Raw genomic sequence first — 264,357 nt, forward strand, 5'->3', positions numbered from 1 at the left:
TCGAGGGGCCGAATGGCCTACTCCTGCTCCTATCTTCTATGTTTCTATGTCAGCATGAATTTGTTAAGAGAAGGTCGTGTCTGACTAATTTGATTGCATTTTTTGAGGAGGTAACAAGGAGGGTTGATGAGGGTAGCGAGTTTGATGTAGTCTACATAGATTTTAGCATGGCTTTTGACAAGGTTCCACGTGGCAGACTGGTAAGAAAAGTAAAAGCCTATGGGATCCAAGGGAAAGTGGCAAGTTTGATCAAAAATTGACACAGTGGCAGGAAGCAAAGAGTAATGGTTGATGGGTATTTTTGTGACTGAAAGGCTGTTTCCAGTGGGGTTCCGCAAGGTTCAGTGCTGGGTCCCTTGCTTTTTGTGGTATATATCAATAATTTAGACTTAAATGTAGGGGGCATGATTAAGAAGTTTGCAGCTGATACAAAAACTGGCCGTGTGGTTGATAGTGGGGAAAGAAGTTGTGGACTGTAGGAAGATATCAATGGGCTGGTCAGGTGGGCAGAAAAGTGGCAAATGGGATTCAATCCGGAGAAGTGTGAGGTAATGCATTTGGGGAGGGCTAACAAGGCAAGGGAATACACAATAAATGGTAGGATGCTGAGAAGCGTAGAGGAACAGAGAGACCTTAGAGTGCATGTCCACAGATCCCTGAAGGTAGCAGGACAGGTAGATAAGGTGGTTAAGAAGGCATACGGGATACTTTCCTTTATTAGCCAAGGCATTGAATAGAAGAGCAGGGAGGTTATGCTTGAACTGTATAAAACACTAGTTAAAGTATTGCGTACAGTTCTGGTCACCATATTACAGGAAAGATGTGATTGCACTAGAGAGGGTACAGAGGAGATTTACGAGGATGCTGCCAGGACTGGAGAATTTTAGTTAAGAGGAAAGCTTGGATAGCCTGGAGTTGTTTTCTTTGGAACAGAGGAGGTTGAAGGGGAGACTTAATTGAGGTGTATAAAATTATGAGGGGCCTAGATAGGAAGGACCTATTTCCCTTAGCAGAGAGGTCAATAACCAGGGTCATAGATTTAAAGTAATTGGCAGAAGGATTAGAGGGGAGTTGAGGAGAATTCTTTTCACCCAGCGGGTGGAGGGGGTCTGGAACTCACTGCCTGAAAGGGTGGTAGAGGCAGAAACCCTCATCACATTTATAAAGTACTTAGATAGGCACTTGAAGTGTCATAACTTACAAGGCTACGGACCAAGAGCTGGAAAGTGAGATTAGGTTGGATAGCTCTTTTCGGCCAGCACACACACGATAGGCTGAATGACCTCCTTCTGTGCCGTAAATTTCTATGATTCTATGAAAGCGCTGGTGGACTGAAAAAAATCAGGGTTGTGCAAGAGGCCAGAATTGGAGGATAGCAGAGATCTCAGTGGGTTGTAGGGCTGGAGGAGGTTACAGAAATAGGGAGGGGCGAGTCCACGGAGGGATTTAAAAACAAGAATGAGAATTTTTAAATCGAGGCAAAGCCAGACCGGGATCCAATTTAGGTCAGTGAGCACAGGGGTGATGGGTGAATGGGACTTGGTGCGAGTTAGGATACAGGCAGCAGAGTTTTGGATGAGCTCAAGTTTATGGAGGATGCAAGGTGGGGGGCTGGCCAGGAGAGCAGATGCGATGGGCTGAATTGCATCATTCTACGCTGCACAGTTCTTTGGTTCTACCCATGTTCAAATGTAGAAATAAAAATAAACTGAAAAAGTAGTTCGTAAAATAAATTAATGGAATAAACTTACGGCATTAGGGCAGCACTCAAAGAGTCGTTCGTTGTCCACTGGAAATCAGATTCAATTGCCCGATCATTGAGTCCAGTCCAATAAACTCCAGAGACATTAGTACTAAGCCAATTCTGTTACAAAACAAATACTTTCACCAATAAAAGTTAGATTACCTACCTTCTAGAGTCTTAAACCTATGCATACCACAGGAACAGCCAACCTTGATTGGCCTTGGGAAACCATATGCTGAGTATGTCTATACACTTTGCTAGGTCGTGACACACAATCTTCTGCCTCTGTCTTGTACAGAGAATCAACTTACTTTTAACCTGAAGCTATACTATGGGAGCACTGTAGATGGTACAGGTGCCCAACTCATTTAAGCAATGACCTTGTCCCTGGTATTTTGGATTGGGCCAATGGCAGGGCAGATTGGCAGCTGGAAGTCCTGCCCTACCACATGTCCAACAGTGGAGTGAGCCTCCAGGGATCTCAGGCCCCGAATAGCACACCTACAGCAACATTCACTCCATGTGATATCAAACAGCAACTGAGTGCATTGGATACAGCAAAGGCTATGGGGCCCGACAACATCCCGACTGTCATGCTGAAGATTTGTGCTCCAGAACTAGCCGTGCCTCTAGCCAAGCTGTTCCAGTACAGCTACAACACTGGCATCTACACGACAATGTGGAAAACTGCCCAGGTATGTCCTGTCCACAAAAAGCAGGACAAATCCAATCCGGCCAATTACTGCCCCATCAGTCTACTCCCAATCAGCAGCAAAGTGATGGAAGGTGTCATCAACAGTGCTATTAAGTGGCACTTCCTCACCAATAACCTGCTCACTGATGCTCAGTTTGAGTTCTGCCAGGACCACACGGGTTCAGACCTCATAACAGCCTTGGTCCAAACAGGGACAAAAGAGCTGAATTCCAGAGGTGAGGTGAGAGTGACTGCCTTTGATATCAAGGCAGCATTTGACAGAGTGTGGCATCAAGGAGCCCCAGTAAAATTGAAGTCAATGAGAATCAGGGGGGAAACTCTCCATCATTGGCAGCCGTGCTTTCAGCTGCCTTGGTCCTAAGCTCTGGAATTCCCCCGCTAAACCTCTCTACTTCTCTCTCCTCCTTTAAGCTGGTCCTTAAAACCTATGGGGGCAATTTTCCCAGCCCCGAGGAGGCGGGTTTGGAGGCGGGACAGTTGGCAAAATGGCAAAAACTGAGGGCGGGTTCAGAACCCGCCTCTGCGCAGTTTTGCCGGAGGCGGTTTTGATGGGTGCGATTTGGTCCCGCCTCCAGCAGTCCAGAGAAGTAGTTAAGACCTTTAAATAGTAGTTAAGGCCCTCTATAATCCTAGTTTGACAGGCCCTCATTATTTTACCACATTTTCAGCATGTTCTACGACCCTCCTAAACCACTCAACTAAACCTTGCAGGTTGACAAGTGGGTGGCCTCCTCACAGCTGCAGCTCCACCATTAAAACGGAGCTTTCAACAGGGATGAGCTGCAGGTGGTAGAATTTTTGTTCCACTTTCAGCACGCCCATCGAAGTCAGAGGTGCTGCAGCTTCTATCTCTCAATTGTGGGACCTTCTTGGAAGACCCTCTCCCCGCTTGGATTGAGCGCTTCCCCAACGGAGGTATCTGCCAGCAGCATGGGAACCATTTATTTCCTTTCACCATGAAGCTCAGATTCAGATGAGGAGCAGCCATGGCAGCAGCAGGACCAGGCAGCTCAGCAGCAACAGCAGCAAGAGCCCCAACCTCATGCTCACCCAACTGATGCGGCACAGGGCAGAAGGCGCCAGCGCATCATAAAAACATAGAAGATAGGAGCAGGAGTAGGCCATTCGGCCCCTCGAGCCTGCTCCGCCATTCAATGCAATCATGGCTGATCATCCAAATTCAGTACCCTGTCCCTGCCTTCTCCCCATATCCCTTGATCCCCTTAGCCTTAAGAAATATATCTAACTCCTTCTTGAATATATTAATGAATTGGCCTCAACTGTCTTCTGTGGTAGAGAGTTCCACAGGTTCACCACTCTCTGGGTGAAGAAATTCCTCCTCATCCCAGTCCTAAATGGCTTACCACTTATCCTTAGACTGTGACCCCTGGTTCTGGACTCCCCCGCCATCGCGAACATCCTTCCTGCATCTAGTCTGTCTAGTTCTGTTCGAATTTTATAAGTGTGGCGACACGCCACCACTGGACATAATCCGCTCACGGCGGCACAGACAGTCTAAGCAGAAGCCCCCAGCCGGGGGCCCTTTCCTCCAGCAACTTGTTTCCCGCAGGGACAGGCTGCCGGGAGCACTTCCTGTCTGGGAAGTATTTAAGTGGATGCGCGGGCTTTTCTAGTTCCTGTTTGTCATGTGGTTGGAATAAAGCAGTTGTGTTTTCAATAGCTCTGGTCTCGACTCCCACGTTTGCCGCGGTATCTCAACACTGGTGACCCCGACGCTCAGGATGAATCCTAAGCTAGCATGGCGGATACAAACGCAGTCACGGTTAAATTACCAGACATAGAAACATAGAGATAGGAACAGGAGTAGGCCATTCGGCCCTTCGAGCCTGCTCCGCCATTCAATGAGATCATGGCTGATCTTCGTCTGAGATCATAGCTGATCTTACCAGTTCAGTACCCCGTCCCCGCCTTTTCTCCGTAACCCTTAATCCCCTTAGCCTTCAGAAATATATCCAATTCTCTCTTGAAAATATTTATTGAATTAGCCTTCACAGCCCTCTGTGGCAGGGAATTCCACAGGCTCACCACTCTTTGAGTGAAGAAATTCTTCCTCATCTCTGTTTTAAATGATTTGCCCGCTATTTTTAGACTGTGGCCCCTGGTTCTGTGCTCCCCGGCCATTGGAAACATTCTCTCTGAATTCAGCCTGTCCAGGCCTGCCATAATTTTATATGTTTCGATGAGATCCCCTCTCAATCTTCTAAACTCCAGTGAGTACAAGCCCAAACTATTTAATCTCTCTTCGTAGGTCATTCCCGCCATTCCAGGTATCAGCCTGGTGAATCGCCGTTGCACTCTTTCCATGGCAAGAACATCCTTCCGCAGATGGGGCGACCAAAACTGTACACAATACTCCAGATGCGGTCTCACCAGCACCTTGTACAGCTGTAGTAAGGTATCCCTATTCCTATACTCGAACCCCCTTGATATGAAGGCCAACATACCATTTGCCTTCTTAATCGCCTGTTGCACCTGCATGCTCTCCTTCAGTGACTGGTGCACAAGAACACCCAGGTCCCTCTGCACTTCCCCATCTCCCAATCTATTGCCATTTAGATAATAATCTACCCTCCTGTTTTTACCCCCAAAGTGGATAACCTCGCATTTATCCACATTATAGTGCATCTGCCACGTATCCGCCCATTCCCCCAACCTGTCCAAATCGCACTGTAGCCTCCTGACATCCTCATCAGAGCCCACCCCTCCTCCTAGTTTAGTGTCGTCAGCGAATTTGGAAATATTGCATCCAATTCCCTGATCCAGATCATTTATATATATTGTGAACAGCTGGGGTCCCAGGACAGATCCTTGCGGCACCCCGCTGGTCACTGCCTGCCACTCCGAAAACGAGCCGTTTATTCCAACTCTCTGTTTTCTATCCGCCAGCCAGTTCTCTATCCACGTTAATACTTTGCCCCCAATCCCATGAGCCTTAATTTTGCATGATAATCTTTTGTGTGGAACCTTATCGAAGGCTTTCTGGAAGTCAAGGTATACCACATCCACTGGCTCTCCCCCATCTATTTTACCAGTTACTTCCTCAAAAAATTCCAGCAGATTAGTCAAACACGATTTACCCTTTGTAAATCCATGTTGACTCTGTCCGATCCTTTCCCCATTTGTCAAGTGCTCCGCTATTTTATCCTTAATAATGGACTCTAGCATTTTGCCCACAACCGATGTAAGGCTTACTGGTCTATAATTCCCTGCTTTCTCTCTACCCCCCTTTTTAAATATTGGGGTAACATTAGCTACCCTCCAATCCACGGGTACTGTTCCCGAGTCAATGGAGTTCCGGAAGATGATCCTTAGAGCATCTGCTATCTCCAGGGCCACCTCCTTAAGTACCCTAGGATGTAGTTTATCAGGCCCCGGGGATTTGTCGGCCTTCAGTCCCCTCAACTTACCCAACACCATATCCCTAGAGATACTAATTTCTGTCAGCTCCTCCCTCTCATTAGTCCCTATGTTTGCCGATATTCCTGGGAGGTTATTTGTGTCCTCCTTTGTGAATACAGAACCAAAGTATGAGTTTAATTGGTCTGCCATTTCCTTATTCTCCATTATATATTCTCCCGAATCGGACTGCAAGGGACCGACTTGGGATTTTACCAGTCTTTTCCTCCTGATATACCGATAAAAGCTTTTGCAGTCTGTCTTTATGTTTGCTGCAAGTTTACTTTCGTATTCTATTTTCCCCTTCCTGATTAATCCCTTTGTCCTCTTTTGCTGTATCCTGTACTGCCCCCAATCTTCCGGTCTGGTGCTTTTTTTTGCCAGTTGATATGCCCTTTTTTTTGATTTTATGCTGTCCCTAATTTCCCTCGTTATCCACGGTTGAGTCACCTTTTTAGGTTTATTTTTATGCCAAACCGGTATAAACATGTTCTGGAATTCTTCCATTCTATCTTTGAATGCTTGCCATTGTCTATCCACTGTCAATCCCCCCAGAAACACCACCCAATCAATCTTACCCAATTCCCGTCTCATACCCTCGTAATTCCCTTTATTTAAGTTCTGGACCTTAGTCTCTGATTCAATTTCCTCACTCTCCATCTCGACTGAGAGCTCGATCATATTATGATCGCTCTGACCCAAGGGGCCTCGTACAAGAAGATTGCTGATAAGTCCCTTCTCATTACACAATACCCAGTCTAAAATGGCCTGATCTCGAGTCGGCTCCTCGACATATTGGTCCAGATAACCGTCCCGAAAACATTCCAGGAATTCCTCCTCCTCAGAATTTTTACTAATTTGGGTAGTCCAATCAATATGTAAATTAAAGTCACCCATGATGACAGCTGTGCTCTTATCGCACGCTTCTCTAATTTCCCTTTTTATGCCTTCCCTCACCTCCATATTACTATTTGGAGGCCTATATATCACACCCACTAACGTTTTCCTCCCCTTGCTATTTCTCATTTCTACCCATACAGATTCCGTTTCATCCGAGTTAATATCCTTCCTTTCCATTGCATTAATCCCCTCCTTTACTTTTGGGAGAACCTCGCCGAAGCCTGGTTCGTTCAAGCTGAGTCCAGATTCCGGCTGAAAGGCATTACAGTCGACGCCACGAAGTACGACTACCTCGTCGCCTCGCTCACCTACGCTACAGTCCCCAAGGTTTGGGCAGCGCTGCAGAATCCACCAACGGATGGCAAGTACGAACATCTGAAGGCTGCGCTACTTAAAAAATTTCAAACGTCCTCTTACCAGCGCCACTGCCAACTCCTGGACCTCCCCGGCCTTGGTGATGCTCCAACATCAGACCTGCTTTCCCACATGCTGTCCCTCTCAGACGACAAAAATCCCAGCGCCCTTTTTCGCACGCTTTTCATTCGGCAGCTCCCCGCCAGCATCCGCCCGCTCATTGTGGAGTCTGGCTCCACGGACCTGAATGATATAGCCGAAAAGGCCGACCGGCTGCTCTCTGCACAGGCCGCTCGCGACGTCGCGCCCGACCTCACGGCAACGACCACGCGGTCTTCCCGGGCCGCTAGGCCCGACCGCCCTACCACTCCGGGTCACTGCTACTACCACACCCGTTTTGGCGCTAGGGCTCAATGCTGCACGCCACCGTGTACCTTCAAACCCCCCCCCGCACCGGCCCCCGCGATGGCCGCGGGGCAGAAGGAGCCCCTACTGTACGTCACTGACGACAGAACCAGCCGCCGATTTCTGTGCGACACAGGGGCCCAGCACAGCATCACCACCGCCTCCGCCCTCGAGATCCAACGCGGCACACGGGGTATCACACTGGCTGCAGCCAACGGCTCTGACATCCGCACATATGGCACCCGCATGGTCACGCTCGACCTCGCGGGCCGCCGCTACCGCTGGGAGTTCCTCACAGCCAAGGTCCTCTGCCCACTCATCGGCGCTGACTTCCTACGCGCCCACGGCCTCCTTGTCGACATTCCGAGGCACCGCCTCGTCGACATCAACACTATGGCCCCCATCCCCGGCGCCTTTACCCCGGCCCGTTCGGCCGGCCTGACGACCTACTGCCTCGCCAGAGCCACGGACGACTACTCGGCACTCCTAGCTGAGTTTCCCGCCCTCACTAACCCGACCTTTATGGCCAAAGCTGCCAAGCACGGTGTGGAACACTATATCCCCACCACCGGCCCCCCAGTTTCTGCCCACGCCCGCAGACTCAACCCGGCCAAGCTGGAAATCGCGCGGGCCGAGTTCACCACCATGGAACAACTCGGCATCATCCGCCGCTCCAGCAGCCCTTGGGCCTCGCCCCTCCACATCGCCCCCAAGCCCGGCGGAGGCTGGCACCCTTGCGGGGACTACCGCCGCCTCAACGACGCCACCACCCCCGATCGATACCCGGTGCCACACATCCAGGACTTCTCGGCCCGACTGGCCGGACGAACCGTCTTTTCCAAAGTCGACCTGGTGCGCGGTTACCACCAAGTCCCCGTACACCCCGCGGACATCCCCAAAACGGCCGTCATCACCCCATTCGGCCTGTTCGAGTTCCTGAGGATGCCCTTCGGCCTCAAGAATGCAGCACAGGCTTTCCAGCGCCTTATGGACTCAGTCCTCCGGGACCTGAACTTCCTATTCGTCTATCTAGACGACATTCTCGTGGCCAGCTCCTCCAAACAGGAACACCTCGAACACCTTCGCAGCCTGTTCGGGCGTCTAGCCCAACACGGGCTCATCCTCAGCCCGGCGAAGTGCCAATTCGGCCTAACCGAGATCGATTTTCTCGGTCACCACATCACCCCTGCTGGGGCCGTCCCCCTGCCCAACAAGGTGCAGGCCGTCCAGCAATTCCCCCGCCCCACAACCATCAAGGGCCTCCAGGAGTTCCTCGGGATGGTGAACTTCTACAACAGGTTCATCCTCAGAGCCGCAGCCCTCATGAAGCCCCTATACGACTCCCTCCGAGGAAAATCCGGCAAGATGGACGTAGCCTGGACCACTGACATGGCAGCCGCCTTCGACGCCACCAAAAACGCGCTCGCCGACGCCACTCTGCTCGCGCACCCGAGGGCCGATGCCCGGGTCGCGCTCACCACCGACGCCTCCGACCACGCGGTCGGGGCCGTGTTCGAGCAGTGGGTCAATGGCGCGTGGCAGCCACTTGCCTTCTACAGCCGCCAACTGCGCCCCCCGGAGGTCAAATACTCCACTTTCGACCGCGAGCTTCTCGCACTCCACCTGTCGGTCCGCCATTTCAGGTTCCTCCTGGAAGGCCGCCCCTTCACCGCGTATGTGGACCACAAGCCACTCACATACGCGATGGCCAAGCACACCGAACCCTGGTCCGCTAGGCAGCAACGCCAGCTCGCGGCCGTCTCCGAGTTTACTACGGACATTCAGCACGTCTCCGGTAGAGACAACGTGGTCGCCGACTGCCTTTCCCGTCCCGCCGTCTGTGCGAATCACCTCGCGGTCGACTACGCACAACTAGCAGCGGCCCAGCTCACGGACCCAGACCTCCTCTCGGCGGCTACCAGCCTGCCAGGGCTACGCCTAGCCAAGGTCGCGCACGGGCCCGAAGCCACGGCAGTCACGTGCGACGTCTCACTCGGCCAACCCAGGCCGGTCGTCCCTGAGACCTGGCGCCGCCGCGTCTTCGACGCGCTCCACGGGCCCTCTCACCCGGGTTCCCGCGCATCCGTCAAACTCCTCTCCAAGCGCTTCGTCTGGCGCGGCCTCAGCAGAGATGTTCGGACTTGGGCCACCTCCTGCCTCGCCTGCCAACGGGCTAAGGTACAGCTGCACACCAAAGCACCCCTGGGAGACTTCGAGGTACCCAGCCGCCGCTTCGACCACGTACACGTCGACATCGTCGGTCCCCTGCCGCCATCGCAAGGCCAAACTTATCTCCTCACGATGGTCGACCGCTACACACGCTGGCCTGAGGCAGTGCCGCTGACCTCCACCACCACAGCCGACATCGCCAGGGCGTTCGTTAACACCTGGGTTGCGAGGTTCGGCGTACCGGCCGACATAACCTCCGACAGAGGCGCCCAGTTCACCTCCGAACTCTGGACGGCCACAGCACGCAACCTCGGGGTGACGCTCCACCGCACCACGGCGTACCACCCACAGGCCAACGGACTTTGTGAATGCTTCCACAGGTCACTCAAGGCCTCACTCCGCGCCGGCCTACAGGACAGTACCTGGACTGACCGCCTACCGTGGGTGCTACTCGGCCTACGCACCGCGGTCAAGGAAGACCTCCAGTCCTCGGCAGCGGAGTTAGTCTACGGACAACTGCTGCACGTCCCAGGCGAATTCCTTCCGGAGCCTACCAAGCCTTGGTCGGCCGAACAGCAGCGGCTTGACTCTTTCTCTTCCGCTCAGCAGTTCGCCCCACTTCCGGTCGACCGACACGGCGAACTCGCACCTCACATCCCGCCAAATTTACAGCAGGCGCGCTTTGTCTTCGTGCGACACGACGCGCACCGCGGGCCCCTGCGACCCCCGTACGACGGTCCGTACAAGGTACTACAAACCGGGGACAAGGTTTTCAAGCTGCGACTCGGCGACAGGGTCGAGACAGTCTCCATCGACCGGCTCAAACCAGCACACACAGAACCAGGGGAACAGGTCCCCGTGGCCCAGCCTCCAACTAGAGGCCGTCCCCCCGGCAAGCCAGCACAGCCGGCAGCGAACCGCCCGACCCAACCAACCAGACCGGCGACCACTCAGAGCCGCTGCGGCAGAACCATTAGACCACCGTCACGACTGGTCCACTCCTCCTAAGTGGATTCTGGGGGGAGCTCTGTGGCGACACGCCACCACTGGACATAATCCGCTCACGGCGGCACAGACAGTCTAAGCAGAAGCCTCCAGCCGGGGGCCCTTTCCTCCAGCAACTTGTTTCCCGCAGGGACAGGCTGCCGGGAGCACTTCCTGTCTGGGAAGTATTTAAGTGGATGCGCGGGCTTTTCTAGTTCCTGTTTGTCATGTGGTTGGAATAAAGCAGTTGTGTTTTCAATAGCTCTGGTCTCGACTCCCACGTTTGCCGCGGTATCTCAACATAAGTTTCAATGAGATCCCCTCTCATTCTTCTAAACTCTAGCGAATATAAGCCTAATCGACCCAATCTCTCTTCATACGTCATTCCTGCCATCCCAGCTATCAGTCTGGTAAATCTTCGCTGCACTCCCGCCATGGCAAGAACATCGTTCCTCAGATGAGGCGACCAAAACTGCACACAATACTCAAGGTGTGGTCTCATTAAGGCCCTGTACAACTGCAGCAAGACATCCTTGTTCTTGTACTCGAATCCTCTCGCTATGAAAGCCGACATACCATTTGCCTTCTTAACCGCCTGCTGTACCTGCATGCTTACCTTCAGCGACTGGTGCACAAGGACACCCAGGTCTCGTTGCACTTCCCCTTTTCCCAATCTATTGCCATTCAGATAATAATCTGTCTTCCTGTTTTTGCCACCAAAGTGGATAACCTCGCATTTATCCACATTATACTGCTTCTGCCATGCATCTGCCCAATCGCCCAACCTGTCCAAATCATACTGGAGTTTCTCTGCATCCTCCTCACAGCACACACGCCCACCCAGCTTTGTGTCGTCTGCAAACTTGGAGATATTACATCTAGCTCCCTCGTCTAGATCATTAATATATATTGTGAATAGCTGGGGTCCTAGCACCGATCCCTGCGGTACCCCACTATTCACTGCCTGCCACTCGGAAAAAGACCCATTTATTCCAACTCTTTGCTTCCTGTCTGCCAACCAGTTCTCTATCCAAGTCAGTCCCTTACCCCCAATCCCATGTGCTTTAACTTTGCACGCCAATCTCTTATGTGGGACCTTATCGAAAGCCTTCTGAAAGTCCAAATACACCACATCCACTGGTTCTCCCTTATCTATTCTACCAGTTACATCCTCAAAAAATTCCAGTAGATTAGTCAAGCATGATTTACCTTTTGTAAATCCATGTTGACTTTGTCCGATCCTGTCACTGTTTCCCAAGTGCTCTGCTATTACATCTTTTATAATGGACTCTAGCATTTTCCCCACCTCCGATGTCAGGCTTATAATTCCCCGTTTTCTCTCTGCCACCTTTTTTAAATAGTGGGGTTACATTAGCTACCCTCCAATCCATGGGAACTATTCCAGAGTCTAAAGAATTTTGGAAGATGACCAGCAATGCATCTACTATTTCTAGGGCCACTTCCTTAAGTACCCTAGGATGTAGATTATCAGGCCCTGGGGGTTTATAGGCCTTCAATACTGTCAATTTCCCTAACACCATTTCCCTACAAATACTGATTTTATTCAATTCCTCCCTCTCATTAGAGCCTATGTTCCCCAACATCTCTGGAAGGTTATTTGTGTCCTCCTTTGTGAAGACAGAACCAAAGTATGTATTTAATTGCTCTGCCATTTCTTTGTTCCCCATTATAAATTCCCCTGATTCTGACTGCAAGGGACCTACGCTTGACTTCACCAATCTTTTTCTTTTCACATATCTATAGAAGCTTTTACAGTCAGTTTTTTTGTTCCCTGAAAGCTTACTCTCATATTCTATTTTCCCCCTCTTAATTAATCCCTTTGTCCTCCTTTGCTGAATCCTAAACTGCTCCCAATCCTCAGGTTTGCTGCTTTTTCTGGCCAATTTATATGTCCTCTCCTTGGATCTTATGCTATCCCTAATTTCCCTTGTTAGCCACGGTTGAGTCACCTTTTTTGTTTTATTTTTATGCCAAACAGGGATGAACAAATTCTGTAGTTCATCCATGGGATATTTAAATGTTTGCCATTGCCTATCCATCGTCAACCGTTTAAGTAACGTTCCCCAATCCATCCTAGCTAACTCGCGCCTCATACCATCGTAGTTTCCTTTATTTAAATTCAGGACCCTAGTCTCTGAGTCAATTACTTCACTCTCCATCTTAATGAAGAATTCTTTCATATTATGATCGCTCCTCCCCAAGGGGCCTCGCACAACAACACTGCTAATTAATCTTTTCTCATTATATAATACCCAGTCTAAGATGGCCTGATCTCTAGTTGGTTCCTCGACATATTGATCCAGGAAACCATCCCGTATACACTCTAGGAATTCCTCCTCCACAGTATTGTTATTAATTTGGTTAGCCCAATCTATATGTAGATTAAAGTCACCCATGATAACTGCTGTGCCCTTACTGCATGCGTCTCTAATTTCCCGTTTAATGCCAATCCCAACCTCAGCATTACTGTTTGGGGGTCTGCATACAACTCCCACTAATGTTATATGCCCCTTGGTATTTCTCAGCTCTACCGATTCGGATTCCACATCATCAGAGCTAATATCCTTCCTTACTATTGTGTTAATATCCTCTTTAACTAGCAATGTTACCCCACCTCCTTTTCCTTTTTGCCTGTCATTCCTGAATTTTGAATACCCCTGGATGTTGAATTCCCAGCCTCGGTCACCCTGAAGCCATGTCTCCGTAATTCCAATTACATCATATCCGCTTACATCTATTTGCGCAGCTAATTCATCCACCTTATTACGAATGCTCCTCGCTAGACACAAAGGGGGAAAAATTCGGTATCGCCCCATTTGGGGCGTTAGTATTGGCAGTGCGCAAAGTTTAGCGCCAGGCGCAAATTATCGCCACCTCGAGCGATATTGGGTTGCAGCGCCCCTGAAAGTGATCGCGGCGCTAAATCAGGCGCTGCACGGTAGTCTTAAGGCGCAAACCCGGCGGCGCAACGCAATTTCTCTGTGGGCGGGTGTAGCGCAGGTGCTGTCAATAATCGATTTGACCTAGACACGCTGGCGCCGGTCAGCTCTTAAAGGGGCGGATCGATTCTCATCTGCAGCCACACTCTGCACCTTGTAGGCCTCAAAATCGACGGTAACCTACCCGTGGTGGCCAAAACTTCAAGGACATGGAGAGGGTCAGGGAGAGAGCGCAGCGCTTCAGCGAGGGGGCATTGGATGCTCTGGTTGGCGCGGTGGAGCGCTAGCGATCTGTGCTGTACCCAGAGAATGGCAGTAGGCCTAATCAGACCGAATACCGCAGAGCTTGGAGGGAGGTTTCCCAAAGAGTCACCTCCAGCAGCATGGTGCCCAGGACTCCTGTGCAATGCAGGAAGAAGTTCAACGACCTCACTCGGGTCATTAGAGTGAGTGCCTTTTTCAGATTTATCTTCATCCCTCCATTTGCAGCTCACTTTATGGCCAGAGGGTGCGCAAAGCCCCAATGGCCAGCTGTCATCCAGCACCCATGGCCCTTTCTGGAAACACACACACACATTCAGCTCAGTGCATAATGTAAGGGCTATTCTACCATGGGAGGCATGTGATGTCAGCTCAGGGCAGCATAATGTAAGGGCTATTCTACCATGGGAGGCATGTGATGTCAGCTCAGGGCAGCATGTTTCATCACACCCCGTCCTTTCTCTTGCAGGCCAAGCTGGCGAGGAACCGCAGGCAGCAGCTTCGTACCGGAGGAGGCCCGCCTCACCTGCAGACCCTTACAGACCTGGAGGAGCGAGTCCACCAGATCGTTGCAAGCTGAATGAGTGGTCCTGTCACCTCTGGAGCTGCCGACCCCATTGTGCACAGCGATGGTAAGGTCATCACCTTTTTGAACTCTCTCCTTCCACTTGTTCCCCCCACCAGCATGCTTTTTCACTCTAAACCCAAGTCAGAGCATTGCAGCACTCATGCATCCCTTGCTGCCACCCTGTCCTTTCGCTAAAGCCACTCTTCAACCTCCCTGCTTTCAGATGCTGCATCACCAGCTCGGGAGCCGGGCCCTCAAGCTGCCACTGTGACTGACTCAGGAGGCAACGAGCAGGAGGAAGCCGGACCATCCGTACCACCCTCAGGCGAGCCAGCCCATCTGCAGACTGGGGAGACTACTTCTCTGGAGGGGAGCGGGGGGGGAATGCTCTGAGGAGGATCCAACTCCAGGAACCAGTGGCCTGCAGCAACGCGAGGGGGGTAGGGTAGCTCGGGGGCCATCTCCCCGGAGGGCGAGTCGGGCTGCGAGTGCTGCTGCACAGAGCGCAGAAGAGGTGCGTGCCCTCGCAGAAATGAGCGCCCAGGCTGGGCTGAGGCACACTGAGCTCATGGCTGCAGTGGCAAGGATGCCTGAATCCATCGAGACACTGGCAAGGAGTGTCCAAGACTTTGGCGCAGCACAGGCAAGGAGTGCGCAGGACTTCGGGACAGCACTGGCAAGGAGTGTGCAGGACTTCGGGACAGCACTGGAAAGGATTGTCTGGGGCTTCACCGAAGCACTGGCACCTGCCACGCAAGTGCTGAGTGCTGCCACGCAGTCACTCGCTGGTCTCATGCAGACACAGATTGAGGCCACGCGAGCACTGACTGCTGCCACCCTCGCTGGATCGGGCAGGATTACCCGGGGCCCTTGCAGCACCACAGCAGGCCAGCAATCTGTGGACCAGCCGATTGCTGCGCATGGTGCGTTGCTGCCGTCAGAGTGCCAGTGTGTCGGCCGACCAGGGAGCTGCTGTCCGCTCTCAGGATGACAGAATTCCTGATGCCACCACTGGCACGTCTGCACTGCAGCTGCCACCACCTGTAGGACAGACTGCTTCCACCCATGCAGAGTTGGAGCAGTCAGCAGCCAGGCCCTCCAGGCCCAGAGCTCGTCCAGGCCGTCCCTCAGGGGCATCTGCGCTTTCGGACAGTCAGCAGGCCTCCCCCAGCCTTGCTGCAGCCACTGGGGTCCCATTACGGAGGAGCTGCAGGGAAGGAAGGGGCTAATCGCGCAAGCGAAGCAGATCACCATCGAGGGGGAAAAAGTAAAAGGTGCTGCTGATACCTGTTATTTGTAGAATTCAAGGCCGAGGATGCTGGTCTGAATGTTAGTTATGTTTTGGACAGTCTCCTGGGTGTGCGAGTCACTTATGTGGCAGTCTGTTTGTTTTGCTTTTTGTTGCCATTGCTTTGTCATGCGGGAAGGAAGCACATTTTGTAAAATAAACAACTTTCTTTATTTACAATGGCCATGTCTGCTCTTTACATACATTTTGCCCTTCACAGGCTTTGGGGTATCAGAACGGTTCCATTCCTGTTCTTGGAATGGCAGCAAACATTCCCTGAGAGGGGCCTAGAAGCGACTTCTGATAAGCCTCTGATGGACGGCCCTTCCAGTTTGTGCCTCCCTCCCATCTTGGTGCTGCTCCTCCTCCTCCTCCTCCTCTGCTGGTGCTTCAATGTCTGGTGGCATTGGCTGGGTCCTCAGGATTGTGAGGTTATGCAGCATGCAACACACAACCACGAAGTGGGAGACTCGCTCAGGTGAGTACTGAAGGGCTCCTCCGGAATGGTCCAGACAGCGGAACTGTTGCTTCAGCACGCCGATTGTGTGCTCAATAATGTTCCTGGTCGCTTGATGGCTCGCATTGTAGCGTTCTTTAGCAGGGGTGCTGGGCGAACGGAGCGGGGTCATCAGCCACGGGCACAGAGGATAGCCCTTGTCCCCGAGAAGCCAGTCTCCTGGGTGAGCCGGGGCCTCGAAAAGGTCTGCCACAGAAGTCTGGCGCAGGATGAAGGCGTCGTGGCTGCTGCCTGGAAACTGGGCATTCACAGCGAGGATCAGCTGTCGGTGGTCACAGACCAGCTGTGCATTCAAGGAATGGAACCCCTTGCTGTTGCGGAACTCCTCCACATTTTCTACAGGTGCCCGCAAAGCCACATGTGTGCAGTCAATGGCACCCTACACCATGGGGAAGTCCGCTATTCTTGCGAAGCCCTCCGCGCGCTCCCGCTGCTTGTCCGGGGTCATTGGGAAGGAGATGTACTGCCGCCTCCGTCTAAAGAGGGCATCAGTCACTTGACGGATGCAGCAATGCATCGCGAACTGCGAGATGTTGGCTATGTCCCCAGTTGCGGCCTGAAAGGAGCCGCTTGCATAGAAGTTAAGGGCAATAGTGATCTTCACAGCCACCGACAGAGATGTCCTGCACCTTAGCTGAGACTGTCCCACCTAGCTTTGTATTGTCAGCATACTTGGATACATTACACTCAGTCCCTTCATCTAGGTCTTTAATATAGATTGTAAATAGCTGAGGCCCCAGCACTGATCCTTGAGGCACCCCACTAGTTACAGCCTGCCAACTTGAAAAAAACCCGCTTTTCCCATTTATCCCTACTCTCTGTTTTCTGTCCATTAACCAATCCTCTATCCATGCTACTATATTGCCCCCAACCCCATGAGCCCTTATCTTGTGTAATAGCCTTTTATGTGGCTCCTTTTCCAACGAATAATTGGTCAATGTTTCGCAGACACCCTGGAAAGTCTCCGCGGACCCCACCCCAGTTTGAGAACCACTGTTCTAGAATATTGCATCACTCAATGTAATAGGATACAACAGGGCAGATTTTCCTGGGTAGATGTTGTGGGGAGGACAATTTGTACAGAGAGCACTGGAAGTACACTCCACCAGGCAGACCAAAATAGTGCATGGTTTTCCTGTGGTCTCACATTATAATGCAGTGGGTAGATATTGGCCACATGTGGAGGCGCACAATGGCGGAAGGCTCACACGTGACAGGATGTCCGGGTGCTATTTGGGCCTTAAACGCTCATTAAAGAGGCTGATGTAAATAAAGTTCCATACAAGAAGCTGCTGTGGACCTTTTGATTTTTGTGGCACTGAGGTTTATGTCAGCAGGTTAGTGAAGCTACAAAGTGTTTACAGAATGTTTAAATTTTTTGCTGCCGAAAACATTTGTCGCAGGATGTTAAAATGTACTGTTGCCTGAGCGTGTCTTGAATATACTTGCTCTTCTCCGTGAGAAGGAGGGAAAACAGGGAACGGGGAAAACAAGACTGGGTGTGTACAGTGATTGTGTGGGAATAGGCAGAGTGCTGGTGTGACTGTGAAGTTCCTCTTTTTATTCAATGCGGGATGGAGCAGTTATATCACTGACTGATCTGAAACTGAAAGCACAGACATGTAATTTCTCTGAGCTCAAAGCATCCAAGATTCGTGACCAGATTGTGTTTGGTATTCATGATAAAAAAGTCAGGGAACGTCTGTTGAGAGAAACCGAACTAAATTTGGAAAATGCAGTGAAAATATGCAAAGCCAGCGAGCTAGCTCGAAATCATGCGAAGACTCTCAGTGAAATCAATAATGATGCGAATGTAATGAGTGATAATGCTGCTGTTGGTGCTATGTCCTACAAGGGGAAGAAACGTGGGCAGGACAGAAATGAAAAGCAATCGGAGGATGAAATTTTTAATTGTAAACGCTGTGGTTACAAACACCAGTTAAGACAATGCCCAGCGTTTGGAAAAATGTGCACAAAGTGTAATGGAAAGAATCACTTTGCCAAACAATGCTTTTCAAAAGTAAAAACGACGAAAGGGCAACGAGTTAATGTGATTGAGGACACTGATGTAAGTGAGACATTTTTTGTAGGAATGGTGTCATGTGACGATATCAAAAAAGATACAGAAAATGTGCAGCCCTCAGAAATAGACAATGCTGAACATAAAGTTAATGCAGTAAAAGAGGACAAATGGATGATCCCACTGCAGATAAATGGAGCATTAGTTACATTGAAACTGGACACTGGGGCAAAAGCAAACTTAATCAGTATGAGTGACATTAACAATATGAAAAAGCCCAAAATACAGAAAAAGTCAGTACTACTGAAGGACTATAATGGACAGAAAATAGATAGCTTAGGTGTATGCAGACTTAAAGTGACAGTCAAAGACAAAGTGCATCATCTCATGTTTTCTGTTGTGGCTGAAAGGCTTGATTCACTACTGGGTGACAAAGCTTGTGAGGACTTAGAACTGGTCAAAAGAGTCTACCGTATAAACTGTGCCATAAGCAGACCAGATGACTCGGTGGATTCTGTAGTGAGTAATTTCCAGGATGTGTTCAAAGGATTTGGAGTTCTACCATTCACTTACAAGATCCAGTTAAAGCAGGATGCTCAGCCAGTGGTACATGCTCCACGAAGAGTTCCAGCACCCCTGCGTGACCGGCTCAAGAATGAACTGGACAGAATGACCACACGAGGAGTCATCAGGAAAGTCGAAGAGCCAACAGACTGGGTTAACTCCATGGTATGTATAAAGAAAAAGAACAATGATCTAAGAATATGCATGGATCCAAAGGACTTAAATGCAAACATAAAACGGGAACACTACCAGATTCCCAAGCGAGAAGAAATCACCAGTGAAATGTCAGGTGCCAGATACTTTACAAAGCTCGATGCCTCACAAGGATTTTGGCAACTAAAACTGGATGAAGAGAGCACCAAGTACTGTACCTTCAACACACCATTTGGCAGGTATTGTTTCCTCAGAATGCCTTTCGGGATAATATCTGCATCTGAAATCTTTCATAGAGTGATGGAACACATAATTGAAGGTCTGGAAGGAGTTCGGGTCTATGTTGATGACATCATCATCTGGGGCTCCACACTGAAAGAACACAATGAGAGACTGACTAAAGTGCTACAGAGCATACGCCGGAATGGACTGAAGCTCAACAAAGCCAAGTGTCAGTTTGGCGTCCAGGAAGTCACTTTCCTAGGAGATAATCTATCTGGTAAAGGAATAGAGCCAGATATGGAAAAAGTAAACGCCATACTCAAAATGCCCCGACCCACTGACAAAAAAGGAGTGCTACGCATCATGGGGATGATAAACTTCATTGGAAAGTTCATTCCTAACTTGTCAGCCAAGACAGCCTGTCTGCGAGACCTGCTACATAAAACAAATGAGTTTGCATGGACAGAAAGACATGAACAAGAGTGGATAAACCTCAAAACAGTGCTGACAACCACACCTGTACTCACCTTCTTTGACCCAACCAAAAGAATCAAAGTGTCAACGGATGCATCAAAAGATGGCCGAGGTGCGGTCTTGCTACAAGCAGATGGTGAAGATTGGAAGCCTGTTGCCTATGCCTCCAGGTCTATGACTGATACTGAGTGTCGATACGCCCAGATTGAAAAGGAATGTCTAGGCTTGGTAGTTGGACTAGAAAAGTTTCATGGCTACATATATGGACTTCACACCTTCACAGTTGAGACAGACCACAGCCGTCTGGTTGCCATCATAAAAAAAAACCTGAATGAGATGTCTCCAAGGATTCAACGACTCATGATGAAGCTGCAAAGATATGACTTTGAACTGATCTACACACCAGGCAAATACATAGTGTTAGCAGATGCACTATCCCGAGCACCCACAATGAGTCATGTGAGCTCTACTGAAGAAGACGTGGATGTTCATGTGAGTATGGTCACTGCTGCGCTGCCCGTGTCAGACACAAAATCAAAGCAAATAGCAGAAGAAACAGTAAAAGATACGGGCCTAGAAATTGAGTTTTGGCGCAGCCAGGGCTTTAGCGCCGGAAGTTAGTGCCGGAGCTAAGTCGCGCTGGTTGGGCCCAAAATTCAATAGTTCTGCGCCCAAACGGCTGCCGGCGCTGCTGAGAGCTGTTTGCGCCTGAAAACTGGCGCTACGCGCTGAATATCGGCGCTATTCCGGCGCTGCGGCGCCCGCTGCGGTGCGGCAGGTTCGGGAAGTGCAGGCCTCCTCCTTCCCTTAAGGAGGAGCTGCCTGCACCCGGCCGCGGCCCGCGAAAATCTTTTTAAAAATGAGCCCGGCACCTCGGACAAGTGCCGGGCTTGCTTCTGTTCCGGGGGGGGGGGGGGGGGAAGTCCGGGGAGTGAGCTGCGGCCAGGCGGCCGGCGGGAAAGCGGCCGGCCGCCGCGGTGCCTTTAATGCGCCGGCGCAAAGTCATGTAAGACTCTGTTGCCAGAGTCTTAGTTGCGGCTGCCACGGGCGAGGCGGCCGCAACTGAATTTCGGCGCTGGGGCCCGTCGGCATGGCAACCGGGACGCTGCGCACACCGATGACGTCATCGGTGCCGGCGCAGCGCTACCGGTCTACCGCGGCGGAAGGGCCCCAGGCAATTTCGGCGCCGGCGCCAATTGCAGCGCTAGGCCCTCTATCACCGCAAAATCGGCGCTAAGGGCACTGAATTTCTAGGCCACAGTATTACAAACAGTAATAGAGAACATTCATCATGGTTGGCCAAAAGGTTCCTGTCCAAAATATTTTCACATAAGGTCAGAATTGAGTGTCGCAAGTGGACTATTACTAAAACAGAACAGAATAGTCATTCCACAGGCTCTACGTCAAGACATGCTCAAAAGGATTCATGAGGGACACCTCGGAATTGAAAAATGCAAAAGGAGAGCAAGAGGCACTGTTTATTGGCCTGGCATAAATAAGGACATTGAGAACATGATAGGCAAATGTGAGACATGTCAGAAACACCAAAGCAAACAAGCAAAGGAACCAATGATAGTAGCTGACATACCAACAGCAGCATGGCAAAAGGTTGGTATGGACCTTTTTCATTTAAATGGTAAAGACTATCTAATAGTGATTGACTACTCTTCTAACTATCCTGAGATGGCTGATATATCTCTGACTACAAGGGCAAAAACACCAGTCCCCCGGTTAGCGATGCCTCCCTTCCGGAGGAGCTTAACAACTTCTACGCTCGCTTCGACAGGGACAACATGGACCCGGCTACCAAAGCCTTGCCACCCCCGGAAGACCAGGTGCTCACTCTGTCAACCTCCGACATAAGGGGTGTTCTACGCGGAGTGAACACACGAAAGGCTGCTGGACCGGATAGCATCCCTGGACGGGTACTCAAGGAATGTGCTGATCAGCTGGCTGATGTCTTCACCGCCATCTTCAATCTGTCATTGTCCCAGGCAGTAGTCCCTACATGCTTCAAGACCGTTACCATTATTCCTGTGCCAAAACAAACGGCTGTGACGTGCCTGAACGACTATCGACCTGTCGCACTCACACCCATCATAATGAAGTGTTTCGAGAGACTGGTCTTGGCCCACATCAAAGCCAGTGTTCCTGCCTCACTTGACCAACACCAGTTTGCCAATCGTGCAAACAGATCAATGGAGGATGCAATCACAACTGCTCTACACTCGGCACTGAATCACCTAGATGGTAAGGTGACCTACATCAGAATGCTGTTTATAGACTACAGCTCAGCATTCAACACTATCGTCCCCAACAAGCTGGCCACCAAACTCCAAACTCTTGGTCTGAACACTTCCCTCTGCAACTGGACCCTGGACTTCCTAACAAACAGACCCCAGTCTGTCAAATTAGGTAACCACACCTCCCCCCCCTGACCCTGAACACGGGGGCCCCACAAGGATGTGTGCTGAGCCCCCTCCTCTACTCCCTCTTCACCCACGACTGTGTGGCTGTTAATGGTTCCAACACCATCATCAAGTTTGCGGATGACACCACGGTAGTAGGCTAGATCACCAACAACGATGAGTCAGCCTACATGGAGGAGGTCCAGCATCTCGTGAAGTGGTGCGCTGATAACAACCTGGCCCTTAACACCAAGAAAACAAAAGAAATCATTGTGGACTTCAGGAAGTCCAAAGGCGGAAGTCACACCCCCATCCACATCAATGGGGCCGTGGTGGAAAGGGTGGACAGCTTTAAGTTCCTCAGAGTTCACATCACGGAAGACCTCTCCTGGTCCCTCAACACCTCCTCTCTGGTGAAGAAGGCCCAGCAGCGCCTATATTTCTTAAGGAGGCTGAAGGGATGTAATCTGTCACCCCTGATCCTCTCTAACTTTTACCGCTGCACTATAGAGAGCATCCTGACAAACTGTATCACAGTATGGTATGGCAGCTGTAGCTACTATGACCGGAAAGCCCTGCAGCGGGTAGTCAAAACTGCCCAACACATTACCGGCACCCGGCTACCAACCATAGAGCACATATACGAGAAACACTGTCTACGGAGGTCACGGTCCATCATCAAAGACCCTACCCACCCCAGCCACAGTCTGTTCGCCCTCCTACCATCTGGGAGATGCTACAGATGCATTCGCACCTGTATGACCAGATTTAGGAACAGCTTCTTTCCCAGGGCTGTCATCCTACTGAACTCCACAAATAAACTCTAAAGCCTGCACATCTGCCAATGCACTTTATTATGGTCATATTTATGTTAATATACTACAAGCTAAATGTATGTTGAATGTTTAAATGTCTTAATCCAAATGTACAATCTCGGGAGCCGCAAGCCTACATTTCGTTGTACTGCACTTATGCACTAACAATGACAATAAAAGTTGATTTGATTTGATTTTTGATTTGATATGGTTAGGGACAAGAAGAATTCCTTTCCTTCATTAGCTATCTCCAAATATGCCATCTCAAAATGGGGAGGGGCGTGGAGGATTCCAGAGTCATGAACACAGTCTCCATCAGTAAGCAAAAAACAGTAACAGCATTCTGAAACGGAGCAGGAGTGAGCCATATGGCCCTTCGAGCCTGCTCCGCCATTCAATAAGATCATCTATCTCAACTCCACCTTCCCGCACTATCCCCATATCCATTGGTTTCTCCTCATCTCAGTCCTAAATGGCTGATCCCTTATTCTGAGACTGTGACCCCTAGTTCTAGACTCCCTGTAGTGTATGTACCTTGAAGAAGGAACTATATTCTGCAGCCCCTGTATACTGCAGTACCAGTAGTGACCACCCCCGTATATAAGCCTGTGTAGTAACTTTGTATAGTAGTTCCAGTTTTGTCTCCATTCAGTAAACACCTGTTATAACCAACTTCTGCAGTCCGTGTCTCAATTACACACGGACATTACATTGGCGACGAACAGATCCGAACTTACCTACAGTTCTGCACCACCTCATGGGGATCCATCCCTGAAGCGAAGTTATTGGAGGTCGAAGCCAGAAGGAAGAAATCCAAAAAGAAAAAAAACAGAGAGGAAACGGGCGTCGACCGTGGGCAACTGCCCTCTGATTCATCGAATTCAAAGATTTGCAGGAGAGGCTGTCGAGAGCTGGGCTTGGTTATCCAGTCTATGGTGTTCCAGCTAATCGGGCTGGTGGCAGGTAGTACACTGATCCTTCCTGGGCTGCGGCGGGCTAGAGCTCGATCGGGTGGCTTTTCAACGGGGCCGAGCAGCGTTGTCGGGAAAGAGGAGAGAGAGAGAGAGGGTGGAGCACACAGGGCGCGGCCGGTGCTATGAAGCCGGGCAGCGTACAGACCCAAGAAGAGGGAGGAAAGTGTCCCATAGGGTCTGCTCTGACGACGGGAACAGTAATTAAAATAAAGGAAAAAGAAGTTAGAAGCGCAGAAAGCCCGCCATCTTAATCCAGCGGGGAAGAAGGCAAAGTGCGGAAGGCGCCATTTTGTTCAATCGGGGAAGAAGGCAAAGGCAAAGGCGCCATCTTAGATCTCCAAGATGCCGAAGACTGGCAATATCACTGCCTTCGATAATGAAGTAGAAGACTGGACCACATATGTGGAAAGAGTCGAAGTATATTGCAAGGCAAATGAAGTAGCCGATGAGAAAAAGGCATCAGTACCACTAAACTTAATGGGCGCAAGAACGTACGGGCCTATTGCGGAACCTGATCACTCCAGTCAAACCGATGGGGAAGAGTTTTAACGAAATTGTTGATATTCTACAGGAACACCTAAATCCTACACCGCTGCTGATAGCAGAAAGATTTTTAAATTCCACAAGAGAAATCAGCATAAAGATGAGAGCAATGCTGATTACCTTACGGAACTACGCAAGCTATCAAAGCACTGCCAGTTCGGAGCAGGACTGGCAGATACCCTACGGGACAAATTTGTCTGTGGACTCCTGAGTGAAGGAATCCAGAAGAGGTTACTCCCGGAGAAAGAGCTGACGCTAGATAAGGCTTTCAGCGTGGCAGTATCGTACGAAGCAGCAGCAAGGGGAGCTGCGGAAATACAGCAAAAGCCACAGGAATACGGCACCCATGAAATGACACGGGGATTTGAAAAATATTATCGCTGCGGCAGAACAACCCATGACCAGAAGGACTGCTGGTTCAAGGACAAAACATGCAGGCAATGCGGAAAGATGGGACACATTGCACGAGTTTGCAGGTCCGGGAAGAAGACTAACGATAACAAAAAGACTACTAAGGAAAAGTACAGGGAAGTACAAAAGATGACGGACAGTAGTTCCGAAGACCAGACGAGCGATAGTGAATCCGGGAACAAGAGACTAAGCTGTCTCAAACTACACAACGTAATCGCAAAAGAGGATCACCGAACCTTTTGGGTCACCCTCACGATAGCAGGGTCCCAAGTCAAAATGGAATTGGATACAGGATCAGCCCTGACCGTCATGAATCGACGAGACTACGAGCGGCTATTCTCACACATACCCTTGAAAGACACATCCATTGTCTTGAATACATATACGGGGCAGAAAGTATACCCCAGAGGGAAAATAAGGGTGCCTGTCGAATAAAACGGCAAGGAAATACAGAAATTGTATCTGTACATACTGCAAGATGGTGGACCACCGTTATTGGGACGTGAATGGATCAGAAAGGTAAGTTTAGACTGGCACTCCATTCAGGCACTGACTGTGGCTGGTAAAAAGGATGATGACGTCACACCTGGACGGTTGTCAAAAATCTTAGCTAACGCTAAAGAGGTATTTCAACAAGGACTGGGCACTCTTAAAGGCGTAACCGCCTCGATAAAAATAGAAGAGAATGCAATTCCCAAGTTTTTCAAAGCAAGACCGGTACCGTATGCAATTCGCCCAGCCGTCGAGGCAGAGCTGGAGAATCTGGAGAATGCAGGCGTGTTATCTAAGGTAGACTGGAGCGAGTGGGCGACACCCATCGTTCCTGTCATGAAGAAAACGTTAAACAATAAGTCTGAGGAGCCAAGGAAGGTTCGCATCTGTGGGGACTTCAAGGTGACTGTGAACCCAGTCCTTCACACAGTACAGTATCCTCTTCCGAGGATAGAAGATATTTTCGCCTCACTATCTGGAGGGAAATGTTTTACAAAAATTGACCTAGCGCAAGCATATTTGCAGATGGAGGTTGAAGAATCCTCTAGGAAATATCTCACGATAAACACTCACAAAGGTCTTTACCAGTATAATCGACTGGTATTCGGAGTAGCATCAGCTCCGGCTATATGGCAAAGAGCGATGGAACAAGTCCTGCAAGGGATTCCGGGGACTCAGTGTTACTTGGGCGACATCCTACTGACAGGTGAAAATGACAGTGAACACCTTGCCAACCTAGAGCAGGTGCTCACTAGACTAAGAGAACATGGGCTACGAGCCAATCGCCCCAAGTGCGAGTTTTTTCAGAAACAAATATCGTATTGTGGCCACGTGATTGATGAAGAGGGGTTACATAAGTCCCCTAACAAAATTGAAGCGGTAGTTAAGGCTCCAGCACCTGAAAATGTGTCACAACTGAGGTCATTCCTCGGATTGGTGAATTACTACCATAAGTTTTTGCCAAGTTTGTCCACAATTCTGCACCCACTGAACGCCCTGCTACAAACTGGAGTAGCATGGAAATGGAACGATGAATGTAAGCGGGCCTTTCAGAATTGTAAAGGCCTTTTCACTTCAAAAGAAGTATTGGCTCACTACAACCCATCACTACCGATAAGACTGGCGTGTGATGCGTCTCCCTACGGCGTTGGAACGATACTGTCACATAAATCCCTTGATGGTTCAGAGAGGCCGATAGCTTTTGCGTCACGCTCGTTAACTGCAGCCGAGCGTAACTACGCCCAGATTGACAGAGAGGCCCTCAGCCTGGTGTGGGGGGTGAAGAAGTTCAATCACTACCTGCACGGACAGAAATTTACTCTACTAACTGATCATCAACCTCTTGTCTCCATTTTCAACCCTAAGAAGGGCGTCCCGATAATGACAGCACAACGGCTACAGAGGTTGTCCCTTTTCCTAGGGGCACACCAATATGACATCAAGTACAAAGGAACTAAACAGCATGGTAATGCTGATGGATTGTCGCGCCTACCGTTGCCAACGGTGGAAGAAGCACCTGCAGTGGATCCTGTGGAGATATTCCACTCGACCATAGTCGAATGTCTACCTGTGATGAATGGAAACATAGAAAAGGAAACACGAAATGACCCGACACTCTCCAGGGTCTATGATTTAACGGTGAAGGGATGGCCAGCACATGGCGAACCACTGTTGCCAGCATTCTCGCCGAGAAGAGAACAGCTGTCAGTGTGCCGAGGAACCTTGATGTGTGGATCCAGAGTAGTAATTCCACCCAAATTGAAGGATAGAGTGCTCAATGAGCTTCATGAGGGTCATCTGGGAGGGGTAAAAATGAAGAACTTAGCCAGAGCATTTGTGTGGTGGCCGGGAATCGATAGAGAAATCGAAGAGATGACCAAGAGCTGTACAGGATGCCAGAAGGTCCAAAACGCCCCACCACAAGCCCCTCTACATCCATGGGAGTGGCCCTCATCTCCATGGCAAAGGGTACACATTGATTTTGCTGGTCCATTTATGGACTCGATGTTTTTAATTGCGGTGGATGCACATTCAAAGTGGCCAGAGGTAATAAAAATGTCCTCAACCACCACAGAAAAAACTATCACAGTCTTACGAACCATATTCGCCAGAAATGGGCTGCCTGAACAGATTTGCTCCGACAATGGACCACAGTTTGTGTCTGAAGAGTTCCGGAGGTTCTTAATCATCCAGCCACCAATGGATTGGCTGAGAGGTTCGTTCAAACATTCAAGAAGGCTATCAAGGCAATGTGTAATGAAGACATACCCCTACAACACAAGGTGGATAACTTCTTGTTTGCCTACCGGAATGCGACACATGTGGTTACCAACCAAACTCCAGCCATGATGTTCTTCAATCGAAGACTAAGATGCCGCTTGGATTTGGTTAAGCCAAACATCAGAAGAGATGTGGAGAACAGGCAGTTTCAGAATATGAATGAAAGGCCAACCAGGAGTTTCAAGATAGGTCAACCAGTTTTGGCCCGGGACTACCGCACAGAGAAATGGCAGCCAGGAACGATCTGCACACGGCAAGGACCTCTAATGTATGCCGTGGACGTTGGAGAGAGCATTGTAAGACGCCATGCTGACCAGATTCTAGAGTCACTGGAAAACGTCAAATCTACACCACGATCCTATACACCTGGTGATGAAACCGAAGTACCAATTGCATCTACCTCAGAATCGGTGATATTGGAAGCAGATGAACCAAACAACGACGTTGATCCTGAATCAACTTTGCCAGAAGAACCTGATACCCCAAAGAGGCGTTATCTGGACAGAATCAGGAAGCCTCCTCAAAGACTGAATTTATAATTGATTAACTTCAGCTAATGTATATAGCAACTGTAATTGTAAATATGTTATTTAATTATTAATCGAATGTTATGTACTGTTTAGCTAAAAGGGGAGGAATTGTAGTGTATGTACCTTGAAGAAGGAACTATATTCTGCAGCCCCTGTATACTGCAGTACCAGTCGTGACCACCCCTGTATATAAGCCTGTGTAGTAACTTTGTATAGTAGTTCCAGTTTTGTCTCCATTCAGTAAACACCTGTTATAACCAACTTCTGCAGTCCGTGTCTCAATTACACACGGACATTACACTCCCCAGCCAGGGAAACATCCTCCCAGCATCTACCCTGCCAAGCCCCTTAAGAATTTTATGTTTCAATTAGATCACCTCTCATTCTTCTAAGCTCTAGAGAATATAGACTTAGTCTACTCAATTTCTCCTCATAGGAAAATCCCCTCATCCCTGGAATCAGTCTAGTAAACCTACGTTACACTCCCTCTAAGGCAAGTATATCCTTCCTTAGGTAAGGAGACCAAAACTGTACATGGTACTCAAGGTGGGGTCTCACCAAAGCCTTATATAATTGCAGCAAACTTCTTTACTCTTATACTCTAATCTCTTTGTAATAAAGGCCAACATACCATTTGCTTTCCTAATTGCTTGCTGTACCTGCATGTCAACTTTCTGTGATTCGTATCCAAGGACACCCAACATTACCAACATTTCCCAGACTTTCACCATTTAAAAAATACTCTGCTTTTCTATTTTACCTACCAAAGTGGATAACTTCACATTTCTCCACATTATATTCCATTTGCCACGTTCTTGCCCAATCACTTAACCTGTCTAAATCCATTTGCAGCCTCCTTGCGTCCTCCTCACAATTTACTTTCCCACCTAACTTTGTATCGTCAGCAAACTGGGCTACATTACTCAGTCCCCTCATCTAAGTCATTGATATAGATTATAATTAGCTGAGGCGCAAGCACTGATCCTTGCGGTACCCCACTAGTTACAGCCTGCCAACCGGGAAATGACCCGTTTATTCCTATTCTCTGTTTTCTGTCCGTAACCAATCCTCAATCCATGCTGATACATTACCCCAATCCCATGAGCCCTAATTTTGTGTAATAACCTCTTGTGTGGCACGTTATCGAATGCTTTTAGAAAATCCAAATACACCACATCCACTAGTTCCCCCATATCAACTCTACTAGTTACAACTTCAAAAAACTCTAACAGATTTGTCAAACATGATTTCCCTTTCATAAATCCATGGTGACTCTGCCCAATTATATTATGATTTTCTAAGTTCCCTGTTATCACGTCCCTCATAATAGATTCTTCCCTACTACTGATGTCAGGCTAGCTGGCCTATAGTTCCCTGTTTTCTCTCTCCCTTCTTTCTTAAATACATTTGTTACATTTGCTACCTTCCAATTCACAGGGGCCGTTCTAAAATCTAGGGAATTCTGGATGATCAAAACCAATGTATCCACCATCTCTGTAGTCACCTCTTTTAAAACCCTAGGATGTAAGGCCATCAGGAGATTTGTCGGCTTTCAGTCCCATTAATTTCTCCAGCCCTATTTCTTTACTAATACTAGTTTCTTTAAGTTCCTCATTCTCACTAGGCCCTTGGTTCCCCACTATTTCCGGATTTTTTTATTTGTCTTTTACCGTGAAGACAGATACAAAGTTTAATGTTTCTGCCATTTACTTATTTCCCATTATAATTTCTCCTGTCTCAGCCTCTAAGGGACTCACATTTACTTTTGCTAATCTCTTCCTTTTTACATACTTATAGGAGCTTTTACAACCTGTTTTTATGTCTCTTGCTAGTTTACTCTCATATTCTATTTTCTCTTTCATTATTAATTTCTTGGTCCTCTTTTGCTGAATTATAAAATTCTCCCAATCCTCAGGCTTACTACCTTTTTTGGCAACATTATAAGCCTCTTCCTTTAATCTAATACAATCTTTAACTTCTCTTATTAGCCATGGTTGGACCACTTTTCCTGTGGAGTTTGTATTCTGTAAGGGAATGTATAATTGTTGTGAATTATGAATTAATTCTTTAAATGTTTGCCATTGCTTATCTTTTAATCTAGTTTTCCAATCTACCAACTCTCCCCTTATACCTATGTAATTTGCTTTGTTCAGATTTAAGACCCTAGTTTTGGGCTTAACTAAATCACTCTCAAACGCAATATAAAATTCTATTATATTATGATCACTCTTCCCCAGAAACTCCTTTACTACAAGGTTATTAATTAAGCCTGTCTCATTGAACAATACTAGATCTAAAATAGAAAGATCTTTCTCAATGATAGCAGTCTGTCCTTTTGCATCTCTGCTGGCAGTAATGCCACATTTTTATGGGGCAGTCTGCCCCTGAACTGTACCTGAACACAAACGAAATTTGTGTGTAGAGGCATCTGGCATTCATTTACACATAATTTACATTGCTATACCCTCTTCCAGCACAGTCAGGTGCAAATACCTGAAAAGCCATGCAGGAAATTAGGGCGCAGTGCTAGTCAGGTGAAGGGAGGGGCGGTGGGATGTGGACACACACAAAGGATTAGTGCCCAATTTTCTGTGATTAGCAATTGTTTTTTTGGGCACTAAGCCAAGGAAAATCCACCCTAATAGTACCTTATACAATGGCTGTTTGGAAGAATCCTGTTCCAAGGAAAGTGACATCTGATGTGACTTTCACAGCTACAGGCAGAGCAGATGGATTTTCATATGATACACTTTTCCTGAAATCATGAATACATCGGTGAAAGTGCCTCCCTGGAAGCCAAAACCTCCTTATACAGCTCCACTATTAGGTATAGGCAGTGAATTATACCCTTGGGAATTATCTAATTTTGTTGGTTCTCCCCAATGTTCCCACACTCTTTTTCATCCATTTGGCTGCTGTGATTATCAAAAACATCCTGCTTTGGAGTATTTTTCCCAAGTCAGCTGTAAATTAATGATTAGTCTGAATGTGACATAAATTCAGTTAATTCTATCATGTAACAATACTGCAATTGCTGAATAAACTTAATTGAATTCATCCCTCAATAATTGGCAACATTGCTGTTTTAATAAAATTTACTAATGTTACAACCTTGCTGCTCTGTTTAACCAGTGGTATGAAATATAAAGTCATATTACTACCATAGAACTGCACTTTTATGGCACAATGGATTTTATTGTACAGCATTAAGTTGATGATAAAATTACTACAATGCGGATTATCACCCCCTATATTGCAATTCTACCACTGATCTTTCCAGTTACCTTTTCAGCTACAGTGTCCAAGTAGAGCAGTTCAGTGCCTCTGTAAGCCCTGCAGAAATTTAGTGCTTTTTCCCAAGTAAAGGTTAAAGATGTGATGAGGTAACAGTGATTGTTCCAGATGCGCCAGTCAGGATCCCCAGGGCAATTAATATCATCTACACAAACAAGCAAAAGGTAAACATGACTGAGACTGAGATGAATAGATCTTTGTTAGGTTAAGGGCAATGCTAAGCTCGCGCAGTAATGGAAAAGGTCCCGTGCAGGCCACTCACTGGCTTTTCCATTGAAAGTACCGTGCATGCGCAGAAATTTAAAAGAGACCACGCAGAAAAAAGAAACAGGCCGTGCAGAACAAAGCGCAGCTTACAGGGATATTGGTTAAGGGTATCAAGGGAAATGGATCAAGGGCGGGTAAATGGAGTTGAGGTACAGATCAGCCATAATCTAATTGAATGGCAGAACAGGCTCGAGGGACTGAATGGCCCACTCTTGTTTCTATGGCATAATCAAATTCAAATATTAGTGACAAATCACATATTTCCCTGCAGCAAAAATATTAGTGCCATTATCATTTATATATTTTTGTGAGGATATATATGCCTCTTAAACATTATTTTCTAGGTTTAACTGTGTACCTTGCAACAACTGTGGCTGGTAACTGGATCGTAGACCTCCACCTCTGCCACTTTCAATTAGATGCTAAATGGTGTGTCAACACAGCCTAGGGTGACTTTCCATCCAATTTTCCAATCCTTCGCTGCTTACAATTTTACAATAGTGCATTGGTTCAGATTGGGAACTTGGTGGTATGGAGACATCACAAGTGTGAACCTATGTGCTAGCAGTCCATTATACCACATATTTATGCTCCAATCATAATTTTTTTTTCCGTTTTTAGGAACAGTAAATAGCCCAACAGTAAACAGACCCTTTTCAGAGTTCAACTCCAGATACACACCTTCTCATCATGTCTCTCAATCACTTTTCTCTCCGGAAATGCAAACATTATATTGGCTGCTTCAAAGGACTTCCCTGGCAACTTATTCCATAAGTCCATTAACCTTTGGGTGAAATATGCCTGCAATTTGCTATGTTATTCCTAACTTTTTAATTTTTAACTAGTATTTTACCTAGTGTTTGAAATCTTCACCAGATTCGACAGTTTGCCAGGATCAATCTTTCCAATGCCATTCATAATCGTAAAAACTTCTGTAAAAAACCTCAAAGTCTCCTCTTTTCCAAAGAAAACAGGCCCAACTTTTTAAGTCTTTCCTTATAATATATACTTATAGGGAACTAAATTGGATACCCCCGAAAATGGGCGCAGGGATTGCGATGTGAATTACCCCTTGCCTATTCCATGTAATGAACGCAGCACAGCATCTTCATGCTGCCTGCTCATTAGCATGATTTATACATGCAGTCAGTGCTAACCATGCTGTCAATTGGCTGCACGCATCAGCAGGGGGCCCAAAATCGATACTAGCTAGCATTACTTAAAGCTAGCCTGCACTGCTTAAAACTAGCCTGCACCTCTTAAAGGGGAGGTGCATTGTGGCTGGAGCAGGTGCTGGGGGTTCTTTGTGAGCTGTATCTGATCTGGGAAAGACTGAAGAATGGCTGAACATGGGAGAGAGCGGGCATCCCGTTTTTCTTATGCTGCACTGAAGGTCTTGGTGGAGGAGATGGAAAGGATACATCCTGTATCTGCAGGGGGCCAGGAGCCCCTTCAGGCACATGGTGAAAATGCAGTGGGAGCAGATAGCTGCAGAGGTCAATGCCAGGAGTTTAGCCCCAAGGACATGGATGCAGTTCCACAAGAAGTTTAATGACCTCACACGAGTGGTCAAGGTCAGTGAATGCATCTTCAAATATCCATATCCTACCAACTCCACCACTAGCCTCAGCCATTGCTCAATGCACCAGCAACAGCCAGAAGAAATCAACCAGCAATTGACCTGTAAGTAGTTGATGATCTCTTTAAATAGCACTGGTGGGGTGGTCCTTCCTGCTGTTTAATGTGTGTTCAGTTGTATGAGTTTAAGAAAGTGCATCGGCTGGAGCGTTGAGCTCCAAAATGGCAGCGCTGGCATCAAATCAGCGTTGCACGCTGACTGACGTCATGATCTGCTTGCTCTGCATACTTACAGTGGACTGCACGCATGCCAACGTATTTACCAAGATGGCGTCCGGCGCACTTCGCATCATAAGTGTGTGCGTGCACGGCAGATTTTGGAACCTTAAGGGGACTCAAAGCGCCTAAAAAAGGGCGCTACCAAGTCCAATTTCTCATCTCTGAAAGTTTAAATTTTCTATGTTGTTATAATCTGGAATTCACAGCCTGAAAAGGTGGTGGAAGCCGATTTAATAATAAGTTTCAAAAGAGAATTGGATAAATGCGTGAAAAGGAAAGATTTGCAGGGCTTTGGGAAACAGCAGGGGAGTGGGACTAATTGGACAGCTCTTTCAAAGAGCTGGAACAAACACGATGGGCCGAATGGACTCCTTCTGTGCTGTATGATTCTATGATTCTATGTTGATCGCTTTTGTACCTTCTCAATGATAGTACTATTATAAATCAAGAAATATTGGCCCAGAATTTCCTGGAGATGTGTGTCTTTGTAATGGTGCATGAACTTGATGACCTTGCAACAGCATCATTTATTATTCCAAGATCAGTTTTCTTTAAACATATTTCCAATGCCGAATAAATTATTTATAATCAGCTTTAGCGACAGCATTTGGGCTGGTAGTGTTGCATCTGCGGCTAGCAAACAGTTGCATGTGCTGAGAGGAGCAATTAAGAGCATTAATGTTTGCTTTATCTAATGTTATGAGTGAGCGAGACAAAAGACATGCAAAAAAATGTACATGGAAATAGAGAGCCGAAATCAAGTTGATCCTAATAAACAGTCTCACCTAATCTTTCAGAGAACTGCAGCTCAAACAATTATCGATAGCTCAATAACACTGATTTACATCTCGTCCTGGGATAAAAAGGTCAATATAGACAACACTTCTTGTGTAGTTTTAGATAGGAAGCATTATTCCATGTAGCAGCCAACGACTGCCACGTCTACTATCAAATTATTGTAAAATGTCTGCACCTTGCAAGTGGCATTGGAATGCTTTTCTAAAATTACTTTCTTCTTGACACTGAAGAATTGTTAATTTGGAAAATCGAAGTTCCTCTGAAATAGATCATTCCAAATTCTACCAAGCTGACAAAAAATGCAGAGTGGCAAATATTAGCCAACATTTTGATCAGATATGTTAAATAGGAGGATGAAGGATGTGAAGAGCTGCTCCAAAAAAAACCAAAATATCAGTTAACACACATCGGTCATTCTACATTTGCAAGTACTAAAAGCTGACAGCAGCAAGCATTGGCCATTGGTTGCGCCATTTCTGGTTCACGGTTATGCTCACAGCAGCATATTCAAATTAGAATTCCAGGAAATGTTGGAGTAAGTTTGCAATGGCGCAATCGCAGTGCAAAATGGTGATATTTATGGCGTATGTTGCCGATCTTGCCATTGTTGCAGAATATTTCCAGTGGTTCAAGGTTGGTGGCAGTTTCACGCAAAAAATGGTTGTAGGACCCCAACACAATTTTCAGGTGCCAATGGACGAAGCATGCATAGCACACGCTCTGCCCATTGACAGTAGATGTAGACCAACGTATTTAACAGTCCTTAAAGGGACCGCTGAAGGCCACTATCAAACGCCCCCAAAAAAAGCCATGATCTCATTGAATGGCGGAGCAGGCTCGAGGGGCCGAATGGCCTACTTCTGCTCCTATCTTCTATGTAAAGCTGATGCACTGATTTTTGTTGGACAAGGAGGAGCATAAATGGTGCTTCTGGGCCCCATACTGCACCCACTGCCCCCCATCTTTAAGTATGTATATCTGACTTGGCTTCACTGTAATTCCCGAACCTCCCCAACCCCAATCAGGAAGCTTGTTGAGTGGTGGCAATTTACCGATATTATGCCGATGAGGCCCAACCATGTTTCGGACCTCCTGTCAGTGCCGTTAGGTGGGGCTAACAGACACCCCGTCCACCACTCGCCCAACAGTTGCCTCTTTTCTCTCTTTCAATGCAGTCCTGTACCTTATTTGCTTTTTTTCATTCCAGCTAAGTACAGTCCTTATGGATTCAAAGACTGAGGACTAGAAATTTGGCTCCATAGCTCCCGATTCTTCGGCACTATGGGTGCCATTTTGTGATGAATATAGTATCCGCGCTGCACGCACACACTTTTGGCATGTGCCGCACCGGCCGCCCTCTTGGTGAGGGTGGTGCTGATTTGACGCCAGTGCTGCCATTTTCATCCTCAATGCTGGAGCTAATGCTCGGTCTTAACTTCGCACAGCTGAACATACGTTCAGCAGCAGGAAGGACCCCACCAGTGATATTTAAATGCACCAGCAACCACTCTCATGTTATTTGCTGATTCATTTCTACTGGTTCAGTTTAAGTTTGTGGAAGTGTTTGGAGCTTTCCAGAATTGTTTAAAGTTGGTGAGATGACAGGGAATGGTGCTGCAAGTGGAGAAGGTCTTGGTTCTGACTTCAAGGGTTCTGGTCAGACCACTTGCTTCCAGTCATGTGTGCTCCAGTTGTAATCCCCCGTGACAGCGGGATAGAACAGAGGCAGCAAAGAGGACAAGCTGCTCGCAGAGGGAGGAGGAGGAGGGGGAGAAGGGCTCTCAGCAGGAGGCCTTACCAACCTAGAGTTTTCCGAGAGAAATTCTCTTACCTCAGCCTGAGCCAGGAGCAGTGTCTGAGGCATCTGTGCTTTACAAAGGAGGCGCTCACAGAACTCTGCCCCCTCTTGCAACCAGACTTGCAGCCTCACACCTGGGCAAGGGCAGCACTGCAGTGGCTGTGAAGGTGACGTGGCCCTGAATTTCTTTGCGTTGGGATTCTTCCAGGCTGGAGCAGGCGACATCTGTAACATCTCCCAGTTTGCCGTCCACTGCTGCATAAGAGAGGTGACAGACGCTCTTTAGGCCAGGAGAGGGGAGTTCATTGTCTACTCTCTGACACCAGAGAGCAGCAGGCGGAGTGTGCACGTGGCTTTGCCAGGACAGCGGGCTTCCCCATGGTGCAGGGCGCCATCAACTGCACAAACGTGGCTTTGCAGTCGCCCCATCTAAATGCTGAGATCTACCACAACCGCAAAGGTTACCACTCGCTGAATGTGCAGTTGGTGTGCGACCATGCTCAGTACATCATGATGGTGAATGCCCGGTATCCTGGCAGTAGTCATCATGCTTTTATTCTGCATCGTACCCTGTTCTCGCAGTCTTTGAGCCACCACGACAAACCAGAGGGTGGCTACAGGGCAACAAAGGCTATCCACTGACCACCTGGCTCATGACTCCACTGCCCAACCAACGCACATATAGACAGTATGCATATAATGAAAGTCATGCTGCCACACAGAATCTGATAAAACAGACCATTGGCATTCTTAAACAATGTTTCCGCTGCCTTGACTGCTCTGAAGGAGTCCTGTAGTACACACTAGAGCACATTTCAAGATTTGACATGGTCTGCTGCATGCTTCATAACCTCGCCATCATGAGGGCACAGCCCTTGCCACCAGGAATATGCGACCAGCTGAGGAGGAGGAGCAGGAGGAAGAGGAGGAGGAAGAGAAGGAGGAGGAGGAAACGGAATAGGAAGAGGAGGAAAAGGAGGATGAGGAAGCAGGAGAAGAGGAGGAGGAGGAAGGGAGGAGGCAACCCAGACTGCCTCTTTCTGTCCGGGCTGTCCGTAATCGACTCACCCAACAGCAGTACCAGTGAACACAACCCCAATTCCCCGTTCAACAATAGTCCCACACCTTACCTTCCCTCTGTTACTGACCACAACATCGTCCTCTTGGTAACATTGCTGAAATAATAACCACCACTATACATCAATCCATCCAATATTACATAACAAAGTCAACTAATCATTTTTGTGCATTACCTTAGTGCCCGTCTTCAGTGTGTCTTTCCCTGTCCTAGTACTCCTACGAAGTGCTACCTTAGTGGCTGTAGCATGGCTGGTGGAAGGCTGCTGACTTTCAGTGGGGGAAACTGCAGATGGCCTTGCAGGATGACCTCCAGCAGCTCTGGGCCAAGAAGGCCCGGCTGCGGACTGCACCACCTCAGCATGGACAGCTGCAATCTGGGCTGGCTGGATGATCTACAACAGTGATTTCTACAACTTTGGAGGTGATTTCTACAGCTTTGGAGGTGACTTTCACTACATTGGAGGTCATTCTCACTACTTTGGAAGTTTGTGCGTCTGATCTCCACTTTAAAGCTGTCATATATCAGATCAGATGAGGACCAAGCTAAGCACCAGCATTAGCAGCAGAAGCAGCAGCGCACATTGCTGCCTGGGATGGACACCTCATGGCAACATATAGTTAGGTTGCACCACTGTACCCATCTGGCAGCCACGTGTTGAACACACTTGCCCCCTCCTCTTCCCCCATCACAAAGCAGTCCTGCAGTCAACAAATCATTCATTTCAAAGACAACCATTGATCAGATTTAAGACTTGTCTTGCCATTCACTGTAATGATCAATAACATGTCATTCTGGAGTGGTACACTAGATGGAGCCGTAGAGCTGTATAGAGCTGTATATTTAGTTGTATGTGTTTAAGACTACACTACCCACGATGCACTAGGCTACTCAGAAGGTAGTAGTCAAGTTAGAAGCCTGCACACAGAAGCACAGATGGCTGCCTCTATAGGATGCTGTACAAGTCCACATGGCATGAATAAATGTCTAGCTCTAAGCTAGCTGCTCATAATGCAAACGACTAGTTATTAATGAACATAACATGGTACCAGGATTGGTGAAGATCTGCTGAAAATTGTGAAAAACGACATGGAGAATTTGAGGCCACCGGAGTTTTTGAATCTCACGGGAAATGTCGACTACAATTGGCGGACTTTCAAACAACAATTCGAACTCTACATTGCTGCCATTGGATTCGGTACGAAGCCAGACGCAAGAAAAATAGCGTTGCTGCTCACGGTTGCAGGCCCACAGGCGATAGAGGTATTTAATACATTTGTATTTAATCCAGAGAACAGAGAAAATTTAGACGATGTGCTAAAGAAATTTGATACACATTGTTCTCCCAAAAAGAATGAAACCTATGAAAGATACGTGTTCCGTTCGAGGACACAGCGGCAAAATGAGACTTTTGATAGCTTTGTGACCGATCTGAAACTGAAAGCACAGACATGTAATTTCTCTGAGCTGAAAGCATCCATGATTCGTGACCAGATTGTGTTTGGTATTCATGATAAAAAAGTCAGGGAACGTCTGTTGAGAGGAAACCGAACTAACATTGGAAAATGCTGTGAATATATGCCAAGCCAGTGAGCTAGCTCGACAGCACGCGAAGACTTTCAGTGAAATCAATAATGATGCGATTGTAGTAAGTGCTGCTGTCGGTTCTGTGTTCTACAAGGGGAAGCAACATGGGCAGAACAGAAATGAAAAGCAATTGGACAAAGGAATTTTTAATTGTAAACGCTGTGGTTACAAACACCAGTTAAAACAATGCCCAGCGTTTGGAAAAATGTGCACAAAATGTCATGGAAAGAATCACTTTGCCAAACAATGCTTTTCAAAAGTAAAAAAGGGCAACAAGTCCGAGTTAATGTGATTGAGGACACTGATTTAAGTGAGACATTCTTTGTAGGAATGGTGTCATGTGACAATATAGAAAAGGATACAGAAAATGTGCAGCCCTCAGGAATAAACAATGCTGAACATAACGTCAATGCAGTAAAAGAGGACAAATGGATGATCCCACTGCAGGTAAATGGAGCATTAGTTACATTGAAACTGGACACTGGGGCAAAAGGAAACTTAATCAGTATGAGTGACATTAAAAACATGAAAGAAAAGCCCAAAATACAGAAAAAGTCAGTACTACTGAAGAGCTATAATGGACAGAAAATAGATAGCTTAGGTGTATGCAGACTTAAAGTGACAGTCAAAGACAAAGTGCATCATCTCATGTTTTCTGTTGTGGCTGAAGGACTTGATTCACGACTGAGTGACAAAGCTTGTGAGGACTTAGAACTGGTCAAGAGAGTCTACCGTATAAACTGTGCCATAAGCAGACCAGATGACTCAGTGGATTCTGTAGTGAGTAATTTCCAGGATGTGTTCAAAGGATTTGGAGTTCTACCATTCACTTACAAGATCCAGCTAAAGGAGGATGCTCAGCCAGTGGTACATGCTCCACGAAGAGTTCCAACACCCCTGCGTGACCGGCTCTAGAATGAACTGGACAGAATGACCACACTAGGAGTCATCAGGAAAGTCGAAGAGCCAACAGACCGGGTTAACTCCATGGTATGTGTAAAGAAAAAGAACAATGATCTAAGAATATGCATGGATCCAAAGGACTTAAATGCAAACATAAAACGGGAACACTACCAGATTCCCAAGCGAGAAGAAATCACCAGTGAAATGTCAGGTGCCAGATACTTTACAAAGCTCGATGCCTCACAAGGATTTTGGCAACTAAAACTGGATGAAGAGAGCACCAAATACTGTACCTTCAACACACCATTTGGCAGGTATTGTTTCCTCAGAATGCCTTTCGGGATAATATCTGCATCTGAAATCTTTCATAGAGCGATGGAACACATAATTGAAGGTCTGGAAGGAGTTCGGGTCTATGTTGATGATATCATCATCTGGGGCTCCACACTGAAAGAACACAATGAGCGACTGACTACAGTGCTACGGAGCATACGCCGGAATGGACTGAAGCTCAACAAAGCCAAGTGTCAGTTTGGCGTCCAGGAAGTCACTTTCCTAGGAGATATTCTATCTGGTAAAGGAATAGAGCCAGATATGGAAAAAGTAAACGCCATACTCAAAATGCCCTGACCCACTGATAAAAAAGGAGTGCTACGCATCATGGGGATGATAAACTTCATTGGAAAGTTCATTCCTAACTTGTCAGCCAAGACAACCTGTCTGCGAGACCTGCTACATAAAACAAATGAGTTCGCATGGACAGAAAGACATGAACAAGAGTGGATGAATCTCAAAACAGTGCTGACAACCACACCTGTACTCACCTTCTTTGACCCAACAAAGAGAATCAAAGTGTCAACGGATGCATCAAAGGATGGCCTAGGCGCGGTCTTGCTACAAGCAGAGGGTGAAGATTGGAAGCCTGTTGCCTATGCCTCCAGGTCTATGACTGATACTGAGTGTCGATACGCCCAGATTGAAAAGGAATGTCTAGGCTTGGTAGTTGGATTAGAAAAGTTCCATGGCTACATATATGGGCTTCCCACCTTCACAGTTGAGACAGACCACAGCCCACTGGTTGCCATCATAAAAAAAAATCTGAATGAGATGTCTCCAAGGATTCAACGACTCATGATGAAGCTGCAAAGATATGACTTTGAACTGATCTACACACCAGGCAAATACATAGTGTTAGCAGATGCACTATCCCGAGCACCCACAATGAGTCAAGTGAGCTCTACTGAAGAAGACGTGGATGTTCATGTGAGTATGGTCACTGCTGTGCTGCCCGTGTCAGACACAAAATCAAAGCATATAGCAGAAGAAACAGTAAAAGATACAGTGTTACAAACAGTAATAGAGAACATTCATCATGGTTGGCCAAAAGGTTCCTGTCCAAAATACTTTCACATAAGGTCAGAATTGAGTGTCGCAAGTGGACTATTACTAAAACAGGACAGAATAGTCATTCCACAGGCTCTACGTCAAGACATGCTCAAAAGGATTCATGAGGGACACCTCGGAATTGAAAAATGCAAAAGGAGAGCAAGAGACACTGTTTATTGGCCTGGCATAAATAAGGACATTGAGAACATGATAGGCAAATGTGAGACATGTCAGAAACACCAAAACAAACAAAGGAACCAATGATAGTAGCTGACTTACCAATAGCGCCATGGCAAAAGGTTGGTATGGACCTCTTTCATTAAATGGTAAAGAATATCTAATATAGATTGACTACTATTCTAACTATCCTGAGATGGCGCTGCTCTCAAGCACATCAGTAAGCAGTGTCATAATGCATGTGAAATCCATCTTCGCCAGACATGGAATTCCCAGGATTGCCGTTAGCGACAATGGTCCGTGCTTCAACTGTAAGGAGTGGCAACAGTTTGTAGCACAGTATGACTTTCAGCACATCACATCCAGTCCTTTGTATGCTCAGTCAAATGGTAAGGCAGAGAAAGGTGTTCAAGTTCTCAAGCAGCTACTGAAGAAAGCGACAGAAAGCAAGTCTGATCCTTATCTCGCCCTGCTGAGCTACCGAGCCTCACCTTTAGACTGTGGTTCTTCACCTGCTGAACTACTAATGGGTCGCAAGTTGCGCACCACGCTACCCTGCTGTGCAAAAGAACAGCAAAGTGAGGAACTGAGACAGAGACTTCAACTGTTAAAGCTGAAACAGAAATCATACTATGACAAGTCATCCAAAACTCTAAAACCATTGACAAGGGATGATGTTGTCAGGATTGAGGATCCAGATGCATGGAACAGGAAAGCTACAGTTCTTGAGGAAGTACGACCAAGGTCATACACTGTTAGAACTGAGGAAGGACAGATTCTCAGGAGGAACCGCCGTTCCCTCCTGAAAACACAAGAAACTATCCAAGAGCAGATTGATGACAATGCCGCAACTGAATCGTCATTCACCACCAGAACAATCTCATGAAAACACATCAGACTTACTCGTGCTGAGGAGACCCACACGTGTAGTAAAAAAGCCTGATAGACTTAATCTTTGAGTACAAAGAAAAACTATATTGAAAGTGTATTGACTGTTGTGAAAATGTTTGTTTATAGAGCACCAACAAAAGTGTTACTGATATCATCTTTATCGTTTTTCTTGAAAGTTGATTGATATTGATTTTGTTAACCTCAAAGGGGGATGTAATGATCAATGTCATTCTGGAGTGGTACACTAGATGGAGTCGTAGGGCTGTATAGAGCTGTATATTTAGTTGTATGTGTTTAAGACTACACTACCCACGATGCACTAGGCTACCCAGAACGCAGTAGTCAAGATGGAAGCCTGCACACAGAAGCACAGATGGCTGCCTCTACAGGATGCTGTACAAGTCCACATGGCATGAATAAATGTCTAGCTCTAAGCTAGCTGTTCATAATGCAAACAACTAGTTATTAATGAACATAACATTCACCAGAACTGAGAAGGCCAGTTGGCAGGCTGCAGGCAAAAATGGGCAAGACTGGAAAGTGGTGCAAAGAAATAATTCTTTATAAACCACACATGTGCATACCCTTGTGTAACTCATAATCTTTCATCTTTCCTATAACTCCTGTGATGTGCAACCCCTGTGGCTTCAGCAGAGGTAGAGGCAGGCTGCTCACTTCTCCCTCTGACTGCTCAGATGCTCTTGGCCGACGTCCTCTGGGTTTCCCCACCAATGACTGCTTCAGGTGGCAGGGCAGGCTGAGAAAGCGGTTAGAAAAGCATACAGGATCCTGGGCTTCATAAATAGAGACGTGGAGGACAAAAGCAAGGAAGTTATGATGAACCTTTATAAGACACTAGTTTGGCCTCAACTGGAGTATTGTGTCCAATTCTGGGCACCACACTTTAGGAAGAATATGAAGGCCTTAGAGAGGGTGCAGAAAAGATTTACAAGAATGGTTCCAGGGATGAGGGACTTCAGTTACGTGGATAGACTGGAGAAACTGGGATTGTTCTCCTTTGAGCAGAGGAGGTTGAGAGCAGATTTAACAGAGGTGTTCAAAATCATGAGGGGTCTAGATAGAGTAGAAACTGTTCCCATTGATGGAAGGGTTGAGAACCAGAAGACACAGATTTAAGGTGATTGGCAAAAGAACCAAAGACGACATGAGGAAAAACCTTTTCACGCAACGAGTGGTTTGGATCTGCAATGCACTGCCTGAAAGGGTGGTGGAGGCAGACTCAATTGTGGCTTCCAAAAGGGAATTGGCTAAGTACCTGAAGGAAAAAATTTGCAGGGCTACGGGGAAAGGGCGGTGAAGCGGGACTAGCTGACGTGCTCTTGGAACGGGTTGAATGGCTTCTGTGCTGTAAACATTCTATGATTCTATAAGGTCAGAAGTGGGGATGTTCACTGATGATTGTAGTGTTCAGTTCCATTCGCAACTTCTTAGATAATGAAGCAGTCTGTGTCCGCATGCAGCAAGACCTGTAGGACATTTAGGCTTGGGCTGATGAGTGGCAGGTAACATTCACGCCATACAAGTGCCAGGCAATGACTGTCTCCAACAAGAGAGAATCTAATCTCCACCCCTTGACATTCAATGGCATTACCATCGCCGAATCCCCCTCCATCAATATCCTGGGAGTCAACATTGACCAGAAACTTAACTGGGCCAGCCACGTAAATACCATGGCTACAAGAGCAGGTCAGAAGCTGGGTATTCTGCAGTGAGTGTCTCACCTCCTGACTTCCAAAGCCTTTCAACCATCTGCAAGGCACAATTCAGGAGTATGATGGAATACTCTTCACTTGCCTGAATAAGTGCAGCTCCAACAACACTCAAGAAACTCAACACCATCCAGAAAAAAGCAGCCCACTTGATCAGCACCCCATCCACCATATTCACTCCCTCCACCACCCTCTTTGACCAAGTCAGGATGGTGTGTGACTTGGAGGGGAACTTGTAGGTGATGGTGTTCCCATGCACCTGCTGCCCTTGTCCTTCTGGGTGGTAGAGGTCGTGGGTTTGTTAGGTGCTGCTGAAGAAGCCTTGGCGAGTTGCTGCAGTGCATCTTGTATTTGATGCACACTGTAGCCATGGTGCACCGGTGGTGGAGGGAGTGAATGTTTAAGGTGGTGATGGGGTGCCAATCAAGCGGGCTGCTTTATCCTGGATGATGTCGAGCTTCTTGAGTGTTGATGGAGCTGCACTCATCCAGGCAAGTGGAGAGTATTCCATCACACTCCTTACTTGTGCCTTGTAGATGGTGGAAAGGCTTTGGGGAGTCAGGAGGTGAGACATTCGTCACAGAATACCCAGCCTCTGACCTGCTCTTATAGCCACAGTATTTATGTGGCTGGCCCAGTTAAGTTTCTGGTCAATGGTGACCCCCCCCAGGATGTTTTATAGTGGGGGATTCGGCAATTGTAATGCCATTGAATATCAACAGGCGGTGGTTAGATTCTCGCTTGCTGGAGATAGTCATTGCCTGGCACTTGTCTGGCACGAATGTTACTTGCCACTTGACAGCCCAAGCCTGAATGTCATCCAGGTCTTGCTGCATTTGGGCATGGACTGCTTCATTATCTGAGGAGTTGCGAATGGAACTGAACACTGTGTAATCATCAGCGAACATCCTCACTTCTGACCTTATGATGGAGGGAAGGTCATTGATGATGCAGCTGAAGGTGGTTGGGCCTAGGACACTGTACTGAGGAACTTATGCTGCGATGTCCTGGGGCTGAGATGATTGACCTCCAACAACCACAACCACAACCATCTTCCTTTGTGCTGAGTATGACTCCAGCCAGTGAATTTTTGCCCCCGATTCCTATTGACGGCGATTTTACTAGGGCTCCTTGCTGCCACACTCGGTCAAGTGCTGCCTTGATGTCAAGGGCAGTCACTCTCACCTCACCTCTGGAATTCAGCTCTTTGGTCCATGTTTGGACGAAGGCTGTAATGAGGCCTGGTGCCGAATGGTTGTGGCGGAACCCAAACTGAGCATCAGTGAGCAGGTTATTGGTGAGTAAGTGCGGCTTAATAGCACTGTCGACAGCACCTTCCAACACTTTGCTGATGATTAAGAGTAGACTGATGGGGTGGTAATTGGCCGGATTCGATTTGTCCTGCTTTTGCAGGACAGGATATACCTGGGCAGTTTTCCACATTGTTGAATAGGTATCAGTGTTGTAGCTATACTGGAACAGCTTGGCTAGAGGTACAGCTAGTTCTGGAGCATAAGTCTTCAGCATGACAGCCAGGATGTTGTCGGAGCCCATAGCTTTTGCTGTATCCAGTGCGCTCAGCAGTTTCTTGATATCACGTGGAGTGAATCAAATTGGCTGAAGACTAGCTTCTGTGATGGTGGGGACCTCAGGAGGAGGCCGATATGGATCATCCACTTGGCACTTCTGGATGAAGATGGTTGCAAACGCTTCAGCCTTGTCTTTTGCACTCACTTGCTGGGCTCCACCATCATTGAGGATGGGGATATTCATGGAGCCTCCTTCTCCCGTTAGTTGTTTAATTGTCCACCACCATTCACGACTGGATGTGGCAGGACTGCAGAACTTTGATCTGATCCGTTGATTGTGGGAATGCTTAGCTCTGTCTATAGTATGTTGCTTCCGCTGTTTAGCATGCATGTAGTCCTGTGTTGCAGCTTCCCCACGTCGGCACTTCATGTTTAGGTACGCCTGGTGCTGCTCCTAGCATGCTCTTCTACACTCCTTATTGAACCAGCGTTGGTCCTCTGGCTTGATGGTAATGGTAAAGTGATGGATATGCCAGGCCATGAGTTTACAGATTGTGGTGGAATACAATTCTGCTGCTGCTGACGGCCCACAGCACCTCATGGATGCCCAGTTTTGAGCTGCTAGATCTGTTCTGAATCTATCCCATTTAGCACAGTAGTAGTACCACACATGATGGAGGGTGTCCTCAGTGTGAAGACAGGATTTTGTCTCCACAAGGACTGTGCGATGGTCACTGCTCCCAATGCTGTCATGGACAGATACATTTGCGACAGGTAGATTGGTGAGGACGAGGTCAAGTAGGTTTTTCTCTCATGTTGGTTCTCACCACCTGCTGCAGTCTCAGTCTGGCAGCACTGTCCTTCAGGACTCGGCCAGTAGTGGTGCTACCGAGCAACTCTTGGTGATGGACATTGAAGTCCACCACCCAGTGTGCATTCTGTGCCCTTGCTACCCTCAGTGCTTCTTCCAAGTGGTGTTCAACATGGAGCAGCACTGATTTATCAGCTGTGGGAGGGCAGTAGGTGGTAATCAGCAGGAGGTTTGCTTGCCCATGCTTGACCTGAAGCCATGAGACTTCATGGGGTCTGGTCAATGTTGATGACTCTTAGGGCCACTCCCTCCCGACTGTATACCACTGTGCCGCCACGTCTGGTGGGACTGTCCTGCTGATGGGACAGGACATACCCAGGGATGGTGATGGAGGAGTTTGGGACGTTGGCTGAAAGGTATGATTTTGTGAGTGTGACTGTGTCAGGCTGTTGCTTGACTAGCCTGTGGGACAGCTCTCCCAATTTTGTCACAAGCCCCCTGATGTTAGTGAGGAAGACTTTGCATGGTCAACTGGGCTGGGTGTGCCATTGTCGTGTCCGAAGCCGGTGCCGAGGTCGATGCTGGGTGGTTCGTCCGGTTTTATTCTTATTATTGTTTCTCGTAGTGGTTTTGTACAACTGAGTGGCTTGCTAGGCCATTTCAGAGGGAAGTTAAGAGTCAACGACATTGCTGTGGGTCTGGAGTCACATATAGGCCAGACCAGTTAAGGATGGCAGATTTCCTTCCCTAAAGGACATTAGTGAACCAGATGGGTTTTTATGACAATCTGATAGTTTCATGGTCACTATTACTGATACTAGCTTTTTAGTCCAGATTTATTTAATTAATTGAATTTAAATTCCCCATAGTGGTTATGTTACTGGACCAGTAATCCAGAGGCCTGGACTAATGATCCAGAGACGTGAGCTCAAATCCCACCTTGGCAGCTGGGGAATTTAAATTCATTAATTAAATAAATCTGGAATACAGAGCTAGTAACGGTGACCATGAAACTATCGAATTGTCATAAAAACCCATGTGGATCACTAATGCTCTTTAGGGAAGGAAATCTGCTGTGCTTACCTGGTATGGCCTATATGTGACTCCAGACCCACAGCAATGTGGTTGACTATGAACTGCCCTCTGAAATGGCCGAGCGAGCCACTCAGGTGTATAAGGCGGCTCACCACCACCTTCTCAAGGGCAACTAAGGATGGGCAATGGCCTTGCCACCGACACCCACTTCCCGTAAATGAATAAAAAAAACACTTTGGTTTGTTTCAGATTCCCTTACCTTAGTTTGAAGGATCCATATTTACAGGAGTTTGGTGCTTAACATCAGACTAGAAATTAAGGGGATAGACCTTTATTTTGTGTGTCAGTGTAAAACGGGCGACAGCCAGTCAGCACTTCCTTTCACATCCCTCAATTTTTATTTCCATCGATTTCAATAAAAATAAAAATTGGGAGAGATGGTGACTCGTTATCACCGGTTTTACAAAGTCAAGGGCCCAGTAATTCCGTTCCAAACGCGTGAGTACGGTCGGGGTACTCACGCGTCTGGCCGGAGGAAATGCCGGTTTTCAGCATGCACAGCGCATGCGGGGAAAACCGGCATTTCCTGTCCTCTGAACGAAGGGGTTCAGAGGCACAGCGCGTGCGACTGCACAGGCAGCGCGTGCGCAGTGAACTTCGTCGATTTCATTCATGGATTCAGTGAGGTTAAGTCCTTACAACTTACACATGAAAAAAGCATGTGTAAAGTTGCTCCAGAGGCTGCGGAGGAAGATATATTTTATCGTGGAGCTTCTGAAAGGCAATATTTTTGTTTGGGAAAGGGAGGAAAGTTATTTTAAGAAATGATGAGGTAAGTTTTAAAGTTTAATTTTTTTTTTTAAACGGGTTTTCAGTACTGTAGGTAGAAGGAGCAATTGTGGCTGTGTGAATTGAATTTGCTGTGTTTATTAAATGTGAAAATGACTGTTCTAAAATGAGTAATGTAACATTTCCAACATTTTTAAGAAAGAAACTGTTCATCAGTAATATATTCTTTTAAGTAATTATGTATGTATGTCCGTATATATTCCTTTACGTATATGTATATATTCCTTTACTTATGTGTATGAATGTATGTATTTAATTATGATTTTCCAATAAGTTACTTTCTCTGAAAGTCATAATTAAATACATACATTCATACACATAAGTAAAGGAATATATACATACATATACGCAAAGGAATATATACAGACATACATACATAATTACTTAAAATATATTACTGATGAAAAGTTTCTTTCTTAAAAATGTTGGAGTCATTTTCACATTTAATAAACACAGCAAATTCAATTCACATAGCCACAATTGCTCCTTCTACCTACAGTACTGAAAACCCGTTTTAAAAAACAAAACTAAACTTTAAAACTTACCTCAGCATTTCTTAAAATAACTTTCCTCCCTTTCCCAAACAAAAATATTGCCTTTCAGAAGCTCCACGATAAAATATATCTTCCTCCGCAGCCTCTGGGGCAACTGTACTCATGCTTTTTTCATGTGTAAGTTGTAAGGACTTAACCTCACTGAAAGCATGAATGAAACCGGTGAATTTTACTGTGCACGCGCTGCCTGTGCAGTCGCACGCATTCTGCCTCTGAACCCCTTCGTTCAGAGGACAGGAAATGCCAGTTTTCCCCGCATGCGCTGTGCATGCTGAAAACCGGCATTTCCTCCGGCCAGACCCGTGAGTACCCCGACCGTACTCACGCGTTTGAAACGGAATTACTGGGCCAACATTTTACATGTCAATAAAATGAAAAATTTAACAATTGCACGATTTGCCCCCTCGCATCTGCGACTGAGGGTCCAAGGAGGTGCATTGCGCAAGAGGTCATCGTTGTACATATCCTCACACTGGAAGGATTTCTGGCCACGTTAACGCTCCTTCTGTGACCATAACCATCTTCATACCAGCCATTAGGGTGGTTAGTCCTATGGCGTGAGGGTTTTACGGGCTCCCACAACCCATCTGAGGGGGGGGGGGGCCACCCACACCCGCGGACGCAAGTATCCCGCTGGATGTCCACCCAGAATTTATAGTTGGAGCTCCGACTCCACTTGCCGGGACTGTCTGGAGCGGGGCTCGAAACCCTACTCCTTCTGGCCCAGCGGCGGGGATGCTTACCGCTACGCAAAAGGCCCACTCCGCGCAAAAGGTGACACCCATACGTTTCCTGCGCCTTTTCCCTCCCCGTGACTGGAGCCCTATGCTGCCACTTGAAAGACCAAGCTATCATCTGTCCTTTTTGCGGCGCCTTGGACTTCTCATAACCAATGATGAGCAGGCGCTGCGCCTCCACCTCGGTGAGGAGATTGCTGAGGTCATCATCAGTTCAATTGTGAGTTTTAATGCCGTGAATTGTGCTCATTCCAGCCATTTCACGTTGCTAATCTGAGTGGGCCTTTGGCGTAGCGGTAGCATCCCCGCCGCTGGGCCACACGGCGTAGGGTTTCTAACCCCGCTCCAGACAGTCCCGGCAAGTGGAGTCGGAGCTCCGGCTCTAAATTCTGGGTAGGCATCCAGTGGGATATTTGCGTCCGTGGGTGTGGGTGGCCCCCCCCCCCTCGTATAGGTTGTGGGAGCCCGTAAAACCCTCCCGCCATAGGACTAACCACCCTAATGGCTGGTACAAAGATGGTTACGGTCACGGAAGGAGCATTAATCACAGCCAGAAATCCTTCCACCACTTCATAGTTCCCCAAAGGGAACAGTGTGAAGACACGTACGACGACGACATTGCTAATTAAATAAATGGAATGAAAAAAATGCTTTCAGGGCTTTTAAAAGTCTTTAAATCGCTTTAATTTTGTTTAAAACTACTTCAGATTCTTCAAAATAATGTAAACGTTTTTAAAAGTTTATAAAAGTTACCAAAAGCTTCTTAAAAATACCAAAAACCTATTTAAAATGCTGCTCTACATGTAAAAATGCTTTGCAGCTTGTGAGAAACATTGGGGGCGTGTCCTTTTAAAATGAGACCTCAAGGGGCGTGTCTCACTTGCACTGTGCGCTCCAGGGGACTATGGGGCAAGTAGTTTTGGGTAGATTTTTGAATGTGAGCAGATTTCGTGGTAAAGATCCGGTTTGCTCTCACTGGGCGTTAGTGTAAAACGGGTGATATGGAATTAGGAGCCCATTAAGCACCAGGAAAATCGGGTGGTGCATAACGGGCGGCTAATTCGATAGCACCCATTTTACTCCATCATCCAAAGTTAATAAGGCTTCCAATGCCATTGAATACCTCAACAACGACTATGGCAGCTGGGGTGCCATCGCGAATACCTTACCTGCGTAGCCCAGCGTTGTTGCCATCAACGCCACGATAAAGCCCTCGGCCAATCGCGCCATTTCCAACGGCCCACGCCGCGTGCCTTTGTCCCGGGCTCCGCGCCCTGTGCCGCGCGCCGCTCCCAGCGCCCTGATTGGCCCCTTGCCCTGTGCCGCGCGCCGCTCCCAGCGCCCTGATTGGCCCCTTAGCGCTGCGCGCCGCTCCCTGCGCCCTGATTGGCCCCTTGGCTCCGCGCCCTGTGCCGCGCGCCGCTCCCAGCGCCCTGATTGGTCCCTTGGCTCCGTGCCCTGTGCCGCTCCCAGCGCCCTGATTGGCCTCCTCGCTCCCAGCGCCCTGATTGGCCTCCTGGCACCGCGCCCTGTGCCGCGCGCCGCTCCCAGCGCCCTGATTGGCCCCTTGGCTCCGTGCCCTGTGCCGCTCCCAGCGCCCTGATTGGCCTCTGGCTCCGCGCCCGGCCAATGACCAGGTGCTCGACTGAGATCACGCGGGGCAGGGGCTTCAGCTGTTGGCGCCATTTTACTGAAGGCGCATTGACGCTGAGGCATTGTGGAGAGTACATCTGGTGGGAAAGAGAAAGATGCAACGAGTGTTTCCGTTCAATTTTGAAACATATATTTAAAATTGTCGAAATGAATATAATTAGCTAACTGATCGACCTATGAGCAAAATTCTTTTGTTTTACAAGTAATACGTCATTTAAGTTCCGAGTTCCACAGGTAGGTGCTTTTTCTCCCTAGTTAGCAGCACACCAACATTCTGTTGCATACATGTATTTTCAGGGAATATTTTCATTAGTAGGAAAGCCAGCAAGATGTGTGGGGAACCTGAACAAAGAAATTGCTATTCATTTTTTGGAGTTGAAATTATACCCCTCTTTCACGTAAAGTAGGATTTGCAGGTGATTGTGCATCATGAACGTTATCTGGCTAGCAGGTATACATGATACAGGAAAAGTAGTCATGGCCAACACTTGCCATGCACTCAGAAGATTACTTTTTTATGGTTTTTTAAATTCCATTTTTTTTTTACTGCATTAATCACTAGCATTAATATACAGGGCAATTGTTTACATGTTGGTCTCACCTATAGCAGTGCTCAACTGCCAAAGATTGAGGGGATCTCTGTATATAGTCAACATTTTTGTTGCACAGGAGGGTTATTAGAATTTGGAATACTTTACCATAAATTGTGATTGAGGCAAGGACTATAACATTGTGTAAAAGGGAAGTGGATAGTATTTGAAAAGGAAAAATACAAAAAGTTATGGGTTAATATGCCACCTGGCATTACATTAATTTATTTCACTAACCGAATATCAGACTACTAGGTATGTATACAAAACCCAATGAGTATTCAACAACAACAACAACTTGTATTTATATAGCACCTTTAACATAGTGAAATGTCTGAAGGTGCTTCACAGGTGTATTCTAAGACAAAAATATTGACACTGAGCCACCTAAGGAGAAATTAAGGCAGGTGACCAAAAGCTTGGTCAAAGAGATAGGTTTTAAGGAGGAAAGCAAAGTAAAAAGGCAGAGAGGTTTAGGCAAGGAATTCTAGGGCTTAGGCAACAGAAGGCATGGCCCCGATGGTTGAACGCTTATAATCAGGGATGCTCGAGGGCAGAATTAGAGGAGTGCCGATATCTCGGGGTGGGGGGGAGGGATGGGGGTTTGTGGGGCTGGAGGAGACTACAGAGATAGGAAGGCTATGGAGGGATTTGAAAATGAGGATGAGAATTTTGAAATCGAGACGTTGCTTAACTGGAAGCCAATGTAGGTCAGCGAGCACAGGGGTGATGGGTGATTCAACAATAAGGGACTAGGATGGGAATCTACAACACAAGAGGGCAGATCAGAACCCCTATTCAGGGTGAGGTCTAAACATGATTCCTCTTCTGGAAACAGTTTGTGAGAGGATGGAAACAGTTTGTGAGCGGATAGCAAAGGAAAGGTGTTGTTGAGGGGGATGTATTGCCCAGGACCAGTAACCAGATGAAGGTAGAAGATTGTCCTGGAAGTGGAAAGCACAGAGCCCCACGTACATTTACCCCTTCCCCCACAGAGGATCCTTGGAGGAAGGCATCCTAGGAAATTCGGTGGTGAAGAAGTCCAGTAGTGGAGAGTAAATCAAAAAGGGAAACCAAGCCCACCGATATTTCCTTTGAGCTGCCTGCCGAAAATGTAAAATTCTCTCTAATTGAGCTGTTTTCTACAGCATATAAAACCAGGTACAGCAAGGAGAAAGGACTGTTTCCTGTTATCTACCCCCTGCCCTCAGTTTAAGACTGCTACTTGGCTTGTCTAATCTCCCTTTTTAAGAACATAAGAAATAGGAGCAGGAGTAGGCCATTCGGCCCTTCGAGCCTGCTCCGCCATTCAACGAGATCAGATCATCTGCCTCCACTCCATTCACCGGCCCTATCGCCATATCCCTTGATGCCTTTACTAGTCAGAAATCTATCGACTTCTGCTTTGAATATACCCAATGACTGAGCCTCCACAGCCCTCTGGGGTAGAGAATTCCAAAGATTCACCACCCTCTGTGTGAAGACATTTCTTCTCATCTCAGTCCTGAATGGCTTACCCTTTATCTTGAGGCTGTGGCCCCTGGTTCTAGACTCCCCAGTCAAGGGAAACATTCTCCCACCATCCACCCTATCAAGCCCTGTAATGCTTCAATGAGATCCCCTCTCATTCTTCTGAATTCAAGAGAATACAGGCCTAGTTTACTCAATCTCTTCTCATTACTCAATCTCTTCTCTTTTCTGTTCCTGTGTGCATTTTAGCTGCTGCTCCAAACCTGAGCCCAGTACTTCTGTCTTCCTTTTTTGGGCTTTCTCGGGCATTGCTGTCCCCTCTCCCTTTCACTTGGTCATGCCACCTTTCACCATTCCTTTTTCAGGCACTCTTCTATCTTTGTTCTCTCCTGCTGTCATCTCTGGTTTGAATCCCCTTTGAAAAATCCCACAGCTGCTTTCTCCCTGCCTTGATATTCTCTGATGGGACTATTGGGGATCCCATTGTTGAACTTAAGAACAGCAACCCCAACTGTCCTATCCTCCACATTTGCCAGCCTTTCTTCCCAGAGCACTCTGGGGGCTAACCTCATTAACGTTCCTGTCATGCTCACCTGGTAGATCAACAATCATTGCCCATCTCTATTTCCAACCAGAATATCTGCTCATTCATGAACATGATCCTTGCCAACTATGACCTTAATGTGGATGATCATTTTGAGATTCTGGATTTGACTGAAACTTCTCAAAACCTCCCCACTTTTATTTTCCACCACATGCCCCCTCTTTTCCACCCCCCCCCCCCCCCCCCCACCGGCCCACAAAACCACTGTGGTGGCAGTGTGGTTCTTGTCACCAAGTCACACTGACCTTTCCCTCTACCTCATCCTTTTTCTGTGTCTCTCACCTTATCTTTAAAATCCTCATCGTCTACTGTGCCACTCAAGTCCCATCCTGAATTTCTCCACGATATTTCTTCCCTGCTGTATTCCTTCAGCCTCTGTGCTGAGTGACTACTCATCTTTGATGATTTCAATCTTAACCTCAGCTCTCCTTGTCCCCATTTCTGCAAATTCCTCTCTAAACTTCCATTAAACTTTTCTACCCAGAATCATGGGCATCCCTTCAACCTCACCATCTCCCATGCCCTCTCTACTCCCATGCTCTCTATCACTGACAAGGCTATCTCTGACCACTTCCTTGTATCCTACACCACCTACATCCCTTTACCCTCCCATTTCCTTTAACACCTACCCTTTGAAAAAACTGTCCTCCAAGTCCCTTGCAACTCCCAGCTCTTCTAGTGTTTTCTGTGTCTCTCGTTTCTCCTTTCTTAACATTCATCTTAAGACTACATACAGAGCACTGCACGCAGTTTTACATCTAGAAACTTGCGTGTAAAGAACTTCCTGGAATCGTGAGCGATGTCTATCTAAAGCCATTCACAGTACCTTGGCTTGAAGGTAGCCAAAGTTCCTACTCAAGTTAGTTTTGTATCTCCCTGGCTCTGTACTTGCTTAAAAGCTGTTAACTTCTAACATCTCCCAGTTCTGATGAAAGGTCATCGACCTGAAACGTTAACTCTGTTTCTTTCTCCACAGTTGTTGCCTGACCTGCTGAGTGTTTCCAGTATTTGCTGTTTTTATTTTCGATTTCCTGCATCCGCAGTATTTTGTTTCTGTAATACTGTAAATGATTTGTTCTCCTCGCCAATGTAAATGGTTCCCTATCCTCAGGCACTGTGCCTCTCCCTTTCAAAACCACTATCATAACCCCACTCTTCAAAAAAAAACACTCTTGACTTCTTAATCCTTACTAACTACCGCTCCAACTTCCCTTTCCACTCCAAATGCGCCTTTGCATCCCAGTTTTGTGCCCGTCTCTCCTGCAACTCCCTGTTTGATTCCTCCTATCAGGCTCCCAGTCCTCCCACATCACCAAAACACCTCCAACCAAAATCAGAAATGACATTTTCTGTGACACTGAACATGATGTATTATCCCTCCTCGTCTTCTTTGACTTCTCTGCCCTATTAAACATGGATCACCATGCCATTCTCCTCTCCACGCCTCTCCTCTGTTATCCAAGTTGGTGGGATTGCCCACGCTTGGTTCCACCCCTATCTATTTAATCACAGCTAAAGCATCTCTACCGATGTCCTCTCTTCCCACTGGGCGCTAACGGGAGGCGCAAATCAACCAAATTTTTCCCCCTTAATCTTATATTTGTTCCCCCTTCTTCTTAGGCAGTCCCTCAGAACTGGGGATGACTTGCTTCCACATTAAAAATGAGTTCTCAGGTGACTGATGAGTCCAATGCGGGGCCTACAGTCTCTGTCACAGGTGGTGCAGATGGTGGTTGAAGGGGCGGGTGGGTGGGGTGCTTGGGTTGCCGTGCGCTTGCTCCCGGCGAAGAGACTCGAGGTGTTCGGCGCCTTCCCACATGCTTCTCCTCCACTTTGTGCGGTCTTGGGCCAGGGATTCCTAAGTGTCGGTGGGGATGTTGCACTTTTTCAAGGAGGCTTTGAGGGTGTTCTTGAAGCGTCTTCTCTGCCCAACTGGGGCTCACTTGCCGTGCCGGAGCTCCGAGTAGAGCGCTTGTGTTGAGTGTCTTGTATCGGGCATGCGAACGATGTGACCCGTCCATCGGAGCTGATCAACCGTGGTCAAAGCTTCAATGCTGGGGATGTTGGCCTGAGCGAGAACACTGACGTTGGTGTGCCTATCCTGCCAATGGATTTGCAGGATCTTGCGGAGGCAGCGTTGGTACCTCTCCAGTGCTTTGAGGTACCTGCTATACATGGTCCATGTCTCTGAGGCATACAGGAGGGTGGGTATCACTACTGCTCTGTAGACCATGATTTGGTGCCGGGTTTGAGGTCCTGGTCTTCAAACACACACTTCCTCAGGCGACCAAAGGCTGCACTGGTACACTGAAGGCGGTGTTGGACTTCATTATCGACGTCTGCCCTTGTTGACAGTAGGCTTCCGAGGTATGGAAAGTGGTCCACGTTGTCCAAGGTCTTGTTGTGGATTTTGATAATTGGGGGGCAGTACTGTGTGGTGGGGGCAGGTTGGTAGAGGACCTTTTGTCTCATGGATGTTTAGTGTAAGGCCCATGCTCTCGTACGCTTCGGTGAAGGTGTTGACGATGGTTTGGAGTTCGACCTCAGTGTGCGCAGACGCAAGCGTCGTCTGCATACTGTAATTCGACGACAGAGGATGGGACGACCTCGGATCTGGACTGAAGGCGACGGAGGTTGCACAGTTCCCCATTTAGAAACATAGAAGATAGGAGCAGGAGTAGGCCATTCGGCCCTTCGAGCCTGCTCCGCCATTCAACGAGATCATGGCTGATCATCCAAACCCTAGCACCCGGTCCCTACACCGACAGCCATCCCACCCAAGCCCTATCCCCGTAACCCCACGTATTTATTCCCCCCTAACACTAAGGGTCAATTTTTTTATCATGGCCAATCAACCTAACCCGCATATCTTTGGACTGTGGGAGGAAACCGGAGCACCCGGAGAAAACCCACGCAAACACGGGGAGAATGTGCAAACTCCACACAGACAGTCACCCGAGGCCGGATTTGAACCCAGGTCCCTGGCGCTGTGAGGCAACAGTGCTAACCACTATGCCACCGTGCTGCACCAGCGCGATCAGAGATCGCGAGTGCCGGCAAAAGAGCCTGGCACTGTACAATCGTCTTTGTATCATAAAATGTCTTTGGGTGAGCACAAATCCGTTCCCTCCCCAACTGACCTTCCCCGTAATTTACCTTGCTAAGGAGTGCACCTCGCCCGCACTTTCCTCATTCCGAACAACGAAGTTTGAGAAAACATTTCCTATTGGAGACAAACCTTTAAACAATATACAGACTCACCTAGAGTCGTAACATAATCTTATTTCAATAATACAAAACCATCCAATGTACAAAACAATCCAATGGAATACCTTATACATCATTCTAAAATAACAATAACTAAACCTTATTCTCCAAAACTATATATATCTATGTACATCTGCCGCCCGTCTCCGGACGGCCAGCTTATAATCTGCGGGGACTGTCGCAGGCCTCCCCCTGCGGCGTTCCCACATCAGTCTCAGCTGCTAGTCCCAGGCAGCCCGTGGCTGCTGGCTCTGGACTGTTTAAACTTCCCGCAGCTTTCTTACGGGGGTTTCCTTTTGTGAAAACCGGCAACCAGACCTTCTTCGGTTGCGGTTTTCTATCTGACCGTCTGACGGTCACCACATATGAGGTTTCCTCATGGGTCGGACCCTTGGCTGGAGTTTTGGCCCTGGCTGCAGTTCGTGGCTTCCCCACGACTGCCGGCTGTGGGCTTCCTCCCGCAGGCTCCGCCTCCCTAGGCTCTGGGTCAGCGGCAGGCACCTCTTTGCTACCTGGGACTCCAGGTTGAGAGTCCCCGCCCCCTCTGTGAAGGTCTGGGAACAGGAGCAGGTGGGGGATGAAGAACCCCAGGTAGACCAGGCTAGCCCAAGAGAGAGTCAGGGACCGGGACCGGTGTACCCCGTTATACAGCGGAGGTACGGACCACCCGGTAACGACGGGGAAACTGGGGACATCCAGAACCAATTCCAGATTCCACACGGTACGCAACAATTGCATTCCATGGTGAGCTACATCCCCAAGCTCACCATGAGGGGGGACCCTTCCCTGCACTTTAGGGAGATAGAGCAGGCGGCCTGTGTGAATGACTGCGACGAGGCAGAAAGGGCCAAAATGATGCTGTTCTCCCTGGGTAGCGATCTCCTCCAGACGCTACCCGATGAGTGTAAGAGGGGTCAGGAGAATTATGGCAAGCTCAAGGAAGAGATCCTGGAGTCTGTTCTCCCGGGTAGAGAGAACAGTCCAGCTCCCCGGGGAATTCCCGCAGGCGTTCGCAGACAGGCTGTGGCCAGTCTACCAGGATGCGTGCCCGGGAATGCCGGCGCGAGCGCACCTGGACGGGGAACCGTTAGTTCACTGGCTAAGGTGCCTTATGAATAACTCCCTGCCCCGCGTTCGAATGCAGTCAATGGCTTGGTTCGACCCCCGAAACCCTCTGACCACGGAGGCGACGGTAATCCGTCAACTCACAGTCACTTTTAGAAATGGTAGAGATAGTGAAACCCCCCCCGAAAAATGGGAAGGTTTGTGAGGTCAGGCCTGGTGACCAGCCCCGTAAGGAGTGGCGCCAGGAAGGGAGCTGTCCCAACCAAAGCAGGCAAACTTGCTACTGTTGCGGAAAGGAATGGCATTGGCGCAGGGACTGCAAAAATCCTTGGAAGGATAATAGGGAGAAGGTCCCAACTGCCCCAGCCCAAGCCCCGGCTGCAACCCCGACCTCTGCCCCAGAAAAAGAAACGGAGCCAAATGCTCCTCAAGAGCTGCTGGACATGCTGCTAGCTTCAGTGAGATCATTGGTCCTCACAAAGGGTAAGATAGCAGCCACCACCGGTCCAGTGGTTCCCCCAACCCCTTCCCAAGGTGGCCCGCAATGACTGGAACCCGCGCAGCCCGTCTATCTATGTGCGCTCCGGTATGACGGATGGAAGAGACCGCTCGTGCAGATGGAGGTAGAGAAGGGTACGGGGACTTATCTGTTGGATACGGGGGCTTCCTGCACCGTGATTCATACAGAGAATCCCACCGCCTCACCTCTGTCTAGCGGGGTTCCATACGTCTTATCGGGGTTCACAGGGGCAGAGCAGACGGGTGCATTCTCCAGGCCGCTCTTGATCCGCTTGGGCACACTACACACAAAGTGGACATGTGTCCTGGCGAGATGGGACGCGGAGGGAGGTAAAGGGATCCTCGGGGCCGACTTCATCGTGGGCCATGGGATCCTCGTAGACCTCAGGAACCATTGTCTTTGGGGGGCCAATACCGGGAAGGAAAGTGGAGTAGTAGTAATCCCGGGAAAGGATGGGAAGGGAACCCTGTGTACCATGAAGCCGAAAGGGAGTTACGACCTTGGTGAAATGATGGAGGGTATCCCGGTAGTATTTAGGGCCGAAGTGCAGGCTCAGTTAGGTGCGTTCGCCACGCACAAACATGACTGTGGGAGAGTCGTCAGCTTTGAGGTCAGGGTAGATGGGGATCCCATGGCCCGGCCCCAAAAGCAGTACAACTTCCCAAAGGAGGCAGAGGCTGATAGGGAGGTGGCCATATCAGCGCTGGTACAGCAGGGGGTGCTAAGGCCTATAGCCACCCATGTGAACTCTCCGCTTTGGCCGGTTAAGAAACCGGACAAATCCTGGAGAGCCACGGTGGACTATCGGGTGTTGAACAGCAACATCCCCGCATGTGCCCCTACAGTGGCAGCAGTGGCCGACCTCATTGGGAGTATTCCCGCGTCCGCGACCACGTTCACGGTGCTGGATATTTCTAATGGGTTCTGGTCAATCCCTGTGTGGAGGGAGGACCAGTATAAATTTGCCTTTACTTTTAAGGGGCAACAATATACTTGGAACTGCTTGCCACAAGGCTTCCACAATAGTCCCAGCATTTTCCACCAATGCATGGCGGACAGCCTGAAGGAGTTCAGTCAGCCCCTTCAGTTAGTGCAGTATGTGGACGACCTGCTCCTGTTTACCGACACGGTCGGAGAGCACGGCCCACTGCTGGCTGAATTGTTGGAGCTGCTGACCCGAAAGGGGTTTAAGGTTAACCCAAAGAAGGCGCAGATCGGTCAGAAGGAAGTCAAGTTCCTGGGGCTGACCATCCGCGCCGGAGAAAGGGCCATCGATAGGGCTAGGAGGGAGGCGGTACAGGAGTTACCGGTCCCCGTCACTATAAAGGGTGCGAGGTCGTTTTTAGGGCTAATCGGGTACTGCCGAGACTTCATGGAGGACTATGCGGCCATGGCAGCCCCGCTACTCCGACTCCTGCACAAGGGAATGGAGTGGTCGTGGGATGAAGGATGCCAGGCTGCGTTTGAGCTCCTAAAAAGGAAGCTGCAGACCGCACCGGCCCTGGGAGCGATAGATGGGGGAAGGGAGTTCTTCCTGGAGGTGGCGGCCAGCGGGGACAGTCTGAGTGCTGTGTTGCTCCAGGAGCGACATGGCAAGCTGAGACCCGTGGTTTACTCCTCCAGGGTGCTCACCGACGTGGAGAGGAGCTACTCGGTCTGTGAGCGGCACCTTTTGGCCACACACTGGGCTGTGAAAAGATCCGCCATCTTCACAGGCACCTCCCCCATCACCCTCCTCACACACCACACGCCCACCAAGATGCTTTTGGATGGGAGGATTAAGGATGGGACAGTAAGCAGTGCCCGCATTGCGCACTGGACCCTACTCCTCTCACAAATGGATCTGCGGGTAAAAGGCCTGTGTGAGCCCAGATTAGCCGCCAACCTGGCTTACCCTGGGACAGCCCATCAGTGTTCTGTAGAAGGGGTATGGGAGGTCGACGTGGGTCTCCGGGCTGGGATACATCCCACCGGCCGTGAGATCTACGTGGATGGTTCCACCATGGTATCTGCTAGAAAACGGCTCACGGGGTGCGGAGTTTATGACCCGACGGCAAACATTGCATTGGCAATTAAACTCCCCAGCACCATGAGCGCCCAGCAGGCAGAACTGTCCGCTGTGGCGTATGTGGTCACCCACCCTGAAGTCTTCCCTACCCCGTACACGATTTGCTCGGACAGCATGTTCACATGCAATTCGTGTACTGAGTACCTGGCCATCTGGTCCCGTCATGGATTCACTTCTGCGGATGGGAGACCCTTGGTGGTCAAGCCCCTGCTGGAAAAGATCCTGGCAGCCGTGGGGGAGAAGGGTGAGGTCTTCATCCACAAAGTGAAGGCTCACTCCTCCACAGAACCTCGCGGTCAGGGAAACCAGCGAGCTGACGCACTGGCGAGAGAGGGTGCCATGTCCGGCATTCTCTGGGACCCCTACGGGCCTGGACCAGTGGCAGCTGTAAAAGGCAGGGATGGGATTCAGAAGAGTGTAGGGGTAACACTAGCCCCGGACCTCAAATCGGTCCAATCTCAGGACCCTGCCCTGAGACGGGTATTTAACGCGGTTAGCGAGGGGAAGAAAATAGAAGGCCCATATGGCACAGCATCTCTTTCCATAAGAGAGGGGATGCTGTTTAGAGAAGAGCAGTGGGTGGTGCCTCAGCAGCACCGGAGGGAATTCCTTCAACTGGCCCATGAGGGGCCGGGAGCAGGGCACCCCGGGCCTGAGGTTACTTGGCAGCGGGTAGAGCAGGCAGGATGGTGGCCAGGACTCCGGGAGTTTTGCGCGAACTGTCTTGTGTGCGCGGCAAATAACCCCGACCCTCACAGGAGGAAGGTGCCAATGGGACACGTTAGGAGGGTAGAGGGACCATGGCAGTCAATCCAAATTGACTATATCGGACCCTTACCCGCCACCCAGGGAGGCTATAAGTATTGCCTCGTTCTGGTGGATGTGTTCTCTAAATGGGTTGAAGCCTTCCCCTGCCGAACAGCCACAGCGTTAGGAACTGCAAGAATCTTGGTGCGGGAGGTGTTCTCGAGATGGGGACTGCCCCAGTTCGTGGAAAGCGATCAGGGAAGCCAGTTCACCGGCCAAGTCATGCAGAATACCCTGATGCTGCTGGGCATTCAAGGGAAATGGCACGTCGCCTACAATCACCAGTCATCTGGGATTGTGGAGCGGATGAACCGCACCTTAAAAGAGAAAATAAGGAAGGAGATAATGGGTTCGCCGCAAAGGTGGGCAGAAGTCCTGCCTCTTATCCTCATGGGGGTCCGCACCAGCCAATCAAAGAGTACGGGGTACTCTCCGCATGAGCTCATGACCGGCAGGGTCATGAGAACCCCCACTCATGTCCTGGCCCCAGTCCTAACGGAGGGGCAGCTAAGGGAGGTGAATCGGGACAAATTTGCCCGCACGCTCCTTGAACGCCTCCAAAGGATTTATGAGGGAGCCGCAGGTAACATGGGGAGGCAGCATCAGGGAAATAAAATGATGCTCGAGCCCAGTAAAACCCATCGCTGGGAGGTAGGGGACCTAGTAATGGTAAGAAACTTCGCCCGTGTGGGGAGTTTCGAGCCACTTTACATGGGTCCCTACAGTATTGTAGATCAGGCCAGCCCCATGGTGTATGCTGTGAAACTGCCCTGGCGCACTAAATGGTTTCACATTAACCAATGTAAACTGTTTAAACCGGAGGCAGGGAAACAGGCAGCGGGGGCTGAAAAGGCCAGTAAAGAATCAAAACGCTGTAGGGGAGCTGCAGCCTGTGTGAGGGGAGGAGTGGTCTCATCTAAACGGGAGACTCCCCCATTGTTCTGGGACCCAGAAGGGGAGGAGCCGGAGGTCCCAGGTCCTGTCCCCGATCACCCAGAAGGGGAGGAGCCGGAGGTCCCAGGTCCTGTCCCTGGTCATAATGAAGCCGAGTCGGAGGACGAAGGTCCCGTCCCTGACTGCGGCGAAGGGGAGGAGTCGGAGGTTTTAGGTCTTGCCCCTCAGTGTAGCATTAGAGCGGTGGCGTCTGGGGGCGGGGACTCTCAACCTGGAGTCCCAGGTAGCAAAGAGGTGCCTGCCGCTGACCCAGAGCCTAGGGAGGCGGAGCCTGCGGGAGGAAGCCCACAGCCGGCAGTCGTGGGGAAGCCACGAACTGCAGCCAGGGCCAAAACTCCAGCCAAGGGTCCGACCCATGAGGAAACCTCATATGTGGTGACCGTCAGACGGTCAGATAGAAAACCGCAACCGAAGAAGGTCTGGTTGCCGGTTTTCACAAAAGGAAACCCCCGTAAGAAAGCTGCGGGAAGTTTAAACAGTCCAGAGCCAGCAGCCACGGGCTGCCTGGGACTAGCAGCTGAGACTGATGTGGGAACGCCGCAGGGGGAGGCCTGCGACAGTCCCCGCAGATTATAAGCTGGCCGTCCGGAGACGGGCGGCAGATGTACATAGATATATATAGTTTTGGAGAATAAGGTTTAGTTATTGTTATTTTAGAATGATGTATAAGGTATTCCATTGGATTGTTTTGTACATTGGATGGTTTTGTATTATTGAAATAAGATTATGTTACGACTCTAGGTGAGTCTGTATATTGTTTAAAGGTTTGTCTCCAATAGGAAATGTTTTCTCAAACTTCGTTGTTCGGAATGAGGAAAGTGCGGGCGAGGTGCACTCCTTAGCAAGGTAAATTACGGGGAAGGTCAGTTGGGGAGGGAACGGATTTGTGCTCACCCAAAGACATTTTATGATACAAAGACGATTGAAGATGCTCATTGTATCACGGGGGGACTGTAGGATTCGCAAAAATCCATGAAATACAGTATACGGGTAGGGCCCCTGAAGTGGCCACATTGTGAGAACACAGAATGGAGTTGGCAGTTCTCATGGCCCAGTTCAAAAGGACACACACACAGTACCTAACAGCAGTCTGAGTCATCATCGATTAGAAGAATCCAGAACCTTACTGTTTTTGATATTGTAACGTGGTTACAGCAGTAAACAAAACTATTAGCACCTGGAGGTGTGCTAATCGCTGGCAGAGCGGTAACCGATCTCAGAAACCGCTGAGCACACACAAACGGAGGGCCACTAAACGGATTCCCATTATGGCAAAGCGGTAACCGATCTCAGAAACTGCTGAGCACACACAAACCAAGGGACACTAATCGGATTCCCATTAGTTCGATTTGCGAGTAGTTAAAATTAATGTGCTTGCTTTTGTTAAAGCAACCTTAACAAAGGAAAACGGTTGATTTGGCGCCAAGATTAGGGCCAGAAAAGAGTATAACCGTTCAGGTAAATCGTCAGCAAGCCAGTCTAAGATTCGACCAGAGTAAGGAAGACTCCTCCAGAGACGGTTCACACCATGAAGTCCAAGTCCAGTTACCATCAGGAGTTCGAGGACCGTGCGGAACAGAAAACGGCTCGAGGATTTCGGAGGACTTCCAAAGTTTGTACTGGAGAGCGAGTCCAGGAGCCGGTTCCATAAGGAAGGTCGGAGGTCCCGGACAACACCAAGTAACAGGGTCCAGGAGCCGGTCCCATAAGGAAGATCGGAAATTCCAGACGTAACAAGAAGTACCAAGGTCCAGAAGGGTTTTGAAATTCTGGTGAGCATAAAGGCCCAACTCTACCTAACTGACATAATTGAGGTATATTCAGTAACGGGAGGGTTTGTAATGTTAAGGGTATTTGTAAGTCAGGAGTGTGATTTATCCCTCGATGTGTCCGTGCGCTTCCCTCACCCCCGCTTTTAGCTTATCGCTATTTTAGAACTGTTTATATGCTTTAAAGTTATTTTTCTCAGTGTATAATTTAGTCCTCTGTGAGAAACGTTATTTTTCGTCTGCATTTATTCTTGCCATTTTTCTCTGTGTACATTCTCGTTCAAAAATAAAGATCGTTTTGATTTAAAACTCAATCTGTCTCATCTGACCATTTGTCTTCCGAGTCACGAGTTGGGCCAACACACAAAGGTTGTCTGGCAATAAGCCCAGTGTCTAGAACCGTGAGGGGGGAGCGCTTCGAAACCGCTCACGAGTAGTGCGAAAATCAAAACCGATTTAGCACACCATAAGCTCGTTAAAACGACCCCTTACAATGGTCACAATTACGGCATCTGTGAGATCCCCTGGCATGCTTGCTTCCTTCCAGATAAGAGAAATGAGTTAATGAATTTGCACCAGTAGTACTTCTCCGCCATGCTTTAGTGCCTTGGCAGGGATTCCATCTGCTCCTGAGGCCTTGTTCGTCAGATGTTGGATGACCTTTTCAACCTCATGCGGGGCTGTGGTTGTGCTGAGGTGGTGGTGGGTAGCATGCTGCGGGATGGAGTTGAGGACACTCGCGTCAAAGACAGAGTCTCATTTAAGGATATCTTCGAAGTGCTCCTTCCAGCGGGCTCCCTGTCCTTAATGTGTACCTCTCGGTTCTTGGCCCGCAGTGGGGTAGGCCCTCGGGTGCTTGGGCCGTAGGTGCTTATTAGGTCCTCTTAGGGCACTAACGGAAGGCGCAAATCAACCGAATTTTTCCCCCTTAATCTTATACTTGTTCCCTCATTCTACAACCCTCAACTACTAGAAATAGTCTGTTTTTCTCTATCCTGTTCCATCTCTTCATAATTTTAGACATGAAATCAAACTTCCACAATTTGGGAAGACCAAAGGCATTGTCTTCAACCCATGCCACAAACTCCATTTCTTCACCACAGGCTCTATCTTCCTCCCCAGCTACTGTCGCAGGCTGAACCAGACTGTTTGCAACCTAGGCATTTTGTTTGATCCTGAGCTGACTTTCTGACCCCCACATCTTGATTACTCCAATGCTGTGCTCAACAGCCTTCCATCCTCCATAAACATCAGCTCATTCAAAATTCTTCTGCCAGCATTCTCTACAGCACCAAAACTTGTTTACCCACCACACTGGTTTCTCATTGACTTGCATTAGCTCTCAGTCACCCAATGCCTCAAATTTAAAATTCCTGTCCTTGCCTTTAAGTCCTTCAATAACCTCACCTCTCCCTCTCTGTAGTCATCTCCAACCCTAAAATCCCTACTCCCAACATTTCATTGCTCTGACTCTGAGCTTCTGTGCAACTCCCCTCCCTTCACCCTACATTGGTGGCCGTATCTTCAGCTGCTTATGTCCTACTCACTGGAATTTGATCCATACACCCCTCTATCTTTCCAAATCCCCCTCCTTAAACCTCTTTGACCCCAGCACTGACCCCATGATAGACCACTTACAACCCTTCTCCAATCTGAGCAGCATCTGTTTACTTGAACTCTTTGTTTCCTGCCCATGAACCAACTTTCTAGCCACAATACTACATTTTATTTTGTACCATTTTTCTAACATGCTGCATGTTGCTGATAAACTACTATAAATATTAAAGTTTGTTACACCACAAGTTACCAGGGTATGGTAAGACCTTCCACCAAAACATTACTGATGAGAGATTGGTGTAGAATATGCAAACTTTGTGTATGTTCAGATCTGGATGTGTTCAAAGATATAATTCAGCAGTGGGGTCTGGTGGTGATAATAGGTTATGAGATTGTGAAGCTCTGAAAGTTTATATGTAGTAGCTTTAGCTTATAACTAAAATGCTTGAGCATTGCTCTTAATAAATTCTATTGTATATGTGTAGAGGCAAGTCTACTATAACTATTTTCTATGTAGGAGATGGTGCGTATGTAAATCTGTAACAAAGTCTTGTGTACAGCTCGTGAGTAGGATGTGAGAAAGTATACTTGAAATTCTGATTAACATAGAAACATAGAAGATAGGAGCAGGAGTAGGCCATTTGGCCCTTCGAGCCTGCTCCGCCATTCAATGAGATCATGGCTGATCATCCAAATTCAGTACCCGGTCCCTGCCTTCTCCCCATATCCCTTGATCCCTTTAGCCTTAAGAAATATATCCAACTCCTTCTTGAATATATTTAATGAATTGGCCGCAACTGCCTTCTATGGTAGAGAATTCCACAGGTTCACCAGTCTCTGGATGAAGAAATTCCTCCTCATCTCAGTCCTAAATGGCTTACCCCTTATCCTTAGACTGTGACCCCCTGGTTCGGTTCTGGACTCAGATATTATCTATCTGTCTACTGCATAATGCGTGGTTTGTCCATCATGTCACATTTCAGCATCACACATTTGTATGTGCAAATTATTTGTAGCTGACTCAAATTTTGTAAAAATAAAACTGCTACGCATCACAATTGAGCATACCAGCAAGGAGGAATGAAAACTACCAATCATGAAATTCATAAAACTAATAATTGGGCAACAATAACCGTTACAAATGAAGGCAAACCAATCAAATCAATCCAAATATATTTTGAATTTCCAATCAGAGCAGTTGCTACTGGAAGTAATATTTATAAAGCATCACAAATTACAAAACGACTAAACTTACCTATAGATTAGCATTTCTGTTTGAAATCTCTGACTTTTTTCATCAGAGGCTGTACCTTTGTAAGAAGCTTGAGCCTTGAGTGCATCCAGCCCAGAAGAAGGAAGCAATCTCAACCAATAACGAGCAGCTCCAATACAGCCGTCATGGCAAAGGGGAAGCATGTACATAAATAAATCTCTGCATGTAAGCTGTTTATTATATTGACTTGCACAGCAAGACATGTCGGACTCGTCCCTGTTCTGCATCCAGAACACGGTTGAATGCAGCTTCCCCTTTGCCATGACTAAGTTGGCTAAGTAACAGGAGACAGAGTGTAGAGGTGAATGATTGTTTTTCGGACTGGGGGAAGGTACACAGTGGTGTTCCCCAGGGGTCGGTTCAAGGACCACTGCTTTTCTTGATATATATTAATGGTTTCGATGTGGGTGTACAGGGCACAATTTCAAAATCTGCAGATGACACAAAACTTGGAAATATGGTGAACAGTGAGGAGAGTAGTGATAGACTTCAAGAGGACATGGACAGGCTGGTGGAATGGGTGGATACGTAGCAGATGAAATTTAATGCAGAAAAGTATGAAGTGATACATTTTGATAGAAAGAATGAGGAGAGGGAATATAAACTAAAGGGTTTAAAGTGAGACCTGGGGATATATGTGCAGAAATGGTTGAAGGTGGCAGGGCAGGTTGAGAAAACACTTAAAAAAGCTTATGGAATGCTGGGCTTCATAAATAGAGGCATAGGGCTCGATTTTAACTCGGGTGCGGGGAATTGTCGGGTTCCCCGAATTTGGTGTTTCCCACACGAATCTAAATGGGTGTGTGAGATTGATGCAATTTTAACTCAAGTGGCCAATTGATTTCCAACGTGTGGGAACCCTTGGCAAATGAGTATTTCCAGTCAGAAAGTCGCATAATATGACGTCATTATTGCTGCTGCTTTTAGGGTCTGCAACAAGCCTTGCTTCTTCTGCAGGCTGTGAACCTTTTGGCATTTGCTGATGCACTGAGCTGGAAGCAGAATGGCAAGAGAAAGACTGAGGTCTGCACCCTATTTTGACGACATTGCCCTGCAGGCTTTAGTGGAGGGAGCAAGAGCTCACAAGGAGGTGCTCTTCCCTTCATCAGGGAGGAAGATGCCTCCCCAGCAGACACAGGCTGCGGGCTGCAAGTGGCAGAGGAGGTCAACTGCTTATCGGCTACCCGCAGAACCTGGATACAGTGCAGGAAGAGATTTCATGAACTTCAGCACGCTGGAAAAGTGAGTGTGAAGTTCCCATCACTCTCAACCTAATCTCCATTGCCTCTCCTCACCAGCACTCAGCTTCAGCAATCTCTTCCTCCACATCCCACTTGACACTGACACCCATGCACCCATACCCAGTCCCTCTCCCTCTATGCTCACATTTACCTAACTATTTGACTACGCAGCCCTCACACTCCCTATCACTCTGATGCTATGAAAACAACTGACAACACAGAGGGAGGGCCCTTGGTCTTGCCACCTCACTCCATCTTTGTCTCCTAAGTATCTATGCTATGGATTCTCTACACTCACTCCTTCATTCTCGCTCAAACTCCACTTCTCTTTTCCTGCAATGAGGGAGACAACGAGCGAGGACAGGAGGAGGGCCACCATCAGTAGCACACCTCACCAACTGGGAGGAGGTGGTCCTGGAGATCGTAGGACTGGAGGATGAGGCGCAAGTGGGGGATGGACAGAGGGGTGCATCACAGCAAGCTGGTGACAGAATAGTTTTCCATCTCATTGACATTGCATGAGTCACTGATAATGATTCTGAAGCTATACCAGATGGACCTATGAACATCTGCAATATGCAATGTGCATGTAACCTTGACCTCACATCTCTAACTCTTTCCTTCACTCCCCCACAGGACCATCGAGTGCCCCCGTCCCCACTGTCGAGGAGGAAGAGCCTGAGCTTCCAGACTCCTCAGAGGAACCTGCAACCTCTGAGGGCGCAGCGTCAGCAGAATTCAGCGCCTCCAGCACCAGCGCAGACACTCACACCTCGGTGGGACCTTCGGGACATAGTAGTGTTGTCACCTGGTGTATCACAGCTCACAAGTGAGCATCAGCAGATTGTGGAGACGGACAGCAGTGGAGAGTCCTAGTCGGAGGGCGCAGGACTCTGCCAGCTCGGCTCAGCTGCATGTCGACCCTCTGCCTCTGGGTCCATCCATAAGATCAGCGGTGCTGGAACTCCAGGAACAGATGCAGGAGTTTCTGGCAGGTTTTGTCTCCAGGGTCGATGTGAGTGTGGAGCGAATGGAGGAGTCCATAGTGAACATGAGCAGAGCCTTTGTGGAGTCATTGGCGCATGAACGCATCACCATGGAAAGGATGGCAACCTCCATGGAGGAGATAAGTCGCCAGGGTATGGAAAACATGGTGAGTGTTCATAATAGAATGACCTCTCTTGAGAAGCGATGGGCAGCTATTGAACAGAGAAACCAGACCTTCATGGAAGTCCTTCTGACTAGGACTGCCAGTGCAGATACGGGTCCCCATGGCCCCCTGATGTGCAGCAAGGTGCTCTCAAGCCACTTCCAAGCGCTGGCCCCTTCTGGCCTCTGCAGGTTCTGGTGGGTGAGCAGCAGCCTGGCGCTCCTGTTGCTGGTGCTGCTGCTGTTCCTAGTTCTGCTGGTGCCGTGGCTGGTGTTCGAGCTCATCTAATGCCCAGAAGGGAAGGAAATAAATGGTTCCCATGCTCCTGGTATATGCCTCTGTTGAGGAAGCGCTGAGTGAAGGTGGCGAGCGGGGTTTCCCAGGAGTTCACACTGGAGATGTGTGTGAGACTCCAACCTTCCACAGGTGTGGTTAAGCCTGGTAAAAGTTGCCCCAGGCCTGAAACAACAAAGTCCTGCCACCTGCAAATGATGATGATCAAATCTCTTTACTGGTTGACCTGCAGCTGATAGTCAGCAAGCCAATAGTGCTCACGCCAGGTTTCACAGGAGTGATCCCCACTAGGCATCTTTTACGTGGGAAAAGGGTTAAAAATGCAAGGGCCTGTTAAAATAGGATTATAAAGGCCAATTATTGCTGATTAAGGGCCTTAAAGACAGGCGGGACTGATTCGGGACCATCAGACACGCCTGGGTTAAAATGGCTCGGGTTCGGGAACCAGGCGTGGGGGGGTCCCGACCCCCAGTTTTTGCGATTTTAACCCCTCACACGCCTCAAAGCCCACCTCACGGCTGAGTTAAAATCAACCCCATAGAGTACAAAAGAGTGGAAATTATGATAAACCTGTATAAAACACTGGTTTGGCCTCAACTGGAGTACTGTGTCCAATTCTGGGCACTGCACTTTAGGAAGGATGTGAAGGTCTTCGAGAGGGTGCAGAAAAGATTTACGATTATAATTCCAGGGATGAAGGACTTCAGTTACGTGGGTAGACTGGAGAAGCTGGGGTTGTTCTCCTTAGAGCAGAGAAGAGTGAGAGGATATTTGACAGGTGTTCAAAAAAGCTCTGGATAGAGTAGACAGAGAAAAACTGTTCCCATTGGCAGAAGGGTCGAGAATCAGAGGACACAGATTTAAGGTGATTGGCAAAAGAACCAAAGGTGACATAAGAAAAAACTTTTTTATGCAGCGAGTGGTTAGGATCTGGAATGCACTGCCTGAAAGGGTGGTGGAGACCGACTCAATCTTATCTTTCAAAAGGGATTGGATAAGTACCTGAAGGAAAAAAAATTGCAGGGCTATGGGAAAAGGGTGGGGGAGTGGGACTAGCTGACGTGCTCTTGCAGAGAGCCGGCATCGGGTTGAATGGCCTTCCGTGCTGTAACCATTCTATGATCACAATGCCCTGCAACATTAACCCATTCATGCTTGAGGCGAACTCTTCCATTGTCTCTGCAATCATGGTCAGTGTGCTTGGAAAGCTTGTCAGTGCATTGCACATTCTCTGCTGCTCTCCTTTTCATAGATTGGCCCTGGGGTACAGCATTTGTGTCCAGCTGAGCTGAGCAGAGCTTGGAGAGCGCTGTGCCCTCCAACGCGGACTCCACTGCTGTCCCTGCCACCACTTGTGAAGTATGAGTCACCAGGTGAAAACCCAACTATCTGTCTACGAGGTCCCACCGAAGTGCGAGTACTTGCTCTGGTGCCTATTAAGCATGAGTCCTGTGACGGTGCGCCCTCAGAAGGATTCAGCACCTCTGAGGAATTGTCGTCCTCGATCTCCACCGACTTGTGCTGCACATGTGACGGCCCTGTCGGAGATATAAGACATGAATTAGTACTGGCAAGGTAAGAATGTTGCAACCTTTCATTATGAAATAATCATATTTCACTTGCTGTTGAAATCAAGTCCAACATGACTGAGTGCCGTATGATACGTGGGTCGCTAATATTTAGTGGTCACCAGGTAGCTGGAAGCTCCAATGGCTAGAGATGCCGAAACTCCACTGATCTCCAGTGCCGCCGCCTCTGCACTTTTTAACTGGCAAATGCGTGGAGGCCCACCTCCATTTCTCTCTCACTCCTTCGTTCTGTGCTCTCTTCTGTAACAAGGGAAAGAACAGACCTTTGAGTGTAATGGCATGTGTTCACCCAATGGATGCAGTGCATTTGGTGAGGGTGACTGAGGTAGAGGCATGAAATTGCATAATGATAAGGGTGAGTGGGAGTGGTGGATGGATAGATGGGGATGTGAGGAAGTGTATATAAAGAGAAAAATGGGTGGGCATACAAGTGTGTGAGGAGTGATGTGATGGAGTAGGTTTGACGAGGCAAAGTGAGGGGTTGGGGTGATGAGCGCAGCAGGATGTAGGTGAATGTGCCGCTGTACTCCCCTTTCCTGACCTGGTTAGGTCATTGAAGTGCTTCCTGCACTTAATCCAGGAGCATGGCACTGAGCTCCTGCTGCTGATCTCCTGGGCGACCTTCAGCCGCGCCTTTTTGTGGCAGCAGCAGGTTTCTTTCTCCCATTGCTAGAAAAGAGTATCTCTGCAGCACATCAAGGGAGGCATTGTTGAAAGTGGAGCGCAGACTTTGAGCGTTCTGATTCCATCTTCTATGATTACTGTCTCTGTGCCAAACCTCTCAACTCCTCCAAATTGCATCTTTGGATTGGCCATTTAAATACTGGAGTTGAGATTGCATCATGCGGGTCCTCATCACGCCCGCTGCCGCTGATTGGACGTCAAACCCGGAAGTAAAATGCTAATGAACTGGCTGTGTTAAAAATCCACAGACAGACGCGCTAAACCTTCTGGGTTTTCCGTGCAATATCGGACCCCGCCCTCCCCCCACCCCCGGCTCCCAATGTGTCTCCGAGTAAATATCGGGGTCATTGTGTCCAATTGTATGCACCACATTTTAGGAAGATGTCAAGACCTTAGAGAATGTGCAGAGGTGATTTACTAGAATGATACCAGCGATGCGGACTTTAGTTATGTGGAGATACTAGAGAAACATGGGATTGTTCTCCTTAAAGCAGAGAAGGTTAAGTGGAATTTCAATAGAGGTGTTCAAAATCATGAAGGGCTTTGATAGAGTAAATAAGTAAATAGATTGGTAACCAGAGAACACAGATTTAAGGTAATTGGCAAAAGAACCAGAGGCGAGATGAGAAGAATTTTTTAGATGCAGCGAGTTATGATCTGGAATGCACTGCATAAAAAGGTGGTGGAAGTAGATTCAATAATAATTTTAAAAAGGAAATTGGATAAATACTTGAAGGGAAGCAAAATTGTAAGGCATGGGGAAATGGCAGAGGAGTGGGACGAATTGGATAGCTCTTTCACACAGCCAGCACAGACACAATGGGCCAAATGACCTTCTGTGCTGCATCATTCTATCAGCAGTCAGTAAAATCTAATAAAAGGGGAAGGGAATCCAGTAAATAACTCTAAATATTTTCTGAAAATCCCTTGAGGCACCATCTTGGTAAATCCATTAAGTTGAGGACTCCTGAAAATAAGGTTTCTAACATAATAGATATAAATTACAAAATTTTAAATAACATTATTAAATTTACCTGTGTTTGAAATGCCTTCAACAACATTTTCTGTTGGAAACCTGAGGCTTGTGCTGATGAGATTGCCATAGTTACCTGAAGTGCCTATCAGACCATACAAATACCTGCAACAAATTTCCTTCATAAAGGCTTGCCACTTTCTTTGGGGCTCGGGTGTCTGTTGCCTTCCCGCATCCTGTCTGCGCAGGTCAAGTAAAAACTCTCCTGAGAAAAGGAAACCGAGAAAGATATTTCTCTCCTGAAGATTCCAGAAATTAAATAAAAATGGATTGTTTAATAATAAAGCCACCTTTATTCGTTACAATAGTTGGGAGTAAGATTTTAATGAACATAGAAATGACAGACTCCTCATTGTAGCAGCATGAGAGCCTAGGAAATATTTGAAGCAAAACTCACATAGAACTGAAGCCTCAGGGAAAGTGGCAGACTTGTGTGAAGGAAAATTGTTGGCACCAAGTGCTCCACACCCAATGCCCCAGACTGAGCCTCAAATACCCATTCCATCATTGTTCCACTGCTGCTTCTACACACTCCATCTTACATGCCAAACCTAAGCCTCAGTCCAAACACCCCAGGTTTTTCTCACTTGTGGAGGTTGTGCCAGCTTCGACACAGCCTATTCTCACCTAATCCCAGTACATATTCGTTGACATCTTGCTACACACCTGGGCTTTAACTCTGCCTCTACCCCCACCACTCTCTGGGTGAAAAAAATTCTACTCAAATCCCCACTAAACTTCCGACCAATTACTTTAAATATATGACCCCTGGTTATTGACCCTTCTGCTAAGTGAAATAGATCCTTCCTATCCACTTTATCTAGGCCCCTCATAATTTGATACACCTCAATTAGGTCTCCCCTCAGCCTCCTCTGTTCCAAAAAAAAGAACCCCAGCCTATCCAATCTTTCCTCAGTTAAAATTCCCCAGCCCAGGCAACATCCTCGTAAATCTCCTCTGCACCCCATCTAGTGCAATCACATCCTTCCTGTAATGTGGTGACCAGAACTACACGCAGTATTCTAGCTGCGGCCTAACTAGTGTTTTATACAGTTCAAGCATAACCCCCCTGCTCTTGTATTCTATGCCTCGGCTAATAAAGGCAAGTATCCCGTATGCCGCCTTAACCACCTTATCTACCTGTCTTGCTACTTTCAGGGATCTGTGGACATGCACTCTAAGGTCCCTCTGATCTTCTGCACTTCTCGGTGTCCTACCATTTATTGTGTATTCCCTTTCCTTGTTAGCCCTCCCCAAATGCATTACCTCACACTTCTCCAGATTTAATTCTATTTGCCACTGTTCTGCCCACCTGACCAGTCCATTGATATCTTCCTGCAGTCTGCAGCTTTCTTCTTCATTATCAACCACACGGGCAATTTTTGTATCATCTGCAAACTTCTTAATCATACTTCCTACATTCAAGTCCAAGTCATTGATATATACCACAAAAAGCAAAGGATCCAGTACTGAGCCCTGCGGAACCCCACTGGAAACAGCATTCCAGTCACAAAACCACCCTTCGACCATTACCCTTCATAGAAACATAGAAGATAGGAGCAGGAGTAGGCCATTCGGCCCCTCGAGCCTGCTCTGCCATTCAATGAGATCATGACTGATCATCCAAATTCAGTACCCTCACTCCAGGAATTCCTCCTCCACAGTATTTCGTTTCCTGCCTCTTGAGACAATTTTGAATCCAACTTGCCACTTTGCCTTGGATCCCATGGGCTTTTACTTTCGTGACCAGTCTGCCATGTGGGACCTTATCAAAAACCTTGCTAAAATCCATATACAGTACATCAAATGCACTACCCTCATCAACCCTCCTTGTTACTTCCTCAAAAAATTCAATCAAGTTAGTCAGACACGACCTTCCCTTAACAAATCCATGCAGACTGTCCCTGATTAATCCGTGTCTTTTTAAATGAAGATTTATCCTGTCCCTCAGAATTTTTTCCAATAATTTTCCTACCACCAAGGTTAGGCTGACTGGCCTGTAATTACTCGGTCTATCCCTTTTTCCCTTTTTAAACAGCGGTACCACGTTAGCAGTCCTCCAGTCCTCTGGCACCACACCTGTAGGCAGAGAGGATTGGAAAATGATCGTCAGAGCCTCTGCTATTTCCTCTCTCACTTCTCTTAACAGTCTGTATATATATTTCTTCCAGGCCTGGGGATTTATCCACTTTTAAAAATGCTAAACCCCTTTATACTTACTCTTTCACTGTTTATTTCATCTAATATTTCACAATCCTCCTCCCAGATTGCAATGTCTGAATCGTCCCTCTCTTTTGTGAAAACAGACACAAAGTATTCATTAAGAACCATACCTATGTCTTTCGCTTCCACACACAGGTTACCTTTGTGGTCCCTAATAGGCCGTAGTCTTACTTTAGTTATCCTCTTGCTCTTAATGTATTTATAAAACATCTTTGGGTTTTCCTTAATTTTACTTGCCAATATTTTTTCATGCCCTCTCTTTGCTTTCCTAATTTCCTTTTTGATTTCACCCCTGCACTTTCTATACTCTTCTCGGCTTTCTGCAATATTGAGTCCTCAGTATCTGTCATGCAAGGGGTGGTGTGTGGGTCAGCTTTACCTCTGACTTGTGAGCAGTTCGAATCGCTCCCACTCCCTTGGTTCTAGACCTGGGACTTATTTGGGGGTTGTGATGAAAAGTGTAGCAGACAACTGAATTTTGGTGAAAGGAATAAGATCTTTATTGAGAAAGAAAATATACAATACAATAATCTTAACACTCTAAATTGGGGAACACTTCGGAATATTTGAGGGAAAATAACAATAGACAGAATACTTCACCACTCCCAATCCCACTTCACTAGCTAAGTTGGGCTCCAGAGGACCAGGGATAATGCTCACCAGAACGACTTCCTTTGGCAGTTGTAGAGGTTCGCGATTTCGGGGTTCCCTACATGTGTCGGTTGGGGCCTGCCGTACCCCGGACGCGGTAGAGGACTTCACCTGCGTGGCTGGTCAGTCTTCGCGAGTCCGCTAATGCGGTAGGGGTAAGTCAGGATAGATTGTAGAGTGGAAAAACTTGCGGATCTTCGGTTTTCTTCCGAGTTGGGTTTTGTTGGTCGCGGTGGCCCAATATTACCCAGTTGCTGGTAATATTTGGTTGTTTGTTTCGTGGGGCCCTAGTCTGCCGCGAGGTCTCCGACGGTGTGTTACTTCTTCGAGAGGGACAACTGCTTCAAGATGGACTTCTTGATCCCGATGTTGGTGGATCTCTTCTGGGTCGACGAATCTTAACTTGAACTCGAACGAACTCAACTCTGGACTGCACTGCTGTTTGAACTTTGTCGAACTACTTGACCTGCCGTGTAAAAGCAGGCCCTCAATTATAGCGTTCGAGGCCTGCTAATCTGCGCGCCAAATCAGTTCTGTCTCTGTTAGTTTTGGCGGGCTCGTTAACATTGATGGGTTAAAAATTGTTTAATAGGTTTCGGGATGGTCCCATCGATCTTAATTGGTTTAAGATTGCGCGAAGTGGTTTTGGGGTGGACCCATTGATTCGTAAGTGGTTTTAAGCGATTGTTTAACCTCTTGTTTAATTGCAGTAACATTTGTCTTTTCCTGTGGGGCCCAAGGTTCCTTTGTTAGTTGGTGGCATGTTCTGCATTATGTATACTTTGGATGGTTCTGTGATTTTGGGCGGGAACTGCTCTTTCATTGGTCTATTGTCAGTATGTAAAATGACTGAGACAGTCCAGATAGTCCCCAGACAGCTTGGCTAATGCCAATACTCAAAACTGTCCATTTACAGAGGCCAATCCCAACTCCTTTTGTTGCAGCCCCCTTTTCTTCCACAGGCTCGAACATACTTTTAAAATAAAAACCAAAATCCTGGGGCCCTTGATTTTTAAATCTCCCTTTAGGCCCAGTATTCTTATACCATTCTGACACGGTTTATTAACAGTCCAAAAATCACTTCCTTAGGGTAATCTTGGTTTTGGTACTAGATGTTGAATTTTGCGAATCTTACATTCCCTCCTGTGATACTCTATCCGCTAGAGTATCATACTGGGTGAGCAAAATTTCTGAACTCCGAGAGCCAACCTTCCCCTTTATTATCTATCTAAAACCCCAAAACACATACATTCCCCTTGTTGGTGTACTGTTCAAAATATATACAAGGTACGAAAATTCGGTTATATTCACATCCAAGCACGGATGGGGTCCAACACCCCTGCACCACTTGGAAAAACATAGTAGAAAAATAATCACACATAGTCACAAAACTTTATTTTTAACAACGGTTAAGGTTTGTTTTATACTTGGTCATAGACTTTATTTTTATGTTTGTCCCATGCTCTCTCATGTTGAGATCGGAGCACCTTGTCTCTCCCCTTGCACTTTGTGCACAGTAAGTTGAAAACTATACCGAGCTGGCAGACTACTAAAATGTGTGAAACCAGTCTGATCCAAGAAGGGACCTCTATATTTTCAAAAATATCCCACCAGGGTGGAACTACGATATCCAAGATCTTGGCCCCTATCTTGACTGTTTTCTGTTCTAATGTGTAGAAATGCTTTTGTGATATGACCACTGCTTTTAATAGGGCGGTAAGATGTTCAGGTAGAGGGGGAATTTCATAGCTGAAATGTGCGACATAGTTTTGCAGGTTGGTAATGTTTTCCCTGACAGAGGGTTCAGGAATGGGGACAATCTGTTCCTGGGCCACTTGAACTTCTGCCTCGGGTTTAAAGCAGAAACTGCTGTCACTTACCGGACACCAGATGTGCTGTCTATGCTGGTAGTGGGCCGCACTTGTGGTGACACAATATGTCCCACCTCCTATGAATGCTACATGTGGGGGAACATGGTCTTGTGCCATTATCTCCATGGTACAGTTCACAGGTTGTGCGCCAGCAGCTTTAAACATGCACTGTGGTCTCGAATAGGCATTCAAGTGCTGGGGACACAGTATTATGTGTGTACCCTGGCTCTGGCACCCGAGAAGTCTGTACCTGTCATAGCCTGCTCCCACTTTATTTTATGACATAAAGGTGGGACCGCTGCGAAACGGACGTGTGCACCCCCTTGAATGACTCCAATGTTCTCCACCCTGTATACCGGTGCGGATCGGGTTGTCCCACCCATGACCAGCATCCTCACTGCTATCCCTGTGATAGTATGGTTGGAACGTCCACAATCCACTGGGACAGGGTAGGCTTCAGAGGCTAGACGGAGCTGACATGGGCTCAGAGAATTACTAAACGGGTGGAGGGCTGTGAGGTGCTTGTTGCTAATCCAGGAGGGGACTAAACCCTGTTTTAAATCCTCCAGGTTGCTGCGGCCCTCGCCCAGCAACCATGCCCCTTATAGCACGCACACCTCATTCTGTGCAGCCTGATCTGAAGCATTTCTGTCCTCCCGTATAAGTGCATTTACTGTTTTGGCATGTCTCACTAGCTCAGCAATGATCTCTTTTAAATGGACCATCATAGCTTAGCCCTCGTGTAGCTCTGAGCCTACCACTGTGTTCTCCTCTGTTAGGATTTTTCTTAATTGGGTCTTTAAACCATTTATCTGTGTTTGTAACTCTATATCATCCAGGCTATTTATTACTGAGGATCCTGCATTATAGGTTGTAAAAATATCATTCCAGGTTCCTCTTTTTTGTCTCCCCGTGCCCATAGTATGTTCAGGGCGTAGTGTGTACAGTTTCGCTTTGTCTACGTTGGCAAAGTCGAATTCATAAAATTTTCTAAACATTTCCTTTAGCAGGGCCTGGTACAACTGTTCTGTCTCCTTAGGGCACCATGCAGGTAAGTGTACCTCGGTCAGGTGCAGGATCACTGAAGCTACTGCATAGTGTACCCCCTGGTACAGCAACTTGTCGGTTGGCACTAGGACTAACCCATTCCCTGGTCCCTTGGTGGTGGTAGGACACCTCTGTACTATAGTCCGTGATGTCGTGGGCAGGGGCTTTTGGGGGCGTGCTATGAGTTCGGTGGCATTGACTGGGATTGGGGAGTGTGGGACCGCGCACGCATGCAGGCTAGAATCCCACCCCATCCCCTCCCTGGCATCTTGCCATTGTCTGTGGAAGATGATGGATACGCCTGTGGGGCAGACTTTCTCTGACCGCCACATACAAACGTAAACTCCCTGTTGCGACTTCCACCACTTATCCCAACACACACTCTCCCCCTCGGGTCCCTGTGATCGTACGGTGGGTATCATTCCCAGTCGACTGTACGGTCCCCTATGTCTCTGCTCAGCTTGCTGAGCCACCACCACCTATCCAGGGGACTCTGTCCCTTGCATGTCAAACACACAAGTTTCCCCTCAGTGACGCTGACCCTTGTAGCAACGACCTGTGCTCTGGGGCACGGGATGGAGGCCACCCCGTAAGTGAACCCAGTCTGGCTGGAGTATTGTGTGGAGTTAGACCCCAGCCACCTTCCCTCATGGAAATAAATAGCGAGCTCCTCCACACCCCGTTCGCCTCTCCCAGCAGTAACGATCGGTGCTCTCCCGAGCGCTCATAGATGTGAGAGTCCTCCATGTCTCCTCAGTCACCGATGCTCACCCCTACCAGGGCGAGCAGGAGCAGAAACTTTCCCATGCCGATTTCCTTTCTGTAGGGACACACAAAACAAATAGTCATGTCCTGAGAAGGTTCTCTGGCTTGACACAATTATCGAGTCTTGAAAACTTAAACCTTTCATAAACTGAAATTAAACAATATAATCATTCCTAAAACTACCAAACTGTAAAGCACACTTAAAATACATCCAGAAAGCTATGTACAACCACCGCCCGTCTCTGGTGCCACCGGACCCGGAGAGTCCTCCTTAAAAGACCTGGGAGTTTCCCTGAATCCCAGTTAATCGGGGGAGTGTGCCCTCCTGTGCTGCAGCACGCTACCCCCTTCGGTGTGGCTGCTGGCTCCCTGTCCTGTCCTGTGGGTTCCGCGCAGGCTGGGGACCCTTCTCTCTCTCTCTCTCTCTGCCCAATGCTACCCCTTCTGTGAGTCCCTCACCGTTGGAGGCGGCAGGCTGGGGATCCCTATTTTTAGGCTGATCCCTTACCTTGGGCATTCCCTTTTAGGTTGTGGCCCTCCCGGGGCTGGACCGTTTGAACTGATACACAGGTGACCACGGTAGTTTAGGCTGTGGTATGCGAGGGGATCTCCTTAGGGCTCCCAAATAATTGGCGGGAGGGCCCCTCCAGTAACACAAGCCACTGCCCCCTCCGGTGCGGTCTGTGAGTCTGTCACAGCCGCAGGCTGATGATCTCTTTTTAAAACGGTTCACCCTTTCTTGCCGTTCCCCTTTCTCAGGTTTAACCAGTTTACACTGGTTAATGTGGAACCACTTTGTGCGGTGGGGCATCTTTATGGCATAGACCATGGGGCTTGCCTTGTCCACAATGCTGTACAACCCCATGTACAATGGTTCAAAACTCCCTAACCGGGCAAAGTTCCTCACCATGACCTGATCCCCTATCTCCCACTCGTGGTGCCTGTTGGGTTCTAGCAGCAGTCAGTTATTCCGGTGCTGTTTTCCCATGTTAGCAGCTTGCCAGTGAATCTGTTTAAGGTGTTCAAACAGATTCCTGACGAAGCTGTCCCGGTTCACCTCTCTGAGCTGACCTTCTGTGAGCACCGGGGCTAGTACATGGGTGGGGGTCCGCATAACCCTACCAGTCATGAGCTCGTGTGGGGAATACCCTGTGTTTTTTGACTGGTTGGCTCGGATCCCCATTAGGACCAATGGTACGATTTCTACCCACTTCTTGGGTGAGTCTCCTGTCTCCTTACGCAGCCTTTCTTTGGTGCGGTTTAAACGCTCCACAGGACCCGATGACTGCGGGTTGTAGGCGACGTGCCACTTCCCCTCGATGCCAAGTACCATGAGGGTCTCTTGCATGACCTGTCTGGTAAAGTGACTTCCTTGATCGGACTCCACATACTGTGGCTGTCCCCATCGTGAGAACACTTCCCTGACCAGGAGCTTAGCTGTACCCAATGCGGGCTGTTCAGCAGGGAAAAGCTTCCACCCACTTTGAAAACACATCCACCAGGACTAGGCAGTATTGTAGCCTCCCTGGGCGGTGGGTAGGGGCCCGATGTAATCGATCTGGATCGACTGCCATGGTCCCTCTACCCTCCTGATGTGTCCCAAAGATACCTTTTCTGGGGGTCAGGGTTATTGGCAGCACACACCAGACAGCCGGCACAAACTCGTGGACCTGTTCCCTCAGTCCTGGCCACCATCCTGCCTGTTCCACCCGCTGCCAGGTGGCCTCAGGCCCGGGATGCCCCACTCCTGGACCCTCATGGGCCAGTTGGAGGAATTCCCTTTGGTGCTGCCGCGGCACTACCCATTGCTCCCCCCTGAACAGCATGCTTTCCTTGACGGTGATGGCTGCTGTACCGTACGGGCCCTCTACTTTCTCCCCTTTTGTGAGTGCGTTCAGGACGGCTCTGAGGACGGGATCCCGTACCAGGGCCTGCTTTAGCTCCGGGACCAAAGCTACCCCGTGTGCCTTGTCCCGGATGGCGACTACCAAACCTGTTCGGTAGGGGTCCCAAAACTCTCCTTCCCTGGCTCCCTGCTTGGCCAATTCATCCGCCTTTTGGTTGCCCTCCTGCATGGGTTCTGTCTTTGAATGGGCTTTAACTTTATGGATATAGACCTTCCCTTCCTCCCCTACGGCTGTCATGATTTTCTGCAGCAGAGGCTTGATTGCCAGGGATCTCCCGTCAGCAGAGGTGTATCCGCGACGGGACCAGATGGCCAGGTATTCCGTACACGAATTGCATGTAAACCTGCTGTCCGAGCAAATCCTGTACGGGGTAGGGAATTTCTCGGGGTGTGTAACCACGTGCACTACCGTGGACAGTTCAGCCTGCTGGGTGCTCATGGTGCTGGGGAGTTTAATTGTCAGGGCCATGTCTGCCCCTGGGTCATAAACTCCACACCCCGTAAGTCGTTCCCCAGCAGATACTGTGCTCGAACCATCTACATAGATTTTGCGGCCTGTGGGGTGTATCCCGGCCCGAAAACCTATGTTGACTTCGCATACCCCTTCAATGGAACACCGGTGGGCTGTCTCTGGATAAATCATGTTGGCTGCAAGCTTCGGCTCGCAGAGACCTTTCACCCTTAGGTCCATCTGGGAGAGGAGCAGGGTCCAGCGAGCAATGCGGGCACTGCTCACTGTCCCATCTTTAATTCTCTCATCTAGGAACATTTGGGTGGGCGTGTGATGGGTGAGGAGGGTGATGGGCAAGGTGCCTGTGAAGATCAATTATCTTTTCACAGCCCAGTGAGTGGCGAGGAGGTGCCTCTCACAGTTGGAGTAGCCCTTCTCCACATCTGTGAGTATCCTGGAGGAGTAAGCCTCTGGTCTCAGCTGACCGCGCCGCTCCTGGCGCAGCACTGCACTCAGACTGTCCCTGCTGGCTGCTACCTCCAGGAAAAACTCTTTTCCCCCATCAATAGCCCCTAGAGCCGGCGCGGTCTGCAGATCTTGTTTGAGTTTTACAAATGCTGCCTCACAACCCTCATCCCAAACCCACTCCACGCCCTTATGTAGGAGTCGGAGCTGAGGGGCTGCTGTGGCTGTGCAATCCTCAATAAAATCTCTGCAGTACCCGGTTAGCCCTAGAAAAGATCTCACTCCTGTTACTGTATTGGGGGCTGGTAACTCTTGCACTGCTTCCCTTCTGGCTTTATCGATGGCCCTTTCCCCCGCGCGCACAGCCAGCCCTAGGAATTTTATTTCCTGTTGGCCGATCTGTACTTTCTTTGGGTTTACTTTAAAACCTTCTTGCCTGAGCAACTCCAGCAGTTCAGCCAGTAGTGGACCGTGTTCCTCTCCTTCGTCGGTGAATAGGAGCAGGTCATCCACATACTGAACTAACTGCTGAGGCCGGCTGAAGCCCTTTAAACAATCTGCCATACATTGGTGAAAAATGCTGGGGCTATTGTGGAAACCCTGAGTTAGGCAGTTCCAGGTGTATTGTTGGCCTTTAAAAATGAAGGTAAACGTGTACTGGTCCTCTCTGTAGAGGGATGGACCAAAACCCGTTGGAAATATCCAGCACCGTGAAGGTGGTTGCGGAGGCTGGGATACTTCCAATGAGGTTGGCGACAGCACAGACGGAGATGTTTCGATTGAGTACCCGAGAGTCCACTGTGGCTCTCCAGGAGTTGTCTGGTTTTCTAACCGGCCACAGTGGAGAGTTTACGTGGGTGGCTCTCAGTCTCAATAACCCCTGTTTGACCAGAGAGGTCATAGCCGTTTCCATGTCTGCCTCCGCCTCCTTGGGGAAATTGTATTGCTTTTGTGGTTGGGTCATGGGGTCCCGATTTACACTAACTTCGACCCCGTTTACCCTTCTACAATCATGTTTATGAGTGGCAAATGCGCCGAGGTGTGCTCGCACAAATGCCTGGTACTCCAGTGGAGGGTTACTGACCATTAGCTCGTGGTCGTAACCCTCCTTTGGTTTTAAAGTGCACAAGGTCCCCTTGCCCTGTTTCTCTGGGATAACTGCCACTTCACTTTCTTTGCCGGTGCATGCTCCCCACAGACAGTGGTTCCTAAGATCCATTAGAATCCTGTGGCCTATGATAAAATCAGCACCCAGGATCCCTTTTCCTCCCTGCTCCCATTTCATTAAAACACAGTTCCACTTGGTGTGGAGTGCTCCTAATTGAATGGACAGCGGGATGGAGTTGTTACCTGTAAACCCCACTAAGCTGTATGGGACCCCGTTAGACAGAGGTGAGGCAGCGGGGTTATCTGAATAGACGATTGGGCTTGATGCTCCCGTGTCCAACAGATAGGTCCCTTTCACCTTTTCCACCTCCATCTTAACAAGCAGTCTCTTCCATACTCAGGGGGACACAGGTAGACATGCTGCGCTGGCTCTAGTCATAGGTCTGTGTTGGGTGGGGCAAATGGAGTTAAAGCACCCATGGCTGTGGCTACCTTCCCTGGGCCAGCTAACAAAACCTGGAGCGCAGCTACTATTGAATCAAGCGTGGGGGGAGAGGTCGGTGTTTCTGGTTTTGGGGCAGGAGCTGGGGAGTTTTTCCCCACATTATCCTTCCAAGGATTTCTACAGTCCCTTCTCCAATGCCCACTTTTCCCGCACCCGAAGCAGTTACGCTTCGTATCGGAAGGATTACCCCCTTCCTGGTGCCATTCTTTCTTACTAGCAGGTTTCATTTCATGAACCTTTCCTTTTGTTTGGTGTTCTTCTACCCCTCTACCATTGCGGTAAGCCAGGGTCAGTTGTCTGACCACTGTCTCCTCGGTGACCTGGGGGCCTTTCGGGTCAAATCAGAGCTCAGCCTTGGCCTTGATCCGTGGCAAGCTGCTTGCCACCAGACTTCGGAGCCAGTGGGCTAGCTCATCCTGGTTCATGTTAGTCCGGTCGAGATCCCCATTGCAGGCACTCTTATACACAGGCCACAGCCTGTCTGCGAAAGCCTGTGGGGTCTCTCCCGCTGACTGTGTAGTCTTCTCCACCTGGGAAAAAGGACTACCATCATTCATACCCATGGCCTCCAGAACTTCCTCCTGGATGGCAGCGTACCCCCCTTGCCCTTTCTTGCTCTCTGCAGAGAGGGACTGGTACAACTTGCCATCCAGGGAGAACAGGAGCATTTTGGCCATCTCCGCGTCATCGCACTCGTTGATGCCTGCTGCCTGTTCCACTTCCATGAAGTGGACCGAGGGGCCTCCCTTTTGGGTAAGTTTGTTCAGGTGGTTTACCATAGCCCTAAGCTGTTGGGTACCATGGGGAATCACGAATTGGCTTTCAAGGGATCCCTGACCCCCACCACCGCCGGGCGGGCCAAACCTTTGCTGCCGAGCTGGGCACATCGGCCTCGGCTCTGACCTTTCCTGCATTGGCTTGCTCCCTGCTGCCAAACCGAGTTAAAACCCGGCGCCACAGGTGGTGGTGGTGTGCTCTCTTCCCTGCCCACCTTACAGATTGCCTGTCCTTCCTGCTGCCCAACCGAGTCGTTCCCCGGCGCCACAGGTGATGTCTGAACAGTTTCCCCTTCTACTTCCAGGTCCACCTGGGCCGCACCCGGGCTTATTAAGCACACCATGCCTTTTGCCCTGGACAGAGCAAGGTTTAAACTGTCGATCTGCTTTTGGCAGGGGCCGTGATCTCCCGCTTCAAAACCCCTGGTGCTTGCTACCTTATAAGCTGCCTGCATGTCTCTTAACCTCTCTTCCTGTTCTTTTAATTGCCTGGTAAGGCGGGCGTTCTCTTCTCGTAACACCAACTCGTTACCCTTTGCCTTGGTGACTTGACACTGAAAATATTCATGTCGGTTCCTGTGTTTTTCCGCTATCTGTAATTTCTCCTGACTTTGGGCCTTTAATTCCTGCAATAGTCCTTCCCTTGCTAGAGCCCTTGCTTGAGACAGCTGAGCTGATTCCTGCAGCTCTGCTGTTAGTGCCTTAATTCTCCGATCTAAAAGCTGGATCTGTCGCAGGGAGCAGACCAACCAGATGGCTTTCTCCACAGACCTTTTGTGGTCTTTGCTCTCAGTCCATTGGGCTGCAGCCGCTCAGCGCGCAACAGCCTGGTCACCCATTTCTTGGTGATATTCACCTTCTCAAACACATAAGAGGAAATCCTCTCTTCCATCTTATTTCTCTCTTCAAAAACAGTGTCTACTGCATCACATCCCTTTTGCCAAGGTCCTGCAGCGGTCGCCATTTCTGTAAGGGGTGATGTGTGGGTCAGCTTCACCTGACTTGTGAGTGCTTTGAATCGCTCCCATCCCTTGGTTCTAGACCAGGGACTTATTTGGGGGTTGTGATGAAAAGTGCAGCAGACAATTGAATTTTGGTGAAAGGAATAAGACCTTTATTGAGAAAGAAAATATACAATACATTAATCTTAACACTCTAAATTGGGGGAACACTTTGGAATATACGAGGGAAAATAACAATAGACAGAATACTTCACCCTTCCCAATCCCACTTCACTAGCTAAGTTGGGCTCCAGAGGACCAGGGATAATGCTCACCAAAACGACTTCCTTTGGCAGTTGTAGAGGTTCACGATTTCGGGGTTCTCTAGATGTGTCGGTTGGGGCCTGCCGTTCCCCGGACGCGGTAGAGGACTTCACCTGCCTGGCTGGTCAGTCTTTGCGAGTCCGCTGATGCGGTAGGGTGCGTATTGGATCTATCAGGTAAGTACGCAATTTCTTTTGGTCAGAAGTAGGGTTTAGAGTCTTTTAAGCAAAATCTTACCCAGGGGTAAGTCAGGATAGATTGTAGAGTGGAAAAACTTGTGGATCTTCGGTTTTCTTCCGAGTTGGGTTTTGTTGGTCGCGGTAGCCCAATATTACCCAATTGCTAGTAATAGTTGGTTGTTTGTTTCGTGGGGCCCTGGTCTGCCGCGAGGTCTTCGGTGTGTTACTTCGTCGAGAGGGAGAACTGCTTCAAGATGGACTTCTTGATCCTGATGTTGGTGGATCTCTTCTGGGTCGACGAATCTTAACTTGAACTCGAACGAACTCAACTCTGGACTGCACTGCTGTTTGAACTTTGTCGAACTGTTTGACCTGCCGTGTAAAAGCAGGCCCTCAATTATACCGTTCGAGGCCTGCTAATCTGCGTGCCAAATCAGTTCTGTCTCTGTTAGTTTTGGCGGGCTCGTTGACATTGATGGGTTAAAAATTGTTTAATAGGTTTCGGGATGGTCCCATCGATCTTAATTGGTTTAAGATTGCGCGAAGTGGTTTCGGGGTGGACCCATTGATTCGTAAGTGGTTTTAAGCGATTGCTTAACCTCTTGTTTAATTGCAGTAACATTTGTCTTTTCCTGTGGGGCCAAGGTTCCTTTGTTAGTTGGTGGCATGTTCTGCATTATGTGTACTTTGGATGGTTCTGTAATTTTGGGCGGGAACTGCTCTTTCGTTGGTCTGTTGTCATTATGTAAAATGACTGAGACAGTCCAGCTAGTCCCCAGACAGCTTGGCTAATGCCAATACTCAAAACTGTCCATTTACAGAGGCCAATCCCAACTCCTTTTGTTGCAGCCCCCTTTTCTTCCACAGGCTCGAACATACTTTTAAAATAAAACCCAAAATCCTGAGGTCCTTGGTTTTAAAATCTCCCTTTAGGCCCAGTATTCTTATACCATTCTGACACGGTTTATTAACAGTCCGAAAATCACTTCCTTAGGGGAATCACAGAATCACAGAAACCCCACAGTGCAGATAGAGGCCATTTCGGCCCATCGAGCCTGCACCGACGCATATTCCACCCGATCCCCGTAACCCCTACACCAACACATATCCCACCCTATCCCCGTAACCCCACGTATTTAATCCCCCTAACACTAAGGGTCAATTTATCATAGCCAATCAACCTAACCCGCACATCTTTGGACTGTGGGAGGAAACCGGAGCACCCGGAGGAAACCCACGCAAACACGGGGAGAATGTGCAAACTCCACACAGACAGTCACCCGAGGCCGGATTCGAACCCGGGTCCCTGGCGCTGTGAGGCAACGGTGCTAACCACTATGCCACCGTGCTTCTTGGTTTTGGGGCTAGATGTTGAATTTTGCGAATCTTACAGTCATAAGCTTCCCTTTTTATCTTTATCCTTCCATGTATGTCCCTTGGCATCCAGGGAGCTCTAAATTAGTTAGTCCCACTCTTTTTCTTTAAGGGAACATACTTGCTCTGAACCCTCACTATCTCCTCCTTGAATGCCTCCCACTGCTCTGACACTGATTTACCTTCAAGTTTCTGTCTCCAGTCCACTTTGGCTAAATCACTTCTCAGCTTAGTAAAATTAGCTTTTCCCCAATTGGGAAGTTTTATTCCTGGTCCATCCTTGTCCTTTTCCATAACTACCCTAAATCTAACTGAATTATGATCACTACCACCAATATGCTCTTCCACTGATACCCTTTCCACCTGCCCAGCTTCATTCCCTAAAACTAGGTCCAGACCACCCCCTCTCTTGTTGGGCTTGCTACGTACTGGCTACAAAAGTTCTCCTGAATGCATTTTAAGAATTCTGCTCCCTCTATGCCTTTCACACTAATTTTGTCCCAGTTAATATTAGGGAAGTTGAAATCCCCTACTATTACTGCCCTATTTTTGCATGTCTCAGAAATTTGTCTGCATATTTGCTCTTCTATCTCCCTCTGACTGTTCGGAGGTCTATAGTACACTCCCAGTAGTGTGATTGCCCCTTTTTTGTTTTTTAGTTCAACCCACATGGCGTCATTTGATGATCCTTCTAAGATATATCCTCTCCTCACAGCTGTAATCAATATTGTGACCCCCCCCCCACCACCTTTTTTATCTCCCTCTCTGTCTCGCCATGATCTCATTGAATAGTGGAACAGGTTCAAGGGGCTAAATGGCCTATTCCTGTTCCTATGTTTCAATATCTCACAAACAGCATTGGGTTGCATGGGAGGCCCAAAATTCTTTGATCCCTCTATTTCCCATGAAGTGTGACCGGGTTGTTGTTCTGGCTGCCAATCTAGCCTGCTGTTGATCCCAACCCAAACTTTGTGGATGTGGTCCTTAATGTAAAGGGAGTGAGCGTCTTCCTGGTCGCCTGCCCTGTGGAGGACCAGGACTATCCGAGTGGCACCTTACTGCTCTGCTGGAGAGGGAGGGAGAGCAGGGTGTTTTGGCTGTAGATAGAAGAAATCTTTTCTTTTTAAAAACCTGCAGTGTTCTGTTGCCTTTTTCTTAATGACAATTGTTTGCTCTGTGATTAATTGCTGTTGGGAAACAGCATTGTGGACCTCACTTACATCTTGCTGCAAGTAAGCCTGCATCATGTAGTGGTACAAAAGCGAAATACTGCGGATGCTGGAAATCTGAAATAAAAACAGAAAATGCTGGAAATACTCAGCAGGCCAGGCAGCATCTGTGGAGAGAGAAACCGAGTTAACGTTTCAGGTCGATGGCCCTGACGAAGATACAGAAATTTGGCTCGTGGGCAGAAAAGGATGGAGACTTTAGCGGGAGCGGGTCCTGCCCCATATTCCTGCTCCTTGACCTGGTGAACGCCGTAGTATCATCCTCCCAAGCCCAGGAATTTTGGGACTAAGGAATCCATGCACTTCTTTGAATTGTGTATTGGGATCTATGAGTGCACCTGAGCCACCGGAACAGAGAAACAGCACCTCCAATAATGTTGAACATTCCAGTCCGACACTGGGAGAATCAGTCTATTATGTGCTCAAGAAAGAGAGGCACATTTTTTGAAACCCTTGAGTAAAGCCATAGGAGAACAACTGTGGTAAAGATTCTACTCCAGCACTCCTCAGTGGAGTTGAAAGTACATATCAGAAAATTGTACGTTCCCAGCTTATGATTTTCCATCCATTAAAAGTAATGAATGGAAAATCGCAGGCTGGAAGTGTGCATTTTCGTAATATGTGTTCCTGGTTCATGCTGGGAGGGAAGATGCTGTATTTTAACCATAGTCATACTGTATTATGCATTGTGATTGCTCCTCTCATAAAGCTGTATCCTTCACAACTCACTTTATTCTAAATGTTATATGCTCTAATATAACAAGATAATTGTGTGTGTGTATTAAAATGTATTTATTCATCATATTAAAATACTCCAAATATATGTTTGCGTACAAGGCAGTATGACTTGTAACTATTTGTACATAAACGACTCCAATTTCAGTTTTGTAATTTGTGCTCATCAGAACTCCTTGATGTGTTACTGACACGGCCACGTGCTCTTCCTAATCAGGACAAGGCAGCGTCTAAAAACAGATACTCAATTCAGATTTAGAGAAAATTTCCAGAAGCAAAGAATATTTCACAATACGCAATTTTGCCAAAGTTAACCCAGAGAAGTTCTTTCTCATTCTATGATTAGTTTGTCCTCCCGTCCTCAGCTTGTGTCCCATACTTGTGCTCTATCAAATCATGATGTCACAGTGTTACATTGTTATGTCAGATGAACTGTAAAATACAGCTGAAACTGAACAGATGTAGGCCAGTGATGTCATAATATTATGTGATGTCATAATTCCCAAAGGCACTCATTAAAAACAGATGCTATATAATACACCATTTTGTGTCACCTGGGAAGTTGGGGGGGGGTTGGCTTCGAAGTACAGCAGATACTGCTGTCACCATGGAAGCATTCACATTTTATTTTATCCTGTCTTCCATTCTCATCACTTTGCCTTCAGGTAGGAAGAATCTGATCTTTATTTGTGCAATTAACTGTCAACTATTGTTCATGCAGGACCTTGCATCGAGCTGTTTGACGCTGACTGCCTTTGTGGAATGTCAGTCATCAGTAATAGAAACTTGTGGAAGATACTTAAAATGTGATGTAAAATACAGGTGTAAAATGGCAAATTTGAACTGAGCGAGGGAGTTGCACCTCCTGAGATGTGTGTTTTAATTTAGTCCAGACTGTTAGGATGACTGTCTCTCAATGCACATCAGAGACCTTTATCCTATGTAACATATGTAACTCTGACCTCAGAATGCTTATTGCATGCCAAAAATTGAAAATCTTTCCATTTTAATTGGATCCATTCTAGTTATTCTAGGTCTTGGTTCTGAAGTCCTCACAATGGTTGCAGAACATGCCCCATAAATTTTACTATAGAAGAAAAGGAGACTTTGTGAGCATTTTGTTAATATCTATATATGTAGAAAAATGGTAACTTCAGTGCATAACAAAGTAATGAAGGTTTTTCTGTGGAGTGAAGTGGAAATTGATATAATTTAACATAGAAATTTAGGCCACAAAAGGGGGCCATTCATTCAGCCCAGTGAGTCTGCCGGCTCTCTGTCCTACTACCTAGCTGTCTCCCCATAGCCCTGTGTCCTCCTCTGCTTCAAATATTTATCCATATTTCCTTTAAAAGGTGCAATGTTCTCTACCTCAACTAATCCCTGTGGCAAAGCATTATAATGATCCAACAACTCTGCATCAAGAAATTTCTTCTAACATCTCTTCTTATTCTCTTTGGACAATTTCAAATTCCTGACTTGTCATTGAGTCATTACTTCCTTGCTCTTGTAAACTTTTTCCTTATAAAACTAAACTGCTATTTGCTTTTTTGTGGTTTACCTATCCGCATTTGGAGTTTCAAGGAATTATGGGGAGAAATTGATATGCATTGCGCCTATTTTTTGGGCATAAAATGGGGCAAAACGTATGAATTTAGGGGTGCTATGCCCCACGCCCCATTCACCCTGAAGTGTGCTGAAGGCAAAGTTGTATCAGGTGGTATTTAGGTCATGGGCGCCTGCATATGCTAATTAAGGGCCTTAAGCTTGTTTTGGGACCCCGATCTGAAATTGGAGCTTGCACTACACAAGCTCCAACCAATTTATCCGGTTCTACAGCAGCTAAACTAGCAGTTCTTATAGGGACCGCTGGATACAAGGTAAGTAAACTTTTTTTTTAACTTACCATAATGTGGAGTCAGAAGGAATAGCAGTGCTCCTCCTGGTTCCACAGCAATACTGCGAGCCTCTGCCGATCCGCGGTTGCCCCCCTCACGTTTGCCACCCGCCCCCCAACGTCCAAGCTGGCTGATTGTGCACTGAGCCTGACCAACGAGCTGCGTCAGATCAGCTAAGTGGCGCCCACAGTTCACTGGTTTCTCTTTAGGTGTGTATTGTCATTTTCGCGCCTCTAGTCAGGCCCTACCCAATTTCTCCCCCGATGTATTTGGATTCCTAGCAGTCATTATTCCTCCACACTCTTCAGCATCTTCCATTGAATATGTACACGCATTCCTTGCTTTTCCTCCGATTAAATTGCATCTGCCAGGCTGTCTACTCATTTGTTAACCTATCTATGCCGTTCTGAAGTGTTTTACACTTTGATTCACTGTTTTAAAACCTCCCTATTGGCTTATCACCCTGAAAATCTGCAATTCAGCGTATCTTGGCATAAGTGTCGGGATGTGGCTGCCAGGAACCTCCAATGCTGTTGTTGATGGACTTCCTGCAGGATGTGGAGGATGTAGTAAAAGCTCAATTAGACTACACATTTCAGAATCAAGTACAATCTCGAAAGTGAGTCTTATGAAACAACAAGAAGAAGCTGGTGCATTTGAAATTGCAGCGATAGCAATAGTGGTCTAGTATTGTGGCCTGTTCAGAAAATGTGGAGTGCTGACTTTGCAACCAGTCCAGCATAAGCCCTACATTTTAAACCCAAACGTGAATTCTTCTCTCCCTAATCTCGAATGTGTGGGAAGCAAATCAAGAAAGGAGGCATGATCAATGCACTTGTGTTTGTTATTGAAGCTGCACACTGTTTAAAGTACTGTAGTTGTGATTAAAAAATGAAACATTTTGTCCATGATTTCTCAACATTCCAACAAAAGGGCAAGACAAGACCAGCAGGCCCAAGCTTGACCCATCTAGCACAAACCTGCAGCCCGACTGCCCATCCCCTAGTAATGCTGTCTCTCAGCAGAAAAGGTGAGTTGCCACCCAGCAACCAAGAATGTACAACATGGGAACGTGGTACAAAGTAATAAATTTTATGTGATTCTACTGAACAACAGAAACTTAACATAACATTTTCTCATACACCCATGTGCATACCCTTGTGCAACTACAAAACTTTACTCTTCCTTTTCCTACTACTATGTGGTGCAACCCCTGTGGTTTGAGCAGAGGTAGAGACAGGCTGCTCAGATCACTGCTCTGACTGTTGAGATGCTCTTTCCTGATGACTTGAGTGTTGGAGCCCGTGAGGGCCCCCCCCCCCCCCAAAGACGACTCCGCCTGCACCTGGGCAGGGGCACACTCAGTCATTGGGAGAGAAGGCAGCATACTGACTGTGGGGTGGGGGGGCCAACAGGTTAGAAATGGGAGTACTTTGAGTGGAGTTCCAACTTCCGTGTCTCCTTTCGCCATCATCTCTCTCATGGGTGAGCCACACTTCCCTCCTACTGCTCTGCTGGAGAGCAGCCTGGTGCAGATCATGGGCGCTGTAAGGCTAAGGTGTCTCCTATTTAAGGCACGGGACATGTTGGCAGCCAGAGTCCGCACGGCCGTGATCAAGGCATGCATGGACTCATTTGATTGCTGCGATTGATGTTCCATGGAACTGGCCACTCTTCATGGCAGAAGACATCATTGCAATGTCCTGCAACATCAACCCAGTCATGCTTAACGTTTACTCCTCCATTCTCTCTGCAATTGTGGACAGTGTGCATGGAAGGCCTGCTAGTACATCACAGAGTTTCTGCTGCCCCTCAGTGTTTATCATCATTTTCATCAATGGCCTCCGAGGTACAGCATCTGAGTCGAACTAAGTAGAGATTGGAGCGGGCTGCACCCTCCGACGTAGATTCTCCACAGCTGTCTCTGCCACCACTGTCTGCTCTTGCTCACTTGTGCAGTGTGAGTCACCAGGTGAAAACCCAACTATCTCTAATTGGACTCACCAAAGTGCGAGTATCTGCACTGGTGCATGTTAAGCATGAGTCCTGTGACGGTGCACCCTCAGAAGGAATCATCCGTGAGGTCTGCCGACTGCTGCTGCACACATGATGTCCCTGGAGGAGAGATATGAATTAGTACTGGCAAGGTAAGAATGTTGCAATTTTTAATGAAGATGAACATAATTCACACTCACAACAGCAAAATACTGCGGATGCTGGAAATCTGAAATAACAACAGAAAATGCTGGATTCACTCACTGCTGAAATCAAGTCAACATGATTGAGTGCCATGTAGGTTGCTGATACTTAATTGTGTCACCAGGTAGCTGGGATCTCCCATCTGTGATGGCCAGGGACGTTGAACGAGAACGATGGATGCGCTCGCAAAGTAAATGGGTGTGAGGAGTGATGTGATGAAGTATGCTTGGATGTAGGTGAATGTGCAACTGTGTTCAACTTTCCTGACCTGGTTAGGTCATTAAAGTGCTTCCTGCACTGAAGCCAGGAGTGTGACATAATGCTACTGCTGCTGACCTCCTCGCCCACATCCAGCCACATCTCTTTGTGGCAGCAGTAGGTTTCTTCATCCCATTGCTGGGGAAGAGTTTCTCTCTATGACTCCTCACTGCCACCAGCAGTACATCAAGTGAAGCATTGTTAAAGCGGGGCACAACCTCTGAGTGCCCTTTTTTTTTCATGCACAGTCCCTTCAAATTTGTTGCACAGTATCTTTTCCAGCAGCAACAGCTGGTGAGCGGCCTGTGCGGGACCTCCTGATCGATGGACGGCCACGCGCCCGTGCACCTTAGGGGAATCGTTCGACCTGAGTCCATCTTCTGCAATTGCTGTCTCTGTGCAAAACCTCCCAACACCTCCAAATTCCATCTTTGGATTGGCCCTCTCAACACTTGAGTTGCGATCGCGGCATGCGGGTTCGCACCATGCCCACTGTCGTGAATTCGATGCCAAACCCGCAAGTAATATTCTAATTTGGTGGCTGTGTTAAAATGCCACAGACAGATGCACTGAAATGTCTTATGGGTTTCCCACCCGCTGTTGGCACCCCCCCCCACCCGTATGCCTCCTCCCCCCCCCCGTGCTCTGAACACGCCTCCGAGTTATTATCGGAGATAATTGTTTCAGGGTGACAGTGGTCCACTCAATCAGAACCCTTGTTGCTACATGTCTGCATGGGTTTACTATTTTCAGTTCTGGTCACTGAGACACAAAGAAGGCATTCAAGTATTGAAGACAATGCAGAGAACAGTCACAAGCTGATCCCTATTAGAGGTCTGAGTTAAGTGGAATGAGTGGAGAAACTTGGGCTCTTCAGCCTTGAATGGAGGAATCTGAGAGGTGGTGATCTTATAAGATTGTAAAGAGTATAGAAAAAGTAAATCTGCAAAATATGGTCCGCGGGCTGTATCCGGCCCACCAATGGCTCCAATCTAGCCGGCCAGTGCCCACCTTCGATCCTGACCCCGCTCCATGTAACGTCAGGAGGCGGGCCATTTTCTCCGAGGCAGCAAGGGAGTCACAACCAAAAACAGGCAGGCAAATCGAATCTGCCATTCGCTGCATCAATGTGTCATTACCACACCTGAAACCTAAGTTTCTGCTCTGTTACTGGACCGTGAAAGGTGAGTTACTCTCGGATTGTTGGTTCAGTTTCCATAAATCTGTGCACACTTTCCAGATGCATGACAACATAAATACTTTAAATATATAAAATAACGCCATTGGCAGCATGGAAACAGAAAAATAGGAGCAGGAGTAGGCCATTCGAGCCTGCTCCGCCATTCAGTATGATCATGGCTGATCCTTTATCTCAATACCATAGTCCCGCTCTGTTCCATACTCCTTGATGCCTTTTGTGTCTAGAAATCTATCTCCTTAAATATATCCAGTGACTTGTCCTCCACAGCCTTCTGTGGTAGAGAATTCCACAGGTTCACCACCCTCTTGAGTGAAGAAATTTCTCCTCATCTCAGTCCTAAATGTCCTACCCCGTATCCTGAGACTGTGACCACTTGTTCTCGACCCCCCCAGCCAGGGGAAACATCCTCCCTGCATCCAGTCTGTCTAGCCCTGTCAGAATGTTAGACGTTTCAATGAGATCCCCTCTCATTCTTCTAAACTAGTGAATACAGGCCTAGTCGACCCAATCTCTCCTCATACGACAATCCTACCCTCCCAGGAATCAGTCTGGTGAACCTTCGCTGTACTCCCTTAGTATATCCTTTCTTAGGTAAGAAGACCAAAACTGCACACAGTACTCCAGGTGTGGTCTCACCAAGGCCCTGCATAACTAGTAAGACATCCTTGCTCCTGTACTCAAATCCTCTTGCAATGAAGGCCAATATACCATTTGCCTTCCTAACTGCTTGCTGCACCTGCATGTTTGCTTTCAGTGACTGGTGTACAAGGACACTCAGGTCCCTCTGTACATCAACATTTCCCAATCTATCACCATTTAAATAATACTTTGCCTTTCTGTTTTTCCTACCGAAGTGGATAACTTCACATTTATCCACGTTATACTGCATCTGCTATGTATTTGCCCACTCACTCAAATTGTCTAAATCGCCTTGAAGCCTTTTTGCATCCTCCTCACAACTCGCAATCCCACCTAGTTTCATGTCATCAGCAAACTTGGAAATATTACATTTGGTTCCCTCATCCAAATCATTGATATATATTGTGAATAGCTGGGGCCCAAGCACTGATTCCTGCGGTGCCCCACTAGTCACCGCCTGCCACCCCAAAAAAGACCCATTTATTCCTACTCTCTGTTTCCTGTCTGTTAACCAATTTTCAATCCATGCCAGTATATTACCCTCAATCCCATGTGCTTTAATTTTGCACACTAACCTCTTATGTGGGACTTTATCAAAATCCAAATATACCACATCCACTGGTTCTCCCTTATCTATTCTACCAGTTACATCCTCAAAAAGCTCGGAATTGACACAATCGAAGCGATTGGAAGATTGTTTACTTGGAAGTTTTTTTTAAACTTGCAGCGAGCTTTTAGTCTCAACTCGCCTCTGAAGGAATTTTAACTATTAATTCAAAATTAGTCTTGGACTTGATTTCATTCCAGTGAGTTATAAAATGCAATTTTTTATTTATTGGTGCAAGTAGGTGAAAGGTGTTGCCTGAATTCCGCCGGGATAGCACCAGTATCCCGACGTAACTCTGATGCAGACCCACTTACGTCGGGTCCCTGCCATTTCTGGAAGTTTCCTCAGTAAAGAGCGGGGGAGCAGTTAGCCCAGTGGTGGGCAAAATCTGACCCGTGGGCCGTATCCGGTCCGCCAGTTCATTCTATCTGGTTCGCTGGATGTGAGCCGAAGCTCGAGTACATTAGTCTGAGTTGAGTCATGGCTGCTCATCTCGATTACTCTCTTAATGAATGTAAGAAATCACACAACACCAGGTTATAGTCCAACAGCTTTATTTGAAATCACATGCTTTCGGAGCACTGCTCCTTCGTCAGGTGAAGTGGAGATGCATAAAAACACAGCTTATATAGTCAGAGAACAATGTCATGTTTACAGGTAATCTTTCTAACTGCCATTTATCACACCTCGGCAGAGAGATAATCACCGCAATCAAAGGTGTAAATGGTGTCCAAACAGGTCAGTCAGGAAAACATTACATCAAAGAACAATGAGATGGGGTCACAAGGGGTCAAATGTTGCAGATGCTGGGGTCTGTATGAAAAACAAAAAAAGACAAAAAACTTTTTTTTTGCTGGAAATCACAGCAGGTCCGGCCGCATCTGTGTGGAGAGAACAAGCCAACGACGACTCGAGTCTGGATGACCCTACGTCAGGTGGGGTTACATGTAGCGTGACATGAACCCAAGATCTCGGTTGAGGCCGTCCTCATGGGTGCGGAACTTGGCTATCAGTTTCTGCTCGACGATTTTGCGTTGTCGTGTGTCTCGAAGGCTGCCTTGGAGAATGCTTACCCGAAGATCGGAGGCTGAATGACCTTGACTGCTGAAGTGTTCCCCGACTGGGAGGGAACACTCCTGCCTGGCGATTGTTGCGCGGTGTCTGCATGGTCTCGCCGATGTACCATGCTCCAGGGCATCCTTTCCTGCAACGTATGAGGTAGACAACGTTGGCTGAGTCACATGAGTATGTACCATGTACCTGGTGGGTGGTGTCCTCACGTGTGATGATGGTATCTGTGTTGATGATCTGGCATGTCTTGCAGAGGTTGCTGTGGCAGGGTTGTGTGGTGTCGTGGTCGCTGTTCTCCTGAAAGCTGGGTAATTTGCTGCGAACGATGGTCTGTTTGAGGTTAGGCGGCTGTTTGAAGGCGAGTAGTGGAGGCGTGGGGATGGCCTTAGCGAGGTGTTCATTGTCATTGATGACATGTTGAAGGCTGCGAAGAACATGGCGTAGTTTCTCTGCTCCGGGGAAGTACTGGACGACGAAGGGTACTCTGTTGGTTGTGTCCCGTGTTTGTCTTCTGAGGAGGTCTATGCGATTTTTCGCTGTGGCCCGTCTGAACTGTCAATCGACGAGTCGAGCATCATATCCCGTTCTTACGAGGGCGTCTTTCAGCGTCTGTAGGTGTCCATCGCGTTCCTCCTCGCCTGAGCAGATCCTGTGTATTCGCAGGGCTTGTCCATAGGGGATGGCTTCTTTAACGTGGTTAGGGTGGAAGCTGGAGAAGTGGAGCATCCTGAGGTTGTCCGTGGGCTTGCGGCAGAGTGAAGTGCTGAGGTGTCCGTCTTTGATGGAGATTCGTGTGTCCAAGAATGAAACCGATTCTGAGGAGTAGTCCATGGTGAGTTTGATGGTGGGATGGAACTTGTTGATGTTATCGTGTAGTCTTTTCAGTGATTCTTCGCCGTGGGTCCATAGGAAGAAAATGTCGTCAATGTATCTGGTGTATAGCGTTGGTTGGAGGTCCTGTGCAGTGAAGAAGTCTTGCTCGAACTTGTGCATGAAGATGCTGACGTATTGGGGTGCAAATTTGGTCCCCATGGCTGTTCCGTGTGTTTGTGTAAACAACTGGTTGTCGAAGGTGAAGACATTGTGGTCAAGGATGAAGCGGATGAGTTGTAGGATGGCGTCTGGAGATTGGCTGTAGTTGGTGTTGCGTACTGAGGCTGTCGCAGCGATGCCGTCATCGTGGGGGATACTGGTGTAGAGTGCCGAGACGTCCATCGTGGCGAGGAGTGTTCCTGGTTCAACTGGTCCGTGGGTGCTGAGTTTCTGTAAGAAGTCTGTGGTGTCACGACAGAAGCTGGGGGTTCCCTGTACGATGGGTTTCAGGATGCCCTTGACGTATCCAGAGAGGTTCTCACACAGGGTTCCGTTGCCTGATCCGATAGGACGTCCGGGTGTGTTGGCTTTGTGCATCTTTGGGAGGCAGTAGAAGTCTCCCACGCGGGGAGTACGTGGGCTGAGAGTGCGTAGGATGCTTTGAAGGTCTGGATCGAAGGTCTTGATCAGTCTGTTGAGTTGGCTGGTGTGTTCTTTGGTCGGATCTGCAGGTAACTGTCTGTAGTGTTCCTGGTTGTCCAGTTGTCGGTATGCTTCTTTGCAATAGTCCGTTCTGTTCTGTATGACGATGGCTCCTCCTTTGTCTGCTGGTTTGATGACGATGTTGCGGTTGGTCTTGAGAGCGTGGATGGCGTTGCGTTGTGCTCGGGTGACATTCTGGACTGTCTTGAGTGCGGCTGATGAATCTGGCGTTGATGCATCTCCTGACAGCTTGAGCATACATGTCAAGCTTAGGGCAGCGACCCTCTGGAGGGGTCCAATTTGACTCTCTTCTTCAGTTGCTGCACTGCGGATCCTTCTGTCTGCTGGTCCGGATCATTGATTGTCTCATTGGGTTCGCTGCTGACATCTTGGGATTTGTGGAAGAATTCCCGGAGCCTCGTTCTCCTGATGAATTCCTCTGTGTCTGCCGCGAGACCGATGGGGTCCATTTTGGTGGTGGGGCAGAAATTGAGCCGTCGGCTGAGAACTTCAATTGGATCTGCTCAGACGAGGAGGAACGCGATGGACACACCTACAGATGCTGAAAGACGCCCTCGTAAGAACGGGATATGATGCTCGACTCGTTGATCGACAGTTCTGACGGGCCACAGCGAAAAATCGCATAGACTTCCTCAGAAGACAAACACGGGACACAACCAACAGAGTACCCTTCATCGTGCAGTACTTCCCTGGAGCGGAGAAACTACGCCATGTTCTTCGCAGCCTTCAACATGTCATCGATGACGATGAACACCTCGCTAAGGCCATCCCCACGCCTCCACTACTCACCTTCAAACAGCTGCCTAACCTCAAACAGACCATCGTTCGCAGCAAATTACCCAGCTTTCAGGAGAACAGCGACCACGACACCACACAACCCTGCCACAGCAACCTCTGCAAGACATGCCAGATCATCAACACAGATACCATCATCACACGTGAGGACACCACCCACCAGGTACATGGTACATACTCATGTGACTCAGCCAACGTTGTCTACCTCCTACGTTGCAGGAAAGGATGCCCTGGAGCATGGTACATCGGCGAGACCATGCAGACACTGCGACAACGGATGAACGGACACCGCGGAACAATCGCCAGGCAGAAGTGTTCCCCCTCAGTCGGGGAACACTTCAGCAGTCAAGGACATTCAGCCTCCGATCTTCGGGTAAGCATTCTCCAAGGCGGCCTTCGAGACACACGACAACGCAAAATCGTCGAGCAGAAACTGATAGCCAAGTTCCGCACCCATGAGGACGGCCTCAACCGAGATCTTGGGTTCATGTCACGCTACATGTAACCCCACCTGACGTAGGGTCATCCAGACTCGAGTCGTCGTTGGCTTGTTCTCTCCACACAGATGCGGCCGGACCTGCTGTGATTTCCAGCAAAAAAAAAAATGTTTTTTGTCTTTATTTGTTTTTCATACAGACCCCAGCATCTGCAACATTTGACCCCTTGTGACCCCACCTCATTGTTCTTTGATGTAATGTTTTCCTGACTGACCTGTTTGGACACCATTTACACCTTTGATCGCTGTGATTATCTCTCTGCCGAGGTGTGATAAATGGCAGTTAGAAAGATTACCTGTAAACATCTGACATTGTTCTCTGACTATATAAGCTGTGTTTTTATGCATCTCTCCACTTCACCTGACGAAGGAGCAGCGCTCCGAAAGCTTGTGATTTCAAATAAAGCTATATAAGCTGTGTTTTTATGCATCTCTCCACTTCACCTGCCGAAGGAGCAGTGCTCCGAAAGCTTGTGATTTCAAATAAAGCTGTTGGACTATAACCTGGTGTTGTGATTTCTTACATTTGTCCACCCCAGTCCAACACCGGCATCTCCACACCATCTCTTAATGAAGATAGTGACCATGCTGTTATCGTTTATTGTGAGGGGAATTGAATACAAAAGTAGGGAGGTTATGCTTCAGTTATACAGGGCATTGGTGAGACCACATCTGGAGTACTGTGTACAGTATTGGTCTCCTTATTTCAGGAAGGATGTAAATGTGTTGGAAGCAGTTCAGAGAAGGTTTACTGGACTAATAGCTGGAATGGGCGGGTTGTCTTATGAGGAAAGGTTGGACAGGCGAGGCTTGTATCTGCTGGAGTTTAGAAGAATAAGGGATGACTTGATTGAAACATAGAAGATCCTGAGGGGTCTTCACAGGGTGGATGTGGAGAGCATGTTTCCTCTTGTGGGAGAATCTAGAACTAGGGGTCACTGTTTAAAAATAAGGGGTCGCCCATTTAAGACAGAGATGAGACATTTTTTCTTACAGAGGGTCGTGAGTCTTGGGAACTCTTCCTCAGAGGGTGGTGGATGCAGAGTCTTTGAATATTTTTAAGGCAGAGGTCGATAGATTCTTGATAAGCAAGGGGCGAAAAGTTATCGGGGGTAGGCGGGAATGTGGAGTAATCGGATCAGCCATGCTCTTATTGAATGGCGGAGCAGGCTCGAAGGGCCAAGTGGCCTACTCCTGCTCCTAATTCGTATGTTCGTATGTTGTTCGCTGCGTCTTTCCTCTTCGGTACCCAGAGTACGACGGCAGGGAGGTTCTCACCGCCATTTTAGACACAGGAGTGGGTCCCGGAGCACAAGGACTCCAGGTATTGGCACGTGATTGTAGATCAGGCCTTGCAAAGCCTCGGGCTCCCGTACCCAGCACACTAAAAAGAGAACGCCTCTCATGCCAGAGGCCCCGCAGACTTGAGCTGCTCTGCCAAACAGCCACATAGACATTTAGTACAACATATCAATCAATCAATCAATCATTTCATTCATTTAGTAATGGAAGATTTAACTTTTACACCACATTTTGTGTATTTAAGGTAGTATTGGACTACTGTCTGAATTTATGTTTATAAATTATTGGATAGAAGTGGGAGTGATGATCAACACTGAGTTGGCCTGTTTCAAATTTACCAATTTAAAACTTTGCCCCCTGATGCCCTTTTTGGAGGGAGAGGGTCCAGTAGTGGGCACCTATCGCTCTGCTGAGTCCCCAACCAATCATTATGAGGACCATGTCCCAGTCCCAGCAGGTCTGGCTCCCTCCTGGTGATGGAGATCGTGCTGGGAGCCCACCCTATATAGTAAATAACTGCCAACCCAGGAAACGGGAACAAGTGCACGGCGAGGTCGTGGTGGCAGACGGAAGTGCTGCTATGACCCCCTTCCAGTAGTAGGAAAGAAATACAGCTCATAATTTGAAAAAATACTAAAACTTTACAATTACCAACAATGATAAATCAGTGAAGATAAACTTTTTCATGGTGTGCTGACAGCAGAACAAACTTCTATTGTCCACTGAAGAAAAAGAACTGAGGTGAATCCAGAAGGTGGCCCAATCATCACAATGGGAAATGAACCCTTAATGGTTAACAAAAATCTATCAATCTTAGATTTAAAGTTAACAATTGACCTAGCACCAATTGCCGTTTGCGGAAGAAAGTTCCAAACTTCTACCACCCTTTGTGTGTAGAACTGTTTCCTAACTTCAGTCCTGAGCCATGAGTGGCAGTCTCTACCAGACATTCAATTTGATGATGTGGCTCTTGTTTTAAGTATGCAAGCTTTTCCTCTTTAGGTCACATATACCCAGCCATCCAAGGAAGGTTTATGGCTTGAAGTTTAAAATGGCAATTGGAAATTATTTATTTATTAATGCCATGATATTACTGTGCCAGATCTGGTATCCCAGAGAACCCCACATATCTACAGTATTTACTAAATCTAGGACTATTGCCTTGATTGTTTACAGTTCATGCAGCAATTTCTGAAGCCCGTTGCTCACTATTGATGGAGATTCATTTGAACACTCAATAGTTTCAGGTTCATAATATGTATGGAAATGTGTCGTGTTTCACCACACTTACCATGGATTCAAACCTTATTTTGCCCAGGAATGTGTCATATCCATTTGGATCAGTACATTTTTAAAACTTTAAAGGGGGATCGTCTTGTCAAAGGGTTTCACAGACTTTATGAAAAACCATCCCAATATTTCTTCTTGATGAAGTTGTGCACAGCATTATTGTGTTGTGTGTTCTTCATTTTGTACAAGCACCTTTCATACAGACTATTATTTCACTACTTGGGGATAATTTTGACTGTGCGATGGTCTCAAATGGGTGATAGCGAATCGGCAGCCCGTTTTACATCTCTCATGTTTATTTCCATGACTTTAATTGAAATAAAAATCGTGAGAGATGTAAAACGAGCTGCCGATTTATTATCACCCATTTTACACTATCACACAGTCAAAATTACCCTCCTTATGTTCAGGCCCCAGCTCCGACTGCCTACTCCTGCTGTGTGTGTCATCCTTTGACCAGCTCGCTGTCTAATGCCTCTTGGATGTCTGAGCTAGTGCTTAGGGAGAGAATGATGGCATGTACAATGAAATGTGGACAGCACTGGAAGAGGAGGGCCTGGTAGATCTGTTCCTCTTCTACCTCCTCTTGGTCTGGCACATTAGAGAACGAAAAGAAGAAGGGTCAGAATGGATTGTTGAGCAGAGTTCACATGTAACTTTCAGTAGAAAGATTGGCATGAGAGTTTCATGATCTAGTTTGCTGACATTGTGGGATACAAAAGAATGACAAGGAAGCTAAACAGAAAGTAATGACAGACCTACAGCTGGCACTTGTCCTTTGAATTCCCCATCTCTGCCTCATTCTGTTGGCTATTCCCTCATCCCCCACCCCGAGTTCAAAAGCTTCCTCCCCATATGGAGTGAGAGGCCAGAGTTTTCAGGGTCTACCATATATGGCCAATCTCTCTCTGGTATCAGAGATAGTCTTCTTCAAAAGTGATGATGCCAACTTGTCATGAAATACAGTCAAACCCAGGTGTCAGTAGACGGAACACAATGGGGTGATGACGTGCATAAAACAAACAATTACGTAGCATGTGGGGTTTATTGTGAGAGCAATGTTTGTAAGGTTTGTAATGTGGAAAATTGTCCAGATATGTCCAGTCCACAAAAAGCAGGATAAATCCAATCCGGCCAATTACCACCCCATCAGTCTACTCTCAATAATCAGCAAAGTGATGGAAGGTGTTGTCGACAGTGCTATCAAGTGGCACTCACTCACCAATAATCTGCTCACCGATGCTCAGTTTGGGTTCCGCCAGGACCACTCAGCTCCAGACCTCATTACAGCCTTGGTCCAAACATGGACAAAAGAGCTGAATTCCAGAGATGAGGTGAAAGTGACTGCCCTTGACATCAAGGCAGCATTTTACTGAGGGTGGCATCGAGGAGCCCTCGTAAAATTGAAGTCAATGGGAATCAGGGGGAAAACTCTCCACTGGCTGGATTTATACTTAGCACAAAGGAAGATGGTTGTGGTTGTTGGAGGCCAATCATCACAGCACAAGGATATCGCTGCAGAAGTTCCTCAGGGCAGTGTCCTAGGCTCACCCATCTTCAGCTGCTTTGTCAATGACCTTCCCTCCATCATAAGGTCAGACATGGGGATGTTTGCTGATGATTGCACAGTGTTCAGTTATATTCGCAACTCCTTAGATAATGAAGCAGTCTGTACCCGCATGCAGCAAGACCTGGATGACATTAAGGTTTGGGCTGATAAGTAGCATCCACGCCACACAAGTGCCAGATAAAGACCATCTCCAATACAAGATAGTCTAACCATCACCCCTTGACATTCAACGGCATTACCATGACTGAATTCCCCACCATCAACATCCTGCGGGTCACCATTGACCAGAAACTTAACTGGACCTGCCACATACATACTGTGGCTACAAGAGCAGATCAGAGGCTGGGTTAAAAACAGAAAATTCTGGAAATACTCAGCAGGTCAGGCAGCATCTGTGGAGAGAGAAACAGAGTTAATGTTTCAGGTCGATGACCCTTCGTCAGAGGTTGGGTATTCTGCGGCGAGTGTCTCACCTGACTCCCCAAAGCTTTTCCACCATCTACAAGGCACAAGTAAGGAGTGTGATGGAATACTCTCCACTTGCCTGGATGAGTGCAGCTTCAACAACACTCAAGAAGCTCGACACCATCCAGGACAAAGCAGCTTGCTTGATTGGCACCCTATCCACCACCTTAAACATTCACTCCCTCCACCACCGGCGCACCGTGGTTGTAGTGTGCACCATCTACAAGATGCACTGCAGCAACTCGCCAAGGCTTCTTCGACAGCACCTCCCAAACCCACGACCTTACCACCTAAAAGGACAAAGGCAGCAGGCGCATGGAAACACCATCACCCCCAAGTACCCCTCCAAGTCACACACTGTCCTGACTTGGAAATATAACACCGGTCCTTCATCGTCGCTGAGTCAAAATCTTGGAACTCCCTCCCTAACAGCACTGTGGCAGTACCTTCACCACACGGACTGCAGCGGTTCAAGAAGGCGGCTCACCATCGCAAGGGTAATTAGGGATGGGCAATAAATGTTGGCCTTGCCAGTGATGCCCACATCCCGTGAATGAATAAAAAAAAGGTTGTGGGAACATGCAGTTAAGTTGTGCCTATGAGTAGGGGATATGTTAAAAATACCTATATTACTTTATTATTTTGCACTACTAGTAATAAAAATGATGCGTATAAGCATTACTGTACTTTAACCAAACATGCTGTACAAAAGAAATAATTGCAGTTGGTAACTTCTTTTGTTCAACATGTGCAGTGATGTGTAAGTATATAATAGTACCTGCATGAGAATAACAATACTATATTTTGTTGCTTACAATTAATTGTGTAAATTTTGCCTCATTGCCTTCGACAGATCTGTGCCTCTTTACTAGTGCCGAGCTAGCATATGGCATGAAACAGAGTATTATTTAAGACCTTTGACTGCATATTTGTGCATACATGTTTCAAGAAAGTACAATATTATCAAAGATCATATAAGATTTAATGGGTCATCAATACAGCAAAGTACAGCAGTGCAGTATGTATTCTGTACTGCATTACGGAACCGCAAGGAAACTAAAAACATTTTAGAAGATTACCTTGCTGGGCCTCTTCCAGCCTTGGCTGCTGTTCCCAGCAGATTTGGCCGTGTGGTGAAGCCACAATTGCTCCCCTTTTAAACATACACATGCATTCAGTAGCAGGAAGGACCTCCCACCCCCCACCAGAGCTATTTAAAAAGATCATCAACTGCTTTCAGGTTAGGTGCGAGTTGATTTCTACTGGCTCTTGTTGAGTTTGTAGAAGTGTTTGGTGGTTTGTTACCTTATTTGAAGTTGCTGAAGACTCCAGGGAGGGCTGTGGTAGGTAACTTCAAGGCTTCTGCTCAGACCAGTTGCTCCCAGACATGGGTGCAGTCATTTGTATATCCCTTAGCCTTCAGCATGACAGGGAGAATGAGCAGAGGCAGCACAGAGGAGGACAAGCTGTTCGAAAAGCGAGGAGGAGGCGGGGAGAAGGGCTCTCAGCAGGGGGCCACATTCATCCAGGATCTTCAAGCAGCAATTTTCCTACCTCAACCCCAGCGAGTAACAGTGTATGCAATGTCTCCGCTTCACTAAGTATGTGCTTACTGAAATCTGCCACCTGTTGCAGGCAGAACTGTAGCCTCAAATTTGCAGAACTAATGCAGAGGAAGAGTTCATGGAATGCATTCAAGATAGTTTTCTAGATCAGTACGTCAAGGAACCTACTAGGGAATTGGTTCTTTTAGATCTAGTACTGTGCAATGAGACAGGGTTAATTAAAAACCTTGTAGTAAAGGCAACGCTGGGGAGCAGTGATGATATGAGAATTTTATGTTAAGTTTCAGAGTGATTTAGTTAAGTCTGAAACTAGGGTCCTAAACCTGATCAAAGCAAACTACGTAGGTATGAAAGGCGAGTTGGCTAAGGTAGGTTGGGAAACTAGATTAAAAGATATGACAGTAGAAAAGCAATGGCAAACATTTGAAGAAACAATTCATAATTCGCAACGAATATACATTCCCTTAAGGAATAAAAACACCACGGAAAGAATGGTCCAACCGTGGCTCATAACAGAAATTAAAGATAGCATTAGATTAAAGGAAGAGGCTTATAATGTTGCCAAAAAGAGTAGTAAGCCTGAGGATTGGGAGGATTTTAGAATTCAGCAAAGGAGGACCAAGAAATTGATAAAGAAAGGGAAAATAGAATATGAGAGTGGACTAGCGAGAGACATAAAAACAGACTAAAAGCTTCTATAGATATGTAAATAGGAAAAGATTAGTGAAAGTAAACATGGGTCCCTTACAGGCTGAGACAGGAGAAATTATAATGGGGAATAAGGAAATGCCAGCGAAATTAAACAAATACTTGGTTCTGTCTTCACGGAAGAAGACGCAAAAAACCTCCTGAAAATAGTGGGGGACCAAGGGTCCCGCGAGAATGAGGAACTGAAAGAAATTAGTATTAGTAAAAAAAAAGTATTGGAGAAATTAATGGGACTGAAAACCGATAAATCCCCTGAACCTGATGGCCTACATCCTAGGGTTTTAAAAGAAGTGGCTATAGAGATAGTGGATGCATTGGTTGTCATCTTCCAAAACTCCATAGATTCTAGAATAGTTCCCGTGGATTGAAAGGTAGCAAATGTAACCCTATTATTTAAGAAAGGAGGGAGAGAGAAAACGGGGAACTACAGACCAGTTAGCCTGACATCAGTAGTAGGGAAAATGCTAGAATCTATTATTAAGGACATGGTAACAGGGCACTTAGAAAATAATAATAGGATTGGGGAGAGTCAACACAGATTCATGAAAGGGAAATCGTGTTTGATGAATCTGTTAGCGTTTTTTGAGGTTGTAACTAGCAGAATACATAAGGGGGAATTTCAGTGGATGTGGTGTATTTGGATTTTCAGAAGACATTCGATAAGGTGCCACACAAGAGGTTATTAAACAAAATTAGGGCTCATGGGATTGGGGGTAATATACTAGCATGGATTGAGGATTGGTTAATGGACAGAAAATAGAGAGTAGGAATAAATGGGTCATTTTCGGGTTGGCAGGCTATAACTAGTGGGGTACCGCAAGGATCAGTGCTTGGGCCTCAGCTATTCACAATCTACATCAATGATTTGGATGAGGGGACCAAATGTAATATATCCAAGTTTGCTGATGATACAAAGCTGGGTGGGAATGTAAGTTGTGAGGAGGATGCAAAGAGGCTGCAAGGGGATATAGACAGGCTAAGTGAGTTGGAAGAACATGGCAAATGGAATATAATGTGGAGAAATGTGAAGTTATCCACTTTGGTAGGAAAAATAGAAAAGCAGAGTATTTTTAAATGGTGAGAGATTGGGAAATATTGGTGTTCAGAGGGACCTGGGTGTCCTTGTACACGAATCACTGAAAGTTAACATGCAGGTACAGCAAGCAATTAGGAAAGCAAATGGTATGTTGGTTTTTATTACAACAGGATTTGAGTATAAGAGTAAAGACGTCTTACTACAATTATATAGGGCCCTGGTGAGACCACACCTGGAGTATTGTGTACAGTTTTGGTCTCCTTACCTAAGGAAGGATATACTTGCCATAGAGGGAGTGCAGCGAAGGTTCACCAGACTGGTTCCTGGGATGGGGGGATTGTCCTATGAGGAGAGATTGAGTAGACTAGGCCTATATTCTCTGGAGTTTAGAAGAATGAGAGGTGATCTAATTGAAACATACAAAATTCTTACAGGGCTTGACAGGGTAGATGCAGGGAGGATGTTTCCCCTGGCTGGAGAGTCTCGAACCAGGGGCCACAGTCTCAGAATAAGGGGTCGGCCATTTAGGACTGAGATGAGAAGAAATTTATTCATTCAGAGGGTGGCGAATCTTTGGAATTCGCTACCCCAGAAGGCTGTGGAGGCTCAGTCATCATTGAGTATATTCAAGACCGGGATCGATAGATTTTTGGATATTAAGGGAATCAAGGGATATGGGGATAGTGCAGGAAAGTTTAGTTGAGGGAGAAGATCAACCAGGATCTTATTGAATGGTGGAGCAGACTCAAGTGGCTGAATAACCTACTCCTGCTCCTGTTTCTCATGTTCTTATGTTCATAGCAGGGCAAGGATGGCAGTGGCTGTGAAGGCGAGCATGGCCATGAATGTTTATGCGTCGGGCTCTTTGCAGGCTGGAGCAGGCGCTATTTCCAACGTCACTGAGGCTCTGTATGCAAAGAGGGGTGTATACATTTCCTTCTCTCTTGCCAGAGAGAAGCAGGCGGAGCGAGCACGTGGCTTCGGCAGGATAGCAGGCTTCCCCACAGTGCAGGGTGTCGTTGACTACACACACGTCACTTTGTGGGCGCCGCATGTGAATTTGGAGATGTACTACAACCGGAAGGGATTCCACTCCCTCAGTATCCAGCTGGTGTGTGACCATACTCAGCGCATCACTTAGGTCAATACTCAGTATCCTGGCAGCCAGTCATGATGCCTTCATTCTGCGACAGTCTGCTGTACCATCTGCATTTGAGTCATCAGGACAAACCAGAGAGTGGCTACTGGGTGAGAAGGGCTAGCCACTGACCACCTGACTCATGACTCTGGTGCGCAACCCAAACACACATGGGCAGCATGCATATAACAAAAGCCATGCTGCCACACGTAATGTGATCAAGCAGACCATTGGGGTGCTTAAACCACACTTCTGCTATCTGTACTACTCGGGAGGAGCCCTGCAGTACTCGCCAGAGCGTGTCTCAAAATTCGTCATGCTGCACAACCTCATCATCATGAGGGCAGTCTCCTTGCCACCAGGTATACGGCGAAGAGCTGAGGAGGAAGAGGAAGGGTGGAGGCAACCAATCCTTTCTGGCTGGGCTGCCTGATCGACTCATCCTGCTGCGGTACCAGTGAACGTAACCCCAATTCCCCATTCACCAACACTCCCACACCGTACCTTCCCTCTGTTACTGACCATCAAAGCGTCCTCTGCCACAATGCTACAATAAAAGCCACCACAAACCAAACTTTCCAAAACAAATTTACAAATCAAACCATTCAATATTACATACCAAAGTCAACTAATCACCCTTGTACATTCCCTTAGTGCATGTCTTCCGTGTGCCTTTACCTATCCTAGTGCTCCTACACAATGCTATCCCAGTGGCTGCAGCATAGCTGGTGGAAGGCTGCTGACTTTCAGTGGGCGAGACTGCAGATGGCCTTGGGAGGACAACCTCGAGCAGCTCTGGGCCTAGAAGACCTGGCTTCGAACTGCACCATCTTTGCATAGCAGCAGCAGGCTGGCTGATAGGCTAAAGCAAGGGCACTGGTGGGAGGATGAATGCTGTCATTCTGAGAGAGATGTAAGAAGTCACACAACACCAGGTTATAGTCCAACAGTTTTATTTGAAATCACAAGCTTTCAGAGCGCTGCTCCTTCATCAGGTGAAGTGTCCACCCCAGTCCAACACCGGCATCTCCACACCATTCTGAGAGAGAGCAGCAGATTCGTGCTCCACGGAGCCACTGCCACTCCCCCGGGGGCGGCTCCTCAGCAATCTTAGTAATCATTGGAGGACACATTGCTGCACTGCTGTGACACCTTGCAAGCCCCTTTCAACACTGGTAATCGCAGCCACAATGACAGCAAGCTGAGCTTGCATGAAAGAACTCTGAGCTTCCACTGCAGCACCCAGACTTTGGGTGGCTTCTGCTTGTGCTGCAATGGAAGCTGAGAATCAGACGCTGCACCGTGGAATTAGTAGAGTTGGCCATCATTTCCATGCTAGAAAGGATGGGCTCCAAGCTCTACGCAAAGCCCTGTGCTAAGTTGGTGCCAGACTCCGCCATGCTTCTTGACATTGCACGCAGGCTTCCTAGCAGGCCTGCCAGTGCACCAAACATTTCAATTGTGCATGCTTATACAATCTGCAGCTGGTAAATCAGAAGAGATTGTGGGATGAGGGGGAAGTGGGATGGGAGAAAGAGGATTAGGTATGGGGACACCATCATATTCAATGGTTTCAGCCGTGCCGCTGGCCCTAAGCTTGGTGATGGCCACAAGCTCAGCGATGGCTACAAGCTCAGCGATGGCTCCTGCAATAATCTTCAGCACCGTCTCCTCCAGGGGCGTTAGGTCATACAGGCGAGCTTGTTTCCCTGCGGGTAGCCCCTGCTGCCTCCGGTTATGAGCTTCCTTTCCCTGCAAGAGAGGGAAGTCTATCAGCAATGTGTTTGGGTGATGTGCCTGTCATGGTTGAATAGGTGGGTGTGAGGTTTGCAGCAGTGTTATGTGTGTGAGGGTGAGGTGAAGCTATGAATGTAAGGTATCAGTTGTGATTGATAGAGATTGTTGGCAGGTGAGTGAAGGGGGGTGTGGTGCATTGAGTAGTGTCTGAGCCTAGTGATTCAGTTGTAACGATATGGCATTTGAAGATGAATTCACTGACCTTGACCACTCGTGTGATGTCATTAAACTTCTTAAGGCACTGCATCCAGGTCCTCGGCGCTACACTGCTGGCGTTGACCACGACAGCTATCTGCTGCCATTGCGTTTCCAAGACTGTCACTGACCTCATCTTCTCTGGAGATCTTCCCTCCATGGCTGTCAACCTCATAGTCCCCCAACCCCACACAGCCCGCTTCTACCTCCTTCCCAAGATCCATAAACAGTGCTGCCCTGGTAGACCCATCGTTTCAGCCTGTTCTTGCCCCACAGAACTGATTTCTTTTCCGATCTCAATTCTATTTTTTTCCCCCTTGTCCAGTCTCTTCCCACCTCCATTTGCAACTCTTCCGATGCCCTCCGCCACTTTAACAGTTTCCAGTTTCCAGGCCCCAACCGTCTCCTTTTCACTATGGACGTCCAATCCCTCTACACCTCCCCCACCAGGATGGCCTGAAGGCGCGCCGCTTCTTCCTTGAACAGAGGCCCAACCAGTCCCCATCCACCACCACCCTCCTCCGCCTGGCTGAACTTGTTCTCACATTGAACAACTTCTTCTTTTATTCCACTCACTTCCACCAAATTAAAGGTGTTGCTATAGGAACCCGCATGGGTCCTAGCTATGCCTGCCTTTTCGTGGGATATGTGGAACACTCTTTGTTCCAGCCCTACTCGGGTCCCCTCCCTCACCTCTTTTTCCGGTACATTGATGACTGTATCAATGCTGTTTCCTGCTCTCGCCCTGAACTAGAAAATTTCATTCACTTCGCTTCCAATTTCCACCTTTCCCTCACCTTCACATGGTCCATCTCCGACTCTTCCCTTTCCTTCCTCGACTTCTCTGTCTCCATATTTGGGGATAGGCTATTAACAAATATCTATATATATAAAAGGATACTTCTGTGTCATTCCGTCTGTCTGTCTGTCTTTCTGTCTGTCTGTCTTGAATTAACTCGAAAGTTATAGAGCGTACCTACACGTGTGTTACGTCGAAAGAAAGCTGACGATTCCAGAACTGTCCTAAGCGTATTTACGTTTCGGCCGGACAAAAATTGCGCCCGCGGTATCCAAAAAACGTTCAACATTCCGCTCATTATCCGCTGATTAGCATCGAGTGACGTCGAGGTCGACCAATCGTACGGCGGGTTCCTGGCACGTGCGGCCGGGCCCTCCTACGGTCGAGTGACGGGAGGATTGACCAATCCTACGCTTCGATGACCTGACGGTCCACCAATCGGTGCCTGTGTGGGCGGGCCTTATCGTTCTGAACCGAGGTGAGTCGCCGCCATCTTGATTCCAAACTTTTCCTTTCTTTTTCCCGCTTTCTGCGTCTTTAAAAAAAAAAGTTCCTTTTAAAACAGAAATTCTTTTAAAAAAAAGTTAATTACTTTCAGAAATTGTTTTTAAAAAAAGTTAATTACTTTCTAAATCTTTTATCTAATCTCATTATTTTTCCTACCTTTCCCCGTTTTTGCAGGTAGGCTTCTAAGCCTGGGAGTCTGTTGCCAGTCATGCTGGACCCTAGGCAATTGTTTTGTGGCAAGCTACTCCCACCCCTCACCCCCCCCCCACCTTCGGTCTCCCCCATCACGTGATGGTTGACCAATCCTATGGCGTGTGTGGGCGGGGCCTGATGCTTAATAAGACAGAATAAATAAAAGTTACTTTAGTCTTCGCGAGCACTGGAGTGACTGCAGCAACTATTGCAACGTAAGTGAAGAGATAGAGAATAAATAATTCAGTTTTTATATCTTCTAACTTTATAGTTTTCAAAAGGCGAAAGTTTTTTAAGGAAAGAAGATATAAAGTTAGAAGATATACAAAAGGCGAAAGTTTTTCACGAAAGAAGATATAAAGTTAGAAGATATACAAAAGCCGAAAGTTTTTAAGGAAAGAACATATAAAGTTAGAAGATTTCCGATTTTGTACCTTGCAGCTACTTTTTTTTAAAAGTAAACAAATTTTGCAGTTTTTAATTAAGAATTTTTTTTTTCCGTGCTTCCAACCGACATGAGAAAATGGCCGCCGGCTTCTTCATGCACCTTCAAGGCTGGCCGCACCCGCCCTGAAGGCTGGCAGACAGCTTTTTTTTCTTTCTGCCCCCGCCCCCTATCCCCTCTCCCCCCCCCCCCCCCCTCTCAAGGGTTAACCCGGCAAACCGGCTCTGGAGATCGGGAGGGGAGGAGGGTTACCCTGGCAACTGGGCCCGGCCATCTTTCATCCTGGCAGCAGTTCAATGCAGCGACACCACAGCGCCATATTTCATCCTGGCGGCACGACAATTTCCTCGTGACACCATCTTTGATCATGGCGGAACTTCACTGTGGGCCCGAACAGTGCCATCTTTAGTCTGGGCTGCCCGGTTTCTTCCTCCTTCCCTCTCTCCTTCCAAACCCCCCCCCTCCCTCCCCCCCCTCTCTCTCTGCCCCCCCTCTTCCCTGCCCCCCTCTCCCTCCCTCCCCTCTCCCTCCCCCCTCTCTCGCCCCCTTCCCCCCTCCCCCTCCCCGCCCCCTCCTCCCCCCTCCCTCCTCCCCCCTTCCTCCCCCCTCCCTCCCTCCCTCCCCCCCTCCTTCCCCCCCCTTCCTCCCCCCCTCTCCCTCCCCCCCCCTCCCTCCCCCTCCGACAACAACATGCCCTCGAAAAAGCCTCGGCACCGCCGGGCACTCCAGCTAGTTTACTATAAGCCCACTGACTCCCACAGCTACCTGGACTACACTTCCTCCCACCCCGCTTCCTGTAAGGACTCTATTCCTTTCTCCTAGTTTCTCCGTCTCCACTGTATCTGTTCTGATGATGCCACCTTCCATACTAGTGCTTCCGATATGTCTTCCTTTTTCTTCAACCGAGGATTCCCCTCTACCGTGGTTGACACGGCCCTTGACCGTGTCCCTTCTATTTCCCGCACTTCTGCTCTCAGCCCTTCCTCTCCCTCCCAGAACCACGATAGGGTTCCCCTTGTCCTCACCTTTCACCCCACCAGCCTCCACATTCAATGGATCATCCTCTACCATTTCCGCCATCTCCAGCGTGATCTCACCACCAAACACATCTTCCCCTCCCTCCCCTTTCAGCATGCTGAAGGGACCGCTCCCTCCGCGACACCCTGGTCCACTCCTCTATCACCCCCAACACCCCTTCCCGTTCTCACAGCACCTTCCCGTGAAAGCGCAGGAGATGCAACATCTGCCCTTTTACCTCCTCCCTTCCCACTGTCCAGGGTCCCAAACACTCCTTCCAGGTGAAACAGTGATTTACTTGTACTTCTTGCAATTTAGGATATTGTATTCGCTGCTCACGATGCGGTCTCCTCTTGGGGAGACCAAACGCAGATTAGGTGACAGCTTTGCGGAACACCTCCGTTCAGTCCGTAAGGGTGACCCCGAGCTTCTGGTCGCCGGTCACTTTAATTCTCCGCTCCACGTAAGCTCGAGGAACAGCACCTCCTCTTCCGATTAGGCACTTTACAGCCTTCTGGAATCAACATCGAGTTCAACAATTTCAGACCATAACCTCGGCCCCAATTCTTTTTTTTACTTTTTCTCTCACATGTTGATGATTCTGCCATTGCCATTTACACCTCATCTAGAGTCATCTTTTGTTTTTTAACTTGTCCCATTACATCTCCTTTTGCCTTGCACCATCATCCCTTTTGTCTTTTAATCTCTCCTGCCTTCCATCCTATCACAGATCTACCTTTTTGTTCTGTCCTCCCCTCCTCCCTTTCCCTGCCCCGACACTTGCTTAAAAATCTGTTATGTCTCTAACTTTTTCCAGTTCTGACGAAGAGTCATCGACCTGAACCGTTAACTCTGTTTTTCTCTCTTCACGGATGCTGCCTGACCTGCTGAGTGTTTCCAGCATTTTCTGTTGTTACTGCCTTTTCACAGTTTGTCTGGAGGGCCTCCTGGTCGCCTGTGGATAGAGGACCTCACTCCTCCTGTCCACTTCCTGCAGCATGGCCTCCAGTGCTGCATCTGAGAACCTTGGAACCCGCTCTCTGTCCTGTTGTGCCATTAGTGTTCTTCTAAACTAAACTAAAACTAATGACGAAAAGCATTGGAGAGCATAATAAACAAAAATAGAGGCATTTCCAGCTGAACTAACTAATGCACAGTTTGTTGTACAGTAGGTTCTACATAGCATTATTGTATTCATGTCTCACCTTCATCTGATCCACAATATTTTTTGTTTCTATTTAAGTACAGTTTTCTTCTTGCTCCGAATGTCTTCCCCAGCCACTCCCAGCATCTGCTCCAGCCAGAATACACCTCCCCTTTAAACTGGCTTAAGTAGTGCAGGTTACCTTTAAGTGGTGCTAGCCTCGCATGATCTTGGGCCCTCAGCTGAGGCAAGCAGCTACTCAACAGTGCGTTCAGCGCTGGACTGCACACTACTATCATTTAAATTAGTAGGCAGCACAAAGTTTGCGTGCTGCTTGCATCAGAAGGAACAGGCGCGGGTTAATCGCACATCGCGATCCCCGCACCCATTTTCGGGCCTTGTCCAATTTCTAGACCAATATCTTCAAATTCTGTTATACATTTTTAAAATTTGAAATGCCACATATCTGGTTTTAACTTTCCCTTTTACCTTTCTTTTAATAACAGTATTGATTGATGATCCTCTTTTATCCAATTTTGATCTAGCTTGGTCAGAATCTGAGAATGTTACAGCTCTCATATCACCTACAGCTGCTCCATTGGAAATAATCATCAAAGAAGGTCCTACTACAACTTTGGCTTCCAGTTTGACTTCAGATTTGAATTCTGTACCAACTGCAGCTTCAATTCCATCTCTAGCTCCTTCTGGGTCTTTATCTCCAAGTACTACTACTAAGGCAGTGATCATAATCGATAAGAAGGTGAGTGGTTCAGATCACAAAACACATTTCAAAGCATCATTGAAATGTCAAAGCTCAGGCATATGTGTAACCACCTTACTTCGGTGTACATAAAATGCACTGTCCAATTAGTGGGGTTGGTCTTGAGTGCCTTCGCCTGACAATGGGGCAGAACTGCCTCAAAATGGGGTCAGTAGCATTACCACCCGGATAATATCGGCGATATGGCCGTCTCCATTTTAAAAGGGGCCTACAGCCAGGTGTCCAAAATGCCTGCCTATTTCAGGCGAAAGACCCCTTTTAATATGGAAATCAGGGTCCTATGACTTAATTGGACCCAATTGCCATTTTAGTTAGGAACTGGTTGGAGCCTGTGCAGTGCAGACTCTGAGAGTTCCATGGGTGATGGCCCACTAAAGGTAAGTGGTCAATTATTTTTGTGGACCTGGAGGAGCAGAAGTGCACCTCCAGGGCCCACAAAAATAATCTGGGCTGCGGTCGCCCCACCCTATGCATGATTATGTTTCTGTGGTTAAGTACCACTTAAGCATTAACTGATTGCAAACTTCATACAGGCCATGGGGTTGATATGAAGATCTCTGACACCTACATAAGTTCCATGTGCCACCCTACATGTGCCATCTAGTGGAAAGTGTGTACCTTGTTCAAATTTGGCCTCTTATCCACAGGAAAAGCAATCAGGCTATTACCCCTTGCCAACGTAGCTATTGTCACTTCCCTGATACATGCGTGCACTGCAGATTGCCTTTTGTGGCAGATGTTTCCTGAGGTTGCTTGGAAGGATGGAGTGATAAAACTTCATGGTTTGATAATCTTCTTCTATGGGAAGAGTCATCCCTAATCCAGATTTTGTATGTAATACCCACTGGAAATGTTATGTACGCTAAGTATGGTTATCAATCTTTAACTTAGACACTGTATTATCATTGTTATAAATCCCTGGGTTAAAGTTGCCCATGTGAAGGTACGGCAAGAACTTTTAAGGACACAATGTGACTAAGAGCATACTTTCCATAATTCTGCACCAGTATCAACTGTTGCAGACAGTGAGGCTGCGCAGTCTCCAGGCAGAAACCCCAGGAGGAAGGGGTACATAGATACATAGAGATAGGAACAGGAGTAGGCCATTCGGCCCTTCGAGCCTGCTCCGCCATTCAATGAGATCATGGCTGATCTTCGTCTGAGATCATAGCTGATCTTACCAGTTCAGTACCCCGTCCCCGCCTTTTCTCCGTAACCCTTAATCCCCTTAGCCTTCAGAAATATATCCAATTCTCTCTTGAAAATATTTATTGAATTAGCCTTCACAGCCCTCTGTGGCAGGGAATTCCACAGGCTCACCACTCTTTGAGTGAAGAAATTCTTCCTCATCTCTGTTTTAAATGATTTGCCCGCTATTTTTAGACTGTGGCCCCTGGTTCTGTGCTCCCCGGCCATTGGAAACATTCTCTCTGAATTCAGCCTGTCCAGGCCTGCCATAATTTTATATGTTTCGATGAGATCCCCTCTCAATCTTCTAAACTCCAGTGAGTACAAGCCCAAACTATTTAATCTCTCTTCGTAGGTCATTCCCGCCATTCCAGGTATCAGCCTGGTGAATCGCCGTTGCACTCTTTCCATGGCAAGAACATCCTTCCGCAGATGGGGCGACCAAAACTGTACACAATACTCCAGATGCGGTCTCACCAGCACCTTGTACAGCTGTAGTAAGGTATCCCTATTCCTATACTCGAACCCCCTTGATATGAAGGCCAACATACCATTTGCCTTCTTAATCGCCTGTTGCACCTGCATGCTCTCCTTCAGTGACTGGTGCACAAGAACACCCAGGTCCCTCTGCACTTCCCCATCTCCCAATCTATTGCCATTTAGATAATAATCTACCCTCCTGTTTTTACCCCCAAAGTGGATAACCTCGCATTTATCCACATTATAGTGCATCTGCCACGTATCCGCCCATTCCCCCAACCTGTCCAAATCACACTGTAGCCTCCTGACATCCTCATCAGAGCCCACCCCTCCTCCTAGTTTAGTGTCGTCAGCGAATTTGGAAATATTGCATCCAATTCCCTGATCCAGATCATTTATATATATTGTGAACAGCTGGGGTCCCAGGACAGATCCTTGCGGCACCCCGCTGGTCACTGCCTGCCACTCCGAAAACGAGCCGTTTATTCCAACTCTCTGTTTTCTATCCGCCAGCCAGTTCTCTATCCACGTTAATACTTTGCCCCCAATCCCATGAGCCTTAATTTTGCATGATAATCTTTTGTGTGGAACCTTATCGAAGGCTTTCTGGAAGTCAAGGTACACCACATCCACTGGCTCTCCCCCATCTATTCTACCAGTTACCTCCTCAAAAAATTCCAGCAGATTAGTCAAACACGATTTACCCTTTGTAAATCCATGTTGACTCTGTCCGATCCTTTCCCCATTTGTCAAGTGCTCCGCTATTTTATCCTTAATAATGGACTCTAGCATTTTACCCACAACCGATGTAAGGCTTACTGGTCTATAATTCCCTGCTTTCTCTCTACCCCCCTTTTTAAATATTGGGGTAACATTAGCTACCCTCCAATCCACGGGTACTGTTCCCGAGTCAATGGAGTTCCGGAAGATGATCCTTAGAGCATCTGCTATCTCCAGGGCCACCTCCTTAAGTACCCTAGGATGTAGTTTATCAGGCCCTGGGGATTTGTCGGCCTTCAGTCCCCTCAACTTACCCAACACCATATCCCTAGAGATACTAATTTCTGTCAGCTCCTCCCTCTCATTAGTCCCTATGTTTGCCGATATTCCTGGGAGGTTATTTGTGTCCTCCTTTGTGAATACAGAACCAAAGTATGAGTTTAATTGGTCTGCCATTTCCTTATTCTCCATTATATATTCTCCCGAATCGGACTGCAAGGGACCGACTTGGGATTTTACCAGTCTTTTCCTCCTGATATACCGATAAAAGCTTTTGCAGTCTGTCTTTATGTTTGCTGCAAGTTTACTTTCGTATTCTATTTTCCCCTTCCTGATTAATCCCTTTGTCCTCTTTTGCTGTATCCTGTACTGCCCCCAATCTTCCGGTCTGGTGCTTTTTTTTGCCAGTTGATATGCCCTTTTTTTGATTTTATGCTGTCCCTAATTTCCCTCGTTATCCACGGTTGAGTCACCTTTTTAGGTTTATTTTTATGCCAAACCGGTATAAACATGTTCTGGAATTCTTCCATTCTATCTTTGAATGCTTGCCATTGTCTATCCACTGTCAATCCCCCCAGAAACACCACCCAATCAATCTTACCCAATTCCCGTCTCATACCCTCGTAATTCCCTTTATTTAAGTTCTGGACCTTAGTCTCTGATTCAATTTCCTCACTCTCCATCTCGACTGAGAGCTCGATCATATTATGATCGCTCTGACCCAAGGGGCCTCGTACAAGAAGATTGCTGATAAGTCCCTTCTCATTGCACAATACCCAGTCTAAAATGGCCTGATCTCGAGTCGGCTCCTCGACATATTGGTCCAGATAACCGTCCCGAAAACATTCCAGGAATTCCTCCTCCTCAGAATTTTTACTAATTTGGGTAGTCCAATCAATATGTAAATTAAAGTCACCCATGATGACAGCTGTGCTCTTATCGCACGCTTCTCTAATTTCCCTTTTTATGCCTTCCCTCACCTCCATATTACTATTTGGAGGCCTATATATCACACCCACTAACGTTTTCCTCCCCTTGCTATTTCTCATTTCTACCCATACAGATTCCGTTTCATCCGAGTTAATATCCTTCCTTTCCATTGCATTAATCCCCTCCTTTACCAGCAATGCTACCCCACCTCCCCTACCTTTTTGCCGATCCTTCCTAAATATTGTATATCCCTGGATGTTAAGTTCCCAGCCTTGCCCACCCTGCAGCCACGTTTCTGTAATCCCAATCAAATCATACTTGTTTACCTCTATTTCCACAACTAATTCATCCACCTTGTTCCTAATGCTTCTAGCATTAAGATACAAAGCCTTCAGGCTTGCTTTTTTCACACTCTCATTATGAATTAGTTTGGCCCTTTGTGTTTCTCTCCTTTGCTTATTGCTTCTCACCTTTCTACCATCTATTTCTGACTTCATATGACTTCCCTCTTTTCCACTACCTAGGTTCCCATCCCCCTGCCAAATTAGTTTAAATCCTCCCGAACCGCCCTAGAAAATATTACCCCGAGGACATCGGCTCCCTCACAGTTCAGGTGTAGACCGTCCCCTTGGTACAGGTCACTCCTCCCCAAGAACTGGTTCCAATGCCTCAGGAATTTAAATCCCTCTCCCTTGCACCACTGCTCAAGCCACGTATTTAGCTTATCTATCTTACTCTCTCTAAACTTATTAGCTCGTGGCACTGGTAGCAATCCAGAGATTACTACCTTTGAGGTCCTACTTTTCAATTTAGCTCCTAACTCCCTAAATTCAGCTTGTAGGACCTCCTCCCTCTTTTTACCTACATCGTTGGTACCTACATGTACCACGACAACTGGCTGATCCCCCTCCCCCTTCAGAATGCTCTGCACCCGCTCCGAGACATCCTTGACCCTTGCACCAGGGAGGCAACATACCATCTTGGAGTCTCGGTCTCGGCCACAGAAACTCCTATCTATCCCCCTTACAATTGAATCCCCTATCACTATAGCCCTATCCCTCTTTTTTCCGCCCTTCTGTGCAGCAGAGCCAGTCATGGTGCCCTGAACCTGGCTGCTGGTGCCTTCCCCTGATAAGTCATCTCCCCCAACAGTACCCAAAATGGTAAACCTGTTTTGGAGGGAGATGACCGCAGGCGACTCCTGCACTACCTTCCTGCCTTTACCCTGCCTTTTGGTCACCCATTTACTGTCTGAGCTAGCCTTTACCTGCGGTGTGACCAACTCACTGAATGTGCTATCCACAAGATCCTCAGCATCGCGTATGCTCCAGAGTGAGTCCATTCGCAGCTCCAGCGCCGCCATGCGGTCCGCTAGGAGCTGCAGCTGGACACACTTCCTGCACACATAGTTGTCAGGGACAGTGTCCCTGATTTCCCACATGGCACAGGAGGAGCATGGCACGGGTCCGAGCTGCCCTTCCATGACTTAACCCTTGCAATACCCTTTTATTTACTACGATTTAGCTTAATTATTGAATTCTACTTAGAATAAGTTTGTGAAAGTACTCACCAACCAGTCACCTACCTGTTTTCTGGTGTTGTATTTTCACTGCCGCCTCCTGTCCTGGAACCTTTTCCACCTAGGTTAGGCTCCTGAAATAAAATAAATTGAACCTACCTTTTCAACTTCCCCTAACCCCTAAAAGGTTAGAGGAGGTGGAAGGGTGGGAGACACTACACTGTAGTGTTTCGGGTTTAGCAACAGCTCCACCTATATAAGAGTTACTGGCCTCCTGCTCTCCTGATTGCACCAGCTGTGAAAGAAAAAGCCCGCGAAAGGTGAGCTTTTAAACTCTCCCGCCTCGGGCTGCTTCCGCGCAGGTCCGCTGCTCCTCCGGTCTCGGGGCTGTGGGCCTCGGTGCCTCTGACTGCTCCCTCTCAAGCCTTTAAGCTCTCCCGCCTCGGGCTGCTTCCGCGCAGGTCCGCTGCTCCTCCGGTCTCGGGGCTGTGGGCCTCGGTGCCTCTGACTGCTCCCTCTCAAGCCTTTAAGCTCTCCCGCCTCGGGCTGCTTCCGCGCAGGTCCGCTGCTCCTCCGGTCTCGGGGCTGTGGGCCTCGGTGCCTCTGACTGCTCCCTCTCAAGCCTTTAAGCTCTCCCGCCTCGGGCTGCTTCCGCGCAGGTCCGCTGCTCCTCCGGTCTCGGGGCTGTGGGCCTCGGTGCCTCTGACTGCTCCCTGTCAAGCCTTTAAGCTCTCCCGCCTCGGGCTGCTTCCGCGCAGGTCCGCTGCTCCTCCGGTCTCGGGGCTGTGGGCCTCGGTGCCTCTGACTGCTCCCTCTCAAGCCTTTAAGCTCTCCCGCCTCGGGCTGCTTCCGCGCAGGTCCGCTGCTCCTCCGGTCTCGGGGCTGTGGGCCTCGGTGCCTCTGACTGCTCCCTCTCAAGCCTTTAAGCTCTCCCGCCTCGGGCTGCTTCCGCGCAGGTCCGCTGCTCCTCCGGTCTCGGGGCTGTGGGCCTCGGTGCCTCTGACTGCTCCCTCTCAAGCCTTTAAGCTCTCCCGCCTCGGGCTGCTTCCGCGCAGGTCCGCTGCTCCTCCGGTCTCGGGGCTGTGGGCCTCGGTGCCTCTGACTGCTCCCTCTCAAGCCTTTAAGCTCTCCCGCCTCGGGCTGCTTCCGCGCAGGTCCGCTGCTCCTCCGGTCTCGGGGCTGTGGGCGGGTGGAGTCGGGTTTTTCGAGCGGGAAGAAAGGAGCGACTGGAAGAGAAGAGGGCAGGAGCTCTGAAAAGAGGGCTCAGGAGGCAAATGGCTGCTGCATCGCGTCCCGGGCTTCCAAACTCGGCCGCCGCCCTTCGTATTAGTAGCTCTGCATCCAGAACTCAAAGTGGGATTCAGTGATCGTGAAGAGAATTCAACGAAGGGGTTCGGAGTCGTAAGTCTTGCAGACATTATACATACCATGAGCTCCAACTTAAGCGCGCCAACTAAAGAGTGCACTCAAATTTGGACACAGGGACAGATTCTCCTTTGAATCCATATAAATGGAGAATGTATGTTTATTATGTCTGGATTCATTCTAATGTATGCAAATGTCTAATTTAGGTCATTGACCCGTAATCTTATACTGTCTGACGTTAAAACTATAAAGTAAGATAATTAGAATTAAGCCATTGTAGTAGTGATCTCCTTACTGGACTATAGAATACTGTCTACAACAGAGACCACATAGATACATAGATACATAGAAGATAGGAGCAGGAGTAGGCCATTCGGCCCTTCGTGCCTGCTCCGCCATTTAATGAGATCATGGCTGATCCTTTAATTCAGTATCCCGTCCCCGCCTTCTCTCCGTAACCCTTAACCCCTTTTGCCCGTAGAAATATATCTAATTCCCTCTTAAATATATTTAATGAGCTGGCGTACACTGCCCTCTGTGGCAATGAGTTCCACAGGTTCACCACTCTCTGAGTGAAGAAATTCCCCCTCATCTCTGTCCTAAATGGTTTAGCCCTTATCCTTAAATTATGTCCTCTAGTTCTGTTTTCACCCGCCAAGGGAAACATTCCTTCTGCATCCAGTCTGTCTAGACCTGTCAGAATTTTATACACTTCTATGAGGTCCCCTCTCAATCTTCTAAACTCCAGTGTGTACATCCCTAAACTACATAGTCTCTCCTCATAGGTCATTCCCGCCATTCCTGGTATCAGCCTGGTGAATCGCCGCTGCACCCCCTCCATGGCAAGAACATCCTTCCTCAGATGAGGCGACCAAAACTGTACACAGTACTCGAGGTGTGGTCTCACCAGTGCCCTGTACAGCTGCAGCAAGGTATCCCTGTTCCTGTATTCTAACCCTTTTGCTATGAAGGCCAGCATACCGTTTGCCTTCTTGACCGCCTGTTGCACCTGCATGCTCGCCTTCAGTGACTGGTGTACAAGAACACCCAGGTCTCTCTGTACTTCCCCCTCTCCCAATCTATTGCCATTTAAATAATAATTTGCCCTCCCGTTCCTGCACCCAAGGTGGATAACTTCGCACTTGTCCACATTATAGTGCATCTGCCATTTATCCGCCCAATCGCCCAGTCTGTCCAAATCGCTCTGGAGCTTCCTGGTCTCTTCCTCTGAGCCCACCCCACCTCCTAGTTTAGTGTCGTCTGCAAATTTGGAAATGCTGCATCCGACTCCCTGATCCAGGTCATTAATGTAAATTGTGAACAGCTGGGGGCCCAGGACAGATCCCTGTGGTACCCCACTTGTTACTGCCTGCCATTCAGAAAATGAGCCGTTTATTCCAACTCTCTGTTTTCTATCTGACAGCCAGTTCCCTATCCACGCCAAAACTTTCCCCTTTATCCCATGAGCCTCAATTTTCCATGCTAATCTTTTATGTGGGACCTTATCGAAGGCCTTTTGGAAGTCCAGGTACACCACATCTACTGGCTCTCCCCCATCTATTCTACCAGTTACTCCCTCAAAAAATTCCAATAGATTAGTCAAGCACGATTTACCCTTTGTAAATCCATGTTGACTCTGTCCTATCCTGTCCCCATTTGCTAAGTGCTCCGCTATTTCATCCTTAATGATGGACTCCAGCATTTTGCCCACAACTGATGTAAGGCTTACAGGTCTGTAATTACCTGCTTTTTCCCTACCCCCCTTTTTGAATAGTGGGGTAACGTTAGCTACCCTCCAATCCATCGGCACTGTTCCCGAGTCTAATGAATTCTGAAAAATCATCCTTAGTGCATCCGCTATCTCTAGGGCCACCTCCTTCAGTACCCTAGGATGCATGTTATCAGGCCCTGGGGATTTGTCCACCTTCAATCCCTTTAGCTTCCTTAACACCATATCCTTAGAGATATTGATTTGCGTCAGTTCCTCCTTTGCCAATGTCCCTATTTTTCCCGATATCCCAGGGAGGTTTTTTGTGTCTTCCTTCGTAAAGACTGACCCAAAGTATGCATTTAGTTGATCTGCCATTTCCTTATTTCCCATTATATATTCCCCCGTATCTGACTGCAATGGACCAACTTTGGTTTTCACCAGTCTTTTCCTTTTGATATATTTATAAAAGCTTTTGGAGTTAGTTTTTATATTTTCCGCCAGCTTGTTTTCGTAAGCTATTTTGCCCCTCTTGATCTCACATATATCTAGAGAACCGTGAAGGGGTTACATTTTGGGGGCTCGTCCGGGATTGTGGTCTATTTATGTCAGTAAACTAACAGTATTGAATGCTCATTGCTAAGAGAGTGGTTTGTGGTTTCTACTGGGCTGTTTGAGCATAAAAGATGGATGTTATTGAGGTTGAAGCTTGGTGCAAACGGAAGCAGATAGCTACTACCCATGCCATTGTGCTGAATGGTGTTGCTAACGATGACCCTGATGATGTCTTGCTAAGGGCTCTGAATTGTGTCAAAGCCTTTGGAAAGGTTAGGATAGTTGAGCGCTGCTTGGATACAGCTACCAAGAAGCAGTTTGTGTTGATCCAGACATCAGAGAACCTGAGAGGTCATGGTTTACCTGAGGCAGTTGGGCTTTCTGAAGAGGCTGGTCCCTGGCCAGTTCAGTTTGTCCCTATCACTACTAAGGAAGAAGAAGGGTTTCAGACCAAGTTGTTGTCATTCTTGAGACAAGAAGGAAAGACTGTTGCTGATGTCAAAGGTCTGATAGGTCCTTCGGCCCTGGATATGAACACTCAGTTGGTCAGTGCCATTAGTTCTCTGGTGGATAAATGCACCAATCTGCCCTTCGAGGCTCAGGGATACCGTAAGCTCCGTATGTTCTCAGGAGTGAGACCAACTCCCAGTGGGGAAGAGGAGTACGACGCCTGGGCTGAGCAGACCCTGCCTCTGCTAGAGGAATGGCAGTGCAGTGACAATGTGAAGAGGCAGAGAATAGTAGAAAGCCTTAAGGGTCCTGCTGCTGACATTGTAAGATTCTTAAAGGCGCAGAACACCTCTGCTACTTCCTTTGACTACATGCAGGCTCTAGAAACTGCCTTTGGAACTACTGAAACCATTTCAGATTTGATGGTCAGATTCAGAAGCACATTCCAGTGTGAGGGAGAGAAGCTGTCCAGTTATCTGCTGAGAATAGACAAACTGCTGCATTGTATGTTACGGAAAAGAGGGATTGAGTTGCCTGAAATGAATCGGTTCCGCATTGAACAGGTTGTGCGAGGTGCATTGCTCGAAGACGTGACTGCTCTTCGCATACGCATGACCCATAAGTTGCGAGATCCACCTACCTTCACTGAGCTGCTAAGGGAAGTCAGAGAGGAGGAGGATATGCTTCAGGCCCGGAATGTAGCAAAGAGTGCTGTGATGTCCAAGCTTGTGACTCCTGTTACAGTTCCTACTCCTAAGGGTGATGTCAACCCTGAGATGGAACAGCTGAAGAAGGAAATAAATGTCATGAGAGACGAGATGGCATATTTTCGGTCTAAGCCCAACACAGAAAGGGATGACGCACGGGTGCAAAAGGTTGAACACCCTGCGAAGTCTAACAGCAAAATGAATGATTCCTCTAAAGGATATCCCCATGAAGGAGATAGACCTGGAGTCTTTTGTTATAACTGTGGAAAGGATGGACATTTCAAGCGAGAATGTAGAGGTGAGGAAAATCTAAAAAAAGTAAATGACCGTCTCATAAAACTTACCAAGAAGTCGGGAAACTACAAAGGGGCACAGTAACGGAACGGCCTGCTGTCCCTGTAGTTAAGACACGTTCCGCTAAGTGCAATAATAGACGAGGGGATATGAAAGACATCATACCTGAAGGTTTAGTAGGGCCGAGTTCTGCTGTATCAATACAGATTGAAGGCATTTATACTAAAGCTATCCTCGACACGGGTTCTCAGGTTACCATACTGTACAGATGCTTCTATGACCGATACCTGACGCATTTGCCGTTCACCCCAATCAGTCTTCTGCAGATCTGGGGCCTTAGTCCTGCTGATTACCCATATGATGGCTATTTGTCGCTGAGGTTGGAGTTCTTGGAAGCTGATGTAGGGACCACTGAGACCATTGATGCACTTGTGTTGGTTTGCCCTGACCCCATGGTGAAAGGTGAGGTTTCCATACTGGTTGGCAGTAATACACCCATAGTGAGACGACTCCTGACAAGCTGCAAAGAGCAGGGAGGTGAAAACTTCTTGAGCACCAGACACATTCACCCTGTTTTCAAAAAGGCTTTTGAGAAACTGCCTGAACTTTCTTCCGACGTAGATGATAGCAAAAGAGGAACTGTGTGGTACGTTCGAGCCAAACCTATCACCCTGCGTCCTGGAGGAGTGGCTAGAATCCCTGGGATACCAAAATTCCCTGGAACGCCAGGTACTGAAGCCATTCTGATAGAGTCACCTGATGATCCTGCAGAAGAGTCACGGTTTCCAAATGAGCTTCTGGTGAGACCAGAGTTGCAGACCCCGACAGCTGTGATGTCAAGGAGAGTTACAGTGACCGTGAGGAATATGTCAGGCAAAGGAATCACATTGAGGAAAGGAATGCCAATTGCGCATCTGTTTCCTGTAAATGTACTGTCGTCACATGTGAAGGAAGAGTCCAAAGTTAACTCAACTGGAGATCTGACACCCTCCTCCTTCAACTTTGGAGATTCATTCGTTCCTAAAGAATGGAAGGACCGATTAGTCAGGAAGATGATGGAGCGGAGAGGAGTTTTCTCTACTCATGAGTTTGATGTTGGTTGTAGTAAGAGTACTCGCCATTCTATCAGAATTACCGAAGATAAACCCTTTCGGGAGAGGTCTTGACGGCTGGCACCAGCTGACATCGAAGCAGTGAGACAGCACCTGTCGCAGTTAAAAGAAGCTGAGATCATTACCGAGTCCAGGAGTCCTTATGCATCTCCTATAGTGGTGGTGAGGAAAAAGAACGGAAAGATTCGGATGTGTGTGGACTTTAGGACGCTTAACAGACGTACTATTCCCGACCAATACACCGTTCCAAGAATTGAGGATGCACTGGCTTGTCTTAATGGAAGCAAGTGGTTCAGTGTGTTGGATCTCAGAAGTGGATACTACCAAATACCGATGAGTGAATTGGACAAAGAAAAGACAGCCTTTATATGTCCAGTTGGGTTCTACCAATTTGAAAGGATGCCACAGGGAGTTTCAGGCGCTCCAGCAACTTTTCAAAGAATAATGGAACAAACAGTTGGGGACATGAACTTGCTCGAAGTATTGGTGTACTTGGATGATATCATTGTGTTTGGGGAAACCCTTGAAGAACATGAAGCTCGGTTGCTGAAAGTGCTTGGTCGCCTGGAGGATGAAGGTCTCAAGCTATCATTGGACAAGTGTCAGTTTTGCCAAACATCCGTGTCCTATGTGGGGCATATTGTATCACAGGATGGAGTAGCCACAGATCCATCCAAGATCGAAGCTGTTACCACATGGCCCAAACCGAACACAGTGACTGCCTTGCGGTCATTTCTTGGGTTCTGCGGATATTACAGGCGCTTTGTGCAGGATTACTCCAAAGTGGCCCATCCTCTGAATCAGCTGCTGGCTGGTTACCTCCCACCAGCCGAGAGGAAGAAAATGGCTAAAGGTAAAGAGAACAAGGACTACTTCAAACCCTCTGAGCCTTTTGGTGTTAGATGGGATGAGAAATGCGAAGAGGCCTTCCACACCTTCAAGCAAAGTCTTACTCAAGCCCCCGTGTTGGCTTTTGCAAACCCACAGTTGCCATATGTGCTACACGTGGATGCCAGTCAAGAAGGGTTGGGTGGTGTGTTGTATCAGGACCAAGGAGCAGGACTGAGACCTGTAGCGTTCATCAGTCGCAGTCTTACGCCATCAGAGCGTAACTACCCAGCTCATAAGCTAGAATTCTTGGCGTTGAAGTGAGGGGTGGTGGATAAGCTGCAGGATTATCTGTATGGAGCGAAGTTTGAAGTGAGGACAGACAATAATCCATTAACTTATGTGTTGACTTCGGCAAAACTTGATGCCACCGGCCACCGCTGGCTTGCTGCACTATCTGCTTACGACTTTAGTCTCAGGTACAGACCTGGGAACCAGAACATTGACGCAGATGCTCTGTCTCGTCACCCACACTACCAGAAACCAGAGTGGAAAGATGTTGCTTCAGCAGATGTGAAAGTAATGTGTCAGATGTCCGTGGTATCTGGACCAAAGAATTCATTTCATGCCCGAGAGATTGACCACTTGGGAGCGTCAATGCATGCTGTTCCCCAGGCATTTTGCAACCTTTCCAGCTTGGATGTACAAAACTTACCCATGTTGTGTTCATCTGAAATATCCAAAGCACAACAGGAGGATCCCTGTATTCATGAGGTGTTTTCAGCTCTCCGTCTGGGTGATATTACACAGATCGACAAATCAAAACATCCTGACTGTCGTCTGCTCCTAAGAGAATGGGACCACTTGGAAATTAAAGAGGGAGTGTTGTGTAGAACTACTCACCCACCCACTAAACCATGTCATTCACAGTTGGTCCTGCCTGAAAAGTACAGGGAAATAGTGATGAAGTCTTTGCATGATGACGCAGGTCATCTGGGAGTAGATAAGACCTATGGGTTGGTCAAGGACAGATTGTATTGGCCGCGTATGAAGTCTGCGGTTGAGGAGTTCTGCAAGTCCTGTGCACGTTGTGTCCAGAGAAAGACTTTACCTAAAAGAGTTGCTCCTCTGTTTCACATGCAAAGTGATGGACCTCTAGACCTTGTCTGTATGGATTTTCTGTCCATTGAACCCGATTCCAGCAATACCGCAAATGTCTTGGTCATTACAGATCATTATACTCGCTATGCCCAAGCTTTTCCCACAAAGGATCAGAAAGCATCCACCGTTGCCAAAGTGTTGTGGGAGAAATACTTCATCCACTATGGACTGCCAAAGCGAATACACAGTGATCAAGGTAGAGACTTTGAAAGTAGACTTATACATGAGTTGTTGTCCATGCTCGGGATTGAGAAGTCAAGAACAACTCCATACCATCCTCAGGGAGATCCTCAACCTGAGCGGTTTAACCGTACTTTGTTAGACATGCTTGGAACGCTGGATTCAAAGCGAAAGAACAAGTGGAGTCGGCACATTGGACATCTTGTTCATTCTTATAATTGTACCCGAAATGACGCTACTGGTTTTTCACCGTACTACCTCATGTTTGGACGTGAAGCGAGGATGCCGATGGATTTGTGTTTCGGAGTATCCAGTGATGGCACATCACAGAGAACTTACCTCAAGTATGTATCTGACATGAGAAAGGAATTGCAAGCTGCTTATGAACTTGCTGAGTCTGTTTCTGCCAAACAGAATAAAGGAAATAAGCAGAGGTATGACCAGAAGATCCGTTTTTCCCAACTCATGCCTGGTGACCGAGTTCTCATACGGAACCTAGGACTTCAAGGGAAACATAAGTTAGCAGACCGCTGGGCTTCTACACCTTACATTGTTGAAAGTCAAATGTCACAACTACCTGTGTTTCGGCTAAAACCTGCAGGTGGGAATGGACCCATAAAAATACTGCACCGGAATCATATCCTGCCATTGGGACAGCAAGTGCGTCTGGATCCGCCAGCGGATAATGAGCCGACACCTAGTAGGAGAACCCTGCAGAGAAGAAGAAGGAAAAAAACGAGAAACCAGGAAAACTTTGTTCCAGAAGACAGAAAACCCATGACACAGTGTGTGGATCATGAGGAACCTGATGAGTCGGAAGATGAAGAATGGGATCTATGGTACGACCTCCCAGAAAGACGCATAAGACAGAATCTGGATGAATTGTCTGAACCATTTAGCTCAGACTTGGACATGGTCTGGGAAGAACCAGATGCTTCCGAGAAGGAGATAAAAGAGACTGAAAGGCATGATAACAAAGGAACCAACGCCTCCAACGTAGTTGAAGGAACTGAAGACCGGGTATCCGAAATAAGGAGCTCACAGCGAGTTAAGAAGGTTCCTGAAAGATTGACATACAGTACACTAGGAGTGCCAAGTGTAATGATAGCCCCTACGGTTCGATATGTTACCTCCCTTTATACATGGTTGGGAAGCATGCAACCACTTATGTGTAAAGTTCATTAGTCATGGGGACATGCCTATATTTGGTAGGGGGGAGTGTAATACCCACTGGAAATGTTATGTACGCTAAGTATGGTTATCAATCTTTAACTTAGACACTATTATCATTGTTATAAATCCCTGGGTTAAAGTTGCCCATGTGAAGGTACGGCAAGAACTTTTAAGGACACAATGTGACTAAGAGCATACTTTCTATAATTCTGCACCAGTATCAACTGTTGCAGACAGTGAGGCTGCGCAGTCTCCAGGCAGAAACCCCAGGAGGAAGGGGTGGAGTCGGGTTTTTCGAGCGGGAAGAAAGGAGCGACTGGAAGAGAAGAGGGCAGGAGCTCTGAAAAGAGGGCTCAGGAGGCAAATGGCTGCCGCATCCCGTCCCGGGCTTCCAAACTCGGCCGCCGCCCTTCGTATTAGTAGCTCTGCATCCAGAACTCAAAGTGGGATTCAGTGATCGTGAAGAGAATTCAACGAAGGGGTTCGGAGTCGTAAGTCTTGCAGACATTATACATACCATGAGCTCCAACTTAAGCGCGCCAACTAAAGAGTGCACTCGAATTTGGACACAGGGACAGATTCTCCTTTGAATCCATATAAATGGAGAATGTATGTTTATTATGTCTGGATTCATTCTAATGTATGCAAATGTCTAATTTAGGTCATTGACCTGTAATCTTCTTATACTGTCTGACGTTAAAACTATAAAGTAAGATAATTAGAATTAAGCCATTGTAGTAGTGATCTCCTTACTGGACTATAGAATACTGTCTACAACAGAGACCACATCTCACATATATCTAGAGAACTGTGAAGGGGTTACATGTATGTAGAGCATTGGGTAACAAATGGAACAATTTGATAGCTGCTTTTCTAGTCAAACAGAAGAGGCAAAGACAAGATTTGCAGGTGTGGCCGGGATGTCTCAGTGGTCATTGCACCTGCGTGAACTTATCTTTCTTATTTCAATTATGCAGCATGGTTGGAACCCCCAAAGGTACACCCATCCTTTCATCTTTGCATGGTGCCACATCAAACCAAACACAAACTAAAAGTAATGAAGAAAAGCATTGGAGAGCATAATAAACAAAAATAGAAGCATTTCCAGCTGAACTAATTAATGCACGGTTTGTTGTACATTAGGTTCTACATAGCAGTATTTATGTCTTACCTTCATCTGATTCGCAATATATTTTGTTTCTCTTTATAGTACAGGCCTGACAATATAGCTTCGAGAATGAATAAACAAAGTGAGTACAAATGAATTTCCTACCATCTTAAGGACAAACAAAATATAATGTAACTATTGTATAGACATCCAATTGTATCATTCAGGACATATTCAATTTATGGTGGTAATTATTTTAATGTTTTAGTCAAACAGTGTGTTCATCTTAATCCATTTATGGGCATGAGCACATAATTGAGGCTGCCATTTCAGTGAAGTACTGAGAGAGTGCCACATTGTCAGGTGCCATATTTTGGATGAGGTATTACATTGAGCCTACATCTGCCTGCTCAAGTGAATATAAAATATAACAGAGGGTCTTTTTGAAGAAGAGCAGGAAGTTCTCCTGGTGTTCTTGCCAACATAAATACCTCCACCACGAAACGATTATCTGGTCATTCATCTGTTTGTGGGACCTTGATGTACGTAATAAGGAGTTAGATCACAGATCAGCTGTAATTTCATTGAATGGCGGAACAGGCTTGATGGGCTAAATGGCCTATGATTGCCACATTTGTCTATATAACCACAGTGACTGCAAGTAAAAAGTAATCTGTTATTTGTAAAGTCCTTTGGGATGTCCTGAGGACATGATTAAGTGCCTTCTTTCTTTCTCATGCTGCATTGATTACGTTTGGAGATCTTACAATCAACAATGTAGGGAATGATTTTCCAACTTGTGGGCGTCCAATACTCTCTTGTGCCGTATCTCCGGCAACAGAAAAAGATACCAGTCTATGAATTTTAAAATGGTCTGTGACGACTGTCAAAAAAATATGCAGGTTCATTCAGGGTTTCCAGGGAACTCATGAACCATATATCTTAAGGGAATTGAGTTTTCCATTTATTTCAGGGTAACAAAAGTTGTCTCCTGAGATATTGATTGCCCGGAACAAAAAGTATAACAAAGCACGTGTAAGAGGCAAGAATCTCACTGAGCAGACATTTGGGCTGCTTTTAAAATTATGTCAATGGCTTGCTTATGCTGATGTTTCCCAAAGAGTGGGTTCGCATAGCCAGCAGCAACACTAGTGCAAACTGCCGGATTCACTAAGGCCAGCATCCAGGAAGACTCGTTATAGCAAATCTCCCAGGTTTATATTGGGATTGTTACCAGCTGCGTGAGACCCACACTTTGGAAACCATCAACACAAACACACTTCAAATGCCGAATCAACTGTTCTGTTGTTTGGATCACACCATGACTACTCTGCAATGCGCTCTGGAGGAATCGTGTTGCATGCTGTGTAACATAGCCATGGAATGAGGCATCCACCCATTTGTTTATGGTGAACAACAACAAACCATGGATGGGAGAGAATGATTCAAAATTAGCAGAAGCAGGGAGCTAATAGAAGTATCTTCCCCCCTCTTAGGCAGTCCCTTGGAACTGAGGATGACTTGCTTCCACATTAAAAATGAGTTCTCAGATGACTGATGAGTCCAATGTGGGACCTACAGTCTCTGTCACAGGTGGAGCAGACGGTGGTTGAAGGGGCGGGTGGGTGGGGTGCTTGGGTTGACTTGTGCTCCTTCCGCTGTTTGCGCTTGGATTACGCTTGCTCCTGGCGAAGAGACTCGAGGTATTCGGCACCTTCCCGGATGCTTCTCCTCCACTTTGTATGGTCTTGGGCCAGGGATTCCCAGGTGTCGGTGGGGATGTTGCACTTTTTCAAGGAGGCTTTGAGGGTGTCCTTGGAAGCGTTTCCTCTGCCCACCGAGTAGAGCTCTTGTTTTGGGAGTCTCGTATCGGGCATGTGGACGATGTGACCCATCCATCGGAGCTGATCGAGCGTGGTCAAAGCTTCGATGCTGGGGATGTTGGCCTGAGTGAGAACACTGACATTGGTGCGCCTATCCTGCCAATGGATTTGCAGGATCTTGCAGAGGCAGCGTTGGTGGTACCTCTCCAGTGCTTTGAGGTGCCTGCTGTACATGGTCCGTGTCTCTGAAGCATACAGGAGGGTGGGTATTACTACTGCTCTGTAGACCATGAGCTTGGTGCCGGGTTTGAGGTCCTGGTCTTCAAACACTCTCTTCCTCAGCATAGGTTTGTCAAGCTCTGATTGAAGAGTGTTCCCTTGAGGCCTTCCTTTGACATATAATTGCATGTTATTTTCCACAAAATATTACATTCTATGCTGTAGAATAGAATCATAGAATGGTTACAGCACAGAAGGAGGCCATTCAGCCCGTCGAGCCTGTGCCGGCTCTCTGCAAGCTAGTCCCACTCCTCCATCCTTTTCCCATAGCTCTGCAATTATTTTCCTTCAGGTACTTATCCAATTCCCTTTTGAAGCCACGATTGAGTCTACCTCCACCACCCTTTCAGGCAGTGCATTCCAGATCCTAACCACTCGCTGCATAAAAAAGTTTTTCCTCATGTCGCCTTTGGTTCTTTTGCTAATCATCTTGAATCTGTGTCCTCTGGTTCTTGACCCTTCCGTCAATGGGAACAGTTTCTCTCTCTACTCTGTCTAGGCCCCTCATGATTTTGAACACCTCTATCAAATCTCCTCTCAACCTTCTCTGCTCTAAGGAGAACAACCCCAGCTTCTCTAGTCAATCCACGTAACTGAAGTCTCCCATCCCTGGAATCATTTTCATAAATCTTTCCTGCACCCTCTCCAAGGCCTTCACATCCTACCTCGAGTGCGGTGCCCAGAATTGGACACAATACTCCAGCCGAACCAGTGTTTTATAAAGGTTCATCATAACTTCCTTGCTTTTGAACGCTATGCCTCTATTCATGAATGTAAGAAGTCACACAACACCAGGTTATAGTCCAACAGCTTTATTTGAAATCACAAGCTTTCGGAGCGCTGCTCCTTCTTCAGGTGAAGTGGAGAAATGCATAAAGACACAGCTTATATAGTCAGAGAATCATGTCAGATGTTTACAGGTAACCTTTCCAACTGCCATTTATCACACCTCGGCAGAGAGATAATCACAGCAGTCAAAGGTGTGAATGGTGTCCAAACAGGTCAGTCAGGGAAACATTACATCAAAGAACAATGAGGTGGGGTCACAAGGGGTCAAATATTGCAGATGCTGGGGTCTGTATGAAAAACAAAAAAACAGACAAAAAACATTTTTTTTGGCTGGAAATCACAGCAGGTCCGGCCGCATCTGTGTAGAGAGAACAAGCCAATGTCGACTCGAGTCTGGATGACCCTGCATCAGGTGGGGTTACATGTAGCGTGACATGAACCCAAGATCTCGGTTGAGGCCGTCCTCATGGGTGCGGAACTTGGCTATCAGTTTCTGCTCGACGATTTTGCGTTGTCGTGTGTCTTGAAGGCCACCTTGGAGAATGCTTACCCGAAGATCGGAGGCTGAATGTCCTTGACTGCTGAAGTGTTCCCCGACTGGGAGGGAACACTCCTGCCTGGTGATTGTTGCGCGGTGTCCGTTCATTCGTTGTCGCAGTGTCTGCATGGTCTCGCCGATGTACCATGCTCCGGGGCATCCTTTCCTGCAACGTATGAGGTAGACAACGTTGGCCGAGTCACATGAGTATGTACCATGTACCTGGTGGGTGGTGTCCTCACGTGTGATGATGGTATCTGTGTTGATGATCTGGCATGTCTTGCAGAGGTTGCTGTGGCAGGGTTGTGTGGTGTCGTGGTCGCTGTTCTCCTGAAAGCTGGGTAATTTGCTGCGAACGATGGTCTGTTTGAGGTTAGGCGGCTGTTTGAAAGCGAGTAGTGGAGGCGTGGGGATGGCCTTAGCGAGGTGTTCGTCGTCATCGATGACATGTTGAAGGCTGCGAAGAACATGGCGTAGTTTCTCCGCTCCGGGGAAGTACTGGACGACGAAGGGTACTCTGTTGGTTGTGTCCCGTGTTTGTCTTCTGAGGAGGTCTATGCGATTTTTCGCTGTGGCCCGTCGGAACTGTCAATCGACGAGTCGAGCGTCATATCCTGTTCTTACAAGGGCGTCTTTCAGCGTCTGTAGGTGTCCATCGCGTTCCTCCTCGTCTGAGCAGATCCTGTGTATTCGCAGGGCTTGTCCATAGGGGATGGCTTCTTTAACGTGGTTAGGGTGGAAGCTGGAGAAGTGAAGCATCGTGAGGTTGTCTGTGGGCTTGCGGTAGAGTGAAGTGCTGAGGTGTCCGTCTTTGATGGAGATTCGTGTGTCCAGGAATGAGACTGATTCTGAGGAGTAGTCCATGGTGAGTTTGATGGTGGGATGGAACTTGTTGATGTTATCGTGTAGTCTTTTCAGTGATTCTTCGCCGTGGGTCCATAGGAAGAAAATGTCATCGATGTATCTGGTGTATAGCGTTGGTTGGAGATCCTGTGCAGCGAAGAAGTCTTGCTCGAACTTGTGCATGAAGATGTTTGCGTATTGGGGTGCGAATTTGGTCCCCATGGCTGTTCCGTGTGTTTGGGTAAAGAACTGGTTGTCGAAGGTGAAGACATTGTGGTCAAGGATGAAGCGGATGAGTTGTAGGATGGCGTCTGGAGATTGGCTGTTGTTGGTGTTGAGTACTGAGGCTGTCGCAGCGATGCCGTCATCGTGGGGGATACTGGTGTAGAGTGCCGAGACGTCCATCGTGGCGAGGAGTGTTCCTGGTTCAACTGGTCCGTGGGTGCTGAGCTTCTGTAAGAAGTCTGTAGCGTCGCGACAGAAGCTGGGGGTTCCTTGTACGATGGGTTTCAGGATGCCCTCGACATATCCAGAGAGGTTCTCACACAGGGTTCCGTTGCCTGATGCGATAGGACGTCCAGGTGTGTTGGCTTTGTGTATCTTTGGGAGGCAGTAGAAGTCTCCCACGCGGGGAGTACGTGGGATGAGAGCATGTAGGATGCTTTGAAGGTCTGGATCGAAGGTTTTGATCAGTCTGTTGAGTTGGCGGGTGTGTTCTTTGGTCGGATCTGCGGGTAACTGTCTGTAGTGTTCCTGGTTGTCCAGTTGTCGGTATACTTCTTTGCAATAGTCTGTTCTGTTCTGTATGACGATGGCACCTCCTTTGTCTGCTGGTTTGATGACGATGTTGCGGTTGGTCTTGAGAGTGTGGATGGCGTTGCGTTGTGCTCGGGTGACATTCTGGACTGTCTTGTGAGTGCGGCTGATGAATCTGGCATTGATGCATCTCCTGACAGCTTGAGCATACATGTCAAGCTTAGGGCTTGACTCCCCAGTCGGGGAACACTTCAGCAGTCAAGGACATTTAGCCTCCGATCTTCGGGTAAGCATTCTCCAAGGTGGCCTTCGAGACACACGACAATGCAAAATCGTCGAGCAGAAACTGATAGCCAAGTTCCGCACCCCTGAGGACGGCCTCAACTGAGATCTTGGGTTCATGTCACGCTACATGTAACCCCACCTGATGCAGGGTCATCCAGACTCGAGTCGACATTGGCTTGTTCTCTCTACACAGATGCGGCCGGACCTGCTGTGATTTCCAGCCAAAAAAAATGTTTTTTGTCTGTTTTTTTGTTTTTCATACAGACCCCAGCATCTGCAATATTTGACCCCTTGTGACCCCACCTCATTGTTCTTTGATGTAATGTTTCCCTGACTGACCTGTTTGGACACCATTCACACCTTTGACTGCTGTGATTATCTCTCTGCCGAGGTGTGATAAATGGCAGTTGGAAAGGTTACCTGTAAACATCTGACATGATTCTCTGACTATATAAGCTGTGTCTTTATGCATTTCTCCACTTCACCTGAAGAAGGAGCGGCGCTCCGAAAGCTTGTGATTTCAAATAAAGCTGTTGGACTATAACCTGGTGTTGTGTGACTTCTTACATTTGTCCACCCCAGTCCAACTCCGGCATCTCCACACCATGGCTTCTATTCATGAAGCCCAGGATCCTTTATGCTTTTGTAGGGGGTGGCGTGTGCCCAGTCAGCTCTGCCCCTGACTGTCTCTGAGCGGTTCGAATCGCTCCCACACCCCTGGGTTCTAGACACCGGACTTAGGTACAGGCGGCGATACAGAAAATAGAGTAGACAACTGGTTTGGTGCAAGAAAACCGCAATTTTATTAAAAGGCTGAATAAAACACAATACTGAGAATTACTGGAATAATTTACAGGGATATAAAATTACACTGGGAATGGGGAACACACGGCACATCGAGGGAAAAAACACATTAAAAATCCCCTTATCCTTATCCCACCCCCAATACCTAACTAGATTAAGCTACGAGGGGCCAGGAATTCATGCTCACCAATTCGAAACCTGTTGGTTTAACTGGTTGTGGTTTTGGGATTCACTCTTGTTGTCCTTTGGGGTTCGTCGTCGTCACGCGGTCACAGGGCGCGGCGGTGGAGTTGTTTGTGCGAAGCACCCTCCTTTTCCTCCGTTAATGTCTTCGTTGAGTACTTTGTCGCGATGGGTCTTCTTCTTCTGACTTGGCCGCCGACGGTTTTGTTGCGGTTGGGGCTCGGTTGGCGGTTTTTACCGTCGATTTGATTTTACTACCCAAGCTTCAAACACCAACTTATTTATCAAACGCCAGCTTATAACTAGGTCGTTTGTCCCCCTCCAACGCGTTTTTCTGCTGCCCTTCTCTGCCTTTACCGGTTTTACCATATTTCTCGTCTTGTCTCATCTCATTTGTTCGTGGCCCCGTATGTCCTGTGTGTTTTTGATTCGGGTCTCGTTCTCCTCCCGCGTTTGGCCCCCGGTGTAGTAATGGGCGTCCTTGGTGTTGAGCGGCGCGGGGAGGGAGAAGAGAGCCCGCAATGAGGCACGAAGCAAGAGCGAGAGGCAGGAGGCAAGAGCCAAGAGAAAGAGCTACTGGTGGGCCTACAATTATACCCGGTTCTTTACCCCTTATCTGCATGCCAAATGAGGTCAGTCCTTTGTCTAACTTTTGGCGGGCTCGTCTAAAATGATTACAGTCATTTATTTTAACGACTTCTGGGGTGGTTGTCTCCGTGTTTAATGGCTTCGATGTCCTGGCTGTTTGTTATTTATATGAAACTTAATCGGGTTTTCCTGGCTCGGTGGCCACGTTGATCTGTTACCGATTATGTATGCAAAAAGTTGATGGCCTCCAGATTAGGCCCATCCCGACTTGACCTGTTCGAAGATGAAGAATGCATATTCTGTGTTTACCTAGCTGTCTGGCTTTAGAAAATGACAGAGTCTTTCACAGATTCGTGCATGTTAGGTTTCGTTTCAGGGCCTGCCTTTTGCAGGGCCTTGCTTTTAAAATCCTGTAGGTTTTGGTCACGAGGTTGCAGAAGCCATTTTGGGTACCCTTTTTAATAACTTGTCCATTCAGGGTCCCTTTGTCCATAATTTTTGGGGAATGTGGGAATTTTGAGAACCCTACACTCCCCCCTGTTGATACTAAACTCGCTTTAAGTATCATCCTGACAAGGTGAGCAAAATTTCCGACCCTCCATAGTCAGTCTTCCCCTGTAATTACCTATCTATGATCCCACGACACATGCGTTTCCCATTCTGTAAAAATGTAGTGTACATAAGCATACATAGACAGAATACAGGTGTTTACACACATCCAAACATGGAGGGGTCTAACATCCCTGCACCACTTGGTACACATACATCTTTATTAAAACAACACGTCGAAAATCTTTATTAAAAATAACAAAAAGAACACAAAAAAACAACAATCTTTATTCAGAAACACACAAAAAAATTCCAACAGGTGTATCTCCCTCCACCTTAACATAGTATTCCTTCCAGGTCCTTTGGTTTCGGAATTCTAGTATCTGGCCTTTTCCCTTGCACTGAGTGCATACTAGGTACAATACTATCCCCAGCTGGCAAACCACGAGGATGTGGAAAGCCAGTCTAATCTACGAAGGGACCTCTATGTTAAACACTCTTAACAAATTACTACTTATTTAAAACTACCCATCATCTTGTTTAAACTTAAACCAAACACCCAAACTTAACAATATCACACTTAGATTACATAAACTATGTACATCCGCCGCCCGTCTTCGGGCGGCCAGCCTAATTCCTGTTCGGGCTGCGGCACACCGCTCCCTTCGGTGTGACCGCACTGTCCTGTACTTTCGGTCCCTCACAGCCTGTGGCTGCTGGCTGGGGACCTCTGCCCTCAGACCGATCCCTCACTCGAGAGGCTGCCCTTTTTAAATGGGGAGCCGGTGACCACAGTTTCCTTGGCTGGGGCGTCCGTGGGGATCTTCTAGGGACTTTGGCGGGTGGGGGTTTTCTGGCTGGTGGGCCTTTGACCCGAACCGCTGCTCCCTCCGGTGCGGTCTGTGGGCTTACCACTACCGCTGGCTGGGGATCCTTTTCCTCAGGCTTTACCTCTCCTGAACCTGGGCTAGGGGCAGGTAACTCTTCGCAGCCTGGTGCTACAGGCTGAGGGACTCCGCCCCCAGGTCCCAAATCTGGGTCCGGGGCGGGGTTTTCGCGCTCGGGTCTCCTCATCTAAACCTGGGTCAGGGGCGGGGTTTTCACCCTTGGGTCCCTCCTCATCTAAACCTGGGTCAGGGGCGGGGTTTTCGCCCTCTGGTCCCTCCTCATCTGGATCCCAGAAGAGTGGGGGAGTGTCCCAATCGGTGGGCGGGATGGCCCCTCCCCATAAACAAGCCACAGCGCCTGCCTGTGCAGTTTGTGAACTTGTTGCTCCGATGCTGCTTTCCCATGTTCCCAGCCTCCTGCCCGTGGACCTGCTTAAGGTGCTCGAAGAGGTTTCGGGCGAACCTGTCCCAGTTTACCTCCCTGAGCTGACCTTCGGTGAGCACCGGGGCTAGTGTATGGGTGGGGGTCCGCATAACCCCGCCAGTCATCAGCTCGTGCGGGGAGTACCCCGTGCTCTTTGACTGGCTGGACCAGATCCACATCAGGACCAACGGTAGGACCTCTGCCCATTTTCAAGGCGAGTCCACCGTCTCCTTCCTCAACCTTTCCTTTAAGGTCCTATTCATCCTCTCCACAATCCCTGATGACTGTGGGTTGTGGGCAACGTGCCACTTCCCCTCGATGCCGAGCAGCCTAAGGGTATTCTGCATTACCTGCCCGGTAAAGTGACTCCCTTGGTCGGACTCCACATACTGTGGTAGCCCCCATCGTGAGAACACTTCCCGGACCGGGATCCTGGCCGTACCCAGAGCTGTGGCTGTTCTGCAGGGGAAGGCTTCTACCCATTTCGTGAACACATCTACCAGGACTAGGCAGTACTTATAGCCTCCCTGGGCGGTGGGCAGGGGCCCGATGTAGTCGACCTGTATCGACTGCCATGGTCCCTCTACCCTCCTGATGTGCCCCATAGGTACCTTTTGTGGGGGTCAGGGTTGTTAGCAGCACACACTAGACAGCCGGCGCAGAACTCGCGGACATAGAAACATAGAAACATAGAGATAGGAACAGGAGTAGGCCATTCGGTCCTTCGAGCCTGCTCCGCCATTCAATGAGATCATGGCTGATCTTCGTCTGAGATCATAGCTGATCTTACCAGTTCAGTACCCCGTCCCCGCCTTTTCTCCGTAACCCTTAATCCCCTTAGCCTTCAGAAATATATCCAATTCTCTCTTGAAAATATTTATTGAATTAGCCTTCACAGCCCTCTGTGGCAGGGAATTCCACAGGCTCACCACTCTTTGAGTGAAGAAATTCTTCCTCATCTCTGTTTTAAATGATTTGCCCGCTATTTTTAGACTGTGGCCCCTGGTTCTGTGCTCCCCGGCCATTGGAAACATTCTCTCTGAATTCAGCCTGTCCAGGCCTGCCATAATTTTATATGTTTCGATGAGATCCCCTCTCAATCTTCTAAACTCCAGTGAGTACAAGCCCAAACTATTTAATCTCTCTTCGTAGGTCATTCCCGCCATTCCAGGTATCAGCCTGGTGAATCGCCGTTGCACTCTTTCCATGGCAAGAACATCCTTCCGCAGATGGGGCGACCAAAACTGTACACAATACTCCAGATGCGGTCTCACCAGCACCTTGTACAGCTGTAGTAAGGTATCCCTATTCCTATACTCGAACCCCCTTGATATGAAGGCCAACATACCATTTGCCTTCTTAATCGCCTGTTGCACCTGCATGCTCTCCTTCAGTGACTGGTGCACAAGAACACCCAGGTCCCTCTGCACTTCCCCATCTCCCAATCTATTGCCATTTAGATAATAATCTACCCTCCTGTTTTTACCCCCAAAGTGGATAACCTCGCATTTATCCACATTATAGTGCATCTGCCACGTATCCGCCCATTCCCCCAACCTGTCCAAATCGCACTGTAGCCTCCTGACATCCTCATCAGAGCCCACCCCTCCTCCTAGTTTAGTGTCGTCAGCGAATTTGGAAATATTGCATCCAATTCCCTGATCCAGATCATTTATATATATTGTGAACAGCTGGGGTCCCAGGACAGATCCTTGCGGCACCCCGCTGGTCACTGCCTGCCACTCTGAAAACGAGCCGTTTATTCCAACTCTCTGTTTTCTATCCGCCAGCCAGTTCTCTATCCACGTTAATACTTTGCCCCCAATCCCATGAGCCTTAATTTTGCATGATAATCTTTTGTGTGGAACCTTATCGAAGGCTTTCTGGAAGTCAAGGTACACCACATCCACTGGCTCTCCCCCATCTATTTTACCAGTTACTTCCTCAAAAAATTCCAGCAGATTAGTCAAACACGATTTACCCTTTGTAAATCCATGTTGACTCTGTCCGATCCTTTCCCCATTTGTCAAGTGCTCCGCTATTTTATCCTTAATAATGGACTCTAGCATTTTGCCCACAACCGATGTAAGGCTTACTGGTCTATAATTCCCTGCTTTCTCTCTACCCCCCTTTTTTAATATTGGGGTAACATTAGCTACCCTCCAATCCACGGGTACTGTTCCCGAGTCAATGGAGTTCCGGAAGATGATCCTTAGAGCATCTGCTATCTCCAGGGCCACCTCCTTAAGTACCCTAGGATGTAGTTTATCAGGCCCCGGGGATTTGTCGGCCTTCAGTCCCCTCAACTTACCCAACACCATATCCCTAGAGATACTAATTTCTGTCAGCTCCTCCCTCTCATTAGTCCCTATGTTTGCCGATATTCCTGGGAGGTTATTTGTGTCCTCCTTTGTGAATACAGAACCAAAGTATGAGTTTAATTGGTCTGCCATTTCCTTATTCTCCATTATATATTCTCCCGAATCGGACTGCAAGGGACCGACTTGGGATTTTACCAGTCTTTTCCTCCTGATATACCGATAAAAGCTTTTGCAGTCTGTCTTTATGTTTGCTGCAAGTTTACTTTCGTATTCTATTTTCCCCTTCCTGATTAATCCCTTTGTCCTCTTTTGCTGTATCCTGTACTGCCCCCATCTTCCCTGAGTCCTGGCCACCCGCTGCCAGGTGGTCTCAGGCCCGGGATGCCCCGCTCCTGGACCCTCATGGGCCAGTTGAAGGAATTCCCTCCGGTGCTGCTGTGGCACAACCTGTTCTCCCCTGAATGGCATGCCTTCTTTCACGGAGAGGGATGCTGTGCCGTAAGGGCCCTCTACCCTTTTTCCCTCCGTCACTGCGCTGAGGACTGCCTTAAGGATGGGGTCTTGGGCTTGGACCGTCTTGAGGTCCGGGGCTAAAGCTACCCCTGCACTCCCTTGTGTCCCATCCCTACCCCTGACTGCTGCTATGGGACTGGACCCATATGGGTCCCAGAAAGTGCCGGTGCGGGCACCCTCCTTAGCTAGCATGTCAGCCTGCTGGTTGCCTTGACTACGGGGTTCTGTGGAGGAATGTGCTTTCACCTTATGGATGAAAACCTCCCCTTCCTCCCCCGCTGCTGCCAAGATATTCTCCAGCAGGGGTTTCACTGTGAGGGGTCTCCCGTCGGCGGAGGTGTATCTGCGGCGGGACCAGATGGCCAGGTACTCCGTACACGAATTGCACGTGAACATGCTGTCCGAGCAAATTGTGTATGGGGTGGGGAAGATTTTGGGGTGTGTAACGACGTACACTACCGCGGACAGTTCAGCCGGCTGGGCGCTCATGGTGTTGGGGAGCTTAATCGCCAGGGCAATGTTTGCCGCTGGGTCATAAACTCCACACCCTGTGAGTCGCTCGCCAGCAGATACCGTGCTGGAGCCGTCCACATAGATTTTGCGGCCCGTGGGATGTATTCCGGCCCGTAAACCTATGTCCACTTCCCAAACCCCTTCTATGGAACTGTGGGCTGTTCCAGGATATACCAGGTTGGCTGCGAGCTTTGGCTCACAGAGACCCTTCACTTTTAGGTCCATCTGTGAGAGGAGCAGGGTCCAACGAGCAATGCGGGCACTGCTCACCGTTCCATCCTTGATTCTCCCATCCAGGAGCATCTGGGTGGGTGTGTGATGGGTGAGTAGGGTGATGGGAGAGGTGCCTGTGAAGATCAGTGATCTTTTCACAGCCCAATGTGTGGCCAAGAGGCCTCTCACAATTGGAGTAGCTCCTCTCCACATCCGTGAGTATCCTGGAGGAGTAGACCACCGGCCTCAGCCGGCCATGCCGCTCTTGGAGCAGCACGGCACTCAGGCTGTCCCCGCTGGCTGCTACCTCCAGGGAGAACTCTTTCCCCCCATCTATGGCCCCTAGAGCTGGTGCGGTCTGCAGATCCTCCTTGAGCCTGACAAATGCAGCCTGGCAACCCTCATCCCAAATCCACTCCACTCCCTTGTGTAGGAGTCGGAGCAGAGGGTCTGCCGTGGCTGCATAATCTTCAATGAAGTCTCTGCAGTACCCGGTTAGCCCTAGAAATGACCTCATACCCGTGACTGTGTTGGGGACTGGTAACTCCTGTACCGCCTCCCTCCTAGCCTTATCTATGGCCCTTTCCCCAGTGCGTACGGTCAGGCCCAGTAATTTCACCTCCTGCTGGCCGATCTGCGCTTTCTTTGGGTTTACTTTAAAACCCTCCTGCCTGAGCAGCTCCAGCATTTCGGCCAGTAGTGGGCCATGCTCCTCTCTCGAATCGGTGAAGAGGAGCAGGTCATCCACGTACTGCACCAACTGTCTGGGCTGGCTGAAGCCCTTTAGACTGCCACGCACTGGTGGAAAATGCTGGGGCTGTTGTGGAAGCCCTGAGGCAAACAGTTCCAGGTGTGCTGTTGCCTTTTAAAGGTAAAGGCAAACTTGTACTGGTCCTCCCTCCTTAAAGAGATGGACCAAAACCCGTTGGAAATATCCAGCACCGTGAACGTGGTCGCGGATGCTGGGATACTTCCTATCAGGTCGGCAACTGCTGCTACCGTGGGTGCACAGGTTAGGATGTTACTGTTGAGCACCCGATAGTCCACCGTGGCCCTCCAGGAATTGTCCGGCTTTCTAACCGGCCACAGTGGAGAGTTTACGTGGGTGGCTATCGGTCTCAGGACCCCCTGCTGCAATAAGGAGGACATGGCGGCTTCCATGTCTGGCTCCGCTTCCCTGGGGACGTTATACTGTTTTTGTGGTCGGGCCATGGGGTCCCTGTCTATGCTGACCTCAAACCCGTTGACCCTCCCACAGTCGTGTTTGTGCGTGGCAAATGTGGCTAGGTGGGCGCGCACAAATGCCTGGAACTCTTTTGGGGTGTTGCTGACCATGAGCTCGAGGTTATAACCCTCTTTAGGCTTCATGGTGCACAGGGTCCCCTTCCCTTCTTTCCCTGGGTTGACTACTACCTCGCCATCCTTTCCTGTACTTGCCCCCCATAGGCAATGGTTTCTTAAATCCACCAGGATCCCGTGGCCTACAATAAAGTCGGCTCCGAGGATCCCTTTTCCACCCTCCTGTTCCCACTTCATTAGGATACAGGCCCACTTAGAGCGGAGTGTACCTAAACGAATGGAGAGCGGGATGGAAAACGAGCCAGCCTGTTCTCTGCCTGTGAATCCTGCCAGACTGTATGGGACCCCGCTAGATAGAGGCGAGGTGGTGGGGTTAGCTAAATGGGCACGGTGCATGATGCCCCCGTATCCAACAGATAGGTCCCCTTCACCTTTTCTACCTCCATCTCCACGAGGGGTCTCTTCCATACATCGTACCGCAGGGAACACAGGTAAACAGGTTGCGCTGGCTCTAATCATGGCTGTGGGTTGGATGGGGCTGACGGGGTCAGAGTACCGGTAGTGGCTGCTACTCTCCCCTGGTCAGTCAGTAAGGACCTCATGGTGTCCAAAAATGACTCGACCGCGGCGGGAGGGATTCCTGCCTCTGCCTTTGGGCTGGGGCTGTGGAATTCTTTCCCTTGTTATCTTTCCAAGGGTTTTTGCACTCCTTCCTCCAGTGTCCATCCTTCCCACACCCGTAACAATTCAGCTTAGTGCTGGAAGGGTTATTCCCTTCCTGGTGCCACTCCTTCCTACCCTGTCCGGGTTTTACTTCATGCACCTTCCCCTTAGGTGGGTGTGCATCGGTTCCCCTACCGTTCTTATAGGCTAGGGCCAACTGTCTGAACACCATAAGTTCGGTGGTCAGGGGATTCTTGGCGTCGAACCAGACTTCCGCCTTGGCCCGGAACTGTGGCAAGCTGTTTGCCACCAGGCAACGGAGCCAGTGGGTCAGCTGATCCCCGTTCAGGAACGCCTGGTTAGGTGTCCCAGGACAGGCACTCCGGTACACCGGCCATAACCTGTCCGCGAAAGCCTGCGTGGTTTCCCCTGCGAGCTGCACCGTCTTCTCCACACGGGAGAAAGGACTTCCCTCATTCATCCCCATGGCCTCCAGAACTTCATCCCTGAGCGCCTCATACCCGCCTTGCCCCCTTTTACACTCGCCAGAGAGGGATTGGAGGAGCTTACTCTCCAAAGAGAACAGCAGCATTTTTGCCTGCTCAGCACCATCGCATTCGTTGATGCTGGCTGCCTGTTCCACTTCCCTGAAGTGGACCGAGGGGTCCCCTTTCTCGGTGAGCTTTGGGATATGGCTCACCATAGCCCTAAGCTGTTGGGTGCTATAGGGTAATACGAACTGGTTTTGGAGGGGTCCCTCTTCCTCGCCATCAGCGGGTGGGCCGAACCTCCGATGCCAGGCTGGGCACATCGGTCCTGGTTCTAGCCTCTCCTGCGGGGGTTGTTCCACCTCCGCTTCTACCCCTGACTTCCCCCCTTGCTGCCAGACCTCGCTAAAACCTGGCGCTACGGGTGGTGGTCGCGGGACCTCCTGTTCCTCAACCGGGTCGTCCCTTGGCACTACCAGTGATGTCTGAACCGTTCTCCCCTCATTCCCTGTAAAATCCGCCTGGCCTGCCCTCAGGCTTATGAGGCACACCATGCCCTTTGCCTTCCTTAGGGCCAGGCTCAGATTTTCTATCTGTTCCTTGCAGGGGCCATGATCTGCGTCTTCAAACCCCTGTTCGCTTGGCAACTTGTAAGCTGCCTTTACTTCTTTTACTTTCTCCTCCTGCTCCCTTACTTGTCTCGCTAGGCGGGCGTTCTTTTCCCGTAACCTCAACTCGTTACCCTTGGCTTCGGTGACTTGGCACTGTAGGTATTCCAACCTGGCCTTATGTTCTCCCATTAACTGCACCCTTTCCTGATTCAGGGCCTGCAATGCTACCAGTAACTCCTCCCCTGCTAGAGCCTTGTCCTGGACCTCCAGGGCTGACTCCTTTATCTCGGCTGCCTGTGCTGCAACGAGCCTGTCCAAAAGCTGGACCTGCTTCTTGAAGCACATCAGCCGGACTGCCTTCTCTAGGGATTTCTTGTGCTCCTTTCCCTCTGTCCACTTAGCTGCGGCATCTACCGGACGCCCAGCCTTTAACAGATTTGTGATCCACTTCTTTGTGATATTCACCTTACTAAACACATAATCAGAAATCCTTTCCTCCATCATGGTTTGCTCTTCCGAACCATTGTCTACTGTATCGCACCCCTGTTGCCGGAGTCCTGCCGCGGTCGCCATTTCTGTAGGGGGTGGCATGTGCCCAGTCAGCTCTGCCCCAGACTGTCTCTGAGCGGTTCGAATCGCTCCCACACCCCTGGGTTCTAGACACCGGACTTAGGTACAGGCGGCGATACAGAAAATAGAGTAGACAAGTTGTTTGGTGCAAGAAAACCGCAATTTTATTAAAAGGCTGAATAAAACACAATACTGAGAATTACTGGAATAATTTACAGGCATATAAAATTACACTTATTTGGGAATGGGGAACACACGGCACATCGAGGGAACAAACACATTAAAAATCCCCTTATCCTTATCCCATCCCCAATACCTAACTAGATTAAGCTACAAGGGGCCAGGAATTCATGCTCACCAATTCGAAACCTGTTGATTTAACTGGTTGTGGTTTTGGGGTTCACTCTTGTTGTCCTTTGGGGTTCATCGTCGTCACGTGGTCACAGGGCGCGGCGGTGGAGTTGTTTGTGCAAAGCACCCTCCTTTTCCTCTGTTAACGCCTTCATTGAGTACTTTGTCGCGATGGGTCTTCTTCTTCTGACTTGGCCGCCGACGGTTTTGTTGCAGTTGGGGCTCGGTTGGCGGTTTTTACCGTCAATTTGATTTTACTACCCAAGCTTCAAACGCCAGCTTATAACTAGGTCGTTTGCCCCCCTCTAACGCGTCTTTCCGCTGCTCTTCTTTGCATTTACCGGTTTTACCGTATTTCTCGTCTCGTCTCGTCTCGTTTGTTCATGGCCCCGTATGTCCTGTGCGTTTTTGATTCGGGTCTCGTTCTCCTCCCGCGTTTGGCCCCCGGTGTAGTAATGGCCATCCTTGGTGTCGAGCGGCGCGGGGAGGGAGAAGAGAGCCCGCAACGAGGCACGAAGCAAGAGCGAGAGGCAGGACGCAAGAGCCAAGAGAAAGAGCTACTGGTGGGCCTACAATTATACCCGGTTCTTCGCCCCTTATCTGCGCGCCAACTCAGGTCAGTCCTTTGTCTAACTTTTGGCGGGCTCGTCTAAAATGATTACAGTCATTTATTTTAACGACTTCTGGGGTGGTTGTCTCCGTGTTTAATGGCTTCGATGTCCTGGCTGTTTGTTATTTATGAAACTTAATCGGGTTTTCCTGGCTCGGTGGCCACGTTGATCTGTTACCGATTATGTATGCAGAAAGTTGATGGCTCCAGATTAGGCCCATCCCGACTTGATCTGTTCGAAGATGAAGAATGCATATTCTGTGTTTACCTAGCTGTCTGGCTTTAGAAAATGACAGAGTCTTTCACAGATTCGTGCATGTTAGGTTTCGTTTCAGGGCCTGCCTTTTGCAGGGCCTTGCTTTTAAAATCCTGTAGGTTTTGGTCACGAGGTTGCAGAAGCCATTTTGGGTACCCTTTTTAATAACTTGTCCATTCAGGGTCCCTTTGTCCATAACTTTTGGGGAATGTGGGAATTTTGAGAACCCTACACTTTTGTAACCGCTTTCTCAACCTACCCTGCCGCCTTCAACGATTTGTGCACATATACCCCCAGGTCTCTGTTCCTGCACCCACTTTAGAATTGTACCCTTTAGTTTATATTGCCTCTCCTCGTTCTTCCTACCAAAATGTATCACTTCGCACTTTTCTGCGTTAAATTTCATCCGCCACGTGTCCATTCCACCAGCCTGTCTATGTCTTCTTGAAGTCTATCACTATCCTCTTCACTGTTCACCAGACTTCCAAGTTTTGTGTCATCTGCAAATTTTGAAATTATGCCTTGTACACCCAAGTCCAAGTCGTTAATATATATCAAGAAAAGCAGTGGTCCTAGTACCGACCCCTGGGAAACACCACTGTATACCTTCCCCCAGTCCAAAAAACAACCGTTCACCACTACTCTCTGTTTCCTGTCACTTAGCCAATTTCCTGTCCATGCTGCCAATGTCCCTTTTATTCCATGGGCTTCAACTTTGCTGGCAAACCTATTATGTGGCACTTTGTCGAACGCCTTTTGGAAGTCCATGTACACCACATCAACCGCATTGCCCTCATCAACCCTCTTGTTACCTCATCAAAAAACTCAATCAAGTTAGTTAAACACGATTTGTCTTTAACAAATCTGTGCTGGCTTTCCTTAATTAATCCACACTTGTCCAAATGATTATTATCTGAAAAATATTAATTTGGAAAGAAACCAATGACTAGATAAAGTTTATGGTTTAATTTGGTAATATTGAATATATAGTTGTGTTTAATGTGATCTACTGCTCTGCTTCCCCTATGCTATGTGTACTAGTCTGCCAGGGTATTCTTTGTGTGCTACTAGGAGTAGGTATAGAGGCTTCATTTTGAAGAGGTCCCCTGACTAGCTTGAGGTTCAATTCAATCTTATTCATTTTATCCTGACAATGCTCATTCTTGTACCAATGTACACTACTTTACATTTATTAATGCTAAGTTTCATCTGTCACTTTTCAGACTAGAGATAATCTAAATCAGGAGTGCCAAATATATGTCACGTGGGCCACATCTGGCCTGCAAAACCATTTCATCTGGCCCGCGGTGTCCTGTGCTTAGGATTGCCGAATCTCCCTGGCATTGCTTGTAACAGCTTGGGAGAACTGTGCCTTTTATATTTTGTGCCACAGCAGCACCCCCTCGCTCCATGACATCACCCACATCCAGCTCCATGAAACATAGAAACATAGAACAGACAATAGGTTCTCAGGAGCTACCGGAAATGGGACGGGTGAGTGGAGGGGAGCGGTGTGGGGTTGGGCTGGGCTTGACTGGAAGAGGGTGAACGAGGAATAGGGTTCGGGAGATTTGGACCGGGGGAATAGTTTTGGGAGATTGTGACGCGGTGGGGCAGGGGGAGAGGCAGGGTGGTGGTGGTTCAGGAGATTGGGACTTGGGTAGGGAGAGTTTGGAAGATTGGTACTCCGGGATGGGGTTCTGGAGATTGGGTCTCGGGGAAAGGGTGGTTCGGGAGTTTGGGTATCGAGGAGTGGGGGGTTGCGAGATTGGGACTCGGGGAGGGAGAGTTTGGAAGATTGGGACTCGGGTGAAGGGGAGGTGTGATTGGGACCTGAAAGGGAGGCGAGAGATTGGAATCGGGGCGGGAGGGTTGATAGGGAGAGGGTGAGGGACAGCTCATCTGATGTTGGGAATCATATTTAGGTCTACTACAGTGCTGGTAAGTCTTGGGAGGTGGACGGAGGAAAATGGAGGAGGGCCGAGTGCGCGTCTGCAATGACCTACAGTTGTGCTGTGGAGCCGGGAAAGGCACTCTTTCCCTACTGTTTCTTCACTGGCCTCCAGCGGTCCCTTTAAGGACCACTGTTCAGCCGCAGTAGAACTGAAAAAGCTAATCAGAGGCTGCACGCCACCTGAAAGGTCTGGCTGTAACTTTTAGACTATGCTCCCTAGTCCTAGAATCCCCAACCAGCGGAAATAGTTTCTCTCTATCTACCCTATCTGTTCCCCTTAACATCCTGAAAACTTCGATCAGATCACCCCTTAACCTTCTAAATTCTAGGGAATACAACCCTAATTTGTGTAATCGCAACTTAACCCTTGAAGTCCGGGTATCATTCTGGTAAACCTACACTGCACTCCCTCCAAGGCCAATATATCCTTCCTAAGGTGTGGTGCCCAGAACTGCTCACAGTGCTCCAGGTGTGGTCTAACCAGGGTTTGTATAGCTGCAGCATAACTTCTACCCCCTTGTACTCTAGTCCTCTAGATATAAAGGCCAGCATTCCATTAGCCTTTTTGATTATTTTCTGTATCTGTTCATGACATTTTAATGATCTGTGTTCTTGAACCCCCAAGTCTCTTTGGACATCCACTGTTTTTAGCTTTTCACCATTTAGAAAGTACCCTGTTCTATTCTTTTTAGGTCCAAAATGGATGACCTCACATTTGCTTACATTGAAATCCATTTGCCACAGTTTTGCCCATTCACTTAATCTATCAATATCTCTTTGTAATTTTATGCTTTCATCTACACTACTTATAATGCCGCCTATCTTTGTGTCATCGGCAAATTTGGATATATGACTTTCTATGCCATCCAAGTCATTAATAAATATTGTGAATAGTTGAGACACCAACACAAATCCCTGCGGGACACCACTATTCACATTCTGCCAATTTGAGTACCTACCCATTATCCCTACTCTCTGTCTCCTACCGCTCAGCCAATTTCCTAACCAGGTCAATAATTTGCCCTCAAATCCGTGGGCTTCTACCTTAGATAATAGTCTCTTATGTGGGACTTTATCAAATGCCTTCTGGAAGTCCATATAAATAACATCTATAGACATTCCCCTGTCCACTACTTTAATCATCTCTTCAAAAAATTTAATCAGGTTTGTCACGCAGGTCCTACCTTTCACAAATCCATGCTGGCTCTCTGATCAACTGAAAATTTTCGAAGTGTTCAGTCACCCTATCCTTAATTATAGACTCTAGCAATTTCCCGACAACAGATGTTAGGCTAACTGGTCTATAATTCCCCGGTTTCCCTCTCTCGCCATTCTTAAAAAGTGGAGTGATGTGTGCAATTTTCCAATCTAAAGGGACGGTTCCTGAATCTAGAGAACTTTGGAAGATTATACAGGAAACTTTCGTTTATCCGGAGGTTAAATGTCCGGAAAGCTCTATCCACCGGCAAAATTCAGGAGTCGGTTCAGATAAAAAAAAATTCTTTTCATTGCTTTTTTTCTCCAGTCAGGCTCTGCAAGGTCTAGCTGAAGCTGTTGCTTAGCTACAGAGACGCTTGCAAGCTACGGCCGACTGTTTTGAAGCTGTTGCTAAGCAACAGGGTTTGTTGCTAGATACGGAGCTCAGAAGCTTCGTATGTTTTAACATTAGCGCTGGTTTGTCCGGCAGCTTTGATGGGACGGCAACAGCTCGGTCCCGTCAGTGCTGGATACCAGAAAGTTTCCTGTAGTTAGGGTATCTGCAATGTGCTCACCTACTTCCTTTAAAATCCTGGGATGGAAACCATCTGGTCCCGGGGATTTGCCACTCTTTAGTGCCATTATTTTCTTCATTACTGTTAATTTACTTACGTTAATTTTATTGAGTCCCTGTCCACGATTCAATATTAGTTTCCTTGGGATTTCCGGCATGTATCCTCTTCTACTGTAAGTACTGATGCAAAGTAATTATTCAAAATGTCCGCCATTTCCCCATTGTCATTTACAATATCACCACTTTCAGTTTTTAAGGGGGCCAACATTGCTCTTGACTACCCTCTTTTTCCTAATGTAATTGTAAAATTTCTTTGTATTGATTTTGCTATCCTTTGCAAGTTTCTTTTCATACTCCCTTTTACTGCGTCCGTTTTGCCCCTCAAAAACAGGTGAAAATGCATGCCAATTTCTACCCCAGTGTATCTAAATAACTTTTTGCTGAATGTGGTCCACGCCAAGAGCCAGGATCAGCCCCACCATATAAAATGAGTTTGACACCCCTGATTTAAATCATTATGTATATCTTGTATTTAACCCCACAAAAATAATTGAAAACTTACCTTTCTGGTCCCCTTCAGCTGTATTGTTGAGTAAAACTTTACAGAGTGTGGACAATTCAAGTTCTCTCCCAAAATGGTAATCAGAGTTGTATTATGTCATGGGACCCTCCTTTGCATCGTAAAAGGGAATACTGCATGAAACATGCAGGCGCACTGGCCGTCCAGCGTAAGGCCCCACTCAGGATGCTGGTAGCTTGTTTGCCGGTGTAAATGAGGCAGTAAGTGCTGTAAAGCTATTTTACCATTGTTACTGCCTCATTTATGCCGGGTGGCACAAGTTAAATCTACCCCGGGACATCAAAGGCATTTTACGTGACACCCAAGCAGGAATAGGGAGAGAATAAAGGAGAAGAGCTGTTGAAGGCAGAGAGAAATATCGCAAACAGGAAGGGCTTGCAAAGAGAATTTCAGAGTGTACGGGCATGACAGCTGAAAGTGGAAAAAATTCACTGCAGAAAAAGGAAGATTGTGTGATTTGTAACATTGCAGAAGTAGGGAGGAGGAGCTATGCAGAGAATTGAAAGTGAGGACAAGGATTTCAAAGTCAAGGGTATTTGGGATGGGTAACCAACATAGAACAGGGGTGATGAGGGTTAAAAAGGAGAAAATAGAATATGAGAGTAAACTAGCAAGAAACATTAAAAAAATTGTAAGAGATTCTACAGGTATGTAAAAAGGAAGAGAGTGGCAAAAGTAAGCGTTGGTCCCTTCGGGGCTCAGACAGGAGAAATTATAATGGGGAATAATGAAATGGCAGAGACTTTAAACAAATATTTTGTATCTGTCTTCACAGTAGAAGACACAAAAAGCATGCCAAAAATAGTGGGGAACCAAGGGGCTAATGAGAGCAAGGAACTTAAAGTAATTAAGATCAGTAGAGAAAAAGTACTTGAGAAACTCATGGGACTAAAAGCTGACAAATCCCCTGGACTTGATGGCCTACATCCTAGAGTTCTAAAAGAGGTGGCTGCGGAGATAGTGGATGCATTGGTTGTGATCTTCCTAAATTCCCTACATTCTAGAATGGTCCCAGTGGATTAGAAGGTAGCAAATGTTACCCCACTATTCAAGAAAGGAGGGACCAATGACATGGGTAGGAAGAGGGATGAGGTCCTGCAGCAAGAATTTAGGGAGCTAGGTAGCAGATTAAAGAGCAGGACCTCAAAGGTTGTAATCTCTGGATTACTCCCGGTGCCACGTGCTAGTGAGTATAGGAATAGGAGGATAGAGCAGATGAATGCGTGGCTAAAGAGTTGGTGCAGGAGGGAGGGCTTTAGTTTCCTGGCTCACTGGGCCTGCTTCTGGGGAAGGTGGGACTTGTACAAGTCGGACGGGTTGCACCTGAACCAGAGCGGGACAAATATCCTTGTGGGGAGGTTTGCTAGCACTGTTTGGGGGGGTTTAAACTAAAATGGCAGGGGGTTGGGAACCTGAGCAGGGAGACAGAGGAAAGGGAAACGGGGATAAAAGCAAAAGATAGGAAGGAGAAAAACAAAAGTGGCAGTCAGAGAAATCAACGGTTTAAATCAAACGTGGCCACAGTAAATAATAATTCTAATAGGTCTAAGAGCGTTAAAAAAACAAGCCTGAAGGCTTTGTGTCTTAATGCGAGGAGCATTTGTAATAAGGTGGACGAATTGGCTGTGCAAATAGAGGTAAACGAATATGATTTGGTTGGGATTACGGAAACGTGGCTCAAGGATGGCCAAGACTGGGAACTCAACATCCAGGGGTATTCGATATTCAGGAAAGATAGGCAAAAAGGAAAGGGAGGTGGGGTAGCATTACTGGTTAAAGAAGGGATTAATACAATTGTAATGAAGGATATTAGCTCTGATGATGTGGAATCTGTATGGGTAGAATTGAGAAATACTAAGGGGAAAAAAACATTAGTGGGAGTGGTATATAGACCTCCCAACAGTAAGGCAGAGGTTGGGGATGGCATTAAAAGGGAAATTAAAGAAGCGTGCAATAAGGGCACAGCAGTCATCATGGGTGACTTTAATCTACATACAGATTGGGCCAACCAAATTAGTAACAACATTATGGAGGAGGAATTCCTGGAGTGTGTACGGGATGGTTTCCTGGACCAATATGTCGAGGAACCAACCAGAGATCAGGCCATCTTTGACTGGGTATTATGTAACGAGAAAGGATTAATTAGCAATCTTGTTGTACGAGGCTCCTTGGGTCTGAGTGATCATAATATGATCGAATTCTTCATTAAGATGGAGAATGAAGTAGTTGACTCAGAGACTAGGGTCCTCAATTTAAATAAAGGAAACTACGATGGTCTGAGGAGCGAGTTAGGTAGCATTGATTGGGGAATGGCACTCAAAGGGTTGATGGTGGATAGGCAATGGCAAACATTCAAAGACCGAATGGATGAGCTACAGAATTTGTTCATCCCAGTTTGGCATAAAAATAAAACAAAAAAGGTGACTCAACCGTGGCTAACGAGGGAAATTAGGGATAGCATAAGATCCAAGGAGACGACATATAAATTGGCCAGAAAAAGCAATAATCCTGAGGATTGGGAGCAGTTTAGGATTCAACAAAGGAGGACAAAGGGATTAATTAAGAAAGGGAAAATAGAATATGAGAGTAAGCTATCAGGGAACATAAAAACTGACTGTAAAAGCTTTTATAGATATGTGAAGAGAAAAAGATTGGTGAAGTCAAGTGTAGGTCCCTTACAGTCAGAATCAGGGGAATTTATAATGGGAAGCAAAGAAATGGCAGACCAACTAAATTCATACTTTGGTTCTGTCTTCACAAAGGAGGACACAAATAACCTCCCAGAGATGCCGGGGAACATAGGGCCTGATGAAAGAGTGGAACTGAAAGAAATCAGTATTTGTAGGGAAATGGTGTTAGGAAAATTGATGAGACTGAAGGCCGATAAATCCCCAGGGCCTGATAATCTACATCCCAGGGTACTTAAGGAAGTGGCCCTAGAAATAGTAGATGCATTGCTGGTTTTCTTCCAGAACTCGATAGACTCTGGAACAGTACCCATGGATTGGAGGGTAGCTAATGTTACCCCACTATTCAAAAAAGGTGGTAGAGAAAAAGCGGGGAATTATAGACCGGTAAGCCTGACATCGGTAGTGGGGAAAATGCTAGAATCTATTATAAAAGATGTGCAGGAAACTTTGTGCTATCCGGAGGTGAGCTATCCGGCAACCTGGAGCCACCGGCAAAAATCAGCAGCCGTTTTTTATTCTTTTTGTTTTTTTTTGCTTTGTTTGAACAGTCAAACTGTGCAAGGTCTAGCTATAGCAACAGCTTCAGCTACAGAGCTTTAGGGCCACACCCAAGTGTTTGGAAGCTGTTGCTAAGCAACAGTGTTTGTTGTCAAATACGGAGATAAGAATCTCCGTATCTCTCAACATTAACTCTGGAGAGTACGGCACTTTTTAGGCAACGACAGCAGCTCGGTCCCGTGGGTGCCGGATAGCACAAAGTTTCCTGTAATAGCAGAGCACTTGGTAAGCAGTGACAGGATCGGACAAAGTCAACATGGATTTACAAAAGGTAAATCATGCTTGACTAATCTACTGGAATTTTTTGAGGATGTAACTGGTAAAATAGATAAGGGAGAACCAGTGGATGTGGTGTATTTGGACTTTCAGAAGGCTTTCGATAAGGTCCCACATAAGAGATTAGCGTGCAAAATTAAGGCACATGGGATTGGGGGCAAGGTATTGACTTGGATAGAGAACTGGTTGGCGGACAGAAAGCAAAGAGTTGGAATAAATGGGTCTTTTTCCGAGTGGCAGGCAGTGACTAGTGGGGTACCGCAAGGATCGGTCCTAGGACCCCAGCTGTTCACAATATATATTAATGATCTGGACGAGGGAATTGGATGTAATATCTCCAAATTTGCAGACGACACAAAGCTGGGTGGGAGGGTAAGCTGTGAGGAGGATGTCGTGAAACTCCAGTACGATTTGGACAGATTGGGTGATTGGGCAGAAACATGGCAAATACACTATAATGTGGATAAATGTGAGGTTATCCACTTTGGTGGCAAAAACAGGAAGGCAGATTATTATTTGAATGGCAATAGATTGGGAGAAGGGGAAGTGCAAAGAGACCTGGGTGTTCTTGTGCACCAGTCGCTGAAGGTAAGTGTGCAGGTGCAGCAGGCGGTTAAGAAGGCAAATGGTATGTTGGCCTTCGTAGCAAGAGGGTTCGAGTACAGGAACAAGGATGTCTTGCTACAGTTGTACAGGGCCTTGGTGAGACCGCACCTTGAGTATTGTGTGCAGTTTTGGTCGCCTTACCTGAGGAAGGACGTTCTTGCCATGGAAGGAGTGCAGCGAAGATTCACCAGGCTGATACCTGTGATGGCAGGAATGACGTATGAGGAGAGATTGTGTCGATTGGGATTATACTCACTGGAGTTTAGAAGATTGAGAGGGGATCTCATCGAAACCTATAAAATTCTGTCAGGCCTGGACAGACTCGATGCAGGAAGGATGTTTATGATGGCCGGGGAGTCCAGAACCAGGGGTCATAGTCTAAGGATAAGGGGTAAGCCATTTAGGACTGAAATGAGGAATTTCTTCACCCAGAGAGTGGTGAACCTGTGGAATTCTCTGCCACAGAGGGCGGTGGAGGCCAGTTCATTAAATATATTCAAAAAAAAGTTGGATATATTTCTTAAGGCTAAAGGGACCAAGGGATATGGGGAGAAGGCAGGGACAGGGTACTGAATTTGGATCATCAGCCATGATCTCATTGAATGGCGGAGCAGGCTCGAAGGGCCGAATGGCCTACTCCTGCTCCTATCTTCTATGTTTCTATGGATAGAGAAAACAGAACTACAGGCCGGTTAGCCTGACATCAGTCGTTGGGCAAACACTAGAATCCATTGTTAAGGAAGTGGTAACAGGGCATTTAGAAAATCATAATGGCCTAGAAATTCAGTATAGCCACTTTTGGGGCGTTAAAGTCGGGCGGCCGCTAAAGTTTGCGCCCGCCGGAAAGTGGAGGCCACTTCGCCGATATTCAGTAGCTTTGGCCAAGGAGTTTGCTCGAGCGCTAAAACTGGCGTTGCACGCCAATCTTTAGGCGCTAAGCCGGCGGTGCAGACTGATACCGCCGAGGCCGGGCGCAGCGCAGGTGCGGTCATGTTTTGATTGACAGCAGACACCCTGGCGCCGGCCAGCTCTTAAAGGGGGCAGGGTCGACTTGGTCTGCTGCCACGCCCTGGATACTGCAGCCCTCCAGCTAGGCCTAAACACTGCTGCTGGAGAGAAATAGCGCCAGCAAGGATGCAGAGGGCCCGTGAGCGAGCGCAGCGCTTCTCTGCCCATGATTTAAAGATGCTGGTTAGGGCTTTGGAGAAGAGAAGCCATATCTTGTTCCCGGACAGTGGCAAGAAGCCTCCCAAGAGGGTGTACAGGAGAGCCTGGAGGGAAATCGCCCAGAGGGTCACAGCCAACAGCGATGTCCCCAGGACTGGTGACCAATGCCGGAAAAAGTTTAACGACCTCACTCGGTTGGTCAGGGTGAGTACCCTTTCCAGTGTCCTCCTCATCCTTGCATGTACACCTCACATTATGGGCAAAGGGACCTCAAAGGCCTAATGGCCAGCCCTCATCCAGCAGCTATGGCACTGGCATGAACATCAATTGCACTTTCTGCACTTTACACACTGGCCAAGCTATTCCACCATGGGAGGCAGTGCACACAACAACAGGGCACCACACTGGCCAAGCTATTCGACCATGGGAGGCAGTGCACACAACAACAGGGCATCACACTGGCCAAGCTATTCGACCATGGGAGGCAGTGCACACAACAACAGGGCACCACACTGTACTTAGAGGCCGTCCTTTCTCTTGCAGGCCAAGCTGGCCCAGAATCTGAAGAGCCGGACTGTCACCGGGGGAGGCCGTGCCCAGTTCCAGCAGCTCAGTGACCTGGAGGAGCGCGTGGGTCGACTCATGGGTGCCCGGGTGATTGGCCCCGTTGCAATTGGAGATGCCGACCCTGTGCTGGGCCCCAATGGTAAGGACATGACCATTTGGACCTCTCTCGTTCCCCTTGCGCTTCAGATCTACATCCTTTGCCACTGTCCGACCAATGCGCAGAATGCCACCACTCATGCCTCCCTCGCTGACGCCCTGTCCTCACTCTAAAGCTACTCTTGTGCCTTCCTGCTTTCAGCTGGTGAGGAGGAGGTCCCTGAAGCTGCGAGTGTCAGTCCCTCGGAAGAGGAGGACGAGGAGGAGCAAGAGGAAGGCGGCACATCGGGGGAACCCTCATCCGCGCCAGGGGATGGCAATGGAGGGGACACGTCTTCCCTGGAGGAGAGCCAGGGGGAAGTGTTGCAGGGGGGTGTAGCTCCTGTGCCCAGTGGCATCCTGCCACGCGGGAAGGGATGGCCAGCTCGGCGGCCTTCTCCCCAGAGGGGGGAAGTGTTGCAGGGGAGTGCAGTTGCTGGGCCCAGTGGCGTCCAGCCACGCGGGAAGGGTCGGGCAGCTCGGCGGCCTTCTCCCCAGAGGGAGAGTCCGGCCTCCAGTCCGGAGACGGTCCTCGCCCAGGAGGTGCGCCTCCTTGATCAAATGTCCGCGGACTCGGATCGTCGGCACACCGAGTTCATGGGGGTTGTGGCACGGTTGCCTGAGGCCATTGAGTCCCTGGCTCATAGTGTGTCCGATTTCGGGGCCTCACAGGCCAGGGGTTTCGAACAACTCGCGGCAGCACAGGCCAGGGGTCTCGAACAATTCGGGGCATCACAGGACGCGAGTCGGGCACAATTCGGGGCATCACAGGACGCGAGTCGGGCCGAATTCAGGGCAGCACAGGACGCGAGTCGGGCCGAATTCAGGGCAGCACAGGACGCGAGTCGGGACGACTTCAGGGCAGCACAGGCAGCGAGTGGAGAGTTGATCAGTGGTGCCGTGCAGTCACTGGCTGGTCTGATGCGGGCACAGACCAGGGCAGTACGGGCACTCACTGCTGCCACACTCGCTGTGTCACGCACGCATCGCCAGGGCACCCGCCACGCTGCTGCAGCACAGCGGTCTGGCCTTCACCAGATTGCTGCGCTTGCTGCAGTGCCAGCCCGGCCGAGTGCCAGTGTCTCTGGCGACCAGCGAGCACCTGGCATCAGCCAGCTTGCCCCCATTGCTCCAGCCGCCACTGCCACTCCCCCAGCAAAGCTGCGACGAGCTGCTGGAGAGACTGATGCTGCCCAGCCACAGCTGCAGCAGTCAGCAGCCGGCCCCTCGAGGGCCGGAGCTCATCTAGGCCGACCCCCAAGGGCATCTGCCGTCACGCAATGTGCCCCTCAGGAGCCTTCCCCCAGCCTTGCAACACCCACAGGGCCCAGGTTGAGGCGGAGCAGCAGGTCGGCCAGGGGCCGGAAAAGCCTGGACAAGGACTCGCCCTCTCGGCACACAAAGTAGAGTGTGTTGCCAAATGTTTTTTTATATGGGGGTGTTTGTGTTCTCTATGGGGGGGTTTATCTTGGTAAGGCCGAGGATGAAGGCCATTGTTTTTTTATATGGGGGTGGTTGTGTTCTCTATGGGGGGGGTTCTTTTGGTAAGGCCGAGGATGAAGGCCATTTGGATGGACAAGTTTTGTTATTCCTCCCCAGGTTGTGGGAGTGAGATATGTTTTTGACTGTTTTTTGGGGGTGTTGTCTGTTTTTGGGTTTCATGTGGGAAGGGCCCTGAGTTTGTTCAATAAAGCTTTTTCTTTATTCAGCTTGTCCATGTGTGATGTTTCAAGTGGTTGTTGCGTTAACCGGCTGAGGGCTTGCGGAGCGGCTGCATTCATGTGCCTTCATTGCCACAAGCCATTCCCTGACAGGGGGCCTAGAAGTGTCGTTCAATAAGCCGCCGACGGACGGCCCTTGGACCTTGTGGCTCCCTCCTGGGCTGGTACTCCTCCTCCTCCTCCTCCTCCTCATGGTCCTCCTGCTCGTCCTCCTGAGGTGGTGGTCCAACGTGAGGTGGCAGTGCCTGAGTCCTGCGGATAGCCAGGTTGTGCAGCATGCAGCAAACGACGACGAACTGGGAGACTCTATCCGGCGAATACTGGAGAGATCCCCCGGAGCGATCCAGGCAGGGGAACCGTTGCTTGAGGACGCCAATCGTTTGCTCTATGATGTTCCTTGTGGCTTGATGGCTTTCGTTGTATGCCTCCTCAGCAGGGATCCTGGGCGCGCGGAGCGGGGTCATGAACCATGTACACAAAGGATAGCCTTTGTCCCCGATAAGCCATCCTCTCGGGGGAGGCTGTGCCTGGAACATGTCAGCCACAGTAGTCTGGCGCAGGATAAATGCATCGTGGCTGCTGCCTGGAAAGCGGGCATTGACAGCTAGGATGCGCTGCCTGTGGTCACACACCAGCTGTACATTGAGGGAATGGTAGCCCTTCCGGTTGCGGTAATCCTCGGCATTGTCGATAGGTGCCCGCATAGCCACATGCGTGCAGTCAATGGCGCCCTGCACCATGGGGAAGTCGGCGATCCTCACAAATCCGACTGCACGCTGCTCCTGCCTCTCTAGGGTCATGGGGAAGGAGATGAATTGGTGTCTCCTTGTGAAAAGGGCATCGGTGACCTGCCGGATGCAGCGATGCACGGCGAACTGGGAGATGTTCGCTATGTCCCCAGCAGCGGCTTGGAAGGAGCCGCTTGCATAAAAGTTCAGAGCCACCGTGACCTTCACTTCCACCGACAGAGATGTCCTGCACATCAGCTGTGGACGCAGATCTCTGTGAAGCAGCTGGCAGATCTCTGCAACCACCTCCCTTCTGAAGCGCAGCCTCTTAACACAATGCGCGGCAGTCATGGTGAGATAGGACACCTGCTGGCGGTATTCCCTGAGTGGGTAAGGCCTACGTTGCCGACGCCTGATGGCCCCTCTGCGTCTAGGCATGGCTGCCCCTCTCACACAGCGTCTGCGAGCCCTTCGCACATAATGCTGGAACTGAGGGTTGGAACCCCATGCAGCCCCCATAATATACTTGCAAACAGTGAAATCACAATGAGTCAAATTTCCAAGCTCTGGCCAGAAGCCAAAAATACCTCTCCTATGTTGGCCCAAATCAGTAAGGTCTCTTCCTTGGTCTCTGTCCAGAAATCCGTAGCACTAAAGTCATTGCAGCAAAATGGCTGGCCTTTATAGTTCAGTCTAAGTGCCCTTTAATTAGCGCTCCCCGAGGCCCGCAGGGCCTCTGCTGCGTTCCACTTCACAGTTCTTAACAGCGCCACGCCCACATTGGGCGGGCGCCACTGAAGTTCCGGTTTGGGGCGCACAAACGGCGTTGCACGACGAAATGACGTCATAAGTTGCGCGTGCAGCTGAGCGCGCGCAAACACTTTGCGCTGGCGCTAAATGTCAACTGAAGTTGGGCGTAGGCGCAGATCGTTCTGCGCCCGGCCGCTAAGTGCCTAGCGCTCGAGATCTACTCCTCTTATGGCGCTAACGGCTGGCGAACGCAACTGAATTTCTAGGCCAATATGATTAGATAGAGTCAACATGGTTTTATGAAAGGGAAAGCATGTTTAACAAATTTATTAAAGTTTGTTGAGGATGTAACTAGCAGCGTAGATAAAGGGGAATGTAGTATATTTGGATTTCTAAAAGGAATTCAATAAGGTGCCACATAAAAGGTTGTTACGCAAGCTAAGGGCTCATGGGGTCAGGGATAATATATTTGGCAGATGGAATACAATACTGGAAAGTGTGAGGTTATGCACTTTGGCAGGAAAAATCATAGAGCAAGTTATTATCTTAATGGCAATAAACTGGAAAGTACTGTAGTACAAAGGGATCTGGGGGTCCTGGTGCACGAAACTCAAAAAGTTAGTATGCAGGTGCAGCAAGTGATTAAGAAGGCCAATGGAATGTTGGCTTTTATTGCTAGGGGGATGGAATATAAAAACAGGGAGGTATTGCTGCAGTTGTACAAGGTATTGGTGAGACCACACCTGGAATACTGCATACAGTTTTGGTGTCCATACTTAAGAAAAGACATACTTGCTCTCGAGTCAGTACAAAGAAGGTTCACTCGGTTAATCCCGGGGATGAGAGGGTGGTCATATGAGGAGAGGTTGAGTAGATTGGGACTCTACTCATTGGAGTGCAGAAGAATGAGAGGCAATCTTATTGAAACATATAAGATTGTGAAGGGGCTTGATCGGGTGGATGCGGTGAGGATGTTCCCAATGATGGGTGAAACTAGAACTAGGGGGCATAATCTTAAAATAAGGGGCTGCTCATTCAAAACTGAGATGAGGAGAAACTTCTTCACTCAGAGGGTGGTAGGTTTGTGGAATTTGCTGCCCCAGAAAGCTGTGGAAGCTACATCATTAAATAAATTTAAAACAGAAATAGATAGTTTCCTAGAAGTAAAGGGAATTAAGGGTTACGGGGAGTGGGCAGGAAATTGGACATGAGTCTAGGTTCGGAATGGTCATGGCCCTGTGGGTAGTGGAGTGGGCCCAGGGGCCGTGTAGCCTTTTTCTGCTCCTACTGTGTTCTAATTCTGTGTTAGATTTCAGGAGATGGTTTTATTCCTGTTCCTGGCTGGGGTGGAGATCGCCTTTACAGAAGGTAAGTACTGTAGAAAATATAGGGACAGAGTGATCTCCTGGAAGAATTTCGATCGCCTAGATGGGTCGGAGAGGAATTTCCCAGATTTTTTTCTCCCAAATTGGCCATTGGGTCTTTATCTGGTTTTTCGCCTCTCCCGGGAGATCACATGGGTTCGGGTGGATGCAGAGTGATAGAAGATTTGAGGTTAGGATCAGATCAGCCATGATCTTATTGAATGGTGGAGCAGGCTCGAGGGGCCGATTGGCCTACTCCTGCTCCTATTTCTTATGTTCTTATTAGCAGGATGGATAGATGATTGGTTAACGGACAGAAAACAGAGTAGGGATAAACGGGTCATTTTCAGGTTGGCAGGCTGTAACTAGTGGGGTGCCGCAAGGATCAGTGTTTGGGCCTCAGCTATTTACAATCTATATTAATGACTTAGATGAAGGGTCCGAGTGTAATGTGGGGAAATGTGAGGTTATTCCCTTTGGTAGGAAGAATAGAAAAATAGGATATTTTTTAAATGGTGAGAAACTGTTAAATGTTGGTGTTCAGAGAGATTTAGGTGTCCTTGTACAGGATACACAGAGAGTTAGCACGCAGGTACAGCAAGCAATTAGGAAAGCAAATGGCATGTTGGCCTTTATTGTAAGGGGGTTGAAGTACACGAGTAAGGAAGTCTTGCTACAATTGTACAGGGCCTTGGTGAGACCACACCTGGGTCTAGAAATTCACTGGTGCCCCGTTTCAGCCTCGCCAGGGCGCCGGAAGTAGCGCCCCGGAAGAAGTCGCGGCCGCCCGCCGCAAATTCAGTTTGCGCGCCCCAGAGGGAAGCGCGGCGCTACTCGAGGCGCCCCGCATCCCTCTTGGGGCGCTGCAACTGAAGTTCGCAGCGCAATGTGCCGCAGCGCCAGACGCTGCGGCACGGCGTGCTGCGGTACTGCAGGCCTTCCTCCCCTTCTTAAAGGAGAGGGGCCTGCTGCAGCGCGCTCGAAGAGCGCAAGTGCCGGCAAAAGAGCCCGGCACCGAGGAGAAGTGCCCGGCTCTTGGGACAAAGCCGGCACTCCGCGGGGGGGTGCTTAGGAGGCCGGGGACGGCGGTGCGGAGAGGTGTTGGCAGGCGGCCAGCATAAAAAATGGCCGGCCCGCACCTCAGCGCCTCTACCGCTGCAGGTAGGCCCCCCTGAGCTGGTCGCAAATTGCGACCGGCGTTAAAGCAGGGGGCGCTACTAAATTTCGCGATCGGGGTGGTAGCGGGGCGCTGCGCACCCCGATGACGTCATCGGTAGCGGCGCAGCGCTAACGGCTATCGCCGCCATTAGCGTCCCGCTAAATTTAGCGGGAGGCGTGGCCAGTGGTGTAAAACCCACTAAGTGCCCTCTTAGGGCGCTAACGGGTGGCGCAGCCCACTGAATTGCTAGGACCTGGAATACTGTGCACAGATTTGGTCTCCTTATCTGAGGAAGGATATACTTGCTATAGAGGCGGTGCAATGAAGGTTCACTTGATTGATTCCTGGGATGAGAGGGTTGTCCAATGAGGAGAGATTGAGTAGATTGGGCCTATATTCTCTGGAGTTTAGAAGAATGAGAGGTGATCTCATTGAAACATTGATTCCAAGGGGGATTAACAGGGTAGAAGCTGAGAGGCTGTTTCCCCTGGCTGGAGAGTCTAGAATATTGGGCATAGTCTCACGATAAGGGGTCGGCCATTTAAGACTGATATGAGGAGCTCCTGTCAATGCTGGACCCCAAAGCAAAGATGGCAGCTGTCTAAGCTTCCATGGAAGCTGTTAGCAGAGACCCCATTATGATGGTCTCCATGTTCTGCGCGAAACCCCGACACAAGTTAAGAGCTGGATTCTTCCATGCTGTGAGCCATTGTGCACAATCTTGCTAGCATCGGGAAGGGTAGCATAGTGGTTATGTTATGGGACGAGTAATCTTGGAGTAATGATCCGGAGACAGGCATTCAAATCCCACCACGGCAGCTGGGGAATTTAAATTCAGTTAATTAAATAAATCTGGAATTTAAATAAAAGCTAGTACCAGTAATGGTGACCATGTAACTACTGGAGTGTCGTTAAAAACCCTGTCTGGTTCACTAATGTCCTTTATGAAAGGAAATCTGCCGTCCTTATCTGGTCTGGCCTATATGTGACTCCAGACCACAGCAGTGTGGTTGACTTGTAACTGCCCTCTGAAATGGCCTAGCAAGCCACTCAGTTGTCAAGAAAGCAGCTCACCACCACCTTCTGAAGAGCATTTAGGGATGGGCAATAAATGCTGGCTTTCCCTGCGACGCCCACATCCCATGAATGAATAAAAAAAACGACCCAGTCCACCCAGCATTTCCTGGTGTATGCTCATCATCTTTCTTGGTAGCCTGTGCCCTAGAAGTCTGCACCTGAGTCCTCTGCAGCAGAACAAAATTGAAATCTCGCCCTCCACTCACACCTGGGGCATCCTATCCCCCTTCCCTAGGTCCTGCACACTCATGGCTGTTGATTCACTATGTGACGACTTGTCAGCTAACCTACACTCTAAAGCAGGGGTTCTGAACCGGGGGTCCACGGCTCCCCAGGGGTCTGCGATAGGGTTTCAGGGGGTCCGCCATATATATCATCCGAGATTTAAAAAAAAAAGAAAAATGCAGCAGCATGTAAAGGTGGGATTGAGTTGAGCAAACTGGTGACTCCGGCCCCGATGTAGACCTCTGTTTCCCCCCTCCCGAACGTTGTGCGATGACGGCGGCAGCTGCTGCTGAGCCAAGACCCCTGCTTGCTGAGAAGGGAGAGAGATGGCAGTCGCTGAGCGCAGATCTCCCGGCACGAGCTCTCCGTCCTCCATTCTCCTCTCACCAGGTCCTGCTGTATATACAGGCAGATTAGCCTGCTGGCCGAACAGTTGCAGTACAACCAGCGGACGCCACTGGAACCACTGACGTGTTCAACTGATTCGACATCTAGACTAACCACCAAAAGCATCCGACTGCACCCTTAACTTATTCTGCGCAATATCGGAAACTCCCGGTGAGCCGATAGATTTTAGCAAGAGTGTTAACTCACACTGTAGTATAGTTACAAGGGTGCCCTCTGGTGCCTAATCTCATTCATTCCTCACCTGCGAGCTTATACCTTGAGCGTTAGCAGTCTTGCGCTACAGGAAACTTTTTTTTATCAGGCACGGACGGGACCGACGTGGTGCCGGTTCATCAAAAATTCCGGATAACCGAAAGCTATAGTAAAAGATATGGAGCTGAGAGCTCCGTATAAAGCAACAAACCCTGTTGCTTAGCAACAGCTTCAGAACAATGGCCACAAGTTGCAAGCATCTCTGTAGCTTAGAAACAGCTGCAGCCACACCCTTGCACAGCAACAAATGGAGGAAGGCAAGTAATAAAAGTTACCTGAACCTACTCCTGAATTTTGCCAATTAACCGAGATTTCCGGTTATTTAGGTGCCGGTAAATCGAAAGTTTCCTGTACCAAGGAGGGCATTAACAGGCAAACCTGATTGTTCACACCCAATGATGGCCTCCAGCTAGGATTTGAACCTTCCAGGATTGCCCTGGAGTCGCCATGATTAAAACATTAACCTGGGCACTGCTGCAAGCAATTTGGGGGAAAATCTGCCCCCTGGCGGGAGACAGAATCTCCCTACTCATTAAGTGAGTTGGCAAAACTGCAGCAGATGGTGGTCAATGTGGGGAAGTATGGGGATATCCACTTTGGATTCAAGAAAGACAATTTGTAGTATTTTCTAAATGGTGAGATACTAGGAAATATGGAGGTACAAAGCGATTTGGGTGTCCATGTACACAAATCACTGCAAGTTAATGGACAGGTATGGAAAGGCTAATGGAATGTTGGCTTTCATCTCAATGGGACTGCAATACAAAAGGGGACGAAGCTATGCTTCAGTTGTACAGAGCCGTGGTCAGACTCCAGCTGGTGAACTGCGGTCAGTTCTGGGCACCACACCTGAGGAAGGATAAATTGAAGAATTTCTAGACCTGTCTTTCTTCATCGTAATTGAGTATTTTGTATTTTTATGATTGTTTGAAAATTAAATATTTTAATTAGTGACAACTGTGAGACAGAAAGAGAGAGAACGAGATAGAGACAAGCACATAGCGAAAGACCCTACACCCTTAATCCCTTCACCTTAACTCCTCAACTTCTCATTAGAGAACCATTTGGAAATTAATTCTCTTCCATCTAAGAATGTACAAGATTTCTGAATTTGGCTCATCTGAGCTGTTTTATACCATTTCTTGAGGTTTACATTTCTAACCCCCCTATCAGGGATACATTAAAAGCCACTGAATGAATCAGTCGTTCTCCATGCCAAAGTCACCAAAGAGGAAGTCAGACCATAAAATAATGAACTAACGTTTATTTATTAGCATACTTGGAACAATTCAATTTGCCACATCTTAATGCTAAACAGTAAGAGTATACAAGGTATAGAGGTAGATATTATCAACTAACAGAATTAACGGGGGCAATTTTAACCTAACTCGTCCGTCGGGATAATGATGGGATTAGGTGCAACACTGGTTTGGCACCCTGCCCAGTTTTACACTGTTGAAGTCAATGAAGAGTGATATTGAGCGGGGCGTAAAACCGGCGTTCCACCCAATCCCGTAGTTTCCCGCCTGACGAGTAGGTTAAAATTACCCTTGACGTCTTTGGTTATAATGGAGTTCCAGTGTATCACTGCAACTGAGTATTAATTGGGATCCTTTATCATAAGCTGATAATAGGGTCAATGTCCAGTATTGACATAAAGTCAGCAAGGTTAGTTTAGATTAGACTCTGCAGCTGGCAAATTAACAACCTTGAATAATGAGTTAATCAGATATACTAAAAGCTTAGTTTGTTCAGCTTATTGCTGGTAAGCTTGCAGCTTTAGTAAGATTGCAGAGTTTATATGACCTTGTCCTTCTGAGTTAGCGCAGCAGCTGGGTGCCTCATCTCTCTCTGGGATGCTTAGACTGGTTTCCAGGATGTTAACGTGATGAATCTCAGGCTGGGATTTTGCTCACCTCGGCGGGTCCGAGAAGGGCAACGTCGGTGGCAGGTCCTAACCCCGCAGCTGGCTCCATCCCGCTCTGTGAAATGAATTTCCATTAATAGAGCTTGTTAAGCCTGCCCAGGCCAATTAGAAGAAGCGGGTCTGGTGACGTCATTTGATAAGAACATAAGAAATAGGAGCAGGAGTAGGCCAATCGGCCCCTCGAGCCTGCTCCGCTATTCAATAAGATCATGGCTGATCTGATCCTAACCGCCAATCTACTATCACAGAACCATCTCCTGAATCTAACAGAATTAGACACACGAAATAGGAGCAGGATCAGGCTACACGGCCCCTGGGCCCGCTCCGCTACCCACAGGGCCATGACCGATCCGAACCTAGACTCATGTCCAAATTCCTGCCCGCTCCCCGTAACCCTTAATTCCCTTTACTTCTAGGAAACTGTCTATTTCTGTTTTAAATTTATGTAATGATGTAGCTTCTACAGCTTTTTGGGGCAGCATATTCCATGGACCTACCACCCTCTGAGTGAAGTAGTTCCTCCTCATCTCAGTTTTGAAAGAGCAGCCCCCTTATTCTAAGACTATGCCCCCTAGTTCTAGTTTCACCCATCATCGGGAACATCCTCCCCACATCCACCCGATCCAACCCCTTCACAATCTTATATGTTTCAATAAGATCGCCTCTCATTCTTCTGAACTCCAATGAGTAGAGTCCCAATCTACTCAACCTCTCCTCATATGTCCATCCCCTCATCCCCGGGATTAACCGAGTGAACCTTCTTTGTACTGACTCGAGAGCAAGTATGTCTTTTCTTAAGTATGGACACCAAAACTGTATGCAGTATTCCAGGTGCCGTCTCACCAATACCTTGTACAACTGAAGCAATACCTCCCTATTTTTATATTCTATCCCCCTAGCAATGAAAGCCAACATTCCATTGGCCTTCTTAATCACTTGCTGCACCTGCATACTAACCTTTTGAGTTTCGTGCACCAGGACCCCCAGATCCCTTTGTACTTCAGTACTTTCCAGTTTCTTGCCATTAAGATAATAACTTGCTCTACGATTTTTCCTGCCAAAGTGCATAACCTCACACTTTCCAGTATTGTATTCCATCTGCCAAATCTCTGCCCACTTACTTAGCCTGTCTATGTCCCCTTGCAGGTTTTTTCTGTCCTCCTCACTCACTACTTTCCCTCCCATCTTAGTATCATCTGCAAACTTTGATATGTTACATTCGGTCCCCTCCTCCAAATCGTTAATATAGATTGTAAAGAGTTGGGGACCCAGCACTGACCCCTGTGGAACACCACTAGTTACTGATTGCCAGTCCGAGAATGAACCATTTATCCCAACTCTCTGCTTTCTGTTAGATAGCCAATCCTCTATCCATGCCAGAATATTAGCCCCAATCCCGTGATTTTTTATCTTAAGCAATAATCTTTTGTGTGGCACCTTGTCAAATGCCTTTTGGAAGTCTAAGTACACTACGTCCACTGGTTCCCCTTTATCCACCCTATATGTTACTTCCTCAAAGAACTCCAGCAAATTTGTCAAACATGACTTCCCCTTCATAAAACCATGCTGACTTTGTCCTATTAAATTATGTTTATCCAAATGTCCTGTTACTGTCTCCTTAATAATGGACTCCAAAATTTTACCTACCACAGATGTTAGGCTAACCGGTCTATAGTTTCCAGCCTTCTGTCTACTGCCTTTTTTAAATAAGGGTGTTACATTAGCAGTTTTCCAGTCTGCCGGGACCTTTGCTGAGTCCAGGGAGTTTTGGAAAATTATTACCAATGCATCCACAATCCCTACCGCCACTTCCATCAAGACTCTAGGATGTAAGCCATCAGGTCCAGGTGATTTATCCGCCTTGAGTCCCATTATTTTACCGAGTACCACTTCCTTAGTGATTTTGATCATGTTTAGCTCCTCCCCGCCTATAGCCCCCTGTTTGTCCAGTGTTGGGATATTCTTAGTGTCCTCTACTATAAAGACTGATACAAAATATTCATTCAGTGTTTTTGCCATCTCCATATTTCCCACCATTAATTTCCCGGTCTCATCCTCTAAGGGACCAACATTTACTTTAGACACCCTTTTTCTTTTTATATAACTATAAAAACTCTTACAATCTGTTTTTATATTTTTTGCTAATTTACTTTCATAATCTATCTTCCCTTTCTTAATCAATCTTTTTGTTATTTTTTGCTGTCTTTTAAAGTTTTCCCAATCCTCCATCCTCCCACTAGTTTTGGCTACCTTATATGCCCTTGTTTTTAGTCGAATACTATCCTTAATTACTTTACTTAGCCACGGATGGCTGTCTTTTCTTTTACACGCTTTTCTTCTCAGTGGAATATATATTTTTTGGAAGTGGTAAAATAACTCCTTAAATGTACACCACTGATCATGTATCGTCTTACCCTTTAATCTATTTTCCCAATCCACTCTACTCAATTCCGCTCTCATACCTTCATAGTCTCCTTTATTCAAGCTTAGCACGCTTGTTTGAGATCCAATCTTCTCACCCTCTAATTGAATATGGAATTCAACCATGTTATGGTCACTCATTCCAAGGGGATCCTTTACTAGAACATTTTTAATTAATCCTGTTTCGTTACACAGGACCAGATCTAAGGTTGCTTGCCCCCTGGTCGGTTCAGTTACATACTGCTCAAGAAACCCATCCCTAATACACTCAATGAACTCATCCTCAAGGCACCCTGCCCAATTTGATTTGTCCAATTAATATGATAGTTAAAATCCCCCATAATTATAGATGTTCCCTTATTACAAGCCTCAACTATTTCCTGATTGATACTCCGTCCAACAGAGTTGCAACTGTTCGGAGGCCTATAGACTACGCCCACTAGTGTTTTTTTCCCCTTATTATTCCTTATCTCCACCCAAACTGTTTCATTATCCTGATCTTTTGACCCAATATCATTTCTCTGTATTACAGTGATTCCTTCCTTTATTAACATAGCCACCCCACCTCCCCTTCCTTCCTGCCTGTCCTTCCTGATCGTTAAATAACCTGGTATGTTTAATTCCCAGGCATTGTCACCCTGCAGCCATGTTTCTGTAATGGCCACAAGATCATCCCCATATGTAGTTATTTGTGCCATTAACTCGTCTATTTTGTTGCGAATGCTACGTGCATTCAGATAGAGAACTTTCAAATATGTTTTGTGACACTTAGTTCCTGCTTTTGCCCTTCTTATTACTTTACCTTTTACTCCATACCTTCTGCCCCTTCCTGACGCGCTCTGGTTTTTAATTTCCCCACTGCTACCTAAGTCTATGACCTTCTCTGTTGTCACTTTTATTATTTGCTCTCTAGGAACCTCCCCCCCACTAGTTAGTTTAAAGCCCTCTCTACAGCCCTAGTTATATGATTCGCCAGGACTCTAGTCCCAGCACTGGCCAAGTGAAGCCCGTGCCAACGGAACAGCTCCCTCCTGCCCCAGTACTGGTGCCAGTGTCCCAGGAAGCAAAACCCATTTCTCCCACACCAGCCTTTGAGCCACGCATTTAACTCTCTAATTTTATTTGTCCTAGCCAAATTCGCTTGTGGCTCAGGTAATAATCCAGAGATTATTACCCTTGAGGTTCTGTTTTTTAATTTGACCCCTAGCTGCTCATACTCCTTCAACAGAACCGGCTTCCTAGTCCTATCTACGTCGTTTGTACCAACATGGACCACGACAACTGGATCCACCCCCTCCCACTGCAAGTTTCTTTCCAGCCCAGAGGAGATGTCCTTAACCCTGGCACTGGGTAGGTAACACAGCCTTCGGGACTCTCGCTCTCAGCTGCAGAGAACTCTATCTATCCCCCTAATAATACTATCCCCTACCACTACAACATCTCTATTTACTCCCCCCTCTTGAATGGCCCCCCGTTCCACGGTGCTGTGGCCAGGTTGCTCATCCTCCCTGCAGTCCCTGCTCCTGTCCCCACAGGGAGTAAGTACCTCGAACCTGTTGGACAAGAGCAAGGGCTGCGGCTCCTCCAACACTACCTCCTGGATCCCCGTACCTGCCTCACTCGTAGTCACACCGTCCTGTCCCTGACCATGGGCTACATCTGAATTAATTAACTTCATAGGTGTGATCACCTCCTGAAACACAGAGTCCAGGTACTTCTCCCCCTCCCTGATGTGTCGCAGTGTCTGAAGCTCAGACTCCAGCTCATCAACACGGAGCTGGAGTTCCTGTAGCAGCAGACACTTGTCACAGACGTAATCACCGTGAGCCTCAATGGGGTCCACTGGCTCCCACATCTCGCAACAGTAACACATCACCTGCTCCATTCTATGTAATTAATTAATTTTTTTATTGTTAGTTATGGACACCCTCTGCCCGATTTTAGATGCTAGTATCCCCTTTAATTAATTGGATTTAAATTAAATCAATCCCTCTAATTACACCAGTTAAATGGTTTACCAACAGTCACTCTGCACCAGAAAGGCCTTATTAACTACAACCCACAGAGTTAAAGTTTGAAAAGAGCACCTAACACCCCACTTACCCTAACTCACACTTACCTAAACTCACAGCACTCTCTGCTGACTCGCACGCAGTGCTTGCTCGCACTAGCACTGGTCTTTTTATACTGTTTGTTTGTTTACAGCCAAATGAGTCACCCCTGCTGATTGGTTAGAGAACTGGTTTCCACTGCCTGCTGTGCCAATTTACTCCTACTGCAGTGTCACCTTGTTTTACTCTTCTTAAACCAACAGAATCCCAAATATTTAACTTTTCCCCTTTACTTAAACTGCTTAAGTAATCTTATCAAGAATGATTTAAAGAGAAATAACAATTAAAGAACTCTCACACTTACCCAAACTCACAGCACTCTCTGCTGACTCGCATCATCAGCCGGTTTCCTTAAAGGGACCATGTCCAAATTTATTTTGACATTTGTGCTGTCAGTGTTCTACAGCATTGAAGTGCTGCAAACACTGACAATCACTGCACAGAGGTGCAGGGCTGCACCCAGGTTCACAGCATGCAGGGAAGTCCTCTTCCCTTCCCATGGGCGGAAGAGACCTCCCCAGGACACCAACACAGCCTGGTTGCACATTGTACAGGAGGTCACAAGCAGGGATGTTGTCAGAAGGACCTGGGTGCAGTGCCGCAAACCTTTCAATGATCTCCTTAGATCACGAAACATTAGTACAAAGCAAAACTCGCCTATATTCCTGCTGTACCTCTCAGCACATCCGTATCACTCTGCCTTCCCTGCACTACCCCTGCACATCCTTACTCATACCAACTTACCTTGCACCTCCACCCATCCCTCTCTCTCTCTATCTACATTATCACATCCCCATCTCACTAGCCACCCCTTGCACTCACCCTCATCTTAGTACAATCATACCAACTAACACACAAGGGTAGCCACTTTGGTGTTTTATCCAATGTCCATATAAAGTTTCTGTTAATGTGCTGTCAAACATTGAAACCTTTATTTTCAAAACTCCGGCCTTGGACAGATTTGTGTGCACCTTTGGAAGTAGTTTAGTAATTGCAGTGAATGGTGAGACATAACGGCACCTCCCGCAATGGTGGTGAGTGTGAAAGTAATGGCTTGGACATTGTAGAGATGCTTTATGGTGTTGGTGTAGGGTAGTGCCAATCTGGCGCATCATGTGACAGCCAGGGTGTACAGCGTCGAGTGAAGTAAATCTGGCCATGGTGAAGACACCCCTGGCCTCCCGGGCAGTAATGTGCTCGGATGCTGATGTCCTGTGCAGCATCAGTTGATTGCGGAGAAGATTGGTGTTGTTGTCGGTGCTGCTGGTGCTGGGGCTGATCGTGGTGGGATTCTGAGGACCAAGGTGAGAGAGTATAAAGGGCACCCATGTTGATGGAGTAGCTGGCAGGTGAAGTAGCGATGATAGAAGCATTCTGTCAATAGTGAGAGAGTTCTTTCAATGAGGTGAGAGTGAAAAGTGGAAAGCCTGCAGAATGTGTGCTGTAAATGGAGTGAGAAAAAGCTTCTGCCTGAGGAAAGTGAATATCAGTCAGGTGGGAGCTTTTACTGTACATTTGAAGCTGTCAAGTAATTAGCTGGAGCAATGGCCACTGAACTCACGCCTCAGCTTGACAGCTGTGGTCTGCGCACAGCGGGAATCCCGTGGTCATGAAGTTAAAGACAAAAGGTAAGTGAAAAAAGGCTGTTAAGCATCTGGCAACTAGATGCTAATCATTTTAATTAGGTCCCCCGCCACTGCCGATCAGGTCTGCTCAGCGTTGACAGACTCGACATTGGGAAAGGCGTGTGGCGGCGGGTTGACCGGGTTCCTGACCCACTGTGGAAAAAAAACCACTTTCCCACCCGACCCGCCACTGATCTTGCCCGTTGACCCCCGCAAAGTTCCGGCCTCAATCTGGCATTGTGATGTTTCTGGTGTTTGTTGTCTCAGCAACTAATCTGCTTCTATGCTTAGAACCTTTACTCTTACATACATATGGTACACTGAACATTTCTGCCTAGGGATTGCTCACTGGAGTTCTGAAACTTCTCCGAATTCTTGTATCCCCTCTCTCTTGCAGTCTGATCTTTCATTCTGTGGGGTCGATTTTAATTTTGGGCCATTGATAGGTGGACTGCACCAGCAGCCTGTCCATTCTGGGGCTGAAGAGACCAGAGCCATTTTGAGGCCCTGACCTCATTTAAAAGGAATTGGCAAGCTGCGGGTCACCAGACGGGCGCTAAGCTGCAGCTTGCCGGATTCAGGCCAGCTCAGAATTGGGTGGTCAAGAGAGGAAAATTCAGGTGGTTTAGAGGCAGAGATGGTGAATGGAATGACTGCTTCATAATTCAGTGCATCTGCCAGTGCCTTAAAGTAAATGGAAGAAAATACAGGTGAATTTAGATCATGTAACTATTAAATTAGTTTAGATGGAGTGTAGTGTCCGAGTATCAATAATACACGGACTGCAGGAGAACAATAATAACAGGTATTTACTGAACAGAGGGTAAGCTTAAACTGAAGTACAGAAGCCTGCTATGGCTTTATATACAGGTGTGGTCACTGCCGGTACTGCAGTATAAAATCAGTTCTCTCTTAAAGGTACATACACAACAATTCCTCCCCTTTTAGATAAACAGTACATAACATTCATTTAACAACTAAATAATAACTAATTACAATTACAATTTTCTCTGTACTATATACATCAACTGAAATAATCATTTATAAGTTCAGTCTTTGAGGAGGCTTCCTGATCCTGACTGGATAGTGCCTTTCTCGAGTATCCTGTTCTTACGGCGGAGTTGATTCTGGCTCATTGTCATTGGTTGGTTCGTCAGCTTCCAATACCACTGATTCTGAGGTAGACGCAATCTGTACTTCGGGTTCATTACCAGGTGCACATGCTCGTGGTATGGGTTTGGCTTGTTCCTGTGACTCTAGAATCTGGTCAGCATGGCATCTCACGATGCTCTCTCCAACGTCCACTGTGTACATTAGTGGTCCCTGCTGTGTGCATATCGTTCCTGGCTGCCATTTTTCTGTTCGGTAGTCACGGGCCAAGACTGGTTGCCCTATCTTGAAGCTCCTGGTTGGCTTCTCATTGATGTGCTGGAATTGCTTATCCTCAACATCTCGCCTTATGTTTGGTTTGAGCAAATCCAGGCGACACCTTAGCCTTCGGTTGAAGAACATTATGGCTGGAGCTTGGTTGGTGACTGCATGTGTCGCATTCCGGTAAACAAACAAGAAATTATCCACCTTGTGTTGTAGTGGTATGTCATCGTTATACATCGCCTTTATTGCCTTTTTAAAGGTCTGAACAAACCTCTCAGCCAATCCATTTGTGGCTGGATGATATGGGGCAGATGTGTAATGTTTCACCCCATTATTCCTCAGAAACCTCCGGAAATCCTCGGACACAAACTGTGGTCCATTGTCGGAGCAAATCTGTTCTGGCAAGCCATTCCTGGCCAAGATGGTCCGTAGGACTGCAATAGTTTTCTCCGTGGTGGTGGAGGACATTTTGATGACCTCTGGCCATTTTGAATGGGCATCCACGGCGATTAAAAACATTGAGTCCATAAATGGACCAGCAAAATCAATGTGTACCCGTTGCCATGGAGATGAGGGCCACTCCCATGGGTGTAGCGGGGCCTGTGGTGGAGCGTTTTGGACCTTCTGGCATCCTGTGCATCTCTTGGTCATATCCTCGATTTCTTTATCGATTCCCGGCCATCACACAAACGCCCTGGCTAGGCTCTTCATTTTTACCCCTCCCAGATGACCCTCATGAAGTTCATTGAGCACTCTCCCTCTCAACTTGGGTGGAATTCCACTCGGGATCCACACATCAAGGTCCCCCGGCACACTGACAGCTGTTCTCTCCTTGGCGAGAATGCTGGCAACAGTGAGTCGCCATGTGCTGGCCATCCCTTCGCCGTCAAATCATAGACCCGAGAGAGTGTCGGGTCATTTCGGATTTCCTTCTCTATACTTGAGTTTGTAACAGGTAGACATTCGACTATGGTCGAATGGAATATCTCAACAGGGTCCACTGCAGGTGCTTCCTCCACCGTAGGCAACGGTAGGCGCGACAGCCCATCAGCGTTTCCATGCTGTTTCGTACCCTTGTACTCTATGTCGTACTGATGTGCCCCTAGAAAAAGTGACCATCTTTGCAGCCGTTGCGCCGTCATCACCGGAACGCCCTTCTTTGGGTTAAAAATGGAGACCAGGGGCTGATGATCAGTCAGTAGGGTGAATTTCTGCCCGTGCAGATAGTGATTGAACTTCTTCACCCCCCACACCAGGCTGAGGGGCTCCCTTTCAATCTGGGCGTAGTTACGCTCGGCTGAGGTTAATGAGCGCGACGCAAAGGCTATTGGCCTCTCTGAACCGTCAAGGAATTTGTGTGACAGCACCGCTCCAATGCCGTAGGGAGACGCATCACATGCCAACCGCATCGGTAGTGTTGGATTGTAGTGGGCCAATACTTCTTTTGAAGTGAAGTGATTAGGCATTTACATTTCTGAAAGGCACGCTTACACTCATCACTCCATTTCCATGTTACTCCAGTTTGCAGCAGGGCGTTCAGTGGGTGCAGAATTGTAGATAAATTCGGCAAGAACTTATGGTAGTAGTTCACCAACCCGAGAAACGACCTCAGTTGCGACACATTTTCCAGTGCTGGAGCCTTGACTACAGCCTCAATCTTGTCTGGGGACTTATGCAACCCTTCCTCATCAATCATGTGGCCACAATACGAGATTTGTCTCCTGAAGAACTCGCATTTGGGGCGGTTGGCTCGTAGCCCATATCCTTGTAATCTAGTGAGCACCTGCTCCAGGTTGGCAAGGTGTTCACTGTCATTTTCGCCCGTAACCAGGATGTCGTCCAAATAACACTGGGTCCCCGGGATCCCTTGCAGGACTTGTTCCATCGCCCTCTGCCAAATAGCCGGGGCTGATGCTACCCCGAATACCAGTCGGTTGTACTGGTAAAGACCTTTGTGAGTGTTTATCGTGAGGTATTTCCCAGATGCTTCTTCCACCTCCATTTGTAGATACGCTTGGGCCAGATCAATCTTCGTAAAGCGTTTCCCTCCAGATAGTGAGGCGAAAATATCTTCTATCCGTGGAAGTGGATATTGCACTGTGTGCAGGACTGGGTTCACAGTTACCTTGAAGTCCCAACAGATGCGAACCTTCTTCGGCTCCCCAGGCGTGCTGCTCAATGATTTCTTCATTACAGGAACGATGGGTGTGGCCCACTCGCTCCAGTCCACCTTGGACAGCACACCCGAACGCTCCAGACTCTCCAGCTCTGCTTCAACGGTTGGGCGGATCGCGTACGGTACCGGTCTGGCCTTAAAAAATTTGGGGTTTGCGTTATCTTCGATTTTTATCGTTGTCGTTACTCCTTTTAGAGTCCCAAGTCCTTGTTGGAACACCTCTTTCGCGTCAGTTACAATTTTTGACAGTCATCCAGGTGTGACATCATCATCCTTTTTGTCAGTCACAGTTAGCGCCTGAATGGAATGCCAATCCAATTGTATTTTTCGGATCCATTCACGTCCCAATAATGGTGGTCCTCCATCTTGTAGTATATATAGACACAGTTTCTGTGTTTCCTTGCGGTTGTATTTAACTGGCAGCCTTATTTTTCCTCTGGGGTAGACTTTTTGCCTCGTGTATGTCTTCAATACAATGGACGTGTCCTTCAAGGGTATGTGTGAGAATAGCCGCTCATAGTCATAGAGTCATAGAGTTATACAGCACAGAAAGAGGCCCTTCGGCCCATCGTGTCTGCGCCGTCCATCAAGCCCTGTCCAACCTGATCCCATTTTCCAGCATTTGGTCCATAGCCTTGTATGCAATGGCATTTCAAGTGCTCATCCAAATGCTTCTTGAATGTTGTGAGGGTTCCTGCCTCTACCACCCTTTCAGGCAGTGAGTTCCAGACTCCAACCACCCTCTGGGTGAAAAAGTTCCTCCTCAAATCCCCTCTAAACCTCCTGCCCCTTACCTTGAATCTATGCCCCCTTGTTACTGACCCCCCTACTAAGGGGAAAAGTTCCTCTTTATCTACCCTATCTATGCCCCTCATCATTTTGTACACCTCAATCAGGTCCCCCCTCAGCCTTCTTTGCTCCAAGGAAAACAACCCCAGCCTGTTTAGTCTTTCTTCATAGCCGAGGCGCTCCATCCCAGGTAACATCCTGGTGAATCTTCTCTGCACCCTCTCCAAAGCAATCACATCCTTCCTATAGTGAGGTGACCAGAACTGCACACAGTACTCCAGCTGTGGCCTTATCAGCGTTTTGTACAGCTCCATCATAACCTCCCTGCTCTTATATGCTATGCCTCGGCTAATGAAGGCAAGTATCCCATATGCCTTTTTAACCACCTTATCTACCTGATCCGCTGCCTTCAGGGATCTATGTACATGTACACCAAGGTCCCTCTGACCCTCTGTGCTTCCTAGGGCCCTACCACTCATTGTGTATTCCCTTGCCTTATTTGTCCGTCCAAAATGCATCACCTTGCACTTTTCAGGGTTAAATTCCATTTGCCACTTTTCCGCCCATCTGACCAACCCGTTTATATCGTCCTGTAGCCTGAGGCTTTCCTCCTCGCAATTTACCACCCCACCAATTTTCGTGTCATCTGCGAACTTACTGATCATACCTTTTACATTCTCATCCAAATCATTTATGTAGATCACAAACAGCAAGGGACCCAGCACCGATCCCTGAGGTACCCCACTGGACACAGGCTTCCAGTCACAAAAGCAACCTTCGACCATCACCCTCTGCCTCCTGCCACTCAGCCAGTTTAGGATCCAACGTGCCAAGGCACCCTGGATCCCATGGGCTCTTACCTTCTTGACCAGTCTCCTATGCGGGACTTTGTCAAAAGCCTTACTGAAGTCCATGTATACCACATCCACAGCATTTCCCTCATCCACACACCTAGTCACCCCCCTCGAAAAATTCAATCAGATTGGTCAGACATGATTTACCCTTGACAAAGCCATGCTGACTATCCCCGATTAACCCTTGCCTCTCCAGGTGGAGACTAATTTTGTCCCTCAGAATTTTTTCCAATAATTTCCCTACCACAGATGTTAGGCTCACTGGCCTGTAATTCCCTGGTTTATCCCTGCTACCCTTCTTGAATAATGGTACTACGTTAGCTGTTCTCCAGTCCTCTGGTACATCCCCTGTGGCCAGAGAGGTTCTGAAAATTTGTGTCAGAGCCCCTGCAATCTCCTCCTTTGCCTCACACAGCAGCCTGGGATACATCTCGTCCGGGCCTGGGGATTTATCCACTTTTTGGCAGTTAGGGCTGATCCTGTGTCCAATTCCATCTTTACTTGGGACCCTGCTATCATGAGGGTGACCCAAATGGTTCAGTGATCCTCCTTTGCGATCACGTTGTGTAACTTTAGACAACTTAGTCTCCTGCTCCCGGAGTCATTATCACTCTCCTGATCTTCCGAACTACTGTCTGTCATTTTTTTTACTTTCTTGTACTTTTTCTTAGTAGTTCTTTTAGTGTTGGTTTTCTTTCCCGGCCTGCAGACTCTTGCTATGTGTCCCATTTTCCCACATTGCCTGCATACTTTGTCCTTAAACCAGCAGTCCTTCTGATCATGGGTTGTTCTGCCGCAGCGATAGCACTTTTCTGCTCCATATGCCATTTCGTTAGCGCTGTATTCTTGTGGTTTCTGTTGTATTTCCGCAGCTCCCCGTGCTGCTGCTTCGTAGGATACTGCCACGCTGAAAGCCTGTTCTAGCGTCAGGTCCTTTTCCGAAAGTAGTCGTTTCTGGGTTCCTTCACTCTGGAGCCCGCAGACAAACTTATCCCTTAAGGTATCTGCTAGTCCTGCTCCGAACTGGCAGTGCTTCGATAACTTGCGTAGTTCCGTAAGATAGTCAGCATTGCTCTCATCCTTGTGCTGGTTTCTTTTATGGAACTTGAATCTTTTTGCTATCAGCAGCGGTGTAGGGTTTAGGTGTTCCTGTAAGATATTAACAATCTCTTCAAAACTTTTCTCCATTGGTTTAGCTGGGGTAATTAAATTCCGCAATAGGCCGTACGTTCTCGTGCCCATCAAATTTAATAATACCGCTGCCTTCTTTCCATCGGCCACCTCATTTGCCTTGCAGTACACTTCAATTCTTTCCACATACGTGGTCCAGTCTTCTACCTCGTTGTCGAAAGCAGTGATACTGCCACTCTTCGGCATCTTGGGTGGTTTAAAATGGCGCCTCCCGCACTTTTTCTTCTTCCCCAATGGATTAAAATGGCGCCTCCCGCGCTTTTCCTTCTTCCCCAATGGAATAAAATGGCGCCTCCCGCGCTTTTCCTTCTTCCCCTTGCTGCCACGCTGCTCCTAGCGTTCTACAGGGTAATGGCGGTGACCCGTGGCTTCGGCGCGTCTCACTTTTCCTTCCCCTCGTTTTATTTTCTCTACGCTGCCCGGTTCTTGAGCACCGACCGCGCCCTGTGCGTTCCACCCTCTCTCTTTTCCTCCCGACGACGCTGCACGGCCCCTTTTGCAGAGCCGCTCAATCGAGCTCGAGCCCGCCGCAGTCCGGAAGGGTCAGCGCACTACCTGCTACCAGCACGATTTGCTGGAACACCTTGACTGGGGAGCCAAGCCCAGCTCTCCACAGCCTCCCCTGCAATTCTCCGAACTCCGATGGATCCCTGGGCGGTTGCCCGTGGTCGACGCCCATTGCTCTGACTTCGACCTCCAAGAAACTTCTTTTCAGGGAAAGATCCCCGTGAGGTGATGCAGTACTGCAGGTGAGTTCGAACCTGCTCATCGCCAGTGTAGTGTCCGAGTATCAATAATACACGGACTGCAGGAGAACAATAATAACAGGTATTTACTGAACAGAGGGTACTTTTTGTTCGTACCAAAAAAAAACAAAGAAAAACAAAAAAAACAAATAGACTATAAACACCGGCAGGAAGGTCCCGCCCACGGTGAGCCCCTTGGTGACAGCCAGGGACACCGCCCGCTCCGACCCCAGGAAGAACACAGCCTTCCCATACATTTTTGAGGCCGCGACGATGGCTGAGGGGCCGACAACCCCAGCCGTGGCTTTAACGCAGGCCTCAATGGTCATAGTGGGGTGAGTGTAGCTCTTCACCCAAAGCTTTTTTGTTATTAGTCTGAATGGTGACGGGGCAGCAGAAGCAGTGGGAGCAGCTGTGGCTGTGGCTGCCACTCCCGCATACGTCTTGGCTGGCCCCGTCACTGGCGAAGATGCAGTCGCCATTCTGGGGTGTTTTCTAAAAAAGGGCTACACTCACCCCAAGTCACAGGCCTGAAGGTGTTAATGTGGCCTCAGGTATTTTTTTTGGTCCTCAATTGAGTAGAGGGAGCTGTTTAAATTGAAGGCACACCTCTCCCCCTTATTGATTGAAATTGGGAGAGGGGCCTTCTCCCCTCTGCTCAATAGGCAATTAATAATTAAAGATGAAATGAGGTGCCTCAGAGAGAAAGGCAGAGAAAGACAAAGAGAGAGAGAGAGGGGGTGGTGGGAAGGAGGGAGGCCGCAAAGGCAGGGTCGCCACTCAGGATGGTGGGTGGGTGGGTGTCGGCAGGGGTGCACTCTCTGATGAAAAATTAAAGTCTTTGAAGGTGGCCTTCTAGCAGGGGGAGAAGATGTCTTCACCTGGGAAAGCTGGAGACGCCCTAGGCTCAGTCCCACACCAGGTCTTAACGATGTACAATTGGGCTGATCACCTAGGCAGCTCCAGCTATCCCAGGTCAGGCAATAGGAAAGGGTGCTTAATTAGTGGTGTGTGTGGCCTAGTGTTTTACAAGAGCCACACACACACACACCCCTTGATGATCCGGCCCCTTTTTCTTCTTTTCTCCCCCCACCTAAAATACAAAGGCCTAGAAATTCGGTTTTGGCGCAGCGAGGGCTTTAGCGCCGGAAGTTAGTGCCGGCGCTAAGTCCCCCTGCGCGCGCCAAAAATTCAGTAGCGCCGCGCCCAAACGGCTGCCGGCGCTACTGAGGGGTCTCAGCGCCTCAAAACTGGCGCCACGCGCCGCATTGCGGCGCTATTCCGGCGCTGCGGCGCCCGCTGCGGTGCGGCAGGCTCGGGAAGTGCAGGCCTCCTCCTTCCGTTAAAGAGGAGCTGCCTGCACCCGGCCGCGGCCCGCGATAATCTTTTTAAAAATGAGCCCGGCACCTCGGACAAGTGCCGGGCTTGCTTCTGTTCCGGGGGGGGCGGGGGGGAAGTCCGGGGAGGGAGCTGCGGCCAGGCGGCCGGCGGGAAAGCGGCCGGCCGCCGCGGGGCCTTTAATGCGCCGGCGCAAAGTTCTGTAAGGCACCTCTGCCAGAACGTTGCTTGCGGCTGCCACGGGCGAGGCGGCCGCAACTCAATTTCCGAGTTCGGGCGGGTTACCATGGCAACCGGGACGCTGCGCACACCGATGACGTCATCGGTGCCGGCGCAACGCTACCGGCCTAACGCCGATTTAGGGCCCCTGTCAATTTCTAAACTGGCCATAACTTCGGCGCTAGGCCCTCTAGCGCCTCAAAAGCGGCGCTAAGGCCAGTGAATTTCTAGGCCAAAGTCTTTGGGAGAGTGCACCAAATAACACCCACCTGAAAGATGCTGTTGTTCTTCCCTCCTTCCAAACAGTTGGTAGTTGTTGGTTGTTTCTCTCCCCTCTCTCCTGGAATGGAGGCCAATTTGGGGAGGCAGTAATGGGAAAGGCCTCTCCCCTGGTTGGTGTTGTTGCTGGCCTCCCTTCTCCTTCTCCTCCTCTGTCCTCTCTCTCCAGGCACCTCAGTTGCTGTGATGATGGTGGAGGTGGAGGTGGTGGTGGTCTAACGATATCCTCCTCTTCCTGGTCAGGAGACCACCACTTTACACTCTCCACTCTCCTGGTTTGTCTGCTCCTTCTCCTCCTGCTGACTGAGGCAGCTGCACAGGCAGGAAATGCTGGAACAGAGGGTAACTTAAGACTGAAGTACAGAAGCCTGCTATGGCTTTATATACAGGTGTGGTCACTGCCGGTACTGCAGTATAAAATCAGTTCTCTCTTAAAGGTACATACACAACATGTAGGGTACTTGTTCATCGCTTTTGACCTATTTTGTTACTTAATTTTCATTCTATTTTTATTTACCTAATAGCTGGTGACTGTGACTGCTCATATCTGGTAACAGAAGGGAATGACAGGGCTATTGTGGCAGTGCTTGGTCTCCTCTCTCTGCTCTGCGTCACTACAATCATTGCAGGAATTGTGCTTCTCCTATACCCACGTCTGCTCCATAACTGCCTTCAAAATTTGTAAGTACCTTGTTGAGATGCAGAAATAGTAGATTGAATGAGTTATAGAATTCATGTTCTTCATTGGCACTCTTTATTATACCATAAAGTTGAAGTTTAGTTTAGCAACTGACAATTGCAGAAAACTATAGGGGTAAATGTTATGAATTTGTGTTCCTAGCAGCTTCACCTACTGGGAGCACAAATTGGAAATTTGGGCATGGAGGTTTGTGGGCTGCACAGGACTTTCTGTCCATTAACATTAATGGATGAAAACTCCTGCAGGGCCTGCAGCTAGCTTGTTCTGCACCAGCAAATGAAATCTCTCAGGACAAATTTGAAATAAAGTGCAAGCTTAATGCCCTAGAACTCATGAATGTATATACCTAGGATGTTTTACCTGGTGCTTCCCCACAGTGACAGTATATGATATGTGTCTTCTTAAACCTATCCAAATACTCCTAGGTGCTTCCTCAGTGGGAGGAGTTGGCGAAATGGCTAGCTGCCTGGAGTAATTGAGATCTCTTGGATTTCAGTTGGCTTGGCTTTCGGTAGGACCCTGCAATGCTTCCACAACATCTGCGAATGCAATAGCTGACTGATCCTGGCCACTTTCTGGGACATTTTCTGCTATTCAACCAAGGGCTTGTGGAAGGTTAGATGGGCTTCACTGCAATGTCATCTGTAGCTACTTCAGCCATGTACCTGCTGCTGGGCACTCCATTACCATGTCCCTGATCTACATGAGAGCAGATATCTGGGTAACAGTGTGGTTTGTGAAACTTTATGTAGTGGCTCTTCAATTCAATCATCTAGTATCTTAAAGCATGACAAGAAAATTGGAGCTCAATGCCTCCAAAGCAGCAATGTGAGCGGAGTTCTGCTGCAGAAACCCTTGTAATTGTCACAAGATGCACAGTGAACGGCAGTTCTGATTAACAGTAATACATGACTGCATAATGTGGGTAGTAGATTTCTTCAAAGTTGCTGCCAGTTCTTGCAGGTTCTTTTAGACAGTGCAGACAATGTTCATGCTCAGACAGCAACCTACTCTTATTTGGAGGGCCCATGAGATCTGAATGGGAATGCACATGAAGCTATGAAAGACCTGTAAGGTATTTGAATGCTGTGCATGCGGCCGCAGTCAAGGTGTAACTGAAACCCTGTCTGTCCTCTCAGATGGAAATAAAAGATCCCATGGCACTTTTTGAAGAAGAGCAGGGGAGTTCTGCTGGTGTCCTAACATAGAAACATAGATGGTAGATAGGAGCAGGAGTAGGCCATTTGGCCCTTCGAGCCTGCTCCGCCATTCAATGAGATCATGTCTGATCATCCACATTCAGTACCCTGTCCCTGCTTTCTCCCCATATCCCTTGATCCCTTTAGCCTTAAGAAATATATCCAACTCCTTCTTGAATATATTTAATGAATTGGCCTCAACTGCCTTCTGTGGTAGAGAATTCCACAGGTTCACCACTCTCTGGGTGAAGAAATTCCTCCTCATCTCAGTCCTAAATGGCTTACCCCTTATGCTTAGACTGTGACCCCTGGTTCTGGACTCCCCCGCCATCGGGAACATCCTTCCTGCATCTAGTCTGTCTAGTCCTGTTAGAATATTTAAAAGTTTCAATGAGATCCCCTCTCATTCTTCTAAACTCGAGCGAATATAAGCCTTATCGACCCAATCTCTCTTCATACGTCATTCCTGCCATCCCAGGTATCAGTCTGGTGAATCTTCGCTGCACTCCCTCCATGGCAAGAACATCCTTCCTCAGATAAGGCGACCAAAACTGCACACAATACTCAAGGTGTGGTCTTACCAAGGCCCTGTACAGGAAACTCTTTGGTATCCGGCACCGACGGGACCGGGATGGTGCCGGTTGATTAAAAATTCCGGATAACGAAGAAGGGACATGGAGTGACAATGGCCCAAGGCACGAAAGCCCCGTTCCACAGACACAGGGGCCGGAGCCCCGTTCCACAGATACAGGGGCCGGAGCCCCGTTCCACAGACACAGGGGCCGGAGCCCCGGTCCACAGACACAGGTACTGGAGCCCCGGTCCACAGACACAGGGGCCGGAGCCCCGTTCCACAGACACAGGGGCCGGAGCCCCGTTCCACGAACACAGGGGCCGGAGCCCCGGTCCACAGACACAGGGGCCGGAGCCCCGGTCCACAGACACAGGTACTGGAGCCCCGGTCCACAGACACAGGTACTGGAGCCCCGGTCCACAGACACAGGGGCCGGAGCCCCGTTCCACGAACACAGGGGCCGGAGCCCCGGTCCACAGACACAGGGGCCGGAGCCCCGGTCCACAGACACAGGTACTGGAGCCCCGGTCCACAGACACAGGGGCCGGAGCCCCGTTCCACAGACACAGGGGCCGGAGCCCCGGTCCACAGACACAGGGGCCGGAGCCCCGTTCCACAGATACAGGGGCCGGAGCCCCGTTCCACAGACACAGGGGCCGGAGCCCCGTTCCACAGACACAGGGGCCGGAGCCCCGGTCCACAGACACAGGGGCCGGAGCCCCGGTCCACAGACACAGGGGCCGGAGCCCCGGTCCACAGACACAGGGGCCGGAGCCCCGTTCCACAGACACAGGGGCCGGAGCCCCGTTCCACGAACACAGGGGCCAGAGCCCCGGTCCACAGACACAGGGGCTGGAGCCCCGTTCCACAGACACAGGGGCCGGAGCCCCGTTCCACAGACACAGGGGCCGGAGCCCCGTTCCACGAACACAGGGGCCGGAGCCCCGGTCCACAGACACAGGGGCCGGAGCCCCGTTCCACAGACACAGGGGCCGGAGCCCCGTTCCACGAACACAGGGGCCGGAGCCCCGGTCCACAGACACAGGTACTGGAGCCCCGGTCCACAGACACGGGGGCCGGAGCCCCGGTCCACAGACACAGGGGCCGGAGCCCCGGTCCACAGACACAGGGGCCGGAGCCCCGTTCCACGAACACAGGGGCCGGAGCCCCGGTCCACAGACACAGGGGCCGGAGCCCCGGTCCACAGACACAGGGGCCGGAGCCCCGGTCCACAGACACAGGGGCCGGAGCCCCGTTCCACAGACACAGGGGCCGGAGCCCCGGTCCACAGACACGGGGGCCGGAGCCCCGTTCCACAGACACGGGGGCCGGAGCCCCGGTCCACAGACACAGGGGCCGGAGCCCCGGTCCACAGACACGGGGCCGGAGCCCCGGTCCACAGACACAGGGGCCGGAGCCCCGGTCCACAGACACAGGGGCCGGAGCCCCGGTCCACAGACACAGGGGCCGGAGCCCCGGTCCACAGACACAGGGGCCGGAGCCCCGTTCCACAGACACAGGGGCCGGAGCCCCGGTCCACAGACACGGGGGCCGGAGCCCCGGTCCACAGACACAGGGGCCGGAGCCCCGGTCCACAGACACAGGGGCCGGAGCCCCGGTCCACAGACACAGGTGCCGGAGCCCCGGTCCACAGACACGGGGGCCGGAGCCCCGGTCCACAGACACGGGGGCCAGAGCCCCGGTCCACAGACACAGGGGCCGGAGCCCCGGTCCACAGACACAGGTGCTGGAGCCCCGGTCCACAGACACAGGTGCTGGAGCCCCGGTCCACAGACACAGGTACTGGAGCCCCGTTCCACAGACACAGGGGCCGGAGCCCCGGTCCACAGACACAGGGGCCGGAGCCCCGGTCCACAGACACAGGTACTGGAGCCCCGTTCCACAGACACAGGGGCCAGAGCCCCGGTCCACAGACACAGGGGCCGGAGCCCCGGTCCACAGACACAGGGGCCGGAGCCCCGGTCCACAGACACAGGGGCCAGAGCCCCGGTCCACAGACACAGGGGCCGGAGCCCCGGTCCACAGACACAGGGGCCGGAGCCCCGGTCCACAGACACAGGGGCCGGAGCCCCGGTCCACAGACACAGGGGCCGGAGCCCCGTTCCACAGACACAGGGGCCGGAGCCCCGGTCCACAGACACGGGGGCCGGAGCCCCGGTCCACAGACACGGGGGCCGGAGCCCCGGTCCACAGACACAGGGGCCGGAGCCCCGGTCCACAGACACAGGTGCCGGAGCCCCGGTCCATAGACACGGGGGCCGGAGCCCCGGTCCACAGACACGGGGGCCAGAGCCCCGGTCCACAGACACAGGGGCCGGAGCCCCGGTCCACAGACACAGGGGCCGGAGCCCCGGTCCACAGACACAGGGGCTGGAGCCCCGGTCCACAGACATGTGGGCCGGAGCCCCGGTCCACAGACACAGGGGCCGGAGCCCCGGTCCACAGACACAGGGGCCGGAGCCCCGGTCCACAGACACAGGGGCCGGAGCCCCGGTCCACAGACACAGGTGCCGGAGCCCCGGTCCACAGACACAGGGGCTGGAGCCCCGGTCCACAGACACAGGTGCTGGAGCCCCGGTCCACAGACACAGGTGCTGGAGCCCCGGTCCACAGACACAGGTACTGGAGCCCCGTTCCACAGACACAAGTGCTGGAGCCCCGGTCCACAGACACAGGTACTGGAGCCCCGTTCCACAGACACAAGTGCTGGAGCCCCGGTCCACAGACACAGGGGCCGGAGCCCCGGTCCACAGACACAGGTACTGGAGCCCCGTTCCACAGACACAAGTGCTGGAGCCCCGGTCCACAGACACAGGTGCTGGAGCCCCGGTCCACAGACACAGGTACTGGAGCCCCGTTCCACAGACACAAGTGCTGGAGCCCCGTTCCACAGACACAGGGGCCAGAGCCCCGGTCCACAGACACAGGTGCTGGAGCCCCGGTCCACAGACACAGGTGCTGGAGCCCCGTTCCACAGACACAAGTGCTGGAGCCCCGGTCCACAGACACAGGGGCCGGAGCCCCGGTCCACAGACACAGGGGCCGGAGCCCCGTTCCACAGACACAGGGGCCGGAGCCCCGGTCCACAGACACAGGTGCTGGAGCCCCGTTCCACAGACACAGGTGCTGGAGCCCCGGTCCACAGACACAGGTGCTGGAGCCCCAGTCCACAGACACAGGGGCCGGAGCCCCGGTCCACAGACACAGGTGCTGGAGCCCCGGTCCACAGACACAGGTGCTGGAGCCCCAGTCCACAGACACAGGTGCTGGAGCCCCGTTCCACAGACACAGGTACAGAAAACCAGGTTACACAACCAGAGGTGCAGGAGCCATGGTTACATGGCGAAAGGTACGAGAACCCTGGTTACACAGCCACAAATATACAGTATACGGAAGCCTCAAAACCTATTCCAGAATTTTGCTGGTTATTAGAGAATTCCGGATAATTTGTTGCCATTTAAACGAGAGTTTCCTGTACAACTGCAGCAAGACATCCTTGCTCCTGTACTCGAATCCTCTCGCTATGAAGGCCAACATACCATTTGCCTTCTGAGCCGCCTGCTGCACCTGCATGCTTACCTTCAGCGACTGGTGCACAAGGACACCCAGGTCTCGTTGCACTTCCCGTTTTCCCAATCTATCACCGTTCAGATAATCTGTTTTCCTGTTTTTGCCTTCAAAGTGGATAACCTCGCATTTATCCACATTATACTCCGTCTGCCATGCACCTGCCCAATCACCCAACCTGTCCAAATCATACTGGAGTTTCTCTGCATCCTCCTCACAGCACACATGCCCACCCAGCTTTGTGTCGTCTGAAAACTTGGAGATATTACATCTAGTTCCCTCGTCTAGATCATTAATATATATTGTGAATAGCTGGGGTCCTAGCACCGATCCATGCGGTACACCACTAGTCACTGCCTGCCACTCGGAAAAAGACCCGTTTATTCCAACTCTTTGCTTCCTGTCTGCCAACCAGTTCTCTATCCAAGTCAGTACCTTACCCCCAATCCTATGTGGTTTAACTTTCCACGCTAATCTCTTTTACGGGACCTTATTGAAAGCCTTCTGAAAGTATAAATACACCACATCCACTGGTTCTCCTTTATCTATTCTTAGATACGGCAATAGATTGTGAAAAGGGGAAGTGCAACGAGACCTGGGTGTCCTTGTGCACCAGTCGCTGAAGGTAAGCATGCAGGTGCAGCAGGCGGTTAAGAAGGCAAATGGTATGTTGGCCTTCATAGCGAGAGGATTCGAGTACAGGAGCAAGGATTTCTTGCTGCCGTTGTACAGGGCCTTGGTGAGACCACACCTTGAGTATTGTGTGCAGTGTTGGTCACCTTATCTGAGGAAGGATGTTCTGGCCATGGAGAGAGTGCAGCGAAGATTCACCATACTGATACCTGGGATAGCAAGAATGACGTATGAAGAGAGAATGGGTCGATTAGGCTTATATTCGCTAGAGTTTAGAAGAATGAGAGGGGATCTCATTGAAACTTATAAAATTCTAACAGGATTAGACAGACTAGATGCAGGAAGGATGTTCCCGATGGCGGGGGAGTCCAGAACCAGGGGTCACAGTCTAAGGATGGCCTACTCCTGCTCCTCTCTTCTATGTTTCCATGTTTGAGAGAGTGGTTAACAAAGCATATGGGATCTTGGGCTTCATAAATAGAGGTATTGAGTACAAAAGTGGAAAAGTTATGCTGAACTTTTATAAAGTGCTAGTTAGGCCACAACTGGAGTATTGTGTCCAGTTCTGGTCACCACACTTTAGGAATGATGTGAAGGCCCTTGAGAGGGTGCAGAGGAGATTTACCTGAATGATTCTGGGGATGGGGGATTTTAGCTACAAGGACAGGGTGGAGAAGCTGGATTTGTTTTCATTAGAGCAAAGGAGGTTGAGGGGTGATTTGATAGAGGTGTATAAGATTATGATGGGTTTGGATAGGCTAGACGGGGAAAGGCTGTTCCCAGTAATTGATGGTACAAGGACTAGGGGACACAGATTCAAGGTTTTGCGGAAGAGATACAGGGGGGATGTGAGTGGTGAGGACCTGGAATTCACTGCCGATGGAAGTTGTGGAAGTGGAGACACTTAATGTTTTCAAGGGGAGACTGGATAGGCACTTGAGGGAAATAAACTTGCAGGGCTGCGGGGATAGAGCGGGGGAATGGGACTGACTGGAGTGCTCTACAGAGAGCTGTCACGGACTCGATGGGCCAAATGGTCTCCTTCTGTGCTGTTATGACTCTATGATTTATGAAAGGGAAATAGTGTTTGACAAATCTGTTAACGTTTTTTGAGGTTGTAACTAGCAGAATAGATACGGAGGAACCAATGGATGCGTTGTATTTGGATTTTCAGAAGGCATTCGATAAGGTGCCACACAAGAGGTTATTAAACAAAATTAGGGATCATGGGATTGGGGGTAAAATGCTAGCATGGATTGAGGATTGGTTAATGGACAGAAAACAGGGAGTAGGAATAAACGGGTCATTTTCAGGTTGGCAGACTGTAACTAGTGGGGTACTGCAAGGATCAGTGCTTGGGCCTCAGCTATTCACAATCTTAATCAATGATTTGGATGAGGGGACAAATGTAATACCCTGTATCTCCAAGTTTGCTGATGATACAAAGGTGGGTGGGAATGTAATTTGCGTGAGGAGGATGCAAAGAGGCTTCAAGGGGATATAGACGAGCTAAGTGAATGGAGAAATGTGAAGTTATCCACTTTGGTAGGAAAAATAGAAAAGCAGAGTATTTTTTAAATGGTGAGAGATTGGGACATGTTGGTGTTCAGAGGGACCTGGGTGTCCTTGTACATGAATCACTGAAAGTTAACATGCAGATACAGCAAGGAATTAGGAAAGCAAATGGTATGTTGGCTGATACCTGGGATGGCAGGAATGATGTATGAGGAGAGATTGTGTTGATTGGGCTTATACTCACTGGAGTTTAGAAGATTGAGAGGGGATCTCATCGAAACCTATAAAATTCTGTCAGGCCTGGACAGACTAGATGCAGGAAGGATGTTTCTGATGTCCGGGGAGTCCAGAACCAGGGGTCATAGTCTAAGGATAAGGGGTAAGCCATTTAGGACTGAAATGAGGAGGAATTTCTTCACCCAGAGAGTGGTGAACCTGTGGAATTCTCTGCCACAGAGGGCGGTGGAGGCCAGTTCATTAAATATATTCAAGAAAGAGTTGGATATATTTCTTAAGGCTAAAGGGATCAAGGGATATGGGGAGAAGGCAGGGACAGGGTACTGAATTTGGATGATCAGCCATGATCTCATTGAATGGCGGAGCAGGCTCGAAGGGCCGAATGGCCTACTCCTGCTCCTATCTTCTTTGTTTCTATATTACAAGAGGATTTGAGTATAAGAGTAAAGACGTCTTACTACAATTATATAGGGCCCTGGTGAGACCACACTTGGAGTATTGTGTACAGTTTTGGTCTCCTTACCTAAGGAAGGATATACTTGCAATAGAGGGAGTGCAACGAAGGTTCACCAGACTGGTTTCTGGGATGGGGAGATTGTCCTATAAGGAGAGATTGAGTAGACTAGGCCTATATTCTCTAGAGTTTAGAAGAATGAGAGGTGATCTCATTGAAACATACAAAATTCTTACAGGGCTTGACAGGGTAGATGCAGGGAGGATGCTTCCCCTGGCTGGGGAGTCTAGAACCAGGGGTCACAGTCTCAGAATAAGGGGTCAGCCATTTAGCACCGAGATGGGGAGAAATTTCTTCACTCAGAGGGTGGTGAGTCTTTGGAATTCTCTACCCCAGAGGGCTGTGGAGGCTCAGTCATTGTGTATATTCAAGACAGAGATCGATAGATTTTTGAATATTAAGGGAATCAAGGGATATGGGGATAGTGCTGGATCGTGCATCGCGATCCCCACGCCCATTTTCGGGGGCTATCCAATTTTTAGCCCACTGTCTATTGGGTGTAGATGCATTCGTGTAATTTTGTCCAACAATGTCCCTGATTGGTGTCTGGACATGTGCTCATGTGTTCATTTCCTGTCATCACAAGTTTATGAAAGTATTTAGAACAAATAAGCAATTTCTCAGAAAGGAGATAAGCCATGTAATTCAAACATCCCATGTGATTGAAATCCTGGGATCTCTTTAAAATACTGGGAGTTAAATTGGATAACCCCCGAAAATGGGTGCAGGGATCACGCTACGCGATTAACCTGAGCCCGTTCATTTGACTGATTGCTGCATGCAGCCACCACTACACATGCTACTGATAGGCTGCACGCATTAGCAGGGCCCCCGAAATGGCAAGTGGCCAGACCTACTTAAAGGGGAGGAGCATTGTGGTTGGAAGAAGTGGTGGGAGACCTTTGTGAACTGAATCTGTGCTCTAATATGCGAGAGCGTGTTCACCAAGGTTTTCTGATGTTACACTGGAGGCCCTTGGTGCAGGAGGTGGAGAGGAGGAGGGACATCCTGTATCTGCAGGGTGGCAGGAGGGCCTCAAGACTTGTGATTGGGGGCAGTGGGAGGAAATAGCAGCAAAAGTCAATACCAGGAATATAACTCCAAGAACATGGATGCAATGCGGGAAGTTGTTTAATGATCTGACAAGAGTTGTCAAGGTCAGGTCAGTCTACAAATGACACATTCTACCAACTGCACCACTACTCTTATCCACTGTTCAATTCATTATACTCCCATCACCCACCTACTAACGATTTCTATCAATCAGTGCTCAACACTTCAATTCATATGCTTCACCTCACGCTCACACATTTAGCACTGCTGCAAGCTTCACACACACTGGCAGCTATTCAACCATGACAACCACATCACCCAAGCATATTGCATGAAATTCACTAACACTTCCCTCTTTCTTGTAGGAGAAAGTGGCGCATTACAGGAGGCAGCAGCAAGAAACTGGAGGAGGATAAGCCCTGCTTCACATTTTAACACCCATGGAGGAGACAGTGCTGGCCATCATGGGAAGGGGCATTGCTGTGGCCATGGCCACTGGTGGTGCTGGAGGGTCAATGATAAGGGTCTCTGCATACCTAATCCTCCTCTCTTTCCACTTCTCTTTTCTCCATCATCCCACAATCTCTGCTGACTTGCAAGTTGCAGATGGTGTATGCACACATTCTGTCCTGTCCCCTCACCACAACCTAACCCTTGTCCCTGTTTTATTTCAGATACCCAAGAACTAGACCTTCCCAGAGAGCGGAGGAAGATGAAGAAGAAAAAGACAGTGATAATGAAAAAACACCATCACTCGATCTTACTCTCGCAGCCACCAGCTCAGAGACTGACACTGCATGTACCTTGGTTAGGAGGATAGGATAGAGGAGGGATCTGCACATGGTGAGACTCCAGGCATAAGTGCGCAGGAGCCAGGGCAGGGAGAAAAAGACACCACAGGTGCCAGCTTGCCAAGGTCGCATACTAGTTCTGCTGCAGAGAAGTCAGATGATGACTTCGATGGGCCAGGTTACAGAAGAAGGCCCATGGGTATTCTCAACCAAGGTAGACACTGGGAAGCCTGCCGGAAAGCTTGCACACCATGGAGGAGTCCACCTCCAACTTGGCACAAGGCTTTGCACAGCGATTGGAGCCCATCTTTTCCAACATGGAATGGTTGGTGACTTCCATCAGCACACCTGTGGAATCCACCATCATGCAGCATCTGATGACCGAGCTCACAGCTTCCATCTTAGCACAAATAGCTTCCATGGAATCTCGGACTGCTTTCTTTGCAGCTTAGACTGTTGCGATGGAAGCACAAAGAACATGTATGGAAGCTCAGAGATCTGCCATCGTGGCTCTGGGTGCCATTGTTGAAAGGGGCTTCCAGGGTGTCACAGAAGTCCAGCAATCTGTTCTCCAACAGATCACTAGGATTGCTGAGGCGCAGACTGAGAGAGTGGCAGTGGCTTTATGAAGAGGAACCTGCTACCCTCTCTAAGGCTGACAGCATTCCTGATCTCACTCCTGCCTATCAGCCAGCTGGCCCAGAGTGCTGCAGCTCCTCCTCCTCCTCCTCCTCCTCCCTCTTCTAGCAGCTTATCCTGCTCTGTTCTCCCAGTCATGTTCAATTCCCAGAGGAACCCTACCAGGCCATCCATATCTGGAAGAAACTTCTATCACCAGAATATTTTAAATGGCACAAACAGGACTGCAAGACCAGCCAGACCACTCTCTGTAGAGTACTGAAACTTTATCCAAGTCTAGAAAACCTCCAAAAATGCCGACACGTCAACTAGCTGTCAGAAGTCATTTTCAGCGGGGACTTCAAATCATCGTTGCACACTGATCTGCCTGCTTTGCATGCTGACGGCGGTCGTTTAGCGCATGTGCGCAAACCCCTTTACCAAGATGGCGCACTGCCATCAGAAGTATGCACGCGCATCTTCGGTCTCATTTTGAAACCTTAAAGTGGCCGTGTAACGCCAAAAAAAGGGTGCTACTCGGCCCAATTTAACCCCGTTAAGTTTGATTTAAAGTTATATCTGAAATGAAGATGAGTCAGATCTGTGAAAGGAGCAAGGCCATGATTCTGTAGCATGGAGCTTCTGATCATGGGCTTAGATTTAGTTAAGTGCACTCATCAGAGCAGTTATTCTGAAGTCAACAATGTCAGGGCTAATCAGTGAGTTCTGTGGTAGCACATAGCAATGAAAGAAGCAAGCAACCATGTTTTAAGGATCAACTTTATATTGAAAGAAAAAGAAAGACTTGCATTTATATAATGCCTTTCATGACCACCAGACATCCCAAAGCGCTTTACAGCCAATTAAGTACTTTTTTGAAGTGTCACTATCATAATGTAGAAAATGCATATTGAAGGTTATTGTACATGTGTCTTATTTGCTTTGGTACCTTGAGGAGAATAATAAAATTTGTAAGTACTGTAAATATACTGTTTGTACCAAGTCCTGTTATTTTGCCTATTCAATGTTAAATGAATTTGCTTAAGATTTTATAGTCTGAGGCATAGCATGATCTGATATTATGTTATTCTTCTGCCTACAAAGCGATCACATGGGGCACATGTCGGCTTGAGTACAGTGATACATGTTCTATGTTTGACCCTGGGTCTCACTATATTTAACTAGTCGTTGGTTAGGTAAACTCACTCTGGTTCCAGAGTGAAAGAGGGAGTGCCCACTGATGCTGAACCCAAAGCAATGTCTACGGTAAAACCCAAAAAATGTAATATTGCTAACATAAAAGTGATTAGTCAATTTATTGTTTTATAATTCTTAAGTGGGAGTGCAAAATCCAAAAACTTGTGCAAATCCTAACTGACTGACTGATTGACCGATTCCTTGACAGTGGGTAAAGTGTTGAGAGAATGTTTCTGACACTTTGTTTTGTCCTTTAGCAGGAAGTTGAAAGACGCACCTGATGTTTGGTAGGTACAACACACAGATTCTGTTTCATCACCTTCTAAGTCGCCATTTTTAAAAAAAAGCACTGTTTAAAGCGGGGGGCGATTGGAAGGGTCGGTGCGGGGCGTGATTGGAAGCTGCAGCCGGGAGCGTAGAGGAGGTAGGGAGGGATCGGAAAGACCGATGCGGGGTAGGTGGGAGATCGTGGCTCGGGGGAACATCGTGGCTCGGTGGTGGGGGTGGGGGGAGTCCAATCACGGAGGGGTAGTGAAAGCAGGTAAGCTGGATCTAGCAGGTAAGTGGAAAGACCCGGCTGGCCAGGGTTAAATTAAAAATGGAAATTATATCTGAGGCACTCCTCCTGGGAGCGGGTTGGTTGCCCACCTCTCGTTCTGCCTCCATTAAAACCGGAAGTGGGCGGGTTTGAGATTTTTAACATTTTAACATCCTGCCCAACCCAAACCAACCAGTTTTTGGGGGTTAAAATTCCCATCGATGTCCCACTAGCCCTCTAGACACCGTGCACGTCAGTTTAATATTAAACTTGTTGGGGGATTGGTTGATAAATGAGATTAGAACATGGACCTACAAAGACTCAGACTGATTCCATTCCAGTGATGGGATTGAAATGTCCCCTTTCTGAAAACTGTAGGGGACCCTTGGTTGAAATGCATTTATGTACATTTAACTGAATTACAAGTTTTTTTTTGTTCCTGAGATGTGGGCATCGCTGGCAAGGCCAGCATTTATTGCCCATCCCTAACTGCCCTTGAGAAGATGGTGGTGAGCTGCCTTCTTGAACCGTTGCAGTCCTTGTGGTGAAGGTACTCCCACAGTGCTGTTAGGGAGGGACTCCCAGGATTTTGACTAAGTGACGATGAAGGAACGACGATGTATTTCCAAGTCAGGATGGTGTGTAACTTGGAGGGGAGCTTACAGGTGATGGTGTTCCCTTGTCCTTCTAGGTGGTAGAGGCCATTGTCCTTCTAGGTGGTAGAGACCACTGGTTTGGGAGGCGCTGCCGAAGAAGCCTTGGCGAGTTGCTTCAGTGCATCTTGTAGATGGTGCACACTGCAGCCACGGTGCGCCGGTGATGGAGGGAGTGAATGTTTAAGGTGGTGGATGGGGTGGCAGTCAAGCGGCCTGCTTTGTCAAGTGTGGTGTCGAGCTTCTTGAGTGCTTTTGGAGCTGCACTCATCCAGGCAAGTGGAGAGTATTCCATCAAATTCCTGACTTGTGCCTTGTAGATGGTGGAAAGGCGTTGGGGAGTCAGGAGGTGAGACACTCGCTGCAGAATACCCAGCCCTTAACCCGCTCTTGTTGCCACAGTATTTATGTGGCTGGTCCAGTTAAGTTTCTGGTCAATGGTGACCCCCAGGCTGTTGATGGTGGGAGATTCGGCGATGGTAATGCCGTTGAATGTCAAGGGGCGGTGGTTAGACTCTCTCTTGTTGGAGATAGTCATTGCCTGGCACTTGTGTGGCGTGAATGTTACTTGCCACTTATCAGCCCAGGCCTGAATGTCATCCAGGTCTTGCTGCATGCGGGCATGGACTGCTTCATTATCTGAGGAGATGCGAATGGAACTGAACACTGCAATCATCAGTGAACATCCCCATTTCTGACCTTATGATGGAGGGAAGATCATTGATGAAGCAGCTGAAGATGGTTGGACCTAGGACACTGCCCTGAGGAACTCCTGCAGCAATGTCCTGGGGCTGAGATGATTGACCTGCAACAACCACAACCATTTTCCTTGGTGCTAGGTATGACTCCAGCCAGTGGAGAGTTTTCCCCTGATTAACATTTCACTTGGTCAAATGCTGCCTTGATGTCAAGGGCAGTCACTCTCACCTCACCTCTGGAATTCAGCTCTTTTGTCCATGTTTACACCAAGGCTGTAATGAGGTCTGGAGCCGAGTGATCCTGGCGGAATCTAAACTGAACATCGGTGAGCAGGTTATTGGTGAGTAAGTGCCGCTTGATAGCACTGTCGACGACACCTTCCATCACTTTGCTGATGATTGAGAGTAGAATGATGGGGCGGTAATTGGCCGGATTGGATTTGTCCTGTCTTTTGTGGAAAGAACATACTTGGGCAGTAACATGAATCTTGTCATTCATGTGGAAATGACTTATGAAATAATACTGGCCGGCCTGCTGGTGGCGCTGTCCAGGGAAAGTATATATACTCGGGCATGGGCCCAGCTTGCTTTAGGACATTCTTTAACGGGAACTAGTGAAAGACACAACTAGATCTCCATGTTGAAAAACAGTTGATTAAAGCCTTGTTTAATACTCAGACCAAGTGCCTAGTAGTTTTCTTACGTCAGGCAGTTTTCCACATTGTTGGGTAGATGCCAGTGTTGTAGCTGTACTGGAACAGCTTGGCACGTGACGGTACTAGTTCTGGAGCACAAGATTTCAGCATGACAGCCGGGATGTTGTCGGGGCCCATAGCCTTTGCTGTATCCAGTGTGCTCAGCCCATTTCTTGATATCACGTTGATTGAATCGAATTGGCTGATGACTGGCTTCTGTGATGGGACCTCAGGAGAAGGCCAATATGGATCATCCACTCGGCACTTCTGGCTGAAGATGGTTGCATTTGCTTCAGCCTTGTCTTTTGCACTCGCGTGCTGGGCTCCGCCATCATGGAGCCTCCTCCTGTTAGTTGTTTAATTGTCTACCACCGTTCACGACTGGATGTGGCAGGAGTGCAGAGCTTTGATCTGATCTGTTAGTTGTGAGATCGCTTAGTTCTGTCTATAGCATACTGCATCCGCTTTTTAGTATACATGTAGTTCTATGTTGCAGCTTCCCCAGGTTGGCATCTCCTTTTTAGGTACGCCTGGTGCTGCTCCTGACATGCTCTTCTACACTCCTCATTGAGCCAGGATTAGTTCCCTGGCATGATGGTAATGGTAGAGTGAGGGATAAGCCAGGCCATGAGGTTACAGATTGTGGTGGAATACAATTCTGCTGCTGCTGATGGCCCACAACACCTCATGGATGCCCAGTTTTGAGCTGCTAGATCTGTTCTGAATCTATCCCATTTCACACGGTGGCAGTGCCAGAAAATGCGATGGAGGGTGTCCTCAATGTGAAGACGGGACTTCGACTCCACAAGGACTGTGCAGTGGTCACTGCTACCAATACTGTCATGGACAGATGCATCTATGACAGGTAGATTGGTAAGACAAAGTCAAGTAGGTTTTTGCCTCGTGTTGATTCGCTCACGACCTGCCGCAGGCTCAGTCTGGCAGATTTGTCCTTCAGAGCTCGGTCAGTAGTGGTGCTGCTGAGCCACTCTTGGTGAAGTCCCCCATCCAGGGTACATTTTGTGTCCTCGCTACCCTCAGTGCTTCTTCCAAGTGGTGCTCAACATGGAGGAGTACTGATTCATCAGCTGAGGGAGGGCGGTAGGTGGTAATCAGCAGGAAGTTTCCTTGCTCGTGCTTGACCTGAAACCATGAAACTTCATGGGGTCCGAAGTCGATGTTGAGGACTCCCAGGCCACTCCCTCCCACTGTGCCCCCACCTCTGGTGGGTGTGTCCTACCACTGGGACAAGATATACCCAAGGATGATGATGGAGGAGTCTGGGACATCGGCTGAAAGGTATGATTCTGTGAGTATGACTATGTCAGGCTGTTGCTTTGCTAGTCTGTGGGGCAGCTCTCCCAATTTTGGCACAAGTCCCCAGATGGTAGTGAGGAGGACTTTGCAGGGTCGACTGGGCTGGGTGTGCTGTTGCCATGTCTGAAGCCAGGGCCTAGGTCGACGCCGGGTGGTCCATCTAGTTTTATTCTTATTATTGTTTTTCTTAGTGGTTTGGTACAACTGAGTGGCTTGCTAGGCCATTTCAGAGGGCAGTTAAGAGTCAACCACATTGCTATGGGTCTGGAGTCACATAGGCCAGACCAGGTAAGGACAGCAGATTTCCTTCCCTAAAGGGCATTAGTAAAGTTAAGTGGAGTTAAATCCACAGGACAAAGCTACCCACAGTTTAGTGCTGGTGAATAATGTCTCATTTTGTTATGGAGTGAATTCAATACCGATTTCATTGTAAAAGAAAAGTCACCTCACCACCACTTCCTACCGAGTGTCAGGTATTTCTGTGTAATAACTGGCCATGGGTTTCACACTAGTATGATACCAATAACAAACATTAGAGCACGATTCCCTGCCAAGCCTTATATTAGAAAGACTTGCATTTATGTCTTGCATTTAGAGCAATTTTTGATGATCTCTTCACGTCTCTAGGAAAAGGCAATGATAATCTCTGGATGACTGAATTTACTTCACTGGCATTCATGCGCATCATGTGTGTAATGGGATCAAAAAGACCTCAGATGCACACTAATGTCTTTCTGGGGACCAATACAAACAGACAATTGCTTAAGACAGTTTGAGAAATGGATACCCATGCGGGCACAGTAAGGCATGCTATGGTTTAGTCACATTTAGTGAAGTTTTATTCTATTTAATCATTACTTTTCTCAATAAATAGGAGTTCCACACAGTACCTCAGGACCAGTGATTTGCCAAGTGTTGCCAAGTTTCTTCAGAAATAATGCAGTAGAGACTGATCGTAATATGATCGAATTCTTCATTAAGATGGAGAATGAAGTAGTTGACTCAGAGACTAGGGTCCTGAATTTAAATAAAGGAAACTACGATGGTCTGAGGCGCAAATTGGGTAGGATTGATTGGAGAATGTCACTCAAAGGGTTAACGGTGGATAGGCAATGGCAAACATTCAAAGACCGCATGGATGAACTACAGAATTTGTTCATCCCAGTTTGGCATAAAAATAAAACAAAAAAGGTGACTCAACCGTGGCTAACGAGGGAAATTAGGGATAGCATAAGATCCAAGGAGAGGACATATAAATTGGCCAAAAAAAGCAGTAATCCAGAGGATTGGGAGCAGTTTAGGATTCAACAAAGGAGGACAAAGGGATTAATTAAGAAAGGAAAAATAGATGATGAGAGTAAGCTTGTAGGGAACATAAAAACTGACTGTAAAAGCTTTTATAGATATGTGAAGAGAAAAAGATTGGTGAAGTCAAGCGTAGTTCCCTTGCAGTCAGAATCGGGAATTTATAATGGTGTAGGGGTTACGGGGATCGGGTGGGATATGTGTCGGTGCAGGCTCGATGGGCCGAAATGGCCTCTTATCTGCACTGTGGGGTTTCTGTGATTTCTGTGATTTCTGTGAACAAAGAAATGGCAGACCAATTAAATACATATTTTGGTTCTGTCTTCACAAAGGAGGACAGAAATAACCTCCCAGAGATGTCGGGGAACATAGGGTCTGATGAAAGGGAGGAACTGAAAGAAATCAGTATTTGTAGGGAAATGGTGTTAGGGAAATTGATGGGATTGAAGGCCGATAAATCCCCAGGGCCTGATAATCTACATCCTAGGGTACTTAAGGAAGTGGCCCTAGAAATAGTTGATGCTTTGCTGATCACCTTCCAGCATTCGATGGAATCTGGAACAGTACCCATGGATTGGAGGGTAGCTAATGTTACTCCACTATTCAAAAAAGGTGGTGTAATGATCAGTAACATGTCATTCTAGAATGGTAAAATGTCTATTTATTTATGAACATAACAGGTGGTAGAGAGAAAACGGGGAATTACAGACCGGTAAGCCTGATATCGGTGGTGGGGAAAATTCTAGAGTCCATTATAAAAGATGTAATAGCAGAGCACTTGGAAAACAGTGACAGGATCGGACAAAGTCAACATGGATTTACAAAAGGTAAATCGTGCTTGACTAATCTACTGGAATTTTTTGAGGATGTAACTAGTAAAATAGATAAGGGAGAACCAGTGGATGTGGTGTATTTGAACTTTCAAAAGGCTTTCGATAAGGTCCCACATAAGAGATTAGTGTGTAAAGTTAAGGCACATGTGATTGGGGGCAAGGTATTGACTTGGATAGAGAACTGGTTGGCAGATAGAAAGCAAAGAGTTGGAATAAACGGGTCTTTTTCCAAGTGGCAGGCAGTGACTAGTGGGGTATCGCAGGGATCGGTCCTTGGACCCCAACTATTCACAATATATATTAATGATCTAGACAAGGGAACTAGATGTAATATCTCCAAATTTGCAGACAACACAAAGCTGGGTGGGCGTGTGTGCTGTGAGGAGGATGCCGAGAAACTACAGGATAATTTGGACAGGTTGGGTGATTGGGCAGAAGCATGGCAGATGCAATATAACGTGGATAAATGTGAGGTTATCCACTTTGGTGTCAAAAAACAGGAAGGCAGATTATTATCTGAATGGCAATAGATTGGGAGAAGGGGAAGTGCAACGAGACCTGGGCGTCCTTGTGCACCAGTCGCTGAAGGTAAGCATGCAGGTGCAGCAGGCGGTTAAGAAGGCAAATGGTATGTTGGCCTTCGTAGCGAGAGGGTTTGAGTACAAGAACAAGGATGTCTTGCTGCAGTTGTACAGGGCCTTGGTGAGACCACATCTTGAGTATTGTGTGCAGTTTTGGTCGCCTTATCCGAGGAAGGATATTCTTGCCATGGAAGGAGTTCAGCGAAGATTCACCAGGCTGATACCTGGGATGGCAGGAATGACGTATGAGGAGAGATTGGGGCGATTGGGCTTGTATTCGCTGGAGTTTAGAAGAATGAGAGGGGATCTCATTGAAACTTATAAAATTCTGGCAGGACTGGACAGACTAGATGCAGGGAGGATGTTCTCGATGGTCGGGGAGTCCAGAACCAGGGGTCACAGTCTAAGGATGAGGGGTAGGCCTTTTAGGACAGAAATGAGGAGGAATTTCTTCACCCAGAGAGTGGTGAACCTGTGGAATTCTCTACCACAAAAGGCAGTAGAGGCCAATTCATTAAATATATTCAAGAAGGAGTTGGATATATTTCTGAAGGCTAAAGGGATCAAGGGATTTGGGGAGAAAGCAGGGACCGGGTACTGAACTTGGATGATCAGCCATGATCGCATTGAATGGCGGAGCAGGCTAGAGGGGCCGAATGGCCTACTCCTGCTCCTATCTTCTATGTTTCTATGTCTAGGGTAGATACTTCACAACTTTTAAACTCCTGAAACTGTCCTATTATTTAAACGAAAGCAAAATACTGCGGATGCTGGAAAAATAAAAACAGAAAATGCTGGATACACTCAGCAGATCAGGCAGCATCTGCGGAGAGAGAAACAGAGTTAATGTTTCAGATCGATGACTTTCATCACTACTATTATTTAATTATGTCTTTAGGAGTTTGTGTACAGATCTACAACATAATTTAGATTTGAATTATTTGGAATACTCCTGACTATTTGCATAGATAAGCATATAAAAGGGAGGTTATGCTTGAACTGTATAAAACACTAGTTAGGCCACAGCTAGAATACTGCGTGTAGTTCTGGTCACCACATTACAGGAAGGATGTGATTGCACTAGATGGGGTGCAGAGGAGATTTACAGGGATGTTGCCTGGGCTGGGGAATTTTAGCTATGAGGAAAGATTGGATAGGCTGGGGTTGTTTTCTTTGGAACAGAGGAGGCTGAGGGGAGACTTAATTGAGGTGTATAAAATTATGAGGGACCTAGATAGAGTGGATAGGAGGGACCTATTTCCCTTAGCAGAAGGGTCAATAACCAGGGGACGTAGATTTAAAGTAATTAGTCAGAAGTTTAGAGGGGATTTGAGGAGATTTTTTTTCATCCAGACGGTGGTGGGTGTCTGGAACTCACTGCCTGAAAGGGTGGTAGAGGCAGAGACCCTCATCACATTTAAAAAGTACTTGGATATGCACTTGAAGTGCCGTAACCTACAAGGCTATGGACCAAGTGCTGGAAAGTGGGATAAGGGTGGATAGCACTTTGTTGGCTGGCATGGACAAGATGGGCCAAATGGCCTCCTTCTGTGCTGTAAATTTCTATAATTCTATATTTGTAGAAAATCATTTACACATTTGTAATCAACAAACTAACATAATTTTGTTTGTCTTTTTTCCTTTTGCCTCATCCCTCCTGCAAATAAATGCCCGATAGTGGTTTTGATGGTCGAGCAGGTGATTATTGGAGCAGCAACAGGCAAAGCAATTCACCGTAAGTAGAAAAGATTTAGCCAGATGACATCAGACTAAGCTGAGGCTGCTTCTGAATACAGTGAGTTCTTACAACAAAACTGTGATTATGTACAGGAGGCATCAAAGGAATACTGAATTGTGTTAAGTGGGGTGTCATCATATAATGCACATATCTCACTATATGGTGTGTACCTCTGTTTCACTGTACAATTTATGCCGCTAAGTATATTGTGTGTTTATTTCTGGTATAAGCTATTATTGCAATGTAAGATGTATACAGTCCCTACTTTATTTTGGGGTGTAATGATTGAGTTTTTAGTTAGCGTCAATTTTCAGCAACTGGTGCTGTCCAGCTGCAATACACGTAGAGTGCTCTGAACTTCCTCTTGGGCCTTATTTAAATAACGGAGGCATGTGCTGTGCATGTGGGAATTCACTATTGGGTGCAGTATAGGGTTGCCAACTCTAGTTGGATATATGCTAGAAGATTTGATCACATGACCTCAGACCGCCCGAACCCACCCCCACAATTGGTCGCCCGACATGTTCATCCTTGCAATGCTCCTCCTTCCCACGCCAATTGAGAAGCGAACAGACTCTTTGTTGTCTGATTGGATGATTTTTGACTGTCAATCAAACAGCCTTTTCCCACCATCTGCAATATTTTTATAACTAATAAACAGAAGTGTTCAAAGAAAATGAAAAAACGTACAACTTATTTAATGCCCCCATGATTTTTCCCCAGGATTGCTCGTAGGAGTGTCCTGCAGATTAATCTTCAGTTCCTGGAGACTTCAGGTCAATCCTGAAGGGTTGGTAACCCTAGTGTAATAAGGACGGGGAAAGGAAGTCTGGCACTTCTTGACCCTAAAAGGGAGCAATAACTTTAAAGGGGCACTGAAACCCTATAAAAATAATACAGCTTTTTGTGGCTTTCAGAGGGTATGAAACAGTATTTTAAAACAATGTTAAAATCCATTTTAGCGACCCAAAAGCTGCAATTTTTCATTATGTGCTGTAGTTGGGATGTCAGCAACGCTCCAACCAAGGGTCTGGGCAACCCTGCAGTCTGACTGGCAGGGAGTTGGTAAAGGACAGCACTGTGGTGATGAGAAGTAGGTGGAAGAACAGGAAAAACAAGTATGGGTGTGTAGAATAATGGTGTGGCAATAGGAGGAGGGTGCTAGTTTGACTGTGAGGCTTCTCTTTTTATTTGAGATGTCGTGAAAAAGTTGTATGGTCCAGGAGAGGAAGGATTTTTGCTCTGTGATAGAGAAACAGTTGTTACTGTCTTAGAAGAGTGCAGATAGATTGCTTCAGTAGCTGCAAAGGAGGCTTCACGGTTGTTTGCTCTCGTACTCATCCAGACAACCCATGTTGCAATGGAGGCATGTTGACATGGCACTGAACAAAACCTCCATCACTAAGTGAATGAGACGAGCAGCTTTCAGCACTACGTTTTGAAGCATCAAAACTTTTTTTTATTCAGTCGGCCAAAAACTTGACAATGCCAGCCTGTCACTTTAAGCCCAAAGATGCTGCTACTTCCTGAGCTACAGCAGTTCAGGAAGCAGTAATGCCAAGTTGTCATAGAAGAATTTTGCCCCTGATCTGCAGCCAGCTGTTTGCAGAGCTATCTGGCATCTAATAGCATGGAATTTACATTGCTGTACGCTCTTAAGACATAGTCAGGTGCAGATACCAGAACAGTCATAGAGGATGTTCTGTCCTCCTCACGACTATGATTCGACAGACAGCAAAACCCTCATCACCAAACAGGAGGCGTTGTTACTTTTTTATCCAGTTTAATGACACAGGGTGAAACTACAAAGAGAGCAAGAAATTACAACATCAAATAAGGCCGATTGGTATTACAATCACGATCTGAATACACAAAATAAACCTCGGATAGTAGAATGAAATGTTACCACTATAACTTAACGGTTCTATTACAATTTGAGGTAAATCTGATACAACAATCAAAGGTCTAACACATGAATGCCAGGGGAAAGACTAATAGCCAGCCACATGGAAACTCCACAAAGTGCAATATTTTAACTCATCTGGCTGCAAATATCAAGAAATGGTGACATAGATCAAACATAAAGACATCTGATAAAAAGCTACTTACAGACAATGCCAATCAAAGGGGGAAACTGAAAAGGATGGCGTTAGATGCTGCAGAATCACCAGCCATGACTTCTGGCTCCCTCGTGGTTGTGTTTTACTTTCACTTTCTCATCATGTCACATGACATAAATCAACAATAATGAGGTAAGTAGTAAAAACACTAGGGGGAGACAAAACACAATACTAAAAGTCTCATAGGGGACATAACACTCCCCGTCTGGTATCTCTAAGATGCCACATAATAAAGAAAATACAACTTATCAGGGAGCAACCGTCTGGTCTTCCTTGGAGAGAAGAACCACAATCTCTGTGATTGGCCTATAGAAGAGCTTTGTCCCATCACCGCTTGGGATCTTAACCTCTACCTTCCGAACTCTACCATCTTTGCTGGGGAAAACCTTTGAGATGATCCCCATCGGCCATTCACTTCTTTTGTTCTGACTGTCCTTCATTAAAACTATGTTCCCCGACTGGACGTTGGTCTTTGATGACTGCCATTTGCTACGTGCTTGGAGAGTTGACGGGTACTCGCATTGCCAACGGCTCCAGAAGGTGTTGGCCAGACTCTGTACCTGCTTCCACTGACGTCTGTAGAGGTCTTTGCTGCCGAACTCTCCTGGAGGTGTAGGAATGGCTTCTCCTTTCTGAGTGAGGAGGGTGGCAGACGTCAGGATGAATGGGAACTCTGCATCTGATGACGGAGGGACGAGTGGTCTTGCATTGATGATGGCTACCACTTTGGCCATGAATGTGGTGAGGACTTCATGAGTGAGTCTGGAAGATCCATGTTCCAGAAGCATTGCATCCAATATGCGGCGTGTGATACCGATCATTCGTTCCCATGAACCTCCCCTATGTGAGGAATGTGGCGGATTGAAGATCCAGGTGCAACCTTGGTCTGCGAGGTATCTCTTAACTGTGTTGTCATCGTTAGAAGGAGGAATGTCGAGCTCCTTGCAGGCTCCGATGAAGTTGGTACCACAGTCAGATCGAAGCTGCTTGGCCGGTCCACGTATGGAGAAGAATGACACTTCTGTGACTTTCTGCTGGGGACGACACAGGATATCAGGTCCTAATAAGCCATGTGGTATCCCTTAAGCGAGCTGCAGTGGCAGATCTGGTGGCGTGATCGACTGGATTCAGGTGAGTAGGCACGTAGTGCCATTGTTCAGGTTGTGTTGACCTTCTGATGCGTTGGACTCTGTTATTGACGTACACATAAAACCTTCGAGTCTGGTTGCATATGTAGCCCAGCACCACCTTACAGTCTGTGTAGAACTGGATAGAGTCAGGCTTGAGATCAATCTTGGAGGTGATCAGTTCTGCCATCTCTACAGCCAGAACGGCAGCACAGAGCTCCAGTCGTGGAATGCTGTGTTCAGGACGTGGTGTCAACCTTGCCTTGCCGAGGATGAAGCCTGCTTCACAATCTCCATTGGGGTTTGTGACCTTGAGGTAAGCAACTGCAGCCATGGCATCGTTTGGAGCATCAGAAAAGACACATATTTCTTTGTGTTGAGCTTCAGAGGGAGAGATGAGAGTATAGGGTCTTGGAATTTGAAGCTTTCTGAGGTCTTGGAGAGAGTTTCTCCATGTGTGCCAAGATCCCTCCTTTTCTCGAGGTAGTGGTGAATCCCAATCGTTCGTGTCTACCGTGAGGTCTCTAAGCAGAGCTTTTCCTTGGATGATGACTGGTGCCACAAAACCAAGGGGGTCGAACAGGCCATTCACTGTAGGAAGGACACCACGACGAGTGGAGGGCTTTTCGCTGTCTTCAACTTGGAAGGTAAAGATATCCGTATATTCAGGTCCCAACTGAGCACAAGGCTGCGCTGTAGAGGAGGTAAGTCAACTCCAAGGTCCAGGTCCTTTAGGTCATTGGCGTGGTCTTCTGAGGCAAAGGCTTTCTGCATGAATGAAATGAAGTGGTCCTTTGTATCCGGCTTTCTTTCCGGCGTGCGGCGGAAAGAGATGAGTCGATTGAGTGCTTGTCCTCGGTTGTTAGGAAGCTGTCGTCTTGAAGTTCTGAACGGTAGAGGAGCAACCCAGCTATTGCTACTGTCCATGAAGACCTCTTCATCCATGTTCTTTATAAAGAGTTTGTCCTCAATGGGAGGAGCTAACTTGTCATCGTCACTCATCCTTTTGAAGACTGCCTGACCAAGACGATCCTCTTGCTTTCCGTGTTCTGGTTGCTCAGTAGGATCATCAGAGAGAGAGCTTGGAACCTGTATGCCGTATCTTTCTTTCACTTGAAAGCTGTTGGGGCACGGATCAAAGAGTGAGGGGCGACCATTCTCCAGCACATTTGTATGGAATGTGTTCACTTTGGCAGGTCTGTGGGCGTTTCCCAGACAAACATCACCGATGATGACCCACCCTAGGTCAAGTCTCTGAGCATAAGGTGAGTCATGTGGACCATTTATCTGTTCACGTACCTTGTGGATTCTCAATATGTCTCTGCCTAGTAGAAGCAGGATGGGAGCTTGAGGGTTCAACGGTGGAATCTGGTAAGCCACTAGTTTGAGATGAGCATGATGAAGCGCTGCTTCAGGTGTAGGGATCTCTGACCTGTTATTAGGCACCTGGTTACACTCTATTAGTGTGGGCAGAGGCAGACTCGTCTTTCCATCAAGAGTCTCCACTACGAAACCACTGGCCCTCCTTCCTGATGTCTCCACTAGGCTGGCACAAGTTTTCAGTGAATATGGGGAGCTGTTTCCTTCTATGTTGAAGTGGTCAAAGAACTGAGACTTGGCGAGTGATCTGTTACTCTGATCATCCAGCATGGCGTATATCTTTATGGCTTTTTCTTGCTGTCCTTCAGGGTAGACCATCACAAGACAGATTTTAGAACAGGATTTGCCGCTGATGTGTGCTCCGCAGACCTTGGTGCAATGTGAAGCTACTTCAGGTGTCAGAATGTCTTCCTCTTCCTCCCCGCCGTGCTCTGCTGCGGCGGTAGAGGCCGTTGAGACCCAGGGGGCTGGACCTGGGTGGAGTGCTGTGTTGTGGCCTTCGCTGTTGCATTCTGTGCATTTGATGGCCGTGTTACAGTCCCGTGCCAGGTGAGTTGAAGAGGAACAGCATTTATAACAGATGCCACGTTCCTTTAAGAATGATTTGCGATCCTCCAAAGTCCGTTCTCTGAAGCTCCGACACCTCCTGAGCGGGTGCGGCTTGTTGTGAATGGGGCATTGCTTGACGGGGTCATCCGTTTTCCCATCTGCGTCGTCACTGGAGGAGGTGGTGGACAGTGACATTTCAGTTTTATGAACTGACACTGGAGTTCTCTGGCTGTACCTTGTAGCAGACTGTGCTGTCTTCGGTGGCCCAGGGCTTTGAGTGGAGAAGAAGAAGCTTGGGTCATTTCTTGTTTTAGCCTGTTGGCAGATAAACTTGACAAAAAAGGAGAAAGGTGGGAAGGGAACGTTGTGATCTTCCTTATACTTTGATCCCTGAGCTATCCATTTTTCCTGCAAGTTGAATGGTAACTTTTCAACAATGGGATTTATCCCACGTGCCGTGTCAAGGTACAGAAGACCTGGCAGACATCCCTCAGTTTTCGCTGAGTCAATTTCCATTAGGACGTCACCTAACTCTCTGAGCTTCAGGCGGTCTCGATTGAAGATCAGGGGAAAGTTCTCCAGCTTCTCAAACAGTGCATTCTCAACCACCTCCGGGGAGCCATAGCTCTCGTCCAGACGATCCCATATCATCTTCAACCCCCTTTCCGGGAGGTTAATGTGCACAGCTCGAAGTCTCTTGGCATGCTCAGAGGATTCCTTACCCAGCCATTTAGCAAGTAGGTCGATTTCTTCGCTTGCTGACAGGTCTAACCCTCTTATGGTGTTCCGAAAAATAGACCTCCATGCTCTGTAGTCTTCAGGTTGGTCGTTGAACTGTAGCAGCCCGGTGGTGACGAGTTCACGACGTGCGAAGAACCTCACGAAATCTGACATGCCTTGGGTCTGTTTGTAGTGAGGTAGAGCAGCTGGACTGTGATAGGTCTGCAGATGTTGTGAACGATAATGATGGGTTAGCCTTTGGTCTTCTGGTTGGAACTTGTGTTCGTCCTCTTCCACAGTGTTTTTGTTGAGCTCACAACGGCGCTGAGATGCATGGCCAGGCTCTTCCTGTTCGTGTATTAACTCTGGAACAGGCTCCATGTCGGGCATTGAAGAGTTAACAGCTTGTGAGCTGGAGTGGCTTTGTATGTATTCTGTGGTGCGTTGCACTGGATCTTGGTGAGGGAGATGAAGGCTAAGGTTGCTGCCTGTTGCTTCACCTTCAACAGCTGTTTCAAGGACTTCTGCCTCCGCTAGAGCTGCTGCTGCCTCTTTTTCCATATCCAATACGGCTAATGTTGCTTCAATACGTGACTTTTTCATTTTTATGTCCATTTTCTTTTGAGCAAAGGACATCTTTGCCTTGGCTGCTTTGGCCTTGGCTCCGGCCATCGCTGCTGCTGCACCAGTAACAGACCTACTTGAATGCCTGGAGGAGCCAGAACAGTGAGATCTGGTCTCCTCTGCTTGTTTCAATGGTGACTGTTCCTCCATTTCAGCTTTTGTGACTGGTGTCTGGAATGTGTGGCTTCGGAGATGCATTGAATCGTGTTGGTGTTGGGTATCTACCTTTAGTAGATTCGCCCATGGGAAAGGTGTCTTTTCACTGTTCTGTCCTCCTCACGACTATGATTCGACAGACAGCTAAACCCTCATCACCAAACAGGAGGCGTTGTTACTTTTTTATCCAGTTTAATGACACAGGGTGAAACTACAAAGAGAGCAAGAAATTACAACATCAAATAAGGCCGATTGGTATTACAATCACGATCTGAATACACAAAATAAACCTAGGATAGTAGAATGAAATGTTACCACTATAACTCAACGGTTCTATTACAATTTGAGGTAAATCTGATACAACAATCAAAGGTCTAACACATGAATGCCAGGGGAAAGACTAATAGCCAGCCACATGGAAACTCCACAAAGTGCAATATTTTAACTCATCTGGCTGCAAATATCAAGAAATGGTGACATAGATCAAACATAAAGACATCTGATAAAAAGCTACTTACAGACAATGCCAATCAAAGGGGGAAACTGAAAAGGATGGCGTTAGATGCTGCAGAATCACCAGCCATGACTTCTGGCTCCCTCGTGGTTGTGTTTTACTTTCACTTTCTCATCATGTCACATGACATAAATCAACAATAAGGAGGTAAGTAGTAAAAACACTAGGGGGAGACAAAACACAATACTAAAAGTCTCATAGGGGACATAACAGGAAGTTTGGTTACAGCACTTTTCAGCTAAAGAATGAGGAAAATAGATTAGCACCCATTTCTTATTTGTGTGGTACCTGTTTTGGGGTTCTATTTGGGAACAGGGCTGAGGAAAGTTTACTCTGTTTTCTCTAAGTGGTTGTACAGTACTCTCTCTATTAGTGGACATTGCGGTAGAAATTAGTTTTGGCCTGCTTTCGGACACAAAATAATGGCTCAGTGGCTCACCTGAAATTAGGTCTCCGGCCTCAATTTAATAATAGAAGAAAGCTGCCAGCCCTGTCATACCTCCAGAGGCAGCTTGCCCAACAGCATGAATCGAATTAAGCGGGCTCAGGTAAGTCTTGTAAGGCATGGTGGAGGAAAAGATGGGGCTGGGGGTTGAGCGTGGGCAGATAGTAGTAAAATGTCCCAAGGCGATTCACAGGAGTGTTACCTAACAAAATTTGACACTGAGCCACAAGACAGATGACCAAAAGTTTGGTCAAAGAGGTAGGTTTTAAGGAGCATTTTAAAGGAGGAGAGAGAGGCAGAGAGGTTTAGGGAGGGAACTCCAGAGCTTAGGGCCTAGGCAGCTGAAGGCACAGCCGTCAATGGAGAGGAATCGGGGATGCGCAAGAGACCAGAATTGGAGGAGCGCCGAGATCTTGGAGGGTTGTAGAGCCTGGAGGAGGTTACAGAGATAGGATGGGGTGAGGCAATGAAAGGATTTGAAAACAAGGATGAGAATTTTAAAATGGAGGCTTTGTCGGACCAGGAACCAATGTCGGTCAGTGAGCACAGGGGTGATAGATGAATGGGGCTTGGTGCGAGTTAGGATATAGGCAGCAGTGTTTTGGATGAGCTCAAGGTTATGAAGCATGGCCAGCCAGGTGAGCATTGGAAGAGTCAAATCTAGAGTTACAAAGGCATAGATGGAGGTTTCAGCAGCAGATGAGCAGAGGCAGGGGCTGAGCCGGGCGATGTTACGGAGGTGGAAGTAGGCTGTCTTGGTGATGGAGCGGATATGTGGTTGCAAGTTCATCTTGGGGTCAAGTACAACACCAAGATTGCGAAAAATGTTTTCGTTAAGCTGTGCGGCCGCGCAGCGGTCTGGAGGGCCTGCGCAGCCGGCTCATCGGTTTTTAAATGGAAAAACAACGCATGCGTGGAAATTTGAATGAGCCGCGCAGCCCGTTAAAGGGGTCATGCACCCAAAAGAAAATTAGAAGGAACATTGGTAGCGAATGGTCTGGTTCAGCCTCAGAAAGTTGCCAGGGAGAGAGATGGAATCGGTAGCTAGGGAACGGAGTTTGTGGTGGGGTCTGAAGACAGTGGTTTCAGTCTTTGCATTATTTAATTGGAGGACATTTCTGCTCATCCAGAACTGGATGTTGGACAAGCAGTGTGAAAAATCAGGGACAGTGGAGGGGTCAAGAGAGGTAGTGGTGAGGTAGAGCTGGGTGTCGTCAGTGTACATGTGAAACCCGCTGTTCTGTTTTCGGATGACATTGCCAAGGGTCAGCATGTAGATGAGAAATAGGAGAGGGCCAAGAATGAATCCTTGGGGAACTCCAGAGGTAACGGTGCGGGAGCGGGAAGAGAAGCCATTGCAGATGATTCTCTGGCTACCACTAGTAGATAAGAATGGAACCAGGCAACAGCAGTCCCACACAACTGGACGACGGAGGAGAAGTATTGGAGGAGGATGGTGTGGTCAACCCTGTCAAAGGCTGCAGACAGGTCGAAAAGGATGAGGAGGGATAGCTTACCATGGTCATAGTCACATAAGATGTTGTTTGTGACTTTGATAAGGGCCGTTTCAGTACTGTGGCAAGTGGAAACGTAATTGGAGGGGCTGCAAACATGGAGTTGCGGGAAAGATAGGCATGGATTTGGGTGGTGACAACACGTTCAAGGACTTTGAAGAGGAATGGGAGGTTGAAGATGCGGCGGTAGTTTGCAAGAACGGAGGGATCAAGGGTGGGTTTTTTGAGGCGGGGGTAATGATGGCAGATTTGAAGGGGAGGGGGAACAGTACCTGAGGAGAGGAAACTGTTAACAATATCTACCAACATAGGGGCCAGGAAGGAGCACTTATACTCTTACCGGCTCTATGGGAAAAAAAAATTCCCTACCATTTCTTCAGCGACCTCCAGTGGTCCTTTTAAGTACTGCTGGTTGGGCTGCTGGAACAGGAAAAACTAGTTGAAGCATCCACTGCACATGCTCCACCTGATTTTTCACAAAACCTTGCAGAAGGGTCCTGAAACCGGTGCAGGACCCTTCGGTGACTATTTCAATTGATCAACAGCTGATTTCAGACGGCCTCCAGGGATGCCTAAAAGCAGCGAGAAACAATATGGCGGCGGCTGTGCTGATAGCGCGGATAATCGCAGGACCCCATGCCTAGAAATTCTCTTATATGCGCCCATAAACTAGGCAAAATGCATACCAATTTCTACCCCATTATCCCCACAGACAATCTAACATGATCCACTCTTCCGAACTTACGAGTTCTAGGTCTAAGAATTAACCCAAGTGTGGTAAATTGTATACTGAATTTTGCATAGGCATGCAATAACTTTTCAGTCCTCTCAACTAACAATATTAACATACAGATCAAAATGATTACAGGCTATAATTACCACAATATCTCTTTGCAATTTAAACCCATCAAAGCATCAGGATTCAGACTAGGCAAAACACTGAAAAGTTCAAAGAAATATTCTCATACATTTATGTAAAAAAGTCCATTAAAATGTCATTATTTAACATTACTTTCCTCCCACAAAGCAGTCATTTGCAGTTTATTGTAGTTTATTTCTCCTGTATCCTCCTGCACTATCTTTATAAAGGTTTTATTAGGGTCTCCAAGTTGATCTCTGCAATGAAACCTGAGTTTTCAACCACAAATCTCTTTAAAGTGGGATCTCAAATAAATCTTAATGAAATTGCCCTCAAACAGCACAATATTGAATACAAGATGTGCTGACAGATTGGTTATACAGATGAAACTCACCAGATTCCCTTTAGCAAATTACCAATGCTACAATGATAAAAACATATGGCAGGATATAAATCCTTTATAAAATGCAGACAGAGATGAATATTTTAAAATACTATGATATAATAATTAAATCTATGTCACACCAGACAGTTTCACACTATCATTGAAATAAGATCTCTTCCCATGGGGACAGTGGTTTTAATTAGATTTGAGTCAACAAACCTTTAACAATTGAACCAAAAATGAAATAGCGAAGTATTCTATAGACGCATAAATAACAAGGAAAATGAAGATCGCGATAGGGCCACGAAGGGATGCACAAAATAAACTCACAGGTAATGACAGTGAAATGGCAGAAATATTGAATAATACTTTGCCTCAGTTTTTTTTTTACCAGGGAGACTAACAGGGTGGGCTTGACATTAGAGGAATAGATCAAAAAGGATATCAAGATATTTAAGATTGATAGGAGGGAGATAGTTGATAAACTAGACAAACTTAGAGAGGATAAAACCCCGGGTCCAGATGGATTACATCAGTGCATACTCAAAGAAGCTAAGGAAGTGATAGCAGAGGCACCAGTATATATATATATAAAAATTCAATCAAAAAGAGAACTGGTGGACAGCTACTGTTATTCCTACATTCCGAAAGGGATATAGAACACATCCAGAGAACTATAGACCAGTTAGCTTAACATCAGTGGTCAGAAAGGTATTTGAATCTTTACTCAAAGATGTAATAGAAAAACATCTCAAGACCAAAAATATAATAAAGAATAGTCAGCATGGATTTCAAAAGGGAAGGTCATGCTTGACCAACCCTATGGAATTGTTTGAAGAAGTAACAGAAAGAGTAGACAAGGGTAATGCAGTGGATGTAATATACATAGACTTTCAAAAGGCTTTCGATAAGGTATTGCATAGTAGACGTATGATTAAGGTCAGGGGATAAGTAGCAGAACGGATAGCAAACTAGCTACTAAACAGAAAACAAAGAGGAGGGGTTAAAAGCAGTTACTCAGACTGGCAGAAGGTGGGAAGTGGTGTTCCACAGGGATCAGTGCTGGGACCACTTCACCATTTACATAAATAATTTGGACTCGGAAATCAGAAGTACAATATCAAAATTTGCAGATGTCACCAAATTAGGGGTATTGTTAATAATGAGGAAGACCAATAAAGTACAAGAAGACATTAATAAACTTGCAGAATTGGCGTGTAAATGGCAAATTCGTTTCAATATAGATAAGTGTGAGGTGGTGCATTTTGGTAGAAGGAATAAGAAGGCCACCTACTCTTGGAAAATAAGGCCTAGAAATTCAGTTAGGGGCGCCCAGCTCGCCTGGGCGCCGGAATTACCGCTGCGCGCGGAGCCACTTGCGCCAGCGGGATATTCAGTTTCAGCGCCCCAAGTGGAAGCCGGCCACTAAACAAGGGTTTCGGCGCCCCGCTTGGGGCGCTGAAACTGAATATCGGCGTGCTAAGTGCCGCAGCGCCACCCGCTGCGGCACGGCAGCCTGCGGCACTGCAGGCCTTCCTCTCACTCTTAAGGGGGAGGTGCCTGCAACAGCGCGATCCCCGCTCGCGAGTGCCGGCAAATGAGCCCGGCACCAAGGAGAAGTGCCGGGCTCTCTGGAAACAGCCGGCAATGCCGCGAGGGGGGGGTGTAGGAGGCCGGGGACGGAGGTGCGGGCAGGCGGCCGCCGAAAAAGCGGCCGGCCGCACCTCCACCTTAACTCGCCCCACTACCGGCACAGGTAGGCCCCGTGTACTGGTCGCTGTTTGCGGCCGGCGCGGGGGAGGCGGCAGCAACCAAATATGGCCAGCGGGGCGCTAGCGGGGCGCTGCGCACACCGATGAGGTCATCGGTGGCGGCGCAGCGCTACTGGCTAACGCCGCCATTAGCGCCCCGCTAAATATCGCGGTAGGTTTGCACAGTGGCGCAAAAGCCCTCTTTGGGCGCAAACTGGTGGCGTAGGCCACTGAATTTCTAGGCCTAAGAGTCTAAATGGAGTAGAGGCACAAAGAGATCTAGGGATACAGATTCACAAATCACTAAAAGTACCAACGCAGGTTAGCAAAGCCATCAAAAGTGCAAACAAAGCACGAGTTCATTTCTAGAGGAATAGAATTGAAAATCAAAAAGGTTATGTTAAACCTGTAACCTTGGTTAGATCACACTTCGAGTACTGTGTGGGGCTAAAAATTGAGTAGCGCCCTGGAAAAATTAGCGCCCCCGTGACGGAAATTGAGTAGTAGTGCCCCAAGAGGGAAGCGGGGCACTACTAGAAGTGCCCCGCCTCCCTCTTGGGATGCTGCGAGGGAATATCGCGGCGCTGCGGCATGTCGCACCGCGATATTGCAGGCCTTCCTCCCCTTCTTAAAGGGGAGGGGCCTTGCGCAGTGCGACCTGGGCCCCTGGGGATCGGCAGTGCCGGCAAAAGAGCCCGGCACTCCGCGGGGGGAGAGGCGGGTAAGGAGGCCGGGGACGGGAGTGGAGGCAGTTGCTGGCAGGCGGCCAGCAACAAAAATGCCGGCCCCGCACCTTGTTTTTAAATAGCACCTCCCCGGCTGCAGGTAGGCCCCCCTGACCCCGTCGGACATGGCGTCCGGCGGTAAGTCAGGGGGTGCTCCCAAAGATCACTGCCGGCGGCGCAGCACCGCGGGGCGCTACCGGTTACCGCTGCCGCTAACCTCCAACTGAATTTCGCGGGAGGCGTTGGCGGCGCCACGCCCAGGCGCTAGTTGCTTTGTGCCCAGTTACGGGAGGCACAAAGAAACCGAATTTTTCCCCCCTGGTTGCCACATTGCAAGAAGGATATAGAGGCACTTTAGAAAGGGCAAAAAAAGATTTACAAGTATGATACCAGAACTGAGAAGGTACAACTATCTGGAAAGACTGAAGAGGCTGGGGCTCTGTTCTCTTGAGAATCAAAGACTCAGAGGTGACCTGATAGAGGTCTTTAAAATCATGAAGGGGTTTGATAGGGTACTTCGATACTTGTGAAGGAGTCCAAAAGTAGAGCCTGTAAATATAAGATAGTCACTAATAAATCCAATAAGGAATTCAGGAGAAACTTCTTTACTCAGAGAATGGTGAGAATGTGGAGCTCGCTACCACAAGGAGTGATTGAGGTGAATAGCATAGATACATTTAAGGGGATGCTGAATAAGTACATGAGGGAGAAAGGAATAGAAGGATCTGTTGATAGGGTGAGATGAAGTAAGGTAGGAAGAGGCTCATATGGAGCATAAACACTGGCACAGACCAGTTGGGCCGAATGGCCTGTTTCTGTGCTGTAAAATTCTATGTAAAGACTGGATTATACTCTTTTTTCAAACACTGGGGTGTCTGGTGGCCATCTTGGTTGTTGCAAAAAATGGCAGGACCTATTTTAACCAAAGTTAAGCAAGGTTTTAAAAATTCACATAGCTGTAACATCATATATTTTCCAACTTTTCGTACACATTGTATCATCATTTGATTATATAGATTGAACTCTCCTAGAATGCTGGGTTTTGTCTCAGCAAATTTGGGAATGATTCCTAACTTCTTCATATGAGTATGGTATAATTTGTCATAGGTTGCTTGAGAATGCCATTCTTCACTTGATAATACTTCACACATCACTGAAACAGTAAGATATGTAAACAGAAAAAGGCTTGAGTTTTCAGCTGGAATTCACACATCAGCTTTGATTCTTTCACTACTGGGCCCCGATTTTCTGCCAGCCGTCGGGCGGCTTTTCAGGCGGCCGGGGGCCGAAAATTGCCGAAAAAGCGGGTCGCGACCCCCCCCCCCCCGCCTGATTCCCCGCCCCGTCCGAAATTCGGACCGCCGTTTCTCCGAGACCCACTTCAGTCCCGCCCGCCGCTGGCGGGACTGGCCGTCGGAACACTAATGAACAATTATTACCTTGTTTAAGTCGATTTTCAGGGGCCGTTGCGATTTTGGGGCTTTCCCCACATCAAACACGCCTGCAGGGAACCCCGCTGATGAAACCTGGCGTGAAGCTTGCCGGCTTGCTTGCTGTCAGCTGCAGGTCATTCGGAAAAGCTGCGATTTAAAGGGCCAGCACTTGTATGTTGAAGGACCTTGTTGCTGCAGGCTTGGGGCTACTTCTTCAAGGCCTAGGCACAGCTGTGGAAGGTTGGAGCCTCACACACTTCTCCAATGCGATCTCCTGGGAAGCCCCTCTCGCCACCCTCACTCAGCGCTTCCTCAGCGGAGGCACCTACGAGAAGCACGGGACGCCTTTTTTTCCTTCCCTTCTTGCCATTAGAGGATCTCCAGCAGCAGAGGCGGCAGCAGCAGAACGAGGAACAGCATGATGAGCACCAGGAACAGCAGGCTGCTGCTCACTCACCTAAAGCTGCACAGGCCAGAAGGGGCCAGCGCTTGGAAGTGGCTTGAGAGCACCTTGCTGCGCTTTAGGGGGCCATGGGGACCCGTTTCTGCACTGGCAGTCCTACTCAGAAGGACTTCCATGAAGATCTGGTTTCTCTGTTCAGTAGATGGCCAACGCTCCTCAAGAGATGTCATTCTCTTATGAGCACTCACCATGTTTTCTGTACCCTGGCGAGTTATCTGCTCCATGGAGGTTGCCAACCTTGCCATGGTGATGTGTTCCTGCGCCAATGACTCCACAAAGGCTCTGCTCATGGTCGCTATGGACTCCTCCATTCGCTCCACACTCGCAGCGACCCTGGAGACAAAACCTGCCAGAGACTCCTGCATCTGTGCATGGAGATCCATCACCTCTTCTCTTGTGGATTGACCCAGAGGCAGAGGGTCGACATGCAGCGCAGCTGAGCTGAGCTGGCAGAGTCCTGCGCCCTCCGACGAGGACTCTCCACTGCTGTCCCTGTCTCCAGAATCTGCTGAGGCTCACTTGGGAGCTGTGAAACAACAGGTGACAACACTACTCTGTCCCGAAGGTCCCCCCGAGGTGTGAGTGTCTGCGCTGGTGCTGGGTGCGCTTACTTCTGCTGACGCTGCGCCCTCAGAGGTTGGAGCTTCCTCTGAGGAGTCTGACTGCACAGCCTCTTCCTCCTCCACAGTGAGGACGGCGGCTCTGGATGGTACTGTGGGGGAGTAAAGGAAGGAGTTAGAGATGTAATGCCAAGGTTCTTCTGGTGACTCCCAGCGAGTTGGCATCTTCTGACACCTGCATCCATGCAGCATTGGTCTCAGTGGGAGGCCTCTTCCTCCCTGACCTAGGGAAGAGGACCTCCCTGTGGGCCCTAACCCCATCCAATAATGCCTGCAGTGAAGCCTCGTCGAATTTGGAGGCAGCTCGGGGTCTGGCACTGGCCACAGCTGCTGCAGGCTCCTCTGCCATCCTGTATGGTTCGTTTGGAAGCCTTCAGAGGATGCAGTGCTTGCTATGGACCTTGAAAGCACCACGAATGATGACATCATACTGTGGGGCTTTCTGACTAGAAATGGACAATTAGCAAGGCTGCCCACATGTTGGGAATTAATTGGCCACTTGAGGGAAAATTGCGTGGAGCTGGCTGACACATTTCTTTGTGTGTCAGAAACCCCACATTCGGAGAAACCCGACCATTTCCCGCACAAGCCACAAAATCGGGCCCCTGGTGTCAGTAACAACCACTAATCCATGACAGAACTACACATGCAAAATGCAAGCATCACATTTTGTAGCTTTTTTGTGAGTTATGGGACAGTTTTTCATCAGTTGTACAAGTAGGAAACTCTTCCATGCATTTGCACTTATAAAATAGTACACCTGTCTTTCACTAACCACAATATATGCCAAATCCTTCAGAAAAGGGAAAAGACAAGGGGGGGAGAAATTCAGTAGGCTGCGCCACCCGTTAGCGCCTTAAGAGGGCGCTAAGTGGGTCGCAAGCCAACTGGCGCCCATGTGCGGCACTGTCCACGCCTCCCGCTAAATTCCACGGGACATTAGTGGCGGCGCTAACCGTTAGTGCTGCGCCGCTACCGATGATGTCATCGGTGTGCGCAGCGCCCCACTGACGCCCCGGCCGCGATATTTGGCAGCACCCCCTGATTTACCGCCGGACACTATGTCCGACCGGTTCAGGGGGGCCTACCTGCGGCCGGGGAGGCGCAAATTAAAGGAGAGGTGCGGGGCGGCCATTTTTGTTGTTGGCCGCCTGCCAGCACCTGCCTGCGCTCCCGTCCCCGGCCTCCTGAACCCCCCCCCCCGGCGGAGTGCCGGCTGCGTTCCAAGAGCCCGGCACTTCTCTTCGGTGCCGGGCTCTTTTGCCTGCACTCCTGATCCTCGGGGGCCCAGCTGGGCCCCAGATCGCGCTGCACAAGGCCCCTCCCCTTTAAGAAGGGGAGGAAGGCCTGCAATACCGCAGCGCGACGTGCCGCAGCGTGTGGCGCTGCGGCACGTTGCGCCACGCTATTCAGTTGCAGCGCCCCAAGAGGGATGCGGGGCGCCTCCAGGAGCGCCGCGCTTCCCTTTGGGGCGCTACCACTCAATTTCCGGCGGGCGGCCGCGAATGCTTCCAGGGCGCTACTTTTAGCACCCTGGCGAGGCTGGCGCCCCAAACGGGGCTATACTCAATTTCTCCCCCAAGGTATCTTCTGAGATTTAGTGCTGTTGTCCAGGTAGAATTGATTGATATTAACTGAAAGCAAAAAGAAGGGGCAAAAACAGGATGAAGAACATTACCTTAACCAATGGCTGGTTATGAGTGCACAGCTGGGAAGAGATCCTATTGTAAGGATTGTTATACTGCCCTCTTCCTCCAAAGATGGTTTTGTATACATTTATTATACAGACTCCACGTATATATCAATGCAATTTGTACCCTCAGTCATGATTAATAAGGTTCATCTACCAGGCTGCGTGACATTGGTAACTTCAGGAGTTTCCAGAGATGATATAGTTATGTTTTTAGCCCTCATACAGGCTACTTGTTGATCAAATTAGATCCCTCCTCAGAAGCTCATTGAACAGAATCACACCTGGGAGTGACCAAGGGATAATTTTAACGCCCAAAAACAGATGGGTTGGAGCCGGGTAAGAGGTAAAAAATGTTTAAAGCCTCAAACCCGACTCCAACCCGTCTTCAACCTGCCCACTTCCAGGATTAATGGGGGCAGGCAGCCAACCCGCTCCCAGTAGGAAGGTTGGTCACTTAAATATTATAATGAGGCTGGGAGCCTCACATTTAACTTGTGGTTAGCCCTGGCTGGCCCCGGGAAACCCGGCAGCTAAAGGAAGGCGAGAACAGCTTCGGGGAAAGGTTAGTGCCCTTACAGCCTGCTTCTGGGCCAGGAGGATCAGGAGTGCTTCCTCCCAGCCCACCAAACTGCCTTCTACCCTGCCATCGGACCCCGCACCCCCCACCCCACCGGATCAAGGATTCCCCCTGAATCAGGGATCTGACCTGCCCTCCCCCCACCCCAACATCCAGAACCCCACGCTCCCACTAACGCAGCACCAGCTTCCTTACCTGCTCCTGCGGCAGCAGCCTCCTCCAGAGTGTTCCCAGCCCGACAGGAAGCCAAGCCCGTCAATCAGGCAATCTTCTTCTGGGCGGGGAACCTGTTGGGGGCGGGGGGGGGAAGGCGCACTCTGTGGAGTTAATGCGGGGGTGAACAAAACTCCGTAAGCAACCTTTATATCACAACATGGGATCATAGACACCCAAGATACTCTCTTATGCTCTTAAATTAATATTGTTAACTTGGTCGGAACTATTTGGAAGAGCCATCAATGTGGTATAAATGAAGAATAGTTGAAAGAAATGATACTATCCTTGATATTGCGATTGGAATACTGTAGTTCTGGGTACCCCACCCACAAAATGGAATTAGGAAGGGTTTAGAGAGAAGAAACAAGATTGATTCTGAGAATTAGAGACCTAAGGAGAGCTGAACTTATTTGTATTGGAGGAAAGAAGATTGTGTGTAGATATGCTGCACGTGCTTATGTTAAAAGAGATAGACCGAGTAATTACAGGCCAGTCAGCCTAACCTCAGTGGTGGGCAAATTATTGGAAAAAATTCTGAAGGACAGTATTAATTGTCATTTAGAAAGGCATGGATTAATCAGGGACAGCCAGCATAGATTTATTAAGGGAAGGTTGTGTCTGACTAACTTGATTGAATTCTTTGAGAAGGTAACAAGGAGGATCGATGAGGGTAGCACATTTGATGTAGTCTACATGGATTTTAGCAAGGCTTTTGACAAGGTCCCGCATGGCAGACTGGTCAGAAAAGTAAAAGCCCATGGGATCCAAGGGAAAGTGGCAAGTTGGATCCAAAATTGGCTCAGTTGCAGGAAGCTTAAGGGTAATGATCGATGGGTGTTTTTGTGACTGGAAGGCTGTTTCCAGTGGGGTTCCACAGGGCTCAATACAAGGTCGCTTGCCTTTTGTGGTATATATCATTGATTTAGACTTCAGTGTAGGGGGCATGATTAAGAAGTTTGCAGATGATACAAAAATTGGCCGTGTCGTTGATAGTGAGGAAGAAAGCTGTAGATTGCAGGAAAATATCTATGGACTGGTCAGGTGGGCAGAAAAGTGGCAAATAGAATTCAATCTGGAGAAATGTGAGGTAATGCATTTGAGGAGGGCTAACACGGCAAGGGAATACACATTAAATGGTAGGATATGAGACGTGTAGAGGAGCAGAGGGACCTTGGAGTGCATGTCCACAGGTCCCTGAAGGTAGCAGGGCAAATGGTTAAGAAGGCATACGGGATACTTGCCTTTATTAGCCGAGGCATAGAATATAAGAGCAGGGAGGTTATGCTTAAACTGTATAAAACATTAGTTAGGCCACAGCTAGAGTACTGCGTGCAGTTCTGGTTACCACCCTACCGGAAAGATGTGATTGCACTAAAGAGGGTGCAGAGGAGATTACGAGGATGTTGCTAGGACTGGAGGATTTTAGCTATGAGGAAAGATTGGATAGGCTGGGGTTGTTTTCTTTGGAACAGAGAAAGCTGAGGGGAGACTTAATTGAGGTGTATAAAATTATGAGGGGCCTACTTAGAGTGGATAAGAAGGACCTATTTCTCTTAGCAGAGAGGTCAATAACCAGAGGGCACAGATTTAAAGTAATTGGTAGAAGGATTAGAGGGGAGTTGAGGAGAAATATTTTCACCCAGTGGGTGGTGGGAGTCTGGAACTCACTGCCTGAAAGGGTGGTAGAGGCAGAAACCCTCATCTCATTTAAAAAGTACTTGGATATACACTTGAAGTGCCGTAACCCACAAGGCTATGGACCAAGAGCTGGAAAGTGGGATAAGGCTGGATAGCTCTTTTTCGGCCGGACACAGACCCGACGGGCCGAATGGCCTCCTTCTGTGCCGTAAATTTCTATGATTCTATATAGATAGATATAAGCAGGCTATTTGACTGCCTGTGAGCACAGAATTAGATGACATTTATTTGAAATTAACAAGCCTGGAAGGAGACTCCCAGCAGAGTAATGCAGAGCAGATAACCTGTGAAAATATTTGAGATAGTGTTACTTAACTGCTACAAAAAGGAGCTGGATAGATATCTGGTTGGGAATGGCATTGGAGATTTATGGAGGTAACAATAGATTAGGCTACTGAAGCCAGAGAGAACTGTTGTCTGTGAAGGGCAGCAAGGAAGGGTTCATAGAATGTATATCATGATGAATGAATATGCCTGATTACTATTTAGGATCAAGGAATACATATGCAGCACTTTCTCACAAGAAATTTAATTGGTGCATATAATCCATGGCAGGCCAAATTGTACACACTCTGTAGAAGGAATGGGTTTGGTGGGCTGAATGGTCTTTTCTCCTACCAGGCTTTCTTGTGTTCTTATGCCATTTTTCTACATTCAAAAAGAACAAAGATTATCCCTCTCCTGCCTGCTCTGACTCCACTGCCCCCCACCACCCCGCCCCCCCATCCCTGGCCTCGGGTTTCCCACTAAATTTGTGGCTCTGTGGCTCTGAGATCTCCCTTTTACCCACTCCACTACTAAACCCTCTTCCCTGCCTACCAGCAGCTCTGTGTAGCTGAGGTTACCACAGTGTCACATCCAACTCCATGCTGTTCAGATCCCTCACTTTGTGCAGCAGATTCATCCTCTCTCGTCACTTCCTTGTCCCTGAAATTTTCCCTGTGCATCTGAGGTTTTACTTGTTGCACACCTGACTCCCTTTCTCCCTAATGCTCAATGTTCTTAAAATTTCATGTCAAAGCTGCTCTATCTTGGAGATTCCCCCTTCTGCCATTATTTAGTGTTCGCTTGTATACCATTTATCCATGTAGACACAACTTTTTTAAGTGACTTGTTAATTATTTAAACACATTTTGCTATTTGTTAGCCTCAATTTAACCCTATCTTAGCTAGCAGGAAGAGAGAATTGTAGTGTAGTTAAAAGCCAAGAATACACATGCTCAAACCTACCATTGAGAGAGATTAAAAATATCATTAGGAAGCATACAGTAGAACGCAAAAAGCAATATGTTGTTCAACTGGAATTTCCCTCACCTTAAGGGACCATGCACAGATAGCCCCAGTATGCCGAAGACAAGCTCTGGAGATACCCTGAACTGACAGGTATTCTTAATGATTTTTAAGATATATTACCAAAGTTGCTGAATTCACAGAATACATGAATGTGGAAATGTATTGTTCCACATTTTCTCTACCACTTCCCAGTGGAGTAAAGAAGGATTTATGTAAGAATTTAAATTGCATCTCTTTCATTTTAATACAGGGAAACAGCTTGTCAATAGATGGCCACATCGAATCCTAATCATCCTCATTAATCTCCATTCCTAGATCTCTTTCTAGGAGATCCTCATCAAATCTGTACATTCATGATGCAGATCAATAAATGTTTTATATTTCTTAGCAAGAATCTTGTTTGCCTTGTATTTTATGAATCGCCTTTTCAATAAGAGTTGAGGGTCTGGTTTTTCATTGCCCATATTTCTAAGAAAATGGCTGACTCGTATATAAGTATGTGGGAAAATATAGTTATGCCAGATTCTAATCAGGGCTGGTCAGAGAATTTAAGATGCTTATTTTGAATTGGCCCTGCTTTCAATGAGATTCTATTGGGATATGGCCAAAATATCCTTCCTTATTTTAAAGTTCCTCTTTAACTTGGATCAGTTCATATTATCAGTGTATATCCGGTGAATATTTGGACTTACCTGTTTGCTGTTGAATTTCTGGGTGAATGCCTACTGCCAGATGAAATGGTATCAGAATGGCAGTGAACAGCAAATAATCTGGAGGGTTATTCCAGGTGTACTTATAGCATAAGGCCAGGAAATAATACCTGCAATTTTGGGCTGTCATTTTCTACGGCTGATCCTGGTGTGCTTACTCTGCCATTAGTGGCAGAGAGTTCTGTTACCATGGTTAATAAGAACTGCGACTCTAGTTACTCCAGTCTAGTAATTTAACTAAAATCAAAGCACCGTTGTTGTGAAATGCATGGTTAGTGTATTAGATTATAAATCCATCTCGCTCACAAATCATCTAAATTAATTCTTTGAATTGTGAACTTAAGAAGCACCTACTGAACCATTTAAAGGATTTATGTGCTTTGAAGTAAAGCATTAAGTCCAGATCTGCTGCTTGTACAGTCCGTTTATAGACATTCTCAACCAACTGCCCACTACGAAATCCCAATAATCGTAATTAATTAATTTTACCAACCCCAACTTACTTGTCAAAAATTTTGCGAAGATTTTTGGTTGCAGTGATTATAATCTATATGAATAGCTCTTTCATTGTTTAGTATTAGACCCAAAGGTCTTTCCTGACTACCCGCTTCTAATAACCACAATCATTTTGCGAGTGGATATATTTTGCCTTTTTTTTCTGTTTAACTTCAGTTAATTTCGGAGGGGCAAATCTACTTTTCCTTTTCAATGCCCCAATGTAAGAACTTGGTGGGGAGGAAGGACTTACCACAAGTCCGGGCACAAGTTGTTCGTAATTTTCTGCCCATGGCATTATCTGATCACCAGCAATCTTACGTGGTTGTCTTTTTATGCAAACTCTAAAACGATGTTAACTGCGATGTGCCATTAGGACATTGCATTCTGCCAACTTAACTCTATCTCCGTCATACTATCACACTGATTTTATAGTTCTGTTTTGTTTATATTGCCCATTTAGATCTACACCTACAACCTGAGATTTTAAAGTACCTAAGAAATAGTGGGAGTGATAATCAAACATGTAGGATTTAAGGCCTTTTAGATGAAGTAGTGCTGGTAAATTAACTCACCTAATGCCCAACTAGGAAGCCTACAATTTCTGTAAATCACCACCTTGATTTACCACCAGGGGTAAATGAAGGAACCCAGTCAGAAATGAGTTTCCATTATTCAGATGTACTTCCATGAGAGTCTTTTGCATTTGGTATTGAGCATTAGCATATGTAATGATCATGGCATCAAATGCTGCTGCTGGTAACTGCGCAAAATAGAGACCAGGAGTAAAGAATGACATAAGCTTCCAATGCTAGAATTATTTATTCTTGTAAAACATCGTGGCGAGTGTGATGATATTTTTTGGGAAATTTGACCAACATTATCAAAAGCTGAAGAAAAGTCATATACATGGACCGTGATAGCTTAAAAAAACATAAATAAAGTTGGAAAGCCTTATTGAACAAATAAGAATCAACAACCTGGAAAAGGTTGCAGACAAAAAGGATTTCAACACCCAGAAGTAAAAAAGACATTGTTGAGACACACTGCCACCAAAGAAAATTCTCACTTGTCCAGAAGATCAGGTTGAAAATATCTTCAAAATCATTCCAGAAAGCAAAACATCTAAACTGGTAAGATTAAATTATTTTTTCTCCTACCATGCAATCTTCCAGTGCAGTAAAAGTAATTAGAAATCACAATGCATAAATTTAACATAACTCCACACCAATAAAAGTTTTAAGGGTCTTTAATATACCTGCACTTCCCTCCATTTGGCAAATCTCAAAAATGGTGTCCCTAGTTGTCTTCAGTTCTATTGTAATGTGCTGTCATAAGTAATATTTTTCACATTGTTCTTTTGTTTCCATGCGTTGTCATCCTCTTTCAGTTTAATTCCATTCATTACAGAGGCCATAAACATTTTTAGGGTAATGATGTGGCACCAGAGAATCAGAAATCCATCGGTGATGAGGAGACTTCTGCAGCCACTGAATAGCATCCATCCAGGGAGGAGATACAGGGAAGACCCATCACCTGAACATTCACAAGATCTAATTGAAGGTACCTCAAACTTGCAGGAGGTTTTACACTGACAGATGAGAGGGCAAGTCAGCTGAAAGAGACAAATGAAAGGCCTTTTTGTGCTCCAACATCACAGAGCCTTGATTAGGGAGGTATGTACTTTCTGAAGATGCCATGGATAATGTACACATCATCTGTGCTCTGAAAATACCCACATACATGTTGACATGGTGTAACTGCATCATGTTGTGGAGTACCTGTTGTACTTCTAGTGCTGCAGCGGCATTCCCAGATCTTCCTGTTGGGAATCATGCCGGGAGCCCACCATGAATCTATACTGACCCTGGATTAGGCAACTGGGCAGGGATCACGGCAGGCATCGGTGTGGCAGATGGAGGTCCTGCCCTGATCCTGACATTGCAAGAAAAGGAAAATATAGCTCTTTATTTGGTGTATTTTCTGACATTTTGGAGCTTACTGTAATTCTGCCTTTCGGACCCAAAATAGGCCCAGAATTTCTTCAGAGCTGTTCGCGTCAACAGGGTTTCCACTGCACTTCCAGTGAAGTTATAGAGACAGAGGGTGAGCTGCTCCAAGGAAAATCTGGCTTATAATTTCTTATGGAAGGATTACAGTTACATTTAAATATGAAAATAAAACTATTCATGGATAATTTAAGTCTATCTTTGTAGGGCACAGTAAATCTAATCTCAGAATAATAATTTGTGGACTGAAATTTTAACAACGCACCTACAATAATCCCAAGCAGCTGTGTATTCTACATTGACGAAACAAAATTAGTTCACTATTGCATTTATCTATGTCTCCAGCCCGGTGACCGCCCAGGGGCAGGCGCGGGATTACATGATCTGAGGGTTTGCTGATTTAACTATTTTAAATAAACAACTTTTACTTTTACGCAGCTTCAGGAAGAACCAGGGCGAGTCTATATTATTGAAACAAAACCTCAGTGCCAAGTTCTGAAGCAAAGTCACATATAAACATGAATCTATTTTTCTTCTTTTAGATGTTGATCATCCTGCAGTACACTAGCATTTTCTAACATGAGACAGAAATTACTGTGCCAATAATAGGTGATGGGCGTTTACTGTGCTCATGTTGCATTCTCCTGTCTACTGTGTGTAAAATGTGTGCTGCCTGCCTATAATAATTATTTGTGCGTGCAGCCATAGCTTCCCGCACTGGCGGGGGTGTAAGAGGTGATATTGGGAGGCTACGGTGCTTCTTAGAGGTAGCAGGGAGATTGGGCACCAAGGTTTTCTGATGCTGCTGCACTGGAGACCTTGGTGCAGGAAGTGGAGAGGAGCAGGGACGTACTTTTTCCTCCTGGGGATGTAGGAAGCCCTCCAGGCATCTGATGATGAGGCATATTGCTCACAAAGTTGCCAGGAGCATTGCTCCAAGAACATGGATGCAATGCAGGAAAAAGGTTTAATGATTTGACTAGAGTTGTCAAAGTAAGAATACTCTTAAAATACTTTCTCATCAAAGCTGCACCACTCAGAGCCTCATTAATTGCAACACTCCCCTGCTGCACCACCCTGCACTGTACTGCAATCAGTACAGCACACTTCACTAAAAATTCTTCATCTCACCCTCACACACTCAGCACTATCACGAACTTTGTGATGAAATATTCCATTCATCACTGCCTGTGACTGTGGTCGGTTTCAGTGTCATTTCCCTTCCCCCAGTCCTCATTGTATTGTTTATTGGAATGTGCTGGAATGTGCTGTGTGTGTAGGGCTCCGACCATACCTGGCCCCTTTTGTAAGCTAGCTCAGTCTGGCCTCAGTCTCCAGAAGGAAGATACCTCTCTCTCTTACGTGTTACTTTCTAAGTTACTAAAAGCCTTGTTTTGTTTTGCTAACATCGAGTCTCGGAATTATTGAGGCACATCAATTTTATTAACTTATTTTTCAACACTATGGATCAACTCCTGAAACCCGAATGTTTGGATTTGGATCAACATGCTCCGGACGCATCAGCACGCTTCGGACACTGGTTTGAGTGTATGGAATTCTTCCTGGACAATTCCGCAGCCGTCAAAGACGCTACGGACGCTGCGAGGATGAGACTCGGAATTCTGCGGAATTGGGTAAGCCACCGGGTTTACCCCCTCATCCAAGACGCCGATACGTACCTGGCCGCCTGCGACATCTTAAAGGCGCATTACCAGCAGCCTACGAATGAGGTGTATGCTAGGCATCTGCTCGCTACTCGCGCACAGCGACCTGGGCAATCGGTGGAGGAGTTCCTAAGCACCCTGAAAATGCTTGGCAAAGACTGCAAGTGCCGAGATGTAAAAGCCGCAGTGTACACTGACGAGCTTGTTCGCGATGCCTTTATCAGCGTACCACCAGCTCCCTATCAGACCAGAGGACCGCCCGTACACCGCCTTCGAGGCGAACGGACGCCTCTACCAATTCCTCAGAGTCCCCTTTGGGGTGACGAATGGGGTCTCGGTTTTTCAGAGGGAGATGGACCGCATGGTCGATGACCACCACTTGCAGGCAACCTTCCCCTACCTCGACAACGTCACCATCTGCGGCCACAATCAGCAGGATCGCGACTCGAACCTCGAGAGGTTCCTGGAAACCGCACAAAAACTCAACCTCACCTACAACGAGGACAAGTGCGTTTTCAACACCACGCGCCTCTGCATACTAGGCAGCGTGGTGGAGAATGGGGAAATCGGACCAGACCCCGACCGATTGCGCCCCCTACGGGAGCTGCCCCTGCCCAACACTCCCAAAGCCCTGAAAAGGTGCCTGGGGTTATTTTCTTATTATTCCCAATGGGTCCCCAACTACTCCGACAAAGCCCGCCCCCTCTTGAAAGCATCCTCTTTTCCGCTCTCTGCTGAGGCCCACGCCGCCTTCAAAAGCATTAAGCAGGATATTGAGCGGGCCACGCTACAGGCAGTGGACGAGAACGCTCCATTTCAAGTGGAAAGTGATGCGTCTGACTTCGCCTTGGCGGCCACCCTCAACCAGGCGGGGCGGCCCGTAGCTTTCTTCTCGAGGACCCTCCAAGGGCCCGAGATCAGACACTCCTCCGTGGAAAAGGAGGCCCAAGCCATCGTGGAGGCAGTGCGCCACTGGCGCCACTACCTAGCCGGCAAACGCTTCACCCTACTTACCGACCAGCGGTCGGTAGCGTTTATGTTCAATAATAAACAGAGGGGGAAGATTAAAAATGATAAAAGATTCTTAGGTGGCGGATCGAGCTCTCCACCTTCGAGTACGGCATCATTTACCGGCCAGGGGCCCTTAACGAATCCCCTGACGCCCTCTCACGAGGGATGTGTGCCAGCGCCACCGGGGATCGGCTACAGACCCTCCACAACGACCTCTGCCACCCAGGGGTCACGCGGCTGTTCCACTTCATAAAGTCCCGTAACTTACCCTACTCGATTGAGGAAGTTCGGTCTCTGACCAGGAACTGCCGCACTTGCGCTGAGTGCAAGCCTCGGCTCTACCGCCCAGATAGAGCCCACTTAATCAAAGCTACACGGCCCTTTGAGCGGCTCAGCTTAGATTTCAAGGGCCCCCTCCCGTCCGTCGACCGCAATGTTTACTTCCTGAACATTGTGGACGAATACTCCCGGCTCCCAGTCGCCTTCCCCTGCCCAGACATGACCGGCGCCACGGTCATTAAATGCCTCAACAGCCTGTTCTGCCTGTTCGGTATGCCGAGCTACATCCATACGGATAGGGGGGCGTCCTTCATGAGTGAAGAGCTACGCCAGTACATGCTGTCAAAGGGGATCGCCACGAGCCGTACCACCAGCTACAACCCCCGGGGTAACGGCCAAGTGGAGCGAGAGAACGGGACAGTATGGAAAGCAGTCACTCTAGCTCTAAGGACCAAGGGCCTCCCTATCTCCCGCTGGCAGGAAGTCCTCTCGGATGTGCTCCATTCGATACGGTCGCTATTGTGTACGGCCACTAATGCCACGCCTCATGAACGAATGTTTGTCTTTCCCCGGAAATCCACCTCAGGCGTATCCATGCCGTCATGGCTCTCCACCCCAGGTCCGGTACTCGTGCGAAGGCATGTGAGGGGCCACAAGACGGACCCTCTCGTGGAGCCAGTACACCTACTCCACGCCAACCCCCAATACGCATATGTCCGGCACGCCGACGGAAGGGAGGACACCGTGTCCATAAAAGACGTCGCCCCAGCCGGCACCGACAACAACCACGGCAATAGCAGCAACAACGATCACAGCAACTCTTACCCACCCACTACTCTTTCATCACCCCCGGAAGAACATCGACCAACGGCACCCCCACCAACTATCCCTTCAACAACCCTGGCGGCACCCCCGGCGGCACCCCCGGCAGAGACCCAGGAGACTACCGGGGACACCCAGCCGACACCCACGGCACCACAACAGCCACGTCGGTCGCAGAGGACTATCAAACCCCCGAACAGACTAAATCTATAGAAGGGGTGAATGTGATGAAATATTCCATTCATCACTGCCTGTGACTGTGGTCGATTTCAGTGTCATTTCCCTTCCCCCAGTCCTCATTGTATTGTTTATTGGAATGTGCTGGAATGTGCTGTGTGTGTAGGGCTCCGCCCATACCTGGGCCCCTTTTGTAAGCTAGCTCAGTCTGGCCTCAGTCTCCAGAAGGAAGATACCTCTCTCTCTTACGTGTTACTTTCTAAGTTAATAAAAGCCTTGTTTTGTTTCGCTAACATCGAGTCTCGGAATTATTGAGGCACATCAAACTTCACACCCACAACTAACAACTCACCCACACACCGTCAGCTATTCAACCATGACAGCCATATTCCCCAAACATCACACAAGACTCTCACTAAAACACTTCTCTCTTTCTTGGAGAAAGTAGCAAATAACACCAGGCAACAGGTTGCCACTGGAGGAGGAAGAGCGCGCCTGCACAATATCTCCCCCTTGAAGAGATGATCCTGGCATTCCTGGGAAGGGGCAGAGTGGAGGCTGCGGCCACTGACGATGCTGAAGGAGGCGCCAAGCAGGGTTTCTTTATACCTCATCCTCTTTGTCGCTTCTGACTTCTACCTCACCCCACCCACTCTGCATGACAAGCTGCAGACATTTTCAACACCCACTTCTTTCTCTCTGCTCCCCCTCACAACACAACCTACACCTTGTCCCTTTTTCATTTCAGCTCCTGGGAATGTGGTCACCTCTGAGCCAGTGGAGGAAGACGAGCAAAGACGACATGAAGATGCACCATCACTTGATCTGACTATTGCAGCCACCAGCTCAGGTACTGACACCACGCGGACCTTAGCGGTTAGGTTAGAGGTGGAATCTGCACTTGGTGATTCACCGGCCACAAGTGCGCAGGTGCTAAGGTATGGGATTAGGCATTCTGTGCGCGGGTTCCTAACTGGAGTCATGAGCAATGACCGCAGAGGATAACCCTTATTGGCCAATAGCCAAACTAACTTGACGACCTGGTTGGAATAAAGGCGGCACGGAGGACTGGTGCAGAAAGAAAGAGTCATGACAGCTTCCAGGATAGTGGGCACAGACCACAACATGATGTGTTGCCTGTGGTTGCAAACCAGTTGTACTTTGAGGGAGTGGAATCCCTTTCAATTGATAAGTATTCCAGGCTGGTTATTGGGAGCACTGAGGGCAATATGCACACAGTCAATGGCACCTTGCTGTATGGGGAAGCTTGCTATGCATGCAAAACCCACTGCAAACTATGAAATGTTGCTGATGTCATCTTTTACAGTCTGAAAGCAGCTTGTGGCATAAAAGTTGAGGGCGACGGTGACCTTGACAGCCACAGGAAGTGCTGTCCATGCCCTTGTTTGAGGCTGAAGTTGAAGCTGGAGCAGGTGGCAGCTTGTTAACAGCTTCCTTGGTGAAGCGTAGGCATCTCATACATTGCTCCTCAGTAATGTTGATGTAGGAGAAGTGCTCCCTGAAGACCCTCTGTGGATATGGCCTCCTGTTGAGCCCCCTACTCCTCCCTCTGCTGGCAACTTCTCCTGCACTGTGGTGTCTTCCTTGCTGCTCCCAATTGTGCTCTATTCCCAAAGGCAGCCCTACCAGACCATCCATGTCTGTAGCCAGAATATTTGTGAGGCAAAGAGCAACAAAAGTGCAAAAGCAGCAAGACCTCTGTGCAGACAGAGTGAACTTTCAAGAGTACTAGAACTCAGCAAAAAATGCCCAGAAGTCAAACAGTAGCTAGAAGTAGTAAACCAGCAACTAAGCTCTAAGTACTAGTGCTGGCAAGGGGCCCTTCATGCCCCCTCACGTTGTGTTGAGCGGTGGGGCAGTTCAAAATGGAAAACTGCATAAATTAAGTTTTGATTTTAAATGCTGTTGGTATACGATGCTGATGCAAGCGCCACGTCCTCTACCAATATGGCAGGTGGCGCACTTCCGGTTGGAAGTGTGCGCATGCTTCCTGCCGGCCATTTTGGGGCCTTAATAGGCCGTATAGCACCTGAAAAATGTGTGCTATGCGGCCCAATTTCTAAGCCTAACTGTTTAAAATAAATGGGTTAACCTCCTCCATTAAAGCAGTGGACAGAGGAAAGTCATTACATTAAGCATTCCTCTGCTATTATCACCAACTATTATCGCCAACAGTAATTTCTGGCTCATGTTTCACTTTTGACGCTGTCAAAAAGATTTATGTTCTTGTATGGAGATAAAGATCATTGCATACTGCAGTCATTAACAAAAAACTAAAATGCACAAAAACATAGGGCCCGATTTTCTGGATCGTGCGGGAAATTTTCGGGTTCCCCGAATGTCGGGTTCTGACCCGAAAAAAAAATGGGTCAGCCAGCTGCACGCAATTTTCCCTCAAGTGGCCAATTAAGTTCCAGCATGTGGACAGCCTTGCTAATTGTCCATTTCCAGTCAGAAAGCCCCACAGTATGATGTCATCATTCGTGGTGCTTTTAAAGTGTCCCGCAAGCTTCTCCACCTCTGCAGGCTTCTCAACCACTCTTGCAGAATGGCAGAGGAGCCTGCACCAGCTGCTGCTAGCAGCAGAGGCCGAGCTGCCGCCAAATTCAACGAGACGTCACTGCAGACCTTGGTGGATGGGGTAAGGGCCCACAGGGAGGTCCTCTACCCTCGCTCAGGGAGGAAGAGGCCTCCCAAAGAGACCAGGAGGTGGCTGCAGAGGTCAACTCTCTGGGAGTCACCCGTCGCACCTGGATGCAGTGCAGGAAGCGCTTCCATGACCTTCACTGCACAGGGAAAGTAAGTACGAAGTTTCCATCACCCTCAACCTGATCCCCATTGCCTTTCCCCGACAGCACTCAGCTTCAGCAATCTCTTCCTCCACATCCCACTTCACAGTCACATCGATGCACCCTTACCCATTCCCTATCTCTCTATGCTCACAGTCACATAACTATTGGTGGCATAGTGGTTAGCACTGTTGCCTCACAGCGCCAGGGACCCGGGTTCGAATCCGGCCTCGGGTGACTGTCTGTGTGGAGTTTGCACATTCTCCCCGTGTGTGCGTGGGTTTTCTCCGGGTGCTCCGGTTTCCTCCCACAGTCCAAAGATGTGCGGGTTAGGTTGATTGGCTATGATAAATTGACCCTTAGTGTTAGGGGGATTAAATATGTGGGGTTACGGGGATAGGGTGGGATATGTGTTGGTGTAGGGGTTACGGGGATTGGGTGGGATATGTGGTCGGTGCAGGCTCGATGGGCCGAAATGGCCTCTATCTGCACTGTGGGGTTTCTGTGATTCTGTGATATTCCACCATGCAGCCCTCACACTGCCTCTCACTCTGATGCTTGGAACACAACTGACAACACACAGGGAGGGCCCTTGGTCTTGCAGCCTCACAACATCTTTGTCTCCTTCTAAGTATCTATGCTATGCAATCTCTACACTCACTCCTGCACTCTCACTCAAACTCCACTTGTCTCTCTCATTGCAGGAAAAGAGAGCTCACAATAGACAAGAGCGTGCGAAGGACTGGAGGAGGACCACCCTCAGTTGCCCACCTGAGCCCCTGGGAGGAAGCTGTGATCGAGATTGCTGGGGCTGACGTGCCTGTGGATGCTGGGGCAGGAGAGACAGGAGCAAGCCCGCAAGCTGGTGACAGAATAGTTCCCCATCTCTCTCATTGACATAGCATGAGTTGCTGATATGATTCTGAAGCCACATCATTTGGACTTATGAGCATATGCCAAATCCAATGTGCAAGTAGCCTCTAACTCTTTCCTTTACTCCCCCACAGGACCATCCGGAGCCCCTGTCGCCACTGCCGAGGAGGAAGAGGCTTTGCAGCCAGACTCCTCAGAAGAAGCTCCAGCCTCTGAGGGCGCAGCGTGAGCAGAAGTAAGCGCACCCAGCACCAGCGCAGACACTCACACCTCGGTGGGACCCTCGGGACATAGAGTAGTGTTGTCAGCTGGTGTATCACAGCTTACAAGTGAGCATCAGCAGAGTGTGGAGACAGGGACAGCAGTGGAGAGTCCTCGTCGGAGGACGCAGGCCTCTGCCAGCTCAGCTCAGCTGCATGTCGACCCTATGCCTCTGGGTCCATCCGCAAGAGAGGAGGTGATGGATCTCCATGCACAGATGCAGGAGTCTCTGGCAGGTTTTGTCTCCAGGGTCGCTGCGAGTGTGGAGCGAATGGAGGAGTCCATGGCGAGCATGAGCAGAGCCTCAGTGGAGTCATTGGCACATGAAAGCATCACCACGGAAAGGTTGGCAACCTCCGTGGTATGGCTGGCTGCGAGGAGAGGAGGGCTGCAGCTGAGGAGAGGAGGGCTGCGGCCGAGGAGAAGAGGGCTGCGGCCGAGGAGAGGAGGGCTGCGGCCATGGAGGAGCTTAGTCGCCAGGGTGTCGAAAACATGGTGAGTGCTCTGAATAGAATGGCATCTCTTGAGGAGCGATGAGCATCTATTGAGCACCGAAACCAGACCTTCGTGGAAGTCCCTCTGAGCAGGACTTCCAGTGCTGAGACGGGTCCCCATGGCCCCCCTGATGTGCAGCAAGGTGCTCTCCAGCCACTTGCAGGCGCTGAGGGGGAGCTGGCCCATGAGAGGGAGGTTGTTGGCACACCTCAAGGAAGTGGGGGCTCCTCTCCACGCGCTCACACTTCCATGCCACTTCAGAGCCCTTGGTCAGAGGCCCGCCGGAGTCCACACCCCAGTGAGATACGAGTCTCAAGCCCTGCACAGCCGCAGGAGCAGCAGACTGCTGGCTAGCCCTCACAGGCTTGCCACCCCAGAGGACGCCCGCCAAAAGTGTCGAGACAGGTGCAGCAGGAAAATGAGCAAGGGGCCTCCACATCTGCTGAAGCCACAGGGGTACCACTACGTAGGAGCACGCGTAAGAGAAAAATAAAGCACCACTAATCACAAGGGTAGTCACTTGGGTGAAAAGTCTTGTAAATAGTTTTAATGCTATCATTTTCCTGTACATAAAAAATCTGGTGGCAACTGCTGCAGTTATGGCGTCTGTCATTTGGCGAATGGGGATATCACATAGAGGCCTTAGGATAACTTGCAGATGTCAGCAAGCTGGTCAAATAGGTAGGAATGTGTAGGCATGGGCCACTGTCCATGGTCAGTTAAGAAACCGTGAGGCTGCAGTGTTTGATGTACCAGGCTACGCAAATCTGCCCAGGATGAGTGCGTTCCTTGCATTCCGCCCAGCAATGTTCTCGCGCACTGGTGCCGCTGGTTGGCGGGCCTCTGCAGGATGCTCGTTTCCGTCCTCCTCCTCCTCCTCCTCTTCCTCCTCAGCATTATCCTCAGCATCATCCTCATCCGAGGCGGCTCTGTAAGGAGCCTCTTGGTCCTGTAGAATCGGCAAGCCACAACGCTGTGCCATGTTGTGAAGCACACAGCATACCACGACGATTTTGGAGACCCTGGCTGATGAGTACTGTAGGGCTCCACCTGATCTATTGAGGCATCTGAAGCGCATCTTCAGGAATCCGATGGTTTGCTCGATAATGCATCTGGTGGTAATGTGGCTGGAGTTGTAGCGCTCCTCAGCTTCGCTGGCTGGTCTCCTCACCGGCGTCATTAGCCAAGTCTGCAGGGGATATCCCTTGTCCCCAAGTAGCCATCCTTCAAGTTCGCTTGGCAGACTGAATAGCGGAGGCACAGTAGACTGGCGCAGTATGAAGGCGTCATGGCAGCTGCCAGGGTACCTGGCACAAACATGCAAAATCACCTTCTTGTCACACACCAGCTGAACGTTAAGGGAGTGGAAGCCCTTGCGGTTGACAAAAACTCCTGGATTGCGGTGGGGTGCCCTAAGGGCCACATGTGTGCAGTCAATGACACCCTGCACCCTTGGAAAGTCTGCCAGCTGAGCTAATCCAAGCACTCGCGCCCTCACACTTGCGCGATCCCTGGTGAAATGGATGTGATTGTGCGCGAGGGCAAAGGGCATCAGTTACCTGCGTGATGCAAGTGTGTGCAGCCGCCTGGCAAATGCCACTGATGTCTGCTGCTGATCCCTGGAAGGAGCCTGAGGCATAAAAGTTGAGTGCGGTGGTGACTTTGATGGCCACTGGTAAGTAGTGTGGACCTGGTGCTCTGGGCTCCAGGTCTTGCTGCAGCATTGCGCAGATATCAGTCACAACCTCTCGCGAATGTCGGAGCCGCCTCTGGCACTGCTGCTCAGCCATGTTGAGGTAGCTGACCCTGTGTCTGTAGACCCTGTTTGGGGGGTATCTCCTGCGCCGACGGCCTTCCATGCGCTGGCCCCTTCTGGCCTGTGCTGCCCCAGCTGGCTGAGCCGCAGCCTGCCGCTCCTGCTGGTGCTGCTGTTGTTGCTGGTGCTGCTGTTGCTGGAGTTGCTCCAGCCTCCTCTGCTGTTGGAGATCCTCTAATGCCAGGAAGGGAAGGAACAAAAGGCCTCCCATGCTTCTGGCAGATGCCTCCGTTGAGGAGGCGCTGAGTTAGGGTGGTGAGAGGGGCTTCCCAGGAGCTCACACTGGAGAAGTGTGTGAGGCTCCAACCTTCCACAGCTGTGCCTAAGCCTTCAACAAGTTGCCCCAAGCCTTCAGCAACAAGGTCCTGCAGCCTGCAAATGCTGCCTGTTTAAATCTCTTCAGTCCTGATTGACCTGCAGCTGAAAGCAAGCAAGCCAACTTTGTTCACGCCAGGTTTCATCAGCGGTGTTCCCACCAGGCGTGTCTTACGTAGGGAAAGGCTGAAAGTTGCAAGGGACCCTGAAAATAGGATTTAACATGCCAATAATTGATCATTAGGCTCCCGCCGACCATTCCCGCCTGCTACGGGCGGGGCTGATTCGGGTCACGCTGAAACACGGGGGCGAAAGTCGGACGGGGTGGGGAATCGTGCAGGGGGGGGGTCGCGACCCCCTATTTCTGCGATGTTCAGCCCCCGCCCGCCTGAAAACCCGCCCGACGGCTGGGAGAAAATCGGGGCCATACTATATTTTGTGCTCTCAGGTGGACTTGACTGACTGCCTCCAGTCTGGGATCTTTTATACTCTATTGACCATTAATGTCATTCTTCATATTTCCCCGTGAATGTTGACAAGTCCAATGTGGACAGTGTTAATGCGGGATCTTCACCATTGAAAGAAACTGAAAACCACTTTCAAAGTTACAAAACCTAGCCAGATCTTACCCATAACTGTCTGCCTCATAAATCATAATAGCACACTGTGATTAATTCTAAATTTGGTATCTCAGTGTAATTCTTTAAATCAATTCAAACTCATCATCATTCCAACCCTGCTCTCCATTTTATTTGCAAAATGACAGTAATGCTCAAAGTCAATTAATGTATTCACAGCAGAAACAACCTCAATCTCAAAAAAGCATTCAGCACATGTTCCAGAAATTTCCTTTGAGGAAAACAATTTTTTTTAGAAGCTGTATTTTAGCAGCTTATTTATTGCATGTAACTACTTCAGGGATAAACAGTAAGGCCCCAAATGGTTTTCAGCATGTCTTTATATTGCATAAATGTGGCTTGTATTCCCTTGCATTTAGATGGTTGAGGGATAATCTAAGGGTGTTTAAAATGATGAATGGATTCAATAGGGTAGAGACAGAGAAACTATTTCCTGTGGTGGGAAATCCAGAACAAGGGAGTACAATTTTAATATTAGAGCTCGGCCATTCAAAAGAAAATCAGGATATACTTTTTCACACAAAGTGCAGTGGAAATTTGGAATTCTCTCAAAAGGCTGGGTCAATTGAAATGTTCAAGATTTAGAGCGACAGATTTTTATTAGTTAAGAGTATCAAGCGATATGGATCAAAGGCGAGTAAATGGAGTTAAGGTACTGATCAGCCTGGATCTAATTGAATGGTGGAACTTGGAGGGTTGCTCCTATGTTCTTAGATTTTACCATAAAATCAAAGCTGCTTCTGCCAGTTTTCTGCCAGAGAATCCTGAAATTCTTTCTGCCAGCTGAGTCCCAGCCAACAAATTTAAATATATTTAAATGGTAGTCAATGGTGCTGCAGCCCTGAATGTCTTGGTTTTATGCACACAATGCACTAGGTGCCATTTGTGGCTCAGTGGTACCACTGTCGCCTGGGTGTCAGAAGGTTGTGGGTTCAAGTTCAATCCCAGAGACTTGAACACAAAATCTAGGCTGACACTACAGTCGCAGTCCTCAGGGAGTGCTGCACTGTCGGAAATGCCATCTTTTGGATGAGATGTTAAACTGAGGCTCCGTCTGCCCTCTCGGTTGCATGTAAAAGATCCCATGGCGCTATTTTGAAAAAGAGCAGGGGAGCTCTCCCCAGTGCCCTACTCAATATTTATCCCTCAACCAACATCACTAAAAATAGATGATCTGGTTCATTATCTCAGTGCTGTTTTTGGGAGCTTACCTACATTACAACAGTGACTTAGCTGCAAATTGGTTATAAAGCACTTTTGGACATCCTGAGGTCATGAAAGACACTTATATAAATCCAAGTTCTTCTGTGTAAGTTAGAATGAGAAATATTAGGTGCAGCTGTTGCTAGGACAACTGACACTGATGGAATTGAGTCTTTAAGCTTGAAGACCGCTGAAAGTTTGAGTATTGACTGCTGCAGCTTTGAATGGCTTTTTGGAGTGATTGGTCCTCAAGGCCCAGTGCTGCTTGAGGTCGTCTACCGTAACCATCTGAAGTGTCCTCAATGGAAGTGCAGCCGCTTTCCACCCCCAAGCTGTAGCCACTGCGATACACCTTATAAGAACACTAGATAGGTAGTCGAGCACACAAGACAAGCTTTACGAGGTTGCACAAGGGTGATTCTGAATGATTCCAGTTAACTGTTGTTCAAAGCTGCAGTGAGTTGAAGTAAAGGGGGTAATTTTAACTGCCAAAAAAGGGTGGATTTGGGTCAGGTGAGAGGTTAAAAAGTTAAAAATCTGAAACGGGAACCCAACCTACCTCGAACCCACCCACTTCCGGTTTTAACGGATGTGGGACGGGGTGCGGACTACCAATCCGCTGTCGGGAGGCGGGTTGGTTATTGAAATCTTTGAAGGAGGCTGCGGCCTTCATTTTAACAGTGTTTTTATTTTTAACCCATGCTGGCCAGGTTCCCCGGGCCTCGGGAAACCCGGCAGGTAAAAGAAGGCGAGAAGGGCTTATGGGCCAGGAAGAGCAGGAGTGTTTCCCCCAACCCAACAAGCTACCCTGCAAACCACCTCCCCGCTATCTGTCTGCTCCCCCCCCACGATCTCACCCCCGACCACCATCTCCACTGCCCTGACCACCACCTCTCACCTCCACCTCCCGCCGACCACCATCTCGCTCTCCCCAACCTCCATCTCACTCCCCTTGACCACAATCTCGCTCCCCCCGAACAAAATCTCGCTCCCCTGACCACTATCTTGCTCCCCCGTCCATCATCTCAGCCCCCAACCACCATCTTGCTACCCCTGACTACCATCTCGTTCTCCCCGACCGCCATCTCACTTTCCCCGACCGCCATCTCGCTAGCCCCGACCACCATCTCATTCCCTCCGATCACCATCTCGCTTTCCCAGACCGCCATCTCACTCCCCCCAACCGCCATTTCTCTCCCCCCAACCACCATCTCGCTCCCCTGACCACCATGTCCCCAACCACCCCCCCGCCAATCCTCCCCCACCACCACCTCCCACAATCTCTTCCCCCCTCCTCCAACAGTCCTGTCAAGGCAGGAAACCTGGAAAAAATATTTAAAAGACGTTTGGATGTTTGGGAAACACGTACTTCCGGATTTCCAGTCTATAAACCCCCACCCCGGCCCGCTGCAAACTTGCAGCCCCGCAAAAATCACAGCCAAAGTTTCTGTTTTTTGGATTTAGTGTAGGTGTTCATATTCGTAGGCAGTTGAGGGCAAGACCCATGTGGCTGGAGTGAAGGAAGACAATCTGATGGTGGTAGTGAGGATGATGGTGATCAGGAATGGTGTAGTGGGGATGGGAGGGATGGTTCATGTGAAGTGCTCTTGGTTTAGTTGCTCTCTGAGAACTCTGGCAACTAGGGGCACTGGTGGTCATGATGCTCCCTTTCTTCCTCCTCTTCATGCTGCTCTTCCTCCTCCTGTTCCTCCTCCTTCAGTCCTTGCTACCCAGGTGGTGGTAAAGGCTGGTCCAGCAATATAACAAAGTTATGCAACATGCAGCACATGGCCACAAATCTGGAAACACGGTTGATGTAAGAAAACTACTAGGCACTTGGTCTGAGTATTAAACAAGGCTTTAATCAACTGTTTTTCAACATGGAGACCTAGTTGTGTCCTTCACTAGTTCCTGTTAAAGAATGTTCTGAGCAAGCTGGGCCCATGCCCGAGTATTTATACTCTCCCTGGACAGCGCCACCAGCAGGCCGCCCAGTATCATTTCATAAGTCATTTCCACATGAATGACAAAATTCATGTCAACGGTCATAATAGCAAAGGCCGTTGCTCTGCTCAGTGATAGTTCTGGTTTCAGTATGCTCAGTGTCTGTGCCCAGGTTCCTAACAGGAATCATGAGCTTTGTCCGGCTGGGATATCCCTTGTTGCCAAGCACATACCAGGGAGTAGTATCTATTGACAAAGATGCCAGGCTGGTGATGGGGAGCATGCATGGCATTATGTGTGCAATCTATGGCACCTTGAACCCTGGGGAAGCCTGGAATGTGGGTGAAAGAATATTGGAAAAGAGGTAGGCCCTTCAGCCTGTTCCACCAGTCAAGTATATCATGGCTGATCTGTACCTTAACCCCATTTAGCCGCCTTTGCTCCATATCCTTTGACACAGTTTTATGTAAGGGAAATCATGTTTGATAAATTTATTAGAGTTTTTTGAGAGTGTAACTAGCAGGATAGATAAGAGGGAACCAGTGGATGTAGTATATTTGGATTTTAATGGGCATGCGATAAGGTGCCACATAAAAGATTGTTACACAAGATTAGGGCTCATGGGATTGGGGGTAATATATTAGCATGCGGATTGGTTAATGGATAGAAAACAGAGAGTAGGAATAAATGGGTAATTTTCAGGATGGCAGGGTGTAACTAGTGGAGTTCCGCAAGGATCAGTGCTTGGGCCTCAGCTATTTTCAATCTATATCAATGACTTAGATGAGGGGACCTAGTGCAATATAATCAAGTTAGCTGATGATACAAAGCTAGTTGGGATAGTAAGCAGTGAGGAGGACGCAAAGAGGCTGCAGAGGGGTATAGACTGTTAGTGACTAGGCAAAAAAGTGGCAGATGGAGTATAATGTGGGGAAGTGTGAAATTATCCACTTTGGTAGGAAGAATGGAAAAGCAGAATATTTTTTTAAAAGGTGAGAGACTAGTAAACGTTGGTATTCAGAGGGATTTGGGGGTCCTTATACATGAATCACAGAAAGTTAACATGTAGGTACAGCAAGCAATTAGGAAGGCAGACAGTATGTTAGCCTTTATTGCAAGGGGGTTGGAGTATAAGAGTAAGGGAGTCATGCTGCAATTATATAGGGCCCTGGTGAGACTACATCTGGAGTACTGTGTACAGTTTTGGTCTTACCTAAGGAAGGATATACATAATTTAGAGGGGTTGCAATGAAGGTTCACTAGATTGATTTCTGGGATGAGAGGGTTGTCCCATTAGGAGAGATTGAGTTGAATGTGCCTATATTCTCTGGAGTTTAGAAGAATGAGAAGTGATCTCATTGAAAGATTAAATTCTTAGCGGGCTTGACAGGATAGATGCTGAGAGGCTGTTTCCCCTGGCTGGAGAGTCTAGAACTAGGGGCAATAGTCTCAGGATAATGGGTCGGCCATTTAGAACTGATATAAAGGGGAATTTCTTCACTTAGAAGGTTGTGAATCTTTGGAATTCTCTACCCCAAAGGGCTATGGATACTGACTCGTTGAGTATATTCAAGGCTGAGATAGATAGATTTATGGGCACTAACGGAATCAAGGGATATGGGGATGGGGAGGGGCGGAGAGTGAAGCTGATGTAGAAGTTCAGTCATGATCTTATTGAATGGCGGAGCAGGCTCAATGGGTCGTATGGCTTATGCGTACTCCTACTCCTGCTCCTATTTCTTATGTTCTTATGATACCCTTACTTAGCAAAGATCTATTGACCACAGCCTTGAAAGAGCATAAGAATTAGGAGCAGGAGTAGGCCATACAACCCCTCGAGCCTGCACCAGCATTCAATAAAATCATGGCTGATCTTCAAACTCAACTCCACTTTCCCGCCTGATTTCCATATCCCTTGAATCCCCCTCGAGTCCAAAAATCTGTCTATCTCAGCTTTGAATATACTCAGCGATTCAGCATCCACAGCCCTTTGGGGTAGATAATTCCAAAGATTCACAACCCTCTGAGTGATGAAATTCCTCCTCATCTTAGACTTAAATGGCCTACCCCTTATCCTGAGACTATGCCCCCTAGTTATAGACTCTCCAGCCAGGGGGAAACAACCTCTCAGCATCTACCCTGTCAATCCCCTTCAGAATCTTGTATGTTTCAATGAGATCACCTCTCATTCTTCTAAACTCCAGAGAGTATAGGCCCAGTCTTCACAATCTCTCATCATAGGACAGCCCTCTCATTCCCAGGAATCAATCTAGTGAACCTTTGTTGCACCACCTCCAAGGCAAGTATATCCTTAGAGGAGACCAAAACTGTGCACAGTACTCCGGGTGTGGTCTCACCAAAGCCGTGTACAATTGTAGTAAGACTTCCTTACTCTTGTACTTCCAGCCCCCTTGCAATTAAGGCCAACATGCTACTTGCCTTCATAATTACTTGATGTACCTGAATGCTAACTTTCTGTGTTTCCTGTACGAGGACACCTAAATCTCTCTCAATGCCAACATTTAATAGTTTCTCACCATTTAAAAAATGTTCTGTTTTTCTATTCTTCCTACCAAAGTGAATAACCTCACATTTCCTCACATTAGACTCCATCTGCCATGCTATTGCCCACTCACTTAATCTGTCTATATCCCTTTGCAGGCTCTTTGTGTCATCCTCATATCTTATTTTCCCACCTAGCTTTGTATCATCAGCAAACTTGGATATATTGCACTCGGTCCCTTCATCTAAGTCATTCATATAGATTATAAATAACTGAGGACAAGTACTGATCCTTGCGGCACCCCACTAGTTACAGCCTGCCAACCAGAAAATGACCCGTTTATCCCTACTCTCTGTTATCTGTCTGTTAACCAATCCTCTATCCAGGCTAACATATTACCCCCCAACCCAAAGAGCCCTTATCTTGTGTAGCAACCTTTTATGTGACACCTTATCAAATGCCCTCTGGAAATCCAAATATACTACATCCACTGATTCCCTTTTTTTACCCTGCTAGTTACATCCTCAAAAACCTCTAATAAATTTGTTAAACACAATTTCCCTTTCATAAAACCATGTTGACTCTGCCCAATCATATTATGTTTTTCTAAGTGCCCTGTTACCACTTCCTTAATAATGGATTCCAGCATTTTCCTGACGATTGATATCAGGCTAACTGGCCTGTAGTTCCCTGCTTTCTCTTTCCCTCCTTTCTTGAATAGCAGGTTTATATTTGCTACCTTCCAATCTGCTGGGACTGTACCAGAATCTAGGGAATTTTGGAAGATCACAACCAATGCATCCATTATCTCTGCAGCCATCTCTTTTAGAACCCTGGGATGTAGGCCAACAGGTCCTGGGGATTTGTCGGCTTTTAGTCCCGTTAGTTTCTCGAGTACTTTTTCTCCACTGCTATTTGTGTCTTCTACTATGAAGACAAATACAGAATATTTGTTTCAAGTCTCTGCCATTTCCTTATTCCCTGTTATAATTTCTCCTGTCTCAACCCCTAAGGGACCAACGCTTACTTGTGCTACTCTCTCTTTTTACATACTTGTAGAAACATAGAAGATAGGAGCAGGAGTAGGCCATTCGGCCCCTCGAGCCTGCTCCGCCATTCAATGAGATCATGGCTGATCATCCAAATTCAGTACCCTGTCCCTGCCTTCTCCCCATATCCCTTGACCCCTTTAACCTTAAGAAATATATCTAACTCCTTCTTGAATATATTTAATGAATTGGCCTCAACTGCCTTCTGTGGTAGAGAATTCCACAGGTTCACCACTCTCTGGGTGAAGAAATTCCTCCTCATCTCTGTCCTAAATTGCTTACCCCTTATCTTTAGACTGTGACCCCTGGTTCTGGACTCCCATGCCATCAGGAACATCCTGCATCTAGTCAGTCTAGTCCTGTTAGAATTTTATAAGTTTCAATGAGATCCCCTCTCATTCTTCTAAACTCCAGCGAGTATAAGCCCAATCAACCCAATCTCTCCTCATACGTCATTCCTGCCAACCCAGGTATCAGTCTGGTGAATCTTCGCTGCACTCCCTCCATGGCAAGAACATCCTTCCTCAGATAAGGCGACCAAAACTGCACACAATACTCAAGGTGTGGTCTTACCAAGGCCCTGTACAACTGCAGCAAGACATCCTTGTTCCTGTACTCGAATCCTCTCGCTATGAATGCCAACATACCATTTGCCTTCTTAACTGCCTGCTGCACCTGCATGCTTACCTTCAGCGACTGGTGCACAAGGACACCCAGGTCTCGTTGCACTTCCCCTTCTCCCAATCTATTGCCATTCAGATAATAATCTGCCTTCCTGTTTTTGCCACCAAAGTGGATAACCTCGCATTTATCCACATTATACTGCATCTGCCATGCATCTGCCCAATCACCCAACCTGTCCAAATCATACTAGAGTTTCTCGGCATCCTCCTCACAGCACACACGCCCACCCAGCTTTGTGTCGTCTGCAAACTTGGAGATATTACATCCCTTGTCTAGATCAGTAATATATTGTGAATAGCTGGGATCCTAGCACTGATCCCTACGGTACCCCACTAGTCACTGCCTGCCACTCGGAAAAAGACCCGTTTATTCCAACTCTTTGCTTCCTGTCTGCCAACCAGATCTCTATCCAAGTCAGTGCCTTGCCCCCAATCCCTTGTGCTTTAACTTTACACGCTAATCTCTTATGCGGGACCTTATCGAAAGCCTTCTGAAAGTCCAAATACACCACATCCACTGGTTCTCCCTTATCTATTCTACCAGTTACATCCTCAAAAAATTCCAGTAGTCAAACACGATTTACCTTTTGTAAATCCATGTTGACTTTGTCCGATCCTGTCACTGTTTTCTAAGTGCTCTGCTATTACATCTTTTATAATGGATGGACTCTAGCATTTTCCCCACTACTGATGTCAGGCTTACCGGTCTATAATTCCCCGTTTTCTCTCTACCACCTCTTTTGAATAGTGGGGTAACATTAGCTACTCTCCAATCCATGGGAACTGTTCCAGAGTCTATAGAATTTTGGAAGATGATCAGCAATGCATCTACTATTTCTAGGGCCACTTCCTTAAGTACCCTAGGATGTAGATTATCAGGCCCTGGGGATTTATCGACCATCAATCCCGTCAATTTCCCTAACACCATTTCCCTACAAATACTGTAAGGAATTAACAGCGGGGCTGGGGTTATTTGTCTCTGGCCAGTCAGAAGCCTCTGAGCTGCTCCAGGGACCCCCTTGCGGTTTCGAAGCGCTCCCCTATTCCTGGGTTCTGACCCCCGGACTTATTCGGTGGTGATGTGGACAGAAAACAACGTGACTCGTGGTTTGGGTGCAAAACAGAGCAGTATTTATTGAAAACAAAAGAAAGAAACACCTTAAAATAATCGATATGGCTGTTATGCCTGGTACAACACTTTTGCTTAAATGCAGTACACTTAGTGTCCACTAGAGGGCTCCCTACTCAGTGCAACTCTTCTTTGATTAATACACGCAGTACACTCAGGGTCCACTAGAGGGCTCCCTGCTCAGTGCAACACTGTTTTTATTTTAAATCCAGTACCTTTTACTTAAAAGACCCTTTACTCACTACAGCACCTTAGCTTAGTGGCTTTTACTTAAAAGCACAGCACTTTAATGCAGTTACTTTAAAAACAGCTAACAGCGTTCACCACAGCACTCCTTTGCTTGGTGCAACACCCCTTTTAATACAGTTTTAAATACAGTACTTTAAAACAGCTACTCCCTTTTAATACAGGTTTAAATACCGAATCCAGTGTTCACTATAGCACTTCTCTGCTAGGTGCAACACTGTATTACATAAATAGGGGAGGAAAAACGGACACAATGAGGGAAATCGACTAAAATCACAATTCTAACAAAATTCCCACTTTACTCCCAACCCTATGCCTATCCTAAGTTGTCTTGTGGAAGGCCAGAAAAATATATGCTCACCACTGCAATGCCAGCTCCGTGCCCTGTGAACTTAGATCTTCACTGCCCCGAAGTGAAAAACACCCCAGTGTTTTAAAAGTAAACTGCTGGTGTTTCAGTTCCACAGGCAGACTACCACACTGTAGAGGCACACGGAGGCAAGGCCAGAGAGAGCGAGAGCTTCTGGGAAGCTATCTTTTATACCCCCTTTTGGGGCCCGCCCAGCTCCGGATGTTTCTGGGCTAAAACAAAAGGGATCCAACTGCCCCATTGTCCAGTAATGGGTGATTCATCCAAACCCATTCATTTTAAACTGTTCCTTTTCTTAGTTCAAATGTCTCTTCTGTGCTGAGCTTTGAATGTAAAGCTGCAGTTTGGATGTGTCTTCATTGTGTGTGATGGGCTATTGAATCATTTCCATTCATCCTGATGGGTTTTGAATGGAGCTGTATTACTATGTAAACAGCTTGGGAGGAGTGTAAACAGAAGGCCATTGTTCTGTGGTCACCCGAAACCGCAGTCTGAAGTGGATAATCCCTTGTGTACACAAAGTAGCAGTTCTTGTAAACAAGCATCGATTGTCTCTGCAGGGAGGGAACTCCCTGAACTGCCTTTGATTGGCAGTTTAGTCAGCCATCTTTGATCCTCCTTTTTCATGTCGATTGTCTCTGTGTCCTGACACGAGGCCGGGCAGCCATCTTCGATCACCCCTTTTTCACAGACACACACACCAGCTGCTTCCAAGTCTTTTTGTCTTCGGCCATGCGGTCTGATGGCCATTTCTATCCCTGGAAATTTAAAGGCACATCGTCCAGGGATTCTTTAATCAAAAAAATTAATCTTCAGAACTGTAACTTATTGCGAATGCTTACAATATTGATTTCATTCAGTTCCTCCCTCTCATTAGACACTATTTTCCCCGACATCTCTGGGAGGTTATTTGCGTCCTCCTTTGTGAAGACAGAATCAAAGTATGTATTTCATTGGTCTGCCATTTCTTTGTTCTCCATTATAAATTCCCCTGATTCTGACTGCAAGACTTCAATCTTTTTCTCTTCACATATCTATAGAAGCTTTTACAGTCAGTTTATATGTTCCCTGAAAGTTTACTCTCATACTCTATTTTCCCCCTCTTAATTAATCCCTTTGTCCTCCTTTGCTGAATCCTAAACTGCTCCCAATCCTCAGTTTTGCTGCTTTTTCTGGCCAGTTTATATGTCCTCTCCTTGGATCTTATGCTATCCCTAATTTCCCTTGTTAGCCACGGTTGAGTCACCTTTTTTGTTTTATTTTTATGCCAAGCAGGGATGAACAGATTCTGTAGTTCATCCATGCGATCTTTAAATGTTTGCCATTGCCTATCCACCATCAACCCTTTAAGTAACGTTCCCCAATCAATCCTACCCAACTCGCACCTCATACCATCGTAGTCCCCTTTATTTAAATTCAGGACCCTAGTCTCTGAGTCAACTATTTCACTCTCCATCTTAATGAAGAATTCTATCATATTATGATCGCTCCACCCCAAGGGGCCTCACAAAACAAGATTGCTAATTAATCCTTTCTCATTACATAATACCCAGTCTAAGATGGCCTAATCTCTAGTTGGTTCCTCAACATATTGGTCCAGGAAACCATCCCATATACACTCCAGGAGTTCCTCCTCCACAGTATTGTTACTAATTTGGTTAGCCCTATGTATATGTAGATTAAAGTCACCCATGATAACTGCTGTGCCCTTATTGCACGTGTCTCTAATTTCCCGTTTATTGCCATCCCCAACCTTAGCATTACTGTTTGGGGATCTGTATTCAACTCCCACTAACGTTTTCTGCCCAATGGTATTTCTCAGCTCTACCCATACTGGTTCCACATCATCAGAGCTAATATCCTTCCTTACTATTGTGTTAATCGCTTTAACCAGCAATGCTACCCCACCTCCCTTTCCTTTTTGCCTGTCTTTCCTGAATATTGAATAGCCCTGGATGTTGAGTTCCCAGCCTTGGTCACCCTGGAGCCATGTTTCCATAATCCTAATCATATCATATCCGTTTACATCTATTTGCGCAGCTAATTCATCCACCTTACTACGAATGCTCATCGCAGCTTGTTTTTTTTAACACTCTTAGACATTTTAGAATTATTATTTACTGCGGCCATGTTTGATTTAAACCCTTGATTTCTCTGACTGCCACTTTTGCTTTTCTCCTTCCTGCCTTTTGCTTCTATCCTTGTTTCCCTTTCCTCTGTCTCCCTGCACAGGTTCCCAACCCCCTACCATTTTAGTTTAAACCCTCCCCAACAGCACTAGCAAACACTCCCCCAAGGACATCGGTCCCGGTCCTGCCCAGGTGCAAACCGTCCAGTTTGTACTGGTCCCACCCCCTCCCCTAGAACTGGTTCCAATGTCCCAGGAATTTGAATCCCTCCCCCTTGCACTATTCCTCTAGCCACGTATTCATCTGAAATATCCTTCTATTTCTATGCTGACTAGCACGTGGCACTGGTAGCAATCCAGGGATTACTACCTTTGAGGTCCTATTTTTTAATTTACCTCCTAACTCCCTATATTCAGCTTTTAGGATCTCATCCTGGCTTTTACTGATATCGTTGGTACCTATATGCACCACGACAACTGGCTGCTCACCTTTCCCCCCCCCTCAGAATGCCAGGCAGCCTCTCCGAGACATCCTTGACCTTTGCACCAGGGAGGCAACATATCATCCTGGAGTCTCATTTGCGGCCGCAGAAACGCCTATCTATTCCCCTTACAATAGAATCCCCTATTACTATAGCTCTCCCACTCTTTTTCCTCCCGCCCTGTGCAGCAGAACCACCCACGGTGCCAGGAAGTTGGCTGCTGCTGCCTTCCCCCGATAAGCCATCACCCTCAACAATATCCAAAGCGGTATATCTGTTTGAGAGGGGGATGGCCACAGGGGACCCCTGCACTATCTGCCTGCGTCTACTACTCTGCCTGGCGGTCACCCATTCCCTTCCTGCCTGTGCAGCCTTTACCTGCGGTGTGACCAACTGATTAAACGTGATATCCACGACGTCCTCAGCATCGCGAATGCTCCAGTATGTATCCATTCGCAGCTCCAGTGCCGCAATGCTTTCTCCCAGTAGCTGCAGCTGGATACACTTCCCGCACACATGGTCGTCAGGGACACAGGAAGTGTCCCTGATTTCCCACATGGTGCAGGAGGAGCCTGCCACGGGGCCGAACTGTCATGCCATGACTTACCCTTTAATTAATTCAAATTAAATTAAATCAAATCAATACCACTAATTACACTACAATTAAATGATATACTTAAGGGCCCTTGTTTCCTAGCACTTCCCGCTACACAACAGAGACCTTAGCAACTATAAACCACAAAATTAAGACCTTTTAAACTTTATAAACTATTAACCTTAACTGTCAAACTATTAGGGTAGTATAAATACTCACCTGGCCGTACTCATCCAATCAGCTGCTTCCCCTACGCCGGCGTCTCTTTCTGTACTGTGACGTCACTCTTGAATTATGCTGCCGCTCCCGCTGCTGCTGCTGCTCGACTGGGCCTGAAAATCACCGACCTTTATTTTCACCCACAGCCGCTGCTCCCTCGCAGGTCCGCTGCTGCCGCTGTAGAATCTCTTTGAATTTTTTAATGTTTCTTGCTAGTTTACTCTCATTCTCAGTGCGGCAGCGGCGGGAATCCGAGCGGCGGCAGTATAAAAGGTAAGCCCGAGGCGCGGGTAGGCCTCAGTGCGGCAGTGGCAGGAATCCGAGCGCCGGCAGTATAAAAGTTAAGCCCGAGGCGCGGGTAGGCCTCAATGTGGCAGCGGCGGGAATCCGAGTGGCGGCAGTATAAAAGGTAAGCCCAAGGCGCGGGTAGGCCTCAGTGCAGCAGCGGCGGGAATCCGAGCGGCGGCAGTATAAAAGGTAAGCCCGAGGTAGGCGTACCAATCTCCAATCTCAGAGGGAGAGAAGTAAAAAGTAATCGAGGTGTGACGTCACCACAAAGCAGGTAAGTGATTGGTTGGTTAGTATTTCTCTCTTTTTTAAAACTTTAACTCTGTGGTTTATACTTTTTAAGGTCTCTGTGGTGTAGCGGGGACAGTTTGTAAACCAGAGCCCTTAAATATATCATTTAACTGTAGTGAAATTGGTGGGATTCATTTGTTTAATTTGAATTAATTAAAGGGTAAGTCATGGCAGGACAGCCCGGTGCCGTGGTATGCTCTTCCTGCGCTATGTGGGAACTCAGACACTTCCTGTGTCCCTGACAACCATGTGTGCAGGAAGTGTGTCCAGCTGCAGCTACTGGCAGACCACATTACGGTGCTGGAGCAGCGATTGGATACATACTGGACCATTCACGATGCTGAGGATGTCGTGAATAGCACGTTTAATCAGTTGGTCACACCGCAGGTAAAGGTGGCACAGGCAGAGAGGGAACGAGTGTCCAACAGGCAGAGTAGTAGGCGCAGGCAGGTAGTGCAGGGTTCCCCTGTGGCCATCCCCCTCTCAAACAGATATACCGCTTTGGATACTGATGGGGGGGATGGCTTACCAGGGGAAGGTAGCAGCAGCCAACTTCCTGGCACCAGGGGTGATTCTGCTGCACAGGACCGGAGGAAAAAGACTGGGAGAGCTATAGCGATAGGGGATTCTATTGTAAGGGGAATAGATAGGCGTTTCTGCGGCTGCAAACGAGACTCCAGGATGGTATGTTGCCTCCCTGGCGCAAGTGTCAAGGATGTCTCAGAGCGGCTGCAGAACATTTTGGAAGGGGAGGGTGAACAACCAGTTGTCGTGGTGCATATAGGTACCAACGATATAGGTAAAATCCGGGATGAGGTCCTAAAAGCTGAATATAGGGAGTTAGAAGGTAAATTTAAAAAATAGGACCTCAAAGGTAGTAATCTCTGGATTGCTACAAGTGCCACGTGCTAGTCAAAGTAGAAATAGAAAGATATTTCAGATGAGTACGTGGCTAGAGGAATGGTACAAGGGGGAGGGATTCAAATTCCTGGGACATTGGAACCGGTTCTGGGGGAGGTGGGACCAGTACGGTGGCATAGTGGTTAGCACTGTTGCCTCACAGCGCCAGGGACCTGGGTTCAAATCCGGCCTCAGGTGACTGTCTGTGTGGAGTTTGCACATTCTCCCCATGTTTGCGTGGGTTTCCTCCGGGTGCTCCGGTTTCCTCCCACAGTCCAAAGATGTGCGGGTTAGGTTGATTGGCCATGATAAAAAAAAATTGACCCTTAGTGTTAGGGGGGATTAAATACGTGGGGTTATGGGGTTACGGGGATAGGGCTTGGGTGGGATGGCTGTCAGTGTAGGGACCGGGTGCTAGGGTTGGATGATCAGCCATGATCAAGTTGAATGGCGGAGCAGGCTCGAAGGGCCGAATGGCCTACTCCTGCTCCTATCTTCTATGTTTCTATGTACAAAACGGACGGTTTGCACCTGGGCAGGGCCGGGACTGATGTCCTAGGGGGAGTGTTTGCTAATGCTCTGGAGGAGGGTTTAAACTAAAATGGCAGGGGGTTGGGAAGCTGAGCGGAGAGACAGAGGAAAGGGAAACAAGGATAAAAGCAAAAGACAGGAAGGAGAAAAACAACAGTGGCAGTCAGAGAAATCAAGGGTTTAAATCAAACATGGCCACAGTAAATAATAATTCTAAAAGATCTAAGAGCGTTAAAAAAAAAGCCTGAAGACTTTGTGTCTTAATGCAAGGAGCATTCGTAATAAGGTGGATGAATTAGCTGCGCAAATAGAGGTAAACAAATACGATATGATTGGGATTACGGAAACATGGCTCCAGGGTGGCCAAGGCTGGGAACTCAATATCCAGGGGTATTCAATATTCAGGAAAGATATGCAAAAAGGAAAGGGAGGTGGGGTAGCATTGCTGGTTAAAGAGGGGATTAACACAATTGAAAGGAAGGATATTAGCTCTGATGATGTGGAATCTGTATGGGTAGAATTGAAAAATACCAAGGGGCAGAAAACGTTATTGGGAGTGGTATATAGACCTCCAAACAGTAATGCGGAGGTCGGGGATGGCATTAAACGGGAAATTAGAGAAGCGTGCAATAAGGGCACAGCAGTTATCATGGGTGACTTTAATCTACATATAGATTGGGCTAACCAAATTAGTAACAATACTGTGGAGGAGGAATTCCTGGAGTGTATACGGGATGGTTTCCTGGACCAATATGTCGAGGAACCAACTAGAGATCAGGCCATCTTAGACTGGGTATTATTTGATGATGAGAGGATTAATTAGCAATCTTGTTGTGCGAGGCCTCTTGGGTCAGAGCGATCATAATATGATAGAATTCTTCATTAAGATGGAGAGTGAAATAGTTGACTCAGAGACTAGGGTCCTGAATTTAAATAAAGAGGACTACGATGGTATGAGGTGCGAGTTGGATAGGATTGATTGGGGAATGACACTCAAAGGGTTGACGGTGGATGGGCAATGGCAAACATTCAAAGATCGCATGGATGAACTACAGAATTTGTTCATCCCAATTTGGCATAAAAATAAAACAAAAAAGGTGACTCAACCGTGGCTAACAAGGGAAATTAGGGATAACATAAGATCCAAGGAGAGGACATATAAATTGGCCAGAAAAAGCAGTAAACCTGAGGTTTGGGAGCAGTTTAGGATTCAGCAAAGGAGGACAAAGGGATTAATTAAGAGGGGGAAAATAGAATATGAGAGTAAGCTTGCAGGGAACATAAAAACTGACTGTAAGCTTTTATAGATATGTGAAGAGAAAAAGATTGGTGAAGTCAAGCGTAGGTCCCTTGCAGTCAGAATCAGGGGAACTTATAATGGGGAACAAAGAAATGGCAGACCAATTGAATACATACTTTGGTTCTGTCTTCACAAAGGAGGACACAAATAACCTCCCAAAGATGTCAGGGAACATAGGGTCTAATGACAGGGAAGAACTGATAGAAATCAGTATTTGTAGGGAAATGGTGTTCGGGAAATTGATGGGATTGAAGGCCGATAAATCCCCAGGGCCTGATAATCTACATCCTAGGGTACTTGGGGAGGTGGCCCTAGAAAAAGTAGATGCATTGCTGGTCATCTTCCAAGATTCGATAGACTCTGGAACAGTACCCATGGATTGGCGGGTAGCTAATGTTACCCCACTATTCAAAAAGGGTGGTAGAGAGAAAACGGGGAATTACAGACCGGTAAGCCTGACATTGGTAGTGGGGAAAATACTAGAGTCCATTATATAAAGGATGTAATAGCAGAGCAGTTGGAAAAAAGTGACCGGATCGGACAAAGTCAACATGGATTTACAAAAGCTAAATCGTGGTTGACTAATCTACTGGCATTTTTTGAGGATGTAACTGGTAAAATAGATAAGGGAGAACCAGTGGATGTGGTGTATTTGTATTTTCAAAAGGCTTTCGATAAGATCCCGCATAAGAGATTAGCGTATAAAATTAAGGCACATGGGATTGGGGGAAGGTATTGACTTGGATAGAGAACTGGTTGGCAGACAGAAAGCAAAGAGTTGGAATAAACGGCTCTTTTTCCGAGTGGCAGGCAGTGACTAGTGGGGTACCGCAAGGATCGGTCCTTGGACACCAGCTATTCACAATATATATTAATGATCTGGATGAGGGAACTAGATGTAACATCTCCAAGTTTGCAGACGACACAAAGCTGGGTGGGCGTGTGTGCTGTGAGGAGGATACCGAGAAACTCCAGTATGATTTGGACAGGTTGGGTGATTGGGCAGAAGCATGGCAGATGCAGTATAACGTGGATAAATGCGAGGTTATCCACTTTGGTGGCAAAAACAGGAAGGCAGATTATTATCTGAATGGCAATAGATTGGGAGAAGGGGAAGTGCAATGAGACCTGGGCATCCTTGTGCACCAGTCGCTGAAAGTAAGCATGCAGTTGCAGCAGGCGGTTAAGAAGGCAAATGGTATGTTGGCCTTCGTAGTGAGAGGGTTTGAGTACAGGAACAAGGATGTCTTGCTGCAGTTGTACACGGCCTTGGTGAGACCACATCTGGAGTATTGTGTGCAGTTTTGGTCGCCTTATCTGAGGAAGGATGTTCTTGCCATGGAAGGAGTGCAGCGAAGATTCACCAGACTGCTACCTGGGATGGCAGGAATGACGTATGAGGAGAGATTGAGTCGATTGGGCTTGTACTCGCTGGAGTTTAGAAGAATGAGAGGGGATCTCATCGAAACTTATAAAATTCTAACAGGACTAGACAGACTAGATGCTGGAAGGATGTTCCTGATGGTCGGGGAGTCCAGAACCAGGGGTCACAGTCTAAGGATAAGGGGTAAGCCATTTAGGACAGAGATGAGGAGGAATTTCTTCACCCAGAGAGTGGTGAACCTGTGGAACTCTACCAAAGAAGGCAGTAGAGGCCAATTCATTAAATATATTCAAGAAGGAGTTGGATATATTTCTTAAGGCTAAAGGGATCAAGGGATACGGAGAGAAGGCAGGAACAGGGTGCTGAATTTGGATGATCAGCCATGATCTCATTGAATGGCGGAGCAGGCTCGAGGGGCCGAATGGCCTACTCCTGCTCCTATCTTCTATGTTTCTATTTTCTCCCTTTTTTTATCAATTTTTGGTCATCCTATGATGGTTCCTAAAGCTCTCCCAATCCTCAGTCTTACCACTATTCTTCACAACATTATAAGCCTCTTTTAATCTAACGTTGTCCTTAACTTCTTTAGTTAGCAACGGTTGGATCACTTTTCCCGTGGAGTTTTTATTTCTCAACGGAATGTATATTCGTTGAGAATTTTAGAATATTTCTGTGGTAAACCACTGTTTGTATTCCACTGTGTACATGCCTGGACATGCCTCGGCTGACTCCTCCCACAAGTCCTAGTATAAAGGTGACTGCTCCCCAGCCCTTTGTATTTCTGGACCGGTCGACCACTCGAGGCAGACCTTCATTCTTTTGTTAATAAAAGCCTTTAGTTACTCTCTTAACTCTCAGTCTTTTATGAGTAATTGATAGCGCATCAATTTCTTTAAATGTTTGCCACTGCTTATCTACCATCATACCTTTTAATTTAATTTTCCAATCTAACTTAGCCAATGTATCCCTCATACCTATGTAATTGGCTTTATTTAAGTTTAAGTTTTGGACTTAGAATTTCACATTGCGTTTGAGAGTGAAATACTCATCATATTATGATCACTTTTCCCCAGAGGATCCTTTACTATGAGATTACTACTTAACCCTGTCTCATTACACAATACAAGATCTAAAATAGCCTGTTGCCTGGTTGGTTCCACGATATATTGTTTTAGGAAACGGTCTTGAATACATTCCATTAACTCGTCTTCCAGACTACCTTTGCCAATTTTATTTGTCCAGTCAATATGAAGATTAAAGTCCCCCATGATTATTGCATTACCTTTGTTACACGCTCCTATTATTTGTTGATTAATACTCTGTCCACTGATATAGCTACTGTTTGGAGGCCTATAAACTACTCCCACCAGTGTTTTCTGCCTCTTGATATTTCTTATCTCCACCCATACTGATTCTACTTCCTGATCTTCCGAGCCAAGATCCCTTCTCACTACTATCCTTATGTCATCCTTTATTATCAGGGCTACCCCCCTCCTTTTCCATTCTGCCTGTCTTTTCAAAACGTTAAGTACCCTGGAATATTTAGTTCTCAACCTTGGTCATAAAAGAGTGAGTGTGTTGGATAGTACTAGAGAAGAAAGTAGTACTAGAGGCGAAAGTAGTACCATATTAGATAGGAGCAGACCAAGAAAGACTACAAAAAATTCAAAAATGGATTTAGAATGTATGTACATAAACACACAAAGTGTGGTGAATAAGGTTGGTGAGCTACAAGCACAATTAGCTGTGTGGTAATATGATGTTGTGGCAATAACGGAAACGTGGGTTAAAAACGGTGAGGACTGGGCACTTAGGGGGAAAAGTTTGGTTGCTTTGCGCATCCCATTAGCACCTTAAGAGGGCGCTAATGGGGTGCAAAACAACGAGCACCCAGGCGCAGCGATGTTTGCGCCGCTCGCGAAATTGACTAGACATTTTGCGGCGGCGTTAAACACTACCACCACGATCTCCTGCGCCTGCAGATCGTGACGTCAGTCGAGCATGCAATGCCCCGGTAGCGCCCCGGACCGCATATTGAGTGGTGCCCCCTGCCTTACCGCCTGCCGCTAGCAACGACGGGTTGAGGGGAACGTTTTGCAGTCGGGAAGGGACTGGGGGAGCGCTATTTAAAGGCGACCGCTTCCTACCTTTGTTTGTCGGTGACATTTTTGCACCACGCATTCAGAGAGAGAGAGAGAGAGAGACTTCTGGAGATTCAACGCTGTGTGAAGGAGTTTTGGGTACTGAGCAGCAACACTTTGCAGGTTCATTTTGATTTGACCTTCCTTGCATCGATTTAGAAGAGACTATGGGGGCTGCACTCTGAGCTCTTTCCCTAGGTCTCCCCATTGTTCTTTCCAACAGATTTGATGTACAGGTCTCTCCAGGCCAAGATTTAAGGCTGCACTGAGGAGGGTGTGGATGGAGAGCAAGATTGACCCTCCCCTTTAAGAACTGGACGGCGCCAATGTGTCTGTGTTCCATTGCTGACTGACATCACATGAGCTTCGTCAGTGCTCTGAGGTAGCGCCTCGTTCCTCAGCGGTAGCGCCTTAAGAGAAGTGTGTAACGCCTGATTTAGTGCTCCAGTCACCTCCAGGGGCGATAGAAGCCAAGTTTGCATTGGCGCCAGGTGCTAAACTTTGCGTCCGGCCGATAATTGTGCCCCAAATGGGGTGATACCGAATTTCTCCCCCTTAATATTCAAGGGTACAAGGTGGTCAGAAAAGATAGGGAAGGAAAAAATGGAGGTGGGGTGGCAGTGCTGATTAAGAAAGACATTGTAGTGTTGAAAATGGAGGATGTTCTTGAGGGGACAAGGACAGAATCCATTTGGTTAGAGTTGAGGAGCAAAAAGAGTATGATCATGTTATTGGGGGTATTCTACAGGCCTCCAAATAGTGAGAGGGAGGTAGAGGAGCTAATCTGCAGGGAAATCGCAGAGAGATGCAAGAGCTATAGAGTGGTGATATTGGGGGACTTTAATTACCCAAATATCGATTGGGATAATGCTAGGGTAAAGGGAAATGTGGGGGAGGAATTTCTGAAATATGTTCAGGAGAATTTCCTTGACCAGTATGTTCTTGGCCCAACTAGGAAGGAGGCATTGCTGGATCTGGTGCTGGGGTATGAGGTGGGCCAGGTCGACCAAGTGTCTGTGGGAGAACACTTGGGTACGAGTGATCATCATATAAGATTTAGATTAGCAATGGAGAGGAGCAAGGAACAATCTAGAGTGGAACTTCTGAACTGGAATAGGGCTAACTTCAATGGGATGCAAAAGGATCTAGCCAGGGTAACAGACTGACAGGAAAAACTGTAATGGAACAATGGGAGATCTTTAAGGAGGAGACATTCCAAGTACAGACTAGGTACATTCCAACAAGAGGGAAGGGTAACGGAACCAAAGCAAGGGCAAGAATTTCTAAATTTGCCGATGACACCAAACTTGGGGGTGTGGCAAACAGTGATGATGATACCAATCGACTGCAACAGGACACAGAAAGGCTAGCAGGATGGGCAGACAAGTGGAAGATGGAATTTAATACAGAGAAGTGTGAGGTGATACATTTTGGCAGAAGGAACAGGCAATATACACTTAATGGCACAGTTTTAAAGAGTGTGCAGGGACAGAGGGACCTGGGAGTTAATGTGCATAGGTCCCTGAAGGTGGCAGGACATATTGAGAAAGTGGTTAGCAAAGCATATGGGATCTTGGACTTCATAAATAGAGGTATTGAGTACAAAAGTAGAGAAGTTATGCTGAACCTTTATAAAGCACTGGTTAGGCCACAACTGAAGTATTGCGCCCAGTTCTGGTCACCGCACTTTAGGAAGGATGTGAAGGCACTTGAGAGGGTGCAGAGGAGATTTACCAGAATGGTTCCGGGGATGGGGGATCTTAGCTACAGGGACAGGTTGGAGAAGCTGGATTTGTTTTCATTAGAGCAAAGGAGGTTGCGGGGTGATTTGATTGAGGTGTACAAGATTATGACGGATTTGGATAGGCTAGACAGGGAAAGGCTGTTCCCACTAGTTGATGGTGCAAGGACTAAGGGACACATTTAAGATTTTGGAGAAGAGATACAGGGGGATGTGAGAAAAAACTTTTACACAGCGAGTGGTGAGAACCTGGAACTCGTTGCTGACGGAAGTGGTAGAAGCGGAGACACTCAATGTTTTCAAGGGGAGACTTGAGCGAAATAAACTTGCAGGGCTACGGGGATAGAGCAGGGAAATGGGACTGACTGGATTACTCCACAGAGAGCTGGCACGGACTCGATGGGCTGAATCTCTTCCGTCTGTGCCGTTATGACTCTTTTTGACTTAAGACCTTGCAACCATCTCTGTCTAATGGCTATTAGATCAAAGCAATTTATCTCAATTGGTGCCACTAATTCATCCATCTTGTTACAAATGCTTTGTGCATTCAGATAAAGAGCTTTTAATTTTAACTTTTTACCATTATTCCCTGCTTTCACCTTATTCACTGATGCACTATTACCATTAAACTCTCTGTCCCTTCCTGTCATAGTCTGCTTATCTCTCGGTTCAATTGACCCAGCAGCCACAGGCTTTTGGGGAGTGAGTTCCAGATTTTTACTACCCTTTGTGTGAAGAAGTGCTTCCTGATTTCATTTTGAATGGCTTAGCTCTAGTTTTAAGATTGTGCTCCCTTGTTCTGGATTCCCCCACCACAGGAAATAGTTTCTCTGTATCTACCCCATTGAATCCATTTATCATGTTAAACTACTCGATTAGACCACCTCTCAATCTTCTAAACTCAAGGGAATACAGGCCAAGTTTATCTAACCTGTCCTCATAATTTAACCCTTTAGGTCCCAGTATCATTTTGGCAAATCTGTGCTGCACTCTCTTCCAGGCCAATATATCCTTCCTGAGGTGTGGTGCCCAAAACTGAACGTAGTACTCCTGATGGGGCCTGGCCCAGGCTTGATACAACTGAAGCACAACTTCCTGCTCTTTGTATTGCAGCCGCTTGAGATAAAGGACAACATTCCATTACACCTGCTTATTTACTTTTTGTACCAGTCCAGTAGCTTTTAGTGATTTGTGTAGATGGACACCCAAATCTCTTTGCTCCTCCATAGTTTCTCACCATTTAGAAAATACTCTGGTTTGTTTCTCTTGGCTCCAAAGTGGATGATCTAACATGTCTCCACATTTAACTCCATTTGCTATAGTTTTTCCCACTAACTTAACCTAGCTATATCCCTTTGTAACTTCCTGCTCTCATCTGCACTACTTACTGTGCCTTTCAACATAATGTCATCTGCAAACTTGGATATACAACTCTTTATTTATTCATCCAAGTCATTGATAAATATGGTAAAAAGCTGAGGTCCCAGTACAGATACCTGGAGAATACCACTTGTCATATCCCGCCAATCAGCCCTTTGGGCTGGATTTTGTCAGCCTTGAGGAGGCGGGTATGGAGGCGGGACTGCCGGTAAAGTTGCAGAAAGTGGGGGCAGATGGCAAACCCGCCTTTGCGCCCTTTTGCCAGGAGGCGGGAAGCCGTCCTGCCCCGGGTCCCGTCTCCTCGAGGCGGGAAAGGGATTAAATCCTTTTAACTGTCTGTTAACAGGTAGTTAACATGCAGAAAAAAGGATTAGTCGAATTTTACCTTTTCAGGTGAAGGCTTCCCGACCTTGGAGAACCCCACCAGGTTGGAGGAGTCGAGTAGAAGGTCTGCGGGGGTCGGAGGGGCCTGAAAGTGAGATGTAGAGGTGAGTGATGGGTGCAAGTGTGGAGTGGTAAGTATGTGAGGTGAGTGTTAAGTGTTAGAAAATGTTCACTTACCTTTGTTTTTGCCTACAGCCTTTAACCGCGGTGGTTCCAGAGCCCAGACATCTTTGTTGTAGATTTCACAGACTGGCTGTTGGATACTCCCAACTAACAGTCATCTGCTTTCTACAAAGTTGAAAGGTTTGATGAGTCCTGAACACAAGGCCTCATCAAACTACACAGAATGTCAGTGTTTGACAGCTTCACAGAGCTGTCAAACGCTGACATTTCTTCTTTCAAGAAGTCTTGACAGATGGCACGTCAGACGTTGACGTGCTCTGTCAGTGACTTCCCCCTAATTGGCCTGCTGAGCCCAAGGTCAATCAGGGGAAAATCCCGCTGGTTGGCCAGAACATGATGGAGGCGGGACATAGCCCCGACAAGCAGCAGTCCTGCCTCCAGCACGTCTCTATTCACAAAATCCAGCCCTCTATCTTTACTCCTACCTCCTCCAATTTTGATCGCTTTCATTTTTGCTAATAATCTCTTGTACAGAACCTTATCAAATGCCTTCTGGAAGTCCATATAGATAATATCCATAGACACTCCCTAATCCACCATGTTCATGACCTCCTCAAAAAATTCAACTAAATTAGTCAGACATGACGTAACTTTCACAAATCCATGCAGACTCTCTGATCAGTTCAAATTTGTCCAAGCGCTCAGTCACTCTGTCGGTAATGACAGCTTCTAGTAACTTCGTCACAACTGACATTAAACGAGGGTGCAACAAAGGTTCATTAGATTGATTCCTGGGATGAAAGGGTTGTCCTATTAGGAGAGATTGAGTAGAATGGGCCTATACTCTTTGGAGTTTAGAAGAATGAGAGGTGATCACATTGAAATATATAAGATTCTGAGAGGGCTTGATGCTGAGAGGCTGTTTCCCCTGGCTGGAGAGT

The 264,357-nt window shown here is 47.9% G+C and overlaps 2 protein-coding genes across 5 annotated transcripts in view; one reads left to right on the forward strand and one right to left on the reverse strand.

The window, feature by feature from the left end:
• The window catches only part of LOC147101902 (uncharacterized), a 143,777-nt gene extending 93,052 nt beyond the window's left edge, over positions 1–50,725 (reverse strand). For both annotated transcript variants that reach the window (XM_085965993.1, XM_085965992.1), the window contains exons 1-3: positions 50,619–50,725; positions 31,453–31,607; positions 1,752–1,864 (exon numbers count right to left, since the gene is read on the reverse strand). In XM_085965993.1, coding sequence (XP_085822119.1) covers positions 1,752–1,864; positions 31,453–31,607; positions 50,619–50,679 — 329 coding nt within the window. In that variant the 5' untranslated portion in view covers positions 50,680–50,725. The remainder of the gene's footprint in view (positions 1–1,751; positions 1,865–31,452; positions 31,608–50,618) is intronic.
• A 39,423-nt stretch (positions 50,726–90,148) lies between these two features.
• LOC147101903 (uncharacterized) lies at positions 90,149–226,421 on the forward strand. 3 transcript variants are annotated; one of them, XM_085965994.1, is made up of 8 exons: positions 90,149–90,251; positions 116,002–116,216; positions 132,097–132,136; positions 184,713–184,869; positions 197,065–197,094; positions 205,106–205,162; positions 226,055–226,117; positions 226,278–226,421. In XM_085965994.1, exons 1-7 carry the CDS (start codon positions 90,194–90,196, stop codon positions 226,107–226,109), a joined length of 612 nt encoding a protein of 203 aa, XP_085822120.1. In that variant the 5' UTR covers positions 90,149–90,193; the 3' UTR covers positions 226,110–226,117; positions 226,278–226,421. The 3 variants fall into 3 exon arrangements, with proteins under 3 accessions (XP_085822120.1, XP_085822121.1, XP_085822122.1); XM_085965995.1 differs by having other exon boundaries at positions 197,068–197,094; XM_085965996.1 differs by lacking the exon at positions 226,055–226,117.
• The last annotated feature ends 37,936 nt before the right edge of the window (positions 226,422–264,357 follow it).

The sequence above is a fragment of the Somniosus microcephalus genome, chromosome 23, assembly GCF_052327205.1.
Source record: "Somniosus microcephalus isolate GS21.2 chromosome 23, FLI_Smic_1.0, whole genome shotgun sequence".
In the NCBI taxonomy this organism is placed as follows: Eukaryota; Metazoa; Chordata; class Chondrichthyes; order Squaliformes; family Somniosidae; genus Somniosus; species Somniosus microcephalus.

What these genes read in the sequence shown, in the direction of transcription:
- LOC147101903 (XM_085965994.1), top strand. Translation starts at nt 90,194, where the DNA reads ATGGAAGCATTCACATTTTATTTTATCCTGTCTTCCATTCTCATCACT. An exon ending in TTCGAGAATGAATAAACAAA is followed by an intron (nt 132,137 to 184,712) that starts GTGAGTACAAAT and finishes TTTACCTAATAG; the next exon opens with CTGGTGACTGTGACTGCTCA. An exon ending in AAAGACGCACCTGATGTTTG is followed by an intron (nt 197,095 to 205,105) that starts GTAGGTACAACA and finishes AATGCCCGATAG; the next exon opens with TGGTTTTGATGGTCGAGCAG.